The sequence below is a fragment of the Myodes glareolus genome, chromosome 26, assembly GCF_982192425.1.
Source record: "Myodes glareolus chromosome 26, mMyoGla1.1, whole genome shotgun sequence".
NCBI classification, from domain to species: domain Eukaryota; kingdom Metazoa; phylum Chordata; class Mammalia; order Rodentia; family Cricetidae; genus Myodes; species Myodes glareolus.
This window is the reverse complement of record NC_142051.1, coordinates 9,378,606-9,666,963: the sequence shown is the minus strand read 5'-3', so window position 1 is coordinate 9,666,963 and position 288,358 is coordinate 9,378,606. Positions and strand designations below refer to the sequence as shown.

At 38.3% G+C, this 288,358-nt stretch overlaps 1 protein-coding gene and 1 pseudogene across 5 annotated transcripts; both read left to right on the top strand.

Annotated features, from left to right (window-relative positions):
- Positions 1 to 67,699: 67,699 nt before the first annotated feature.
- On the top strand, positions 67,700 to 227,582 carry Slc16a7 (solute carrier family 16 member 7). 5 transcript variants are annotated; one of them, XM_085683296.2, is made up of 8 exons: positions 67,700 to 67,807; positions 117,788 to 117,880; positions 127,376 to 127,426; positions 155,398 to 155,524; positions 162,562 to 162,811; positions 216,771 to 216,914; positions 219,293 to 220,105; positions 223,206 to 227,582. In XM_085683296.2, the coding sequence occupies exons 5-8, from the start codon at positions 162,592 to 162,594 to the stop codon at positions 223,481 to 223,483; spliced, it is 1,455 nt and encodes a 484-aa protein (XP_085539422.1). In that variant the 5' UTR covers positions 67,700 to 67,807; positions 117,788 to 117,880; positions 127,376 to 127,426; positions 155,398 to 155,524; positions 162,562 to 162,591; the 3' UTR covers positions 223,484 to 227,582. The 5 variants fall into 5 exon arrangements, with proteins under 5 accessions (XP_085539422.1, XP_085539421.1, XP_048274774.1 ...); XM_048418817.3 differs by lacking the exon at positions 67,700 to 67,807 and adding an exon at positions 114,482 to 114,617; XM_085683295.2 differs by lacking the exon at positions 127,376 to 127,426.
- Positions 194,683 to 194,906, top strand: LOC148117725 (U2 spliceosomal RNA; annotated as a pseudogene).
- Positions 227,583 to 288,358: the final 60,776 nt, after the last annotated feature.

Sequence of the window (288,358 nt, the reverse complement as noted above, 5' to 3'; positions counted from 1 at the left end):
AAGCTAAACCATAGTTCTGGATTAACAAAGAACTCCAAGTGTTTACACCTGGTGAGAAATATCTAGAAGCAGATTGGTTATGGGTACATTATAGAAAATGACAAGGTTCACATCATATTGTAGACATTCGAATCCCTAATAAGTTATACATGTTTACTAACTATGAAGTACCAGAAAATAAAACAGAAAGGGAGAATTTTATGTGTGAGACTTAAAAAGATGAATACTAGGTGTGTCAAAGACTTGTGGCCATCAAAGAAGAGGCCCTGACCATGGAGTAAAGTGTGTATTCCTTGGCTGTGCAGCATGCCCTCTCTGCATTAGCCCTCATTCAGAATTTCCTATTGTTTTTGTGAGGCTTTCGATAAAGACCAATTCAAAAGAAACTCATTTTCTTATCCTCAATAAGTTACAGCATAATAGAGAAAACAAAGAAATTAGTGAAAATCGAGTAGTTCTGTAGTCCATTAGGTGGTAAATGTTAACAGCACCTATTGAATCTAGTAGAAAAATAAAGTTTCACATGCACAGCAAAAAATGAGAGTGAGAGAAAATGAATTCTAAAGGAACTGAGTTTCCAATAGACATGCTACTCTTGTCGGCATCCTTAAGCTTCTCATGCAAAAGGCTTGGTTGCCACTTAATAGACTTTGAGAGATGGTTGGATATTGATGATGATAACTTCATCACAGATGAGTTCATGTTGAATGGGTGGTTAGGAGGGAGAAGACCTGTCTTAAAAACACAAACAATGTCTCTAATCACGTTGTGCCTCTCTGCCTCCTGACTGCATGAAGGCGAGCAGCCTAATCATCCCTTTTATCATATGCTCAGAAACAGTGGAAGCAACAGACAAAAGAGATGGGAAAAAAACTTAGAGGTGTAGAATGTTAAACCCTAAACTATAAATTCTAGAGCCCACATTTTCCAAACTGACCATTTAGAGAATGGTGGGGTTTATTAGAACAGGTGTTAAACCTTGATCAAACATCTAACAAAAGCCGTTGGGTGTTTGTGATAACACAGAAGCTACCAGTAAAAGAATGACCTTTCCAACAAATACTCCAAAATAGATTTATCAGCAGTATCCAGTCTAAAGCAACAGAAACACACATATACACACCAGAAAATAGAATTGAGAAAATGAATGCATATCTAACCTAAAGCCATTATTATCCTAATCATGTTAGATATAAATGGTATAAATTCACCAATTAATAAAGATTAGTTCATCTAAATATTTGCTAATCATATATGTGATAAAGACGTCACTGCACTACAACTAAGAGTGATGGTCAGTGTTGCTAACCTGGCAGACTCTAGAATGGCAGCAGAGATGGATCTCTGCACATCCTGTGGCACAGGTTCATTACTGCCTGCCTCCTGCGCATACGTTCTATGCGATCAGTTCCATCGGGCTTCTGCCATCACAATTTCCCTGCCTTGATGTCTGTACTCTGGAACTACAAACCAAAATAAGTAATTTTCTCCCTTCCATTGCTTTTATCAGGAAATTTTGTTACAGGAAGCAGAAGAGTAAATTAAGACAGTAAGATAATGTAAAAACAAACATACATACAAACAAACAACCTGCCATGTTGACTCAGGTTTTCTGTCCCGCCTGGTATTGCAGCCATTAAGTCTCAAAGAAATCACACAGAGGTCTTAGTTATAAACTGATTAGCCCATTAGCTCAGGCTTCTTATTTACTCTTATAATGTATAGTAGCCCATTATTCTTGTCTATGTTAGCCACGTGACTCAGTGCCTATTTTGGCAAGGCAGTCATATCTTGCTTGCTCTGTATGGATCAGGACTGCAGCCTGCAGAATTCTCTTCCCAGAATTCTCCTGTTCTCATTGCCCTGCCTCTACTTCCTGCCTGGCTACTGGCCAATCAGCATTTTATTAAAAAAGCATAAGAAACAAATGTTTGCAAGGTAAAACCATTGTCCCACAGCTCTGCCATATTATTATGAATTAACAATCTAGATCATTTATGTTAATTTGAGACAAAGAAAATGCAGTCCAATATATTACATAAACCCAAACCTTCCATGAATCCAGAGTATATCACTATTCTAAGCATGTAAATGTTACAATAATATACTTGAGAAAAAAAATCTGACAGAAATGACATATCCATAATTACTATAGAAAGCATCAGTCTATTCTCTAAATTATTGTCATACTAAGTATTCATGAAGATTAGTAGTATCAGTAATATAGGAAACCTGAATTTCATTCCCAGAAAATTTACCCACTTGGTGTTTCTTCAATGATTCACACCCAAGGAAAGTTAAAATTAAAGTACTTTAAAATATTTACCAAGAAAGAAAAAAATTTATGGCTTAAAACAAAACTCAATAAATAAGACAGCTATCATAAAATGTTCAAATACATATCTACCATATGTCACCACTTCCACAGTCTTATGTATATGCACACAGGAAATGGAGGAACTGTATACAAAGAGTTCATAAATGTTTATATTATAATAGTTCCCAAGTGGAATAATCCCAAGCATTGCCAACATATGAATATAGATTTCATAATACACACAAATATTTTTATCACAAAATGGAATATTAGTATCAGTGAAAAATACATTAAAAGTCAAAACCAGTGGTTCTCAGCCTCCCTAATACAGCAACACTCTAATACAGTTCCTCATGGTGTGGTGACCCCAATCATGAAATTATTTCATTGCTACTTCAAGACTGTAATTTTACTACTGTTTTGAATCATGATTTAAATATCTGATATTCAGGATATCTGATATGTGAACCCTGTGAAAGGGTGGTTCCATCCCTAAAGGGGTCACAACCCACAGGATGAGAACCACTGTTTCATTTTAGACTGTATCACTTCCAAGTAGAATTACATTTACTTTTGTGATAATGAACTTACAGCTTTACACATGTGTTAAAATACATTTTCTATAAGCGTACATAGTTTAGTGCCCACCAATTACACCTTCAATAATGTTGTTATACGAAAATAGTCATCTTCTAGCTCCCAGGAAATCATTCCTGAAGCCCTAAAGACACCAACTTTAAAAGAATTCAGCAACAAGAACTAGACACTTCTTCTAAAATTTTCCCTTATTCCTTATCCAGAAGAAGGAAAAGCAGTGTAGGATTTTACCACGGTCCCCACAGCATTTTTCATGCTGTAACCTCTAGTCCTATTAAGTGTAGAGAAGTTTTCCCTCAAAAGATTACTCAGAAATTCAAAGGAATGAAATAGTTAATTTTTTAAAAAAGTATTTCTTTTTTATTTTTATTTTCTCCCCTAAAATATGGCATTCATGCAACCAAAATTTATAGGAACTGCTTAGTAATTAGGAATCTTGCCTTGTCCTGAATTCCTGTAACATTTCTTTTCTTTTGAAAGTAGAATTAAAAGTGGCATTTCTTATATTTTAGTGCATTTTCTGCTTTCCTTTGATTATTAGCTTTAAAAGCTTATTAGCATTTCTTCTTTAGCAAAGGTTGCTTTTTTCTAATGAGAAGATAATCAAGAAATAGTATCTTTTTTTTTGAGACAGAGTTTTTTCAGTAGCTTTGGAGTTTCAGAGTCTGTCCCGGAACTTGCTCTGTAGACCAGGATGGCCTCGAACTTGCAGAGATCCGCCTGTTTCTGTCTCCTGAGTGCTGGGATTAAAGGCGTGTGCTACCACCTCCTAGCAAGAAATGATATCTTTAGAATAAATAAAGCATTTTACAATATACTTTTCTTCCATCTTTCTTATTTTGGTTTGACTTGACAGCAAAGACCTAGGGATTGGGTACATGACTCAGCCAGGAGAATCTAAATTCGGATCCTGAGCACCAACAAAAAAATCCAGGCACCGCCACCGCCAAGGAGGGACTTAAAGGAATAAGACATTCAGCAGCTTAAATTGTTTTATCTGTGTTCTCAGTCAGCGGGAGAAAACTGGAGGGTGAACATGACTTTTTCTTGCTTCTCTTCACTCTCCTAAAAGTCGTATCAACGTGGTGCCCATGTAACCAGATTTACATGAATTACATGCAGTTTAGGGAGCTTGCCTTTTTGTTAGGAATTCATTAATTCTAGTGCTGGGGAAGCAGAGACAAGCGTATCCCTGGAACTCGGTGGCCAGATATTCTAGTCAAAACAAAAACATGTGAATATAATAAAAAAAAGATTTGTGAGGAGAAGAGGGGGTTGGTAGTAGGGGAAGGGAGACAAATGAAGGTAGGAAAAAGTCAGAATACATCATACTTATGCAGAAGATGTCCAAGAACAAATTTAACAATAAAAACATCTTAAGTAAAGAAAGAACATGTAGATAAAGACACCCAACAGAAACCTCCAGCATCCACATGCACATGTGCACACATGAACATGAGCAAATACACATGCATATGATACAAAAATTGTCTTAACTCACAGACCTAATATCCTAGAAAAAATATTTTATTTGATTTTTACCATATCATATAACTTAAAGACTTTCCTAACTTTTCTAAGTACTAGAAGAAATCCCACTGTGCTGCTAGAGGAAAAAAAAATGGGAGAGATGACAGAGTGGCAAAGAGCCATTCTGAATTCACGTTTCAGGATGACAGTCATTAAGAGAATAAAATTCGGTAAGATTAGGCTTATTGGTCACTTTTCTAGCACTCAACATTTTGAAAATACTCTCTTGTACCTTATATTATTTGCAGTACATTTTCTGTATAATCCACTTTTAAGAGTAAAATGTTAATTGGTCATCATGATAGGTAAGACTTCAATAAGGTAACCTACACATGCATGAATAATACCTAGGTCGGGTGGACTGGTGAATGGACCAACGGATGGCAGATAGGGAGATGACAGATAGATAGATAAATAGATAGATAGATAGATAGATAGATAGATAGATAGATAGATAGATAGAGAGAGAGAGATAAGGACTTACAAAACTGACATGTCTGTACCACATACTAAAGTTCTTTTAATAGAGTATCCTAGATAACAACCAATTTATTCCTACATTATGCTTTAATACTTTACAGAAGTTAATCCCTTCTCAAACAATGAGACTGCTTTGGTCACTAACTATATAACATTAACCAAGCAATCTAAACAAGCTTTTATAATTAAATATTAAATTCCAAAAGACTACCCATGCTTAATGATATGTTATCATTGATCTTAACCCGTAAATTTTACCATAAATATCTAAAAATATAAAAATAACACTGTGAGAAGCTGACCTTAAGAATTATGTTATAATTTTATTTGTCATTGAAAAGAACAAAAGAAAAATGTCCTTTCTGTCTATATAATAAAGTTTGTGTCCAGGGTATTAAAACCACTGCTTGAATAACTATATTTTATGTTGATTAGTTTAATGTAACAATTAACATTTATTTTTTAAGATTCTAAGATATTAAATGCTATTTTAGTAATTTCTAGATTTCATAGATTTAGTCTTCCATCATAACATTTCTGAGAAATCTGATTATTTAATTTGGTACATTGCAGACATTATTCAAGAATTTGAGAAGATGCATTAATTTGACAATCCAAAGGTCTTGATATATCATATTTCCCTTTGTGCCCTGCTGACCTTTCGAAGTTACGTGCCATTTTCTTTCTGATGTCTTATCTGATCTCAAAAATAAATGAACACAAAGCAAAAAGCCCTTCCACTCTAATTCTCAAGGTGACATTTAAGACTGACATCCTGCTAGCAGAAGAAGATCTCAAAATTTATTCTTGTCCTGTGGGGATAAGCAAATCATTAATATAAGAAGGTATCAGGCCATTAAGTGCTTTAAATGTCCACGATAAAACTTTAAAATCAATGAGAACCCTGACAGGAAGCCAATATGAAAACTGGTGGACAAAAGTGATGTACTTTGAACAGGTAAGTAGCCTCGCTCAGTGAATGAGACGAGTCTGGAGATTGATTTATCAAGAAATCGAAACACCAAGATGTTGAAGCAGTCTACTCCCGCTGATTATCACATTGCAGGAGTTTCAGGACCATTCACACATCTTTACTCAAAGGATGTGCTGCAGGAAATAACCTGCTCTTCAGAAAGCATCACTTAGTAACTGGATTCGAATTCTTCATCACACTAACATTTTGCAGAAAGTCACGTCATCACATTCCACAGGGCAAAGTGACTCTCCTCTGAAAATAATACATTAGTAGGCTTGCTTTGCATCAATACCATTTGAACAATAAACAATTGTTGAATGCAAATATCAAAATGAAAGTGTCCTTTGTTTTTTAAGCTATACTTCTAAGCTGCAAAGGTTCCAGTTTATACGGATAGCTCTGATTTCTTTTTGATATGGTTTTGACTATAAAATGCCTTACATGAAGGGGGTAATAAGAGCTAATGTATTAATTGTGAGTACTTACTGCAAGACATGTAAGGGCTGATTCAACCTACTACTGGTACTCACATTTTAAAGATAGGGAGACTGAGGCAGATCTGATATAGTTACTCAAACTCACAAAGATTCCAAAACTTGTAAATGTCAGAATTAGTGCCCTGGCTGTAGAAACTGCAGGCCTGACATGGACACAGTATTTTAATGAATGTATGCCGTCATTCACATCTCTGTGTGTGTAAATATAATTTGAAAAAAATCAACAAACGACTGACATATTGAAAATAGAGAAAAAGTAAAGTGAGGAAGAAATAAAGCCTCTAGACAGTATAACCTTTCCCTTAGTGCATCAAAACTTTCAGTGTTCATGCTCAAACGGATATTTCACATTTTAGTTGAAATATTTGTTCTGTTACTTTCTATTTCTTTCTCCTACAGGTTTAAGGCAGGGTTGGGTGAGAGGGAGAGGAGGGGTGGGTAAAAGGTCTACCAAAACTAGTGATGCAGGAAAAAATTACATATGGAAAGCTGCTATTTTGGAAACTAGATAAAAACTAAAATGTAAAGAAATATCAGAGTTTGAAAGGAAGCCTCTTGCCTGAGTGGAGAATGTTGTTCCTAGAAGCAATAGGTTACTAAATGACCATGTGCTAGAGGTGGGCTCCCTCTTTCTGAAATCTTGGTTAAGAGCTATGGAGGCCCACAAACCATACAGGCTAATGAGGGAGAAAAACCATCCACAAAGTTACCTAGTTGGAGCCCCTGTGTGCTATGCTAGCCAAGTGTGATGTACTCTCTGGTATAATAGTGTATGCATGTTATGGAGTAACTTAATCCTTTCTGATTAGACATGAGGAGTGATCCAAGTGAGAGGATTAGTGTCTGGCAGTGTGGTGTAAACCTAGTCCTGTGTCTTACTGAGGAAGCTGCTGCTGTTGTTTTTCTGATGTCATCAAGATGACGTGATGAGATAGCGTTACAAACACGTTTGTACCCGTGGATCTGGGAGGCTCTCTCAGCCTTGATCAGAGACACTTCTTTTTGCAGTAGGTCAGAATAACCACAGAGAACCATAACTGGCCAAAATTCTGCAAATAAATGATTGTTGTTTGTTCATCCATAAATACGACATCTATGTCAGCTCCTCCCAGAGTCAGGTAATACAATTAGAGGCTGCTGTCTTCCACCCAACATTGTGTACTCAAAGGCTCACAGCAGCGAACTAACTAATCCAAATAAAAATATTCAAAAACGGAAGGAGGACTGTCTAGGAAGAAGGAGATGAGCGAGGCAGGGAGAAGAGAGCATGATGGGGAAAATACACTAAAAACATATGTGTATGGAAATATCATAATGAAGCAAATTTCAAACATAATCAAGATCAGGTAGTAGAAAGGACCCCTTCCGAGTATGTCCTTCCATTGATACCACAGGACAACAATTTAAAAAGCTCATGAAACTTCCTAGGATATGTTCATATTAGTATCCATATAATTCGAGGATCTTGCTGAAGAGGAGGAATAGAACCATCACTAGTTCTATCCCTAAGACCATATCATAGATAAAAATGAACTTTGCTTCCCTGTTGTAAAAATGAAAACATGTATAGATTATTTCCGTCTTAATGGAATCCAAGTAAAAGCTCAAGGCATGGAGATTTTCTACCCTATCACTTATGTAAACTCAAGACTGTAAACTCAGGAAATTGTAAAACAGTAATCATGTCGAGGCAATACTGATCAGTTTAGCACCAGGTAACTTCAAGGACACTCAGATTCTTAACTTCACATTATAAATTACTAATATGTCTGATCCTTATCTTGGCTAAGAAAATCCTCAGAGTTACCTTTGTTTAGCTATCAAGATAACCTTACTTAACACAACGCTCATTCTTGAGGGAGGCAATGTACTGAGCAAGTAGCCAGTGAGTCCTAATGAAGTCACACCTAAAACTGACTAATTCTTCATCGGATGATCCCACATCTTGCTAGAATACATGATCTTGCTCTGTACACCATGTGGTTGATAGTAAAAGCTTACATATACTGCAGTTATAAAATTTTGGAGAATAAATCCCCATACAATCAAAGATATACAATTTTTAGAGGCATTTTTAAAGTGAGAAAACACTTTCTGTGGATGGGCATAAACAATGGTATCTCTTTTTCTACTTTGTAGGAGAAAAAAAAAACAAATACTGGAAGAGGAGGATGTCAGTTGAAGCAAAAACAAAGTAGATATCGATTTGAACAAACTGTACAAAGAATAATATTTAGGTTTTGTTCAGAAATACTGGTGTGCACCATACACTTCAGATTGATGGCTGCCAACTTGAATACAAATGGTGGCTCTGCGAGGTCATTGCAATGGGGTTTAGAAGATCAGATACAAGTCAGAGCAATTTGTAATCCTGTTTTCCCTCTACACAGCAATAGATCAAACACCATCAACACCACCTTTATCACGGTGTTGCATGTACTAGAAGGCAGGAATTCTGGGAAGAAGCAGTACTTTATCTCATTAAGAGGATAATTATTCCACTTAACTCTGTATTACGGCTTAAAGGTGAGTCTGCCTCCCTAGGGTGGTACCTTATTCAGGCCATTCATTGACTCTGTTTAGCTGAAATGTTAGGTCTCAACCCAGGTCAAAGATATCATTCTCAGGACCAGAAATTTACTTTTAATAGAACTTAAATATTGTTGTGGTCAAAATGAAGATTTATAAAGCAAAATTAAAGCATACTGAGTTTTTCCTTCCTCATCTGTTCAGGGCTGGGTGGTTATCTAAGTATTCATGTAAACTGCTTAAGAAGTTGGGGGCTGACAGAAGTGGTCGATACAGATAACTCATGCCTATGGAAGACCGAGTTAATGATTTTTTTATGGAGTGTATGGTGGTGGTCCGGTTGCATCTGTGTTGTCACTTAAAATACAAGAAGTGGGCCACTGACATGTCTGCTAACAAACTAAGGGAAAGCGAAAGTACTAATATCAAGATTCACATTAACCGAGGAAGGTTAGGCGGAAAAATCAGTCAGCACATTGCCTTATGGCTGTCAATTCTACTTCCTTATCCATATAATAAATACAAAACAGTAGGCCATAAAGTTACCTTTGCCTTCCTGCAGCCACAGAGGTGTAGTTCACAAAAGTACGAATACGGATACTGTTTCAGGAAATGTGAAGAAGAGCTTCTGAAAGAGGCGTATCCCATGAGCCAGACCCTTCCTGGGCATCTATGAATGGCAATAATTCCTCCCTAAGAAACTGTCTATATTTTCCTTAGGAGAAACGTCTGACTTTCATCCCTTTTTACAGCTGGTGACGTCCACACATATCACTTGAAATGAAAATTATACCAGAAGACTTAAAGTGTTTTCAAATGTGGTTTGGATAATGCTCTTTAATGTAACTGACCGCTCGGAGCAAATCAGGCCACTGGTCTTTTAGGGAAAATTATCGAGTGTAGCTGGTTGCATCACAAATGTGTTTAATATCTTGTTGGCTCATCCACATGTTTTTGACTTTTGATGAGATGAAAACAACATAAGTTCATCATAAAGTAGCAGCTTGAAGTTATCAGGATGACTACAGATCACCAACTGGTCTTGGGCAGTTCTCCCTTTCCACAACCCACCACTTGTAAATGGTAGATACCAAAGAAAAGTACGAAAAAAGGTTTCTAATTTAATAAAAATGGGACTTCTTGCTTACTTTGAATAAAAGAATTTGAAGAAATCGATTAACCTATTCCCCCACGAGGAGTAAAAGTATGCAAAGTGTTTTGTATTCACATGGGTGGACCACCAGCTTGAGCTCTGTACTCCATGCTGGAAGTACTGGACACTTCCTGGTTGCCGGGATCCCCTCCTTGATGATGTAAGGGACTCAAGGGTTTGTGGGATGGGTGTTAAATGTCGGGCTGCACAGCCTTGCTGTAGAACACGAGTTCTTTCCCATCTCTCCATTGATGCTGTTTGCACTCCTGCTTTTCCCGGCTTCATTCTAGTGGGCTCATCTCTGGATCTTACTTCGGAGACTGCATGATGCTCTTTCCATTTCTTCCCCTGAGATAATCTCACCTCATCACTTAATATTCCAGGCATTATGGGCCTCCCTCTTGTCACTTCTTGTCTGCATTGGTACTGTTCTAGAGGTTTTCTCCACATGGTTTTGAGCCAATGCAATCTTCAGTTCCCTACCCTTCTTACATCACTGAAGTTACCGTGGAATCTGTCTTATTTTTAATCTGTGCAATGTAGAATATGTAACAGGCTTTCTTTTAGGTCACCAACCAGCTCTCAAGTCTTGACATGGTGACTTATCAGTCATGAATGCTCAGTCCACCTTAGGCTTATTTCTGGCGAGCTCTTTTTGCTTAACCCATTTCTCTTCACCTATCTTTTGCCTCAGGTCTTTTTGCCTTTTCTTCTTGTATGTCCCATGTTTCCTGCCTCTTCCATGTCTGTCTGTCTGGCAGCTGCATAGCTACCTGATCCCGGGTGTTTGGAGCATGAATTCTAACTGGCCTTAATAACAAAAACTCAGAGTTAAGTATCAGGGTAAATGCTGGAAAATCAGAGAAGCAGAACAGTCAGTCACTAGTCTTACGGCTACCAAATCATCTGACCTAAAGGGCAATCCTGTCCCTAGGAAGCCTCTGACTGAAAGGGGTATCCTATCTCTTCTATCCTTTTACTCTTCTCTCTATCCAGCCATATTCCTTCTTCCTGTCTCCACCTCCCTAGGGCTGGGATTAAACGCATGTGACTCACAAGTATTGGGATTAAAGGTGTATGCCACCACTGTCTGGTCTCTATGACTGACTAATGGCTAGCTCCCCACTCTGGTTTTCAGGCAAGCTTTATTTGTTAAATCACCGCACATATCCCTCTTCCTCCCTGCTCTCTCCCCCTTCTTCTTTATCTTCTTCTTGTTGCTGTTCTCTTGTTCTTCTAATTGTTCTCTCTGACCACCAAGCCAGCCTGTCCCTCTTCTGCCTAGCCATTAGCCATTCAGCTTTTTATTAAACCAATCAGGTGCCTTAGGCATGCAAGGTGAAACAAATGCAACATATCTTTACATAATTAAACATATATCCTTATGTCGTTAAACAAATGTAGCATATACAAATATAACACACCTTTACACAGTTAGAAAATAATACTTCATTGCATAAACAAATGTAACACATTTTTACATAGTTAAATATTCTACATTGTCCTCTTTTGTATAATAGATCATTTTTAGGGAAAGTTTACCATTTTGAGTAAGGATAAAATCATGACCTTAAAAAGGATAGCATTTGTTTACATTACATCAGAGATGATAAAGAAGTGATCCATTCCTTTTGTGGACATGTACCATACTATTCTCAAATACGCAGACAGTAAATATATAGTACTCTGTAGTGTTATATGTTGGCAGGAAAATTATTATAAAAATTGATAATAGCAGTTAAAGACACTAAGGTTGGCAAGGTTTGTAAAGAGAAAATCAGTGTAGTCAGAGTAAAATGAGCAGGAGAGGATTTAGGAAAGGAATGGAGAAAAATGCCTGAAAGCTTTGTAGAGCTGAGTTATCCCTAAGAAGGACTTTAAATTTCAATCCGGAGTTCCAAGTGGAGGCAGGTTGCACCATCATGTTTGTTTTAAGAGGCACACCCAGGATGGTTGTAAAGTATTTCATAGTTAAACATTTTGCACAGAAGCTGTGGAGCTGGCTCAGTCTATAAAATGCTTGCCATATAAGCATCAGAACCTGGTTTGGTATCCATAGAAATCGTATAAATAACTGAATACAATGGTCCCAACTGGAAAGTTATCAATGAAACATTTTAGGAAATACAGCAAATTTTTAACAGAAAGAAAAGCAAGTTTGAAGTTAGAGAGGGTGAGACTTATTGGGTATCTTATAGATAAAGTAGCTGAGAGTAGGGCTGTAAGATGCAGCTACCCTGGAGATCCAGAGCAAAGGATTCAAACAGTTGTTGAATCACTAGAGCCAGAGAGTAAGCTGCGATATTAGTGAGATAAAAGGTCATCAGAGCCCTGCAACCACATGGAACAAGGGGGTAGAGAAAGGTTGGCCCATAGGCAGGCGTGAAGCTGGATCAAGAAAATCAACCTTGGTTGACAGCATCTAATTCAGTATTTAAAATAGCTAAGAGAGAATTTCAAGTATTTCCAACAAAAAACCATGCTAGGTGTTGGAGTTGATAAAAATAACAACTTCCCGGATATGATTGTTATATGCTCTATTCCATATTGTAGTCTATAAATGTGAACAATTAATATGTTTTTAAATAAAAATTCTTTATCATTTTAAAATTGATTTTTATTGAGCTCTACATTTTTCTCTGCACCCCTCTCTGCTTCTCCCTTCCCCTTCAACCCTCTCCCAAGGTCCCCATGCTCCCAAATTCCTCAAGAGATCTTGTATTTTTCTACTTCTCATGTAGTTTAGATCTATGTATGTCTCTCTTAGAGTCCGTATTGTTGTCTAAGTTCTCTGGAATTGTGGTTTGTAGGCTGGCTTTCTTTGATTTATGTTTAAAAACCACCTATGAGGGAATACATGTGATAATTGTCTTTCTGTGTCTGGGTTACCTCACTCAAAACAATGTTTTCTAGTTCCATCCACTTGCCTGCAAAATTCAAGATGTCATTATTTTTTTCTACTATGTAGTACTCAGTTGTGTAAATATACCACATTTTCCTTATCCACAAAACTCAAGTCCAAGTGGGTCAAAGACCTCAACATAAATACAACCACACTGCACCTTATAGAATAGAAAGTGGGAAGTACACTTGAATGCACTGGTACAGGAGACCACTTCCTAAATATAACCCCAGTAGCACAGACACTGAGAGAAACAATTAATAAATGGGACCTCCTGAAATTGAAAAGCTTCTGTAAAGCAAAAGACATGGTCAACAAGACAAAACTACAGCCTACAGAATAGGAAAAGATCTTTATCAACCACACATCAGACAGAGGTCTGATCTCCAAAATATACAAAGAACTCAAGAAATTGGTCATCAAAAGAACAAATAATCCAACAAAAAACTGGAGTACAGACCTAAACAGAGAACTCTCAAAACAGAGAGTGACTGAAAGACACTTAAGGAAATGTTCAACGTCCTTAGTCATCAGAGAAATGTGATCAAAACAACTCTGAGATTCCATTTTACACCTGTAAGAATGGCCAAGATAAAAACAAAAACAAAACACTAATGACAATTTATGCAGGAGAGGATGTGGGGAAAATAGAATACTTCTGCATTGTTGGTGGGGCGTGCCCCTTTGGATGTCAGTGTGGTGATTTCTCAGAAAATTAGGAAACAACCTTCTTCAAGACCCAGTAGTCCTACTTTTGGGTATATATTCAAAGGATGCTCAATTGATATGTTTTATATGACACAGTTTTAAGGAAGATAACTATGATTACAGGCAATGGCCAAATTTTTTTGCCTCTGTATTTATAATAGTACTGAGCAGGGGAGAAATATTCACTTCTACTTCCTCTGCTACTTGACAAATAATCCCTCTTTTAAACATGGAAAAATTATGGAGTGATGATTTCCATTATGCAGACAGTCTTTCCCGGTAAATGGGAGTTTTAAAAAGACAAATGTCTTTGATATCTGTGCTCACATAATTCTAAACAGCACAGACTTATTTGGAAAACGCATTTGTCATAATTTTACAGAAACCATCAGTGTGTCTGTGATTATCTACCACCATATAAAGAAATCAGGACATACTGATGTTTGTGCTGCAAGAGACTTTCTATTGTCTTGTCCTTTTTCTCTGGTTGAATACTGACTTGGTTGGGATGACTTACAACTATTTTAGAATGTTTTTCTAAACTCATTAATAAGGTTTCTCTGGAGGATTAGAATCAATAGAATGAGCGTTCGTTAGGTTGTCTTGCACAGGGAGATGAAAAGTCTGTCCCAGAGTGACAGATGACTCCTGAAAGCTGCATCCGTGGAGCTTCCTGTGTGACTTGCAGGCAGATCAGTTGGTCACTCTCCTCTTCCTCTTCCTAGAGACTGTTTACTGCTCATGTGACCCTGCTGAGGGCCTATGTGAGTCCTGCAAATTCCAGTTTTCCTAGATTTTTAAGGTCATTTGCTCCATGATTCTTATGACCTACTTCCCTCCCTCAAGGAAGTGATGGTTAAACTGTCTCTCTCTCTCTCTCTCTCTCTCTCTCTCTCTCTCTCTCTCTCTCACACACACACACACACACACACACACGTGTGTGTGTGTGTGTGTGTGTGTGTGTGTGTGTGTGTGTGTCTATATGTCTCTGTGTGTATGGGTAAAGTGTTCCATGAATGTGAAGACCAGAGGTTTAACTGTCATTCTATGCCTTCTTCTGCCTCTTCCTCTTCCTCTTCTTTTTCTTCTTCTTCCTCTTCCTCTTCATTAGCATTGTCATCATTATCATCATCATCACCACCACCACCACCACCACCACCATCATCATCATCATCATCATCATTATTATTGCAGTAGGGTATCTCACTGGACTTGAAGCATGCTGTTTTGGCTAGACTAGCTGGCCAGGGAATCTGTTAGGGTTTGCCTGTCCCACCTCCCTGCCACACCTCCCAGAACAGTGGTTACAAGATCTCAATGTTATGTGTGGCTTTCATATGTGTAACTGTGGGAAATCAGATTCATATGTTTGCATAGCAAGCCTTTTACCCACTAAAACCCCTCCCTGTCTCTTTCTTCTATTTTTTGTTCTATACAGGCTCCAGAATTTGTGGTGGGCCTACCTATATCTAGTACAGGTCTTCCCTACCCAGGGTGGTCCTACATAATGATTCTCAGTAAGTTTTACAGACTGATCCACAGGAGTATATTTTATCAATTTTCTAGTCCTCTCTTAGGTTGGTAATCAAGGACTATCATTATATCAGTGCCATTATGCTTTTAAGTAGCTATATTTTTAAAATATAAATCTGTCCTCTCTGAAATTACACAGTCAAGATTCAAATATGTAGCTTTGATCATACTTTATTTTGTTATCAATAAAGAGAAGATAAGGTCTTAAGATCATCAAAGACAATGACACTGAAAAAATGATTAAATAACTGCATTTGAGACCCATCTGGCACTTGGTCAAATAAGGAGTCCTGTTTACATTGAGATGCATAAATGATACCTTAGCATGGCACTTTTAATGCGCTCCTGTGACTGAGACATTGAATTTCAATTTTCTGTAATTTTAGTTTAAGTGGCTGAATATCAGATAACATAGCTTTAGAGAAAGTAAAATACAATATCCAAATGAAGAGGAGACACATATTCTTTTCTTTTGTTTAAGAACTAAAATTCTGAGAGGTTTAAGTCTTACTTCACATGTTGAAACAAACCCGCATCTGACACCATAATCTGGCCAAGGTCCTATTATAGGAAGAGCAGTCATAGTTAGAAAAGAGCCTTCTAAAAGCTTGCAAGAAGGATATAGTATTAAATTGTCTCCTAATGATCTATTGTTTTATCCATAGATTAATGCATTTCTCAGTCATCATCAGAAAAGCTTTTATTAGTAGTAATATGTGGAGCTGAACACATAGACTTGAAGCTGTCCAAGGAGAAGAGAACAAAAGATAGTTGAGTGGTCAAACCTATAACTATCTATCCATATCACACCCTTTTCTATGTCTATATATGCATATCATACCCATTTATATATATTTAATCCATATCACACTCCTTTCTCTATGTCTATATTCATATCAGACCACTTTCACTAAATCAATACATCATATCATACCTCTTTCACTATATCTATTATATCATACCCTTTTCTATATATCTTTATATCTATATCATACCTCTTTTTCTATAGCTCTATGTCTATATCATATCCTTTTTCTATACCTATATATCTATATTATATCCCTTTCTGTCAAGACTCAGGGATCACTGAAGAAGAGAGGACCAAAGAAGAACCAAAGGTAATAGATGACTACAAGGATATTTGTGCACGTAGGGATTGTGATGGCTTGCATGCATCTTGTGCAAGCTCATGTCAGACCAAGATGTAAAGAGGGGGTGACCATAAAGTTCCACCCCTCCTGGAGCTACTAAAAATTTGTAAATGCTTGGAGAAAGAAAGTCAGTTTTGTTTCCAAGAGTGCATCCCTTGGTAATTTTGCCATACTCCAATTGAATGCCAAACATCCAAAAATATTTTATCAATGATAATTTTTCTTGATGAGTTAATACAAAAATCAACAAGACACAAAATTATGTGTGTGAAAAGGAGGGGAATCTTGATCTGTGAAGAGCTGGCAGAGAAGGGTGTGAATATGATTAAAGTATATCATACAAAATTTTGAAAGAATTGATGAAACATGTATTAAAAAGGAATTAAAGGGAAAGATTTAATAAATACCTTGTAATGTGTGCAAAGCTCTGACGATAAGATGAGGAGAAATAGTTAAGTCAGATATACATGTATCAAAGTGAATGTTTTCATATTCTAACATACAAAGGAAACTAGGAATAGTCAAGAGAAATTACCAGATTAAAAGCATAAAGGAAGGATAAAAATTCAGAAATTTATAATATTAGTATGAATACAATTATGTTTTTAGTCTTTAATATCTGCTGGTCCCACATCTATGTGATCAACCAATCCCAAACATAAATTATTCAAAAATGTATATTTGAACCAAGTTTGATTAGATATTTTTCTTTGTTATTCCTTAATAATCTGGTATACATTCTTGCTATAGCATTTAATTGTATGAGACATTAAAAGTAATCTGTAGGTAACATAAATTATACAGGAAAACAATAGTACCTAAGATGCTGTGACATTTACTGCAAGAATGAAAGATGTCAGCTTCTGTGGATCAGCTCTTCTTTGCAATAATGGGATTAGTGTCTTCATAAAAAGAGGTCAGAGGTGCATCGTTTATCTAGCTTAGCATGTGAGCGTATGGTGAGAAGGAACCATCTCCAAGAAGAAGGTTCTGACCTCATCAGAGTCCAGTCAGACTGGCACCCTATTCCTGGGTTTTGCTTAGACATAATCTACATTGTGACATGTAGTTATACATAGAACCCGAACAGAATAAATAAATATACGAAAAGCAAAACGTTCCAAGATTTATTTTGGTGTAACATTGAAGTAATTTAAGTTATTACCATTAGAAAACTTCTATTTTTAAAATGGAACTTTCAAAATTTCCTCTAACTTCTGTCTTCATTTTTTTGGTAACTTAAAGGTATTTTACAAAAATGAAGACATCAGTTCCTACCTCTAGTTTCATCCAAAAGCAGTTTAATTCAAGAACGACGACCTGGTTTGATCCCTGAAACCTAAATGAAAAGGCTAGATGTGGCAATGTACATCTGCAATCCCAGCATTTCTGTGATGAGATGGGAGACAAAGACAGGAGAATTACCCAAAAGCACCCAGGCCAACTAGCCTGGAGTATGTACCATGAAAAAAAAAAGACAGGCACTTACTCAGGAAAGTGGAAAGAGAATAGATTACCAAACGTTGTCATTTGATCAATGCCCACACACTGCGGACCATGTATGCATGCATGCACATGCTTGTGCATACACACACACACACACACACACACACACACACACACACACATACTTTCTCTTAAAGATTAGGAACATTAAAATGGGTGAATTTTATGAATATATACTTCTAAAAGATGCACAAATAGTCAAAAGGTTCATGAAAATGTGCTCAAGACCACTAATCATTAATAAATCTAGGTCAAAACCCTGAGAAATAACACCTTACCTCCAAGTTAGAAGGGATACTATACAAAAGATCATCAAAAACAAATACTGGGAAGAGCACTGATTCCACTTCCTTCTTCTGCTGTTAAAATCTGAAACATGCAGCTGCTTTGGAGAATTGTATAGAATTTCCTGAGCGAGCAGAAACACAATTGTTCTTCCATCCAGTAACCATGCCACCACAGGTATATCCAAGGGAAATGGAAGCAGCATATTTTTGCATAATAAAAGATTCTCAGAACATTTGAGATATAGAATTAACCAGGATGTCCAACAATAGGTGGATGCCTAAATAAAAACATAATATTCTGGTGCATGGTGTAATATGATCCAGGCATGGATAATAACAGACTCATTCCTATCACTGTGACAGCATGGGTGGAGCTAAAGGGTGTTATGAAATCTGACAGGATCAAAAGACAAGCCGCGCATACACTTGTTTATTTGTGGAAACCAACTGATCTAGCTGTACAGAGTAGAATGGCAAGTAGCAAAGCTGGGAGGATGATGTGGGACATGAAAAGACAGGGGGTGGCAGATATGGAGCAACCATTGGGTAAGAGGAAAATTTTAGTATTCTACGGCACAGCAGAGCATCTGTGGCTGATGACAGCCCTTCATTCCTAAGTGTCTAGGAGAGAGAAAATTTCAGCACCCTCTCCACAAAGGGATGATAAATGTTTGAAATAGCATATATTCAGTTGTGGTCCACATCTGATCAATAGACATCGTAAGTATGTGTGTGTGTTGAAATATTACACTGCACTCCATGCGTATTTAAAAGTATCTTATTTAAGAAGGAGTATCTAGTATAAAGTTGGTACTATGTGAAGGTTCATATTAAATATGAGAATAAACAAATCTGAAAGAGAAAAGCTGATGTAGCATGAACTTTTCCTTCCCTAACTGGAGACTCCTCCTGTGAGTCTCGTTACTCCTATGTACATAGTATCTATTCTGTCTCCACAGCTCTGCCCATTCCTCTGGTAGTTCTGTTCATTTACGCTATACTCCCAGAAGAACAAGTCTCAAAGCAATGCTATGGTGTGACATACGATCAAAGATCTATGGACCCACTACACCTAACAACCCACAGTGAACCTTTTAGGCTAAAAGGATAATCAAAGATATTAAATGGGTAATAGCATCATTTATATCTGCAATATATAAAGATATATTTTAAATTATTTAATTTTATTTTATGCGAATAAGAGTTTTGCATGAGTGAATGGCAGTGCATGACATGCAAACTTGGAGTCCACAGAGCCCCCAAGAAGACTTCAGGTCCCCTGGAACTGGAGTTACAGATGCTATTACAGATGGAGTTACAGATGTGGATGCTGGAAATCAAACCCTGGTCCTCTGGAAGAGTAGCCAGCACTCTGAACTGCCGAACCATCTCTCTAGCTTCTGAATAATATATACTCATATACATATATAAGTAATATTTAGTAGTATTTATTTATCTTGTGCTATGTGTTTGTTTCTGATTATATGTATGTGCACCATGTGTAGCCAGAAGCCATAGAGGTCAGAAGAGGTCACCAGACTCCCTACTACACACAAAGATGTATTTTTAAGCAATTTTTAAATTTTACATACCAACTCCAGTTCCCACTCCCTCACCCCCTCCTGCTTTACCCACCTTCTCCCATCCCACCCCCATCCACTCCATAGTTTGCTGTCCTATGTGAAAAAAAAGGCAATAAAACTATCTATTCAGAAACAACAGCACATGATAACCTAATAAAAGGATTTTAGAAGGGTGTAAACTAAAGTAGAAGCAAGTACATTTGATTCTGAATCAAGCTAAGGAATTACTGCCTACTTAAAAATTAAATTTGATTGAATGTTAAAAATATAAAAATAAAAAGGTCCAATTTTTCCAATTGATTATGTTCAATGTAAAAGCACATCTGTTACAAAGACATCTGATTTTAATCACAGCAGCAATTTAGGAAAGAAATTTGCTAGAAGATGTTCGGCAGCTACGTAATTAGTATCTAATGTGAAGACATTATCATGTACAAAATCACCCATATTTCTAAAAGTTCATATTCTTGAAGCCTACCTACATTGTACATAACTGAACTAGAAGCAGGGTTTGAAAAACTTATGTTTTGTTGGAAAATTTGGTTTGTTCATAGTAAGATGTATTGATTCTACTTTGAATAATCATAATTAAGTATTATGTTCTCACATAACAAAAATCTTTATACTATCAAAACTTTAACATATTCTAAAATATTAAAAACAAACGTCTCTAAAAATATTAACAAGAGTTGCTTTCCATTTTCAAATTGACATTCTATTTTTGTCTTCATTTACCCATTTAAAAAATTCATTTTTACAAGTCCATTTACTTCTTTTACTTGGCATGATTGGATAATGTTATGGAATAAACAACATAGATTTATAATTCTAATGTAAAGGAAGGGCTCTGTGTTAGTCAGAGTACTTTAGAGAGGTAGAAGCAATAAGATATGAATGTAAATTTATTCTGGAAGTGGGCTCAATCAATCGCAGGAGCTGTGAAATACCAGAGTATGCCATCTGCAAGGCAGGTTTAGTCAAAAAGCTTTGTGTGAGAAGAGAAGTCCCACTGTGTAAGCCTGGAGTTCAAAGGCTGGAAGCTTAGAACTCCTATCTGGGGACAAGCAAAAACAGTTGCTCAAACTTAGATGGAGAATTTACTGTTTCCTTCTATTCTGTGAATTGGAAGATGTAAGGTCAGGAAGAATGAGAATTTACCTCTTTCTTCTGTTCTGTGAATTGGAAGATGCCCATCTACACTAATGAAGGGCACACTACATCACCTGACTCAAATGCTGACCCCCCTCTAGGACACACTCAGACAAGCCTAGCAACGCTGTATTAGTACCTATCTTGGCGTCCCAAGTCCTGTCAAGTTAACAGAAAATTAACCATCATGGTTCATACTAATTGCAGAAAAGATTTCGCATGTTTAAAGTTGAACAGAGGACATTGCCAGTCTAGGTATCTGCCACTGAACTTCATTACTGTTTGGGAAATTCTGCACTTTATAACTTGGGTTGAGAGGCAGAAAAATCCTTTCCACATAGAAACTTGTACTCTGTCTGCAAAACCTTGTTTATGACAACAATTAAAGTTCCCTCGGATTCAGGAAGATGAAGATAAAACAGACTATTTCTTTTTGTGCAAACTGTCCTAACTCTACAAAAGACACTGAGAGCTATCTAGTGCCCTTTTAACACATTCTTACCTAATAAACATAACAGCTTGGTTCTGTTTCTCACAACTAGGAACTCAGAATAATACACAAAGGCTTAGGTTTAAAACCCATTTAAAATAGGTCAGGGATATTTGTGGAAGAGAGATGGAAAGGCTTGTACTGGCTTTTGGAAACTCATTCCCTTTAGATGGAAACCTGGCTCAGCCTAGACATAGTAGGGAGGACCTTCATCCTTCCTTAAAGCAATGTGCCTTACCTTCTCTGAGGAGTGAATGGGGTGTGGGGAAAGGGGAACGTGGAGGGACGGGAGGAGGAAAGGGATTGGGAACTGGGATTGGTATGTAAAATAAAAAGATAGTTTTTTTAAGTAAAATAAAATAACTATATTTGAGAGAAGAAAAAAAAAAAAGACGGGGAAAGCCAGAGGAACAGTAAGCTTGCTGTGAGGTTATGTCTCGTAGAAATATCAGAAGCCATGATGTCTCACCAACATAGCTGCCTAAACATGTGCTGAACATGGACACCAACAATAGACATGTCAAAGTGGACAGAGAAAAGACCATGGGGCCTAAACCCCACACAAAGAATTATAGGCAAAGTAAGGAGTGCTGAGAGTGGGTGGGAAGAACATATTAATTGTGTATCCAATACTACATGGTCAGCCCTAAAAACATGCACATGTAAGTGACATCATATCAACTCTACTGGCTGTATTTACATATTAATGAACACATACACATCACCACCACCACCAAACAACAACAATAAAAGAGAAAGTGGTCACAGAGAAAAAGAAAAGAGAGTGAGGGGTTGTGAGAGGATCTGGAAAGAGGAAAGGGAAGGGGTAAATGTTGTCTCATATTAATCTCAAAATTTTTTCAAATTAAAAATATGTGGAAAACTAGGTCATAACAGCTTATTTAAGACAAAATTCAACAGACGAAGTTGCTTCTAACTAACATAGTTCTATCATACCCGTATAAGCTTAGGGAGAGGGCAGAGCCAAAGACAACAAAGAAAGGTGATTCTCCTACTCCACATTGGTGCACAGACACCTCACACACCTGATTTGGATTTGTGCCCTGCATTCTGCAGAAATATGTAAGAAGGGGTGTTTCAAGAGAAAACCTTGAACAACATAAGAAATGTCAAAGCAAATTAAACATATGCCAGAGCACATAGAAGATTCGATAAAGGTCTTGTGAACAGTAACTCTGAATATACCAAGATGTTTTTCAGGAGAGAGAAAATGTGAAATTTGTACTGGTACCACAGAGGAGCATATCCACAACCCATTTCCATTATCATAAGGCAACCGTACAACAGTTTCCTTTAAATAAAAAGGTTCTATGCTAGACAGTGGCTCACTGAAACAAAGGAAATAAATAACTCAGAAACTCAGAAGTCTCACCAAGTTCCTAAAACTTAAGTGATTCTCAAGAAGTCTCCCTAAGGTTATATGAGCTATTAGGACTGCTGGAGGGAGAGGACTCTGACTTGTCCAGCTTCCTCCAGTTATGCAGAGTGCGACAGCGATGTAGCTTTGGGGTGTTGTCACCTAGACTGTGTAGGGTTTTCTGCACTGCAGCTGCCAGAGAGCCATCCATCTTTACCTAAGTAACCCTCATTCATATTCCTCCTATAAGCAACCCCAATAATCTTATTAGATTTCTTAGTTGAATTTGATGGGATAATTTTTGGCCTATTATCAGTGTACCATCTGGGATGTATAGACATTTGTCTTATTCCCCCGGGAACTTTCAAAGAATACTTAATAACAAAAGATACACAAGAAAGAAATAAGATCATTCAACATAAGCCTAAGCCTAATGATAATGGCTCAGAATATAAAAAAAACTTTATGAAACATTAGGTGGAAGAAATGTGTTAAGGTATAGATTCATAACTCAGAAAATGTAATTTTATTTAAATGAAAATAAGTTTAATTAAAAATCTGTAATCTATTAGTATATTATAATCAATGGATCATTCAAAAATATAAAGTTCATGGAATCATAGTAGGCAAAGTTATGAAAATAATTTGAAGAGTCTGAATGGTGTGGATAGGCTTTGCTACTGAGCATAAGGGTGTGTGTTCATGGCATTCTGTGAGGAATAGTCACTTCTGCTATATAAGGACTGTAAAATAAAGTAACTTTCTAAAAGTATTTTAAATAATACCCAATGAGACATATTGGTACACGGATCACTTAAAATTGGCTGTTGTACTTGGAGTTAATTGGAAGTTTAAAGTTTACATGCAAGGCAAGATATAGCATAACTATTACAATCAGTTCACCTTCCTAAATTTACTAGAATGATCTAAAATAAATGTCAGTGTATAAAGTTTTCTACTCAGCTTCATTTATTTATGTATGTGTAATTGTGTGTGTGTGTGTGTGTGATTGTGCGTGTGTGTTGAGACAATGTCCCATGTAGTCCAAGCTTGCCTTAAACTCCTGATCTTCCTACCTCCACCTCACAAGTATTGAATTTACAGTTCCCACCACATCTCAGCTCAGTTTTGGAAAGCCTTAAATAGCAAAGGAATATAAGAACTAGAGAAGGGAGGAAAGAAAAGAAGCTGGGTGAAATACTCATTCAAATGTCAATTTTTCCTCAGTATCTTGGCATCCCAATTCTCTCCATCTTGTTAAAGCCTGAAGGTTGTAAAAGGTAAAACAAGATTGGGACTATTTCACAGTAAGCTTGGAATCAACTCAAGGATAAAAGCGTGTCTGTGATCATTTTGCAATGGGGTATCTTGGGCTCTTCCAGGTCAGCTAAGCTTTATTTTGAGGCAAAGAAGAGATGAATATGCTTTAGCCCATGCAGAGACTGGAAAAATTAAAAGTAAATATTATCTTATTAATAACACCAGAACTTAAGAGTCAAGAGCACATGATTCTCTTTGTATTTTTCAATTCTACGTATGATCCATATGAGAGCTACACTGTAGGGAAAAATTTAAGTCTGATTACAAGGCTTTATAATTTATACTTTTTACAATGACTAAATGAGAAAAGAAATATATGAAAGCTCCCCCGCCCCGCAGCCAAAGATTCATTCTTCTAATACGCACATGCTTCCCAGGTGTACAAAAGGGACCAGATTGATTCCTTTATTGTACAGGTGGATTAATTGCATGTCATCTCTTGACTACATGAAAGTAACCCTTTAACTATCCTGTTAGGAAGACTCTCCCCCATGCCACAGTCAGCCTACTTAGCCCCTAGGGTTATTTTTATCATGGATAGGGATGATTAAATTCAAATTTCCAAAGTTTTATGAGATTTTTGTGAGTGGCGCTGTGTAATGAAATCTACTTCATAAATCCCCAGCTAATTTTCCTCATTTACTCCGTCTGCTTTCACATTGTGCAAATATGCCTTTTCACACCATTGCTCTGGATTAAACAGACATCTACAAATCCTTCCCACAGCACTAGTGCTGAAGCTGGGAGAGACATTTCACCACCAATCATTGTTGTCACAAGGTGACAATTTCAGTACCACGTAGACCATGCGTACATTTTCAGGAGGAACCCTTCTGACATGCTCTTGTACAGAGGAGTCCTAAAGGTCAGTCTATAAGTGACTGGTTTATGGGCTTTTAATGGAGAAGGCAATACTTCTGGATGTAAGATGATGAGCAGACAAGGGTATCAGAGAGTTGTCAAAGCACAAGGCATCTGAAGAGCAGAATGGTTCACTAAACAGGAGTCTAGGAGTAAGACATGAGATAAAAATCAGGAGGGCAGTATGCAGTGCCAACTACAGGAAGCAGGAAGTACTCACCAAGGAAAGAAATACTGAGAGGAATTTTAGATAATGGGGAAACATGGCACGTTAGTCTAGGAATTCCTGCCCTAGAAATTAGGGTCTGTCCTCCAGACAAGCAAAAAACTCAAACTCAAGGAGATATGATGTTTAAAGTAGATTTAGTATCTCTGTGTCTTTATCAGAGATTGCTGACAAGAAAAATATTTAGTAATGAAAATTCAGTAATGAGCCAAATTTTCTCTGTACTTGTTCATTTGATGATCATAGCTAGTCCTAGGCTCAAATCTATTGATTTGACTGGGGTCCATTCTGTCAATGTATCTGGATGCCTTACTGTGGCATTACATCCAGACTCTCATCAGAGACATATTTCTCCACGTTCGTACATACAGACCTCATTCCCATACCTTTCCCAGTCCTTACTCCACAGTTGCTTTTATTTCAGCAAACGCATTAGGACTCACCTTGCTTTATAACCTAGCCAGCATCCTTTATTCTTTCTTCACAGACTACACTTGTTCTTTAATAATTTCCAAATTTTCATTACATTTTCTTACAAATATGTCAAAAATATGCTCGTTTTTTCTTGCATTTTCACTACTAGTCCTTTTGTGTCTTCTTGAATATTTATAGGCAGAAATATCAGATTGACTCACAGACCAAGCAAGTGCACATTGCCTTCCCTATTTAGAGGTACTTATGGCTCTCAATCAGTATTACTCTAGAATTTACATTGTGGATGGTGGGGAGATAGCTAGGGAACTTAAGAAAGAAATTTCAAGACTATTGCTGCTCTAACCACATATGTCCACTCAAATTATATAATTTAAATAAGTGATGCAAGAGAGTTTCTCAATGCCAAGTGCTTTCCTTTGAAGCTAAGATAAAGGAAGTATTCTACTAAATGATCTCCAAACCACAGCCTTTTTCTAATGTCTTCAAATCACCTTCCAACTACCCACACCACCTTTCCCAGCTGTGTTTCTACCACAGAATGCATATTACTAACACTAGATCTAGATTCTTTTCAGCCTGTTTAATACTAAAGGCATATGGTCTTTGGGAACCTTTCCTGAGTTATTCTAACGGCCCCATTGAGTTTCCTTTCACTTTTTAAATAGATTTCAGTTTTGTCCATAAAATATGCCACCTATTTCCAGATGATTATCAAACTTGAACACATCTCTTCCACATCTGCTATTGTCCTCTTCTTTTTTAAATGGCTTGCATACACAGTTCATAGGACAACCTTTGGTGTCATTCCTTGCCTGCTCTCTTGTTTGAGACAAGATCTCATAAACTTTGAATATCCAGAATATCTGTTTCAAAATCTTCTTGGCATCCTTCTGTCTCTGCCTCCCGTCTCACTGTAGAACCATTAAGCTTAGAGATATACATACTGCATCTGGCTTTACATGTGTTCTGGAAATTTAAAAGCAGGTCCTCATACTTGGATGGCAATTGCTTTGCCATGTAGGACCAACATTTAATTTTCACTATATTGTTTACTACTGGAACATTGCATTCTACTAGAATGTTAGTTCAGGGTCAATGAAATCTTATCTATCTGTTCAACTAGAGGCTCCCAAATACAAGAGAGCCATAACAGGATATTCAATAAAAATATTGAGAAATAAGAACAAAGGTGAAAGAGGATAATATAATTCACTATGAATGTTTCAAATATCTTTAGTGTTATTTATTCCTTTTCTTTCCCTCTATATCTTTAGCATGCCCTTCCCCTGCTAATTAACTCCTCTGTTTTTTCCATTTCAGTGTGGCGATCCTCTTTCCCTCTTAACCTGTCCCTGGCCATCACTCCCAGAGGAGCAAGAGGCAGAAAGTTTTGTAATACCCATGAGAATGAATGGAGACAACCCACCAGGAAACAGACTTCAGTGAATCAGATCAATTTTATTCCAAAGTATAAGGAATGTATAGGATTGGGAAGCCTTGGGACAAACCCTACTTTTCATTAAGTGACATACTCCTATCACAAGGCTTTGTCTGTGGCGATAGGTTCCTAGAGCTGAGCTTCTAGCACAAGTCTTCTTAGCAGGAATCTGTGTCAAGGGTCAGGCTAAAGATGAATTAAGCAACTGGTTTAGAGACAGCTTTTAGATAAAGTCAGTCCTCCATGTCCAGGGACATTCTCCAGATAAGGACTGGTAGAAGCAGGGAGTTCTGCTGGAGGGAGGGGAGTCCATGTTGCCAAGCAATTGAGACAAGTTGCCAGGCCATGAAGAGACAGTGACCTATACCAGCCAGCAATGTCATCCAACATTTTCCTTTTCGTAGTACCTCTATCCTGGTATTCCATTGCTATCATAATCATTTACGCCCTGGCAATACTTAAGCACGCATACACATCCCGATTATGGCAATTCTCCAGTCGTTCCTATCCTGGGCAGTCCTAGATGCTTGCATTATTGTCATACCCAAGGTTCCAGTCATCATTTATGCTGTCTATTCAGTGTTTGGGGGGCCTTCTTCTTCACCTTATCCCATGCACTCCTCCAAGCAGTACTATCTTCAGGTATCCACCATCATTTGTTCTCATAATGTGCCCAAATTATCTCAAGAAACATTGCTGTATCCTCTAGTTTACTTCCTTCTGGAGATAGAGATGTTTCTTATTCTCATCACTGCGCAGCCTATCTCTTTGTGTGATGGCTAGAATCCTCCTGAGACATGCACATTCCGCCACTGTTCTGAGGAGCAGCGTTTCATTGTCCAGGTTTCAGAGTTGTAAAAAAGGCAGCTCAAGACAAGAGTCTCATATACTTGTAATTTTGTTTTTGTCGTTACGTCTCTTGCTGACCAAACCTTTCCAAGTACCTGGAATGCAGCCTTCCTTATCCCTCTCCACCTCTTGACCTTTGAAATAGTTCTTTTCTTTGGGCTGAGGTCTCCTGGTAGCTGCCTCCTCAATGGCGAGACTGGAAACGACCGCCTAAGTTGTCTGGAAATCTAGGGAATTTAGTATGTGAATGGAAAGAGATCCGGCTGGGCAGCTAAAGGCTACCACATGAAGAGGAAGAGACCTAGTCAGTCATCTTCATCAATTCAGGCCATGAAAAACAAACCCAATATGGACAAGTATCCCACTGCTAAATGCACTCAAATATTTGTCTTTATATTCACAGGAAAGTGTAACTCTCATTCCTCATCTTTGATCTTTTTATAGGAGACAGAGATCATTGCAGAGAGCCACTACTGGTCAAAACGCAGAGAACAGTTAATTGTGAGATCCTCAGCCTCAGTTGATACATCCATAACACCACCCTCACACCCAAGATACAGGGAACATGGCAGAAGAGAGGTGGAAAGATTCTAAGAGACTCAGTAAGTCTGCTGCCATGGGTCTTCTAGATGTAACTGGAAAGTTACACCCACAGAATCTGGATGATACGGCTGCTGAACAAGACTGAACAATGACAACAGCAGTCAGTGTGGAGAGAGGATATTTCATGGGGTCCCTAGATAAAGAGCCACAGACAAATCATGACTGCTGAGAGGAGATTTAATCTTCCCTAGGATGAGCCCTTAAGTGGTTAACTACTATCATGTTGTCAGGCATAAAAATACACAAACAAGCAACAATAAACAGGTTTAGTGGCTTATATTTATATAATTATTCACACACACACACGAATAACAATAATAAAGAAAAAGAGGCCATAAATTTGAGATGGAATAGGAGAGCATGGGAGAGATTAGAGGGAGGAAAGGGAGAAGGGAAAATGATGTGATTATATTTTAATTAAATAAATGGAAATTTATAAATGCTATATGTAATGAAATATAGCTCTATATGAATGTGTTAATCATTTTAATATTGTAGCATTGAAATATAACCATCTGTTTGAAAGTGATGGGTAACTAATTCCTAGCAGTATTTTCTTGGCAATATGGTGTTCTTTCTTTGAATATTATTTCAATCAATCATTTCACACTTATTCCTACTGTTTAATAGTAAATTGTTGCTTGCAAATTATTTCAGTCTAATGTTTGTAAATTGTACTAATTTCTTACTGACACAAGATATAAATTAAAAATTTTAATGCATGATGATTTATCCTCCCTCAGAAACAATTTTTGGAACAGTAAATTTATCTTTTTACCATATTAAGAAATTAAATACATGAAAATATTTAAAGGTTTAAGTGGTATTGTCATTAACACTACTTAATTTTTTTAAGTAAAATAAGCATTAATTTTCTATATAAACTGAAAGAATATGTTTCATATATATTTTCATAAAATTCTTTTGGTATATTAGGTTTCTCCCAAAATTTCTATTCTTCAATAAAGCCATGCATTACATCTTGAAAATGAGTATATTGATGTGATTTTATAAAACCTGTGTTGTTACATACAGTACCAATAGAAAATTTATCAGAGTTTAGAAATAGAAAAATTGTTTCTGTAGAATCAAATTCAATAGATGTCTATTGTTGAAATTTGTTATAATCTTTACACAAGATTTTGTTGGAGAATTTTCATTGAGAAATACATATATATGAACAGCACCTAAGCTATAAAAATCCATTTAGAGAATCTTGAATACGATGCTAGATATTATTAGACATTTATAAAGTGCCTTGGGTTGACATTCAGGAGTTCAGAGTTAATCATTTCACACAATAAAAGAATAACTCCTTGAAAATCTGATGCAATATAAGAAATCACTTTAAAATTTGGTTTCCCTAATTCAAAAACTTCCTATTAAATCACACTCTTCAGTAGAAATGTTTATGAAGCAGTCCTTCGGCATCAATCAATTGCATGAGAAAGATGAGGCAAGTTTTCAGGAAGCAAGTGTCACAGAATGAAGTCAGTGAGTTCTGTTCCTCGTGCATTCGCATGTCCTGCACTCTCATCCGCACAAGCTGTGGATTAACAAGAACTCTAGCTACATGTATTAATAATGATTAAGGTAAGTGAATTTTGGTAAAAATTAGCAACTAGAGTCATTTTACAAAATTCAAACATGTCCATCTTGATTTTCCGTTAGACAATAGAAGTCAGTACAGATTGACAGACGATATGGTTTAAACAGTAGGAAATTTTAGTGTTTGTATTCACAATTATTAGTTAGAGGAGAATGTTAATATTATATAATGAGAAAATGGCCTACAAAATATTTTCTATTGTTTATCTCTATGTTTTTAATTAGATTTCACAAAATAATGTAATGAAGTATAAAAAGTCTGAGTTCTGGAACCATATTTTAATAGAATATTTTAAGTACGTGAATTCAGTGTGATGCATAATATTGTCAATTTTGATAGGATCTGGAGTCACCATGAAGGCAAACCCCTCGGTTTTGCATTGCAGGGGGTGGAAGATTATAGCTCACAAGTGGTGTATTTGCAAGTCAAACTGACAAGGAGTAATAACTACGATGTTTAAGGTTGATTGTGGCCCTGACAGGATCCACCCAGGAGCCCCACCTAAGAGTGTGCCAGGGAGGGTTGTTGAGAATAGGGAAATGAAGTGTGTAGACCTAGTCTAATTTCTAGATGAGCAAAAAAGAGAGAAAATGTGAAGTAAACACCTGTAAGAGTCTGCACTTCCCAATGGATACCCACACCCGGTTCAGGCTGCGCGCTTTCCCGAACTCGGGCCCACGAGAATGGACGATCGTCCTGAGGGTTGAAAAAGAGACACACACACAAAAGAGACCTTTGCTCATTTACCAGAGTAAATGGCAACTTTATTAAACTCAAGTCGGGTATTTATACCAGTGGGCTAGAAGGACCGAAAATGCAAGGCCTCCTCCCATCCAGGAGCAGGAGGAGAAGATTAAAGTCTTCCCAGCACCTCGGGCAGGGTCAGCTGGGGAGCCAGGCTATGGGCCCATTGCTAAGACCTTGAATACAAGTGGAATCACCATAACAAAGAGAACCAGGTTCTTGCTAAGTTATCCCCTCAAGCCAGAGCTAGTGCAGAGTCTCCAGGGAGCCGGAGGTCACAGGGCCCTGCGAATCGCCAGGAGAAGGGAAGAACCTTGGCAGCTACAAACACCAGCATTCATCACAACTTTCTACTGAAGACCCCCAACATGACCAGTTCAAAAACTCCCCCACTCTCACCTCTCCATCATTGAGGACTGTACCCTCAACTAAATCTTTAATTGCTTTTTCAGATATTTTTGTCACAACAACAGAGCAAGTGATCAGTTCATTTAGTGTCCTAAACTTTGTTCCTACTATCTGTTACATTGTAACAATCTTGTCTAGCCTTCATAACTCAGAGACACATTCAATAATAAACAAAATACAGTATAAGAATTAAAGAAATAATCAATAGTAATTAGAGAGTGAATGGAATTTATTTTAGCTATTTTTAAGGCCACTTAATAGTAGGGTGCTATGGACCAAGGACTACAGCAGATAATTCAGTTTCAAGCCCTTTTCTATAACATTTGACACATACCAAAGCTGACTGTCTAATATTGGTCCTGAGTGCTTGAAGGGCCGTGCCACAATTTGCAGTTACTTGGCAAGTACAAATGTGAATCTCAAGCACATTAAAACAACAGTAAACAGTCATACACAGTTGAGGAGTTGTTCATGTGGACAAACGGTATCAAAGCCTACTGTACACTGGTAAAGTGTGTAGAACTCAATGTGAGAAGGAAAAAACGTATAAAAGAGGTATAGGAGATACTGCAGTAGGACACCATCATGGTCTTGGTTCAGGGACAATAAATAATAAAAAGAGAAAAATTGAAAACTTGATTACTTTAATGTTAAAATATCCATTTATCAAAGGCTTCATTGCAAGTATAGGAATGGCAAATGGAGAATGAGACAGGATACTTAAAGTGTGTGATTGATCGAGGATTTGTATCCAGGGCACATAAAACATGCTAGACTCCATGTCCAGCAGTAGATAGTAAGCAAAAAATGAACTCAAAAATTATTTGAAGATTTAAAGATTTTTTCTTTCATATTGCTTTGATTGGGCATTTTTTATGTAACTGGTATTTTGCTTATATATTGTGACTTCCAAGTTTTTAATTTTTTGTGGTGTGTTTGTGTGTGTTTCTTGTGATTTTTATAGTATTGTTTTAATTCTTTTTAAAAATTTACCTGTTTCATTTCTAAAGCAGGAGAAAAAAAAGGCATGGGATTGCATGGGTAGAGAGGTGGGTACGATCTGGGAGGAGATGTGGGTGGGGAAACCATGATCAGAATATATTGTATGGAATTTCAGTAACATAACATTTAGAAACCAATAACAAAAGAAATCACATAATATAAAAAGGGGGAAATAAGTAGCTGGCCAATGTGCATATGAAAAGATCGATCACTGAGTTGAGTCAGTATGTATGGACACAATATAAGGTCTTACTATGCAGGATTAATAAAGTAGTCAACCCTAGACATGTTTGGTGATAATATAAATTAACATGAATTCTTCAATGCCTGTAGGAAAATTTACTGGAAAAACTGCTATAGAAAATGCCTGGTGTGATATATTGAAGTGGAAAATAAACAAAACCTCAGAAGACAGAATCTATTCGTAATCTATATATTAACTATGGAAATTACTCAAACAGTGTGTGTATGCTAGGAAATAGGATCACAAATATTAATAACAACACAGCAGGAGAAAATATAATCCATCAATAATAAAGCAGATTCTTATGTTTTGATTCATTTGTCCAATGAAATAAGACAAGTTGAAAACATGAATAGGCCTGATATATTACATGATAAATAAAAATATTAAGTAAGAGAAACTAACCCTGAAAATAAAATCTCATACAGAAATATTTAATTTACACAAAAATTTTAAAAAGTTGTATTACTTTGTTTAGGAATACACTTTGACTACATATAAATAAAGGAATTTGAGGAATAGAAAACAGAAAACAATAAATTTTTTGAACTCACTATATTTTCATGACCTAGACAGGTTAGTCTTCATGTCCTAAAATTGTGAAACTGTATGCATTTATGATATGTCCATACTTATCCATATATTTACTTAATCTCATTAGAGAAACCAGACTTTGGCAGTAAGATTAATAGAAAAAAATCATTAAAAATATTATAAAAATTTTTAAAAAATAAAAGCTAAACAAATAGCTCAGAGAAGATTGCTAGACCTGCAAAGACAAATTAGTACCTTATTTAATAGGACATTTAAAACATATTTTATGCACCATATGCAATTGTAAATAACTTAACAAAGTGACTTTTTGATGTCTTATCAAAACTCTGATTTATGTCCTTACCAACCTCTGTAAAAAAAAAAATCATATGCAAAGACCCTCAGCATCTGTTTCCAAGTGCACACAGTAAAATTTGTCTCCTATTATGAGGAATAAAGACTGAAAAGCAGACAAGGGAAAAATGAACAGATGCAAGCAGAAAGAGAAAGGGTTTATGATGCCAAAATTATTTTAACTTATCAACGCAAATGGAAAGTAATAAGAAATTGTCTTTTTGTGATTAAATAGCATTTGGTGGGAAAATGTTATATCACAAATGTACAAAAGCTATCTGTGCAAAACTAATCATAGAAGGTAAAACATGATAGTCGGAAGGGCATGCACAAGAGAAAAATGCGATCTTTATCATGGCTTTATTTTTCTGTTTTTTTTCACAAAATAAGTAATATTTTATGTTTTTATTTAATGATTTATGTTCACATATCACATATTTAAGAGATAGAAATGTAGGTTGCTACACAAAATATTTCTTTAGGAATGGATGTTTGTAAATGTACACGATAGGAACCTTCACAGTTGCAAGTATGAACACTGAATAAGGGTGAAAGGAGTGGCTTAGGGGTAGCAAAATAACAAGGGCCAAAATGAAAACAGTTCCTGATACCTGGGCTCTTGTATATCTCCTACCCTCCTCAGTTACTTATTTCAGGGGTTTCTTGTCCCCCATTACTCTCTAAATGCTGATAGATTCCATGGCTCCAGCCTTGGTTCTCTTGTTTACTTGGTAACTTCACCCTCTCTAATGATTAAAATAAAATATACAGAATGAACCCCTCCTACACTGTCCATATTCATTTCTGTCATTTCAGTCACCTTCAGTACACTTTCATCTAATGCTTCAGTTTTCCATATATAAAATGTTTATAACTTTTCCACTGAGTCAGAATTTCTTGTGTGCTTGAGTTTGACAAACTACTTTACTATCCATGCATTAGCCCAAGCAGACCCTGAAAATTTTTCTTAGCTCCTTATTCTCTACCAGAAATATTCCCATCTTCTTCTCTAAATACCCATCATCATAATCATCATCATCATCATCATCATCATCATGCTTTTATTAGTCTCCAATTAATTTGGTTCTCTGTAATGATGCCAATGTTCTCTGCTGAAAAGGCAAGCCTGAAAATACAACACAGTTGCCTTCTTAACATTCTCTACTTCCCCATAATTCTTTTCTCTGTCACTTAAGCAATGTTTAATACTTAACAGCATATAAAAGCCTAGTTTTAAGATCTGATTTTATACTTTATTTGCATGCATATCTTTACTAGAATGCAAAATTCTCAAGAACCAATCAGAAGTTTCAATCCTCAGCACATTGTTGTGTATAATAAATATTTATGGAATGAATGTATTCTTTGCATGGTTGCTTGCTGTAGATCAATTATGCTTAAAACTAGGAATTATTAACCTGTGATATATAGATAGAGTTCATGGATTTTTTTCTCTGTTAACTGTGGCTAACGTTAGTATTCTGTTTGAACCAGAAAATTTTAGCCTAGCCTGTAAACTTGACAGTGGTAAAATTGTATATTTTTCACATATTTAAACTATTAAAGATACTTGGAATATTTAAGCCCATAAAATAACAACAATTGGTTCCTCTTAGTACAGCAGCTATTATCCACAGCTAGGCTCATCTTTCCTCACACATGAAGTCATGTAACTAAACAACAATTTAGAATGTTTTAGTATAAGTATCCAGCACAGTGTTTTCTTTCAGAAATCCCTTGTACTTGATTTTGTTCCTTGAAACGGAAATGAACAAACAATAGTGCACCTTACCCTTCACTTGACAAACACAGTGAGCAAAGCAGCCATTAGGAGATTCACTATGATCCTTCTGTCCGAGAAACAGCTCTGGTGGCTGCAGGAGATATTTGAGGAGGACCCAGAACCTTGTGGGGGTGTATGTTGTAACTAGAGGAGAGAGGGAAAAGAAAGGGGGAGGGGGAATTCAAATTTAAAATGTAGCAGTAGAAATAGTAAGGAATTTAACTTAGTAATTAAACTAAGAGATAAGCCAAGGCATGAGTTAAAAGGAGAGTAAAATATAGAATTAATGCTAGACAACAAGAATTTATGTGCTAAAAGCTCGAGAACACTTGTATTGTAGAAGTAGGAGTCCATTGGGCTATATGATATGAACGTTCTGTAAAAAACTTAAGCAAGACCAGTGCTTTATTGAGGTTGATCATATCCTCAGCCAGAAAAAGTAACAAAGAAACTTTTAGTCACTTAGGAAGAATATGGCAAAGATGATGAAACAATTTTAAAAATATACCTACCTAGTATTAATATATTATCCAGTAAATATTACCAATCCCACATGGATGTCAACTCTTTGCCAAAACATATTGTTTATCACATAGACTCTCTCTAAGTGGAACTATTAAAGAAACAAAGTTTCAATGAATCTTAGGTTGCTGGTTATTTGACTTTTATTATTATACATAGTCTACAGAATTACTTTCAAACTTCCTGCTCTTATCTTGGACAAATTACAGATTTAGGCTAGTTTTAATAAGCATTTTGTGTATACCTCTTTACCAGTGACCAATAACAAAGTACTCTTGAATCTATCCTTCTTACCATAGACAAAACAGAAGAGTCCAGAGGAAACAGATTTACACAGTAAAACACAAATTCTTTCAAGAACCATGGGAAAAATATAGTAATTTATTATAGAAGATACCATGCACAATTCTTTAAATATTTTTCATTTAATTCATCCAGGTGCCAGATTTCTATGTTTGTTATTGACTATAAAATGAATTGACAAGCAATGTAGGCAGAAGGAAGGTTTTAATTAAATCAACACAAAATTATAATTCAATGTGACATGTGTTATAAATACTATATAGAAAAGATTCTTGATGTGTAATAGGAAGACCTAATCTGGTATGCATCCTTAATATTAATGGAATGACATTTTGGCTAAAATACAGCATCTCTGGGGATAGGCACAAAATAGAAGCAAGATAGCATAAACTGAAGACGTGTGAAAGAACTTGGTACCATCCAAGACAGGGGTAGAGGCAAATCAGGAATGTCAGTCAGTGAACTAGGGTAAGTATGGGGAGGTGACAAGGGGCAAAGCTGAAAGACCACATAGAACTTTAATTATTTAATTATTTAATTATTGAGTGAATGAATATCCCAGAGCCCTTGCATATCTTAGGTTTAATAAAGTAAAAACACATAAAAATAACAAATAGTGAATGTTGCCTATTTCTGAAATATAAGTAGCCCATAGTGAATGTATTATTATTTGAATTCTAAAAGTAGGTAGGCTAAAATCATAATCTTAATTATGAATAATGCTGGAAAGCTAATATCACATGACAGAAATAATTAACACTTTGAAAAGATAGAGGTTTAGCCTGTTGTACCGGTACCCTTCTGCAATTCCAGCAGTCAGGTGATGAGGGGTTTGGGAGTTTGAATTTCCCATGGGATCCATAGTGTTATCCTATATCAAAAATAATTTTATATACCTCTCTTTTAGGAAAAAATAATATAGCATGAACCCCTATCCTAATCTTATAGAATCACAGATATATCTTGTTTTTGTACCTCCAACTTTGTAAATTTGGGTAGAAAAGATGATATGCTTTCTTTGTTCTTTCCATGCATCATGCTAAGAGTCCTGTAACAACACAGGCTTCAGAAATGAGAACTCAGAACTCAAGGAGAGCTGATTTCCATTTCAGGTCTGAGGAGGGATGCAGGTATGGACTCAATATGCATGGACACAATGAATTAAGAGAAGTGAGATTCCCAACAGTACCTGCTTCCTCATGCTTCCTCGTTTTAATTGAAGTTCATTCCTTCTGGATATGGGGCAAGATTATGAGAATCTTTTGACCTTTTTTTCAGAAAAGTTATTTGGAAGAGTGACCTTCCTTTTCGAAAACCATACATAATTTTTAGCAGATCATTTTATATATTTATTATGGTACAATGTACATATTCTGGTTTCTCTTCAGAGCATGTAGATAGATCTTATACCTTTTATACAGTATAGTGGGACATTTTGATACTGGCATGTAATATTTAACAATTAGACACTCTCTTGCCTCCTCCCCTGCTTCCCTGACCTTTCCTCTACCTCAGCCGCCATGCATTCCTCAGAGAGGGTAAGGTGTCCCATGAGAAGTCAACAAAACATGGTACATCACTTTGAGGTAGGACCAAGGCCCTCCCCTATATCTAGACTGAGCAAGGTATCCCTCCAAAGAGGATGAGTTCCAAAAATTCAGTTCTATCGTTAGGGATAAATCCTGGTCCCAGTGCCAGTGGCCCCATAGACTGTCTAAGCCACTCAACTGTCACCAACATTCACAGGACCTAGTTTGGTCTGATGCAGGTTCCACCACTGTCAGTCCTGAGTCAGTGAGCTCCCATTAACACTGGTTAAATGTTTCCATTGTGTATCCCCTTCATAGTCTTGACCCATTTGCTTATCTTATCACTCCTCCTTCTCTTCGACTAGACTCTGGGATCTCGGATCAAGGCTTAGCTGTGAATCTCTCCATCTGCTTCCATCAGTTGCTGGTTGAAGGTTCTATGATGACAATTAAGGTAGTCATCAACCTCATTACAAGGAAAGGCCAGTTTGGGTACCCGCTGCACTAATGCTTAGGGTCTTAGCTGGAGTCATTCGTAAGGATTCCTGGGAATTTCTTTAGTGCCAGGCTTCTCGCTAGACCCATAATGGCTCCCTCAATCAAGGTATCTTTTCTCTTGCTCTCCCTGTCTGTCCTTGACCCATCTCTACTATCCCATTCTATCTTGTTCTTCTCCCCCTCTCTTCTCTCATCTCCCTTTTCCACCTGTCCTTCTCCCTCATCCACAAGCTTCCAATTTTCTCAGGATAGCTTGTCTACTTCCCTTCCCAGCAAAATTCATATATGTCTCTCTTAGGGTATTTGTTAACCTAGCTAGCTTCTCTGGGGTAGTGGACTACAGGCTGGTTATCCATTGCTTTGCATCTAATATCCAACATGAGTGAGTACATATCTTGTTTGTCTTTCTAGGTGTGGGATATCTCACCCAGGATTTTTTTCTAATTCCATCCATTTGCCTGCAAATTTCAAGATACCACATTTTTTTTTTGTTGTTTGTTTGTTTGTTTTCCCAGTGAGTACTAGTCCATTATGTTAATGTACCACATTTTTTTAATCCATTGTTTGGTTGAGGGGCATTTAAGTTGTTTCTAGGTTTTGGTTATTACAAATAATGCTGTTATAACCACACTTCATCAAATGTTCTTGTGGTATAAGTGTGCATCTTTTGACTATATGCCCAAGAATTGTATTGCTGGGTCTTGAAGTAGACTGAGTCCCAGTTTTCTAAGAAATTGTCATACTGTTTTCCATAGCAGCTGAACAAATTTTTGCTCCCACCAGCAACTGAAGAGTGATCCTCTTACTCAGTATCCTCTCCAGCATAAGCTATTATTGGTGTTTTTTATCTTAACCATTCTGACTGGCTTAAGATGGTATCTCAGAGTCATTTTGATTTGCATTTCTCTGATGGCTAAGGAGCAGTTCCGTAGATGTCTTTCAGCCATTTGAGATTCTTCTGTTGAGAGTTCTCTGTTTAGATCAGAACCCCATTCTAATTGGATTATTTTGTATTTTAATATTTAGTTTCTTGAGCTTCTTACATATTTTGAAGATCAGTCTTCTGTCTGATGTGGGGTTGTTGAAGATCTTTGCCCATTCTGTAGACTGCCATTTTGTCTCATTGACTGTGCTCTTTGCCTTATAGAACCTTCTCGTTTCTGGAGGTCCCATGTATTAATTGTTGCTCTTAGTGACTATGACATTGGTGCTGTATTTGCGAAGTGGTCTCCTGTGTTCAAGGCTACTTTGCACTTTCTCTTCTGTGAAAAATAAATCCAGTGTGGCTGGATTTATATTGAGGTCTTTGATCCATTTGGGTTTGAGTTGAGTTTTGTGCGTGGGGATAGATAAGAATCTATTTGCATTTTTATTCACATTGATATCCATTTATGCCAGCACCATTTGTTGAAGATGATTTCTTTTTCCATTGTATAATTTTGGCTTCTTTGTCAAAAACTGAGGAAAATCAGAGAATCATTAGGTCATACTTTGAAACCTGTACTCCACAAAATTGGAAAAATCTCAGATAAACTGACATTTTTCTGGATAGGTATCATATAAGAAATTAAATAAAGACCAGATGAACAATTTGAATTAACTTATAACCCGTAAGAAAATAGAAGCACTCATTGAAAGTCTCTAACCACCAAAAGCCCAGGGCCAGATTGTTTCATCACAGAATTAAACCAGAACTTGAAGAAGAGCTAAAACCTATACTCCTTAAATTGTTCCACATGATAGAAACAGAAGTAACATCACCAAACTCTTTTTACAAGGCTACAGTTACCTTGATACTGAAACCACACAAGGACTCAACTAAGAAAGAGAATTAGAGACCAATCTCCCTCATGAACTTTGATACAAAAATAATCGATAAAATACTGACAAACTGAATCCAGGAATACATTTTAAAAATCTACCATGGTCATGTTGGTTTCATTCCAGAGATGCAGGGATGTTTCAACATTAGAAAATCTGTCAAGGTAATCCATTATATAAATACACTGAAAGAAAAAAAAACCTGTATGATCATCTCATTAGATGCTGAAAAAGCCTTCAACAAAATCCAACACCTCTTCATGATAAAGGTTTTAGAGAGATCAGGTATACAAAGCACATAGCTAAACATAATAAAAACAATATACAACAAGTTGATAGCCAATAACAAATTAAATTGAGAGAAACTCAAAGAAATTTCACCAAAATCAGGAACAAGACAAGGCTGTCCATTCTTTCCATATCTGTTCAATATAGTTCTCAAAGTTCTAGCTAGAGCAATAAGACAACAAAAGGAGATTAAGAGGATACAACTTGGAAAAGAAGTCAGATTTTCACTATTTGCAAATGAGATGGTAGTATACATAAACGATCCCTAAAAATTCTATCAATGGACTCCTACAGCTGATAAACACCTTCAATAATGTAACAGGATACAATATTAACTCAAAAAGTCAGTAGCTCATCTATAATACAAATGATAAAAAGCTGGGAAAGAAATCAGAGAAATATTAACCTTTACAGTAGCAACAAATAACATAAAATATCTCGGGATAACAGTAACTGAAGGAGTCAGAAACCTGTACGACAAGAATTTTACGTCTTTGAAGAAAGAAATTGAAGACAATATCAGAAAATGGATAGATCTCCCATTCTCTAGGATAGGTAGGATCAACATAATAAAAATGGCAATCTTACCAAAAACAAGCTATAAATTCAATGAAATCCCCATCAAAATCTTAAAACAATTCTTTACAGACCTTAAAGAAAAATATTCAACTTCATATGGAAAAACAACAACAACAAAAAAAAACCAAAAACAGGATAGCCAAAACAATCCTGTACAATAAAGGAACTTTTGGAGGCATCACCACCCCTGTCTTCTAGCTCTACTGTAGAGTAATACAAAGAAGTTGATACTGGTTTAAAAACAGACAGATGAACAAATGGTACCTACTGTATCTTTAACCTCAGAAATTTATATATTCTTTGTCTTCATAACCATTAAAACTCCAATAGCCTTGGTGAAAGGGATGTGGTATGAATGCCTCATTTGGGGCTGAAAATTATGTGTTCTCCTATTCTCTACATGTTGTTCAGTTGTGGATCTCTATGTTAGTTAGTATAGATTGCAGAAAAAAATTTCTCTGGTGGTGGGTTGGAGATGCACTGAAATACGGGAATAGCAATACACCACTAGAAGTTATTTTAATCTCTGCCCACTTAGCTGAATAAAAGTAATAGGGCTCTGACCTGTCTACTTACGAGTTACTGGCCAGATAATGGTGCCAGGTGTGTTAAATCTTTCTTAGTGACTTTTCTATTGCTGTGATAAAACACCATAACCAAGGCAATTTATTTAAAAAAGCATTTAAAATTTGGGATTAAAGTTCCAGAGGATTAAGATTCATGATGGTGGAGCAAGGACACAGTGGTAGGAAAATCTGAGATTTAACATTTTGATCCACAAGTGTTAGGCAGAAAGATGGAGAGAAAGAGAGAGATGGGGAGACTGAGAACTATATAAGACTTTTGAAACTTCAGAACTCATTCCCAGTGACACACCTTCTCCAACAAGGCCACATCTCCTAATGTTTCTCAAACAGCCAAACAGTTCTATCAACTGGTGATCATGTATTCAAATATGAAAGTCTATCGAGGGCCATTCTCACTCAAACCACTATAAATATCATGAAACAGGTTTTAGACACAATCCAAAAGTGGTAGGCTGCTCTCCTAACATCTGTGCCATGGACAAATCTTGCCATGACAGACACTATTGTAGTTCATTGGAATCACAGCTGGGTAAGGCTGATGATTGCTTTATTCTTCTGGTAGCATGTACAGCATCGTCAATGCTATGAAAGCTAATGACTAGGGATGAAAGTTTTAGGTCAGTACCAGTGTGGTTTCATCATCAAGTTCTGTAGGGTAAGCAAGAGCAATGATAATAGCCTGTAATGTTTAGGGGTTGATGGAACCCTGTAAGTGGAGACTGTTCATTTGTTTCCCGGCTGCCAGACCCAAATAATCATACAGAAACTATATTAGTTATAACACTGTTTGGCCAATGACTCAGGCATTTTTCTAGCTAGTTCTTATATTTTGAATTAACCCATTTCTGTTAATCTATGTATCACCACGAGGTTATGGCCTTCCAGTAAGTTTCTCTTGCCTATCTACATTGGCAGCTACATGGTGTCTCTTTGACTCCACCCTCTTTCTCTCTATATCTCTGTTAGGACTTCCAGTCTAGATTTTCTCTGCTAAACCTCTGGCCGAAACAGCATTATTTATCAACCAAAGAAAGCAACACATATAGAAGGACATACCACATCAGAATCCCACTGACCAACATTTTTTTAAAGAAATTAACTCATTTCTGGTGATAGGATTTGTATTTTCTAGTATGTGGTATCTTATGGCCGTATTGTGCCCTCATTATAAGGTGGCTTCATTTGAACTCCTTTTAAATATGTATATGTGCATATTTTAGGAAGCCATCTACAGTGGTAGATTGCTATATGGATTTCTCAAAAGGCCTTTAATACTGGTTATCAGTCTCCACAGTCGATCCTCTTCCCTGCCAATCCCTCATCCAATGAATTTAATCCTTCCAGTTCTACTCTTTCCTCCTGAGTGGAAAGTAGGCTGTTAAGGGCATACTCTTAATATACGTTAAGCATTAATTGGCATATAGATATCAACCTAAGATAAAAGTTGCAGATAAAAGTAACACAGCTAAGGAAACTCAGGGAATAATGAGAACAGTGACCCAGGAATAAGATATAAGTCCACTCAGAGGTGATGGTGCACATTTTTAAACCCAGGCATCAGAAGGAGGATCATGTCAAAAGGATAATGAGTTTGTGGGCACCCTGATTCACATATAGAGTAAAAGTTTGCTTTAAAAAATAAAAATAAAAAACCAAAGAAATCCCATCATCCAGAGTTATTGAAGATGATGTTTCAAGAAAATTGAAAATGCTTGTGTAAGAAAGTAGGAAGAAAAACAGGGGTGTACCATGACAGAAACCAATCCAGGAGAGTCTCAGCCAAAGAAAACATTGGCGAGTTACACGCTAGTGAATCTATTTAACTCTGTCCTTGGGGGCTATTCCCAAACTTTCATACTCTTTGGTTGAAAGGTCACTGGGAGAAGAGACAGCACTGGCCTCTACTTTCCCAAAGTCCCTTACAGAACCTTCATGCTCTCTATGTATAGTCTTAGGGCTCTGGTCACTGAACCTTCTCTGCTTGTATTACATCATTTTGTAGTGGGTCTTTCATGAATATCAGCTCTTTTTGCCAGAATTTGAACACTGGGTGAAAGGCCCTTTACCCTTGAAAGGAGAGATAGAGTGGACCTCGGAAAAACTGTGGAATCTAGGTCTCTGCAGAAAGAAGGTGTAACCAATGCCTCTGCAGAAAGAAGTTGGACCAAGTCATCTGCAGAAAGATTATGCAACCAATGTCTCTGTAAAAATAAGATGTGACCAAGGCCTCTACAGAAAGACTATGCAACCAAGGCCTCTGCAGAAAGAAAGTGCAACCAATGCTTCTTGACTGGCAGGAAATGCAAAGTGGAGTGATTTGCATCAGAAACCAGTTTGTGTGGGAATAGAAACAAGTACTCAGTTCCTTTACTTGGATGTTATTGTGAGCCTTTTAGCTATATACAGTCAGTGAAGTAGCAGGCTCAAATCTGTTCTTAAAAATATCAAATAGAATCCGGCCACATTCAGAAAATCTGGTTGGATCATGTGCTCGTTCAGTCCCAGTCCAACTGGCCTTGGTGAACTCTCATTAGATCAGTCCCCTTGTATCAGTGGGTGATCGCACCCCTTGCAGTCCTGAGTTTTTTTTTCATGTTCTTCCTTGACTGCTCTTAGGGATGGAGAGGGAGGAGAAGGGGGGGAGGAGTGGGAGGGTGTTGGGAGGAGGGGCAGAAATAGAAACTTTCATAATTTAATAAACTTTGAAAAAAATCAAATAGATAAATGTACCACATTTTCCTTATCCATTTTTCAGTCAAGGGGCATTTAGGTTGGTTCCAGGTTCTGGCTATGACAAATAAAGCTGCTATGAAAATAACTGAAAAGAAAAATATCAAATAGGGAAGCAAGACCACACACACAAGAAGAGAGGGACATATAGAGGATTGGAGGCTTATGGAATTTATTTAAAAAATAAGCAGTATTTTTTAATCCTTTATAATGATATAGCATCTAGAAATGGGCAAAGATGGGTTCAGGGGAGATTAAGGAGGTATGAGTATCACAATAAAGGAACTCGTTAAATATGAGGAAGAAATGGGTGAAGACGGTGGAGTATGGAAAATCACAGGGTGATCTTGTATACCCCAGGTTTTATAAATGACAGGTGCTTTCTCCACACTGTGCTTCTCTGAACCAAAGAGTCTTTAAATTTAGGTCATAATTGCATTTCCAAGGCACCTTAGAGGATCTAATACATCCACAAAAAATATTATTCCCCTCCATTTCTTAGCTCACTTTTATCCATTTGAAAGCATTTCATGCCTATGTCTTTTAAGGTCCATTTGTTTTCTTAAATTACCAATAAACCTACAATCTACAGTGTGTGCTGGCATGACTTTTAACTTTAAGCTTTTAACTTTTGCAATACGATGTGAGGCAATTAAATATTATTACATTCAACTTATAGACAAATAAATTAGGTCCAGTTTGAAGCTCAGTGTTATAGTTCCTAAGGTGCAGAACTATGATTCAAACCCATCTATACAACAGCCTTTAGCACTACCCTCAGATGCTTTTCTGCCTACAAGAAGCTATCCTTGCTCCCTTCCTCAGCAAGAAATCCCTACATTGTTTTCTCATCTGAATTCCTAATCGGCTTGATCTGGAAGTCCATGTGGGCTCTTTCATTTCTTTGATCAATAATTGTCTATGTGAAACTTCTAACTTGAACATGCCCTATTTTGCAAAGCCTTTTCAAGCAGAGACAGCTTCTTCCTTCCTCTCTGAACCTACAAGCTGAGAAAGTGTTTCCCCACAGCAAATTTGAAATCACCACAAATTCTGAAATCAGAGTTGCGTGGACTCAGTTCTACTGACTTGCTATGTGATGGAACCTGCCTGCCTCAGCTTCTTTTTATGAAAGATGGAAGAATATCTCTTTGTGTTGATTATAAAGATTGGGTTTAACATGTCGTGATACTACTGGATAGCTATTGTTTCTATTACTGACAGAACATAATAAACTGTTCATAAGTATTTGTAAATAATGTACTTCGTCACTGAGATTACATATAAATATATTTGCTGGAAAGCATGAAGCAGCCACATCTAGTTAAAGTCATAGAAGAGATGTAATCAGGAATCTTTTTCTTACTGTATATTGTACAGTTAATCATCTACTTTAGGTTTGAACTTGTAAAAAATGAGTTTTATTTTTACTTGATACATTATTCCTATGCATACAAAATGACACTCATGAATTCTCAGATAACATAGATAGAGAAAACCTCAGTTCAGCTTTATTTCAAAGTTTGCCCATATTATTACAGTATTTCCATCTGTACAATGAAAAATAACTCAAACTCCCTCATTAAGGCTAATTATATTTATAAGATAGGAAATTAAAATGAGAAATATTAAGAATAAATATCTAATAGGATCAGTTGGGACTGAGAACTAATTATTTTATGAGTGTTTTATTGTTCTCAATAGAAACAATTTTCTTTGCTAAGAAATCATAGAAAATAATTTCACCCAACTCTGTGCTTTCTTCTCTTTGCATCTTCATAAGGAAACCTTTAATGAAGAATGTTCTGACTCCAGACAAACATAAGGCACATGTGGCTCTTCTTCCAGCTAAGCAAAGGTATAATATAATGCGACTCACCTACTCTGAGCTAAAGTTCAAAATTGCTCCTTGCTGTCGCAACATAGGCTAGATTTTGAAATGTGTCATGAGCTGTACAGCGGCCATCATTGCAAAGCAAGCACTACATATGCACATTTTTTACTTAAAAGTTTTTTCTAGACTAAGAGTCAGTGTATTCTAGTAGGTGAGACAAGGCATTGCTTTAAAACAAACATTCGTGCCTTTTAAACCCCATACCCACTTTTAACTTGTGACTTCTACTTAGCCTTCCCTTTCCTTTGTATTATAACTTTATATGTCTAGTTTAAATTTATGAATAAAACAGCATTTATAATGTATAATATGATGTCTTAAAACATATACACAGTATGGGATGATTAAATCTAGTTTATTAACACACATCATATCACATCTATATCACTGCTATAATAAGAATCTATAACATTGAGTCTCTTAGTGTTCCTCAAGAATACATTGTCATTAGCTATAGTCACCAGTCTATATAGCAGGTTTCTTGAATTCTTCTAGGTGGTAAGAGGAGGGCCAGGTTGTTTTTCCCGGCTGCCTGGCTAGCTTAGCCCCCAAAATAACCACACAGAATTATATTAATTAAATCACTGCTTGGCCCATTAGCTCTAATTTCTTATTGGCTAATTCTTACATCTTAATTTAACTCATTTCTATTTATTTGTTTATCACCACGTGGCAGTGACTTACAGGGTGAAATTCAACACATCTATCTCTGGTGGCAGATCCATGGCATCCCCTGACTCTGCTTTTCTCCTCCCATAATTCAGTTCTGTCTTCTCTGCCTACCCAAGTTCTGCCCTATCAGGCCAAGGCAGTTTCTTTAATCATTAATCAATACAAGCAACACACAGAGGGGACTCTCACATCTGGTTTTTCTTTTCTATTCTTCTTTTAATATTTTGAGCAAATATTCATAACAACTCTGTTTTCTCAGGATCACTGTTCTCCTTCTGCGAGATCCACATTTTTAAATCCGATGAGTGGAGTCTGGGCTGCTTGCACCTGGTTGGTCGACTTCAAATGTCTTCAACTTTCTCCCATTTGTGTTACAAATAACTAAGTCTTACTGCTGAGCCGTGTCACACCATAGGGATAGGAAAATGATGCAGTTTAGATACACGATGGGAGGTTTCTTAGACTTCGCTTACAGGCCCTCCACTTTCATCAGGAAAGCTTGCCAGAAAAAATGCAATACCTTGCCCTCACAAAGGATGAACTGCTGGGGGAGCATCATTTAGAAAAACATTTAAGTCATCCCAGGGATGCCTGATTAGAGCTTGAATTAGGATTAATTCAAGTTGTCTAAAAATAAACTTTTCTATTCTGAACAACCTCTTACTGCAAGTTCTAGAGTGGAGGTGTTTCCTGTTACATGGACTTAGGGGTTAAGGAAGCAGTAAGCCATCGAGACATAACAGTTACAGGGAGAAAGAGGGCAATACACCCAGCAGTACTAAAGTTGAAATATAAATTTATTTGAGCTCATGAGTCCCACAGCCTCATTGTGATCCCTCAGTGCAAGAGGGGAAGGACTGAGAAACCTGGAGTGGCCACCTCAGAGAAAAAAGCTAGCTTGACTGAAAATGGCAGAAGTGAAGCCCCGAGCACAGCAGCATGGGAGCTGGCTGAACACAGTATGTGAAGTCACGATGGAAACTCCTCAGGTGCATGTCAGAGCCTACTGAACTGTCCTGAGACTTTCCCAAGGACTGCTGGGATGCCACTGAATTGGAAACATGCCTGTGTGATGGAATAACTCACCAAGAGAAAGAAAAAGACCTACAAGAAATATTTCTTTTTTAAGATTAGGAAAATACAAAATAAAACGAAAGCCTAAATCCCTAGTTGCCAAAAGCTGGATGCAGAGTTTAAGAGCTAATGGCTGATCAGAGTACTAGTTCCAGGGATGTGTACATTTACCATAACTCAAATCTATACACCAACTGTGTTTGAATGACCTTTGGAGGAAGTCATACTTCAAAAATTCTGAGAGAATATTAAAAATTAGCCTGTTTCACTTAGGAAGGTGAGCATACAACTGTAAGAAAAAGAGACACATGCATGAGTGACTTAACCCACAAACAGGTATAGCCCACTCCCCACGGTACTAGATGAGTTAAGAGTCTAGAAACAGAGAAGGCCCTATAAATAGTGCACTTAGCTGGTCAAGTATGAAATGTGCATGTAGTAAAATGTGCAAGTGTGAATAGTACATGTTGTTCAACCAACCTTGTAGGGTCATGTGATCAATGTCTGGGATCAGTACGGGGTTTTGTGAAATGTTCATATTTCCTCATGGTGCATCATAAATTAAAGAGGACTGAAAGTTAGCATGGTTTGGAAGAAGACCTCCAAACACTTCTTTCTCCCTTTTGGATATGAAGGTCATATCATTTTTATGTTCTCTTTGGAATGATATAGAAAAGAGTTGATTTTTCCAAGCACTGATGGCAAGCTGCACACTCATGGCTGAGCTAACCTACTGACACCATTCCACTCAAAGGCAGTACCGAGGGCTATTGCTTTGCTGAACTTGTAGCAGCTTATAATAGTTCCCCGATAATAATCCATTTTCTGTAGGAGCCAGTTCAGTGAACTGATATTTATTAACCTGAGATCATCACCCCTGTATCCTTTAGACCAATTAGAGTGGCCCTGGTCTCCTTAGCTCTCCACAGTCCCCATCACCATGCGGGTATTGTTTAGCTTTACCAAGTTGATTAAAGAGGGTGAGCTAGATTCAGAGACTTCATTTTGGTTTTTCTCACTATGATGATTGTTGCAAGGAAAGGCTGCTTGTTCATCCCAACCTCTCGGCTTGCTTAGCCCTGAAATAACCACAAAGAAATTGTACTAATTAAATCACTGCTTGGCCCATTAGTTCTATCTCACATCTTGATTTAACCCATTTCTATTAATCTGCATATCACCATGTGTCAGTGGCTTACTGGGAAAGATTCTAACCAGTGTCTGTCTCGGGTGGAGGATTCATGACATCTCTAACTCTGCTTTCTTCCTCCCTGAATTCAGTTCTATTTTCTCCACCTACCTAAGTTCTGGCCTATCAGGCCAAAGAAGCTTCTTTATTCATTAGAAAGAAGGATCTCCTACACCAGATGACTTGCCTAAAAAAAATAGTAATTTTTATTAATTATTCAGTGTGGCAGTTGCTTTTACTGTCGAGTTGAGGTTATTGCATGTTTGTGTCTTTTCAAAATCTATTAATTGAAACTCTACCTCATACTGTGGATGCTTATTTGGAGCTAAAGGTATAGAAAGCTAATTCAATGTAGATGAGGTCATGAAGGCAATGAATATTAGTATTCTCCAGGAAAACACAGAGCTTCCCAGCAGGGTCTTTGTGAAGACCCAACTAAAAGCTGGCCATCTGCACATCACAATTTAGTCTCTTATCAAATACCTGGCCTGTGGGCCCACTGTTTCTACATTTTTGTCAGACATAAATGTGTATTATTTAACTCACACAGTCTATTACATTACACCACAGCAACCTGAGAAACCCAAGACATTAGTATGTCAGACTCATGGAAGAAGGGTCACTGAATGAGTGATCAAAAGAAGAAGCCAGCTAGCTGAGTTGGACCTTGGTTGTAGCACACTTACTGTTTAGAACCAAGATACCCAAAGTCTACATATGGAAACAACAAATCACTGGATTTCTAGGTGCCTATATCAGGTTGCACACTAATCAGTCTATTTGCTATATATATCCTTTCTCCAAAGACATGGGCATAGGTAACTTCAGGGAAAGATTGTAAAAATAGCTTAAGTATAACTGTCCTGGTCTTGCAGAATTGTTGCTCCTGGTAACCTGTCATCTATGTAGCAACAGTATTCTAGTTCTAAAACCTGATTCGAGGTGGAAAAGGTGAGACTTTCTAAGTGTTAAAAATAATATTTATATTTCATTGTTTTATAAAAAATTCCATGGGCATGCAATATGTGGACTTCCTTCTAACATTTTCATATGCAAATGGAATGGCCACACACTTCTTTTTTCACCCTTTTTTTATTACTTAAAAAAATACCAAAACAAATTCCCCCTCTCTCCCCCTCCTCCCAGTTCCCTCCCTCTCCCTTCACAGACCCTCTCCCCACCCCTCCAACCCTAACGGGGTACCATGCACCCCACCCCGTGGAAAGGCCTCTCTACTACGTCTAGGCTGAGCAAGGTTTACATCCAAGGAGAATAGGATCCCATGAAGCCGGTATATGCAAGTAGAGACATATCTCAGTGTCACTATCAATGGCCCCTCAGTCTGTTCCAGCTGTCAACCTCCTTCAGAGGGGCTTAATTGTTCCCATGCTCGTTCATTCCCAGTCCAATTGGAGTTGGTAAGCTACCACTAGCTTAAGCTCAGTGAATGACTCCTTCATGGTCATGAATTCTTTGCTCATACTTCCACTCCCTCCACTCTTCAATTGGCTCTTGGAAGTTCAGTTCAGTGCTCCGATGTGGGTCATTGCCTCTGTTCCCCATCTGTTGTTGGATGAAGGTTCTATGCTGATATTTAAGATAATCATCAGTCTGACTACAGGGTAAGGTCAGTTTAGACACCCTCTCCTCTATTACTTAGGTCTCAGCTGGGTTCATCCCTGGGTCACACACTTCTTTATCTTACATTAACCCAACTCCGATTTGTTTATTTTTGGCTGCTTCAATGTTAAGAATATTTCTTCAGTTTTCTGCTATTTTTTTCTTTGCCATAACAAAGTAAATTAATCATCTCCCTGATGCTCAACCATGTTTTCAAATGACAGTGTTTGTGGCATCTTCATCTCAGCACTGTTATATGGATTATATTGGCGTCTTAGGGTTTTTATTGCTGTAAAGAGATACCCGAATCATGACAGCTCCTATAATGGAAACATTTAATTGCAGTGGCTTGCTTACAGATTCAGAGGTTCAGTCCATTATCATCATGACCAAGAACAAGGTAGTGTGCAAGAAGCTTGAGCAAAGAAACCCCAAAACCTGCCCCCACAGTGACACACTTCCTCCAACAAGGCCACACCTCCTAATAGGGCCACTCTCTTCGGGGGTTATTTTCTTTCAAACCACAATTGCCTTAGAACGTTCTCAGTTCCATTGCTATCAATGAGCCAAGGTTTGTCTATAACAACTTTTCCGTCTGTACTGAGGAGAGCCACTGAGAACATTTCAGTGATAGAAGCTCCCCTTCCACTAGGACACCATGTAAGGCCTTGTTGTAAATGCCATGCAATACTCCCAAGGGACTGCAACTATCTGCAACAGTTGTTCTCAATCTATGGGTTCTAACACCTTTGGGGATATAATAACACTTTTACAGGGGTTGTGTATTAGATATCCTGCATATTGGATATTTACATCACAATTCATAACAGTAGCAAAATTACAGTTATAAAGTAGCAATTAAAATAATTTTATGGTCGAGGGAGTCATAAAATGCATAAAGGGCTGCATATTAGGAAGGTTGAGAACCACTCGTGTACACACAATATTTCTTTTTATGCATGGACTTCCTGAGAGCCTTAGTGTTTTCCATCATCATATGACTTAGTGAATTCTTCATTTCTGCATTGCTGAAATGATTGTTTACTTAAATATCAGGATCAATATCACTGTGGTGGTATCTTTAATAAAATTGATAATCATTTTAATCAGTAGACTTTTAGTAAAATGATACTCTCAATGACGCGGCTGGAATTTAATCCAATTAACTGACAGTTTTAGGAGACAAAGCTTAGTTGTCTTGATTCAGGACTCTTAAGAAAGAAAGAATTCTGGCTCAAATCTCCAGAGATTCAAGATTATAACATCTCTCCTCTCTACCTCAGTTTCCACACTGTTGAATGCCTTGTTCATTTCAGACTTGTCACCCCCACCTCCTTAAATAAATCTGCCTGTTTTGTCCCTTCCTCAATGTCTAGATGCTGCTGCCAAGGAAAAGCTGACAATGGCAAGAATGTGACTTCTGTAACTCAAGCAGAACGTGAATCTGTTACTGTAGTGATGCCGCCTGTTAACTGATACATTCTCCACTGGTTGGTGGTTGGTTGACTTTAGTAGAAGCTACTTTCAGGGATCATTATCAATATACAACTTTGTCTTGATCTCTTTGATCAAGTCCCCTTGGAGTGCAAAATCGTGTTGCACAGAAACCCTTCGCCCAAGTCCATTGCTCTACTGGAGTCCAAACTCTCATTGTAATGTTGTTTTTGTACACAATGTAAACAATCTGGCATTTCTTTCATGCTAGTGCATGATTTCATTAACATTTCCTCCCAATACTGTTGAACAGCTTTAATTAGTGGATCACCACATTGTGCAGAAAATGTTTGTATTCATTGTCAGTCATTGGTAAATAATTCACCTCCAAAGATCAAAAGTCCATACTTACAAGCGCCTTCTCAGACCCTTGCTGAGAGGAACTAATGTAGATTCCTAAAAGAAATTTGGATATATAATAGTTATTAGGAGCTGATACCAAGAGCTGGGCATGGAGCTCAGTGAAGAGTTCTCTTCAAGAAATCTAGAACTGATACCTTAAGAAGGGAAAGTAGAATTAGCAGAGTTGGGCCAATGAGCAACCCAAAATGATGTAACAGTGTGATAAGTCAAAACTAGCAGACATCTTTTACAAAAATCATACCTGACTACATTATCCTATACTGGATCACAATGAGTTGGTCACCTGAAGTAGGTGAAGAAAGGGGCTGTTGTCAGCAGACACAATTTTCTAGTAGAATCAGGAGTTGAAGATACTGTTATCTTTAGGCTACCTGTTAGCCACATCATTTAGAGCTGAGCTGAAAATTCGATGAGAACTCTGGGAAAAAATAACTGCCCATGAAGTCAGGACCGAAAATCTAAAATAAGAAACAAATTCTAATACAAAACATACACACACACACATACACACACACACACACACACACACACACACCTGATTTTTCTTTTTTTTGGTTTTTTGTTTTATTAATTTATAAAAGTTTCCACTTCCGCCCCTCCTCCCAATACCCTCCCACTCCCTCCACTCCCTCTCCTCTCCCCACTTCAGCCCTAAGAGCAGTCAGGGTTTCCTGCCCTGTGGGAAGTTCAAGTTCCTCCCCCTTCCCTCCAGGTCTAGGAAAGTGAGCATCCAAACAGACTAGGGTCCCAAAAAGCCAGTACATGCAAAGGAAACAAGTCCCAGTGCCATTATCAATGGCTTCTCAGTCAGCCCCCATGTCAACCACATTCAGAGAATCTGGCTTGATCACGTGCTCGATCAGTCCCAGTACAGCTGGCCTTGGTGAGCTCTCATTAGATCAGTCCCCTTGTATCAGTGGGTGAACACATTCCTCACGGTCCTGCCTTCCTTGTTCATGTTGTCCCTCTTTCTGCTCCTCATTCGGACCTTGGGGGCTCAGTCCAGTGCTCCGATGTGGGTCTCCATTTCTATCTCCGTCTATTGTCAGATGAAGGTTCCCTCTCTGGTCCTGCCTTCCTTGCTCACGTTCTCCCTCCTTCTGCTTCTCATTTCGACCTAGGGAGTTAAGTCCAGTGTTCCAATGTGGGTCTCTGTCTCTATCTCCATCCATCACCAGATGAAGGTTCTATGGTGATATGCAAAATATTCATCAGTATGGTTATGGGCCAAGGCCAGTTTAGGCACCCTCTCCTCTGCTGTCCAGGGAACAATCTGAGGATCTCTCCTTGGGCCTGGGAACCCCTCTAGAATAAAGTCTCTTGTAAACCCTAAAATGGCTCCCTTAGTTGAGATATATACTTCCCTGCTCCCATATACATCCTTCCTCCCTCCCCCCATCCCAATCCCCCAAGCTTTCCCCAATCCTCCCCTACTCCCTTCTCTCTAACCATCTCTCCTTCCATCCACCCCAATCCGCCCGTACACCCAAGGTTGCCTGGCACTCTTCTCTACTTCCAATATCCAGGAGGATAACTACATGATTTTCTTCAGGTTCACCTTCTTATTTAGCTTCTCTAGGATCACGAATTATAGGCTCAAAGACCTTTAATTATGGCTAGAATCCACTTATGAATGAGTACATACCATATTCCTCTTTTTGTGTCTGGGTTACCTCACTCAGTAAAGCATTTTCTATGTCCATCCATTTGCATGCAAAATTCAAGATGTCATTGTTTTTTACTGCTGAGTAAAACTCTAATATGTATATGTTCCACACCTTTTTTAACCATTCTTCTATTGAGGGGCACCTAGGTTGTTTCCAGGTTCTGGCTATTACAAATAGTGCTGCTATGGACATAGTTGAACAAATGCTTTTGTAGTATGTTAGGGTATCTCTTGGGTATATTTCCAAGAGTGGAATTGCTGGGTCCTGAGGGAGGTTGACTCCAAGTTTCCTGAGAAACCGCCACATTGATTTCCACAGTGGCTGCACAAGTTTGCATTCCCACATACAGCCTATCATTTCCTGTGGAGATAAAAGCAAAACCTCTTCTCCAAAGTAACATATCTTTTGACTTATATTTTAAACTCAGGGCATTTTCAAAATATATATTGTGGATTAATCCAGCAACATTTATAATAAAATGTCTTTTAGCAGCTGTTGCTCCTTCCTCAGCCCATCAAACAATTTAAAGACAACACAATAACATACAGTATCCAGATTCTGCGTTGTATTTTCCATCTTTATGTGGCTTTATTTTAAAATCTATTTCTTTTATTTTTATTTTTAATTTTTGATTCTTTTTGAGAACAGGTTTCCTGTGTATCTTTGCCTGTCCTGGAGCTCACTCTGTATACCAGGCTGGCCCTGAACTCACAGAGATCTGCCTGCCTCTTCCTCCTGAGTGCTGGGATTAAAGATGTGCACCAACACCACCCAGCTTCTGGATTTGTTTCCTGTTCCCTATTTATTCCCCCATTTGTTTCCTGTTCCCCAGAGGACTATGATCTGTGAGTCTACACCTAAATAAATATTTTACTTTATTATACTCAACTCTGAGCTAGTGTGGCCTTATTTTATAGAATCCATCATCATCTGGTGCCCAGCATGTGACAGCTGGAAGTAATTCTAGAAGATGACGTCCCCTCTCCCAGTAAAGTTTGTTCTAAGGGTTAGGAACATCAATTAGGGGTTGATTTTAATTAGTATAGGGTTGGGGGTTGGTGTGGAAATTATATAGGCTCAGGTTCCTTAGATACAGTGAGATTATATCCCACATAGATAGGTTATCTTCAACCACTTCAAAGAACTTTAGGATATGGCATTTACGTGACTTAGGGTTTTGTTGATGTGAAACATGATTGCTCCTGTCAACACCAATCTATTCCCAAGAGAATGCTTAGCACTAAAGACATTCCACTTGGAGCTTGTTTTCTTCTTGGAAAACTGGCCTTTGGTCAAGGAACTGCTCATGCCTTGACCACTGACAAAGTGCATGGTGTCCAGACAGGACAAGCAGGATACAAGAAAAAAGACTGCCAAACCTTGCCAAGATAGGGTAAGGTGATTCTGAAAAATTTCCTGCCTCTGAAAATGGTCTGTTAGGTAAGGTCTAGGCCTTAGCCAAAGTTGGTTGCTCCAAGTTTTCAAAAGGAACATTTGGTTATTGCCCAGGTAGCCAGTTGTCTGCCATTTATTACACATTTTAGAAGTTGTTTGATTCCACTTCCTGTCTACTCAAGTAATATTCTTCTCAGGTCTTTGATGGGTTGAAGACTAGATAGTCATAGTTACTTTCTTCTCATGACTTGGTCAAGCTGTTTCTAATACAAGACTTAGATTCTTTAGGATAGGATTATTATTGAAACCTTTAGCATATGTTTCTTGCTTGATATTGTTTATACTGGTTGTAATTCTAATTTTTATATCTGATATTTGTCCATATTGTATATAGAATTTGTATTAGGCTTAGAACTCTTTTATTTAAATAAAAGTGGGAGGTGCTATGGGAGTCTCTTCAGCCAGTAGTCTTTAAGACAGCAGCCCACTTGGGCATGGCCTCTTATATTATAAATGCCAATGTAAAGTGTGTGCTAGCTCTCTCTTCTGACTTCTGGATTTGGTTCTTCTTCCCCATTCCTGCAAGGGAATGTGATCTGTGAGTCTACCCCTAAATAAATAACCCTTTATTATACTCAATTCTGAGCTAGTGTGATATTATTTTAGCAGCATCCATCATCATTTTTCTTTATGAATATCCAGCCTCAGATAAGTTGTTATAACAATAGAAAATTCAGTAAGTGTCAAGTTCTACTTTTTTTCTGAAAGCAGTATAACATCTTCCATCACATATCTCCTAAAGGCCAAGTTAGTTATTCCACATTTGGAAGCAGATTGCACTGTATTCAATAGGTTCTGTGAGCATGCTCTTATATGGCAAGAGGGATTTTAAAGATGTAAGATCACAGACGTTACAGGAGAGAGGTTATCTATATAAATTCAGTCCACTCAAAGGAACCCTGAACAGATGTTTTGATGAAGGAGAAGGCAAAGAAATTCAAAGCAGTAGACAATCTGAGGGTCTGTAGTCTTGTGAAGATGGAATGCAATGTAACAAGGAATTTTGGCATCTTAAGAGGGCTGTTTCTACTTCTCAAGAAGAATTAAGTCAGACAGGACAAGGTGGTGGTATATACCTTTCTTTAAGCCTTTAATCCCAGCACTCAGGAGGCAGAGGCAGGCAGATCTCTGTAAGTTTGAGGTCAGCCTGGTTTGCCGAGAAAGTTCCAGGACAGCTAGGGCTACACAGAGAAACTCTGATCCTGTTTTGAAAAACAAACTAGCAAAGAAAGAAACTGTGTCAACAAAAAGAAAAATCAAGAAAATGGAGAGTAGAGGCTGGAAATGTAGCTCAGTTGGCAGACTGCTTGACTGACATGCATGAAGCCCTGAGTTAAACACCCAGATTCACATAAATCTGGGTATGCTAGTTCAAGCCTGTCACCACAACACCTGGGAGGGAAAGACACTTATTAGAAACTACATCCAGGAGTTGGGGGGCTTAACTCACTGGTAAAAGTGCTCACCAAGGATTCTAAAAATTGATACCTAAATTAGTAGTGGAAGATCACAAGTCCAAGGTTATCTTCCATTGCAGAAAACCTTGTCTCAGAAAAAAAAAAAACAGCAACAAAAAATAGCAAGGACATGAAACCCTATAAAATCAAGGAAAGAAAACCTGTTAGCCAATGTGAAGAAGCTTAGCAACAGACTTTCCTCCAGATTGTGAGACCCAGAGCAGAGAAAGCAGCCAAACTCATCCCAACTGCTCACTTACAGCAAAGTAAGTTCATAGATTGTGATGTTAGAAGTCAACAACTCTGTGGCCGTTTGTTACATCAGCAATAGCATACTAATACTGACTTATGATTCCTGTGTACACAGAAGAATTTGTAGGACAGTAATTTCTGAGTCAAAGCTTACCTTTTCCTTGTTGCTGAAAAAGAGCCCACAGTAGACCTCCTCTCTGAGCAAGTCATCCTCCGACAATCCTAAATCCCACGGAGAAATCATGTTTAAATGACCCACATAGACTGAAGATGTTTCATTGTGCCCATACTTTTGACATTGTGACATGACCTTGTCATTTATAAAGTTCATGCTGAAGAATCATCCAACCAAGTTAGAAAAAAAAGGAAATAGAAAAAAAAGAAAGAAAATCATGTTTTAAGTAAGTGGATGCTTTTGTGTTGAGTGACATACATAAATGTTTTAGACTGTAAGGTGGACATGCCTGTATGGTATTAGCCTGTGTTCTTATTCTCCACTCTTGCTAAGATTCTACATATCACAGGATAGGCAATCAATTGATTCTTATTTTGCAAGCAAGATCAATAAACACCAAAAGATCACTGCTGGTTTTACTACTTTTGGTTTTGTTTGTTTATTTGTTTGTTTGGTTGGTTGTTTTTTATAGACAAATAACAATAAGAGCAGAAAGGGAGGAGAAAAATGTTCCTTCAAATAAGAGCAGATACAATCTTTAAAGGTCCCATACCTGGAGTGGGGAAGAAAGGAATTTCTCTCTAGTGTAGTCAAGGGTCACAGCTTTATTTTACAATTATAACTTGATTGAGTGACAGGGGATGAAAATCCATTTGTACATTCTGCTCCCCAGCCAAATTCCTAGCTTCTACATGACAAATAGTTCTCCTTATGGTTAACCAAAGATATCCATCTTATCTTAATATGAGATTTATTTCAAGTGCGATGACACTAAAGTGATTGATTTTTCTATGAAAACTATGTCTGCATTATGCAACTGTCCAATTTGTCCATTAAAAATGATTAATTAAACAAGCTTTCATTGTCTTATTTTCAATGGACTATTTCCTAAGCATGTACATATGTTGTATTTAATAATACAATCTTTTAAATCTATAAAAAGGTTTATAATTTACAAAGCAATTCCATTTACATTATCTGGTTGACATTTCTTAATTACCAAGATAGCTTATATCACTTATGAAGAATGTATACTTAAACATTCTATGTTTTTGCCCAAGCTGTGTGTTCAGAGTACATGTCTACACCTAATACACTTTCAGATGCCTTCTAAAACAAACATTTCAGAAATTGTATTTTTTAAAATAAAGCATGAGTTCTATTTTGCCCATTAAAAACAAGTCAATAACACATGTGTACAGAATAATTTTATTTACACAATCATAGAAATTAATAGAAGTATTTCAAATATATAAAACACAGGAATTGTTTTGTGCTTTTCTTTCATACCATAGAATACTTCTTACCAAAAAATGTCCAAGCTACTGAGTCATACCTACACCTACTTGAATATAGGAAGAACCAGAACCTGTGAACACACAAAATGTATATCACTCCAATTATATAACATAATATTTGAAAAAACTCAATTACTCCTAGGCCAACAGTCTTTTGAGATAGGGGAGAGGGTTGAAAAAGTGCATACAGGCAAGGCACATTCTAGACTTAGGAGAATGCTTGTGTATCTAAATTTGCCAAAATAAACCAAACTGTAAAAAGCATACAGGCTAATGTATTTGAATTGTAGTTCAGTAAAGTTTGTGTAAACTAAAGTTGCAATATTGCTAACAAAACAAAATAGAAAACAGACAACAAAGTCCCATAATTTCCCTTTGACTCTTTACCCTCATGGGCAAAGCCCATTAACTAGAAGACTGTAGTGAAAAGGCTCTCATACCTTTTTGAAACATATTTTCATCTCTTTGGACAGCATTGCCAGGCAGATTTTTGTTACTGTAACTAAGTACCCTAGATACTGTACTAAAACAGAGATTCACACCTGAATGACCTAAGGTCTCCACTATTCCTGTTACCTCCAAAGCATTCCACCACCCCTCAATGACACCATAGGCAATAGACAAAGCTACTAACACACAGGTCTAAGATCCAAGATATAGCAACAACTCATCAATGATGTTATGAAGATAATTTATTTCAGTTTTTAAAACATATAAAAATATTACTAGACAAACCCTCTGTCTCAAGGTTCACTTCTGTGTGTCTGTAGACATACTTATTTGGTGAATGTTTTACAGACATACTTATTTGATGAGTGTTTTACAAACATACTTATTTGGTGAGTATTTTATAGATATACACACTTATTTGATGAGCATTTTAAAGATACACATGCTTATTTGGTGAGTGTTGTGGCATCTGTTAATCTTAGTTACAATATTATACATATTGTGAAGGTTCAAAGCCTGATGCATAATTTGCTTGAGGTCATCACAACTTATAACTGAAAAATAATCACACAGCCTTTAATATAATCAGCACTAAAGTATATTCCAGTGAAATGATGAAGGTAACACATCCAAATGGCTATGGACCTTGTGATGCTCGGTCTGCCCTGACAGATGAACTCCTGGTAAACTAAGAAAAAATGAGCAGAAACTATATGGTGTAAGTGATAACTAATACTATTATACTGCAGTCCAGTTCAAGGGTCAAAGAGCAGAGGCATAGACAAATGACTATTGGAATAGATAGCATTGAAGAATGATAAGATCATAATTACAAGACTATGAAAAAAGTTAGATAGCATTAAAAAATTGGCGTACAATGTGTAGTGAACAGGCATATCAATTCTTGGCAGGTGGAAAGTAGAAAACCAATGGAAAATAGCAAGCAATCTGCCTTAATTTTAAACAAATAAACCATGCAATTGCACTGAACATCCAGCTTACTGAGAAGTTCTTGGTTGAGAGAATTTTCTGTGAAAGTCTCCTATGACCTTGAGTTGTTATGTGAAAGCAAATAGTGACGAATCCCCCCACCTAGGGCATTCTGAAGACTTGACAAGTTTCACAAGGACCAAGCTGACAAATCTATGTTGACATATTATGAAATATCTTGATTACATTGCTCTCCAAAATCTTAGCAACAGGCCTGTTTTTGTAAAATTTTGTATTTAGGAAAGTGAATTTGCCTGGGGTTTCAAATAATAACGTGCTACATTAGTAGTTTTCATTTTTAAGATTGACCATAAATTCTGTACTTCTTTGTAGTCATGAAATGCTTAATAATGTCATAGAATTTTTGAAAAGCTAAGCTACCTATTAAGGTTTTAATGTAAATGCTATGATTCAGAGAAGTTAAATGACTCTTCTTTGATAGCATGCACAGAAAAAAATGCACTGTCTTACTTTCTTTTCAGACTGACAAAACACCTGACAGAAAACTTAAGTCAGTGGGTCTCAGTGGGTTTCAACTCCTTCGAGGGCCCAATGATTTGTTCCACAGGGGTCACCAAAGACCATCAGAAAACACAAATATTTGCATTATGTTTCGTAGTAATAGCATAATTAACAGTTATGGAGTAGCAATAAAAATAATTTTATGGTTGGAGGTCAGCACAACCTGAGGAACTGTGTTCGAGGGTTGCAGCGCCAGGAATGGTGAGAACTGCTGGTTTAAGGGAAGGAGGAGTCATCTTGCCTTGCAGTTTGAGAAGATACAATCCATCATGGTGGGGAAGGCATGATAGAAAGGGTGGCTTTTGGAGGATTACATCATGTTGGCAGCCAGAAAGCAAAGGGTCTAGGTGGGAAGCAGAAGCTGGCCCCTTCTCCTTGACACATTTCTTCTTACAGGTTCCTAATTTTGCAAACAGTATCATCAGTTGGGGACAAAGTGCTCAAACCCATGAATTGGAGGGGATGTTGTATATTTAAACTCTATCAGGCACTAACTTCTTGGTTCTCTGAAGCCATAATCAGCCACCATGGAGCATATCACACAACTCACTAAATATTAATTTACTCCTAGTTGGCACGTATGGAATCTCTACCTCTCTGTTTATATCTATGGTAAAACTTTCAAGTCTTGTGTGCCTTCAGAATAGTCAGAATAGTTAGATAAGAACATCTATTAAATACTTGGAGTCCATTCAACATGGTTTATAAATAAAATAATTAAAGTGTAAAATTAGGAAAATATAAACTGATAAAGTGCTTTTTTGTCTATCTATTTTTTTAAAATTCTCTCTCTTGAATGGTGTGTGTGTGTGTGTGTGTGCATGTACGCGCTTGCGTGTGTATGTGGGAGGTGGGTGCTGGGACCAGAACTCATTTCCTCTGAAAGAATAGTAATTGCTCCTAACTACTGGCCCATCATCTCTCCTGACCCAGAAAAGAAATGTAGTACTGAATCTGCTGAAGGAACTTTGGGGTGAAACAACTTGGGATGGGCCCCTGGAAGTCATTTTCTTCGGCAACAGAGCCAGTAATGCTGTGGTAAAATTATTGAAAAGTGTAGCACATGTGTTCTTCAAAACTTCATGAGAGGGCTCCACAGAAGACATTGTCAAAGTGACCTTATGAGGATTCACTCCAAATGCGCAGCAAGGAGAGGAGAAATGATGTTTACACTTTGTACAGCCCATGGGGCCAGGCTGCAGAAATCCCACTCAGGGCTTTGGGTCAGCTATAAACCCAGTCACAGTTCCCCACTACCTGATGCCAGGTGCATATTTGTTTTTATTCAAGTCGAGGGGGCCATTGAATAATTTTATCTTTGGTCCTCAGTTAAAAACCAATCTATTGTGTGTCAGATGTACCTGCTTGGTCTCACTGAATTGCTGTAGAGATATTATTAGATGGATTTGGGGATTATGTGAGTGTTTGTATATCTCATTGAAGGGCACAGGAGAACAATGCTGAAAAGTTTAATATTCACTCAGTTTTTGTCAATGTAACCACTAGCAATAGTAGAGAGGGTGCCTGAATGGACCTTCCCCTATTATCAGATTAGTGTTTACCCTAATTGTCATCATAGAACCTATATCAAATAACTGACAGAAGCAGATGCAGTGGCCCACAGCCGAGCCCTGGGCTGAGTTCCTGGAGTTCAGTTGAAGAGAGGGAAGCAGGATCATAGAAGCAACAGGATCAAGATCATGACTGGGAAAACCACAGAGACAGCTGATCTGAGCAAGCAGAAACTCATGGACTGACAGCTGGGGAACTTGCAAGGGACCAAACTAGGTCCTCTGAATGTGGGTGACAGTTGTTTGGCTTGACCAGTTGTGTGTGTGGGGTGCTCTGGCAGTGGGACGACTTACCTTGGGTGCATGAACTTGCTTTTTGGGGCTAATTCCCTACGATGGAATACCTTGCTCAGCCTTGATATTGGGGGGGAGGGACTTGACCCTGCCTCTGCGTTGAATTCCCGAGGAAGGCCTTACACCTTCTGAGGAATGGATAGGGGTGGGATGGGGCCTGGGAATGGGAGAAGGTGAGAGAGGGGGAATTGGGGTTGGTATGTGAAATGAAAAAAATTAAATAAAAATCTATTATCAAACAGTGTCTTATATCGTTTATAACAAGATGGGTTAAGTTCTCATGATGAAGCAGGCCTGAAACCACTGAGGGTCACATGCCTACACAGAGGCCAAACTGGCCATTATATTTAGGAACTCTAGATTGTGCAGTTAATCTATTGAGAACCTGGCAGTGTGGCAGAGAAAGAGAGGGATGTAGTAGCGTGCTGGAATCATCATCATCACCATCATCCCAAGATAACTCCAAAAGAGTATTTTAAGATTATTCTTTATTGTAAGGGAAAAACTCATGGAACAGGAATGGGAAGTCCAACTTCATGGTGTGGAACATGGGGAGAAGAGAGAGAGAGAGAGCTAGATGGGTCAGCATCTTTCTCTGGGCACCCAAAAGTCATACCCTAACCTAGTCCAGCCTCTGAAAGGTCATTGGCTGAAGGAGGTTCCTCATCACCTCTTCCTTTTGTCTAAATAAGAGGTTCCAAACACAATACAAAACTATATACATAGGAACAGATATCAAGTATAAAATTAGAATTACAACCAGCGTAAACAATATTAAGCAAGGAACACATGCTAAATGTTTTAATAAACATTCTACCCTAAGGAGTCTAAGTCTTGTATTGGAAATGGCTTGGCTATCTAATCTTCAACCCCATCAAAGGCCTGAGTAGGCAGGAAGTGCAATCAAGCAGCTTCCAAAGTGTGCAGTAGATGGATGACAGAGAAAACTGCCTAACTGAACAATCACCCAAAGTCTCATTTACAGTGTTGAAACAACCAACTTTGGCTAAGGCTTAGAGTAACTGACAGACCATTTCAGAAAAAAAAAAAATTAAAACTGTCTTACCCTGTCTTGGCAAGGTTTGGCAGTCTTTTGTCTAGTATCCTACTTGTTCAGTCTGGACACCATGCATTTTGTCAGTGATTGAGGCATGGGTAGTTCCTGGACCAAAGGCCAGTTTGCCAAGAAGAAAACAAACTTCAAATGGAGTGTCATCATTGCTTAACATTCTCTTGGGAATAGATTGGTGCTGCCAGGAGCAATGCATCTCATGTGAACAGAACCATAAGTTATTTAAATGTCATGCTCTACAGATCTTTGAAGTGGTTGAAGGTTACCTATTTATACAGAATGCAATCTCTATGTTGCTAAAGAACCTAATTAGTCTGACTATAAGTCTAACAAACATGAATGACTTTTGACCTATAATACTTAATACCTGAATAACTTAAAGACTAAGACTTCATATAAAAATATTAAACAACCTTTAAACAACTGTGCAACAAATGAGGGCAATGATCTCAAAATGTATGAGTATCTTGATCAGAGGTAGAAATATATAATGCAATATGATTTTATCCTGAGGTTACAGGCAACTTAAACTCATTTTCAATTGAATCAACCAGAAAAGGACACGGAGATTTATCTTTAAACAGTAACTTTATTTAGAACCAAGCAGACACCCCCAATATAACTGTAATGGAAGTACAAAATGTAGTTGGGTAGACCTTTGTTCCTGGGGTTATTGTCAAGAGCCTCTACTGTTTACCTGCCTTCAGTGTTCACAAGGCCTTCCCTTTCCCTGAGGGTGGATAGAATTTTTTTATTTTTATTTTTTGATCTGGCAGCAGTTGTGATGGGTGCAAGAAGATTTCCAAAATAAATGAAACAGTATATATGTGTTTGTGTGTGTATATATATACATATATACTTTAACAGCCTGTTGATTTCAGTGAGAGATAATTAAAAGTCCCAAAGACATATAGGTGTACCTTGAATTGGAAGGAAATGGCTCAAAAGGTAATATCATAGTCTTTGGGAGAACTTAGAGAGGTATAGATTGCTATGAAATGCTGGATAGGCTACAGAGTTGATGACCTACTATCTGTGCCTGGGAAGGGCACACAGATACAAGCTACAAAAGGTGGGGAATGAGAAAAGAGAGAAAAGTATAAGAAGTTAAGGGCTGAGGATGAGGATGGAGGCAAAGAACCAGAGCCTGAAGGGGGCAGCTGTGGGTGTGGACAGTCGGGTTTCATAAGTGTGCACAACCTATGAATTCACCAGTTTGTTTCTTAGTGGGACATGAGGTGCTAGAGGGGGCGATACCATTTTCTTTTTCCTGTTTTTTAACCGTTGTTATTTTAGGTTATGAATAGTGAAAATAAAGAGGGGACATTTCCACTTCAGTATTCTGAATTCTCCTCGTATGAGTTCTCTTCTCACTGAATTATATTTTCTTCTTAAGCTCCGAATAATATTAAGTGACAAATTACATGATTATATGCATTAATTAACTGAACTTATTCTTAGTACATTCTACTTTCAGATTCCTTTGTAATCCAAACAAATATTTACATACAAAGCCTAGCTATAGCAGCAAAGCAATTCAGAAAGAAATTCCCAATTATAACCCAAGGGAGGCAAGAAAATTAGATTCAGAGTTTTGGGGGAGGGGTTATTTGTTTGTTTGTGATCCTGGGAGTTAAGCATAGGGTATTGCCCTAGGCAAGTTTCATACTGTTAGGCTACACTCTCAGCCTGAAAGCAAAAATAGAACCCCCCCCCCTTTTTATTGCAAGCAGTGGGTTTTTAACCTGTGGGTGACCATCCCCTTGGAGGCTGCATATCAGACACCCTTCAAATAAAATGCTTACATTATAGTTCATAAGAGTGGCAAAACTACAGTTATGAAGTAACAGTGAGGTAACTTTATGGTTGGGGGCACCAGAACATGAGGAACTGTATTAAAGGGTCATAGCATTAGGAAGGTTGAGGACCCCACTGTTTGGAAGCATTAGCTCACTAGTAGCTCTTGGATGTCCCTGAACTCACTTTGTGGCCTGGAACCTCTGGTCTTCCTGTCTCAGCTGCACCACCAAGCCTTGCTGGATTCATATTTAAATACTGGAAAAGCAGCACCATTAAAGCTTACTAAGCTTCTAAAAGGTCTAGTGTGGATCTTTGCAAGCTCAGTAATGGGTTAAATAAGACAAGAGACTGGAGAGAGTATAATTCAAAAATAAAACATACAAGAGAAGGAAAGGGAAGAACAGATTAAATTCAAGAACTGTATATTTTCTTGTGCTTCCTCTTCTTAGAAAAGAAATAAAAGTGATGAATGGACAGAAAAAAATCTTAATAACAAATAACCAAGAACATGACCTTGCCATGTCTTTATGTTGTTTCTTTTAAATGTTTATCACTCTTTTTTTGGCAATGAAACAGAGAAATTTATAGTCTTTGTTAGATACTCAATTGCTACCGTCTACAAATATCCGTTTATGCTGATTTTTTTGTCCTCAGAAAACTGATTATTTCTAGAATGTTCTGCCTTAACTTTTATTTTTAAAATTATAACGTTCTTTAAAAATCGTTTAACATTTATTACTATTATTTTGTGCATATTGTATGTGTATATGTGTGTACATGGACATGTTTACCAGGGGTGTGAAGGTCAGAGGACAGCTTTAAAGAGCAGCTCCTTTCTGCCATGTAGATGCCACTCAGGTTACCCGACTCGGTGGCAAGCATCTTTACCCACTCAACTTTTTGACTTCCACATTTGGAACCACTTGATATTTTGTGTGTGTGTGTGTGTGTGTGTGTGTGTGTGTGTGTGTGTGTTTACAGGGTTTCTTTGTGTAACAGTTCTGGTTGTCATGGAACTCACTCTGTAGACCAGCCTGTCCTCAGACTCTCAGAAACCCACCTGCTTCTGCCTCCCAAGTACTGGGATAAAAGGCACGTGCCACCAACACCCGGCCTAATATGATCCTTTCAAATTATCTTCCAATTACTTTATATATTGTTGCGCTTAAGTCTTAGGGAAGCAATATTCCTCTTTTGTAATTGCAGAAGTTGATATTCAAATTCTGCCTTTGCATACAGACTGACTATCTGGGACGAAGTAAGATGTTAAGAATGTATCCAAGAGGTACCATCTTACTGTGTCTCCATGTGTGTATAACGTGAGGAATTGTAGACTGCATCTAATGGAGTATTTCATTATGAAATTAGGAGGGAAAAAAGGCCAATTATATGGGCAGAAAACTTTGACCAAGTTTTCAAGTCAAGCACTTACTCCTCCACACAGTTTTTGTCTAAGTAGAGAGTCCCACTTCAAGATACTAAAGAAACCTAGTCTTGGGAGTTGTCCAACCCTTCAGCTCCAGCCCTTCCTCTTTTTAACTTCCCCAAGGAGGGCATATTAGGGGAAGAAACCAAAATCAACATCTGTGGGGATTACCATTATTATCCTTAGCATTCTTTGTCAAAAACTAAATCCTGTCTTCAAAATGCAAATAATGTGAGTTACAAATAGGAAAGAAATTAGTTACAATCGACACCCTCCCCACCCCCTACTCTGCCACCGCCGGTCAGGTACCGGAACTCTCAAACCTTCAGTGTCTTATCGTTCTGTTTTCTGTTCCCTCTTTGTCTTTTACATGGGGGGATTTGGCTCTGACCACAATCTCTTTCTCCATCCTCAATTAGGCCAGCACTCCCTTCCCTACAGAAATCCTAATTGAATGAATGAACGAACGAATGAATGAATGGATGATTCACACAGTCCCTTCTACCCTAGCTCATAAAGAGGTCTTGCTCTTTTCTCTGCCTTCTGCCGGCTCCTCTTGGCATCCTTATCAAGAGATTGCGTAACAGCCTAGGTCCCTCCAGCCACCTCACACCTGCCTCTTCAGGTTGGGCGCCAAAGCACAGGACTAGGAGCTAGTCTGGGCGGCCCAGCCACCACAGATCGCTCCTGGTCAGAGCTAAAATCCGAACTGGAGTGCCGGGAGCCACAGAGCCGGCGCCGACAAGTGCCAGCCGCGGCGTCCTCAGGAGCATGCTCAGTGCGCCTCCCTTCCCCGCGCCCCCAGCCCGCGCCCTCCTCCCGCGTCCTCTCCCGCACCGCACCCAGGCGCGCTCCCGGGCACCCCAACCCGCCTCTGCTCCCGCACCTCCCCTCCCCCCAGGCCTCGCCAGGCGAGGACACGTCAGGGGACATAAATAAATAAATAATTCCATTCAGCCGGTGACAGCGAGGCGAGGCGGCTGCAGCTGGGCGGGGGGACCGGGAGAGCGGCGGTGCGCGCTCCGGGTGCCAGAGCCAGGTAAAGGCGGTGCTCCCCGGGAGGACGGGAGGAGGAAGACGAGGCGGGAGGAGGGCGAGTGCGGCTACCCAGGGACCGCAGGCAGGAGCGGAGAACCCTCAGCCCGGCTGCCAGCCCGCGCTCGCCGTGTGTCGTGAGCCCTTATATAGACAAAAATCCCCAAGCCGAGAGGGCGCGGGCTCGGGCGGGAGCTACGAGGTCCCTGAGGTCCGGGGATCCAGAGGTCGCAGGGTTCACGCCACCAACTCCCCAGCTGGTGCCACCCTGGTCCGGGCACGGCAGGACGTCAATCGGGCCTGCCAGGCGAGTGCTCCCGCGCATCTTTCCCGGACCCACAGCATCCCTGGTGGGGTCCTTGCAGTGGGTGTGGATGGGTGGGGAAGTGCGAGAAGGGAATGGTTGCTCTCTTAGCAGAAGACCAGAGCCTGGGAAGAAGGGAAGGTGTTCTGTTTAGGTCCCTAAGAATCCTAGGTAGAGGCTGCTGGCAAGGTGGATGCAGGAGAGGATTGTGGCCGGGCCTAAGGGTCATGGTATCTTTCAGGACCCTGAGAAGAGCGTGCACCACCCTTATGTCCTCTGGGCTTTCTGGGCCACTTCACCATGCTGGGTTTGCCTGTCTTGGACAGGTAGCACAGGTGGCTGTGAGCCTCAGAAGATGCTGCATCCCTTCTGGCTCTCCATCCCTTTCTACTTCTGCTAGCTGAGAGGACAGCAGATCACTTTGGGAGGGGCACTAGTGCTCTCGGCAGCTCTCATTCCTGGTTGGACTACTCTTGTTACACTTGGGGAAGTAATGCTCGGGCAGGCACACCACACATACACACACACACACACACACGCACACATACACACACACCAATTTCTCTGCAAGTGTTTTCTTAACTTACTTTGGTTGAGAAATAAGAGTGGGCCACCTTGAATGAGGGCTGTGTAGTAGCAATTCAAAGCTAATAGTCCGTGTCCTCCTCCCTCGTCAAACCACACAGAAATGCAGCGAAAGAGTAAAAATAGCAGGGAATGACGAACATGACCCTTAAAAGCCCTGGCAATAGAAAATCGTGGGCACAAATGCCCTTTGCTAGCAGTCCAGACTTCAAGGCTGAACCCAGTCAGCACAGACGGAGGAAGCCTTTCAAGGCCTGATCAGATTCCAGCGACTGCATACTCTGTCACCGCAACCTTAAAGGTGTGCATTTAAGAGGGTGGCAAGAAAATCAGAGTTGGGTGTGGGCCCCAGAGCGAAGACGAGAGTTGAACGGGCTAAGTCACATGAGGACAGAGAGACAATCCTAACTCCATGTTCTGCTCCCGAGTGCTGCACGTTGAAGTCCATCTAGATGAGAGGGTAACCGATGATCCCAGTGACGGGGAAGGACATGGATGGTGACCCAGGGAAACTAATGTGTGGTGTGCTGCCACAACTCACAGATGCTCTCGTTAACACTTCGTATCTACAGACTGCTCTTTCCTTCTGAGCTGTTTGTTTACTAACAATCTGAATTTTTGTAGGGAGTAGCAGAGGTTTAAACTTAGGGCTCTATCACTGTGCAATGATTTTAAAAATCTCTACTTTTATTTTGAAGCAGACTCCTGCTAAATTAGCCAGGCTGGCCTTGGATTCCCTGTGCAGCCTAGGAAAACTTCACACTGGCCCTGCTCCCCAGGGATAGGGATTGCAGGCCTGCACCGCCCTTCTCTGACGTGACCTGCAGAGTCACCAACAGTTTGTTATATACAAATTAGGGCACGCTCCTATCAATTCCATGTTCCTAGGCATGCATGTTTCTTTGACAGCATCTGTCCTGTGTTTCAGACTTTCATCTTTCCTACTAATATGGAAGGTAGAATGACTTCAAAATTGCTCCTTATCCAGAATTATATTTTGGGCTCATGAAAGGGATGTCTCAAGATGTTTCTTCTGATTCTGTGCCCATTCACCAAACACTTAGGAGACATTTGTATGACAAAGGGAAGCCAAATATAAAGTCAGTAAGAGCCAGATACCAAGATTGTTGACTCGGTGGCAGGGATTTCCCCCCCCCCCAAGATTATTTTATTCGGAGAGACTACCATCGTACATGCTTTTATCCTTCAAAGTCTGCACAAAACTTCCCAAAGGGAAAAGCATCATAGTGAGAATCACTAAAAGTGAAAGCAAGAGGGTGCTGGAGAATTGTGGTCTGCAAAGTCCAAATACTGGAACTCTGCCAAGCAGCAGTGGTCGCCTTACAGTCCATGGCACAGTATAATGTCCTTAGCGTCTTTAGAACGCTGTCTTCAAGCATGTCACTATTTTTCTTTTAGCATGTAAGAATCCTATAGGATAGATTGGTCTATACTAATATTTACAGATGTGTTTAGGCACAGTTGTAGGGCTTACTCTATCAGCAAAGTCTGTTTTGTGTTGCTCTAACAAAATAGGTGATGCTGTGCTACCTATTTGTTTGTTTTTTTAAATATTTATTTATTATGTATACAATATTCTGTGTGTGCCTGCATGCCAGAAGAGGGCACCAGACCCCATTACCGATGGTTGTGAGCCACCATGTGGTTGCTGGGAATTGAACTCAGGACCTTTGGAAGAGCAGGCAATGCTCTTAACCTCTGAGCCATCTCTCCAGCCCCTGTGCTACCTATTTGTAAAAAGAGATTAATTTGCCTCATGATATAGATAGCTGGAAAACCCAAATGCCATGGTACCGACGTCTTCTCGGTGTTCTGAAAAATGATAACATAGCAATGTGGTAGGGTAAGCAGGTACGTGTAAAAGTGGCCAACCATGTTGGATGGTCTTAAGTTTCTATCAAACTGCTCTCCTGGTAACTAACCGAGTCCCACTTGGCCTAACTGATCACATGAGAAGGGTCACTCTTGTATGTGTGACACCCAGACCATCTCAGCTGCTTTCTCAAGGCTTTGGCACCTCTCGGCTTGACAACATTTTGTAAGTGTTTCAGGCTCTACATGTGTGTTGTTGGGGACAAGTCAGATTCACATTATAGCAGCTACTCAGTGACAGAACAAGACACACAGGCCACCTGATCCTAAGATCTGTGTGATACAAGTTCTGCCCTGTATGACATTAACCAAGACCAAATACTTCTTTGTCTGTGGTGCCCTTTGGTGCCTGGCACGTGGTCCTACTGAAGGGCAGATTACAGGAAGACTAACGTCAAGAGCAACAGACGTGGATATTGAGAGAGAGGAGGAGAAGGAAATCAGCAAAGATCACACTAACCTCCTGTGTCTCCAGCTCTAATTCAGGCAGGAAGTACCACAGGGATGCTGCCCTCAGAGGCAGGATGGCTGAAATTGTTCAGAGGAACTCTTTGCGTTTAATTGATCCATCTAGTTTGTGAGACGTATTTGTGTGAATTAGAAAACTGTATTCTCTTGCATAGGGAATTAGCAAAAGGAGCACATATACCATGCTACCAGAGTGAAGCCCACTCTGTAGAAAGGAGAGCTAGACACACATACACAAGACTCCTTTAGGGGCTGGGTTTAAGTGGCTCTTAAGATGGAGCAATTGGCTTTGCTTTATACCATGTGAGAGCTGAACTTCTATATTTTTTTTAACATCCATGAGGACAATAATGATGTGAAATATCATAAAAGATGCACAGCAAATACAATGCCACGCGGCGATTACAAAAGATGTCCTTTTTACTGCCTTTGTCTCCCTTTCTAGCCCGTCCTCCAATTTCAGGGGTCAAGGCCCCTCCTGTTCCCATGACTTGGTGTCATCTGTCTTCATGAGGCCTCTCTTGACATTGATCTGGGAGTCTCTTCCACAAGACATTCCCTTTTACCTTAAAGTCTACTTATTTGAGAAAACATTCTATTTGTTCTCCTGACTTCTTGGTCTTGAAAACAGAGATCATATTTGACTGATCTGGGAAGCCATATGGATGAGACAGAGCAGAGGTCAAAATAGGTGCTCTGAGGGCTAGCCTGTCTATATTATGATTTATTGGCTCTTTAACCAGTTTGGACCAGTTCTCAAATCTTCAAATCTCAGTTCCTTCTTTGTAAAATAGAAGAAAGAACATGTTACATGTAGCTTAGAAAGACCAAATGCAATAGTATTTTGAACTAGCATGTGCATAGAAATAATTTAAGGTGTGCTAGCTAGCCAATATTAACACTGGCTTTGGGCTTAAGAGGTCATTTCCAAATTCACTGGCTTCTCTGTCTGAACTGATTGGAAACCCCAGCTAGGTGCCTTATTGGTGGCACCAATTAAACATTGAACACACTGATTTTTCTTTTTTCTTTCTTTTTTTTTTTTGATCCTGCTTTGTGGCAGGTTTTCTGAGCAGGATCAGCCAGGTATGCATGTCCATTATTCCTGCATTGGGGAGGTAGAGACAGGGTAATCAAGAGCCGCATGGCCAGTTTCAATTTCATAGCTATTCAGAGGCCATCCTGGGCTACACAAGATACTTCTATAAAGATTAAAAAAAGAAGAAGAAGCAGCAGCAACAGAAGAACATTTGGATCAATGTGTCAGGAAAAGCACAGGGGAATGACTGTATAGTGGTACTCAATGAGTAGTAGAACATTTAAAAGAATTTCAGAGAGAGCTTTGTTTTCTTACTTGGTCACTTAAGTGTTGGGCCCAGAAGGCCAGTTTGCCTGTTTGAAGATTTGGTGTTTTCCACCCAACATATGACAGAGCAGCCGCAGACGATTTGTAGAAGAGTAAATATTAACAGCCCCTTTTATCTGTGATAACCAGTAAAGACATGGGACTGCTGTGGGCATGAACTGAAAAATAAAAATATTAGATTAGAATGCAAACATCCTAGGGTTCCACCCCTAGCACCATCAAAGATGGAAATAATTAATTACAAATTAAACACTGAGCTTAACAATAATAAAAGTAGTCCAGGTAGGGCTGGAGTAATTTATACTTGGGTTCGCCAGAGACCTATCCAATATATTCATATGTATCAGTACTGTTAAACGATGCACATATTTTGCAAATAATTTTCCTGACCTAATAATAAAACCCTTGCCAGCATCTTCATTAATATTCATGGAAATCCCAAAGGAGTTTCTGAAAAACCCCTCAAGTTTCCTGAATGGCAGCTACACTGTGCTGAGGGAAAGTTTTTATTTTTTTCTTCTTTTCTTTAGTTTTCTTTTCTGTTAAAGGCATTGTGCCGCTTATGGGTATTTCCAGGGCAGTGTTCATGTAGTTTAATTACAGAAAGCAGTTATTCAGATTCGGCGACAGCTGTCATAAATACAACAACTTTCAATCAAGAGTGAAATGTTTGTTTAGGTAAGGACCTCTATAAAACATTGGTAGTCTAAAGAAAACTATTTCAAGCCCTTGCTCATTTTCTCACTAATTATAGTGTGAAACTATACTTATTCTTAATTAGATTCCATCTAAAGCTGTTACCTGGCACAACTGTGTACTGGTCAGACTTACTCTACTGAACTGAACTCTCTGAGGCAGGTAACTTGGAAAGGAAATGTGTCCATGTAACTCGCAGTCCCAAAGGTTCACATACCTGCGGCCCTGTGGGCATTGGTTTCTCCTTGTTGAGGGTGGTATATAGTGGCATATTATGGTGGGGCATTTTTAAAATGGAAAGGGGCACATCCCAGAGAGAGACTGAGATTCTGTAATTTTAAGCCCTTATCTATAGCATCAGTAACCTAAGGACCAAGAGGCCATATTTGAAAGCTATGGGATGTAGCCAGTTTGTAGATTGCTTGGCATGCGTGAAGCCATGGGCTCAGTTCTCAGCCCTGCATTAAAGGGGTGCAGAGGTGCATGTAGAAGTAACCAGAACTCTGGGCCTTTGTAGAAATGGATACGCCGCTGCTGGACAGCTCCCTGTGCTGCAGTCCGGTCACCCTAAACACTCTGGTCCCGTACCCTGTTTCTCCTTCCTTCCTCATCTTTCTACTGTTTCCACATCTCCTTCACTGGTGTCACGCTCATCTAGACATTTGAAAGACCCCCTTCCTCCTTCCTTTGTTCTCGCTGTCATTTTTTTTAGCTGTGACAGTTACATCCGAATTACACATGCAGTTAGATGCAGTTAGATGCCCTTCATTCAGCAGACCCCACTCCAGCACCCTGCAGACAAGTAATAATAATGATATCGGCAGTTCCCACTACCTGTGTCCCCAAAGCATGTCATTGGAAGCCGCTTTCGCAGGCTCACCTCTTACTGTCATCCAAACCAAACCGACTTGAACTGTTTCTGTGCCTTCTTCATCTTCATTCTACCCCAACATCATGTCTTGGGTCATACTATGCTTTCGTCTTGAAACCCTGTTACATTCTAGTGTCTTCGTTCCTAGTATTACTTTTACCGTGAAGATCGAGCTTAGACTCTACATTCACATTTTGTCTGACCTGAGATAGGTCAGAGAAGCTTTCTAAACGACATTGCATTTCATGTATTTTATTCGTCTTAAGGCTACTGTGACAGCAGCCTTTGTGCCTTTGGATTCTTTATGTCTTCTTTGGCCATTTGGTGGATTGTGGGATTGCAGGAAGCGTAGAGAGCAGCCACGTGGTGAGAAGCAGCATATAGGACAGACTCCAGCATCTTTAGGCAGCCACATTTAGTTAGGATTCATTTCAAGGATATATATGGAGGCACCCCTTAATTTTGAGGTCAGTTCCAATTATGACTTAATCCCTTCTGTTCTTCTGAGGTGTTTACTCGGTTTTCAGGGACCAATAAGACAAATCTCTGCCTTAGTTGAGAGAATACCTATGTATCTCTGGTGACAGCTTACATGCTTTATGTTTCCTCTGTCAAGTTAGCAGCCCCATTGTTTTCTGTTTGTCTCTCCTGTGAGTTGACTGGGTGTAGGCAGAGGCTACTTGTTCGTTTCCTGGCTACAAAGATCCGAAATAATTACACAGAAGCTATATTAATTACAACACTGTTTGGCCTATTAGCTTAGGCTTCTTATTAACTAACTTAGCTAATAATAATAACTAATTTTTGTTATTCTATATATTGCTACAAGGCTGTGGCTTACCAGGTAAAGTTCCAGCATCTGTCTCCCTTGGCAGCCACATGGCATTTTTTCTTGATTCCACCTACTTTTCTCCTCTATCTCTGCTTAAAATTCCTGCCTTGCTCTCTTCTGCCCTGTCAGGCCCAAAGCAGCTTCTTTATTAATTGATGATAATAAAACATATTCACAGCATACAGAAGGGAATATCACATCAACTGGGGTCTTTTTCATGAATGTTGAATTCTTGAAGCATTCAAGTTTAGGAAAGTCTAGACACATAACTATGACATCCGTGATCATAGCCTTTCTATGACATGACATATTTGATCATCAATATAATCTAGTGAAGTGAAGTGGGACGGCCAAAAAGCATGAAACCACATGTATATGGCATCTACTTCTGGAACAACTCCTTTATAATCCCAAAATGAACATGTCGTTGTGTGTAGCCTCAGGGTAGTGAATTAACAAGTGAAGAAGCCACTGGGAGGAATGAAGGAAACCTCCCTTTAAATTGTGATTTCAGCTGGAAATTAGGTAACCATACTGGTTGGTTTTGTATCGACTTGACACAAACTAGAGGCACCAGAGAGAAAGGAGCCTAAGGTGGGGAAATGCCTCCATGAGATACAGCTATAATTATCATAATTAGTGAATGATTTAGGATGATCCAGCCCATTGTGGGTGGTGCCACCTCTGGTCTGGTTCTGGGTTCTATAAGACAGCAGGCTGAGCAAATCAGGGGAAGCAGGCCAGTAAAGAGTACTTCTCCATGGCCTTTGTACTAGCTCCTGCCTCCAGGTTCCTGCCCTGTGTGAGTTCCTGTCCTGATTTCCTTCAATAATGAAGAGTGCTGTGGACATGTGAGCTAAATAAACCCTTTCCTCCCCAACTTGCTCTTCAGTCATGGTATTTCCTCAGTGCCATAGAAACCCTAAATAAGACAAATTTGTACCAGCATAGAGGGGTATTACTAGGATAGACTTGACCATGTTTTGGGGAGGGTTGTAAAATGATGTTGGAACTTTGGTCTAGAAAATCCACTGAGTGTTAAGAGCTCAGTGGAATGTTCCTTAAGAGCTTGGAAGATCAGAACATTGAGGACAGTGCAGAAGATGGAGGCCTGGCTTGTGAAATTTCAGTGGGAAGTTTAAAGACTTCATTAGAGCAGTTTGCTATTTTGAATTAAGATTCTGTTGCCGTTCCGGTTACTTGGGACTGAAGAGTCAGCAGTGATTAACGAGAAGCTGGCAAAAGAAGTGAGACTTTTTATTTCTAGGACAGTTGATGCTGGATGGCTGGAGCTAAGCAATTAGCAGTGATCGAGAAGAGACCAGCATCACTGAGGTGAAATCTTCTGGGTAGTATTTTTCTAAGAGCCCACAGAAACTTCTTCAGAGGTGGCCATGGCTGTACCTTGTCCTGGGAGCCAGATTTGGTAGGGTATAAGAGTCACCCAGGTTGTATTGGTTTTTGAAGGCATGAAGGGGTCTCATCTCATGGAGAGAGAGCTGCTGAGGACTGATACCCTGAGAGGCCAGGAAAGGCCACCAGGGAAGATGCAGCCTCAGTGGCAGTTGAAGGGAAGAACTGAAGGGGTCTTGCGGAAAAGTTGAGGCTTGACTCCCTGAGGAGAGCCTATGGGAGGCTATTGGTGAAAGTGCAGCCCAGCTACAGCAGAAGTCCCTAGTGTTTGGAGATGCCAGTACCTTGGATGACCACCATGAACATCAGCAACAGTGGAGTGGAGCCAGCCTGAGCCTAAAGGACAAGCTGTGCGTACTACAGAGGGCAAGGAGCCTAGATCGTGAGTGAGTCCCAGATAGCTTGGCATTGAGTGATTTATACTATTGGAATTTGGTTTTGCTTGGTTCAGATCGTGACGGCCCTGATTTTTCCCTCCTGAAGTAAGAAAGTATTTGGTTTGTTTTTAATTTTATTGTAGTCCATAATTGAGAGACATTGAAATTTAAAAGACTTCAGATTTAGGAAGAAATTGGCAACTTTAAAGAGACTGAAATTTTAATGTGTTTGAATTCGTAAAGACTGGAACTTTTAAGTTATTCATGTTTTTAATGTGGGATCTTGGGGGTGAATAAGAAAGGAAGGGTTGTGGCTTAATAGTGAGATGTTTGTGTGTCAAGTTGACAAGGGGTTGGTTGTACTCTGTGGTTTCGTGTGTCAACTTGACACAAGCTAGAGTCCTTAATTAGCAAGGGGCCTCACTTGAGGAAATGCCTTCATGAGATCCAGGATTTTCTCAATTAGCAATCAAAGGGGGAGGACCCATCTCTGGACTGGTGGTCCCTAGTTCTATTTTTAAAAATGCAGGCTGAGCAAGCAGGGGAGCAAGCCAGTAAGCAGAACCTTTTGATGGCCTCTGTATCAGCTCCTGCCTCTAGGTTCCTGTTCTGTTTGCGTTTCTGTCCTGATTTCCTTAGACGTTGATGAACAGTGATGTGGAAGTGTAAGCCAGATAAACCCTCTTCTCTTAGACTTGCTTTTTGGTCATGGTGTTTTAAGACAGTAACCTATTGTACTTTATCTATGATCTTCAAAAACCTTAGGAAGTACTGTTTTTATATTTAGATTACTCATGATATAATTAATGCATGGGGTGAAATATTTTGCCAAGGTTATACACCTTCTTGATGGAGCTTTCTAGAAAGAGACTGTTAACCTCAAAACATGCCTAACTTTTAGTATTGGCAAGTATTCAGTGCTGCTGTGTGTTTTCAGTAATTTAAAAGAAAAAAAAAACTGAGAAATGTTAAAACAATAGACTAGTGTAATATAATAAGTTTAGGTTTATTACATATTTAGCAAGGATGGCAAACTTTCCTTCCTATTTGGAGGCAGTACTTGGGGTTCAGAAAGATGGTGCAGAGTGAACCAGCACCTACTAAGCAGCTCACGACTGTCTGTAACTCTAGATCCAGAAAATCCGATGCCTCTCTGACTTCTGTGAGCAATACATTCATGTGGTACACATATATACACCCAGGCACACTGTCATATACACATAAAATAAAATTAATATATATCTAAAAAATAATTGAGGGGACCATTCCAAGGCAAGAGGAAACATAAGGAAATCTCAAAATCTTGTTGCTTATGAACTCAAGAGAGGCAAGTCTAGTAGGGGGGCACTTGTTCATTTCTGGGTGCACAGACTGGAAATAACCATGCAGAAACTGTGCTAATTAAGTCACTTCTTGGTCTATTAGCTCTAGCTTCTTATTGGCTAGCTCTTACTTCTTAATTTAACCCATTTCTATTAATCTGTGTATCACTACATGGCTGTGGCTTACCGGCAAGGTTCTGGCTTGCAGTTCGCGTCTTTCCCCTCTGGTGGCTGCATGGCTTCTCTTGACGCCACCTACTCTCTCCCAGCATTCAGTTTAGTTTTCCCTGCCTAGCTCTATTCTACCCTATTACAGGCCAAAAGCAGATTCTTTATTCATTAACCAATAAAAGCAAAGCATATATAGAAGGACTTCCCATACCAGACAAGAACCATGATGACCTGAAAGTAATTCAGAATCCCACTTTCAGTTCATTTTTAAGGGATGGCAGAAGCCATGGAGGGCACCATTTCATTGTGGGTGCCAGTGGATGACTGAACAGAGTAGAGGAACTTTGAAGAAAGCTTTGACACATATAAGGTAGAAGATGTGACCTTTTTTCAGACTGTTCTAATAAATACCCTTTTAAATTCCCAGTGATGATTGTGATTAAAACAGGTAATGCTTTCTTCCTATGTACTTATATGAGTAATTAAAAATAAGAGTAAACAGTTATATCTCTGAGACAAGCTTTTTGTAAAACTGGAATGCCATGTTTCTGTGGTCTGTCTCATTCTGTAATTTTCATTTTTAGCATTTCACCATTTCTCAGTCTCTGCTAGGTTTTGACTTTGGATTTGAAAAGGTAGATCTCTGTGGAATTTTTGACTTAGCAATGACTAAGCTGTGTGACTAAAATATGTTTATCAGCTCAAAGAGCCAAGCTTTCTCGTTTTCAGAACAGTTAGGAAAAGCCCATTTCTTGATTTGTTTTGTGAGGGTAAATAATATCTTTAACTTATAAATGATTGATGTGATCATTTGATTTTCATTTGATTATATTTTTGTTTATTTTCAGGAAGAACTTTCTTATTTATGAGGAATTCTTCTCTTTACATAACATTTATGAGTTTTAATACAGTATTTCACACCCTAAGCCAAATAGAAAGTTCATGATACAGAGAGCATCCTGAATTCCTGATATTATGCATCTTTCAACTATGTAAAAAGTTTCTGGTTTCGGGAGCCTATAGGAGAATACTCAGTTATTGATATAATGTTCCAAAAAAATTCCAATCTGAAGTTTTCATTTGGTTTTGAGAGCTAGTGGTGACATTTTGGTATCTCAAGTGTAATTTCGAGAGGAATTCTTTAGTCTCCACATAGATGTAGTTGTTCACAGATGTACATTTAAACATTTCCACCACAGTGAGGAAGATGATCATGTTACCATGACTTAACAGCTGTTCACTTCAGAATGTAAAATATGTATCAACAGGACTATTGATACCATCTATATGCCTCTGTTGAATGTGCTTCCTTCTCATCTCTATTGCCATGTAAGACAGATCATATTAATTTACAGATAGGGAGCATGAACACTTACAAGGAAAGATGCCCATTAGAGTGCCCTGAGAGTTGCGGCTTCAGCAGATATTCCTGGGTAAGAAAGATGCAGATTGCATGCCGATCTACCTTCCACATCTTAAATCAGTGCAAATCAGTAAATTATTATGAATTCTAGGTCACACGTTGTGCAAAGAGGCTTGGGTCCCAAAGTATAATAAAATCTTTTCTAGGTCCATCTCTCCCACGATACTATAATTTCAGAAATATGTTCACTAGTTAAAGATAAAATCAAACATAGAACTAAGTCTTAAAATGAACAGCAGAGAACATATTTGTCTTGAATGGTAGATGACAAATTACCGCGTTGGGGGCTGCATCCAGCCTGTTGTCTGTTGTTTTTAAGGGAACTACACCAGTGTGTTTCCATATGCTCTAGACAGCTCTGTCTACAGGGGAAAACTGGGTAGCTGTAAATTAGCTTCCAAAGTGTAAGACACATATTATTTTGTACTTAAAAATGTTTGCTCTAGAATGTCAGAGATCTATATGCCTTATGATGCAGGTGTCAGGTGTTAGTGAGGTGGAAAGAACAGACTGGTGCTGGTTAAGTGAGGAGGTGGTCATTTCAGGTACCGCAAAACTAAACATAGTTAGTGTGTGGAAGTCTGCCAAACAAAAGGGCCATATTACTGTATTTGTTATAGGCATTACCCATGAGTCTTTTTAGTGTACATTTAGAACACTGTTCCTTAAACTCAATATATGAACTAATTGAATTTAAAGTAAGGGTTTTATTTTATTCAAGAATCTGTGATGTCAAGTGTAGACTTTTGGACAATCATTTACCTAATTAATTTATTCATTTGATAAGTTGGCTATTTTCTGCTGACTACCAGGACTCTTGTCATATCTCTGTTTTCACTTATTATAGTTATGATGGTCAGTACACTAAGATTTTTCTTTTTAATGACTAATAAGGTAACTATTGGATGCTATGTACACCACTGTGCACCAGCCCTATTTCAGAAGCATCCCATATCTTACCTCATAAAAAAGCACAATAGCCCAGTGAGGTGAAACTTCCTCTTACTGTTTGACAGGAGAAAGCACTGAGCAGCCAATGGGAAGGATTAGCATAGATGTATAGAGCTAATAGGAAGATCTCTTTATACAGCAAGTGAGAAATTTTTATAATTATGACAGAATGGAATATACCATCAGAAAATTTGAAAAGTGAATATTCTAACTTGGCTTTTTGCAGAGACTAAATTCTCTTCTAGCCAAAGCATTGCACTATATATTACAGCATTAAGTCAGCTCTTAACACTGATGCTTCTGAAAATTTTTATTGAAAAACATTGGCTTTGGAAGAAGGAGACCTCATTTTCTTTCTGCCTCTGTTATTCATTGCAGCTCCCTATCTCAGCTTTTTGCCTCTTAACATTGGACTGTTTCTTCTTTTTCTTTCTCTCGTGTGGTGTAGTCTCCCTCCCAAATAGTCATGTTGGTTCTACTTAACTATTGTGCATCACTGAAGTGCTTGATGTATTTTTCTAAAGCAAGACCTACTTTCAGAGGAAAAAGAATCAATGGAACTTACTGCCAGTAGTCCCTGCATATCCACAGGGGATGCATTTCCAGACCCCAGTAGATGCCTTAACCTAGCAGTAGTATTGATCAGCTTTTCCTCTACATATATCTTTCATATAATATTTTTTGTGTGGTCTCTTCAAGTAAGCTCTTTATGGCAACTCTTTGGTGTGTCTAGACTACCAGGACCACTTCTCTTGCCTGTTTGAGAATTGTTAAGTACAATTAATGTTAGATGAACATAGACAACACAGGGTCAGCATAGCAGCAAGCATACACTATATGGACACACTGGACAGTGATGATTTGTGCCATGGTTGGCATAGAGTGGGAGGACAAGACATCATCGTGCAGCTTGGAATTTCATCTAATTTAAATGACTGAATTCTTATTTCTGGGATCTTGCAATTATTACCTTTGGATTGTGGTTGACCACTAGAAACTGAAACTTGGGGAAGCAAACTGAATGGAAGTCTACTGCAAGAGCTCCTCTTTGCTTCTGCACTTGAGACAGATATCACAAAACCATCTCTCTTAGATATGACCAAATAATATGGAGATAGAGAAAGTAAATGACAGTAAGAAGCTGTAGGGAGCCTAAGAAAATATGAATGTTGTCCCATGGGCCACATTAACATCTCTATAGAGAGTTATCTGGCCAGCAGGCTATGGGAGAATATTAATTACACACAGTAATGACCTGCCATGGGAAGTCATGCAGATATCAGATCTGAAACTCATATGGTGACTTTCTTTCATCATTAATTTTTAAGTAACACACACTATTAATGCAAGAATAATAACCCAGTGGGTAAATGTATGGATATTTATTGTTTTTAATTGTGCATTATTTTAACTGAATTTTTATTAATAACGAAGATTTATTAGTTTGTTTTAGTAAGAATCTGGGTCTGTTATTGACATGTTTTCACATAAATGGAGGACACATGTCTAAAGATATTTAACCTTTTATAATTTAATAACTATTTGCTAAGACATACCAATATTTATGATGACATTGCTTATGTATATATGTCTTTTAAGTTTCATTTTTAAGAGTGACCATTCTGTCCAACATTTTTAATTTCAAGATATTTTAAATTATTCCTCATTTTATTAATCCTCTCTTGTGTTAGGCCTTGTCTCTAAGAAGTAGTACCTAATATCCTATATGAGGTAAGCTCAGATCATTAATTAATTTATTAATTAATAGTCCATGAAATTTAATGAATTTTTTGTATGTGTGTCAGCCTTGTGTGTGTGGTATCTACACATATGCATGTACAGATGCAGAGGCCAGGGAAGGATTTCATGCATCCTGTTCTTGAATCCTCTATCTTACTCAAATGAGACAGGGACACTCATTGAACCCGGGATTGTCGCCAGGTTAACTGCTGGAAAGCCTTAGTGATTCTCATGTTTTCTCCCCAGAAAGCACAGTGTGGGTGTGGTCCTGATTCCTAATGCCTAATCACTCTCTTGGTGAGTGAAACTTTTTCAAAGGGATTTACACACTTAGATTTTGGGGATTGGGAAGTGGGAAAGGGAAGATAGTTTAAAAATTTGATGCTGTTTGTGTGCCAGCGTTTGGGAAGTGAGGCTTTTATATGCGTCACCTCACATAGCTCTGCAAGCCACCTGGCACCCTAAACAGCTACGTTCATTGTTACCCTAATCTAGTTCTGAACATGTTATAGAAATACCCAGGTAAGTTAGGGAAAAGGTTGAGAAGTTTGTGTGCACACACACCCTCCTGTCTTCTGTGTTCTTCTGTCCTGCAGGACTGGCACCCCCCTTGTTTGTCCATATGCCATGCTAGAGGGAAATCATGGATACTGCAGAAGAGAAATCACCCGAACATGGGCCTTTGGGTTTTCCTGTGGGGGATTGAGTTAGTTATATTTGTTGATGTGTGAAGACCCGTCTTGTCTCTGGGCAGGATTATTCTTGGACTGAGGATCCTGGATTGGATAAATGGAGAAAGTAACACACTGGGCAGTAGGGCACATTCATGGCCGTTTCTTGATGGTGGATCAGTGGGACTACCTGCTTCTAGCTCTTGTTGCTGTGATTTCCATACCATCGCGGACTGTACCTTGAACTGAGTTAGAATAAATGCTTGGTCTTGAGTTGCCTTTATCAGGGTATTTCATCACAGCCACAAAGAATAGAAACTAAGACAGGTTTGCTTCACACATTACAATTAAAAATCACTTTCTTGACTCTCAAAGGAAGAATGAGAAATCATCAGGTACAATAAAATCACTCACAGAGCAGTCTTTTATGGGGGAGGGATAAGAAGGAAAACAAGATATGTTCCATCTTTTAAAAATTCTGAATTCTCATTTATTGACCAATTTACATGTTTTGTTTATGTTTTTTAGTGCTCCATTGTTAATTGAATGCTTTTGTAGACAGTCCAGGATCTCAGATTATGTGCTTTTTCCAACAATTATTCTTTTCAAGTTGTTCACAAAAACCAAAGGACTGAAGCCAGTAATTCATACAAGAGAGAATTATGTAAAGCAGGTCTTCCTGAATATATAAGATGTCTTCTGTGAGCATTGCAATAAAAGGTCAAGTTGGAAACATTATAGGATTATCACCAGTATTCTGGATCAGTCTCTTATGATGCTAAGTAGGATTAACATGTACAGTAGACACCCTGGAGCCTCCAGGAAGCACATGGTTTAGACTGTATCCCAGGGTGAGAAATACTTTTAAACAGATGTTTTGGACTCTAGCAGAGGGAGGGGGTAATTTAAAAAATAAATCAAACCCCTAATGATTGAAAAAGAAGTAGTTTGGATATGCTTCTCATGTTATTAAAAGGGACCAGCATGCTACCAGAGTGTCATGGCTTAATTTTATTGTTGAATCAATATTTTGTGAAACATCATTACTTGCCATTGTGGTTGCATGCTTTGGTCACATGCAGGAACATAGTAGGCAGCGTGACAGCATTCTGCAGTAGGGCCTTCATTGGGTAATGGGTTGTGAGGATGCATGCTTCATTGGGATGAAGGCTTCCTGCAGCCGTTGGGCCTCGTGCCCTTCTGTCTTCTGCCAAGTGAGAAACTAGTGCTTCCCTTCTTGCAGGGCACAACAGCGAAACAGCATTCTAGAGGGAGAAATGTGGCCTTGGTGCAGACTCTGAACTTGCTGTCACTTTTACCTTGTTCTCTCTTAATTGTGATAGACAAGTCTCTGGGCTTTGGAGTTTACCCATTCCTTTTAAACAGCCGTCTTCCTTTCTACATCTCCAGACTGTGTCTTACATGCCTGCAGTCCTGAAACTTAATACACACAGGGTGACATTATTTCAGTAGAATTTTGTTTAAAATTTTCAGTAAAAATCTTGTATTAAATATGGCAGTTATCACGAACAAACTCTTTTCTTCTTTTCTTGGTGACTTTTAGATTCTGCTAATGTAGAACATGCTAGAAGGATTTCCTGCCAGGGTGAAAAGCAGGTTTATAGTGAGACCTGTGTGTCATGACTAGAAGAAATTCAGATGTAGAGTTCTCCCAGACACCTCTGTGAAATCAACACTGTCTAGTCACATTAACTGTGCTGATGGGAACACCTCCCTGTTACCAAGCGTTCTTCTCTGAGTGACTATTTATACACCATGAGCATCATGGATGACGCAGCTCTCGCTCTAAAAATCCACTCCTAGACTTGCAAAAGTTAAGTTCTAATCAGTATAACGAGGTTTGTGTAAGTGGCAATATTTTCATAAACGACGCTGTACTCAAAATAAAAGAGTATTCCTCCCTGCCAGCTCCCTGGTGCCAGACAATCACAAAGGGGGCCTGCTGGAGCCTGGCGTTGTCTCACTGTGCACTCTGACCTGATTCCTCCACTACGACTTGACTCAGTCTTTGGCATTAACTCCAACTGAGACTTGGTGACTGTTCTCTGCAATGTGCTTCACTTTTGCTGAAAGGGGAAATTACATCCAACGGTCACTGGAACCCAATAGTTCCCAGAAGCCAGACCGACAAAGAGAAGTGTAAAGGACACACAACAGCATGGTGCCGAAAGCAATTGGTTTATGACTTCGCCACCTCAGGACTCTAACCTTTAGGTATAAATAGAGCAGGCATTTCATTGTGCAGGATTTCACTAGGCATATGTATAGTAGAAAAATTAAGGGCACTTGTTATCCACTGAGCATGGAAGCACCTTGAGAATACCTTCATCGTATTCTGTGTGGGGATTTTTCTCTTTGCTTTTAATGTAAACCATTTGGCCATTATTTTGAGCAAAACCAAATAGAATTAGATAACCAAAACTATATATAAAAATCATTTGTCCCTCAACCCAGATATTCTGGGCAGTTGACTAAAATAATCTAAATATGCATTTATTTTCTCATAAAGCTCATTTTCCTCAGCTTATTCCAAAATTGATGGATGCTTTGCTTTACTGAAAAAATAATCCTTAGATATTTCTTACAAATACAGTGAATAAATATTCCTTGAATTTTGTTTTAGTTGTCACTCATTTTGGAAAATAATCTAGTGTATCTTTAAGACTCTGCTAGATTAGTTATTCAGTTGTTTCAGGTTGGCCCATGGTGAGAGTGGCAAGAAGGGGGTATTTAGTATGCAGGATGAAGAAGAACTGGGTCACTTTTATTCTCAAGAAAAGTAGAGTTCCCAGCAATTAATCTACTTTCTAGAGCGAAGGCATTGCTCGAGCAGCGTGTTTTCTTGCACACTTTCCCTAGCGTCTATCATTTAGAAGATGAATAGAACTCCTCCTACCCAGGCTCGGCAGCATATTTTAGTACTTTAGCCTTTTAAAATCTTATTCTGATGAAGATTTTATCTAACATAAGATTTTGTGAGTTTTAATTGCTGTATGTCATGACATAAAGGCATTGTTTGGCTAGGTGACTGATTTAGCTGACAGTTAACTCTACATTTTCCACTGAATAATTTTTGAGTTAATAGTGTGGTATGCGGACAATATCACTTCATTGTTTTAGTATGATTCTTAGCCTCCTTTCCCCCTTTACACAGAGTGTAAATGCTTAATATTCCTGTATTATCAATTTAATTTACTCTGTATCTTTAGTTCTGTGAATATATTATTTATGTAATTTTTTGTTCATGACACTTACAGGCATCAATACACACACATATATATATGCACACAAATACACAAACACACACACACACATAGCGAGAGATACCCTATTGTTAACATACTCATCAAATGCTACTTGGTTAGAATAGCACTCTACTTAATCTAGAGTATAAAATTTCAAAACCTGGTAAGCATACCATTTAATTAAGAAATGACATTACTGAAATTTTATAGATATCGTTCAGAAGACAGTTCTTCGAACTTTTCCATTTGTGAAAATTTTTTTTTTCTGCTGGAGTTATTTTTATGAGGTCCTGGGTGCATAGATATATGAAAGAATTATGCAAACATAAATTTGCCAATAAACTACTTATTAATATGCCATGAATTGATTTCAAAGCAACTTTATTTGTTAAAGATAAAAATAATCTCATATTCATAAAATTCATGTTTTTCTTTTGCATACTTAAATATTGGCTGAATATTTGATAGACAGGATGTAAAACAACTTCAATAATTTTCAGAATTGATGGGTATTTCAGTTTTATAATTTATAAGCTTATAATTCAAAATTGTCCATTCTGAGAAGGCTGCTTCAAGTTAATGCATAGTATCAAAGGACAAAAGTGAATCCAAGGCCATTTTAGAAATTGTTGTTAAGCCTTTCCTAGACCCAACCCCAGATTCATTTAATTTTTTTTTAATGAAACTCAGTCTGCAACTAAAGCAATAATTTTAAAAATCAGATTTGTGACAGCACCGGACACCAGGTTGTGCCGACCTGATTCTTCCCTGCTGAGGGATGGCAGTAGGCATACTAACTACTTTTCAGGTCCTGTGATAAAACACCATGACCAAGGCAACTTATACAAGAAAAAGTTGATTTGAGCTTTCGGTTCCAGAGGGATAAGAGTCCATCAGTAACGGGGAAACATGGCAGCAGTCCACAGGCAGAGACCAGGCAGCCAAAGTAGATTTGGTAATAGAAATGATATTTGACTTGGGAATTGACTGCCTTTGCTATGTAGACATTATGAGTATATAATTTCATGATTTATTCCTATTATACGCTTATACTTGTAAAATGATTATAATGAAAATCTCAAAAAATTCAGTTCTCTATCATCTCTAAAACTCTGATTTTAGGTGTATGTAAAGCCAGCATTTAGACTTTAAGAGTAGTTTCCTTTAGCCTTCTGTCCCAATGCACATTTGTCTTTCTGTAAACGGAGTTACTAGGCATGCCTATTCCCTTCTCAGATATATAGGATTCAAAGGAAAACTGCTTTAGAAATTACAGCAGTACACTATGACTTGATTACAGTATAGTACCATGGGTTACTTCACATAGTCTCGCTCTACCAAACTGAATTATAAAATAAAAGAAACTTAAAAAATTATTTACCCTAGTATTTGCTCACTATTGTTCATGAGTTAATGTCCTTCAGTTGGTGAAACACAACAAAATAGCTTCAATTGAAAGGCTCACAGGAAAACAGTGAACTCGCCACCGTATAAGTAGCTCATTTCTTTTTCTTGGACACCATTGCTTAGAATTTATTTTCGTATTGTATTGAGAGGAAAAGTATTTCTGCCTTATATTCTTTGTGTTGTCATATTTTTATTCCTCCCTGAGTTAGGCCAATTATGAAACTCTATCTTGTCCACACACCCAGTGAGGTAGCCGTGTGTGTCAGACTTGGCCCCTGGAGTTGTAGGGCAGCACTCCACTGAGCTAGGGGCTGTGTGGCACATGTGAACTGTGACAGAGCCCCTGCGTAAGGAGAGAGAATGGAGCATGTGTACGTAACACATGTGTACATGATAATTAGCTACAGATCGCGGGCACCGTTCTGAATACTTAATATGTTATTTTGTCTAATCCATACACATAGAAAAGACGGTTATTTTCTTCTGTTTTCCCAGAAAAAGAACCAAGACATTAAAACATAATGTGATTCACTACTATTCACCAAGTTTATAAATAATAGAGACGATGTTTGAACCGAGATGTTCTCACCCCACACTCTACATGATAGCACGTCACCATATTCCTAGCACCTGAATCCTTCAGGGCCTGTTGGCGAGAGAAAGTGCAGGCCCTTATTACCTTAGCTGGGCAGTGGAGTTCCAGGTTGTTGCTTCACCAGCAAAAAGGAGATTACATATCTGTCCTTTGTAAAGCAACACCTTTGTACCAAAAGACAAGTTAACTGATAAACAATACAGATATAGAATTACAAATACCTATTTAATCATAATTTTATGCACAACACAGGACCTTACTTTTGAAGATCCTAAACCTTAGGCTGATGTAACTCTTTTTAAGCTTAAGTGTAGAGTAAGTAGCTGTGTAGAAGTCATTGCTCCGAATGGGTGTGATCTGTCGATCTGTCAATAATAAACTGAAGGGGCTCTGAGCAAGATGGGTTGGTTAACAGTGTTGGCTTCAATGTGTACCATTCCTTCCTCCCACCTACGGTGTAGAATTCTTTCTGGGAAAGAAATGTATTGTTATGACCTTTAGTAAAGTGTGTGTGTGGGAGGTGGGGAGGGAGACAGAGAGAGAGACAGAGAGAGACAGAGAGACAGAAAGATAAAGAGACAGGGATACTGAGAGAGAGTATATAGGTGCATGTGTACATGTATATGTGTATGTGAGGTCAGAGACCAATGTGGCTATCACCCTATACCAATCTCCACCTTATTTTTTGAGTTAGGGTCTCACATTGAACCTGTCGCTTACCTATTGGTTAGAGTGGCTGGCAGTGAGCTCCAAGTTTTTTTTTCTCCTGCCCAGTACTGGGGTTACAGATGCTCCTGACTGCCCTACCAGCTTTTTATCTGGGTTTTGGCGATCTGAACTCAAGCCTTCTTGCTTGTACAGCTGGTGTAATCTTGACTTGAGCTCAGTCCCCTAGATGATTTCTTTATGGCCAATTCTTAACAGACAAATGCTAGGAAGGACCAATGCAGTACTGTTGACTGACCTTGGAGATAATGCATTCTGGTTTCTGTGCCCCTTCTTTGGGGGAAACAGTAGTTTCTGTGGCTTTCTTGTGCAGAGAAGAAGGGGCTGAAGATGGAAGGCAGGAGAGAGGAGGGCAGGAGAAGAACAAACACAAAACTTTGTTTCTGATACTTTCATTTGAGAAAATAATTTTTCTGAGCCTCAGCAGTATTTATTTTTATTTTTTTCTGTTTTCCTAAACTAAAATGAATAGATTTTGATTTGTTGTTGCCAAAAATACCTGTCTGTGAAACAGGTTTGATTATGTATGTTATTCTGAGTTTTGCCAACAGAAAGTAGGCTCTGAGTTTTATAGATTCAGTGTTCAAATTCTAGATGCAAATCAAAACAGGTCACCTTGGAAAATTGTCTCCTACTTCAACTACCAAACACCCCTTTTTCCTCTGAGAAGTCGAGGTTATTGACATTACAGTGAGGTGTGCTTATGAAAGACAAAGACAGAACAACATTGTTGGTCTGCATTAGGATTAGCATTAAGGAGGCAAACATGACCTTGCCCAGGTGTAGTAGGAGGTCGCTTGTTTGTTTCTGCCGCCTAGCCCTGAAGTAATCATACAGAAACTATATTATTTAAATTACTGCTTGGCCCATTAGCTCTAGCTTCTTATTGGCTAACTCTTACATCTTAATTTAACCCATTTCTAGTAATCTGTGTATTGCCACATGGCTATGGCTTACCAGGTAACGTTTCATCTGGCTCAGGTGGAGCTACATGGCTTCTCCTTGACTCTGCCTTCTTTCTCCCAGCATTCAGTTTAGTTTTCACCACCTAGCTCTGTACTCCCCTATGATAAGCTCAAAATAGCTTATTTATTAACCAATGGTATTCACAGCATACAGAGGGGAATCCCACATCACCCAAGGGGTGAAGATGTATTTCTTGTCCATGAATCTCAGAAGTGATAGCATTTATCTTTCCAGGACTAACAGTCTGAAAAGTTGATGACTAAGGGTCCTTCTGATTGCCTCTGTTCTTGATGTACTTTTAGCCTCATGGCAGCCAGGCAGAATAAGGTTGTATGTCTCTGATGAAGGAAAAAGAAACAGGAAACTGGTTAGAGAAAATTAGTGAAATTCTTGTAGAAGAGGTGGAAGCATCAAGCATTTGGGAATAAGAAAAAATTAACAGAAACATCCCATAGAAAAGATAATATACAAGAGTCCACCCCTATACAGTGGAAGAAACACGGTTTTTACTATTCTTGATATTACATTTTAACAATTTATCATTCACCTTAGTTTTCTGGAAGAGAATTCTAGGCCTGTGTTCATGACCTTGTGGTTCACGACATCACATTTCTTTCTCTGCTTTGAGGGTTGGTTTAGGGAAGCTCCCAACACAGTTTATTGGTTACATTGAGTTTTCTGCCTTTGCAGTCCACAGTGAGTGCTGGAATTCTGCCATGTTCATTCCATGGGTAATGGAGTCCTTGCTTCCTACCCCGGTGCTGAGATCTTGGTGTCTTAGAGCAGATCGTGTGCATGAAGATCCCTGTGTTGCCTGGTCTTCATGCTGTTCCCCATCATGCCTTCTCATCTACTGGGCCGAGTGTAGAGTACAGATCCTTCCTTATTATTTATTATAGTTACCAGCCTTGCTTATATTTCCTCTGATGTTTAGTCTTGTATGCCTAGTTCTCTGGGACACCCTCTAATCAACTTCAGTTTTTACCTAAACTTCCAAGCTACTGTTCTCTTTTCATTGTTAGATTACAGAGATTGTGAGGAAAACTGAGAATGTGGTCTGAGCAGCGTTTTGTTTCAAACGTGGGCATGTACCCAGATCATTTTTTTTTTAAATTTAGTTTTTACTGTAAAATTTACTTTTTCACATACAGCCTAGACAAGTACATGATTTCAAATGTTTCCAGTTAGTGGGACAGAGGCGGAGGGCGGTGCGGAGTATACATGCCAGTAGAATTTGAGTGGGATAGAGGTGGAGGATGGTGTAAAGTAAACCTGCTCATAGTGTTCGAGTGAGGTAGAAGCAGAGGGCAGGACAGAGTATACCTACCCATGTTTGTAATCTTCTCTCCTTTGTCTACATTGCTGCTCCGTCCCTTACCATTTGTTCTCTGAGTACTCAGGTTGAAGTAAATAGGAAATTAATGTCCTAGCCCTATCAAGCCCTGCTCTCAAAATGAGAAAATTGTGAGTGCCCTTGGGGCTTCTCATGTATGTCATAGTGAGGTAAAGACAGATTGTTAAGTGAGCTAGAAAACCGTCTTTTAATGAAGCGTAAGCTAACAGTACAAGCATCCATTTCATTATACGTTCAAACATTACTATCAGCCTACTCAAATGTTGCTGGGCTGCCATGTAATCCACGATCATTTTTCTTCTAGTTTCAAATATTTAAGTTGTCTGCCTCCTTCTAAGCTTTTGTTATTCAAAAATAAAATGGAGAAGTTTGTCAAGTGCTTCAGTCACATAATATATTGATAAAATAAGCCAGAGCATAATTGTCTTTTGCCATCATCAAGTACCTGATAAATTTTTGTGCATTAGCTAGGTGGTTTTTATTATTTTAATTTTATATATGATATTATGTGTCTTACATGTTTTATATATACATATTGCAATGATATTTATTAGATTAAGACTTTGTTTCCACTTTTGTATATTATATCCCCACAAACAGTTCTAAATTTTAATAGATGAGTTTGCTGCTATTGCTCTTATGCTATTTCTGTTTGTTATTTTTGATTTTTATTGATTACATCTCTTCAAGTTGGTAGGGTGGAAAGTCTTTGTGTCTACCACTACTGTGTACTAAACTTTTATGGAATGAATCATTTTTAGTGCTTGCTATGGTGGGTTTTTTTCCCCTATGGTGGGTACAGATACTCTAGTGCCGTATTTACCTGTGTAGATGGCCATTTGCCTTAAAGCAAAAGCTTCCATGCAGTGTGTCGTGTGTGTGTGTGTGTGTGTGTGTGTGTGATCTTTGTCTTGATCTGTTCTTCAGTGAATTTGTCCAAGATTACCCTAGTGTCTTCAAATGTCACAATCAGCACAGCCCTATGATGTACCTTGTCTTTGGTAACGCATGTGACCTCTCCTCCCATCTCTGTCTGCTTGAGAGATCACTTTCCTTCCCTCTGCTCCTGTCTCTGTTACACTGTAGAGATCACCTTCCTCCCCTTGGACTTTATTTGGATGCCACACAGACATTTTCGACTCCAGCGACAAAACAGACAATAGCAATGGAATTTCCCCCACGTTACCATTCCTGTAAGATCTATCCATGTTTCCTGAAATCAGGATCTAAGAAATTATTTTTTTATTTCAGATTGGTCAGTTTATTTCTGGCATTAATTTGTGCAAGACTGTCTTTATAATCTAAAATTCCATTGTTGAAAGTATCTAAACATTTATAAAATATGAAAAATAACAAGTAAATATGAAGCATCTAGAGAATAAAACTAACTGAAAAGGGAAACTTGTGGTTAAACCAACCACTCAGCTTTACTTCCTCAGGTACTTGGTGGACCATGTGCATTGGTTTGGGAGTATCAAAGCCTAAAAGATACATACAGCAGAGTCCACAGGGTTGGAAAGTCTACAGTGTGTAGACTTGTGACCAAAGCCATGTAACCCTGTGCCAGGACTTGCAACAACATACTGTATACATCTGTATGAGAGAGAGAGAGAGAGAGAGAGAGAGAGAGAGAGAGAGAGAGAGAGAGAGAGAGAGAGAGAAGGAGGGAGATAGGGACGGCGGGAGGGATGGGCAGAGAGATGCACCTACCAAATGCAAGAGAAAACAGTCTACTTGTAAACTTGGCAGTAGTCTAAGGGAACAACAATAGCAGCAGCAACAACAACAACAAAATTAGATGAGGGTCTGTAATCAGCAGGCTTCTTCATGTGGCTCGGAGCCCAGCCTGGTTCAGAACATCCAGTTTACAGTGCTTAATAATGCCTTGGGCCCTGGCAGAAAGAAACATAAATTCTTAACAAAGCAACCTCACTTAGTTCACCTTTTTAATAATTCTCACATGATAAAGATACAAACAATGCCCGTTTATCAGACCTTCTGCAGATAAAACAGTCTGTAACGACTTTAATCATAAACTTTCCATGTACTTGTGATAGGAAATGATTTCACACATCTAGTACCTACCACAGCACACTGATTGAGTCTCCCCATAGATTACTTAAAATTCTTGACATACAATTGACTTAGCCGCACGTATGGACAGCAGCAGCAAACTAGTTAAGCATTGTATATAGGGTGATTGGAAGTCAGCAGCTAGATTGGCTGACTGAATCTCGGCTCTAGATTTTACCAGATCTGATCCTTAGAAAACTTTCCTGATCAGCATCAAACTCCCCCTTTTTTTTTCTTCTGTAAACGGAGATGATGACTATCCTAGGCACCCTGAGGATTCTAAGTTTCTCCATGGGAAAGTGAGAGAAATCATTTCAATATAGTGTCTCTTAAATAATTTTAGTTATTTTTCCCTTTGAACTTGTGAAGGCCCCTTAGCTGTGAGCTGGAGTTAAAATCCTGAAATGTAAGTATATCTAGGTAGGTTCCTTAATACCATCTAAATAGAGTAATGAGTGGCAGTGACCGTCATCTCTAATACAGATATGGAATACGAAGTCAAATAGCACACCAGTCTGGGCAAGACTTTATTATATGAGTTTATTTACATATGAAAAAAGAATGCTAACATTGCTAGCCGAAGAGGCAAATTTTGTAAAATTTGTTGATAGCTATAGCATATATAGAACTTCACATATGAAAGTTTTCCAATTTCAATGTATCATATAATTATCCACAACATATTTTGTCTGTCAGCACAACACAATTGGGCAAATATATATATATATATATATATATATATATATATATATTTATATATTTATATAACATTACACATACATGTTACTAACACAATATACTGCATATGTGCTGCTAACACATAAACACATATAAATGTATATGAACATAGATATATGCATATATATGTTGTATGTTAGTAAGAATAATCATGGGTTGTAAAAGAAAATTTATAAGTTTTTCAGAGAAATGAGTATTTTTGGTACCAGAATTCTAAGAAAATTATTAATTATTTCAAATAATTTTTTTTTGTCTCTCCTTTAAGCATCTGACGGCTTTGTATTTGGTTTGCTTCTTTGAGGGAAGGGTTTAAGATTTAAAAGTGATGGTGTAGACCGTGGCTAAATTCCCATAAATGAGTACAGTCTGAGTACTCAGGACTTAGGTAACTCAGAACTGAAGAAGAAAGTGATCAGTACTTCCGTTGTCCCTTTTCCGTGGTCACTGTGCATTCATGCTTCCATCTTATTATCTCAGGGAGACCTCACTGTGGTTGTCAGTTTTTATAGATGATTACTGCTGAGGTTCGGGACTTTGGGGACTGTTTCACAGTTGAACAACAGAGGCAGGGTCCATCCAGATGTGGATGCGGGAGTGCCGTTCCTTGCCTGGTAATCCAGTTCACATTAGAAATGAGCATCATAAGAGTGAGATCCAGTTCACTCTGCAACATGAGTTCCCTCACTTTTCCTTTGATTGTTTTTCTCTCTTTCTCTCTCTCTCTCTCTCTCTCTCTCTCTCTCTCTCTCTCTCTCTCTCTCGCGCGCGCGCGCGCGACTGCCAAGGCTACAGCTCTGGCAGCATGGTCAGAGTAAAGGGAAAATCTAGTGGGATGCAAACAAAAGGGATTGAGATTGTATTAAATCCTCTGCCACTGAATAAAACGGATTCAAACTTTCATCTGAATATATAGCATGTAAGAGTCAGTACCCACCAAGAGACTATTCTTTAAATTCATAAATATTTATAAATATTATTTAATGTCATTTTTCTACTCACTAGAACATGGGTAAGAGTTGTTAGACTACTCGACCTTTAAATGTGCAGTGTTTAAATTCATTCATGTTATTGCTTGAGTTTCACAGCTGAGTTGTCCTGTAAATAAAACTTTTTCCTCATTAGAAATGAAGCCAGTCTTGCAGCTCCCCACAGATCCCGTCTCTTTCACACCATGCTATGCTCCCACACATTGACCTGGGCCCCAGTGGAGTCTGTGCACAACTGGTGAATTAAACCAGAAATAATTTCTTGTGGCATTGTGTCACAACCTCAGTGATGAAAAAGGAATCTATCTATTCAGGTCTTTGCACTTAATTAGAAAAAAAATTAAATGAAATCTTCCAGAAATATTTAAACTTTAATAGACTCATATTCAGGTTTTTTAGACTGTACAAATTTCACGGCTACCTCTTTGTTAAATGGTCTTATGAAATTCTCTCTCTCTCTCTCTTTATCTCTCTGTCCCTCCTCCTCTCCCTCCCTCTCTTTCTCTCTTGATTGTGTTTTGTAATGTTTGTGATTAATTTTGCCAGAGAGAAACTTCAGCCTCAATAATTTACTTTTAACATTTGAGGAATGGCATGCCTTTTGCCCATAGGTGTTCCAGGAACGTAAGATTAGATGTGACACTTTTCTCTTGGTGAATGTGTCATTTATACTCAGGTCCGGTCTCTTTTATGTGCATGAAGCCTTGTCTCCGCCCTTCTCTTCTTCCTAGACACCTCTCTTTTCTCTTTGTCTGCCTTTTCCTTTTTTCAGATTTCGTTTCATTTGTAGCAATACAGCTTTTTCACTGTCCGATGAATCCTGCTGAGCTGGAAGGGTTCTAGGCTGCTGTTTTTCCTCTACCGCCTTCTGTGGCGGTCATCTTGAGTGGCCACTGGCACTTGGGCTCTTCTTGATGCCATGGCTAGAATGGCAAATCAGTATTCTACCAGTGTTCCATGAGGCAAATGCCAGGGCCTTTTTTTTTAACACTTCTTTTTATCACACTACATTTATACTGCATGCTTGACTTAGATGCACTTTGCTTTTTAAATTTTTTTTTTAGTAATTTTATTAAATTATAAAAGTTTCCATTTCCGCCCCTCCTCCCACCACCCTCCCACTCCCCCCACTCCCTCTCCTCCTCCCTCTCCATCCCTAAGAGCAGTCAGGGTTTCCTGCCCAGTGGGAAGTTCAAGTTCCTCCCACCTCCCTCCAGGTCCAGGAAGGTGAGTGTCCAGACGGACGGGATCCGCAAAATCCAGTATATGCAGAGGAAACAAGTTCCAGTGCCATTGTCAATGGCTTTTCAGAAAGACTCCGGGCCAGCCACATTCAGAGAATCCGACCACATTCAGAGAATCTGGTTGGATTGCGTCCTCCTTCAGTCCCAGTCCAACTGGCCTTGGTAAACTCTCATTAGATCAGTCCCCTTGTATCAGTGGGTGATCGCATCCCTCGCAGTCCTTATTTCCTTTTTCATTTTCTTCCTCCTTCTGCTCCTCATTTGGACCTTGAGGGGGCTCAGTCCGGTGCTCCAATGTGGGTCTCCGTCTGTATCGCCATCCATCGTCGGAAGAAGGTTCTCTCTGATCTTGCCTTCTTTGCTCACGTTCTCTTTCCTTCTGCTTCTCGTTTATAGAAGAAAACTTTCCCAATCTAAAGAACGATATTCTTAAAATTTTTTTAAAAAGAAAACAAACTATCTTTTTTCATTTTACATACCAATCCAAGTTCCCACTTCCTCCTTTCCTTCCATTCCTTCCACACACCCTCCCACTCCACCCCTATCCACTCCTCAGAGAGGGTAAGGCACATTGCTTTGGGGAAGGTCCAAGGCCCTCCCTACTTTATCTAGGCTGAACAAAGTATCCATCCAAAGAGAATAGGTTACGAAAAAGCCAGTACAAGCAGTAGGGTTAAATCCTGGTGACACTTCCAGTGGCCCCTCAGTCGGCCCCAGCCATAAAACTTTACCCACATTTAGAGGGATTAGTTTGGACCTATGCTATTCTCTTCCCTGTACGGCTGGAGTTGGTGAGCTCCCATTAGCTCAGGTAAACTCTTTCAGTGGGTGTTCCCGCCATGCTCTTGACCTCTTTGCTCATATTCTTACTCATCCCACTCTTCAAGTGGATTTTGGGAGCTCAGTCAAATACTCCACATGTTTCCATCAGCTGCTGGGTGGAGAAGGTTCTATGGTGATATTTAAGGTATTCATCAATCTGACTACAGGGCAAGGCCAGTTCAGGCACCCTCTCTTGTATTGCTTAGGGTCTTAGCTGGGGTCATCTTTGTAGATTTCTGGGAATTTCCCTAGTGCCAAATTTCTTACTAGCCCTATAATGGCTCCCTCAATCAAAATGTCTCTTTCCTTGCTTTCATTCTGTCCTTCTTCCATCTCAACTATCCTGTTCCCTCAAGTTTTCCTCCCTTTCCCCTTCTCCCCTATACCCTTTCCTGTTCTGCCCTCCCTGTTCATGCTCCAAATTTTGTCAGGCAATCTTGTCTATTTCCTTTTTCCAGATGACTCTATGTATGTTTTTCTTAACATTCACCTTGTTACTTAGCTTCTCTAGGATCATGAACTAAAGGATCAATATCCTTTGCTTTACAGCCAGTATCCACTTACAAGTGAGTACATACCATGTTCACCTTTCTGGATTTGGGTTACCTCACTCAGGATGTTTTTTCTCTAGTTCTATCCATTTGCATGCAAATTTTAAGATGTCATTGGTTTTTTACTGCTGAGTAGTCTCTAATGTGTAAATGTACCACATTTTCTTTATACATTCTTTGGTTGAAGGGCATCTAGGTTGTTTCCAGGTTCTGACTATTACAAATAATGCTGCTATGAACATAGTTAAACAAATGTCCTTGTATCATGGTTGAGCTTAGATGCATTCTTAAATCTAACACCTCTGCTCTCATTGCTGTGGCCTGTGCACTTGAGACCTTTAACATCTTCTGTCTACATTATCCCGTTGCCAATCTCTCTCTTTTTTCTATTCTTCACTGCTACTAATTTTACTAGAAACTTCCTCAAGTCTAATCCTCCTCATGCATAATGATGTAAAATGACCACCTGAACAGGGTTGTTACAATCCTTAACTTTATTTTTATTATGTTTTTAGACTCTGTCATACACTTCCCTTATCAATTCACTCTCCTTTGGATCCTGACTGAAAGTCGTCATTTGGTGGCTTTCCTCAATAATTAAGTCTTCAAGTGTTGTGCGATGTTTTACCTGTTTTGGCTTTTCTGGGGGCCTACCACCCATCTCCCAAATAAATAACACATGGAGGCTTATTATTAGTTATTAGTACCTGGCCTTAGCTTGGCTTGTTTCTTGCCAGTTTTTAATTTAATTATCCCATTTATCTTTGACATCAGGACTTTTATCTTTCTCTATTCCTGTATAACATTTCTTTCCTTCTTTTTCCATGTCTGGCTGTGTAGCAAGGTGGCTGGGTGTCTGGCACCCAACATCCTTTTCCCTTTGTTCTCTTGTTGCGCCTCCTCTCTCTCCTTGTTTCTCCTTCAATTTATACTCTCTGCCTGCCAACCCTGTCTATCCTTGTTCCTGACTTGCTACTGGCCATTCAGCGCTTTATTAGACCATCAGGTGTTTTAGACAGGCAAAGTAACACATCTTTACATCATTAAACAAATGTTCCACAACATAAACAAAAGGAACACATCTTAAAACGATATTCTCCAACGTTTGAGTGTTTTGATCTTACCTCTGAAATGACGTATCCAAACTTCTCTAACTTCTTTTCTTCAATGACTCTGCCCATTGTTCCTTCTCTACAAAGTCATGCCAAGGTCTCTAAGGGAATATTTAATGCTTTCAAACAAACTTCATCTAAGCCTTATCACATTTGATTGTAATTATAGACTTCTATATCTGCCTCCTATATTATGTAATGATAGAAAACAAATAATACCTTTCTTCATATTTTTTCCACCAAGCACTATGTCTTCTGTGTCCACTGACAGTATTGTGTTCTTGTAGGACATCTCCAATTCCTGTTTTTTTCAGTGAGGCTTAGTTCACTTAAGTGAGGCTTAGTTCAATGTCTCCAACCAGAAACTGTGTTCCTTTTGGACGGTCCTTGTTAAGTGGTTAAAATCTTAAGAACTCCTTGTGGGCTAACTTGCTTTCTAATTTTTTGTGCATATCTAAACCTTGTGACCAAGGTTGTATTTACCTCTTTTTACCCTGTTCAACTGATACTGTTACTTACTGTCGCACGAAATCAAAGCATGAAACAAGGGGGAAGCAGCGGGAACTTAGTGCCCTGTGAGAAGCTGTGCAGCTGACTCTCCTCAGCTTCTCTTTGGCTAATCCACTGAACATTAGGCAGAGTTCTGCCTGTCTGTGGCTGCTCTGCTTGGTATGGTGTGCTGGATCTTGGCAAAGCTCTGAGTCCATGCCTCAGATTTACTGCAGCTTCACACTGAGCTCAAGAGCCTATGGAATGCCCTGAGAACAGAGAGCTGTTCTCTGTCTTTCATGGGGTTGAACATGCTCTAGCACATTTTGTAGCTGGTTGGAGGAGAACAATTGCAAGAGCATGCTTCCCCAGTGCTGGCCACGTATCAAGGGAATGAAAATAAGATACTCGTTTAGACACTCAGGGGTTCTTTCTTCATCTCCCGTGTGGGAGGCAAAGCCTCTTTCGTCAGAGTGCCCTTGTTGCAACCTCTAGTGGAACACACGTGAAGATGAGCTGGCTTGCACAGGCCTTAAAACTTAACCAGTTCCCTTCTCCCACCTGACATCAAACAAATCCACTGAGCGCGGTATCAAATACTGTCTCACATAGTTGTTCTCTTACTAATGCTTTAAGATTTGGATGGATGGGGTACACATGCTTTAAATTTTGAATAGATTTATTTTCTCACAACTATTTCATAATTAACTAATAAAGACATGATTTTGTGTTTCCAGGGGCTAAAGTTTCAGCTGATTCGTTGATAAAAAATAGGTAACTAAGATCAGTGGATTTCTAGAGCACATGGAGTAGATACCCTTGGTCATGGCTGGCAATGGCAGGGAGGCATTTTGAGAAATACACCATTAGGCAATTTTGCCATTGCACAAACTTCATCTGGTGTACTTCCCCCTATTAAGGTTAGGGAAAAAAATCTTAAAGGATCTGTGGTAGTTTGAATGAGCATGGCTCACAAGACCTTATATATTTGAACGTTTGATCTGAAATTGGTGGAACTATTTAGGAAGCATTAGGAGGTCCTTGTTGGGGGAGGTGTGTCACTGGTGTTGGGCTTTGTGGTCTCAAAAGCTCACACCATTCCCAGTTAACTTTCTCTCTGACTTATGCTTGTGGATCAGGTGTGAACTCTCAGCTACTTCGGCAGCCCCATACCTGCCTGTTAGTCACAGTGTTCCCAGCAATGATGGTCATAGGCTCACCCTCTGAAACTGAAAGCCTTTAAAATTTTTTCAAGGTGTTTTGTCACTAAAATGGAAAAGAAAAATAACATAAAAAGCAGGTGGTTATGAGCGTTAACAGTAGTTTATAAACAAGGGAATGCAGATAGCCAGGTTCTTTATCTTGCCCACAGTCACGTGTTTAGGGCCATGTGATTCCACACTTGCCACTCCCAGGTATGTGCTCTTCTATAATTCGTCAGAGTAGATGACCTTCAAGGGAGGGCAGAACACTTCCAACTGGCAGCACCATATATACATGAGCAATCTAAGGTTTAACCTATAGATGTACAATGCGTGCCAAGTGAATCCCAGTGTGTTTATTACTTATTGTACTAAAGAAAAATATTCAAAGATGTGACTAGAAGTGGGATAAGGGAGATTCATGCAGAGCTGTTGGATTAGCAAGAGGGGTCATTGCAGCACCATTGACATTGGCTCTGAAGATAGCACAGGCAAGTGGGAATTTGTCGGGGAAAGATGTGGGACAGAAAAACCTAGAGGATTCTTAAGGCCGAAAGGCCAGTGTGACAGGACAGACCTGTGGCTGAGATGGAAGCTGTGGACCCTGATTAGATTTGTGATTAATGTGAAGGTCTCCTGTTAACTTGTCTCTGCAAGTTCTTTTGGAAAACTATATTTTTAAAATTAGACATAGAAGGCCTTAGGGGAAGACGCAGGGATGTTATGAAAATCAGCCTAAGGAGAGCATCTTTGTCAAGTGTGGATTGTTTAGCAGGTTTGGAGAAAATGGACAGCGCCATCTCCTCTCTTCTCCCTTCCTTTCATCCTCTCTTGCATCCCTCCCCTTCTCTGTTGTTCCTTTTCCCTTCTGTCCTCCTTCAGAAATGGGCTTGGGTGTGAATTGCCTGAGAGAAGGAAGCAGTTCCTAGAAAAGGTTATTTCTCACTTCTTGTGGTTTCTACATCTCACGTATCTGCTACACGTAGAACAAAGCAGCCTCCTTTAGGACTCCTTCAGCAAGCACCAGGGAAAACTGTAGAATACCGCCAGAGTTCTTTCCCCGAGGCCTAAGGCTAGGATGCTCTCTGTTCGTTATTTATTACGGTCATGGAGCTCTTAGCTTTTGCTTTAAGAACTCTGCTTATACTAAAGGTGTTACCATGGATGTATGTGCTCCTGATTCTCATTACGCGCTGCTGACCTCACCTTATAAATCTCGGCCTGGAGTTACCAGCTTTCCACTTGTTGGCCCTAATTGGAAAGCTCTCTGCTATATACAGGTACAAAATGTATGATCTGAGCTCGAATTCCTGCCCCTTATTAACATTGCCTCTGTGACTTATTCCCTCAATTCTCTTTCCATTGGAAATCTAGCTGAAGCAAATTCTTCAGCTTTATATACAAGTGAGCTTAGGCAGAACCTATTACATACCACACAATCTACCAGCCGGGAGTGGTGATACCTCGACAGCTAGGGAATGGTAAAATGGCCTTTAATAATTAGTTACTTGGGCACCATTTGTTTTACTGAATAATCTAGAAAAAATGCAAGGAGTTTTCAGAGTTGGAAACTTATTTTAGTGTTTGAAAAAAATCCAAGTGTCAAACATATAATACTAAATGGTGTGATGGCTCTGTTGTGGGAGATGTGTACTGCATTCATAAAACTGTCTTATTAGATGACTTCTGTTGGGCAGAGACTGCGTAGTGTCTGGATGAGGAAAAGTGAATGCTTCTGTCAGAAGAAAATATTTCCCTGACATAATCTTTTGGATTTTTTCTTAAATTAATGCATTCATGCTGGGGTATTTTCTAGTAGGTGATCACAATATTCATTTTAAAAAAATTAATTAACTGCATCCTGTACAGAAACTCTTTAACACCAACATGCACCTGTTCTGGGTCTTTGCATATGACTTAAGTAGAAGTCAGTATTATTTACAGAGAGACTCATCTTAAGTGTACAATTAGAAGTGTTGGTATATATGCATATTTAAATAGTTATATCACTAATGTCATTTGAATAGTATTTTTGTAGAATTGTGTGGGATATTCTAAGTGAACTTTAATCTCATCAGACTTTTATCTTTTTATATTAGAAAAACTTCTGATGCAATTTCAAAGAAGATAAATCTGAACCCCAGGATCTCATGAGATGGAGTAATCACAACTTTGAAATTCAGATATATGCAGAATTATTGTATGTCTAAGATATTAAACATGGTTACTCAAATATTATCCTGTGGCATACAAGTGCTCAAACAATACAGAGTTTTTAATAGCCTGTGAGATATTCATATTTGTAGAAGAAGAAACTGACTTTTAGTGTTTAACTAAGGTTTTCAGGTTCATACAGGTCATCAGTGGTTGACCCAAACATTCAAATCAGACCCTTTTTACACATTCTTTAAGTAACTCTCTCCAATCTTAGTAAATGTAGTTAAAATCTCCTTCATGTTATAAGCATGCTGGGCATTTTTATCAGGTTCTATACAGGACCAATAGAACTCATAATAGTTGTGTTGATCGATAGTTAACACACAGAAAAGATTATTGTGGATACTATATAGCAATTACTACTTATGAATAACTTATAAATTACTTATTACATGTAAATACCAAATTAAAAGGAGACTGTGGTATTTTCATAGGTCTTCATGGGTTATTACATTTCTGTTATCATCTGAGATGTTCTATGCCTTGGTGGTTGGACCCAGTGTGAGGTACACTAATTAATTTTAATTTTCACATCAAATACCAATGTAGTCACTGGCCTTTCTATTCTGTTCCTATCATACTGAAGTATCAACGCAAGGACACATGTGGCAAAAGTTTGTAACCTTCTTTTCACACCTGGATTTGAGCTGAATAATAATTTTTAAAATGTTGATGCATTTGCTAAAGATTCCTAGTCATTTCACCATTTGAATCAGGAGTTGAGGACTCCTTTTTCATATTCCTCTACCATTGTTTCTATATGAATAATCCAGAGTCCTCTAGAAACCAACAGATTAATTGTATAACAAAGGGGATTTATTAGATTGGCTTACAGAATACTGTATGGGTATCCCAGGATGGGCTGCCTTCATCCTGGAGAGGCTGTGCACTGAATGCTTCGTCCACGAGGTTGTGTGCTTTGGCAGTCCCAGTCTGGTGCTAAAGGACTCCTGGAGCATCTCTGTAAGCAGTTCCCATGGGAAGACTGACACCGCTGGAGATGGTGGAGGAAGTCAGTTGCAAGGTAGATGCCCTTGAAAACAACGTAGATGCACTCTCCAGCAAGATGAAATATGATAAGCAGGCAACATAGCCAAAGTTTTCCCTTTGTCTTCTGTCTGTCTAGGCCACCACTGGAAGAGCCACTCCCCTTCAGGGTGAGTGTTCTCATGTCAGTTAATGTAATCAAGATAACCCCCCAGAAATGTGTACAGGGCCTCATCCCTTAGTTGATGTCAGATCTAGTCCACTTGACAATGAAGATTCTTCTTCTTACTATCTTTGCTCTTTTCTGGGGAAACTAATTTCAATGTGTTCCATCAAAGTTTTGTTTGCTAAAAAGAAATAAAAAAGTGTTGCGCTTACACTTGATACGATCTTCCTCTGCTTAAGTCTCCTGTATTAAAACAAAGAAGCAGAAAACAATCTACATCTGGAACATAGTCTTTGTGATAGGGAGTATATAATCAGTGATTAAAGCAAGACAAAATGGCCGTTTTCTATCCTCTGACACTGGATGTATAGATTTTTTCCTACTTCAATAGATTCTGCAATTCTCAGCCAACATTAAGTAGACATTTTACAGTTTAATTTAATTCTGTCTCATAGTTTAAGGTCTCAGTCCATGAAAGCACCATCGTCACAAACCAAAAATGATGTTCAAGGTCTTGTACAAATTCTATCAAAATTCTTTGCAGCCCAAGATTTCCCAGGAGTCCTTCTCACGTTTCACAGTTCCCTAGAGAACTCCCAGACTCGACAGTCTTTCTGCTGATGTTCTCCCAGGCTGTGAAGGGACACAGATCAAATGGCCAATTTAAGTGGTACATGATGCCAGGTGTGTGGGAAGTCGAAGGACTTATACCCTGCCTGGATATGGAAACTTCCTAGGAGTTGGTGTGACTTTTGAGGTGTCTGTTTCTTAACTCTGTTCTAACAGTTGAAGGGAGCCAAGAGGTATTGCTAGGGAAACATTGGAGCTTTTGTGAGCTGTCCCAAAAGAATTGGTATTTTTTTTTCTGTTTTAAGTGTTTGAATTGGAGGAGGAACATGTCATGATTACAACTTATGTGTTTTATTTAAATTTCTGCAAAGGTCCTGATTTTGTTGTTCACATGTAGTCTCACGTGTACACACTGGGAGAAAAAAATTCAGATTCCACCTTTCTAAACAATGTGATTATTTTAGCTTGCTATAAGAAACAAAATGACTGGAGTTCTGAAAAAAAATTGAGTGATTCCCCTCCTCCCCAAAAAAACCCACTTGGATTCTACCTCCCCAAATATCTTGAAGACCTATGCTGCTATTGTCTATTAAACCATTTATTATGTCAACTGTTTGTGATTGTGTAGTATTGTTTTTGATGACTCCCCCTCTTCCTTTGCCCATTTGATTGACAGATATAATGAAAGTTGTTGGCAGCCCCTATCAAAATCAAGTGCCACCATGTATTAATAACTGGAAATAGCCACTGTCATCTCAGCACCCTCAAAAAGAGTCCAAGGTATCAAATTTCTTTTCCAAGATATTACACAGAAATATTTTGGTATCAAGAAAAAATGTTCTCAGCCATCTAATAGCTCATACGTCTCATTGGAAATCACCCTGTGCGACGTTTTAAGCTTTATCTTCTGTAGGTATGTGAGGCATGATGAGTATTGGCAATTGTATGTGCTGGTGGGAACTTGGTGTCGAAACACATGGAAAGTAACTCTGTAGGTGGCAGTCTCCCCCACCTCTATCCCAGAGGTCTTCGTGTTGGCCGAAGGAGGGTTCTCCTCCCCATTCCCACACTCTTCTCTGACAAATTTCAAATGCAGCGGTCTTTTTAATTTGTCTATTGTATTGACAGAGCAGGTGTAGGTTCAGTCAGTGCCAACATTTCCAGGTTGTTATTAATTAATCATAATTAGCCTTCTTTTATTTATGCATCCAGAAACTTTGCTGAGAGTTGTTTTCTTTGATAGAGATAGTATCCTCCACGATACCCAGCTCCTGCCTTCTAGGATACTTGGAACTTGTATTCATAAGCAAATATTTTTAGTCTTTCCAAACTTATAATCATTCTGTCATTTTGAAGTATATCATTAAATTTTGCCAGCATAAAAGCAAATTAATCTGTTGTGGTTTTGCATTGAAAAATATTGCGTTTGTAGCATTCCAGACAGTCATTTTGCGTTGATGTTTCTGAATTGAAGAGAATGTCTCAGCCATATTGGATATTCTGATGCCTTTCTCCAGCTCAGACCTTAATGAAGCATAGCTGGTTGTGCCTTCCAGTGTGGGTCATGCTTGCTACAGGAAGCGTCTGTGGATTTTCTCTGGATGGCGTTCATAGGGAAGTTTGCATTTGCTAGTTAGATGTGTAGTGATGGCATGAGGCCCCCACTGTGTGGTCTCAGATTGAATCTATGTACCCAGTAATAATGACACACATCCAAAAACTTGCTAATATTGCTTATGCAGTGTCAAGAGGAAAAAAGCCTCTTTAGTACTTCCAAAGTAAATATGTATGTATACATACACATATTTCCCCATATATGTTTCTCTATATTATTTTATTATTTATTTAAAATATATTAAGATACAGGTTGCATACTATTTAATGTATAGTATATATTTTATCTTATACTTAATTATTTATAAACATATGTCAAAGAATATATATATATATATGTGTGTATATACATATACAATCTAAATTAAGCCTTTTCCTACCAGACACAAACTTTATGAGTTAAACTACAATCTAATAAAAGTTTCAAAATAAAGTTCTCATCTTAGCAACTTCTGTATACATGTACTTTACTTATTTTGGTGTTTTCATATTAACTGACAAGCCTAGTATGAATTCTTGGTTTTGGGCTTCATTGGTTCCTCCTAATTCTATTATTTTTAAATGAAAACTATACACTTATTTCATTCTTCCATATCCATTTTCTTTTTCTTTTTGTCTCAATAATGTTTATTTTTCAACAAATATAAAATATAAGATGAAACAAAAACTATCCTTTCTCTTCCTCCTTGTTTTTCTTCTTATTCTTCTTTTGTTCTATCAGTTGTATTTGGTCTTACCCTAGATCCCTGAGCTATCTAGTGTCTGGTTCTTGGCCCTTCAAGCAGTATTAGGTATGTATTCCATCTCCTGGAATGATCCTTAAATGACATTGGTTGGTTGCTCCCACAGGCTTTGTGCCACCATTGCCCTATTGTATTTTACAGGCAAGCTGGATTGACAAAAGGCTTGTCACTAGGTTTACTTTTTTCTTTTTGTATGCTAGTACCTCTCTATATCAAAACCACTAGAAGATGTGGGTGAAGATTCTAGGTAGGTACCAGCTCCAACTCTCAGTGTTCAATAAATTGTGTGGGTGTTGCCTTTCGCAACGGGGCCCCACTGTCAGTTTGTGGAAGCAACCTATTGTCTTGGCAACGACCTGGGTTGTTTGGGATTTCCTTGGGACCCCTATGGCCAACAACTCCACTGGATGTGACTTTCACAATACTGGAAACTTTTAGTCTTGGTACTGAAAATTGCATCTGGTGACAATAAATAGCTAGTCAGGACTCCACGTCGCTCATTGTTTGGAGACTGCACTGGGATTGCTTGCATATATGTTAGGACTGCCACTGCCCCTCACAGGCTCCTCAACTCTAGCTGACTCTGTCTGCTTATACCATTTCTCGCTTCATATCCACCCCTCCATTCCTGTCCCCACCCACCTCCAGTCCACCAATAAAATGTATTCCATTTCCCCCTTCCAAAGAGATCTATGTGTTCCCCCCAGTCCCTTCCTCTATGCCTAACCTCTGTGGGTCTACAGATTGTAGATTGTTTATTATTGATTTGAAGGCTGATATCCACATATAAGTGAACATACTCTGTATTTCTCTTTCTGAGTCTGGACTGCTTCACTCAGGATGATTTTTTTCTACTTCTATCCATTCCACTTACAATTTGATGATGCCGTTTTCTAGAAGCTGAGTGATACTCCATTGTGTAAATGTATTACATTATCTTTATCCATTCTTCTCTTGAAGGACATCTGGGTTGTTTCCAACTTCTGGCTGTTATGAACAGAGCAGCAATAAAGATGGTTGAGAAAGTGTCCTTGTGGTAGATAGGACGAAGCATTTTTCTGGTGTATGCTGAAGAGTGGTATAATTGGATCTTGAAGTACATAGGTCCCCTATTTTCTGAGGAACTGGCAAACTGAATTCCACTGTGACTGTACATGTTTGCATTCCCACCAGCAATAGTGTAAGATAGAACTTTAAAATAGTTTTGATTTGAATTGTTTGAATTGCCCTCTTTAAGAATTGTTCAACCCTTTTTTTTCCCTCAGGATCTTTCCACGTCCTTCCTTCATCCCAGGCTGTAGGTAACCCTCCACAGTCTTCATGGAAGATCCATCATGCTTATGCTGAATTCAATTACTGCATTTTCTGTAATCATGTGCTTCTGTGTTTCTACCCCTAAAATTGTAAGACTTTTGATCCTTCAGGACCTTACAGCATTCATGTTTGGGACTCTGTCCCAACAAAACAGTACCTGGCTGGTATATAGTTGAATCTCAGCAAATATCCAGTGGTTAAATATTTGAATCAATATTAAAGATTAAAATAAAGCTTGATCCTTCATTAAGAGGACTACAAGGCAGGTGTAGCCCAGGAGAAAGTCAAGTTTAAGAGAAACCCCTGCAAAATGTGCAAAGTTGCTGATCTGAAGAAGATCATGAAGTGTGAGTGAGACAGTTGATGTCCCATTGTATTTGGACTGCTGTGTGGGCCAGAGGGACAGACTCCAGCAGGCTCAAGTATAATGCAGGCATAATGTGCAGGAAAGTGTCCTAGAATATAATTGGAAGAAATTTGTTGAGAGGGATGGGTGGTCCTTATTAAAATAGGCATAAAGAAGTTGGGAGATTTGTCTAAATACTCTGCGTTTTTGATGAGTTATCGCTCTCCATATTTGTTCAGAACAGACTTATATTGCCTAGTTTTTAAAAAAGATTTATTTATTCATTCCTTATGTATACAAAATTCTGCCTCCATGTATGCCCACATGCCAGAAGAGGGTGCCAGATCTTATTACAGATGGTTGCGAGCCACCATGTGGTTGCTGGGAATTGAACTCAGGACCTCTGGAAGAGCAGCCAGTGCTCTTAACTACTGAGCCGTCTCTCCAGCCCCTATTGCCAAGTTTTAAAAGGATAGTTTAGATTAATATAATTTACATAAAACTGACATAAATATTAGTAAGTGATATTACCTCCCTCATGTAGCTCCTGCTCCGTGTGTGGATCATGCCGTGTATTTGTTACCTTTGCTTATTGTAGTATAATTGTTCACATTCCACAGATGATGAAACGAGGGATAGAAAGTTGAGTCCGCTGGTTTTTGCTTATTTGTTTTTTTTCTCACAGAACTTTAAATATCAAAGCTGGCATTAGATCTATTACACTTGATTGGAAAGTCTGTGCTTGACTGTACTATGATTCAGAGTCTCTGTGAGAGCTTGCTAGTTTTCTTCATGAGTTTAAAATTACTTAAATGTGTGTAGACTTAGTTCTCTCTGTGTTCTTTGTTCCATTTGTTCATCATTTATTGACATTCTGGGCATGGAGAGAGGTATTATATATAATGTATCCATGTGTCCTTGTGGGTTCTTTTTGTGGTGGAAAATATGTCATTAAGAGGTATAAATAACCACGTAATAACCATTTTGATAAGTGCTTTAAAAAAACAGTAGTGTCTTTCCTTAAGTAGATTACAGAGAAACATTCTCAGGTGCCTTCTTCCCTGTGGGTAAGTGTAATTAGATTTACAATAAAGCTTACTGTAACCTGAGAGGAAGCTTAAAATAGATTTAGAGAAGTGTTACCACACAAGGGTAATCGAGCCCAGAAATACGAAGACGTTGGCGTTCCAGCGGCCTTTTCACTGTACAGGGAAAATTTTTGTATTGTTCAAGAAAAGAGTGCTATCTAAACAAGCTTTGAAATCTGAATAAATGTCATAGCCACCTTCCAGTTTGAGAGGGTGACTATGGGGTTATTGAGACCACCTACATGAACTCACAAAGGAGCGTAAATATCCTCTGTGATGGTTCCTTTTCTTCCCTGAGTGTCAGACCTTCTAATTCAGCTCTGAACATGGCAGAGGCACCGGGCTAGAATTGTGGGTAGAGTATGAATTGCCTAAGTGTGAATATTGACCTGCAAATGTTGATGGTATTTTACCTAACATAAAAATCCTATTAAGACAGGAGAATTTATTTCATTGAAAACATAACACTGGGTGGGTGCTAAAACAAGCAAAATAAACAAGCAAACAAAAAACCCTCACCTCCCCCTCCCAAACACCAGGTGTTAACATGTAGAACTTATTTTTTAGGAGATCCAAAGTTGAAATTTTCAATTTCTGTTTCAGAAAATACTTTAGACATATTTTATAGTTTCACAAATAACTAGCCTTTAAGGCATTTTTGTACTGTAGAAAAATCAGTGACCTGTTTGTGCAATGTTTCCTTTCCCCTCAGTGAGTGTGAGGTATAGCCTGACTTCCCCCTTTCTCCTTCCCTCTTTAAAATCTCTGCACAGACAACAGAACATGGCCATTTCCTAACAGTTAGAGATAACTTTGTAGTTCCTGGAAAGTTTCAGAAGCATGAGACTGCTTCTGAGCCATCAGGGAATACTCAATGTGCTTTCCTAAGGTGCAAATGTTGATGAAAGAAAAGTAAAGCAAGGATTGGAGTCATGGTCATCAGTAGAGTCTGGAGAGCATGCTCAACCCTTTACTGCTAGAAACATTATCCTTTGAGAAGTTCATGCTTGAGAACTTTGCAGGTCACTTGAAACAGGTAAAAATTAAGTAAAATTTCATAAGGTTTTAAGTCTGTTCAAGACTTCGAGTTTGTCCTCATTCATAGCTGGAATACATGCGCCCTCTGTGTGAGGCTTCCTTCCCACTGCCCTCCCTGAAGATCTAGCCTCTAACTAAGTCTCCTGATTCTCTTCTGAAAAGTCTTTCTGGTGTGCTGCACACTTGGAGGAGAGGAACTTTTAAAGCATTCTTGAGGAATAAGGAGGAGCTTGCTTAACTGAAAAAACAGACAGTTCTTTAGTAGGACCCCACACTTTAAGACAGGGAAGACTCAGATGTGAACTAACATGAATGGAGATGGAGGACGCGATTATTTCAGTGTTATTAGAACATTTAGTGAAAGCAAAGGAATGTTGTCTTGGGTGGTCTTTTATTTCCTACTTTGGTTTTTATGATTACAACAATGTGGTGGGCTGGTAACAAAGACAAGGCAATGTAGGTGGCCTTAGGATGGGAGCCGAGATGAAGACAGTCAGCATCAGTGGTAGTAGTGATGAGAAGGCAGCTGAAGACCTCGAGAGAGTGACCAGGGCAGAGACCACCCGGAATGGAGACCTTCGAAACTCAGAGGGCATGCCCAGCTGTGAGAAGCTACAAGCTCTGGTTGGGAAAGGAGCTCCAGAAAGCTGTCAAGACTTTCTAGTCCAAGGCTCTCAGATGTCTTGACTCCAAGAACGGGAGCAGTGCCCACTAGAACCTTACCACTTGCAGTGTAGACTTGAGTGGGCTGAGGGTCTCTGAGCATCCAAGGTCTCTTTGAGAGTCGTGACAGGAGCAGCTGCTGTCTGCTCTTGGTTGCTGCTGCCTGCTGCAGCTTCTCCCTGCTGTTAGAAACCGAGAATTACAATGGCTGCCACATGCTGGGACTGCCCTCTGATCAGTGCCAGACTGTAAGCCTCCAACAGGAGTATCAGCAGCCATTAGTCTATGACTTTAAAGGTCCAGAACAAAAGGTTCCTAACTCATAGATTAGCACTGTGAACCCATGAATCTACCAGGACAACACTTAGACCTTGGGCATTGTAAGGCCTAGGGTTGCTGGTAGTTATCACCTACCCACTATTCCTATTTAGATGGAGTGAAAGGGCCACATGCTCAATTGGTAACAAAATTAGAATTATGTTTAACCTTTTACTGAAGCTTCAAATGTGTGGAGAAGACAGGTCAAGAGGCTGGGAGCTGACTCTTAGTTTGGGAGATGTGTCAAGGGTCTGCCCAATATCAAGGAGATTCTAGAATAACAGCAAAGATTGTATGAAAGACAGAAATCTGTAATTTGGAAATACAGTATCAATACTGAAGACTCTGGTAACAGAGGTAGTCACAACGGCCATGAAATCCGAGTTTGAAGCAGATTACTTTAGAAATAAAAGTCGAGTAGAGGTCATGAATTTTATGATGAAGTTATTGATTGCAGTCTCTGAGTATTGATTACCATCATTAATTATGATAGTATTTTGGGATGATGAAAAATGGATCTTGAAGAAATGGTCTAAAAGAAGATAGATGAGTCTTGGTATTCAGGGTGATGTGGCTTTGAAATGAACCTCGATTAAAATGGATTTATTTTCATGAAGGTGAAAAGATAAAACTCCAATGGCCACGGAAGGATCGCACTGAACCTTTGCATACACCACTCTAGACCTAAGTGTGTGGAGAAAAGTCTAAAGAAGTCTTAGAAATGAGAAGAATTTGGTGATTCTACAGGGTGGAAAAGGCTGAGAAAGGCTCCCATAGTGTGTGACTAAGTAGAGAGAGTGACCCAAATGGGAAAATACACTGCAGGGTGAATACTATGTAGAGAGATAGAATTAATCGTTTGAGGAAGCTGCTTATTTGGGCATTTAGAACAATAACCAGAGAGACATCATGGGAACTGGGGCCGTCATACTTGTAGGCTTTTAACTGAGTGTACTTTCTTGTTTCTGGAAAATATCACTGTGCCCTGCCTGATTTAATACACTTTTCTTTGAGGGAAGTCAGCATGCACACTTCTAGGGATGCTAGGCTTGTGTTCCTCGCTGCTGAGTTCAGAATAGCAAATGGATGAAATAAATTGCATTTATGCATCTGGTTTTGTGGGTTTGGTTAATATTTGACTAATAAATTCTAATGTTGATATACATGCATATTTTAAAAATGTTATTGTTTCATTTTTAAAAATTATTCTACAACATTTAGAATTCATATATCACAAGTTTTGCTTATTTGAATCATTCTCAATGAATTAATTTCTATTGTTACATATTAAACCAGTATCATCTTAGCACTTTGGTAACTGTAATATAAATTAAGCAGTTTGAGTTTGTTAACTAGATGCACTTTTCAACAATATATAAAAATAAGGTTGTTTTTCAGGGGATGCCTGACAGTATTAACTGAAATTTTGCAGAAATTCAATAAAGTTTAGTGTGAATATTTTATATATTATGTAGTACATTCATGCATTTGTTATGAATACATTTGGTGTTTATGAAATACATTTTTTAGCTGTTTGACTTAGTGGACAGGACGATAAAGCTCAAGCAATCTTGATAATAACCCCGGTCCTTAAAGTTCTGGAACATCAAAGACTAAAATTACCTTACCTAGTCTTCCCTGCCTCTGAGATGGGGATGTTGGCTTCAGCAGTGTGTTTGGAAAGACCGGAATAGCCAATTTTACCTTCCGGTATTTCTTTATATTGAATAAAAAAATCCATCTGTAGCTCTAATCCATTGCTGCAATTCCATATCCTAGAATTTGAAAAGTTGAAAATTTCTTAAAACTGAATTTCACTGTGCGTTCAATTTCTATTATTTTTCCAGCAACCTTGGCTGTGAAATAATTTTTCCCCAAACATTTCTCCGAGGACAACTGAACAGGAACAATGGAATAGCCAGACAAGGTCAACTGAAAGTCCCTTGACCAAAATCAGTGATCAGATTCAGGACTATGTCTGCTTTCCTCTGACACCTGTACTGAAGTCTGAACGGAGGTCTGTCCATGGTAGACATGAGCTCCTAGGAATTCAGCAGGGGACCTGAGAATGGAGCAGCTTTGGCTCACCCTCAGTCCCACACTCTCTAGCTGGAAGTCTCTGGGTTCCCTTCTCTATAGCTCTACATCATACATGTCCATCCTAAATGTGTAAAAGCAGTATTTGTAAAGGACCTTGTGTACTGTTGCCTTCAGAGAAGGGAAGGTGGATACCAATTAGGCTTTTTGCTTTATTGCTGTCTGGCTGTTCCTCCGGCATCTCCCATCCCAACCCTTCACTGCTGTCTACACTTCCAGCATAGTATTATCGTAACTCTACATGGTAAAATTTTGACTAGATGGGGTGATGTGGATGGCTGTTTGCAGTGCATTTTAGCTTTGAGGCTCTTAATGGTTAACATTTAGCACAGCAGCAAACAGATTTTCTTTGTTTTCAGTGCCTGTAGACTTCTTTGATCCTTGACTTGAGTAGGAAGGTAGACAATTTGCATCCCTAGTTCAAAAATACATGAAGAAGGTTCATTCATTCAATATTTCTGTTAAGCATCAAGGTAAAAAAAGGAAATGTTTAGACTAAAAACAGTTCTCTCTTTTTGTTTTTATTCTAAGGCAATGGGTGCTCTTTCTTTAGCTCCTAATTGTCTCATGTTTCAGTTGTTTTGACATGTTTGCAGATGTTAGGTGATAATATTTAGTAAAGAATACAAGAGAACTCTGGAGTTGACCATGAGCCTGGCTTCACATTGTATCCACAGAAACGATTCTGTAGTTGGATGTAAAGGCTTTTGTAACCTCTCTCCTGACTTTCAAAGGTCACCTTGGTGACTGGATAATCTTAACACAGTGGGTTTGTTTCTAGGGCCAAGTAGGACATGCTGTCACGCACCAATCATTTAGCTACTAAAGGAATGAATGTTATTGTTTGTCCTTGAATAGCGCCCTTGCATTCTTCCACCTCGAGCCAGTCAGCTGCTGGTCAGCTGATGTGACTCTTATGTGTTTGCCCGTGTCATTAGTCACTGACTTTAAATTCTCCTTCTGAACTGTTCACCAGTTGCTTCCAAAACAAACATGTTTTGGGGGCTTCTGTGGAGAGAAAGAGGAGATTTAAGAGAAGGTAGTGGCTAACTCCTCTGTTGTTTTGTCTTCCTTATTAACACTAACTACTGTAATAATGCATGGGATTATGATCTAGATATTAATCAAGATTTTATTCAAGGAAACTTTTGCAAAGCTCTAATGACCACCACGCATTCACACGCATGATCATGACTAGAAAATGCTTCTGAATTAAAGGGAGAAATTTTCTTCTAAGAGAATTCATTATCTTTCATTTCTCCTAAAAATCTGAATGTGAATCTCAATAGCATTAAATATTTCTGCTGCAGTCACTCTGGCTTCTGAGACAGTCCTTTACTTTGAGCTAGTTTTGACTTGTTAAGGACATCAGCACAGTTGCATTTCATAGCTAGATTCTTCTGTTTTTATCATGTTGCAGATAATAAAAAACCATGTATACACATGAATGGTGTATAATTGCATCATACTTTGTATTTAATTAGCTATGTAATTGTATATACCTCATAAACAACTTTAACAAGTGTATGTCACTTGCAAGTTTATTAAGATTTGTTTTCTTCATTAGTTAGAAAAGATCATATGTCCTAGCTAACACATTTTGTTCATAACTGAAAATTTTAAATCAAGTCATGAGAAAGGCTAGATACAGATGCATTACAAAATGCCAAAGAGTATTAAAATAGAATAATGGAAATATCAACTCTCTAAAATGTATGACCATTTAAACCACCTCATCATGGGCTCTAAAAGTATGAAATGAAAAATGTTGAGCATGATATGTGTCTATAATCCCAGTGCTTGGGAGGCTGAGGCAGGAGGATTGCCACCAATGAGAGACCAACTCGGTATATATAAGTTCAATTACAGAGTTAGGCTCTATCTAAAATAAAATAAATAAATAAACAAATAAATAAATAAATGGGAAAAATCTTTGATAAGACATTATATATTAACTTAGCTCTCCAGAACCATACATTCATACTTGAACCTTTTTTCTCAATGTTTTTCATTCTCTTTGTATTTGTGTTGAATTTGGAGTAACTGTAAGACAGGGAAATTTTCTTACTTTGTGGGCTTTTTTAAGCATAGGTTGTGCTTTTATTGGTTTTATATTTTTGGAATTATGAAACTAATTGTTTTTTAGATATATGAAAGTCTTGTTAAACTCTCTATGTTTTAGACAGAATTTTATACGGTCGGATACACCAACCCTTGTAAGGTGAAAGCTACTTGTAAGGTCAAACCAAACCAAAAAGAAAAAGTATCTTATTTTTATTTAGTTGCCTGGTTTTTTAAAAAATGTATTTGATAGACATAATATAAATTCTAAACTAGCCTTAATATTTTAATATGTCAGCACTTTAACATATTAATTTTAGGACAATTTCTTTTCTTTAAAAAATTAAAATCAAAGACATCTCTTAATGCAAATAAAAAGGCTTTTATTGGTCTACTTTTATATGACCAAATAAGGTAAATTAAAGAACTAAGAATCTGAAGTTCTGAATGAAAATCAGGAAATTTTTTATCTTTCATTTTTAGAATAAGTTTATAGTTGAGGGAAAAGGAGAAAAAAACAGAAAAAACTTCCTTATCTCATTCTCAGTATTATTTTCACTCAGTATTAGTAGCATTTTATCTCACTTGAGAATCAAAATATGGGGGATGTTGCTTTTAAGATCATTGTGCAAGTAACATTAATATGTAGACAAAGATGGATTGTGACAGACAATACCAATAATTCATCATATTTATATAAAATAAATGGAAAAGTTCAATAAGCCATCATATCTATAAATGAAATAAATTCAAAAGTGTATGTTTTAATAGCTATTATTGAAAATAGGAAGTTAAATGTAGTAGATGTTATGGTATTAAATATGCTTTAGTCAAATATGTAACTCTTACTCATCATGACATGATAACATGAGTACTTTGGTGAACTATATTTTAATAGTCATTTTAAATTCAAATGAGTTTAATTATTGTCCCAAGGAATATTTTGCATATGGAAATTGACACGTTTTTGCAAGGTTTTTTTTTTACTACATTAAGACAATTGTGTGAAAGTAATATGGTTATTATGATCTTGGAAGTGGTATAGTGAACAGAATGCCTGTTCAATCCTCTTCTATGTAAACCATGAGGTCAAGCAGTGCTCTCTGACCATGTGAGGAAACCTAAGAGTCTTAACTGGAGAGTTCATGTATTTCCATCTTCTCTGTTGTCTTTGCTCATAGCAAAGGGTTTCAGTAAGCTTTCGCTGTGCTGTCCAGCTGCAGACACCTGATTCTTTATAGAGACACCTGAAAGTTCATTTTATTGACCTAGTGATCAGAAAAGCAAATCACTTTACATATATTAATCTCATTTTTCCAAGAGCGAATCAGCTGGGATTTTGTCTTTATTCATTTATATTAAATAGTATTTTCCCTGTTTAAGTAACAAATATTATAGTGTTAACTATTATTATTATTTTTCATTGCTAAATACTGTATTATATATTTTCAAAATGTTAATTAAATTAATAGTCATGATTTTGGGGTAGATACTATTGTGTCTTTTCTCTTTTTCAGGTTAGTGAATTGGAAAAAGAAGTAAAAATTTTATTACAAAGTTCATAGAATCAAGGAATATAGATGGTCATATTTTAATTATATTCCATGGTGCTTCTGAAACATTATTCTACTTTCAATGTCTTACTGAAATGTTGCTTTTGATTTTTAGTTAGTATTAGTGGAGTTTCTTGCATTTTTATAGAAATTTCAAATTTTTGTTTTCAAACACACATCTCTTTTATATACACTATTGTTCTAAGAGTACAGGGAAACATCACTCTGAGGATAAAAGAAAATGACTTTAGTATCTCAAAGGTGGTTGATTGAAATGAATTGATGATATTTTTTCCAAAAAAAAGCCTTCATTTTTGTAAATTTGAGTTCAGAGAGAAGACATAAGTGGAGACATTGCGGTTAGAACCCAGGCTTCCTGCTGATGATGATCGTATCAGCTCATGGAGCTAAATGATCTTTTCATGCCTAATGATGACTTTTAACCAAACTGCAGCGTTATAGAAAAAGTCCAGTAGGAATGACATCGAGGCCAGAGAAAACCGCATGGTAGAGCCCATCCAGACACAGAATTAGATCCCTTCCTGTTAACATGTGCTGTAGTGATTAAATGTTACTCTCTTTTTGATACTTCTAGGAGTCAAAGTTGGGATGCCCTGCTTTCCTATTGACCTACACAAGGATATCTGGGCGCCGTGAACGCAGAACAGTGCCTCCCTTGAGCTAGCTGGTGAGTTCCCTTGATGTCCAATAGTATTTTCGTCTGTCTGCTTTCCCTAGCTCATGACATTGGCTGAATTGGGACATTTTAACGAGAACAGATTGTGATTGCCATATTTAATATTGTGTCGCAACAGCTTATGATCATTGAGCAAGTTGGCTTCTGTTGGGTACACTTCCTGGCTTGTTTCATCATCTTCATCGTTAAGAGCACAGACTATAGCTTCTGTTGTCTGGTTTCAAGTCTTAGCTCTGATGCCTCCTGATTAAAATATGTTCAAGCTGTTCAAATACAGTCTTTTCATCTATAAAATGAGAATATTACCAGGTTTCTTCATATTGGCTGTTATGAAAAGCATTTAATTTATTTGCAGTACTTGGAGCAAATTTGACAGATCTTAGAAGTCAAACAAACTTAACCATTGTTGTGATTGTAGTAGTTATTCCTTAGCTAATATTTTCCATCAATTTTATTCTCTTTCTAATAAAGATTCCACAGAGTAGTGGCCAAAATTTAGGAGTGGCTGCCATTGGGCTAGACATGTTTTAATGGTATTAAATACCGTCCACAGCACAGGGTGATATCACTTAATGTTTTAAATGCCGTGCTTTTAAGGTTATTCTCTCCCTTGTTTGCATAGTTACACATACTAATTAATTAAATATTAATTATGCACAGTTAGTGGACTCTGTAATGCTTCATTTCCTGGGAATCACCTTTCCACCTCAGCCTCCTAATAGTCAGTCTCCATGCCTGCGTTGATATCACTGCTCAAACATGCAGGTATCTTGGCACCAGCAAGTACATAACATCCTGTAAGAAGGGGCCTCAGTAAGAAATGTTTTGAAAGTAAGGGAAACCTATGCAGAATGTTGCTTTCCATGATGTACTGTAAGAGGCATTCATTAGGTGGCTGCGTAGAAATGGTCTTCATCTGGCAATGGTGGTGGCTCTAGATAAGAAATGAATATTTGATCAGTCTGCTAGAACTTGGTCATAGGATCTATACTGCAAGATACATGTTTGGATTTATTCAGCTCGCATGCAATACCAAACGTGAATGGAGAAGTGGTATCTTCGCAAGGCTTCGGGCTAAACCCCCAGTGATCCCTGAGTTGGCATGGATGCACATAGCAGTGTGCTAAGATCTGTTTGCTCCTTGCAGCTACCCCGACATGGGCCAGTGGCACTGTGCTGTGTGTGCCAAGCTGTCTTTAATTGTGCATTACTCTTATAGAGCAGCCTGTCTGTGCCTGTCTTTGAGCACCCGCGGCTTTCTGTAGGGAAAACAAATCAAAACAAAACCCATTCTTTACACAGACATCTGAAACACGAGGGAAGCCACTCATTTAAATTGGGTACTTAGACAGTATATTCACAAGTCTGCTGGATATGTGATTAAGAAGCAGGCAGTGACACAGCACTTGAGGCTAAATGAGATTTCTGCGTCATTCTCAAATAGAACTGGCATATTTGTGGTCCTTCTGTTTCCAAGTTACAATTCCACTTTCCCATGCTTGCTAATTCATCTCTCATTTACCTGAATATAGCTGAGAGTCATGGAGTTCTGAGTGGCCGATGATGTGGACATGTACAGCTATTTGGTGGCCTCAGAGATGAATCTGAAGTCTGTACAAGCCATTGCTATTTTTTGTTTGTCTGTTTTCACATCGCAAACAAAAGTTTCCCCTCCTTACTCTCTTCCCTGTTTCTCCCCACATCCACTCTTTCTTCACTGCTTCTCTTCAGATACAAGCAGGCTTCCCATGGACATCAGCCAGCCATGGTATGTCAAACTGCAGTGATACTAGGCTTCTCCTTCTCTATTAAGGCTGGATAAGATGATCCAGTGAGAGGAATGGGTTGCAAAAGCAGGCACCAGATTGGGAAGCATCCCCTGCTTTATTTGAAATGTCACAAAAATACCAGCTTACACAATGATAACATATATGCTGAAGGCCTAGATCAGTCCCATGCAGGCCCACGTGTTAGTCCTTGTGAGCCCCTATGGGCCAGGTTAGTTGGTTTGGTTTCAATTTGTGTGTGTGTGTGTGTGTGTGTGTGTGTGTGTGTGTGTGCTGTCCTTAACCCTTCTGGCCCTTACAAGCCTTCTTGCCCCTCTTCTATAGGGTTTTCCAAGCTTAGCCTAATGTTTGGCTGTGGGTCTCCACATCTGTGTCCATCAGTTGCTGGGTGAAGCCTCTCTTATTACAGTTGGGCTAACACGAATTGGTTCCGGCTGGTGTGGCCTGCCTCATTATTCTTTCTTGCTCCTGATTTAGCTTAAATCCAGAAGTTAACAGAATAAAGAAGAGAGGAACCATCCAAACTTAAGAAAAAAAAAAGCCTCTGCAATGAGTTAGCAGACGTGTCAGGCATGTTCCCTTCCTCAGTATGACTTCCTTATCTTCGACTCTCTTTCTGGAATTCCTTACAAGAGGGGTGAGCAAAGCTCACCTTTATGAGAAAAAAACTGCTCTTCGGCCACACACAGTCACTGTGTCCTCACTCATAAACTTACAATTCTGGTCTCGTGGGTTAACATCACTTCTGCCACATACAGTCATTGACCTCATTTCTAGACTTAAAATCCTGATCCTGTTGGTTGGCATCAGGACTCACGACCGAGTGGGGCTTCTTTTACTTTCAGTTTCAAATGGCTTTCTAAATGTTTTGGGCAGTATTTTTTTTTTTGTACGTTTCATGCAGTATGTTTTGGTCATTTTCTTCTCCCCCCAATTCCTACCTTCCTTCTGGATTCTTCCCACTCATCTACCTGCCTAACTTTATGTTCTTTGTATTGTTTTTCTCTCCAAAGCAACAACAACAGAAACAAAAAACACAAAACTCACACACACACACAAACACACACACACACAAACAAGAGAGACAAAGATCAAAATAAGCAAGCAAAACCCCCATAGAACAACAGCAACAAAATGCGCAAGCAAAGGAAAAAATATGAGACAAAAAGTCTACAGAAATATTATTGAGGTTTTTGTTTGTCTGTTTTGCTCAGCTACTTTTGGGCATGGAGCCTTCCCTGAAGTATTGTTTATATACTTGGTGAGACGCCACTAGGCAAACTGGCGTTTTTCTCTGCCAGCAAGCATCAGTTAGCTTCCTGGTTAGATGAGGGAGCCTGCATCCTCTTCCCCTTTCCAGTGCTGTGAGTCTGTCTCCCTTGAGCCAGTGCATCAGTCCTGTTGGGTTCGGAAGGGCTGTTTCCTTGGTGTCATCCATCAGCTCTGGCTCTTACGATCTTTCTGCCCTTTCTTCTGCATAGATCCCTGTGCCTTGAGAGGAGGGCCTTGATGAAGATATCCCATTTAGGACTGAGTGCTACAGAGTCACTCACTCTCTGTACACTGTTGAGCTGTGCATTTCTGTGTTAGCTCCCATCTACTATATAGGCAATATCTATCTTTTTTCTATTTTTGTTTTTTTGTATTGTAGCCACTGATCTCATTACAGCAGAATGTTTTGAGCAGTCTTTTTATTGCTATTTTAAAAGGTCAGAGTTGTTTTGCCCCTGGCTTCTAGTCTCAGGTTCTTGGTCAGCCAAGCAGTGTCAGGTAAGTATCCCATCTCATGGAGTGAGCCTTAAGTCACATCAGATATTGCTTGGTTCCTTCCACAAGGTTTGTGCCACCATTGCGCTCGCATATCTTGTATGCAGGGTGCCATTGCAAGCTCAAAGAGTTTGTAGCTGGCTTCTCTATCGGTAGCATTCCTGTACCAAAGATGTTAGATAGCAGATGTGAAGGCTCTATCAAGTCTCCAGGTTGACTTCTCCATGATCAGTTTGTTCTGTAAGTGTTGTCTGTAGCAATGAGACCTTGCTGTCAGATTGTGGAGGACAGCGTATAGTTATAACGACAGTTCCCAGATTCCGTGGGCAGTATCTTATACCTAGAAAAAAATTAAACATAGTATTTATTCTTCTCTACCTCTCACATGGTTCGGAATAATGAATTGAGAGCCCCTGTCAAGACTAATTCATTTGTGCCTACAAAGTCTAGTCAGAAAGGATGATGCTTTCATAGACAAGGAAATGGTTCCTTTACATCATCAAGAGAATCAACACCTAGTATTGCTTAACAGCTTTGTGATACAAAAGATGCCTGTAGTATATAGTTTCATGAGTTTTCTGTCTTACATGCATTTGCATGTGGTGCTGAGTTAAATCCTACAAGGCTCTACAGGACATTGGTGAGTCTAATAAGAGTATGTCTCTATTATGGCTTTAATAATTCTGGCTGGGTAGCACTGTATGCATCTATATTCATCATAGGAAGAGTGCATGTAAGAGAAAAGATTACCGGCCTTGCTTACCTTGACATCCCTCCTAGTCCTGCCGTAATGGCTTCTGTATGCTAGCCACCCACTAAATGTTGGTTAAACTAATTAATTAAGCAAGGGAAAAAAGCAGATTCAGCTAACTTCTTAGCGGCATCTACTCAATTCTTAAACCTGATGTTGCACTAGAGAATGTGGCTTGAATACATAATCAAGTAGAGATTTTAATTTGAATTTATCTCCAAGCTTAACTTTCCCTTCTCAGCGGAAGAATCTGCCCAAGAGACAGCATCACAGAGTGTTCATCTTAAAATCCATCTCTACTGTAATAAGATACCTGAAAAGGAGCATGGGGTGACCTCACCAAACTTGCTTAACTTTTTAGGGGGATGAATATGCTTTCCTTTAAAACAGCACTGACAGATTTTTACCAAAACATTTTAGAATTCCTTAGAAGCTAAGTAATTTATTCATTAAAGTAGCTTTGAGATATTGCAGAGAACATTGAAATATGCAGCCTTGTGTTGTAGTCTGTTGCAGTGGATGGAATGCACACTTTGATCATACTATATTTTATTTAATGAGTTTCTGGAATTCCCACGGGGGTTGGGTAGGTAGGCAGGTGTGTGTGGTCTGTAATTAGACAGATTTATAGCTAAAAATTGGAGACTACTGTAGTTGTTGAAGTTACAAGGTACCCATGAAATGATGAGAAGATGGGTGAGTCTGGGTAGTCGGAAACTTTGATCTCATACGAAATAAGAGACATTCTTGCCAGTGTGTACTTTGTGCTGGGTCACTGGCAGAGGCTGATACACGTGACAGCATTTGGTCTGGTCCGTGCAAGGGTGATGCCATGGAGTTATGTGAAACCACAGTTTCCGAGATGAAGTATGCTCATCTGCCAGCTGAATTACTACAGTGCTCTATTTACTGGACAATAACCAAAGAAAGAAGGGACCTAAATGTCTCCTGTGCCTAAACCACCTTTTCCATGCTTCTTCTCTATTAACTGCCATGAAGGAGAAATGCTCTGAAAAAAATACATATTTTTTTTTGTTGTTTAAAATCTTTGCCACCCTGTTTTATTTTCCTTTGATATGTTGAAACCTTTAAGGGATTATTCCATGATGCAAATTTGACTGATAACTCTCTTCTTGTCCTTAATATCAAAGTTGCAAACAAGACGCCTTTGATGTTGTTGCTCTGGGGGATAATTTACTCAGAAAATGAACTAGGATTGTTTTCCTATGCTGTCTGCTTATTGTGAGTTCTACTGTATTCTAGAATTCAGAATATAAAATCACAGTCAGTTCTGTTTAGTGAATATGAAGGCGATAGTGATTTTTCCAGGAAAGAAAATAGAAAAAGAAATTCCCAGTGAGAAAAACAGATACTCAGATCACGTTGTGAGTCATTTGTTTTATTTTTGTTTGTTTGTTTGTCAACCAATTTCCTTCTAAAATATATACCTGGGCTCTCTATTCTTTATAACTCATTAGGTTTTTTGATCAGATGAAACGCTTGGGTTTTGCTCAGTAATCCTGTTTTTAGCACTCAGCCATAATGTGCACAACATGAAAACCTCACAGGGGAAATATGCAATGGCTGCCTGAAACTTGGGAATAAGAATATAAACAGATCTATCGCCAAGAACTTATTGTCATGATTCAAGCATGGGGTGAACACCCTCTTCCAAGGCCACACATGCTCTTCATCAAGATTTTCTGGGACTATTTCCTCTCTCCCTTGTACCTAACGGACTGAAGCATGTTAAAAACTCAGGGGTCTGTAGACACAAACCCTTTCGAGATCACTGCTCTGGAATTACTCTTGAGAACATGTAACCTTGGCAAAGGTTACTCACCTCCTGCCCTGGTCTCCCTAGGATTCAGTGAGCGAGAGCAGGGCTCTTCTTCATTTGTCTTTCTCAGAGGGAGTCGTAGCCAACACTGCTGTCTTCATCTCACATCCCACAGAATTGATTGTACAGCTCCAAGTACGCGAGTTCTCTATGCTTTGCATATTGTATACTTCCTGTTAGTTAAAAAAGACAATAAGAAAGGGAAAGCCTGGATGACTCATTGGCACAACAGTGGCCGCACATGCAAGGCCCTGGTCGATATCCATGCTGTGTGGGGAGTCAAGCCAGCTGAATTTGCTCATTTTCCAACTACAGCAAATGTTAACCCTTAATTTAATTCCTGGACAAGTTTAATTTAATACAAATGGATATTTAGAATGTTAAGACAGCTTAATAGACATAATACCTAGAGTCAAAAAAATATGCTGTATATTTGCAAAGCTAATCTCTGTATATTTTGAATTTTATAACATTGACAAGCATGTTCTGTAAACTTAATGTGATTTTGATCATCACATGGAATTTTTAAGGATTTTACGTCGTAATAGCAGTAAACAAAAGATGTTAAAAGTGCAAAATATATGATCCATATTCTTACCAGATCCATATTCTTACCATTATAGAGGTTTTGTGCAGTTATTTATTGATTACAGAATTGCTTTTTTAATTTGGGGGATTACAGTATAATTACATAATTTCTCCCTTTCCTACCCTCAAAGTTTTATATATCAAATATAAGCATATTTTTATTTCTCTATAATATATTGTAATACTGAAACAAAATATTAAACATATAGAAGTCTAATGAAGTGGACACTTGTGGTATAGTTAATAGTACTTACTTGTTAACACTAGCTATCTTTTCTACATATACGATTGAGTCTTACTGCCATCCTTTCAATAGATCAAACAGACAACTTCAGTGATGTTTATTTTTTTTAGCAATTTTATTGTTAAAGAAACTGAGGCAATCTGTGGAGTTATTTTTAATTGTTTAGTCATTTGTATTACATAATAATTTTATCTCAAATAAATGTTCTGAACCCTGAATAGTGTTAGAAATTATACACAAGACATTGTTTCCTGGTCTATGGTTCTTGGTCCCTTCTAGACCAAGTTAAGAAGGCAAAATTGAGTTACCTATGATTTAAATGTTGTTGGGTCTTAATCCAGTATGTCTGGGTCACCAAGTGTGAAAATGAGCTCCTATGTGTGTGCCAAGAGAAGCCAAGATTGTAGAGATAATCAGATGCATTTCCCAAACAGGCCAGTTTCAGTTGATGAGATAATGACTTTACCTCTCACCTTAATCTTCACACAAAGGATGCCAAATGTTAACCAATCTGTTTTTTTCAGTCCTGATCTCTCCATGTTTATAAGGAAAATACTTGAAATGGACAGTCATTCTCTCTCTCTCTCTCTCTCTCTCTCTCTCTCTCTCTCTCTCTCACACACACACACACACACACACACACACACACACACACACACAAGGTAGGGTAGGGTGGTCTGCTTTTTCTTCCTCGGTGTTTCAGACTAACATGTTGAGCTCAGGCTGCTAGAACACTCTATTTAGTGGCAGGAAGTGCTGCAAGATTTTAAAATCAAAATAAAGCTGTTCAGTTCATTAAGCTAAGTTGCTGCAATCTGTCCTTTGACATGAGTCTCTAAGTACTGAGATTTCTTAGGACAAAGATGTGTTTGAAGAGGTTTCTGTCAAAATGTCATCTCTGGGTTGTCGAATGTTTACTCTGTTGTGGGAAAATCCACACAACAATTTGTCACCGTACCAAGACCTCAGTGTTGGTCTGTATTTGTAGAAGGAGAGAAAATCCTTATACTTTTTTTTTCATTTTAGTTGTTAACTCAAGATTTTAAAAGAAGAAGCAGAAACCTACCTTGTACTTTAGAAAAAGAAATAATTACTGTATTTAGTAAAATCAGAGAACATTTCTAGAAAAAATTATCTTTATTAATTGGTTGTTATAAGTATTATGCACATTATTAAACTCGTTTGGAAGCATATTTTACAACTGACTGGTACCTGGTGCTTCTCCTCCAGAACTGAATCTTTCCCTTTGGTAACCGCGTGTCTTGTCTCTGTTTCTCTGCCTGCTGCTATGATAAAATCCTTTGACCTGGACAACTTGAGGGAGAAAGGTTTTCTTCTGACTTGTATTTTAGGCTACCTACCATCCAGCCATCATGGATTGCCACAGAGGCAGGGGCTGGGGGGAGCTGTTTTTGTATTGCCCACCCCCAATAAAGGACAGAGAGCCAGGAACATGTGCATGTTGACGCTCTACTCACCTCCCCACTAAGGATCCTCTTTCCAGGGAATGGTTGATAAATGTAATCAAGATAATCACTCATGCTTGCCCAGCTGCCCATTCCTAAGTGGCTCCAGGATTTATCAAGTTTGCCATGAGCAGTTAAACCCCTCCCACTGACTCTGGAGACACTAGTCTGCTGTTTAGTAGAGAGGAATACGGACCTAAGATCCATTAAAACCTAGAGAAGGAAACCAAATCCCAGTGTTCCCATACTTAAAATGTTTGTGTATTGCCTATCTTATATTGTTTAAGGAATAAGGTGATGGATGGAAATTACTTAGAAAAATGCCTCAGCACTGCAGATATGGCTGTCAGTGAAGTACCTGATGCATGTGTCCCCAACACCAATATAAAAAGCCAAGAGTGACAGCATGCTTCTGTCACCACAACAAGAGGAGGTGGAGTCATGATAGTGGCTGGGGCTCAGTGGCCACCTCAGTCTAGCTGAATCTATGACTTCAGGGTTGCTGAAAGGCCATGTCTCAGTATAAGACAAAGGTGGAGAACCACCATCTAGGGAAGACACCTGAAGTCCACTTTAGGCAGGAAAATGAAGCCCTGTGACTTTGACCTTTTTAGTATCGTTCACAATACTATCTTTCCCAATATAAGAACTAGCTACGATTCATAGGCACAGCAATACATATTGTACATAATTTTTGCAGCGTCTTCCAGACATGATATCAAATTACTTGATAGGAAAAAGTACCCTTGCAATTGTGTCTACTTCAACAGCAGAGGAGAATCTGAAGATTAAATGTAACAGTTCAAAGTGCCAGACAGGTTACCTTCTTTGACCCTGGATATAATTTAAGCCCCGTCTACGTTACACTGTGTGAAGTATGAACTAATTGTGCATGTCGTAGCAAGTTCTCCAGAAAGAGAGGGAGCTACCTTTCCCCTATTTGAGAAGAGAGACGGAAGGAAAAGCAGAGAACTGGCCTCTGGAGAGCTGTGTGCAAGTTTGCTTCTGGCTAAAAGTTAATGATCAATCGCTTGTATTTTCAGCTCTGAGTCCTCAACAAGCGGCTAATGCAGCTTCTCTCTCTCTCTCTCCAGGTAACTTTAAATTTTTACAAACTGTGCTCATGTTAGCTCTGGTAGATTATAGGCTTGGCTCCTTTTTATTCTTTTTATTTGATTGCCTGTTTTAAGTTTATTGAAAGACAAATTAAAACTTATAAACGTTGCCTCGTGGAAAAGTACTTGAGTTCTGAAGTGGACTGAGCTGAGGCTAATGAGAGATTGTGTGCTTGGAGTAGCAAAGAGAATTTTTAAGTGTTCTATAAAAGTTACTATTGTGGTTCTCAGCCCTCCTGGATGAATATGAATTAGCCATAATTATTTCAAAGAATACCTCACATTATGTAGTCTGCCAAGTTTTGGTTTGGAGGAAAGATTTTAAATCATTGGTACTGAAGTTTTGAAAATAAGAGTGGTTCTTTACTCAGTAGAATGTTATTTGTATCTTCTCTTATATAACAATAAAGTGCCTTTTTTTTCTTTTTATATAAGTCACTACATCTCAAAAATATGTGCACTTGGCTAAAAGATAGTAAAGCAAATGGCGTGAGTTTTGGTATGTAGGTTAGGCAAGTTGGCTCCCAAATGTCTGGCTGCTTGAGTGGGAAGAGGAGGTGGTCCCACAGCTCAGGTTCATGCAGAACTCCTGCACAGTATTGAGACTACAGACCTTTGCTCATTCCATGTCCAGGCTCAGCTTGCTGCTGAAGGTGATGTTGCCTACCCTGCACAGCTTCAGACTTACTAATTCTGCATTAAGTGTTCTTCATTAAGGGCACATTGTTACACCCTAGGAGCATAGGTTAGATAAATTTAGAGAGAATTTTTGTTGCTAAAGTGTCTGCCTACTGGTATCTTCTTTATTCAACAAACAGCCAAGGCCAGGAAAACTTGCGTTGGTTGGATTTAGACTCAAACCGAATGAGCTCTGTATAGCATCGACAGCTAGATAGTTTTGGGATGCAGCTGAAATTAAATGTCAGAAAATGACTGATGATTTTGCAGTTGAAATTGGGAGATGGTAGGAACACAGACGAACATCCATTTTATACAAGTGTCCAGAGAGGGGGCATGAAGGCATTATGGCCAACACTGGAACTCGAACAAAGCCTCTATTCATGGGTGACAGGCAGAGTTGGTGGTTTATTAACCTGCACTCCTGCTGGTTTTGAAAGGGAAATCATATTTTATTTCCTAACCAGTTTCCATGTTAAAACCAAGCTGGCAAAGCCTCCCCAGCTAAAGAGCAGGGGGCCGGTGGTATTTTCCGGTTCACCGTTGGCATTGGAACTGTGTTTGTCTGCTTGACTTGTAAAACTGGATTCTGTGTATTTGCTTAGTTTTGTTTAAGTTCTCCATACAACCTGAGCTTCTCAAAATTAAAAATAAGAATATCCACAGTCGTTTTGATGCACTCCAAAGCAATGTTGAGGAGTGTGTAATGTATAAGTTCTTAGAAAGCGGAAGATTCCTTAATTAAGGAAATTTAAGAGAGTATTAGAACAAAGTGTACAGTGATATATGAATATTTACATAAAGCTTGTCATGATCCACATATAATCTGAAAAGAGAGTCATTGTTTGTCATGATGCTCTAAACTATTTTAGATTCTAAGGAGTAAGACTGAGTGTGTGTGTTTGTGTGAGTCAGTGTCTATGTTGTGTGTGTGTGTGTGTGTGTGTGTGGTATAGAATGTTTGCAGCATGCTTGGGAGTGTTCAGGTACACATTCACGTTCATGCGTTTTGAGGCAAGCGCAGAATTTTAGAGCATTTTCTTCCTTGATTTCCACCTGCCTTAGTGTCCTGAGAGGTCTCTCACTGGACCGGAAGTTCGCTATTTCAACTAGGCTGGCTGGCCAGTATCCTCATAGAATCCTCCTGTCTCTAACTTTCCATGCCAAGGTTACAGGCACAAAGCCATACCGGTTTTAAACATGAACGTTTAAAATGCAGGGATTCCATTTCTGGTCTTCATGTTTGCAGACCAAGCCTTCTTACCCAGTGACATTGGGGGCCCCTGAGTACCAGTCTCAGTACTCCTCCAGGGTTCAAACAGGACTGACACAAGCGGAAACTTGCTGGGGAGCGGGATCTGAGGGGTAAAACTAACTGACCTGGGCATGTTTTTTCTGCGTGCTTTTTTTTTTGTTATTCTTTAGGGGAGGATGAACATAAGGGCATAAGGGCATTAGGGCATAAGGCTCAAGCATAAGGGCAAAACACAAGGGTAAAGGGTAAAAAGGGGTGATCTCCACAGCGCTTTCAGTTTGCATAGGTGTACAGACAAGTTAACAGTCTCATAGGTGGTAACAATAATATCAATCATGCATTTCTATAGAGTCACAAGAAATGAGTGTATCTGGTAAGGAGGCACGTTAGTCTCAGAGGGAGTGCGGCTGGGAAGTTCCCCTGCTGTTGGGAACACAGTGTTAGTAGCTATACTAATATGCAGTCTTGATTGCATTAGAATCTAGCTGGTTAGGTTAAAAGGAATCTCCTCTGGGGACCTTGGTGTTGATTCCAACAGGGTGACCAGGGAAGGATTTTTCTCTCTAAAACTAGTTTCAGCAACTTGGGCCTTTTTCCTGAATTAATAGTTAATTTCCTGGGCTATGATCCTATGTTAGGTGAAGCCAAGGTGAAGGGTAAATACAGAATATTGACAATTTGCTAAGGCAGAGCAGACCAGTAGATCACACCTTCCTGAGTCTGCTGTTAGAGCAGACATACCACCTCCTGTATGAGACTCCTTTCTTATCAGTGACTACTGTCAATAAAGTTTGTGGGGGACATTTTTATATAGATTTTTTTTCCCAGTGAGAACAAAGGCTTTACTGAATCCTTTATACACATTGGCTTCATGGTATCTGGTTGCTCTACAGGAAAAGTCAGAATTATACAGGGCTACATACGACACTAGAGAAGCGAGAAACGCCATGATTTCACAAGATTTTTACAGAATTGACAGTGACTTATCCAAAGGACAGATGTCCCTGTAGCTCAACAAAAATGGGTTGCTCCAAGTGGAGTGTCTGTATCCACGTCCTATGGAACGTCCAATAGATCAATAGGTCTGTCCGCTGTCCATTTACTGTGTAGTACTTGTGGGCTCACTGTGACACATCGACACATATCTCCAGCATGAAGTTAGGTTTTTGAGCTTGAAATACTCACATTTCTTGTTAAAGCTGCAGAATACTCTTCAATGAGCACATAACAAACAGTGCCTACTCTGAAGTCTTGGGCCTTTTCGTGTGCTCAGTGTCCTATCAGGAGTTTACAAATCAAGGTGCTGTCACAAAGCATATCTCTCTTTCCCTAGCCGATTATTAGACATGGATACACTGAACTATGCAGTGTTGAAGTTTGTCAAGGTTCTCATAGATGTTAAATAACACAGATTAAATAACGTAAGATTTCAGATTCTCTTTTAACCATCCCCGACCCCCAATCAATAGAAAAGCAACTGGGGATCAATGCCAAGGAGTTTGAAAGCCTTAAGAAGGTGCTGGCTTAACAAGCACCGACTTTTTAGATCATGGATTAATCACATGACCTGTGAGGATCTCACCCCCCCCCCCCGCCATTATATGAGCTATAAGGGGGGCTATAGCAGTTGTCATGCTTGCGCAGGCCAGCTCACATGATCCTGGTATGTGAAGCATTTTTCCTCACATTCCTAGGTCTGCCCAGACACAGCTGCACTAGGTGGGTGGCTTAGACCACTGAAAACTCTTCTCATTCCATTTTGGATGCTGAAGTAAGGTATAGGCTGGACTGCATCTCCTTATCTCCTCCAGTTCTTGCCCACAGACTTAGGAACCGGCCCACTTCTTTTAAGCAAGTATATCTGCAGCAGCCTTGTGCCAGAATTTACATCTAGAATACCCGGGCAGAGTGCCCAGTGTATTAAATACTTGTTTCTTGCTTGACTTTTTGGGAGGCGATGGAAGCTTTGGGAGGTATGGGTTTGGAGATGTTTGGTTATAGTAGATGTACCCTTAAGGAGATAGTGAGATTATCAGACCCCCTGCTCTTCCTGACTTTACCTCCCCAGACAGGAAGCGAATCATTTTGTTCTCCTGTACACAATGTATTCCCACAAGCCCAAGGACAGGGCTAACCGATCATGGTCTACATTTTCTAAAGCTGTCAGACAAAATCTGTTTCCTGTCTTTGTAAGTTGGTTATTGGGTTGTTTGTGAAATAGAAAATTTACTAGCATACTTTGTTTCCAAATAATAACACACTACAAAGAAATAGGAGTTAAGGCTGCTTTTCAGGAATGTAATATAATCAGGAGATTCCCTGACCTTGATCCTACTCACCCCCAGATACTTTCATCAGATCCCAGTGTCTTCAAGACCAGCCCTTCTAACATCAACCTGTAGTCTACATCCTATCAAAATAAATGGAGAGACACAGAGTAGAACTTGTGTTCCAGAATAAAATTCTTCTCACCCTGTGGACTTCTGAAGCTTTGGTATCCACTGTCATTAATTCCAGACTAAACTAGGGAGAGAGGAAGGAGGAACTCTTCATTCCAAAAAAGAGGAGGTGGAAAGAAAGGTTTCCTAGTATAGCTAAACAAGCTCACAGCCTGGTAGAGCAAATTCCAGAGCAAATGCCAAGCCTGGCACCCTGTCTTTTGAGCCCCCCACGGGCGATGTGAGCCCAAGCCCAGGGTCTCAGCCCAGGGTCCCAGTCCAGGGTCTCAGCCCAGGATCTCAGTCCAGGGTCCCAGCCCAGGGTCTCAGCCCAGGGTCCCAGCCCAGGGTCTCAGCTCAGGGTCTCAGTTTTGCTCAGTCCTGCACCTCAGTTCCATGTACCATCAGTCCTGTTTCTTCCATCCTTGAATTCAGCTCTGACCCCTCCTTATTCTTGGGTGTGGTTCGTCTCTCTCAGAACGAAAAGACGCCGTCCTCTGGTAGCACAGCCGTAGATCTGCCCGCAGAGTTCTTCTTTTAGTTTTCGGTTTGTTTGTCCTTTTGCTTTTGTTGCTTTCAAGACAGGCTGGCAATGTTTCTGATGTTGGAAGAATTTCAAACACCTGTCACCCATGTGTGCAATTCAACGAATGCCAGGTCCTCAGAGAAGAGGGTCCTTTATGCATCTTTTTAAAATATACTTTTCTGTCTGTTTTGAATTTTTTTAATTTACACATTTCCTTGAGTGTTTTATTTCATTCTCATTTATTTCATTCTTTGAGAATTTTGAAAATACATCTGCAGTCTGTTAAATTTTTGAGGTTACAATATAATGTAATTTCATCATTTTCTCTTGCCTTTAAACTTTCCCATATATCCCTCCTTACTCTTTTTCAAATTCATGGTTTCTTTATTATTATTTTTGGTAGTTGTTTTTGCACACTGTGTGCGTGTATATATTCCTAAATACACAAATACAGCCTACTCAGTCTGTATAATGTTACTTGTGTGTAAGTTTTCAGGGCTGACCTATTGGTATTGGATAGCCAGTTAGGGTGCTCTTCCCCAGGGAACCCTAAATCTCCCACTCTCCTCATTCTTAGCTGCCTGAAGTTCTTTGTCTTGGTTTGAGGCCTCTTGAGCTTTCTCTTTGTACATATTATCATCTCTCTTCGTGTCATCTTTGTTGAGCACATCCTTAGGAAGTCATGTTGGCGAGACTTTTCCCGTGTCACTTCTGACATTACTAGGAGCCACGCTCTCACAGTCAACTCTTCTGGCTCCTATTCTGCAGTCTCCCTTGGGCCTTAGGTACAGGAGCCATGGTGCTGATTTATCACTTGGAACTGGTTTCTCCAACTCTTCATTTTAGTTGGTTGTAGTTTTCGGTAATGGACTCCTGTCGCAAAGAGAGCTGACTTGGTGACTGATGACGATTGCTCTGTGGGTATATCTAATTTAGCTAATGTAGGTTCTTCTTTGTAATTTATGACTTCACCAATCCCAGGGAGTTGTCTAGGTTTCCAGTACCAGGAATAAATTTCTTCTTGTTGAAGAGCTCTGGAGTCTATGTAGAGAACTATTGGTTACCGCCAAAACATGTGTGCCACTGCTACACTCTTAAGGTTACTTAAGGATCATGCTAGCAGTTATGATTCCTGTGTGTCATATCTGAGTAGAACTGTCCACTACTTCACCTTCCTTGGAATCTTTCATGGTGCCTTCTGGTACCACAAAAACTAGTCCCCAGGAAGAAAGCTCTGAAGTCAGTTCCAGCTCATTGGTCTTTGGGCTCTTTATCTGAATACATGATGCCTTCAGCATTAAGGATTTGTCTTACACCTTTGGAGGACAGCCAAGGGCAATAGGAATCATGTGTAATGTTTTTGGAATGTCTTGAACTCCAGTGACCAACAACTCAAAATAGGGCATCTTATGCCTGGTGTTTTGGTTACAAGCACGTACAACTTCCAGTGGATTTGGGGAATTAAATTTAGGTCTTCCAACTTACAAGACAAATGCTTTACCCTTCCAGCTGTAAATATTTGTCACTTTTATTTTTTTAATTTAAACATTATATATTTATAATATATATATTATATATTATATATATTATATATATATTATATAATATTATATATTATATAATATATATTATAACCATTGGTGAATTTCAGTGTATTTCCCCACCCTGTGTGTGTGTCCCTCCTACTCCACATATATCTAACTCTTGGTAACCATGACGTTACTGTCAGGTTCATATTTTTAGCTTGCAAAAGCAAGTGGGCGTGCAAGGCATATGTGCTTTCTTTTGCTATCTTACTTAACTTAAAGGAAAAGGCAGTTTCATGGTTCTCTGTGGCCTGACTAACTAATATTGTAAATATGCTGCAGTAACATTGACGTGCAGGTGCGTCTTTGTTATTCTGACTTCATCTCCCTTAGCTGCACACTACCAAGTAGGATGGGTGAGTCCTATGCATCTACTTTTGCTTTTGGGAGGCTCTTCCATCCAGTTCTCCAATGTGGGGGGATTGTTTGTTTAACATTGCCAGGTGACTCTCCTCCACTTTTTGTTACTCACTAATTTTAAATGTTACATAATAGCTATTCTAAGCTGGTGAGAGAGTAACTCAGTACAGTTTTACCTAGATTCTGCTACTGACTCCTGATACTTCAGCTCATCCATTTAATTCCTGAGTATTCCGCCGTATGAGTATGTGGGTCTTTGTCAAAAACCCCCACGAAGTGTTCTGTTCTTTCATAGCGTGTATGTTGTGCCAGAAGCAGTCCTTCCGTACTAATGTGCACATCTGGAGGGAAGTAAGTGGCTGTAGAATATTAAGTTTTGAGTCATAAGGTCTTTTAAAAAAATATCTTAAGAGAGAGGTTGCATGTGCTAGATCTTGTACGAGGTTAGCACTGTGGAAACTGAGGCATCATTCTGATTTTCATGTGCATCCCTGCCCACATCCTCTTGGCTATACTTTTTTAACTGCCCGGTGTGTTTGTGACCACAGACTTATTTTCTTCCTTGAGGAGGACCTGAGAGCATGGAAACAAGCTGGGCCCTGGGCTAGCATCACTAGCAATCTTAACAATCTTCCATCTTGCATGGAGCACTTAACTCCCTCCTGCTGTTTGGGCCTGAGCTTCTCTGACAGCTTCCAGACTCCAGCAGCTCATGGTTTCACAACCCTGCTTACATTCTGTGTTGGGGCAGTACAAATGTCCACTTGTACTTGATTTGGTTCTCTCTGTTCAGTTTTTATTTTTGCTTACAGCAGAGGAGTTACCACCAAATGTAAATTTATAGACTTCCGTGATCTGGTGGCTGACTTTGGCTAAATCTGCAATGCCTGGCGCCACAGTTTTCTGTGTTTCTATTGGATATAGCAGATTTGATATCTAACTGTGTGGTCTGGCAACATGATATCCTTATATAAAAGCCAAAGAACTATATTTGTAGTTTTCCTAGATAGACGAGTATATCACATCTCTACAGAGATGATTCTGCTTCCGTGTTTTGTGACAACCCAGGAATTTGAATTCAGCTGGCCCTTTGGATTGACTCAGTTCTTTGAACAAAAGCTTTAATGAAGTCACAGAGCTCTCTATCATAAAACATAAATGGCTTGATCTGACTTGAGATATTTTACAGGCAGAACTTCCTCCTCTTTATCACCTTTGTTATAAAACTTACAAGGCCCTTAGAAGATCAGGATGTGGAGCAGCGTAAGAGACCATCTGGATGGCTTCACCAGTTAACATTCTCACATACAACGAAGTCAATGTGTTGGGCAGAATTTTCAGGATTTTACTTCTGAGCATAGAAGGACATTTGCCGAAACTGATGTGTTTGTGCTGGCAAAAAGAATATAGAGCTATTCTTTCTGACAGTAATTGGCAAGTAGTCTTGGTTATTTCTTGAGGTTAGTTCAACAGCACACTCTGATATGTGGCATCAGTATATATACAGAATAAACGCTGGATCTGAGAATTCCAGCATACCGAGCACAGTTCAGCGCTATGTCCCTGATGCAGTACATCATTTATAGACCATGCATACTGTAGATTATGTCACTCACATAAACCACTTAGAGTAGGAGAGATTTCTCTTTACTCATTGCTTTGGAGTTTCCAGTTCATGGTTTCCTGGTACCATAACTTTCACTTCAGTCAAGACAGAAAATTATGGCAGGAAGCATTTTAGAGAAAACTCCACTGTTCCAAGGAAGCAGAAAGTGGGGAGGGATAGTCAAGGAAAGTGGGCAGAAGGAGAAGGAGAGGTGTGGAGAGGCAGAGAGAAAGAAAATGGTTGGCTTCCAGTACTTGTTAAGATGTCCGCAGTAAGTTTATCTTCCACTAGGCTGTACCCCCTATAGCCCACCAGCTCCCCTTTAGTCTCCTGACCTGGAAACCAAGCTTTACATCTATGAATCACTGGGGAACTCAAGGTCTACACCACAACACTAGTGAATATAATTTCTTTCACTTGTAACCCCTAGTATATTTAGTTTTCTTTAGCAATAAGCTAAGTTGCATCACTATTTAATTCATTTTTCCTCTTTAGTATATTATAAAAACCATAGACAATTGAATACCTTTCTCTAAAAGCCAAGATAAAGATAATGGAGGATCACAAAGCTTATTTCTTACACAGCCAATAGAATATTGGATAGCTTTTATAAAAATGAAGCTAAATGCACTTTGTCTGTCAGTCTCCCCAAGTGACTAAAGCTCTGCTGGACTTGGTGATATTTGTTGGGCACCACTAGTGACCAACTGGAAGAGGGAGGCAACTGTATCCATGAATAGCATCACTTCTCTTGCAAGAACCTTAGGAGATATTCGTGTTGGGTATTTTTTCCTCTCATCTTCTCATAGTAAGTCATTTCATCATTAAGATTAAGCAAAAAGGTATAACCCACTTAGCTAAGTAGTTACACTGCTCTATGTAGGTCTTATTATAGTGTACTCTATACACTGCTCTATACAGGTCTTATTGTAGACCAGCTTTACTCACCCAGTTTAATGAGAGAATTATGTCTCGTCATTTTTCTTAGACCATGAAACACTCACCTTGAATACTGAGCTAACTTTTCTCCTGCTTATTGAAGTATGAAATATTCATGTAACATTACAAAACTAAGAAAAAAGCCACTAAACCATTTTCTAGCTCTGATAGTTCAGTCAGCTCAGGCGGAGATAAGCTGCTAGTGAGACTGATAGCACATTTTTGCTTTTTTGTTTTTCTCTCCCAAGCAACTGTATACGTAGTAAAGGCATGGGCCACACACAGCTCTGCCCATGACTGTGAGTTTAGAACTACCAAGCCCACTCCTTCTAGGAAAGTGTGCTTTAATAAGTCTTGTGAATGCAATCATAGAATTGAGGCTTCTTTTCTGTGACAGAAGTTTAGTAATAGGACTCACCAAGGTCACTCATATCACCATGCATGGCGCACAAGGAGCTCAGATTATGTATGTAATCACACGGTGCACAAGTAGCTCAGATTATGTATGTACTAATGTTGATATTTCAGTAGTGCAGGCAGCTAGTGGAATAGCAGCTGCTCGGAACTGTGTTGATACTCCGTGTCAGGTCCCCAAGATTATCTCCACTGTTGATAGTTCTGCTTAGGTGAAGGTAAAGTCACATGTCTTAGTATCGTTCACTACAGTGAACAAAGGCTGGCTGAAGGAGAATGGCAGAAATAAAGCTAGGGAGCTGTGTTCCTCTTACTAAAACATCAGAACTTAGACAAGGAATCCAATCAGTTAGGGTCTAGAGTAGAATTCAGAAACTCGCAGAGGGATCATGTTTGAAGGACAGTGATACAGCTTCCGGATATCCTACACCACACTTGCACGTGATAGGACAAACAAGAACTGAAGCCCGCGAGAGGGCTGGGAAGGTCTAGAAATTGCAAGTTATGCTCTTCTCAGAGAGTGGTAATGCTGGTCTTTTCAGGATTTCTTGCACATACCTTTACATGCCTGGGTCATCAAGGATGGCTGTGGGACAGCCTCATGTCTTTCATCACCCAGTAGGGGAACTGAGAGTCCTTGGAGGTGGTGGTGACATGGTCAGAAGATAAATACCTTTGAGACCTGGTTAGTGAGAATAGGCTCATCCACACGCATCCTTCTCAGAGAGCTACTTGGTTCAGGCCTACTACTGACTCATTCATTAGCTACAGAATGATGGATGGAATATTGCAATATTCATGGTCTCCAAATTTGTGTTGACATTTATCATGCCGTAAATGGTGGTATTTGGAGCTGGAGCTGTTGGAAGGTAATTAAATCATGAAGGAAGACTCTGGTCTGGTGGCATTAGTGATCTCATTAGGACTCTTGAGGTCTTGATCTCCATTAGTCCTTTCTTGAGCTATGGAAAACAGATGATCACACGGGGAGCCATCCTTCCCCAGAGCCCTTTACACTGAACACCTGACCTGGGCTTCCAGCTACTGGATCTGAGAGAAAATCAGTTTGCAAGAAATCAATTTGCATTGCTGAAGTCACACAGTCTGTTGAGCTATGTTACCACAGCTTCAGTAAGCTAATAAAAGAAATCACATGGCCCAACTCCAGAGCAAATATAAAAGCAAATGAAGCTATTTCAAGAGGCAGATGTAAGAGAGAGAAATTCGTGGCCTGTTTTCCAATCAGCCGTAAGTGCACCATAGTCTGAATAAGCAGGATACATGATGCAATGGCATTTGAGTAGGCCTGGTAAACTAACAAATGAGACTTTATTTGACACAACCTGAGTAGTGAAATTTAACCCTATGCAAAATATATAACCTGGGATCAGGAGTTCTGAGATTTTCATCGGTTCTTTCTAACTCTCACACTTATTAAATGCATCTTAAGACTGTTATATGCTTTAGAAAATTTGCATTCTGAATCACATTTCCTACTGCATATGTGCATAAAATCAAATTACAATGCAGGGTAAATATTTATTAAATCCTTATCCTCATATACTGTTCCAAACCCATGATTTCTATTATTTCATTGCCGATTGACCTTCAGGCAAATTGTCAAGAAATTTATGAAGGCAGTGGCATGAATATGTGTACCCAAGTGTCTCTGGGGCAAACGATGGCTCACGGCATTCTTGTTCCTGAAATGATTAAGCCGCAAACCTCAAGCTGACAGCGGAGGCACTGTGCAGATGGATGGTCTCAGTGACTAAGGACTGACAGTTTGCTCTGATTTATTACGCTTCTGGGTAAAAACAATTTGCTTCATTTTAAAAGCATTTTACTATGCTCTTTCAGTAATTGAATGAAAAACTTAAATTTCTTTTTTATTGAGCACATGTGCAATTTGAATAAACTAATGCTTTTAAATTGGGTTTCCTTTTAGAAAAAAAGCAGTTTCAGTTTTGTAGTTATAGTGACATAATTTTCTTTCTTTCCTTTTTTAAAAAAGTGTCAATTAACTCCTGTTTTTTTTTTGTTATTAACAGTAGGGTATTACTCATATAAAGGCTACTTAGTTATCAGAGTTTTGTTAATTTATCCAAGTCTACTAATGAACTTTAAGACAATTTTGGACAATCAGACACAACCCTTACCTACTGAAATTATTTATGCAGAGTGAAAATATTAGAAATCACTTCTTTTTTCCTCCTTGAAAGTGCTTTGGATTAAAATAATATTTTAAAAATTTAAGAAATACAGCATGCCACATTAATTTATTACTGTGTTCCTCCCTCTCCTGCCCCTCTCTTTTTCTTCCTCCCTCTTCCCCCTCCCCGTTCCTCTCTTTCTCTCTTCCTTCCTTCCTGTTTTTCTTTCTTACCGTTGTTCTTTTTAGAGCAGGTCATACGTAGCCAAGACTGGCCCTGAACTTACTGTGCACTCAAGGATGTTCTTGAACATGCTTCTATTCCCAAGTGTTGAGGTTTCTGGTGTTTCCTGTCATGTCCAATTTACATGGTGTAGGAGGAGATCAAAATTAGGGCTTTATGCAAAGTACTATATACACTCATTTATATATATAAACTCACATATACATATATATATATATATATATTTCCCTCATGACTAAAGTATTAAATAAAGAATTGTGAGTGTCTTTATCTTTTGAATTTGCAGTGGAATTTCAGATGATCTAAAGAAATTCTGCTTTTTATTTTTCATTAACTACAGCATAACTTCTAATAAATGCCTAAATGTAGAAATTTCATGGAAGCTGAAAGGTCCAACATATTATTATTATACATACCAGGACTTTGTTGAAAATTCTAACACCAATGCTGGAAATATTTGGGAAAACATAGCATGGATTTGGGAGAATGATTTTAGGTATTTAAATGCTCATTATTAAAGTCAGTGTTATTTTCAAAAGTTGCTACTAACTGGAACTCATTCTAAGTTAAGTGTGTCCTCGTCTACACACCTTCTCATATTGAAAAATTCACCGGGACCCTAACTTCAAATGACTGTCAATCGCTTAGCCCTCTATTTCCCACTCCACTTTAGTATCCATTTCCCAAGGGTGGGGGGGACTCTAATTTCTTATAGGCACTCAGATCTGCCCTCTTTCTGCTTTCCCGAAGAATATCGTCATGCCTTGTCTTTTCAGGGACCCCATGGGAGATGCAAAGTCTCTCCAATGAGCAACTGCCTAGAGGGTGACCCCAGGAGAGTCTAAGCGGCTGGCTGTCATAGCCTCTGTCCCCAACCATTTGTGCCTCATCCTTGGGGTTATTCTCTAAGATGTAGGCTACATCTATTTTATCCTTACTACTAAAATAAAGAAGAGAATATACTTTCTAAGGCTTTAAGGTGAATGGGTTGCTCCTTTCCACTCTCTTTCTCTCCAACTCTATATGTTTGGATAAAGAACTTTCCTTTCCCCTCAGGACACTGTCTACTGGTATTTTTGTTGTTCTCCCTTACTTCATCCGTGTCCAGCCTAGTGTAACACATCTTGATAGTTAACACTGTTCACCCAGGTCAGTTCCCCACTCAGTATCACTGTGGCGGTCTTGCTTTTTCTGCTGTCACAACACATCTGGAACTGGGTGACTCATAAAGAGTAATACTGCATGTACTGGCTTTGTGGGAGCCTCGTCTGTTTGAATGCTCACCTTCCTAGACCTGGATAGAAGGGGGAGGACCATGGACTTCACACAGGGCAGGGAACCCTGACTGCTCTTTGGACTAGAGAGGGAGAGGAAGGGGGTGGGTGGAGGGGGACTGGAGAGGGAGAGGAAGGGGTTAGGGGGAGGGGGACAAAAATGGAAGGAGGGGAGAAGGTGGAAATTTTTAATAAAAATAAAAAAGAAAACTAAAAAAATACTTATTTCTTAATAAAAGTTGATAAACGCTAGGTCAAGGTATTGGTGCATGAAGACATCCATCCTTTGTGCCATTAGAGTATCACATAGTGAGGAAGAGGGCATGGGGGTCAAATCTCTCTTCCCTCTCTTTGAAAGTCCTGATGCAATCTCTAGTGGCCCTTGAACTCTAAATGCCAGGAATTAGAACTCGGAATTTAGTGACACATGGGTGTGATAACTCTTTAGAGTGGATATTTGTAGCAAATCTTAAAATCTTGAGGACATCATAAAATGTGAAAACAATCCCCATTATTTTCACTGGTTTTAGGAATCCTTTGTATGAATGTTAGCAATTATCATAAAGTTTATATGTATTTCATAACCTCTAGCAAGTGCTTAAATGGTATTTTACATGAATTTCTTACAGGGTATGGGTAATATGATTTCATTTCTTAGTTGTATAGTATGTGTCTCTGGTAGTGTATGAGGTATTCAGAAACAGAACTGTATAAAATGCCTAGTTCGTGAATGGAGACAGTCATGCTTTCAAACCCTGAATATATAGACATAGTATCATGGTGCTGTTTGCATTTTGTCTTCAGAAATGGCTTCATGTGATTGATTTGTGGCATTGAGCCAATTTGTCTCAGTTTTATGGGAACATTTTCTTTGAAATAGTCTAAAAATAGACTTCTCCATTTTGGTCCTGATTAATGACAACTACTTCCTTGTACGCCCGATTCTCCGAGGATTCCCTATGACAACATTTTATGGAAACTAAACTATGATTTGGGAATGGAACAAAACTCTAAGTACTCTTTGGAAAAGGAAGACTTTGCCTCGGGCGTACCTGGACTTCACTGCTGAAGACAAGCTGTGTCTGCTTGGATCATGGAATTCTTTCCGTGATTCTTTGAAAAGCACTTTTCTCATTCAAACCAGTTTTTTGAATCTTGGGAAGACTGTACAAATATTATAAATCTGTTCACTATTTGGTTTTGAATAGCAGTACCATTTCTCAGGTCAAGGAAGAAATTTATATTTTCCACTAAGGAAGTCTGCCAAAGACGACTGCTTCAGTGTGACAGATCGACACAAAGGGTACTCAAAAGAACCTTGGAAAACGCTTCCTTCCTCTCAGGCTATCATTTTAAGGATGAGGAAATTAAGACCCATGTGTAACTGTCACCTGCCTGAACGGTGACACATGATTAACATTCACCCTGATGTGGGCATTAAACATTCATATTGTGTTCTAATTTTGAAAATCACATTTCAGATTACTGCCTGTCAGAGTCACGCCAGTCATCTGACTTTTTCTGTTTCCAGTTGCTGCTGCTTCCCAGTGAGGCTGGCACCACGTTTGGAAACGCACCCTTCTGCAGAGCACTCTTAGATCACGTGTGTGCAGATCTAGCTAGTGTAAACAGCCACATTGTACAGCTCAGTATTTGCATTGCTCTGACAAAATTATCTCACAGAAACATTTTAAGGAGGGTAGGATTTATTCCGTCTCGAAGTTTGAGCACAGCCTGTCATTTCTGGGAAGGTATGGCAGCAGGAGTGCGCCAGGTGTCTGGTCACATTGTGTCCGTTGTCAGGAATGAACGTTGGTGCTCAGGGCCCATAGGCGATCCTCAGTCCCCAGCTCACCTTCTGGGAATGCTTTTCTGGACACACCCAGCAATGTATTTTCACACTTGATTCCAAGTCCAGTCAAGTGGACAGAGAAGACCATTTTGCATGCCATCAGCTCTGTCTGATGTGTGTCACTCTGCATATGTTTAATACATATACTTTGTGTTTCTCAGATCAAAAGGGATGCCATGCTGATCTCCACTTCTCAATCCTCCTTCCAACAGTTTTGGTTTTTTAAACTAAAAAAAAATTGTTTAGGTGTTCTCACAATGCAACGATATTTGTCAAATAATGGGTCAAGCAACTTGACTTAATCATTCCACAGTGTTCAGTTCTTCCCAAATATTATGCTGTACACTAAAAATAATGAACTTCATTTATGTCAGTTTAATAAATCTTATAATAAAACATACATAAGCTAAAGAAAATTTAAAGGCTGCTAAGACTAGGCTCCCGTTTTGATGTTTTCCCTGGCTTGATAACCTTGCTTTGGACTTAACTTAGTCCTGATGCAAGATTAAAGATGAGCAGACATGAAGGGGCTGTAGTTTCCTTTATCTGTAATTTCACTTTCTGCGGTTCCAATTACCTGGAGCTGTGCTCCAAAAATTGAAAACACCAAATTGTAACATTTTGGAAGTTGTGTACCATTTAAAGTAAGATGATGAAATTCATGGATTTTAGTTCCATATAGAGTTATCATCCCTTTGTCCAGTATAGAACACTCACCACTGTGTGAGTTGCTATCCTGTCGTTCACTTCACATCTGTTCTCTCAGACATTCAGCCTTCTGTGTTCAATAGCTCCTGTTGTGTAGGTATTAGTAGCCTCAAAATACAAGAGTTATGAGGCTGGTCATTTGAGATTACAAAGAAAAACGGTAAGTAGCACCATTCAAGTGACACATGGAAGTTTCTAAAATAATTAGGAAAAATAAAACACAAAACTGGAACATAACTCAAGACTGGAGCTAGAGCTTGCTTGGTAGAGGTCTTCCTAGCTTTCACGAAGCCCTGGTTCTGTGCTCTAGCACACACGCGCGCGCGCACACACACACACACACACACACACACACACACACACACACAAACAGAGTAGGCATGGAAGCTCATGACTATAATTCTAACAGGAAGTAGGGGAAGAAAAATGAGAAGTTCAAGGTCATCCTCAGTGACATTTGGAGTTGAGAGCTAGCAGCCTGAGTTATAAAACAGTCCCCATTCAAACAAAAACAACTGAAAGTATCCCCGTGATGAATGGTGAAAGTGTTCATTTGTAGACATTAGTCACCCCAAAATGTTCCTCTGTCTCCATGACATCTCATAGACGAGAATACGTAGGATTTCAATACAGTATTACAGCATTCGGTCTTGCCTAAGGTGTACTTGCTGAGGTCATTGGGAGAGTCTGCCCAGTGATTAAAATCGGAGGTACTGTGATTATCAGTTCTGATGTCTGCTAATACGTGTGACTTTTCTTCTCACATCTGTGCAGGGCAGCTAAATATGTTAAGGTGTTTTAGCTTCTCAAAGTAACCGATTAATCTAGTTAATTACAACAACGGAAGCTGCCAACATTTTGTCCTTACCTCTTTCCTGGAGACCCAAATACCCCTTCAGGACATCACGGGAGAAAGGGTTTGCCAGATATTTTCTAAAATAGGTTGCCCTTTCCCTGACTTTCCCTGGTAGTGTCTCCTTGCCAACTGTCCATCCCCCTAGCTGGCTACCCCAATCAGCCTTTGACTTCTCTACCCCACCTCAGATTGCTTTGGCTCTATAAAGCATCTTCAGTGTCTTTGCACTTGCAACAACACACATCTGCTTCTATTTTCCTGCCTCTTGGAGGGTGTTTGCCAACACTGTCTCCGATGATTGCTACTTCGGTGATTGCTGACTTTCAGGAGTGTTTTTCTTTTCAGGAATCTAGGCTAATGAGATCTGATGTCATTTTAGAAGGCTGGGTAAAGTCGAATATGCCCATGCAATTTTAAGCTTACTTTTGGTTGTGGCCTATACGGCATTGACTTACATTCCTTGGCTCGAAGAAGTCACGTGGCCATGTTTAAAGTTTGTAGGTGAGAACAGTATTCTGCCTACAGGGACACAGGGCAGGGATGAGGACCGGGGTGTGAATCTGAACCAGAACTGAAACCGTCTCCTTGGCATCGGCATGTATAAACGCTGCTCCTAATGTGAGGTTCACTCATATTATGGTCTGTTTGTTTCTTCTACTTTGATACTGGAAAATTAGAGCATATTCAGTAGAAAGGGAATTTTGAACTCCAAGCTGCTTCTGGACTTGTGATGTTAATACTGAATGGTGCTGGTGAGTCACACGACTCCTGGTCATGTGCCCTATCATGAGAATGGACAGTCTCCTCTACCATGTGTCATGTTGCTAGTGGTAATACTCCTTGGGTTGGCTGTCAATATTTTCCAACTTGGTAGTTTTCAGTTTCCAGCAGGTCTGTGAGACAAGGTATCACTGTATGCTGACAAACACCTACCTGTAGTGGAGAAAGGGAAACTCATCATTTTTTTAGGTTCCCACAAACCCCAGGCCCTGACTAAATATTACATGGTAGAAAGGACTCCAGGTTTCCTTTCTTCTCTCTGCTTTGGAAAATATAAAAGGTTTGTTTCTTTAAGTCACTGGGAAAGCCGCCCCTGGACTGCTGGAGGGCAGAAGTCCAGTCGCACTGGGGAACAGATTATTACAGCCGGAGGGAGAAAGTGGAGGTAAAGTGCTGACAGCAGAGGGCTTACAGCTTTGCATTCTTTACCAGCCTTGGTCTCAAGTGAGATGCATCTGTAGGTTCATAGGAAGGCTTGTAACAAGATATGCAAGTCCTTAACTTTAGCTTTGTGTCTGAGAAAAAGTGCCCACAGCTACTAAATAATACTGCAAATAAGTTTGCATGTTGAAGTGCCAGGTATACTGTTCATCGGTACTTACCCCTAAAGTGACTTTATAAATAATATTTATACAGTCAGGTGCCAATCAGAGAATGTTGTTTACAACAGTATGTTCGTGTGGTTGCCTTCTATAGGGTTATACTTATAATCTTTATAATAGTTTAAGAATATTAATTCACTTAGGTATAAATAAATCAGAAAAGTAATAAAAGTCAAGACATAGATATTTTTCAGATACAAGTTTAATGTATTTCCGTTTTTCACTTTATGATCCTATTTGAGTAATTAAAATATTTTCAAGGTAGATTTTTTTAAAAAACCAACACAGATAATAAGTGGGCTGAGAAAGAAATCAGAGAAACATCACCCTTCACGATAGCCACAAATAGCACAAAATATCTCGGAGTAACTCTAACCAAACAAATGAAAGACTTGTATGACAAGAATATTAAATCTTTGAAGAAAGAAATTGAAGAAGACACCAGAAAATGGAAAGATCTCCCATGCTCTTGGGTAGGCAGAATTAACACAGTAAAAATAGCAATCTTCCCAAAAGCAATCTACAGGTTCAATGCAGTGCCCATCAAAATCCCAGAAAAATTCTTCACAGACCTCAGAAGAACGGTACTCAACTTCATATAGAAAAGCAAAAAACCCAGGATAGCTGAAACAATTCTGTACAATTAAAAAAAAACTTCTGGAGACATCACAATCCCTGCCTTGAAACTCTACTACAGAACTACAGTACTGAAAACAGTCTGATATTGGCATAGAAACAGACAGGAGGACCAATAGAACTGTATCGAAGACCCTAATACTAATCCAAAAACCTTCGAACATGCGATTTTTTTTTTTTACAAAGAAACAAAAATTATAAAATGGAAAAAAGAAAGCATATTTAACAAATGGTGCTGGCATAAGTGGATATCAATGTGTTGAAGAATAAAAATAGACCCATATCTATCACCATGCACAAAACTCGAGTCCATATGGATCAAAGACCTCAACATAAAGCCTGACATTAAAGCGTGTCATAGTGAAGTGTTGAAATAACCAGGCTAACTAAAGGATACAACAATTCTATTTTCATTTATTATAAAATGAAAACTCATGAAACAGAAAATGAGAAATCCAAGCTCAGCAATGTCTCACGGGAATGCCGCAGAGCAAGAGCACCTGGTGGCACAAAGGTTTTCCCTTGGGTCCCAGAAAACCATGCTTTACCTGGGCTCCACCTCTTAAAGATAATTGGCTAACGAGGTTTTTCCCATCACAGAACCTCATAGGAAGAGAAAGTGGGAAGTACATTTGAATGCATTGGCATAGGAGACCACTTCCTAAATATAACTCCAGTAGCACAGACACTGAGAGAAACAATAAATGGGACTTCCAGAAACTGAGAAGCTTCTGTAAAGCAAAGGACACAGACAACAATCCAAAACGACAGCCTACAGAATGGGAAAAGATCTTCACTAACCCCACATCAGACAGAGTACTGATCTCCAAAATATACAAAGTACTCAAGAAATTTGTCATCAAAAGAACAAAATAATCCAATAAAAAATGGAGTACAGACCTAAACAGAGTACTCTCAACAGAGGAATCTAAAATGACTGAAAGACACTTAAGGAAATGCTCAACATCCTTACTCATCAGAGAAATGCAAATCAAAACAACTCTGAGATTACATTTTACACTTGTAAGAATGGCCAAGATCTAAAACACGGAAACAGCTTATGTTGGGGAGGTTGTGGGGTAAAGGGAACATTTCTGCATTGCTAGTGTACAATCTGGTACAGCCCCTTTGGATATCAGTATGGCGATTTCTCAGAAAATCAGGAAACAACCTACCTCAAGACCTAGCAATACCACTTTTGGGTATATATCTAATGGATGCTCAACTGTGGCACAAGGGCATGTGCTCAACTATGTTCATAGCAGCTTTGTTTGTCATAGTCATAACCTGGAAACAGCCTAAATGCGCCTCAGCCAAATAATGAATAAGGAAAATGTGATACTTCATTTTACACAACGAAGTACTACACAGCAGAAAAAAAAAATGACATCTTGAATTTTTCAGGAAAATGGATGGAGCTAGAAAACATTATCTTGAGTGAGGTAACCTAGACCCAGAAAGACTATTATTACATGTACTCACTCATAGGTGACTTTTAAACATAAAGCAAAGAAAACCAGCCTACAAACCACAATCCAAGAGGACCTAGACAACAATGAGGATCCTAAGAGAGACATACATGGATCTAATCTACATGGAACGTAGAAAAAGAAAAAGAAAAGATCTCCTGAGTAAATTGGGAGCATGGGGACCATGGGAGAGGGTTGAAGGAGAGGGGAAGTCTAGGGAGGGGAACAGAGAAAAATGTATAGCTCAATAAAATAAAAAAAAGAGCAAGGGAGCAACTGTAATATTAACTTACAGTGTTTTGTGTTATGGTATATAATGGTACTACTACACCCAGTTCCTTTGAGGAAATAAAATATTCTTGTGCTCCTCACTTGAGCACTGTATGTAACAGCATTACTATGGTCTTTTTCAGTACTACTTTGGATTTTGCTGACACTGGTTTATATCTTCATTTTTAAGAACACTTTATATATAAATACCATGTTATTGTATACTTTTCACAGCTGTTGTCTATGGAATGTACAAGATCCTATCAAGATGACAGTATCACTTCCAGCCAATGTCCCCTGGTAGCATTAGACACTCTTTCCTTCACAATAGTAACATCATACTCCAAGAAGCAGAAACTGTAGAATCCTGTGACTTTACCTGACAAAGCACTAAGTGACAGAGATATGTGTCATAAATGGAACCCAAGGTGCCCAGAATTCTGAAAGGAATGATGGCTCACAGGAGAGTCCCACTGTCAGGTGGCTGGAGGAGGCAGTAGAACGAAGTGGCTCATCTTGGTGACAAGGAGGACTGTGTGGGGTCCCATGTCCCTGGCCAGGCCGACACACTTGGTTGTGATACTTTAATCCTGCACGAAAGGTACTGTTCCTCCCAGAAACTTTACGTAGGTTCTGGTTTATCTCTGATTACAATTATTGAGACTAGACAATAATAATACAGGTTTTTTCCTTGTTTGATGTTTGACAAGTGGACATTTTAATGGAAGAGTCAGAAAAGTAGTACTCTCTGACCTTGTAATTTTGCTAGAAATATCCAGGGATTTTTAAGGATTCCTTTCTTAAAGCCAGTATTAATTTAATCCTTTTTGAAATTGAGAAAGAACCTAAGGACTACTGTGCTTGTTAGTTTTTTGTTGTATGGTTGTTTGGTTTGGTTTGGTTTGGGTTTCTGTTTGTTTGTTTTGTCAGCTTGACACAGAGAAGAAACATCAATTTAGAAAATGCCTCTATAGAAATGGCCTGTACGCAATCTGTGGGGTGTTTTCTTCATTAATGGTTGCTATGGGAAGACTCAGGCAACTATGAGCAGTGCCACCCCTGGGCAGGTGGTCATGGGTTGTATAAGAAATCAGACTGAGCAAGCCAAGGAGAGCAGGGTTCCTCTGTGACCTCTGCATTAGTTCCTGACTTGAGTCATGCCCTGACTTCCTTCATGATGGTCTGTAAGTTTTGATGGTCTGTAAGCTTTAAGATGAAACACATCCCTTCCTCCACACATGGCCGTTGTTTATGGCGTTTATCACCCAAAAGGAAACAAAGAAGGATATCCAGGAAGCTCTTGTAGATTGATTGCAAAATGGCAATTCTAAATCTCTCAAGCAATGTTCAAGTTTTCTTATAGGTTGTTTTGAGTCTTTCATTAGACACGAGGGGACAGTGTATACATGACTTCCTGTCCTTACTTTGAGAAGTTCTGAGCATTTTATACACAACCCTGGGTCTGTCTCATCAGAAATTCAGTATGCATAGAAGAAGATAAAACTCTTTGTGGACCCAGCACTTGTAACAGTCTGTGTGGTGTGGATGTTGTGGTAGGGTTATGGGCAAGATTTTTATTTCTAATGACTCCTAAAATCAAGATCTGTTATCGCCCCAGTATGATGAAAATGGTGTTAGAAAAAGAACAATAGAAGCTTTAGGAAATAAAATAAATTATGAATGTCCCACCTCTCCCTTTGAATTTGAAACAGAACCTTATCAAGTAGACTCTGCTGGACTTGAACTCACTCTCGAGACTGGGCAGGTGTTGAATTGCGGGATGCTTCTGCCTTGTGTTCCTGAACAGCCAGAGTCACAGGCCTGTGCCACCAGTTTTGGCTCTTTTTAATACAAATAAAACTACCAACCCTTGAATCCAACCATCTTATAAGTAAACAGATTTATATGCACACATTACAGTCTTGTGTTTTAGCAATTTTAATGTCATAAAGCTTATAATAGAAAAATAATATGTATCCATTATATGATCTTTATAAACATTTTTAAAGCCCCACAAGTTATATAGAGCTACTTCCCAAAACTATTTGCAGTTAATAGCTTTTTATATGTTGCTCTGAATAATTTGTGTGTGTATATAAGCACATGCACAATGTATGGTTAAAGGAAAATCTTCCTTTAGCCTGAGTGTATTGCGAGAAATCCACAGATGTTTGGGAAGAAAACTTATTTATTAAGGGATGAAATGGAGAATGCACACATTCACGAATACAGTGGGAAACAACACAGTTGCCTCTTCATCCACCATGGAAGGGTGGAAAATATTCCTGAGCAGCATATCTGGAAGCCAGAGAGTGTGTGACATCACCCCTCCGCCCCCAAACTCAGTTCTTAATCCAGTCACGTATCAGAGAAAGCCAAGCCCATGACAAGTCACCTCCAAATGTCATTGGCCAAATGGGACAAGCTCCCACAACACCGGGCTCCTCCAGAAACTTTCTTTAATGGACCTACAACAGATAAATTAATAGGAAAAAAGACATATTTTTGTTTGGCTTTGAGATAAGCTTTTACACCCAAACTGGCTCAAACTTGAGATTCAACTTTGTTAGCCTCCTGAGTGTGGGATTACAGGCATGAGCCACCATGTTAGGTCGTACAAATAAACTTAATCTGTAAAGTGGTGTCTAACAGGAGAAAGATTTCCTACCTGCCAAGGCAGATTTAGACGACTACTTCCATTCAGGTGGTGAGGCAATGTGAACTGTTCCTTCTGAGGAGTCGTTAAGAAGTTTTCTTTCAGGAGAAGGGAGTGAATTTGGAGGAGAAATATTTATTTCCAAGCAATCATCTATGGAATTTGAGTGCATCCAAAGGACAGACGTCTGTGCACAGCATTCTGTGTGTGCAGGCTGGGGCCATTGGTATCTTCTTCACCATGTTAGCCATGCGGTTTCAAGGTGGTGGTGGAAAGTAATTGAGTTCTGTCAGATCCAATAGTTACATGCTTGAGCTGACCAAGGCTCCCTCTTGGAGACTCCCTTAGAAAGAGGACCCAAAGATAAGGCAAGGAGGCAGGATGGCCTGCAACTTTCATTCTCACCCTGTTACTGCGGTATTATTCACGCAGCCAGAGCACCATAATGGAACACCAGTGCAGTACAGACTAAAACACACAGAAGCTGCCCAGAGTGAGACTGAGCGGTTAAGAGTGCTTGCTCTTGTATGTGACCTGGGTTTGTTTTCCACATCTACATGGTGGCTCATGGCTGTCTGTAACTGCAGTTCCAGGTGATCCTCAATTTTCTCTGGCCTCCAGTAACACCTCATGTATACAATGACACATATACAAGCAGGCAAAATACTAAGACGTTGAAAATAGCAATAAACTTAGTAAAATAAGATAGAACCTTGTTTACTGTTTATGATGAACTTTTATCATTTGTCGCATCAATTCTAACAGATCTGCTGTATTACTTTTTTAAAAAATATTATTAAATTAGTGCTTTTCTCAACGAATGAAGCAATTTGGGTTTCTATGATCACTGTCCTTAAGAAGCGTTTTCAAATATCTTTGCATGATTATGTAATTATCCATATAAGAGACAATGTTACAGTGCAATCACTCTGTTTTTGGCATTTAGAAACAATTTACCATGCCAGCATGGGAATTCCCCACCAAGGTTTTCAAACATTGGTATAAACCTTGTACTGAAAACAATGCCAACCCAATGTTAACACTGATGAAGGCTAGCATCCAGGAGAGCACTGCCCAAAGAGGTCTGGAAAACTCAGCTGGCTCCACATCTCCGTAAGGTGGACAGGTGCTGTGGTGGTCATTTTCATTGCTTGGTGTTCTATGCTGTGGTCTCTTCAGTGTCTGCTCTGCTTTCATCCTTCTGCCCCTGTGTCTGTCTCTCTAAACTCTGTTTCTCTAGTCTAAGGATAGTGTGACCACAAGCAGACCTCACCTCATTAATACTGACAAAGGTTTAAGAAACTTCTTATGCTTTTCCTGCACAAGGTACCTTTATGGCTCATGGGGATTGGGACATGAGCATTTAGCTAACTGCAATTGCCCTCTATGTGAGTCTAACAGCATATCATAAACAAGGATGATTGTCTGCTGTGAATGGTTCATTTCTAATTCTGCAGTTTATTATGCATTAGTATAATATACATTATTTTTCCTTAAAGTACCAGTTCCAAAGAAATCTTTTTGACCCTTAACATCAATTAGAACTTGGAGTCATTTTAAATACAGCAAGAGTTTGGTTCTAAAAATATGTTTTCTGTATCTGATATTTTGAGGGCCTCTAGATGTCAAAGTAAATCAGTCAACAGGATTTAAAAGAAGCTCCACTTGGAAGAGTAGAGGAGCCCCTCCCACACACACAATTAGATTTCAATTTTGATTCAATTATAGGTTGGAAGAAAAAAGATTTGGTTCTACTTAATTCCTGTTTTTAAATTGGATGAGCCTGTACCTCAGCTTAAAACACAATCTATAAATTACTTTGGCATTGTTATATTGTTTTGTGTAAGAAAGAAGAAGTGGAGAACATAAAGATCACATGATTGCTCTTTATGGGACATATTGATTTACTTAGATGATACATAGGCCATTGTTGAGTATGTGTGGCAAGGAGTTCCTCCTTCAATCTAAAACATATTTATAGTGGAGCCAATAGTCTCCTACCTGCTCTTACATGGGCCTTCATTTGCTGAGTATATTATTTCAGGACCTCATTTTTAAAGATTAAATATGACACTGTCTGATTAAGGTTTGGGAAGGTAAAGGAAGGGTTCTTCACAGTTTGTAATGGAATGTCCTGATATTCTGTAGTGGGGGAGCAAGAGAGCCTTGAATTGACTGAGGCTGTAGATTACGAAACATAATTGAATGTCTAGAAGTAATGGAATCATTAAAGCACTACTTATTCATAAAATAAGCATATGGCATTCATAGCAATAGTTTTAGAAAATATGTCCTCCTGTGATAGCTATAACAGTTAGCATTGTTTTGTAGTGCAGAGGAGTGAAGAAATCCACAAAACTTTTAGTTTAGAAAATTAAAATAAAAAATTCATGTTGTCTTAATAATTGTTTATTAAACACAATTTTGTAAAACTTGATCATGCATGGTCAAAATTAACAATAAATTCATATTTTGTGTGTGTGTGTGTGTCTATAAACTAGACCGTGATTGATCAAAATCAGTAGAGAAAAATATATAACTGGATTAATTGAGGCAACCAAATTGGGGCTTCTTGATTATTAATCCATTTGTTGAAAGGTACCTATGATGTAGATTTCTTTTTCTAAAATATGGATCGGTTAGATTGTACACCGTAAAATTCCATAGAAATTTTGGTGAGCAGATAGAATTTGTAACATCATGAGATTTTCTCAGAGTCCCTTTTATTCTTGCTTTTAAACTGGTGTGTGTAAGACATGAGTGCAGTTAACTCCAGTCTGGGGTCAGAACCAACTTTCAGGGATGCCTCGGGCTTTCCTCTGAGGCTGTGCCCTGAACTCCAGTGACGTTCACTGTGCCAGAGAAAAAGGAAGTTATAAAGATTTCCTACACTGGCATGGAATGGTAATGAGGGAGGCTGGAGTTTGTGACTTACCAGCTTTTGAAAGCTATGGCAACTTGCAAGCATTCCAATAAGACCAGAGGTGACATAAACTACTCTTCTAAGACCCTGGATGCCCACTGAGTGAACCTTTAGCTCCGTTCCTTGTCAGTTTCTTAGATCCAGTCAGTGACTTTAAGATTCTTTCTTTGTTGGTCTCCATGCATCCTTCATCCTATTACACAAGCACCTTTGACCCAATGGTCATGATGTCTTCTTTCAAAACCTTATGAGAGGCAGCCCTAGAGTCAAAGCAGGTGATTGGTCATTTAATTGAAAGAATCTAGTTTTCCCTTTTTCTTGTGCTTACTCTGGTCACTATTATCTGGTATACCGAATTATATATATTCAAAACCATGCTGAGATTAATGTCTTAAATGAAGATATTTGTTTTATTAGATATTTAGACCTGGTTAGGAAGCTCAAATTCTGAAACAGATCCTTAGAATACTTTTCTTTGCTACCCAAAGTGTTACAGTATGAAAACCCGTTCATTATTTATATATATTTACAAGTATTTTGGTAAATCTTGTATATACAAACTCATACACACACATGCACACACATACGCACAATTTTGCAGCAAATTGTTTAAACACATGTGAGTGGTTGCTAATGAATGTCAATAACTTTTTTTCATGATGTAAGTAACTCGTGTAATCACTTCTTGTGTCATGTGTCCGAATATGTCCAGGTATATGTGCATTTGTGTGTGAATTTAGGTGAGAACCAGAGGCCAACCCCAGTGCTATTCTTCTGGAGTCATTGTCATTGTTTTCGATGCAGAGTGTCTCACTAGGATATGGAATTCATCCATTCAGCTATATTGGCTAGCCAGCAAACCCCAGCGATCCTCCTTTCTCCACTTCCTAGGGCTAGAATCGCCATTTTTACTATGTTGATTCTCCCAATCCAAGAACATGGGAGATCTTTCCATTTTCTGGTATCCTCCTCAATTTCTTTCTTCAAAGACTTAAAGTTTTTGTCAAATAGGTCTTTCACTTCCTTGGTTAGAGTAACCCCAAGATATTTTATGCTATTTGTGGCTATCATGAAAGGTGATGCTTCTCTGATTTCCCTCTCTGCTTCTTTATCCTTTGTGTATAGGAGGGCCACTGATTTTTTGGAGTTGATCTTGTATCCTGCCACGTTACTAAAGGTGTTTATCAGCTGTAGGAGTTCTTTGGTAGAGTTTTTGGGGTCACTTATGTAAACTATCATATCGTCAGCAAATAACGAAAGTTCAACTTCATCCTTTCCAATATGAATCCCCTTGATCTCCTTATGTTGTCTTATTGCTATTGCTAGAACTTCAAGAATCATAAGAGAGTATCATATGCTGGACTGTTTACATGGGTGCTGGGAGCTGAGTTCAGTTTCTCCTGCTGGCACAGAAAGCATTCTATCCACTGAGCTATTTCTCATGGCCCTATAATTTGTTATTAATTTTAAAGAAGCTGATTTTCTTTGTCTTCCACTTTTCATGTTTGGTTCTTCATATATATATATATATATATAATTGACATATATACATAATTGACAATTATATATACAATTGACAAGCATGTCTCTTCATGCATACACACATGCTTATTTAATTATCCTAGTTATACAAGATTGCAGAATTACTGGGTAAATTAAAGTTAGTGACTAATGAGGAAGTGAAATCCAGTTATACATTTAATACTTGTTTCTTCTTTTTCTTTAGATAATCTGGAGTCGGCTCTACCTCTCCCTTTATATTGCCTTCAATTACTACTCATCATCAGAAAGTGACTAGGCGTAGATATACACACCACCCAAAGAAATCCGTGAAAGTGCTCATCTGACAACAGGTAAAACTGTAGTTTTGTTTCTGCTTCGTTTGGTCGTACTTACAAATAAAAGGGACAAAACATGGCGGCGGTCAAGTACATAAAACATTACAGAATTGTTCAAAGGAAAAATGTCATGGAGTGTGTGTGTATGACTATTGATCAGCTCCAGCTGCTAGTAAGCAAGAGATCAGAGCTGCAGAAATGGACTTAGGACTGCATTCTGTGGACTGTTGGCACAGTGCCAGTAGCAGGTTCTCCCCAGAGCCTAGGGTCTGTCAAGCCTTGGGTTCTCAGCCCCACTCATGGGTAGATGTGTGTTCTATGGTGTTGAGCATGCCAGGAATCCAAGCAGAAAGTGGTTGACTGTTCTTAGCTGGGGCACTGTTACACCTGAGGGCATTATTATATTCTGGACAGATAGTTAATGTAGCTCTTTGGTTCATATCTCGACAAAACTGATAGCAGCTTCTCTCCTCTGGTAGTAATGCATAACTCCTTTACGTGTTGTGAAAAACAGTAGGGCTTAAACTCCCAGGTCCATGCCAACTTCATTTCTCCATATCTGTGACTAAAGTATGTCATATCTTCAGTGTCAGGGTATTACCGTCAAGTTCTAGAGAGTAGCCAAGAACAATCACAATAGACTTTTAACATTAGAAGGTCTGTGGGACCTCACTAGACAATGACTCCAATAAATACAAACCAGTCCTTATGGTGATATTTTGTTTATGATGCAACAAATAAGGCTTTCCTGAAGGATCAGAGAAGCAGGGCGGCCAGCCACTAGCGTTCTTACCTCTACTAGTGCTCAGACCAAAGGGGCAATCCTGTCCTCAGCCGGCCTCCTCAGACTCACTGCTTCTTAGACTGACTGCTTCAGATTGCTGCCTCAGACTGCACTGAGCTCCTGTCTTCTCCCACCTTATGTGCCTTTCGCGGCCCAGTCATTCCACTCCTGTCTCCACTTTCCTGGAACAATTTCATGTAGCCCAGGGTGGACTTGAACCTATATAATGCTACCTGTATGTTTAAGGTCATTTGAGAATGGACAATTGGTGGTGTAGTGTTGAAGCAGGAGCACCAATTGGTTGCAGAGACGAATGTGTTGGTTAATATGTTGCTTGCTTTTGTTATGGAATAGAAAGATATTAAATTGGGTTTTTGGTAGTGTTCCTTTGTATGGAAATCGTGTTTCCCCTTTGTTGAATGAGTGTTAAGATCTTGGTTTTCTATTTACACTGTTTGTCAGGTTGTAGATTTGTGGAATGGGCTTAAGGGTTCAGTCTTGAAATGAGATCTCAGAAGTGGCCCTAGCTCATCCCAGGCAGATGGGGAGGACCTATGCAGACTGAGAAAACATTCACAGATAATCCTCAGTGGTAAACAGTAGGTGCTTCGAACTTCTCTTCAAGCAGCGGGAGTGAGTGAAGTGACTGTGAGTGTCTGAGGTCCCAATCTGGGAGTGCGGAGAGCACACAAGCCCAGGACATAGGGTCCTCAAGGAAGCTGGAGCTGTGGATGTGTTGGTGGCAGGAATCTCTCATTTCTGCATGGAGGGAAAGGGCCAGCCAGCAGAAAAGGAACACGTGGCCCTCAGGCAGGTTGTGGGAGCAAGCAGAGCTGGTGGGGAAGGGATGAGTCTGGTGTCCTTACCTGGAGGGTGGGTGTGCATAGTTATGCCTTTAAAAATGACGGGGAAATGAATCATGAAATTTTATTTCTAAGTGTTTACCATATCAAGTGTGATAAAGATTGCAATTTGAATTCATGGATTAGTAGTGAAAGATGGTTTCGTTTCCATTCTGTACTCTGGAAAATTACAGGGCCAAGTCTTTACTCCTACAAGAAAAAGCTGTTTGCTACATAGCAGCTTCCCCCAGTGTTTTTTTTTTTTCAAGCAAGAAGGAAATTGGTAACAATGACCATTTAGTTTAAAAATGTTGTCATGAGCTCAGATTCTTAAGACCACCTTTAAGGCCATTTGCTGTCTTGTACTTATTTAAGCAACGTTTACATTCCATCCTTCCCTCTGCTTTCTTTAAGTATTTTGCATTTCTAAAGACACTCTGTTTGGTACTCAAATGTTGTAACTTGATCACCATAATATTAAAACCTAATAAATGAAGAGTTAGGAGAGATAATTAATACTGTGCCCAACAAGAAACAATTAAAGAAGACAATAGCATACTGTAAATATATAAAACTTTTTAAAGTAATTCTTGACAAAAGTGGCAATTTTACTAACTAACTTACTAACTTGTAACCTAAAAGAAGTGTTTTTCATTAGAAACCAATACCCACTTTACACGCATCATTTGTCTCAACCTCCTATCTCGTTGTTGATTTCTTTGACATTTTTGTAGATTTGTTGTGTGAGAGACTTTTTCTCCCCAGGGAGACATTGCAGGTGTGCGCAAGCGCACACACACACACACACACACACACACAACTGCTCACTCCTGGACGGAGACCCCCCTACAGACCAAAGTTACAATCTCAGCAAAGTCCAAGTAGTTGAACGATTGGGATTTTGGGGTTGACTTGCAGGAATACAGATGATTGAAAAGCCAACTTCAGTTGCATGCCTCCAGAAATCCCCCTCAGGAGCTCCCTGATGCTCCACACACCCCAGAAATCCCCTCTCCTTTTCTCAGCCACCAACTTCAATTGCATGCCCCCAGAAGTCCCCCTCAGGAGCTCCCTGATGCTGGGCGCACCACAGAATCCCCTCTCCTTTTTGCAGCACCTGCCAGTGGCTCCTGCAGCAAGCCATCCACCTCTGTGTCCTTGGATAGGGTCCCTGGTGAGACTTTATGCTTTCTCTGATCTGTGACATTGGCTGATCTCTTGATGCTCCTGAACTCCCTGTGTCTGTCCTGTGAAAACACCGTGTTAGGGAGCATGTGGTGTGTTATACGAAAGATAACCGTGATGGGAGCCACAACGAAAGAGAGAAAAGTTCACAGTCCCAGAGTTCTCAACAAAAGCACACCCCAGGAACCTAACTTTTTTCTCCTGGGCTCCATCACTAAAAGGTCCAACTATTTCCCAACAGCACCAAAGGCCGGTACATAACCCTTTTAGTACCACAACACTGGGGGATGCTTAAGGTCAAATCACACAATTTCTATGGAGAGAAATTTTCAGGCTATTAATGTTTTGGAAATTAAGAGCTCTTGACTGCTTCAATCCTTAAGGACGTTTAGACACACAGAATATAATAAAAATATCTAGTGGTTTTTCTTTGTCTTATTTTACTTCCCAAGTACATAGCCTTTGTATACTACTTCAGCACCAGTTATTAATAATAGCCATTTGTTCACATATTCCTCAGGCCAAGTTTCTTAATATTTCTGAAATTTGTCTCATTTTAAAAATAAAATATTAAAGGATTTCTGTGGAAACTAAATTGATTAATAAATGCTTACTGGAGATAATAAGAATTTATTTAGCAATGACAAGGATTCCGAATTTTCTAAGGTATATCCCTTTATTTATATCATTTTTGCTTACTGTAATAGTAATTAGGATTATTTGATTATTATGCATTTAGGTCAGTAGAATAAGAGATTCACAATTTGAAAGATCGTAATTTTTTAAAAATAGTTAATTATATTTTTAAATTTAAAATATATTTTTTATACCGTATGCTGATTATGATTCCCCTTTCCCCAAATATTCCCAATTTACTTACCACCTCCTTCACTTAAATCCACTCCCTTTCTTGGTCTTTTTAATTAGAAAACAAACAAGCATCTTAAAAAATAAGAAATAAAGTAAATTCAGGCAAAGCTGAACAGGACAGAACAAACAAAGAGAAAAAACAAAGAGCCACAGCTGAATAAAGCACAAGAAACATAGATAGACACAGCAGCACAAGGCTCAGCTCACAATCAAAAGTATAAAATTTGTGTGTATGTGTGTGTATGTGCACATGAATGTACATACGTGTGCATGCTGTGCTGCACTTGTGAAGGTCAGAGGCCAATATACAGGTCTTAGTTCTCAGCTTCTACCAGATCGGTCCCTAGGATTGAACTCAGGTTAACAGAACTGGACACACAAACCTTTACCTGCTAAGGTTTATCTTGCTGACTCTAAAGTTCATGTCATTTTTGTGCTTGGATTGAGCCCCCACTTCCTCCCTGTCTCCTCTCTCTATGTAGTTTGGAATAACTTACTATTCTACTCTGTCTTCTTGTGGATATTAAAGGACTGAAAGAATTGGCCCTTGTCAATACCATTCAAAAATTCTGCTCTACTGATTTCTTACCACTTAGTATCTCAAATAGAATTAAAGCCATATTTATCATTCATTTCCTAAGTTCTTTGTAATTGTAATTTGAGATTGTTTTAAAAATTATCAACATATGACTAAGTAACATATAGAATATAGAGCTAAGAACAATACTGTATAATATATAAATTTTCTATTAACCATAGTGTCAATCAAAAGTGGAACTTTTATGAATATTTTAAGATTATGATTTATTCCTTATGTATTTTCTATATTGTCTCAAACTTGTGTAGTTACAAAAATTCTATGACAACTAATAAAAATAATAAAATAACTTATAAAATTAGAGTGTGTCACTGTGATTCATGGAATTACATTATCATTTAAATTAATCAGGTGTATATTCATATAGAACAATAAAGAAAATAAATATGTACAATTGTTAATAATAACAGTTAGACAGTGCTTTCTCTTCTGGATTTTCTTCTCTAATGTCTGTTGAAGACATCATTAAACCGCTGCTATCAGACTACTTTGTAAAGAAAGCTTCATTGAAAAACCATGCTCAATCGTGTCATTGTCATCAATGACATTAAAATTCACTTTAGATAAACACTCAGTACAGACCCTGTAGCCAGGAAACCTTATGGTCTTTATGTCCTTTACAATAAAATCTTGAAGGCCCTTATCTTATAATTAAACTTGATAAAACGCTATTATTGATTCCATTCAAACGCTTGTGGGTTGCAGTCACCTTTGTGAGACTATGTGAGGAATCAGAGGACATTAGACTAAATTTCTATACATGCAACCCCATAAAAAATATTAAAGGGTCTCATTTTATTGAATGTTAAAATGAATAAAAAAACATATGTGAAGTCACAGACATCAAGAATAGAAGGGTGTTTTCTTAGGGTTGGAGACAAGAAAGAAGTTGGTGCTCACAGAGGGGTGCTCAAAGCTCAGAGCTGTGTGAAATCTGTGGGTGCAGAGCTCTTTTTACAGTGGGCTTTGCACTACACAGTACTGACTGTGTGCTCTGAGCCTGCTATGACGGTACTTCTTAGGTGGTCTTGAGAGAGAGAGAGAGAGAGAGAGAGAGAGAGAGAGAGAGAGAGAGAGGTGGGGGAGGGAAAGGGAGAGGGAGAGGGAGGGATGGGAGAAGAGAAGGGAAGGAAGGGGAGGGAGGGAGAAGAGAGTCATGAACATTGCATAAGGATTTGAGTTAAATTTGGGTTAAATTGAAGACAGTTGAGTTGTCATTCCACACTGAATAATAGCATGAAAACATTCTTTGTAGCTTATATACTTTCTCTCTCTGTGTGTGTGTGTGTGTGTGTGTGTGTGTGTTTGCAAGGGAGTGAGTGTGAAAACTACGTATACATTTACAAAAGTAGGAAATAAACTTATCCATGGGCTGAGTTTGGAAAACATACGGCACAAATAAATACTCTTGCACACAGGGATGTGGCTCTTTCTTCTGCATTGCAATGCAACATCTCTGTACCCTGAGAGGATGTGGAGGCAAGGTTTTCACTGTCTGTAATTTCTTCCATATTAAACTGTGCATCTTCACCTTCCGTGGGAGAGTATTTAAATGTTCTTAGGTGTATACACATTAAAGTTCCTTTTCTCCACTCCCTGAACAAACAAGAACATATACCCACGAAGCTGTTAGAATTTCATGGCAATGAAGAGAGAGACAGACAGAAAGGCAGAGTGACATATTTGTAAGCCTGTTGGCAGCATTAATTTTGGAAAGGCAACATTAACATTTTACATTAAGATATTATTCTTATGGCTTGGTGGTGGCTCAGTTGTTAAGTGCTTGCCACAAAATTGTGAGCACCTGAGTTGAGTCCTACAGAGTCCATATTATAAACAAATGAACAAACAAAAAAACAATGCCTATAGCTACAATACTGAGGAAGAAGAATTCTTGGAGCTTTTGCTTCAAATAGTAGCCCAAATCAGAAACTTCCTAATACCATGAGAGACTGTTTTTTGAAAAAATAAGTGGAGAAAAATTGTGGAAAATACCATATATCAACCCCTGACAACACACCTACAAGGAGGTGTGTGCACACACGCAGTGCGTGCACAGAAGAAAGTGTTCTTTCCTGAAGTGTAGTAGATGATTTCCTCTATACTACCAAGTAAGTTTGAAATAGTGTTTATTTTTGTTTAGTTTGCACTTCAGGTTGTATCTGGATTCTTCACTTTCAAATGTTTTCTTCCCATACATAAGTGTTTGTATGGGGAGGCTGCTTGTTCATTTCCAGCTGCCCAGAACCAAAATAACTACACAGAAACTGTATTAATTAAATCACTGCTTGGCCTATTAGCTCTAGTTTCTTATTGGCTAACTCTTACATCCTAAACTAACCCATCTCCATTAATCTGTGTATTGCCACATGGCTATGGCTTACCAGCAAGGTTCCATCACTTCTGTCTCTGGTGGCGGCTACATGGCTTCCATGACTCCATCTTCTTTCTCCCAGCATTCAGTTTAGTTTTCCAGCCTAGCTCTACTCTGCCCTATCACAGAAAAAGGCAGTGTCTTTACTCATTAACCAATAAAAGCAACACATATACAGAAAGACTTCCCACATCATCATTTTCAGATTTTTCCTCTTAATAATCAAGGCTTTATATATCATTCTGTTTTGAATTTCTTATAATTTTCCAATCACAATAATACCAAATGTATTAATAAAATTATATTGTAGTTAAAATGAAAATTCTATGTCAGCAACTTTCAAAGGAGATACAAAACACAGACTTATAACATGAACCGTTGTTGTTTCTTTTTCAATAGGTTGCTCTAGTCTCCAGCAGAGGTGCAGAAATGCCATCGGAGAGTGCTCCTCCTCCTCCACACCCCCTTCCTCCAGATGGAGGGTGGGGTTGGGTAGTAGTTTGCGCATCCTTTATCTCCATTGGATTTTCATATGCCTTCCCCAAAGCTGTCACAGTATTCTTCAAAGATATTCAGACAATATTCAACGCTAGCTACAGTGAAATTGCATGGATATCATCCATCATGCTGGCTGTCATGTATGCAGGAGGTAAGGTTCTTAGTGTAAGCTGATTTCTGGAATAAGAATATAGTTCCTTATTACCATATACTTCACCTTGACCATGTCCACACATTAAAACTCTTTTATTATTATTATTATTACTATATATTCAGTTTAAATCAATCAAAAGCATAATTATAATTGCATTTTTAATGATTTTTAATCATTTTGAGTCTTGATAGGATATTTAGTGGAATGATTTGCCGTTTCATCAAGAATTCAAGTGGATCATTTCCTGTTCAGTTTAGATTGAATGCCATATAATGTTGGAATTATTTCTCACCATTTCCATAGCTAGCCAAAGTGCTTGCTTTAAGCTGAAAAGGCAATGTTTCTGTTGGTTTATAAGCCCAGAATATACTCCATTTTGCACTGCCCAGAAGGACTGCTTGTATATCCTTTCTACCCATATTCAAGTTTTATACGTGAAATAATTCCTTAGTACTTTAGAATGCCCAAAATACCTACATCGTTTTATTTAAGTGTCTGCTTCCAATTATCTTGTTAGAGTCTATGTTAAAATGAGAGTTTAAGTCATGAGAGAACATGAATACATCAAGCCACCCCACATTGGAATGTTAAATAATGGAAATCCCTCATTATTATGTGATCTATTCTCAACAGTAGATCAGACTTTTATAGATTTTTTTTCATAAATCATCACTTAAAATGTAAGGGTATTAGGATTTTCATTTGTCAACTGGCAATTTAACTTCAAGGGACAGTTATAGACTCAGAATATAAGAATTCAAAGGTATCATATAAATCACCTAATAATATTTTTATTATATAAGTAAAGAAAACAGAACATTAGCAATAGTAATTAATATTTATTAGAATTTGTTGTTGGCCAAGGCCTTGTTTCTCACTTGATTTGTGTGGTATTTCCTAATCCTCCCGACAGCCTGAGAAATGATTGTCATCTTTCGGTTATAGGACTGAGAACATACACTAACTATCATGTATTCCTTGTTCTCCCCTCTCTCATCTCTCTCTCTTTTTATCTCTCTTTCTACCCCCCTTCCTCATCTAAATCCGTTTTTTTTGAAAACCCTATACAGTTCTCTTGCCTTAGAGTACTGACACACATTCTGCCTGTCCAGAGGCACACAAATTATTCTTTAAGATGCAGTCTCTCTAATTTACTACCAAAGCAAGCATTGATCCAAAAATAATCCTAATTTTTGTATATATGTGCACGATAAATGTGTTGGTATCAGTGTGAATTTTTCCACTTCTTTGTATTTTAATGATTCTAGATAAGACTGATATGCTTAAACTGTTGAATTTTTATTTGATTATCAAAACTATCATTGAAATTTGATTTGACTGTGTATTTGAAGAACTTTGCTTTAAAAAATACTTTCTGGAAATCAATTTTGGAGACTTGTTTTAAGTATTGTAGCTGTTATTTCTTACGCCTGCATAGAAAAATGATTCTTTGCTGGGACAACCTATTTTCCTTGATCTGACAAGTTAAGGTCAATATTAAGATACCTTGGAGGAAATTTTTTTCCTGCCTTTTACATATAACTGAAATGGATGCCTCTAGAGACTAGATATTGGTTGACTGAGTTTGTACATCAGGTTCCATTATGTCTTTTGAAATTTTTTGTTGAAAATATTGTTGAATAACTTAAAGTCAAGATACAAAATTTGATGTTGTTAAGGTCAGCACCGGAGTCATTTTCTCCCAACCTTTGATAATAATGATGATGATGATAATCCCCATTTCGCATCGACTTCAAGACTTGCAAGTTCATTTCCTGCTGATTCAGTGCTCCCTTGGAACCTGGACTAGCACTCATTACTTTTTGCGGTTCTCTAAACCTACGCCCTCTCACAGGCAAAGAGAAAGGACACAACATCAAAGATCATCTGCGGTATTTAGTGTCCAGGCTTGGAATTTGTGAGTTCCATTTCTCACTGTGTCCTACTGGTCAGAACTGATTATTGCCCATACTGAGAAGGGACCACAATAATTGTGGTCTTCCTAGAAGAGAAATGAGAAGTGGATAACACCTAGTAAGTCCTGGACAGAACTTCCTTCTCAACAGTCATTCTCCCAAGCAAAGGAGAGCTGGTTTACAGAGCTGCCATTGTTGTGGCACAGACTGTGCACTGGCCAGATCATTAAGGGGTGTAAGAATGGTGAATGGAATCATTTTAATTTATTTCAATATGCTTTTAATTTTCTCATATTGCTTAGTGTGACATATTAATGAATATTTTTTGCTAGACTCATCATATATAATTTTATTTTATATATACTTCCATTGACTTTTAAAGAAGTATTTAGTATAAATTTAAAGAGGCACAAAGGAGAACTCATTTTTGATACAGTGTCTTATGTATCTCATGCTGGTCTTGATCTCATTGTGTAGATGAGGATGGAAGGAAGGATGACAGTGAACTTCTGATTCTCCTGTCCCTACCTTCCAAGTGTGGGTTATGTATTAGGTATTTAATGCAGGCATAAAGGCTGGGTAAGTTCTCTACCAACTGGAATACATCACTAGCACACAAAAGAAAACTCTTAAAGTTAATAAGTATAACGGTAATTTGATATTTATGATTTTAGAAAGATAATTAAAATAGAGAAGTAGAAGAATCAATTATGCCTAGATTGAAATGAATAGGTGTTTTATGTGTGGTTGTTTTGAGAAAATAACTTAAGGCATGTAAAAATGCTGTGTAGTAACCAGTAATGGTGATATTTTGGAGAGATACAGCAAAGTTCTTAGAATCTTGCCCCAGATCCTCAATTATCAGGGTTGCAGCATTTTGCATGTCATTCCTGGCTATGTGGGAAATTATATTACTGTCTGGTGTTTGGCTTAAAATTAAAAACACAACCTAAGGCCATTGTGATGTGGGATGGAAACCCACTAAACTGCAACACATCCTGCTGCATGAAGAGCTTTTCATTCACAGAGTTCCTCTGACAACCGTGTTTTATGTCTTATCCCTGTAACCAGGCCTTAGTGTTTGAACAAAAAGGTATTTTGTACTAGGCAAGCTGATGCACACCCGGTATCCCAGGACTCAGTAAGCAAAGGCAGGAGGAGTGCCACAAGCTTAGAGCTAGCCTGGTCTACATAGCAAGTTCTAGGTCAGGGCTACATATTGAGACCCTTTCTCAAAAAAATCAAGGGCCAGGTGTGGTGGCACTTGCCTTAAGTCCCACAACTCAGAGGCAGAGGTAGACAGATCTCTGTGAGTTCAAGCCCAGACTGATCTACATAGTGAGTTCCAGTACAGCTGGAACTGTGTAGGGGGTCTTCTGGAAAATTCAGTCTTCTAAATATAACAGGATGCTGTGTCCATGAAATCTCATCAATATGTATAAATGAAACATGAACAGTTTCAACATCAGTTGACATTTCAGTGTGGTTAGGTGAATTTTCCTCAAACCCCACTCCTAGATGGAAAGTTATAAGCAATTAATAACTGAAGAGAGAATCTTCCTCAGGGATGAGCTTCCTAATTGATCATGGTCACCTAGTACCAAGTGGTCAGCCCCACAACCATACACATACAGAAGATAACACTGAATGGATTCTGCAGGGACACACACATACACATGCTCACACACACACATGCACGCACACCACCACACCACAAACAACAACAATAATAAAGATAAAAGAGGCCATGGATCTCAGTCTAGGGGAGAATGGGAAGAGTTGAATGGGAAGATAGTGAGAGAAATAATGGAATATAATTAAAATGTATGGTAAGGATGCTGCAGTTAGCTTTCCACAGTTGATGACTTCCAGCAGGGGAGCGGGAAGGGAAAGACTCTGTTTTCAAGGGCAGGCCACTGAGAGCTTGGCCACACTCTGGTGACTATATAGATAACACAAATTGGATTTGCGGGTTTTCCTTTTGATTGTTGTTTTGTTGTGAGGGGAGGTCACAGGAAGAATTGGAAGGTGAGTGTGATTGGCCTGTATGATGTGAAATTCCCCAAGAATTAATAAAATTACTGTGTTGAAAAGATGGTTATATTAAAGTATAAAATAAAACAAAAATAAAAATAAAGGAAGAAAAGCATTGCTACTAATAATAGAAATAATGCACTTTTACATTAAACTATATATTTTTGAATTTATTTATTTATTTATTACAAATTTCCACCTCCTCCCTTCCTCCCTTTTCCCTCCCCCTCCCCACCTCCCTGTCCCTCTCTAGTCCTAAGAGCAGTCAGGGTTCCCTGCCCCATGAGAAGTCCAAGGTCCTCCATGCTCCATCCAGGTCTATAAAGGTGAGCCTCCAAACAAACCAGGCTCCCACAAAGTCAGTCCATGCAGTAGAATCAGAACCGAGTGCCTTTGTCCTTGGTTTCTCAGTCAGCCTTCATTGCCAGCCACATTCAGAGTGTTCAATTTGATCACATGCTCCATCAGTCCCAGTCCAACTGGCCTTGGTGAGCTCCCATTAGATCAGTCCCACTGTCTCAATGGGTGGATGCACCCCTCGTGGTCTTGACTTCCTTGCTCATGTTCTCCCTCCTTCTGCTCCTCATGTAGACCTTGGGAGCTAAGTCCAGTGCTCCAATGTGAGTCTCAGTCTCTATCTTCATCCATCGCAAGATGAAGGTTCTATGGTGATATGCAAGATATTCATCAGCCAGTCCACTAAAATCAGGAACACGACAAGGCTGTCCACTCTCTCCATACCTCTTCAATTAGTGCTTGAAGTTCTAGCAATAGCAATAAGACACCATAAGGGAATCAAGGGGATTCGAATTGGAAAGGAAGAAGTTAAGCTTTCGTTATTTGCGGATGATATGATAGTGTACATAAGCGACCCCAAAAACTCTACCAAAGAACTCCTACAGCTGATACACACCTTTAGTAATGTGGCAGGATACAAGATCAACTCCAAAAAATCAGTTGCTCTCCTATACATGCAGGATAAAGAAGCAGAGAGGGAAATCAGAGAAGCATCACCTTTCATGATAGCCACAAATAGCATAAAATATCTTGGGGTAACTCTAACCAAGAAAGTGAAAGATCTGTTTGACAAGAACTTTAAGTCTTTGAAGAAAGAAATTGAAGAGGATACCAGCAAATAAAAGGATCTCCCTTGTTCTTGGTTTGGGAAGATCAACATAGTAAACTATAATTTTTAAAATAAGAAAATTATATGTATATATAAATCAAAAATTAATAAACAAAGGGCATGATTTTGAAAGAACAAGGAGTGGTATATGGAAGGGTTTGATAGGAGGAAAGGGAAGGGAGAAATTATATAATTATATTATCATCTAAAAAATAAAAGGAAATGACTACATTTATAATTCTAAGTAACAGGAAATGTTCTGTCTAGACAACATTCCACACAAAATATGGTGACAGATTCATGACAGCTTTAAAAAGCCCTCAAAGTGCAAAAGCTTTTAATATTTTATGATGAATGGGGAACTGACTAATCTAAAGGAGAATAAACACAAGAAAAGTGTGATGTCTAAGCCAGAATGAAAAAAAATATTTTCATTTAATTTATTTGTGGTAGTATAAAGGGTTTTTGGCTAAAAGAAGAGGTATTGTGCATTTAAAAAATACCATGCCTTTACTTAGATATAGGTCACATACTCTAAGATTTATTCACTTAACATATAAAAGTTGATCTATTTTTGGTATATCCATAGAGTTGTGTCAATACTGTCCCAATTAATTTGAGAACATAATCATCACTTCAGAAACTAATATTGTAGACCCTTGTGCTTTCTTTCTATGACTTAGACTTCTGTCTTTATGGATGTGCTTATTCTTAGCATTCTTATAAATGTCTGTTCTCATTGCCTTCTTTCGCAAGGTGGATTCCTATTATAGAATGAATCTATACTTCACTAATTTTCATTATAAGTAATCTTTTATATAGACATACCACATGCCATTTACTCATTCATTAGACACTGGATATTTAGATTAGTTCCCTTTTAAAATTAATATGCATGATTTTCTATAAACATATATGTGCATGTTTCTATGTGAACACATATTTCCATTAATGTGTAACATTACATGCTTAAGCTTCTGCAGCACTGACAGGTAGTTCCCATGTTGATAGATGAATTTTGATTTCTTCCCATGTGTACTGACTCTGCCTTCTTCATGTCTGTGACAAAACATGTGGTTTTCATTATAGCCTTCTTAGTGGATGTAAAACTTGTTTGTTCTGTTTCCCATTTTTTATTTAGGGGAGTTTTATTCAGACAAACTTTCAATTAAAATATTTCTTATATATTTCTCTCACACTCCCCTGCTCTGCATGTGTGTGTGTTGGTCAAAGGACAACATGCTGAGGTCAGTTCTTATTCCACCACGTGGGTATCAAGAATTAGTTTTATGTTGCCAGACTTGGCAATAAGTGTCTTCTCTCACTGAGCCATCTTATGGCCTCTCTCATTTTCAAATTTTTTTTTTAAAAGACAAAATTTATACAAAAATATCATTGAGTGTGTACTGTATTAGCAATCTACTGCTTGCTATTGGCATTCCCCTTAAGTGTGGTTTGTATGTCCAGTCAGACTCCATAGCAGAAAACTAATGTTGCCTCTTCAAACAGTTGTCATTTGGAGCTGACTTCTTGTTTAGGGGTGACAGTTTGTGTCCACCTCCCGCTCTAGGCACTGGTGGTCCAGCTGGCTTGGAGCTGAGCAAGTCCTGTGTATGATGTCATGGCATCTGTGAGTTCATATGTGTGTCAGTCCTGTTGTGTGTGGAAGACACTGTTTTCACACTGCCATCCATCCTCTCTGGCTCGTATAAACTTCCTGCTTTCTGTTCAGCACAGTGCACTGAACCCCAAGAGTTGGGGGGATTCATGGTGACACCCCACTTAGGACTTAGTGTTCCAAAGTTGTCCTATTCTGAGCCTTTGTATTAGATCCCATTTACTGTAAAGGAAGGTTCTCTGATGATGGCCAAGGGACACTGACCTACGGGTAAAGCAGAACGACACTAGAAATCTTTTTTTTATTGCTGCATTCATAAATAAATGGTATTTGATTTTCCCTAGGCCCATGACCTATATGCTGTCTTGGCCACCTACGCAGAAATGAAAATAAATGTTTTTAGGGAAAACGATTTTGAATAAACATCTGATCGATTTGATTAATTAAGGTATTAGTATTTTTACCTTTCAGTAGATGTTTTTCAAGTGTCATTGACTACTTTTCTGCAATGACTATTAAGTCTTCTATTAAAAGTACGTTGTCCTATTCCTTACCAACCCCCTTTATCTTGATTTCTATTGGTAATTATATATGTTATCACAGTTCCTTCATATAGAGGACAAAGTCAATTTTTGATTCGAAATATTTAAATTTTTACCTACTGCTGTGAAGACCTCTATTTATATAGGCTTTTCTTGGTTGATGATTATAAATAAATTCAAAGACCATGAGATGAAAGGCATATAGTTTAGTGTAGAGCGTAATGAAGCAGCTAAGGTTGTGTTCAACACAATGCTAACTGCATTTGCCTAGAGAGCGTCTAAGATCTGACACACTCATTAGGGCTTTGCGTTCCGCCTATTAATCACTGCAGTGGGGTCACCCAGAAATATGGAGCATTGTTCTGAGGTCTGGCCTGGGATGTCAGGGCTGGAGCCTCTTGTAGTAATTAGTTGGCATCTGGGCCCTGGTAGCAAGGCATTATCTTCCCTTCTGATGTCTAAATTAAAAAATGAAACTAATAAAAGGTATGCAGAAAGGGTGGGAAAGGAATGCAAATTACATTGATACATTACTTCATCCTTAGAATAATGGCACTAAATTACAGCAACCCATCTGGCTGTCCATATGGTCTCCTGGAGTTCTAGCAAATTTCGGCAAATAGGTCAAGCTGAGTGGTCATCCCATTAATACAGCACTAAATAGAGGCAGAAAGTATATTATAATCTTAACTTTCTGTGTTACTTAAATGAATGTAGGATTTATTTCCGGAATAGTGATGGCATAGGTTAGTGTTCTAGTGCAAAAAAACGTGTCTGTTACTCAAGAGATAACACCGGGGTAAATACATGCAGGACTTCCAAATACAAATTTTGAGGAACCAGTCTATATCATTATTTCGCGAGTGTGTGTGTGTGTGTGTGTGTGTGTGTGTGTGTGTGTGTGTGTGTGTGTTTTCCCTGTAATTCAATTTGGGGAGGATATCAATCATCATGGTGAACAGAATTGACTTTGTCACCCTGGAAATTTGTTCTGTATTATCAGGGAGGTGACTACCAAATGTGATAAAGAAGGGACATTGTTTTATTATGCACCACTGTGAACATCCAACCATCGAACTTATTTTCCTCAGGACTAAGAAGCAGAAGGTCTTAGCATAGCAGATTGGTGGACATAATATATGATGTTATCTGTTCTTTTAAAGATTTAAATAAAGCTATTATTTTCTGTGTTATAGTATTTTCCTGTTTGGGGGAGAACATTAATATAATTCACATAATATTGCTCTCCTAAAAGCAATAAAAGTGAAAGTCGTTCTATTCTTGTGTTTGAGATAGTTAGGGCTTTTCTCTTAGCTTTCTAAATCCCAGAAAGTCGTGCAGGCCTTCTTCAGCAATCCTGCACATATTACACTTGTGCCACATTAGATTTCTTTCAGGCCTGAGTTTTGCTGAAGATTTCCTAGGAAACAAAGGACGGTGTGGCAAAAACTAATATGCCAATCATTTATGCATGATCTCCTATGTTTCCAGGTTCCCTCCTCTTAGTTTAATGCCAAGCTATTTATTTTTTTCCAATGAAAAGTGACTGAAGAGTATTTGTCGCCTTGGACACGCCAGGAACAAGCTTCTCTTGTCCTAGCCTCAAAGCAAATCCATAACCGAAAACCAGACTTTGAAATGGGTATTATATACCACTTATTATGATTTTGAGAATTGTTAGACAAAGAACCTAAACTATGTTGCTCATTCAAATCATGAAAATTTGCCTGTTGGGTACATAGTATAACTAGTGCTAAGTAATAATAGGCCAGAGAAGACTATGAGAGAGTTTTAGATTGTATCGTAAAAATGGCTATACACTGAGTACTTTGATCAGTCTCTGTTAAGGGGAATGTGGAAGAGGATGAAATCTGACATAGATGTACCAATGACTAATGTCCTAGCCAACTTTAATGGGAGTCCAGATAGGAATAGGGAATTTCCAGTGAAGGAATGTCTGTGTTCCTCCTAATGGTGGAATAGAGAAAGTTAAGAGTTGCTGGCCAGTGGCACACGCCTTTAATCCCAGCACTTGGGAGGCAGAGGTAGGCGGACCTCTGTGAGTTTGAGGCCAACCTGGTCTACAAGAGCTAGTTCCAGGACAGGCTCCAAAGCTACAGAAAAACCATGTCTCAGAAGACCCCCCACCCCATAAAAAGAGTCAAGACACATTGGAGTTATCCTAAGCATTTGAACATTTTCATGAAGATTGCTTCCATAGAAAGGGATTATGTAAAAGAATATCAGATTTTAGTTAAATGAACACTTGCCATTTATAAAAAAATATTGAGAATTTTATACATACTTGTAACATGTTTAGGTTAGATTCATCCCTCTTTCTCTCCTCTCTAGTTTCTCCCCATCACTTCCACTTCTGTTTGCTTCTGAGTTAATATGACCTTTTTGTTGTTGAAAACGCATCGAGTGCTGCCTATAGGTGTGCAAGTGCAGAGTCATTTACAGGAACGCAGTAGTTTTTCAAGTGATACATACATCCTTGATGAAAACTTCTTCTCCCTATCCTAGCAAATCACCAGTCACCAACAACTTCTTAGCCTGGGGTGGGACTTAATAAGCTCCTTCCTCATCAGTGCTTGGATTTGGGTGGCTTGATCAAATGCAGATCAATGCAGTCAAATGTGTTTTGACTCTTATAATCTTTCTTCCCCCTCTTCCATGATGATCCCTAAGCTTGAGTTCTGATCCCTAAGATGATCCCTAAGAGTTGTGATGCAGATGTTCCATTTAGAGCTGAGAGCACCCTAACCTGTTACTCTTTGCATGTTGACCAGTTAGTTGTAGGCCTCTATCTCAATTGCTGCCTACTCCAAAACCAAATTTTCGGAAGAAGGATAGGAGATGCACTGATGGGTTTGGGGTACAATTTCCAGTACCAAGCATGAGTTATGTCTTTTGGAGTGTACTTTAAATATAATCAGAAAGTAATTGGTTACTCCTATTAACATTCCTGCTTCAGTTGCACCAGTGGGTGTATCTTGCCAGGGCCGTCTACTGTAGTTCAAAGGATTTGCAACATAGGATAATTGCTGGATACTTTTCTCCATCACTAGTATAAATAGAACCTCACAAGACTATGAAAGCTAGCCAATAGGAATGAAACTTTCAAGACGGTACCAGCTTTGTTTTCTCCAAATCATATGATTCAAGTATGTGGTATTTTCAGCAATATGATCTTATCACCAAGATGGGTGGCAACAGCCTGTAATGTTTGAGGTTTGACGGAACCCCACTACAAATAAAAAAAAAAAAAGCTAACCTATACCTAATACCGGGCATTTTTTATTTGGCAAAATTGTGATGTCTTCACTAGATGTTATCACCCCATTATTGGGTAGCATCATTTAATGTCTTTTTATGTGTGTGCACTTACAGAATTTATGACGTTTCTACAGTAGTAGCTTCCCATATTTTCTTTTCAGAGCTCTTGAGCATTAGCTATCCCTTCCTGTTCTACATCCTGTATACTTACTTCCCTTCCATTCCCCACCATGTTTAAACCTTGATATTCCATTATTCTCCCTCTCCTTCATATTATTTGGTTTCTGTTCCCTTCTTTTGAGATTTCACATGGCCATTTAGTAGTTTTCCGATTCTATGTGTAGTCCAGTTTTATCATACATATCCAAAGTTTCAAACCTGGTGTGGGAGAATTATCTGTATTCTGTCAATCATGTATTTTAATAAGACGCTGATTGGCCAGGCAGGCAGTGTAGGCAGAAAAGCCAGACAGGAAGTAGAGGCAGGGCGATGAGAACAGGAATATTCTGTGAAGCAGGAACTCCCTCTCCAGTTCTGCCCAGACCACTGGAGAGGAAAGATGTAAGCTGCCCCGCTGAAAAAGGTACTGAGCAATGTGGCTAACGTAGATAAGGATAATGGGGTAATATGTGTTATAAGAGCAAATGAGTAGCCAGAGCTAAGGGCCAATCAGCTTTATAACCTAATGTAGACCCGTGTGATTTTTCTTTGGGAATTGCCGGTTGTGGGGTACCGGGCGGGAACAGATACCCCAACAAGCCGGACCGTCATGCTACATATGGTGCCCAACGTGGATAACTGAATCCACAGAAAGCTTGAGAAAGCTTAGAAAAGAATAAATCATGTTTTCTTGGTAGCAGCAATATCTCAGGTCTGCTCTGCTTGCTAGAGGCAAGCAAATGCTCTCATCTAAGAGAGGCTTCATGACTCAGCTTTAGCTGCAAAAATCTGCAGCTCTTTTAAGAGGTCCTGCTACAAAACACTTAAAACGGTGTCGATGAAAAGCTGAACGCATGCTTTTTGATTTTCATCTGTAGCAGGAAAAAAGCCACATTGTCTAAAAATGCTGGTTTTCTGGGCCTTCCCACCAGGGCAAACTCTGACTCTTTCAGGCAGGCAGTCCGACCGAGTGTGGTCTGTGAGCAGAATGCTACAGCTTGCTTGCTGGCAAGGACCTTAAAACACCATAGAGTTTTGGCAATAAAAATGGCTCCAGCGGTACCTCTGCCGCTGTATCCAGCAGTCAAAGCCATGGCTCTCCATATTGCTTAGAAAATTAAAGACTTATGTGGTCAAAAAAAAAGAAATATACAGTAAAGAGAGATTCAAAGAGGAAGAAAACCTCTAAATGGTTTAGAGTGTGTTAAAAATATATGCCGGCTAAAAGGTTAAAGTCATTAAAAATAAAAAAAGAAAGAAAGGGAGATATAGGGTGTGGTAGTACACACCTTTAATCCCAATTCCTGGGAGGCAGAGGCATATTGATCTCTGTGACTTCAAGGAACAGAGGTAGAGATTGACCTCTGTGACTTCAAGGTGTGGTAGCACATGCCTTTAATCCCAATGCCTGGGAGACAGAGACAGACAGATCTCTGTGAGTTCAAGGTGTGATAGCATACACCTTTGAGCCCAGCACTGGGGAGTCAGAGACAGAACAATCTCTGTGAGTTCAAGGACAACTTGGTCTACAGAGTTATTCCAGGACAAAGATATATACAGAGAACCTGTCTCAAAAAGCCAAAAGTTAAAAGTAAAATTAAAAGAAATAGAGGTTGAAATAAAGCCGCATAAAGATGGAAAATACACAGAGAATCTTGATACTGTATATTATTTTGCCCTCTTTTAATTGTTTGAATGCTGAGGAAGGCGCAACAGTCGCCAAAAGACATTTGCTTATAAATGCTGCAGAATTATTCCAAGATAGGTATTTTGAAAATACCTTGGCTTCAAAATTGAAGTCAAAAGGTATGTTACTTTGGAGAAGAGATTTTGCTTTTGTTTCCATAGAAAATGAGAGGCTGTGGATTCATTCTGAGTTAAGAAAAATCAGGTTCGAAAAAGGAAGACCACCTGAGAAATCTCCGATAGGAACAGATGGCCCAGATGACAGAGTTCTACATCCAGAACAGATTCAAGACTGCTGCCTGAGATGATCAAGACTCACAGGATACTCCAGTCAGGACTTTATTATAACTCAAAATTTTCTTTAGGTTCCCATAAGATCATCAGTGCCCCCAACCAGCAGGAAGTAGCCTGAAATACTACGCCCACATTCCCAACAAATGGACTATTGGTATTATCCTTTGTTTAAAAAAAAAAGAGGGAAATGGTGTGGGAGAATTATCTGTATTCTGTCAATCATGTATTTTAATAAAACGCTGATTGGCCAGGCAGGCAGTATAGGCGGGAAAGCCAGAGAGGAAGTAGAGGTGGAGCAAAGAGACTGGGAGTATTCTGGAAAGCAAGAAGCTCCCTCTGCACTCCTGCGCAGACCACCAAAGAGGCAGCATGTAACTTGCCCAACTGAAAAAGGTACCAAGACATATGGCTAACGTAGATAAGGATAATGGGGTAATATATGTTATAAGAACTAATAAGTAGCCTGACCTAATGGGCCAATCAGCTTTATAATCTTATGGAGTCCTGTGTGTGATTTTCCTTGGGGTATGCCAACAGTGGGGTACCTGGTGGGACAGAAACCCCAACAAGCCGGCCCTCATGCTACACAAACCTAGCTCCCATATGTGAGAGAGAACGCTTGGTGTCTATCCTTCTTGGTCTGGGTCATCTCACAAAGAATGATTGTTTGTAGGTCCATCTATGCAAGTTACAAATTTCATTTTCATTTTGCAAAAGCTAAATAATATTTCATTGTATGAATGTAACACATTTTCATTATCCATTTTTCCATTCATTCCTATATGGCCATCTAGGCAGTTTCTATTTTCTGGGTATTATGAATAGAGCAGAAATGAACACAAATGTGCTGTTATTTCTGTTGTAGGATACAGAGTCCTTTTGGAATAGTTGGCTCTGTGGTAGTTACTTTTCTATCTTTTTGAGGACCACACAGATTTTCATAGTTGGTTAATTAGTTTGTATTACTACAAATAGTGAATAAGTCTTCCATTCTGTCCACATCCATACCTGCCTCTGTGGTCATTTTTTAGACCTAGCCATTGTAATTGAATAACATAGCACCTTCAACAAAATGTTCTTGTCAAATTTTAAAGCTATAGGTGAAAGAATGAAGTGAGTTCCTCCTTTCTCCTAGTACACAGCTGAACTCCAAATGTTGGAGAATTTTTATGTGAGATCTAATTCCTGGATCTGCTAGAGGAGGAAATAGAGAATGAACTTCAATGGATAGACACAAGAAGTGACTTTCTTAATAGGACCTCAGTAGCAAAGTCATTGAGACAAATTGACAAAGAGGGCCTCATGAAACTGAGTACATTAGATGAATGGTGACCAAAATCCGGCAAACTTTGCATCAAAACCTACAAAGAAGCATGTTCCTAATGGAAGAGTAGTATTGTTCCCTGGGAAAAGGGAGATCTAAAGAGACAGAGCTTCCATTCTCACTGCTCAGCTCTTTGAAGAGGTTTTGTTTCCTAAGAATAATGGCATTATGTTCAATCTGACGAGTCATCACTCATGACAAACTTTGCATGTATTTTGTGAGTAGATCTTATGTCAAAACACACATACAATATTTGTGAATTCTGTTGTCTAATGAAATTCAGTATTTTATTATCAGCCAAAGATAGTGCATATTATGTCGTTTGATACACAGAATAAAATTTATGTTGCACAGTCCTGGGACAACAATGAGTTTGTCAGTGTTTTGACGGTGCACAGGAGACAGAATAATATGAGAATTGAAATAATGAGCTGCAAAGTAAGAGCCATAGACTTGAGGACCTAATCACTTGGCTGGTTTTATTGTTGTGAAATTCTATTTATTTATTTATTTGGTTGGTTTTTCTTTATTATTCACTCCCTCTGTGTGTGGGGGCAGTGTGCAAAAGTCTGTCAAATCTGTTTCCTTGCTCATGGTAATTGTCCATAACAAATAACAAATTTTTGAAGCTTGTTAATTTAACAGTGTTTAACAGTCCCCCCTTCTCTCTTCCTCTCTGCTGCCCCTCATCATATCCAGCCTTTATGCCTGTTCCATAGCATGTGTGTGAAGGTTACAGTACAGTGTCAGGTGTCTTTTCTTCCCTCCGTCTTGCTTGAGACAGGTCTTTCTTGTACACTATTATGAGAAGCTTGTGATCCTCCACCCCCATTTCTCTGCAAGGGCTCTGAGATAGCAGAAGCTCATGGGCTATGACTCTGGCCTTCATGTGGACTCTGAAGATAAGAATTCAGGTAACCAAGCTTGTGTGGCAAATGCTTTACCCACAAGCTGTCTCTCCAGATCCTCTTCTGTTGTCCTTAACCATTTAATAGTGAAACCACAGATAATGAACAAGGATGAAAGAACAGCTTGCGCCAATGAACATTGGAAACCAAGGGTGAAGCAAGAAGAACCAAGTCAATAATCAGTTCCAAAGCAAATACATAGTCTCTATACTTACTTGCCGTGGCTTTTCCTCTACAATCTTTTTTATTTGGTAATGGAGTAGACACTGTCCATTCTTTTGGCCATTTTTTGAAAACCTTTCTTAATCTTCAAGTTATCATTTCCTCTCACCTCTCACTAAATGAGTGAGCATTTAGGACACAGACCTTTGGCTCAGGCTTCATTGTTTCAGTGTAGCAAGGGGAGTTTCTATTCATAGGTTTCTGATTGGAAGAAACAGATATACTAGGTTGTAGAGGATTCATTACCCATTTGGCATAAAAGTAGGAACAAGACTTGAGTCAGGGGAAGTTGAGGTATGGACTAGGAATACCTGACTATTAGATTAGAGCAAGATGGTAGGTTCTACTTGCCATCTGACCTTGAGATTTTCATGCTTCCCTTTTGCTCTGACTACTTCTATGACTTACCAAATGCTTTTTCAGTGAACCAAATCTTTGAGGTTTTTTTTGTGTGGTGTGGTGTGGTGTGTGTGTGTGTGTGTGTGTGTGTGTGTGTGTGTGTGTGTAGCCCTGTCCAGCTTTGAACTCGCTCTGTAGTATAGGCTGTCTTCAAACATGAAATTTTACTACCTGTGTCTCTCAATTTTCAACTAAGTCTCTTTAACAGGTCTTGAAAAATGGGAATGAGATTTCATCTTTTCACATGCTTTTAGTGACTTTAAGTTTGAAAATTCAGAGAATTCAAAGTATTATACTTTATTTTTTAAAAGTAAAAATAGCAGAGTAATTTCACTATTTCAAAGTGTTCTTCATGTGATTAATATAGATGGCCATTTTTGAGCAAAAATTTGCTCAACTGTTCAGATTTGCACGCAGCAAGCACATTGTTCATACTTTTGGTTCTAAGCTGTTAGAAGTCAATGTTCTTGCACATTCATTGCATAAGTATCTGTTAGTTGTCACCAGGTAGTTATCACCAGAGACAATGATGCCTAGGTAATTCAATGTTGCAAACGGGGAGAAGGTCTTAAATAATTTATTTGTTGATTTACTTATTCTACAGATACACATTCTGTATCTACTGTGCACAGTGTAGCCATGCCAAAGCTACAATGAGCCATCAGATGCTCTGTCTTGGAGATGTTTTTTTCTTTTTTAATTATGGTTGTGATGTGAATTAGTAAAGCAACAGAGTCAGCATCACAAAATTGTGTGATGAAAACAGAACCAATAGCTGATGATCAAGCATTATCTCTGAGTTGAAGGATGAACATTCAGCTTCAATCAGGACACAGGGAAGTGTTTGAGACAGAGAAAACAATATGTATGCAAAATACTGGCAGAGCAGAGAACCTTCTGGTATCCCGAAGGAGATTAGTGTGCTGTTAGATGATAGCTGTTATACATTGGCAAGTTGGAGGAAAAGGAGGAGGTCGACCTTCTACCTACTGGGCCTTATGCTCTCTGTCTACATAAATGTGGGAAATGGACTCGGAATATAGGAATCAGGGGATTATAGTAATCTCCCAGGACAGTCAGAAACAACTACAACAGACCTAGTGTCTTTAGCAAGAGGAACTTACTCCTTCACGGTTCTCCAGGCAAGAGGTCTAAATTCAAGGTGCCAGTCTGGTTGGTTCCTAATAAAGTCTCCCCTCAACTTGAAGGTAACCACCTTCTTACTGTTCTTCTGGTGGCCTTTTCTCCGCAGTGCCCCAGTGTCTCTCTTTCTGGGTGGACACTTGCCAGAGGAGATCTTCCTTAATGTTTTTATGGGCTTATTTCAACTTAATTTACTTCCTTACAAGTTGTATCCCTACAGAATGCCTTATTAATGGTGAAGGCTTCCAGATGGACGTCACAGGGACACATATAAGCTCAGAACAGGTACCAAGATCACAGGAATGAGTGCTCTCTTCTTTGAGTGCATTTTCAAAATATTCCATTCAGAAAGGAGTAACCTCAAAGTTCAGAATGTGCTAAAATGCAGGTGGTTGTCCTTACAGTCTTGATTGTAATAAATACAAAATTAACAACTACTAAAGTCTATTCTGAGAAAAAGTGAGCATCTGCTTATGATGTTTCTGTCAATGAGCAGCACATGTCTGTGTCTTCTGTTTTTCTATTCTACAACCTGTTATTTAATTATACTCTTGAACTATTAGGATTAGTCTTACCACAGTCAGCATTGTATATTCTGTCTGGATGAGGCTTCTCTAACATGTATTCTATGTTAACACATTTCAGACCCCTTTACTGACACATAGTGGCCAGTGCATTACTATCAAACCTTGGGGTAGTATTAGCATCAAAATCAGAAGGCTTAAAAGGGCAGTGAATTTGGTATCGCTAAGAGCATGACAAAAATCTCTGTTCACAGTCTCTGAGCTCCCATAAGAAAGCTGATCATTGCCTTGCTTTAACTCTCTCCGAGAATGCAGATGTCAACCCATTCAGGCTGTCAACACATGGCACATACTCACCAGGGCTCCGAGAGCTCAGTGAGCGCAGGCATTTGCATCGCAAGTATATTTTACTGAAGAACCACACTTGCAGATCCTGTCTGGCAGAGCGAGGATAGACCATACCCTCTAGAGCTTGCCTGATTGATTATGTCCGACCATTTCCTATGCTCCATGGACCACTAACTACTCATCTTTATTCTAGGAATTCTGCCTATTGTTTTGTGACAGTGACAGAATCCTTGCAGCCACAGCGCTAATTTATTATAGACTTTATACAGCCAGATGTCATTTATCACCTAGATTTTCTGACACTTCTTAAATGAAAACAACTCTCACATGTTATTAAAACCGTCATAATTACTGCTAGATTATTTTCCAAGTCATACCAACAACACTAAGCGTAAGAGCTCTGAAGAGCTTAATAGGGAAGATTGACAGCGTTTTAAAAACATTAACTGACGAGCAAATAAGTGACGGTTGAGAGTATTAGATTTTTCTGACTATGACGCGTTTTGTATGCTCTGGAAGCTTGTGTACTTTGGTGGCTGACAGGTTCCTGACACACTTGTGTCTTCACCTCTCGCACAGATCAATGACTTCCAGCACACAGAAGCAACCTTTGTATTTCCCCAGCACACGCAGCAATGAGTGAGCATTCCCGGAAGGTTGAAAGCAAAGAAGACCTTTTAGAAAAGCCCTCATCCATGACAAACTGATCTCCCCTGTTTATAACATGTGTAGACGACATCTGCAAATGAGGCAGGAATTAGGATGTAGACGGGGAAAAGAGCAAAAACACAGGTGTGGTTGTGTATTGGTGATTTGGGGTTTCTTTTACTTTTTTCAGTTGTATTTTTTTTTTTAAGAAAGCAAACTATTGCTGATGTCAGGGACTTACATTGATAGGGAAATAGAACTATCTGCAGGGTCTGTGAGGATGATCCAGTGTGTATCAATGCCTGCACAGGCGTGCGGACCAGAGTTTGTATTCACTGGACCTACATAAAAGCTGGGAAGGTCTGAAAGGCCACCTGTAATCAATCTCTCTAGCAAGAGATGCAGACAGGGGATTCCTTTCATTAGCTGGCTAGATAAACTAGACAGTTTTTCTGGGCTGGGTGTTCAAGCAAAAGACGCTGTCTCCATAGACATGGTGGAGCATAATCAGAGAGGACAACCTGACCTTGACCACTGCTCTCCACACGCACCCACATATGCAAATGTGCAACACACGTATGTGCATAAAAAGGAACATCTTCTAAGACTTATCTACAGAACAAAGTAGTATTTTGATATCCATTTAAGCTATGTATTAGTAAAGTAAAATGGCAGATTCAAACCCTTAGGAATTTTATCTCAACGGGCATTGTTGTGATATTGGTGAAACTATAAACTGGTGTGTATTTGGGCAATAACTGTTGTAAAAAAATCTCTGTATGAAAACCTGTAACTGCTGGTTTGAACATGTGTAACTTCTTGTTTGCTTTTGTTGGTTTTATCCTGTGAGATTCACTGCACGAGTGGATAAATGTTGACTGTCATTTGATGTAGGTGTTTCCAAGCTATTCTTAAGAAAATAGCATTTAAAATAGAAGTGCTTTCTCCCCCTTTGGTCATTCAGGGAGGACTTCAGGGAGGTTCTGGGGAGGACTGATCAGGGAAACATGCCTCATAAAACACTTTTGCTTCTTCTTGGCCACAAGTGGCACTTTTTTGTTACTTTAGCAAACATCAGTATTGAACACACAATGAGTTTATTAAGTGGCAAATTGAATTAGACAGATACATGAGCATGAGTTTTATCCTCCATGCATCTTATGTAGTATCCATAAATGCTGGTACAATAGCTTCTGCAGTGCCTTATTCTGGAGATGTGCCTTTTCCACTGAGGGTCCTCTTTCTTTACCCTCTGGCATTCTTTATTCCCGATTCGAAGACTTGATGCTGCCTTCTTGTTCCAACATGTCCCCCAAATTTTCAGCTTTTTAAATATCCCTGAGTAACAAGATCTCTCTTCCTTGTCTTTCAGTTTTATTTTGTTTAAATTTTGAGGCATGGTGTTATGGTGGATTAGGGGGTCATTGTTTCGAGACAGGGCACTTCACTATCCTTAGAACCCAGTGTTGCCACCATGAGCATCAATATGATGTTTAGTATTGAGCTTAGTCTATTTTCAATACTCAAACTTGTGAATTATGTTCATACTTCTGAAATTTAGAGACTTGAGATGGAAAGAAAGTATCATATGGCGATGCCCGCCATGCCTTCATTTTCTCCTAAAAGATTCAAATTGAATGGATAAAAATGGACCATGTTTCCATCCTTTTAATTTCACATCACCTCTCTATCTAAGTACATTTAAATGAGATGGTTCAATGTTTAGGCTAGATTTTGCATTCTGCCCATTAGAATTTCCTTCCACACATATTTTTCTTTTATAAATAAAATAATCAGAGAAAACATGTCTTGTGTAGAAAGTGCATAAATCACCAAGTCCACACTAATTAGAGATGTCATTGTGCCTGTGACCTTGGCTGTGGCTGGCTGTGTTGTGTTTGAACAGATTGAAAAACAGTGTGTGCCCATATGAAACCTCCCCGTCACAGCCAGAGAAAGTTCAAAGCAGACGCACTGGGATGAGGCTAAACTCATGTGTGGGTTGGTGTTTGCCTTTAAAATAGCCTTTGCCTCTCTGTGCAAGACAGGGGAATCACATTCTACCTTTGTTGAGCAGAAATTTCAAGTCTAAGAAGACTTATAACAAAACAATATGACATTTTGACTGGTATGACTTATGCGAAAAGATGTATTAACTAAATTTTACTATATTGAAATTTCAGCAAGAAAGAAAATGGAGAAGTCAGTGTCCAGAGGAGCCTGAAAAGACAAATTTTATAGCATGTGGTATCAATAGCATATTGAAAATATGTTGCCAATAAAAATAAATTAAAGCAAATTCTGTAAACTAATTTAATATAATTTAAATAAATTCATTAGTAATAAATCTAGACAAATGGAAGCAGTGATATTTAATATATTCTGGATCAATACATCAATATATATTTACTGATGATTATTGCATTTTGAATTTTCTACAAAAAATAGTGATAAAAACAGATTACCATGTTGACATCCTGGCACCTATATCAGCATAGTTGGTCCTACAGTCTCTGTGTCTACCCTGGAGGATCTGCTGACTGGGTCTTTACAGATTGGTTGGGATCCTGGGTCCATGAGGAAGTGACTGATACCTGTACCTTAGTAAGACCATTGCAAAGCCTAGAATTATGAGAACTTACCTAGTGCTAGATCTGCCTGAGTCTCCGTCTTTGAAGACGGTTCTCGGTTCCAGATAGGTCTGTGTTCTGTATCTACTGGAGTGCAGGGAACCATGGCCTTGGGTCTACAGAAAAGGGTGACTGCCTCATGCTTAATGTCGGGCTCAGGCCTGGTAACCTTGAACGTTCTCATGACTTTATATAACTTTCAGATTGATATGTCTTTGATACTTATGTCTAACTTCACCTCTTCCGAGTTCAGGCCCAAATTCATACAGCTTCCTTCTAACACCTTCAAATGCCTAATCAACATTTTTGATTTGGCATGTTTTAATGTCTACTCTCGGAGTTGTTCTCCAGGTCAGGTAAATGGACTGCAACACTCATGCTGTGCTTGTTTCTTCATCGCCAGTTAGCAAATTTGTTGTCTCTCCCTACTCAGAATATGCAGTAATCACTTTTCCTAGCTCTAACGCCGTTACCTCATCCATAGTACTGCTAGCTGTAGCCCAGGTTTTCATGGAAGTCAATCATTGTGTAATCTCTGTTCTCACACAACAGTCAGTAAAACTCAGGACCCCAGGTTCAGCTAAGGCTTCTCCTCTACTCCAGTCATCCCTCTTTTTGACCATTTCAGTTACAGTCTTCATCTGCTAGTCCTAGAACATGACAGCATCTTTTTTTTTTAACATTTTCATCTGTAATGATTTTTTTCTAAGATTAAGAAATAGCCTCATCTTCTGGCCCAATTCTTTCAGATCTTTATATGACATTCACCTTTACCTAAAGATATTCTAGAATTAGTCTAAAAATTTCAACATTATATCCTCAAAATTTTATCCATTTTTTTCTTCTATTATATAATTCCATCAGCGACATGCCAATATCTAATTTACTGTTTGTGAGAAGCATGCTGTCTTACAGAACTTTCAGCAATGACAAAAACATATCCCTTAAATCTAATTATCCAATAAATACTATACACTAGCCATATGTGTCTATTGAACACTTGACATGAAACTGGTTTGCAAAAGTAATTGCATTTTTCTTATAACTAATTTTAAGCAATCTAAATTCTAAAACCCTAACTTAACTACAGGTTACTATGTTGGACATTATACATCCTGTACATAAGCTCCTTCCTTACATACTGGAATGCATACCTCATGAACATGCCTGTTCTTTTTATTGCTGTATGCCTACCAGGCAACACAAATTGAAACAAAGTAGACATTTAAGTATTTTTTTGAATGAATGGATAAGTGGATGTCATTGTCAAAGTGGCAATACCGACCATGTAAGACATTGAAAGACTTGACATCTAGTCCTTTTGTTTGACCCAGTGGTAGTGTGATCGTGTAGGAATCACTGTCTTAGCACTTAGATTTTTCATCTTTGGTTTCAAATCTAATAAGAGTGTATTGAGATTCTTCTGTATTCCAATAATCATGATATATGTTTATATATAAAAATGCAAAAGTCATGGTTTATGTATGAAAATACAAAAGTCATGGTGTATATATAAAATGCATTAAATATAAATATATAAATATAAATAGCAAATATAAAAATGCAAAAGTCATAAAAATACAAAACCCTAGAAAAGAGTTCCGTGTCTTCAATTAGGAAGAAGTAGAAAGAAGTAAAAGTCATGAAAGCTGTGTTGTGATGTACATGATGCATTCATACGTTGCTATTAAAGAAGATAGAAGAAACAAAAGAATAAAGAATCTGAGTGCTCATAAAATAGCCAGTGGAAAAGAAAATAACAAGACTTTTAGGAGGGAAGAGAAGGTTGAAGGTATTTGGAAAGGGTCTGTGTTTCAGTGTCAAAGCAGCAGAGAAATGTTTAAGCTTAATTCTTTCCCATAAAATCAAACATGCAAATGACATGGACATAAATAGGCATGAGGTAATCCAGACTGCAATTCTGTGCTTGAGTGAGGTCACAGTGTAAATATATGAAGGATCACTCATAAATTCTGATAACCCTTCCACCTCCTATTAGATTCTCCTCAAACAACAGTTACTTCTTTTTAATTGTTTTTGTTTCTGTGTTGTCTTTTTTGTTCCCACTGTGTTCTTCCCTTTCATCTGAAAGTCTGTTCCTGGTACCAGGTAACCAACACTCTGTGGCTCTTCTTCTTTTCTTGCTACTAGAGTTATAAGAACAGTTGCAGAAAAAAAAAAAGAAAACCAAGTATACACACTTAATGTATATTTCACAGGTTGTCACAGTGCTGGAAGTAGAAGCTGGAGTCTTGAATATCTTAAGCAAAAACTACCTACAACACTCTTCTGTGTTCTTGTATGATTTTGATGTTATAGGTACTTCATTGACACCAAATCAGTCAGGTAGTTTCCAAGAAAACTCTTAGAGCTAGAAGTGAAGACAGTGGAGTCTAGAGCCGTCATTGTGGCTTTCACATCTTTCTTCTGCCGAGCTTATGTGACAGTGGAACTAGAGGACCAGTAATGTGAGGAGACAGGGTAGCTTCTTACCTTCTACATCTGCCAAAGAACATATCAAGTGTCTCTCGGAAAGCTGGGCACACTCTCAAAGTTCCACTCTAGTTTTCGGGTGTGTGTGCTTGTGGGCACATGTGCAGAGATGGAAAGGAGAAAATAGTCTGTATAGTGTTCTATCATTTGTAAACGGGAGAATCAAAACTGAAGTAATTAATCCAATCTCTTAATCCTCAAGCACATAAATCTCTTTCTGTATGAGAGGTCCCAATTTGTTGGAGGCGTTTGGGTGTTTTGATCTCAGGTGTTTGATAAACAGCATAGAGAGACAGAGCTAGGGCTAAAAACACCATAATGATTAGATATATGATTTAATTTACTCGCATTCCCTTTAGTAATTTCTCTCATGAAGTCTTAATTAAAAGTATATTTAAAGGAAATATTTTTTTTAAATCTTAAGAATAATGTTCATACATCTAACAGGCAGTCCTATGTAAATTTTATAAATAAGAAAGAAAATTGTGCTAGCAATTTTTAATTAGGAAAATACTAGGTAAGCTAAATTATGCAAAGTTTAGTATATTTCCTGATAAGGAATTGCTAGAATATCACCACATATTGTTCCAATATCAAGAAATAATTTGTCTCGAAACACATTGCTGAATTCTATGAAGACTATGTCCCTGAAGACTATGTCCATGTTCAGTCACAGAGGTCCAGGGGTTGACTCTTTATTTTCATGCATAGCTAAATAGAAATGATGGTGGGGCCTTACTAATATTTCATAAGTATGGTTCGCCATCAATCAGCTAGAAATGTCTTCTAGCTTCCCACATGTGAAGGGTCTACATAAACACCATAGTTTAGTGATTCCTGGGTTTTTACACAGTGCAGAAAGCTCTCCTTTCTTGCTCTACTTTACAGAGAAGGAAAGTGTGGAGGGTTCTGAGGCCACAGAGAGGTGCAAGTGGACTTCATGCTTTTGTTCTGCTCTGACTTCCCTGCATTTGTAGCCCTGTGCACCATGGTTTTTAGACTCACATCTTCATTTTTCTTAAAAGAATAATAAGGGAGGGAAAGCAAACCCTTCAGAGGAGAACTTCTGCTTGCATGCATAATTATTTGCCAGTGCAGCAAAAATCAGGGAGATGAATACATAAATAACATAATGATTCTTCCATTAGAAATCATTTTCCTCAGCCAAACATATTTCTCCATGAAAGTATTTTGAAAGGTTCAAAGGATTTCTATACTGCCTCGTTATCCTCTAAGACATGTGAGATTATTTTTTAGTGTATTAAAGATACAGAGAGTATCTATTAGTAATGCCACCATTATCCTATTCAGTGAATACTATACACGTTTGCTTTTAACCGTACTTGGGTTTAAAAACTATGAAGTGACTGCATCACCCTCCTTAGTATTCTGTCACCAAGCTCCTCACTTTCTGTTGTGTTACCAACCATCATAAATCAGCCCCGTAATCTGTTACCCATCTCACTTGTTCTCCCTGAACTGCCTTCTGTACGCTACTGTTGTAATTTATTTTTTGAGTGTTGACAGTTTACATGGCACCGCTCAAAACATAACATCTTTCTAAAAACTTCCTTGTGTCTAGTGTGGTCTCAGTAGAGTAGAGAATGAACTCCCACTGTGCTAACTCACTTCAGCCCAGGTCAGGATCTTAGGAAGGGTTGGAAATGAATAATAAGTGGTTAGAGTTCAGGATATTGAATTCTGGCTTCACTCCCTCAGATCATTCTATTGTATCCTATCCTATCCTATCCTATTCTATTCTAAAATAGGGGATGAATTCTTGCAGCTAATTTTAAGACAGTAGCAACAATCATATACAAAGTTACCAGGAAACATTTGAAAAACTCTTTTAACATAAATAATATAATATTCAAGTAGTCGAAGAATGTGTATTCAATCAAGCAATGTTTTAAAATCTTTTGAAAACACAGAATTCTTAAAATTTGAAGTTGCAAATGAATAAATGCCTTAAATATATTGCTTTTAAGAAGATATTCTGTTTAAAGAATAGGAAAAATAAGGCCCTGCAGAATGGCTCAATGAGTAAAGATTTGTGCCTTCAAGCCTACATACCTGAGTTTTATCCTTAGTATCCTCATGGTAGAATTAGAAAATTCATCCTGAAAATTGTCCTCTGATCATCATGTGCACATTGTAGTACTTGCACACAAACACACTACATAAATAGATTAGATTTTTAGTTTAAAAAAGACTAGAAAAAATGAAGGGGAAGGGAGTGAAGGAAATAGAAAGATATTGACTAAATGCATGGCAACTGGGAAGATTTTATTTGTCTAGTGCAGTTCTAATGTCCTCACTGCCCTTGAATGGTGATTATATGGTCTAGATTTTGATATCTGTTCACTGCGAGTATGAGAGTGCATGCCATTGAACATTAAAGGGTATGTGGGATAGTTTGGAGGGAGGAAAAAGAGGAGGGGATAAGGTAATTATAATCTTAACCATCAAAACTAATACATAAATACTTAAAGGGGACCAGGAATTCTAATTGCTAGCATTTGACCCTTGTCATTTAGCTGTCAGGGCAGCTAATTCCTGGAATGTGCTCTACACAGTCCTGAGATAAGACCTATAGTCTGCTTCAGTGTCTTATAAAACATGTCATTTAGCAATCATTACTCACATATGCAAATATAAAGATTATAAACAACACAGCACTTGGAAGTGAGATGATAGCAGGATTTATGCTTTTGGTCTTTATGTAATAGATCAGATTAGGAATATACAGGCCACCTAAAACTCAGAGAGGCCCCTGTAGTGCATCAGAAACCACACTAAGCCAATTAACTTATGCAAAGACAGATGTGGTCATAATCAAAACTTATGAGCAACTCTCCAAACATCATCTGGTTTGATGGTTAAAGGGCATCAGCCAACTCTGTAGTCAGAGTTCTGTCACCCAGAACAAAACAAAAGTGAATGCAGATATCACACTGGAAGGAGTAAACTGAGTATTGAATAAGTAGAGTTGGATGTCTAATCTGGAAAGACGATGTAGTCCTCAACGATCTTCTGTCTGAAACTGATTCTGTTAAGATGGGTATTAAAGGAAAGAGTATAGATATACCAAAAAGTAGAGGAATGAGCATGTGAAATCTGAGAGAGTAGGAAAAGTCAATTATTTAAAATGCATATACCAATATCAATATACTGTAGAGCCTCTTTGGAAACCCCAGGTCTTGAAATTTAGACATCTGTTAAGGTAGCTTAGTGATCTTATAGGGCATTTTTGGGATTCAAAGAAAAGATAAGGGCTGAGCTTTTTCAGGGCTTCAAATTTATCTATGAACAGAGAGCAGAGTAAAATAATCAGCCACTCTTTCAAAGAAGTTGTTGCCAAGAATCATCCATCAAACTTAACTCTAGCCAGAGAATCTGTCCTTAGTGAGAATGAAGAAGCCAGTGGTAAACATGCAAGGAAAAGAATCCAGTGAATAGGGTGGTATCTAGCATTTGAGGTAGAGTAGGGAAAGGTGTCATGTTGGTTAACGACAATTTCCAGCTGTGATCATTCAGGATGTGACTGAGTTAGATGGTGGCAAGTCACATAAACCCAAAACGCCAGGGAAAATAAAAAGTTCAGGAAAGTTAGAAGGGACCATGTATACTAGGTATTAAGAAAGATGACTGGATATAGAATAGAGATAGGTTTTGGCCATGAACCAGTTAGTTGAGAATCTCAGATACCCATTGATAATAGCAGCAGGGACAGCTGAGGGTGACAAAACCTGCTTCAAAGAGTTGGGTGCTCTGGTGAGCCTGTAATCACAGCTACTTCCCGAGAAAGCCAAGATGAAAGGATTCCATGTTTATGGATACTGGGCTACATGGTAAAATCCTGTTTCAGAAAAGGAGAAAAAATAACCTCAATGAAACACAGAGATATACATGTGAACATGGTCTTGAGTTCAGTTCCTAGTGGAAAAGAAAAGATAGGAAAGGAAGAAGAAAGAACAAAGAAGGAAAGAAGGAAGAAGAAGGAAGGAAGAAGGGTCATAGTAGACAGGGAGCTAGAATGTGGTGAGCAGAGAATTATGTCTGGGCCAAGAGTACTTGGCCGTGAGATAAACAACTGAGATTTCTTAAAGGAGAATCATCTTTTGTGGAATGGGAAAAAAGTGACACAAAATAAAATCCAAGTACCCAAAACGAAAACGAATAACAAGACACCCAGGAGCTTCCTCGTAAAACTTACTGGGTTTGATGAGCAGCCTGGATACACAACAACTCCTATGTGAGTGGTTGGTAGCAACGAGGACTCAAACCAGACAGCTGTCACAGCTCTTGGACTATAAAAGTATCTTAATGACCTAGTGATATCTACTCCATTTTTCTCCTTGTCTGCACCCTGGGTAGGGTCTGTTAGGTGTTGGCAAGCATTTTTAGTCAGTGTACAACAGGTCCGTGACAGTTCTTTAAGGAGAATTTTAAGTAATGGTTCTCAGAAGTAGGTGCGACCTTTATTTAGACAATAGTGAGACTTGGTCTCTCAAGACTAAGGCCTGTCATCACTGTTTCAATCATGGCACCACACTATGAAACCTGCGGGTGACGCGAAATGAATTCATCTGTGTTTCCCTGTGAAGCGGTGTTTGCTTTACCCCAACATGGCATACTTTATCTGCTAGAGGAAAGGAGAATCCTAGATATTCTGAAAGTGTGCCAGCATCTTTGAAGCAGGAAAATATCAGAGAGGTGTTCCACATAAATATTGCTTGGGATTACTTACACAACGTATCTTAGCTTTCATCTTCAAAATAATTTTTATTAGTTAAAAATTGCAAAAATCATTCTTGATTCTTGCTTAATAAAGGCACTGTGAAATCGGGGCTAAATCAAATCCTATGAGTCCCTAGTTTCCGAGCACTTTAGGAGTGCTTATATGTAACTGGGAATTGTTGATTTCATAATTGTTCTCTTTTGCCTACAATTATTTATTCTTATAGTTGAACTTACTGTTAAAACATGCAAACTTTGTACAAATGCATGAAATCCATAGACATTGAGAGACTCTTTGGAGTAAGCTATTGTGTTCTTTATCAAAGTGGACTTTCTCCTTCCTGTACTGTCTTATTTTGACTTCTGCCTTCTGCCAAAGAAAAGAAAGAATCACTTGTTTAAAAACAGGGGTCTCCTTTCTATCTGCGTCTTTCTCCCACATTTTTTTTTCTTTATCAATAGCATCTTAAAATTCTGATGACATCTAACACTCTGCATTTCATTTCTTTGACATAAGCATATTTTATCACCCTTACTTCTATACACATATGAAAATCAAACTCTCTATAATTCAACATTCTCTACAGGAAGCCCAACCCACCCCTACCACCCTTAATACATGGTAGTTGGAGAGTTGCTAAGATAAAAAGATTTTAATAATCACATGTTTTTGTGGTTTTACAATAGTTATATAATAGGAAATGAATCCGCTCCTTGTAAATAGATCAGTTTTGTGAATATGCACTTAGATCAAAATGATTGGTCAATTAAAGTTGGACTTTTAAATGTAGACAACTGATTACACATCAACAGTTCAGGAAAAGTTAAACCCAGCATTCAAATGGCCCAGTGAGGAGGGCTGACAGTTAGCTGGCTTGATATCTGCTTGAAGCCATCCAGTTGTCTGAGTTAAAAGGAGCTGCAGGAAGGGGATTGATGTGGGATTCCCCTCGATATGTTGTGAAAATGTTTTATTATCATTGGCTAATAAAGAAGTTGTTTTGACCAATAGCTTAGCAGAGTAAAGCCAGGCAGGAAATCTGAACAGAGATATATAGAGAGAGTAGGCAGAGTCAGGGAGACACCATGTAGCTGCCGAAGGAGACAGACACTGGAACCTTACCTGGTAAGCCACAGCCTCAAGGTGATAGACAGAATAATAGAAATGGGTTAATTTAAGATGTAAGAGTTATTCAGGAATATGCCTAACTACTGGCCAAGCAGTGTTGTAATTAATGTACTTTCTGTGTGATTACTTGGGTCTGGATGGCCAGGAATGAAAGAGCAGTCTCCATTTACAGGGAACATGTTTTCAAGGTATGGAAAAGTCCCTTTGTACAGATGTCCACCAAGCTGTTTCTCTGAAAATGAGTGGTTAAGTTCTGTACATTATATCTAGTCTCCGTGGTCACCAGGCTCCTTATTGGGAATCTAGGCCTGAGACTTCACAACAGGAGTCTTCCACCCAGCACTACAGGAAACATGGAAGGTCCAACACACCTTTTCACTCTTCACAGAATTTGTGGAATTGGTCTCATGTCTGCTGTCAAATTAAAAGTAGCCGAGAAGCACAACTTATAAAATGATGAGCTGCTGGAATTTCAAAACTTCCCCTTGTTACTCATTACAGCAATATATTGTAAATTTTGGACTAGGTATTTTGGTATGGATGTATATTAAATGTAACTGCATCTGAATATTGATAAAATAAAGTAAGGTATTAATAAAGCTATCACATAACATAGGAAATTATTAAGGAAAATTAGATGGGAAGTCCTACATCTGGAAAAAGTTCACTTATTCTTTTGCTAATTTTGAGAGATATTTACATTCAAATTGACAATTGTAAGGTCAACAACTCTGTCCTGAAATATTTACTTTTCAGATTGTAGTTGTTCTATCTTACTAAATTATGATTTCTTTGATTAGTTTGAAAAAATTTTAGGCGCTTACAGTCTTCTGACATTTATTCTACAACAGTGTTTATTCATCCAGCTTTTCTACACATGTCCAAAGATCTTGTAGACCCTGTGTTCTTTAATATATTAAATTTCTTCAAGAATAGATCTGATGGACAATACCCCCAGTGGTTCTGTCCTAATTGCCTTTAGGAGTTATTTAATTCATTCTGCATGTTAAGTTGTTATTCATTCTCACATAGGTCTAAATTTGTTCATTGTATTCTTATGTAGATTCAATTTATGAATCACATAACAAACTTCTCAAAAACTTTGAATTTGCTGCAAATTAACTAGCACAAAACAATGCTATGTTACAGTTTTAAGTATGATAAATATATTACATCCACCCACTGGCATTAATTCCTTTCATTTTAAAAAACTGATGAGTTTGGCAAAATTAGGATCATCATTTTCCAGATAGGAAAACTTAAAATTTTTGAAAGGTTAAAAGATTAATAGGGATTACAAGTTTGCCTGTAGAAAAGAAAACCTGGCAACTTAGCATCATTTCTTCAAATCACAGCGTGGAATGAGAGTCCTGGATAAATACTAATTGGCTTTTTTTCTGACATCATTGAGTTTATTACATATCTGAGCACTTCAGATTTGAAGTACAAAGACTGCCTTCTAATCTCTATTCCTTCATGTGATGGCCATGTGACTCTTAAACAATTCACCTGAACTCTCTCAGCCTGACTTCTTCATCTGTGACAGGTTTGTTTATATAAGTCTTGGCTCTTTCACAAAAGGTTATATGACCCACACCACAAAGAGAAAGTATTCTGGAAATGACTGCGTATGCTTTTATGAAATGTAAACAAACCTTATTTCATGCTACCGTGGCATTTTATAGCAAGAAATTATCCAAAATAAAAGGAGATGAGGTCAAAGTTTGAGTCTACTACTAATTTACCCAATTGCAGCCACGTCAGTGAACTCTAAGAATCCGTCTTGCTCACTAGAAACAGGGAGTTAGTTGGTATTTGTATCATTAAAACAGTATAATGTATGCACTACAGGCTATGAGGGGATCAAATAAAACGAACAGGAGTATAGAAGTCTTCAAACACTAAAATGGGTTCTAATAGGACACAAAGAGAGAGGCAGGGGAGAAAGAGGGGGAGAGAAAGAGAGAAAAGAGATAGGAGGAAGTGGAAGGAGGAGGGGGGAGAAAGAGCATCCTCTTTAGCCTGTAATGTACTTAACAGTTAATTTTTTTTATTAATTTATAAAAATTTCCACTTCCACCCCTCCTCCCAATATCCTCCCACGTCCCCCACTCCCTCTCCTCCTCCCTCTCCAGTCCTAAGAGCAGTCAGGGTTTCCTGCCCTGTGGGAAGTTCAAGTTCCTCCCCCCTCCCTCCAGGTCTAGGAAGGTGAGCATCCAAACAGACTGGATCCCAAAAAGTCAGTACATGCAGATGAAACAAGACCCAGTGCCATTATCAATGGCTTCTCAGACAGCCCCCATGTCAGGCACATTCAGAGAATCCAGTTTGATCACATGCTCATTCAGTCCCAGTCCAGCTGGCCTTGGTGAGCTCTCATTAGATCAGTCCCCTTGTATCAGTGGGTGAACGCACCCTTCGCGGTCCTGACTTCCTTGTTCATGTTCTCCCTCCTTCTGCTCCTCATCTGGACCTTGGGGGCTCAGTCCAGTGCTCCAATGTGGGTCTCTGTCTAAATCTCCATCCATCGTCGGATGAAGGTTCCCTCTGATCCTGACTTCCTTGCTCACGTTCTCTTTCCTTCTGCTTCTCATTTGGACCTAGGGAGTTAAGTCCAGTGCTCCAATGTGGGTCTCTGTCTCTATCTCCATCCATCACCAGATGAAGGTTCTATGGTGATATGCAAAATATTCATCAGTATGGTTATGGGCTTCTCAGCCTTTTGGCTAAGATAAAATGTAGTATTTGTTCTTAACAGTTAATTTTTATATCTGTGCCAGAGAGCATAATTGTTACTGAATCTCCATGAATTCAAGAAACAGTTAACCAAAGCAAACAGGAGAAAGGGCACACCACAAAAGAAGATCCTATGTGACGAGACCTTAAGTCTAACTCTGGACTGGATTATTCTTACACTTTGAACATTCTTAGACAGTTTTACTGCTTTCTTCCTGTGCTTCTTAATTTCTCAAACACTCAGGATGTTTGGTTTTCTACCACTGTATCTGCACCTTCATAAGAATTGAACTGACATTCCATCCTGACTCAGCCCTTTGTGGACAGATAATTCATCACCCCGCCTACTCCATTAAATCAACTTCAGGCCTGAGCCAGATCGAGTTAGACTTCCAGACTCGGCCACTGTCATCTCTGCACCCTCTCCCTGCAAACACCGAGTTTCCAATGGGGGTGGGTTGTGTAAAGGGCTGATTTCTATAAGAGTGAGGATATGGAATGACCTTTACAGTGTCATAGAAAGAAAAGATAATTCATTCTTACTGGTAGGAAAAATTATTCTGCTGTTGTCAACAGAAGGAAGACTCAGCAAGGGCTCTGAAAATTGGTTGAGCGTTTTTAAATGGTAACCCTATTCCCACAATGTATAGCTGTTTTTGTTTATCTGAACTCAAACCTGACTTTCTGGCTACAGCATCAATGACCAGAACATTATGAAAGACTTGATTAGAGTCAATGAATACCTAAAAGTTTTTTAATATAGTAGTCAGCATTGTAGATGTGAAGATTTTTGCTAATTTATGTCGTTGTCAATTCCTTTTTTATGTAGCTCTACCTTATTCAGATATGTTAAAAATAAAGTGATAAAAATAGAATAGCCAGTGTTTCATTAAAGTTATAATCTTAAACATTTTTTAAAACTTTATATACTGTCCCAAATCCATACATTCCTGAATTGTTCTCTAGTTTCTTAAAATGCAGCTGGAAGCTTCCAATTCTGTGACAGCAGCTATAAAGCTCAATACATTTCCCATATAACTAAATCATCTTCAGAAGAATTTAACGCATGATACAAAAATGAAGGTGAAATGGTTTTTTATAGCTCATGAATATAATTTGAACACTCCCTTTGTGCTTTGTGATTCAGTATGGAAACAGCTGAGGTATAAATAGCAGACAACTACTGAGCTCCTAAGGAGTTGGTTTGATTTGAGGCATATTTAACTTATACCTCAGAGCTCAGTTTTTATGTCAGGAAAAAAATGCTTTTGCTACTAGGAAACCTCAATCCTATTCTCATCACAAGCCTGAGATGTTGCATCTTTTCTGAAGTTGGTGTATTTCCTTGAATCATTTTAATGGGCTCTGACTACAGAATATCAATATCACTCCTCAGCTGAAAGGTGGTTCCGGTAATGCATGATGCCTCAGCATCGGCTCTAACACAGATGATGGGGAGCTTGTGGCTTAATGGCCAGTAATTTATTTTGAATGTATGACACATTGCATCCATTAGTAGTAGGCCGTTTGACTTCGGTTTGCATGGAACAAGAGTTCAATTTGTGGAAAGTTTTAATATCAGATGGAAAAAATATGCCCATTTCAAGAGAAAAACAGAAACAAAATTGGAAAAAAGTCTGCAGTCATGTAATCATGTGGGAGTAGCTTATACATTTACCAGTTCCATGTAAAACTTCTCATGCTTCATGCATCCTGCCATGCTTTATCGTGGGGTAACCATGGCAGTGCTCTTAAACAAACAAACAAAGAAACAAACAGAAAACAGCCTTTGTTGGTTTTGTCTTTATTTAAGCATGCAGTTTCCATTGGTTTTGGAAGACTGTTTTTCAGTAGCCATCCATCATGACACTTTTCTCTAAAAATAGTATACATTTTACTATATATATATATATATATATATATATATATATATATATATGAGACAGTTAAGTCTCAGTACACACCAATATTAGATTAAATTGCCAGCATTTTTCTTAATTACATTGTGGAGGAAGGCAAATTTGCTCAGGTTATTGGAGTTCTCAGAAGTTCTTTTGCTCAGTGATAGACCTTTCAAAACAATCAATGCAGTCACTAAAACCTCCTTCCTCTGGTAATGTCATTAAATCCTTCTAGTTGAAACTGCCCTCTTCGGCATTTGATTATTAAGCATGTTGATGTGACACCCTTCATTGCTATGGCTGTAATGTTTAGAAAAGCATCTGAGTCAGTCTGTGTGTGAAACAGAGATTTTGGGTTTTTTTTGTTGTTGTTGTTGTTGTTGTTGTTCCTACAATGACTCAGGATCTTAAGATGTCCACACTCTAGACTTCTTCCTGTCATACTTTCATTTATCCTGATCCTAGTCCTGAGGATCCAGCAGAATTAGTGGGTGCCTTCTAGGATTGTGTTTCAGGATCTCCTATTTGTATGTCAATACCAGTGCGCCCTTGCTTTAACTCCAGTGTTTCCTATTCTGGCTTGTCTTCTGTGCAGTGATGCTCTTTATCCTTATCTACAGAGCTAGTAGACTGCAGAAATAGGTGATGCTCCACTAACGTATGTGATAATGGCCACAATTCACATATTTAAATTTTTTTATTTGTGTGTTTATATTAGAACTAGACATGAAAAAAAAAACCTGTCAGGATGCAGCCCTACACAGAGAACAGGAGGCAATTAAGAAAAGCTAGGAGTGGAAGCAGTGGTCTTTCTTAAGGAAAAGTGTCTCTATTGGTCCTTTAATGCTAAAATGGTCAGCCTGGAAGACATACATACAAGTAACATTATAAGGACTGAAAAGGTTATACTTAGAAATATGTGTTCATATATGCAAATGCAAAAAAGATCATGAATCTGAAGGAGAGTTAGAAGAGATATATGGGAGAGTTTGGAGAGCAGAAACAGAACAGGGAACTGTGATTATATTAATTTCATAACAATAAAGCAGACTAAGCCTTTAAAAAAGAATAATATCAAATTGTACTATCACAGAATCCCCAGGCTGCCCATTCTTCTCAAGGGTTCTTCCCAAGATACTGGTTTTAGGGAATGTGTCCTCTTTCCACATCATCTCTAGATCAGATATCTGAGCTAATCTATTTTGTACACCACACTAAGAAAAACTCAGTTCCTGAAAAGGCACAGACAGAAGACGGTAAAATGTAGCTATCAACCTAAGATGATCAAAGAATCCAGGTGACCTGGAAAGTTGCACTGAAGTGTGAAATCCTGCCCAGTGCTTCTTGGTAGGACTCGGGGTGGTGGGGGGCAGGGGGGAACACGAAGGTTTGTTCCCTCACCTTGAAGTGACACTGGATCACATGCTCTGTCTTCTCTATGTAAGCAGTTGGGGAAAGTCATTCGCTACAGTGAGACGGGGCAGAAAGAAAGAATCATAGAAATCTGAAGAGATTTTGAGGGATAAAAGAGTATTTTTTGCTGGTAATTTACATGACATGCTTAGGAACTTCAGAGGATACCTGAGCAACTAGGAGACAAGAGATCTCAAGAAGATAGTGGATCATAAGATTTGATTATGGACTTTTACTCTGGCCAAGACTTTAAGATTAAGTATTAACAAAGATGGTGAAACTGGTTCTGATCAGTGACTTGTGGCCTTGTCAGAGAGCCCGACAGTGCCACATGGAACTGGCAATAGAACAAAGAACTCATTCAAGCTAGACTATTATCATAGTTGTAAAGGGAGGTGAGTCAACAATAGAAAGCCTTGCTCGTTGAAAGAAAATATGGGATTAACTTATTTCTCAAGCTTTGTCTCCCTCTTGGCTGTTAATATGTCTGGGGAAAGACACCTAACTCATTTAGTTCTCTTTCTCAGAGGCAGACAAAGATGATGGCAGACAAAAATGCCCACCTTATTTCCAATTAGCATGGCCGTAGATCCTGTGAATCTTAAAAAATGCTGGGTCACTTTCTCATTATCAGTCTCTTTCCCCACCTATCCTGCGGGGTTTTAAAGTAGAAGGATCTACTCATTTCTCACAGTATTTTGATTAGATATTTGTAAAATCTATTTACCAACTCCAACCTCTCTGTTCTTGATTTTAAACTGTAGGTGAATTCTGGCATTCAGCATAAGCTTTGCTGGTATTTCAGCCTTTTCTTTGCCACACATTCTGACCCCATCTTACTGGGACAGTTGGTAATCTTAGCGGCGCACACTGTAGCCTTGTCTTCGAGGAGGGAAGTGCTGATGACTGGCCACAGGTAAAAGGCCATTCATTCAACACAGAGCATATGCTCTAAGAACTGAGACTTTTAAGTGCAGAAGAATCAGCTGAAGATCCTGGTTGCTCTTCAGAGATATCTGTGTCGAGGGCACCTCCGAAGATTGTACTGCATACAATCGGTGGCACTGAAACACTTTGAGAATCTTTATTGTGTTTCCAAGTGTGTTGTGAGGAAGCAAACATATTTTTAGAGGTAGGCTGAACCTCTCCTTCTTAATGCTTTGCTCACCTATGCCTGTACCATGATTTCCTGTAGATGTTTGTTAATAATCAAGCCAAAGGGGGCTGGAGAGGAGGGCTTGGTGTTTAAGAATATGGGCTGATCTTCCAGAGAATCTGGCTTCCACGGGCACCAGGCATACAAGCACATTGTTGCGTCATCTCGTAAATGCTAAGTTCCAGGGGATGCAGTGCCCTCTACTGGCTTCCGTGCGCACCGAGCATGCATGCACATGGATGCATAAACATACATACAGGCAAAATATTCATACACAACAAATAACTGGATAAACTTATTTCTTAATCTTGCAAAAAAAAAAACTGGATATAGAGTGAAAAGGTTCATTCATGCAGAAGGAAGAGAAGGGTATGTTTTCCTAAGGGTCACATGCTAATACAGCCATAGCTTGCTGTTACTACCTTCCTTTTCACTCATCCTTAGTGCTCTTGCAAGAAGCAAAAAGACATTGACTTGAACCCTTGGGGGCTCCTGAGGCCAGTCAGAAGCTGTGAGCGGTAACTGATACCACTGATTGGTTGGCTTACAGTTAATTTTAGGATGTAGAGGAAAGAAGAGCCATAGTGTTCAGTTTGTGCCAACCAGTCCTTCATGAGCCAAATGCCCACATAGGAAGAGGTGAGAAGTCACTCTGGAACTGAAGGAATCAGTTGAGATTTGTAATAATGAGATAGGAATTTAGTCATGGAAAATACTCTAAAGATATCTGATGAGTTTAGGGAGCTATTTAAAGTAATCAAGTAGTTACAGAATATACCACGATGTGAGAAACAAATAAGAATGAAAGAAAGTAAAGGAAGAGCAGATAGTCCTATGGAAAATCATCAACATGATCCATCAGTATGAGGTTCTCTGGAGATTTTCTATGCTGTACTACATATAAGAATGATTAGTTCTGATGCTGTGGCTTCAGCGGTATCTTTATCATAGCTAAGTCCATTTCTGATATTCCCTTTCCTTCAGTATGTAAGTCCACGAACCATTAAATACTTTCATAATTTTCCAGGATTAGTTTTATTTGGTGACTGAGTTGGCAGGTTATGAATGTTTCAGAGAAAAGAACCTCTTCCCATCAGAGAACGTGTATGTATCTGTATATTGTCTAAAGAAGTAGACAATTTGGTGCATAGAAATTGTCCTTTAAAGGAGGCATATCTGACTGAAGAAGGAGAAATACCTGAGGTTGAGAACATGGTCCCTGTGGATAGCAGCTAGTCAAGGAGCATGCTTTGTTTTTTCATTAGAAACTAGCAGCATTGTAGTAGTGAGAGGAAATTGGAATGCTAAAACTAAAAAGAAGAGAGGTCTTAAAATTATGGAAGAATCAGAAGTAAAAGCAAAATTATTTATTATTTACCTATGAAATAGAGTTTTCTTTTTTATTTATTTATTAAAAATTTCCACCTCCTTGCTTCTCTTTTCCATCCCCTACCCCAACTCCCCCTCCCTCTCTAGTCCTAAGAGCAGTCAGGGTTCCCTGTCCTGTGGGAAGTCCAAGGTCCTCCCCCAACCATCCAGGTCTATAAAGGTGAGCATCCAAACAAACCAGGCTCCTACAAAGTCAATCCATGCAGTAGAATCAAAACCCAGTGCCATTGTCCTTGGCTTCTCAATACTTCAAAAAATGTTGTGACAAAAATGACAAAACCTATTATTTGTTATTAATGCCTTTCTAAAAACCGTTTGACTTTTATTTTTATTATATATTTTTATTATTTAGAATAACTTTTTAATTTAAATATACTTTGATCATAATTCCTCTCCACAAGGTCTTCCAGATCCTCTCCCGTTTCCTACCCACCTACCTCTTCTTAAGTTCTTTATCAAAATATAAACAAAAACCCAATATAACAACCAAAGCCTCAAAGCCAAGGAAACAAAATAAAATCACAGACCTCACAAAGAAACAAACTATAAGAAAATAAAGGCGCATACAAACATGTGTGTGTGTGTATGTGCGTGCGCGCACACACATACACACACACACACCAAAAAAAAAAACAAAACAAACAAACTAAAAGCAACAACGAAAAACATTGGGTCCAGTATATGTTGGTTAATTACTCTTGAACAAGAGGTCTGTCCTGGAGTAGTTGATGTACCCAGTGTCACTCTGTTGGAGGAAATGGATTACCTTTCCCAGCAGGTATACGTAACAATTCAGTTGTTAACCTTTACCCCAGTGGCTGCATTTCTTCATTAATTCATTCATTTTTAAAATATAATAAAAGTATCATATTGCAGTTAGAAATTTTTTATTTACTTATTATCTCCAATCAAGAGAGACATGATAAGAAAAAAGCAAAATATCATAATCTTGCATGTCAGTCAGTACAAATGTATTTTAATGGTATAAATCCCATATATAGCAGACACCTTGAAGATGGGGATTGTAGCTCTTTTGTACATAGCCTTAAAAATGTCTACTAAATATTTGTTGAGAAAATGAATGAAATGTTTGCATTTGTAGCATTTTTCCCTAAATTTCCTTTCAAACTACTTTAGATTTACAAGTACATTATCATATTGAATTGAAAGTGGCATAAATCATTAGTCGATTGATGACTTGAATGATGTCATCAGAAGACACATTCATGCTTCACCCCACCTCCTCCCTTTTACTATTTTCTTAACCATGTTCTCTAATTACCAAGTGCTTGCCACCATCAATTAGGCAAGAACCACTGTTTTGAAATATGAAAGAAAAAAATTACATAACTAAAATGATGGAGGAAACTGTGCATAGGAGCCAAATCACAAGAAATCCCAAAGTAAAAAGGAGTAGACAGTTCACCAACTATACAGTAAATGACACCATGATTCACATTCTAGAAGGGAGACAGAAACATCAAAATCACAGGAATCAAATGTACACACTACAGAAATGTAGCAATTATGATACATGCACAAATAAAGAAAGCTTTCCTCCAGGGAGACGAGGCAGGGAAATGTACACAGATGTGACATGCAAGAATGTGAAGTTCTGTTATTTAAGTTGTACATGAATGCGAATATATGTGCGGGAAGGGGCATGTAGGCATGGGCCTGCGAAGGCCAGGATCACCTCAAGGGGCTTCTTTCAGAAGTCATTAACTTCTAGTTTTTGAGACAGCGTATCTCACTGGGACTTGAGTTTTGGTTTCTGCCAGGCTGGCCAGCCTGAAAGACCCAGGGTTCTTTCTGTCTCAGACGACTTAGCAGTGCTACTCTCTACCAAACCTAGGTTTTGACATGAACTCTTAGGCCTGTGTGCTTACATGACAAGCACTCTACCAACAGCTATCATTCCTGGCTCTTGAGTTTGGGGATTTTATGCATTTTATGTAAATTAAAATAATTTATTTCTATATGAATGTATAGGTTTATATAAATATGTAAAATGTATTTTATTGGTATGTATATGTATTTACAGAAAAGCCATGCCAATACAAAAGGACTGCTTTCAAAATCCTGGAAACTAGGAGGTTTTTGTTTTGTTTTTAATATCTAAATGTATGGATAAAGCAGAGGATAAATTGAGTAGTTCCAAGGAGTGTTGATGAACAGTGCTCACCAAGAAAATAGATTGTAAACAAGCATGGAAACTAAAGAGATGTGAAGGTGAAGACAGGTAACGTGATGAATGGCCTATGCCTCATTTTAAAATATTTCATCTTTATTCTAAAGCCGATCATCAATTAGGGGCTTAGCCAAAGAAAGCCATGATCGATACTCTGCTTTTTAGTGATCAATTTGCGTTCAGTAAAAGATGGGATGAATAACAAGTAAGGAAGACCAGCAAGGGTTCAGAGAAAGAACTGTGTGAGAGGTATATTTACAACCTAGAGGTGATATAATTGTCAATTAATCTGGCACCAAATGTGGAACACAAGGACTGACCTAGGAAGATGTTTAGTTTGGGGCTTGCTTGAAAGAACAGTAATGTCACTCAGTGAAGCAGGTATACATGAGCTGGAGCTAATTTTATTTTAGGAGCTTGAATTTTGTGTTTCCAGTTATCTTGAAGTCATCTATGATGTCCAAAGCTGAAAATGCTGGGGAGGGCTTGTTCTTTCCTGTAATAAGATCTCTAGTACAATAAAGACTAAAGAAAGCTCAGAGGGTACAATGGAGATGCTTAATTTCTAACATTATAGTCATCTAGAGCATCTTGAACACTGTCCTAATTTTTGGATGTGGTAGTGCATGCCTCTAACCCTGGCATTTGGGAGGCTGAGAGTTGAGGATTGCCTTGGGTCCAGGACTAGCCTGGATTGCATAGTGAGTTCCAGGCTAACCTGAAAAAAAATATAGAATAATAAAGAAAGAGTATCCTAGTTAAGTTCTATCCTTGTTAGCATTCCACACCAGCTCTCTGTCTGCGTCGAAACCGAGCAACATTCTTGTATTTTTTCCTTCAAAGAATATTGACAATGTACATAACAAATAATTAGATTTTTTAATGAATGAGTAGGTTCTTGTAATCTCATTTTCCCCCAAGGCAGGAAAGCAATACTGAGTGTAATTCTTCTTTAACATAAGTAATAGTTTGCTACCAAGAAGTACACAAACAAAGATATATGTATGTATGTATGTATGTATGTATGTATGTATGTGTGTGTATGTATAATATTATGACAGTATGAAAGAAAGGCTTTAAAATGTGTGCTGTTTAAACAGAAAATACACAACTGTTACAGTGCATTGTAATAAAATTAACAAACTACATTTTAAAAAAAATCAATGAATCTATAAGAATATGACAACTAAATTACCATTTAATGCAATAATTGAAAATATATTAGGACATGTTTAGAATTTGTGATCTTGTTTCTTTCTTGTTGGCTAAGTGGAGGAGCAAACTCTAGAGAGAGAAAACTGTAGAGGGTAGACATCTGCAAGAGGGGACCCTTATAACCCAGTGCTGCCTTATAGCATTTAAAACACATTAAGGTCAGTAACATTAGCGTTTTTCAGCAAGACAATCTGGAAATAGTTGAGTTAACAAACTTGTCACTTACTTTATACTTGTGCGTTCTTATTTGTAGTGGACTGTATAAAATCTAATTGACTTTATGCCTTGTAAGATAATCTAGTTTATAACAACTATAGAAAACAGTAATTTACCTTAAATCCTTGGTAACATTGGAAGATCCTATCTCATGTAATGTACCCTTGATATAATAAAAGGGAGATTTTAATAATGACCTTAGAAAATTAGATGGAAGACACTTGTAGTTAGACTGCATTTTTCTAGAGTATTTGTTTTCCCTGTGGGTGACGTGGTATTTCACGCATGTACCACCTACGTTACAAAGGAAGATTAGAACTGCTTGCTTCAATTTCGTGACGCTACCTAAAGGAAACCAATGCCAGACTATCCTCAGCAAGAGCAAAATCTTCATGCCCTGTAATTGTTTCAGAGCATCAGTTCATTCAGTATAATCGATGGCATAGGGGCCTGTGATCATATTGATTAAGGCAATAGAACTAGGGGAATGAGAAGAATAGGTACATTCAGGTGAATATGACATTCATCACCAGGGATTATTCTGTTTACAGGTGCATAATGCAGATCTTAAAACCAGCAGCCGCTGACTATTCCTGAGTGACATTTCTAGAAATCACAAAATTTGACACTGTTCCAAACTGTGCTAATTATTCATCCTCATTCGCAGTGCGCACCCACGTCTCCGTGCCTCCCTGTTTTAAGATAGGCATGCAATTCACACTTAGCTGATTGTTCAACGTCCCTTTCTGAAAATAAAAATGAAAACATCTTCATTTATCGGATTGCTATAAAGCATTTAATTAGTTTTTCTTTCTATTTTCTAGCTATTTTAAAAAATGAAGCTGTCAGTTTGTGTATCATATGACAGGAGTTATGTGAGGGTCATTTGGTCTCTACTGTAACACTTCTACACAGCTCTCTTTAGTGGATTTAAGGAGTGACTTTTGTTCATTCTGAAATCAGACATCTACTGACCTGCTCTCTGTTAATTGTTAACTGTGAGTGTCTTAATGTGACAATGAGCCAGTAAAATGAAACTTATCTTTTCCCCGACTAGTGAAACTAAGCAAGCTTCTTACGGTATCTATGATACGATATGAAGGAATATCGGGGGCATTATTAAATTAGTCCCTCTTCCCATCTACATAGCCACTTCCTTACAAACCTACCTGTAGAGATTTATTCTTCACATTGGATTATCAGATGAATTTTCTAGTCATTTAATCAGTATCCTTTTCACCATTCAGTGTATGAAATTTGAATCACCTTCCTGGGCCTCTTCTTGCCGGCTCATGACAATAAACAGGAATACGAACAAACTCCTGAGATGTTTTCCTCACGCTTTACTCTGTTAATCACTTTCAGTTACTTTTCTGTGTTTGTTGTATGGTTGGTTTTGGTTTTAGTTTTTTGTTTTAGTTTTGTTTTGTTTTGCTGTTTGTTTGTTTTTTGTTTTTAGAGATAGAGTTTCTCAGCAGCTTTGGAGCCTGTCCTGGAACTAGCTCTGTAGACCAGGTTGGTCTTGAACTCACAGAGATCCACCTGCCTCTGCCTTCCGAGTGCTTTGATTGAAGGCATCAGTCACCACAGCCTGGCTTAGTTACATTTGTATAATTTGCTATTAGACAATAAACACCCTTGTCAAAAGCCGGTCAGAGTGTTATGCCTCTATAACCACAGTACCAGGAAATTGGACACAGGAGGATCTTTGGTTTGGTTAGCATTCTCAAATCAGTTGGCTGTAGAGTCAATGAGAGACCCTGTCTCAAAAGCTAAAATGGAGAACAGTTGAGGAAGACATATGCCATCAGCCTCTGACCTTCACATTCACAAATGCATGCATGTGTGCACATGTGCCTTCAGGCCCACATAGATATATACACAGACATATACATATACACATACACCATACACACATACCCATCCATACACATATCACACACACACACACACACACACACACACACACACAAGATTGACTAGTACCTCCATTATCATTAATTAAATATTGGATAGCAATACACGGATGATTTCATTAAATATTAAACCGAGGATCTTTTAAAGAAGCAGTCCAACACTTTGAATATTTGATTCACTTTCAGATGTTTGCGAGTCTTTAAAATATGATGCTGAATTGAAGGGGTTTCTGCAAATGATGCCACACTTATGTTTGCAGACCGAGTATTTGAAGTTCTTGACTGGGACAGCCTTTGTTGACAATGCAACAAAATGGGAGTGCATCACATCGAACATGGAGCTACTTTTTGTTAAATGTGTGGTTATAATATTTAGGGGTTTAGTCTGTATTTTTAGGGTCAAAGTTCTCTAGGGACTCAGGGTCTGGCAATAGGCTCATGATTTTTGGAATATCTCAGTTCATAAATTTTCTGCATATGCTGTGCAGCTCTGTGTGTGCTTCGCTGGGGTGCACCTTATGAAATCTGGCTGCTTGGCTCTTCCTCTTAGTGTCTTTCATGACAACCACAGGAAGCAGTGCTTCACCTGATTCTCTTGGGGTGTTTGAAACATTTGCTGAATTAGTTTATTACTATTGCATTTGGCTAATAAAAAGCATTTTAATTAATTTCTCTTTAGTTATCATAACAATGTAAAACCTTAGCACAGTCTAATTTGCAACATAGACAGCCGCCTGGAAATCCTGCTCCCACAATGATCCCTGAGCCGTAGGTCTTGGAGTTGTGTTATGTCCATTTATATGCAATTAACATTATACAGGGTGTGCATGTGTGTGTGCATGTGTGTGTGTATGTGTGTATTCATTCAACAATTAAAAAGAGACCATGAATTTGAAAGACAGTAAGAGGGGATAGCATGGGAGGGTTTGGAGAGAGGAAAAGGAAGGGTGAAAGATGTAATTATATTAAAATCTAAAAAAATAATAAAATATGATTTTGAAAAGCAAGTTTAGAGCCAATGTGTGTAAAGATAAATGTCTACCATCTGTCATTCTACATGAACTGGTAACTATGCTGGTGAAGGCATGTGTTCCTCTAAAGAAACGGAAGCAAACACCTGCAGCCTGGGCAAAGTTCTATGGAAATCATGACATCAAATTTCCAAAGAGACTTATGATAGTGTTGCATGGTTTTGTTTTTTTTTTACAAAAGTTTGTCTATGACATGTCTTGGCATCAAGACTCTAAAAATAAATTCACAGGGGTCTGTGGTTGGTTTCCTTTCTTATTCAAGGGAAATGGAATGTTTTCATTTTGTAGAAGCAATAGGTAATACTCACGCATCAAATGTGACTGTGCTGGTTATATAACTTGTATTTTATTAGGGCTTTGTCTTTCCTTGTACTTCCTTCACCTGGTTACAGCCATGTAGGTAGTGTACACAGTACACGTAAACCCCGCTAAATTGTTCTTTGGTGTGATTTGACGTAAGGTAGACAAACAGGATCTTTACCAGTCTACTTTTGTGTGTTTTTGTATCACGAGTCAAAGTTTTTCTGTCTCTAACCTGCTACTTAATACATATTTCTTTTATTTCTCTGTTTTTGTTTGTCTTTTTTTTTCAGAGTCAGGGGTCAGAAACAAAACCAGGGCTTTGTCTTCTGTGTCAGCATTTGACCACCTGTGTCCCCAGCCCCTAATGTATTTGATAAATTTCCCTCTTCCATGTTCACAGCAGAATGCTATGTATATGGAAGGTACTTGTCTTCAGATATGGGCACTTTGTAGTGAGCATTCAGGAAAAACTTTCTCATTTAATTGTTTTGGTCTAACTTGATTGACTGAACAGAATTTATTAAAATGATTCTTACTTGTAGTACTTTTATTATATTGCATCATTATGACACATTATGAATTTAATGGAATTTATTACAGATTTCTGAAATCTGTAGTGCTTAATGCTCTGGTGCTCACTGCCATTGACTTTAAAAATAATGAATAATCACGGGAAAAACAGGTCATAAATTTTCATTCTTATCTGAGTCTGTTGTTTCTGTTATTTTTTAAACTTTGCTCTTTTAGTTTTCTCTTTATTTTCAAAAATATGACATCTATACCTTATTATTGAAAATATTGCGGGCTACTAGCACCTACATTTTCTATTTCAGTAGAATTATATAATAATGCTATAGGAGATTTAACCAAAAGACAGAACTATCAAAAAATTATACATTGATCACTAAGATGTTTTCTCTAGATTGAGTTCTTTGTAGCCTAGATATATATTCATTATTAATAGGTAGGCAGATGCAAACGTTTCTTTTTATTGTTTTCATGAAGAACTTGCTAAATAATTGTTTAATTCATCCTTTGAAGTCAATCAAGAATATTTGATTTTAACAGTCATATCAATCAAATCTTTAACTTACAAAAAATTGACACAGTAAACAATTATTTGTAATGATCAGCCAGAAACCATTCTCCTACAATTGTCTCTCTGTTTGTGAAAATATAGAATTGTAATCCATTCATTTTCTTAAAGTGCTCACTCCAGTCACTAAACTTCTCTCCTTCTGAAGTTAACAAAAACATTTGCCAGAACTTACAAATCACAGACAATGCCACTTTAATCATTTAGATGCAAACAATTTTAATGAAGTCTACTCATGAAAAATAGAGAACGTGGAGCTTGGGAGTTGATTCTGATGTTAAGAATTCTGCTGTTCCAGTAGAGGATGTAGGTTCATTTCCCAATCTCCACGTGGTTCACAACCACCTAAAACTCCAGGTAACACAGACTCTGGTGGTGTCTTGTGGTTCGCAGGTACCATACATGCACAGGGTGCACATGCATATATGCATGCAAACATGCATTTTCATAGAATAAAAATCAGAATTTTAAAGATAGAGTAATTGATATGTATACCTGTATTGTTATTAAAGAATATTTTTCCTATAAAATTTCTTTTGATAATCCCAACCTCCATATGGTGATATTTGAAAATGAAGTTCCTAAGAAAACCTAAGAGGCTGTATATTTGGAGTTCTAAAATGAAAGGAAGAGTATTGTTATGAGACACCAGAGAGCTTTCTATTTCCTGGTGTCTACATATGGACACACACTGTGACAGTGCATTGAGGATTTGGGATCAAATGTACTTTGCTCAGACTCAGAACTTCCTATCTGTAGAAATAAATTTCTGCTCTTAAACCACAAAGTGTCTGGAATATCATGAATAATAAAAACCTAGAGACAGATATTGGGATACAACATAGAGATCAGAAAAGCAAAGCAGCCAGCCAATGGTTCTTACCACTACTCTAGACCAAAATATGGGCAAGTTCCTGCCTCCACAAATCCTGAAGATTGCACACTCCACAGTCCACATTCCTATGAGTTCCCATCTCTTCACCTTTATATTCCTCTAGCCTCCCAGCCGTATGGCTTCTGTCTCTACCTCCCTACTGCTGGGATGAAAGACATGAGATCCCAAGTACTGGGATCACCTTTGTGTGAGCTCTGTTTCTCTTTTAGACAGTTTGCCTTGAAATTCAGCCAGGCTACCTAGTTTGGCAGCAGCCAGTGAAGCGGGTTCTGGTAGAGCCCACCAGGAGAGAAAAACGAAAAACCTAGCCAATAAGGTAAGTATGGCAGCGATTCCAGCTGAGTGTAACTCTGGCCTGTTCTGGTGGTGGTAAAGTCACAGGCAAACAGCTTTTTTTTGTGAGTTCCTACCCCAAACGTTGGAAACCAAATATAGCATGGAAAAAAAAAAAAAAACAAACCCGAGACAGATATGGGGGGTTCAACCTGAAGATCACAAAAGCAAAGCAGCAGCTCTTACCTCTACCACAGACCGACAATGGGTGAAATCCTGCTTGCAGAAATCCTGAAGACTGCACACTCCACAGTCCACATTCCTGTGAGTTCCTGTCTCTTCACCTTTATATCCTCTCTCCTCCCAGCCACGTGACTCCTGTCTCTACCTCCCTACTGCTGGGATTAAAGACATTTTGTGTGAGCTCTGCTTCTTTTTTAGACAAATTCTATCTTGTGTAGCTCAGAGTAGCCTTGAATGAACAGAGATCCCTCTGCCTTTGTTTCCTGAGTCCTGGGATTAAAGGTGTGAACCACAGGTCCTTGGCCTGGATGGCTGCTTTGCTCTCCGATCTTCAGGCACACTTTATGTACTAAAACACACATAATATACTGCTATAGTCTGACGTTCTGTTATGGTAGCTGAAGGAAACACATGCACTTGTTAAAAAAATATTCGTGATTAAAAATTTTATTTTTTCATATGTTTCAGCTATGTATTTGAGAATACCTTAGCAATGTAGTCTTACCTCGTTCAATGTGTTTGAAAATGGCTTCTTGTAACTTAATTACCAAAAATGGGAACCTATTTGCAAATTCTTCAGTTATATTACATTTATTTTCTGTTATATTCAAATAAATATTTTAAATGCATCTGAGAATTATTTGTAAAGTAGATACTAAAAAATAAATTGCATGATTACAACTTATCAAACAATACTAATTTATGAAATATGTGAGAATAGTTTAAACAGTTATTTCTAATAGATATTATTACTAGTCTTCAAATTTAATGAAAGGTATATATTATATATAACCTTAGAATATTATTTTTTCTCAATTTTTAAAATTTTAGACACTAGTCAAAGTTTGATAAGCCACACCCAGAAAGAGAAATGTATATACCTAGCTCATAGAAATATCAGAGATAGAGAGAGGCAGAAGGAGAAAGATAGAAGGGGGAGAGAAGGAAATAGAAAAACAGAGACAGAGAGAAGAGAGAGGACAAAGGGAATGAATACAAGCGATGGCTTTGGAGCATCTTGTCCTCCTTGACTCCTGTCCCGTTATGTATCAGATATTACATACCATGTTAATCCCTTTCCTTGGTATCTAAAGTTACTCAAAGCCCTCACTAAAATATCCCCATTTTATTCAGGCATTTGAAATGCTCACTGAATGTAAGTCAGTGCACTTTGGTGTCTTCAGCTAACACAAATGAGGATGATTGCTAGTAAATCAAATGGGAGAGTCATCAGTGAGGACTGTAACTGAATATGATTCCCTTGTGCAATGTTTTCATCTTATTCATTGTAAATAAATGCAGTGGTGGCTGCCTAGTAATATTCCCTTAGGTTTATTCATAAGTGGAAGTCTACATGGGGAGGCAGAGAAGGGAGATTTTAATCACAAAATCATGGCAAAATAAACATAAGGCAAAGAAATGGATAAAGGTCTATCCTCTGTCTAAATTAAAATAATAACACTTCCTAATTCAAAATACAGCTTTGAAAAATATACCAAATAAAAAAGGTGATGTTAGTTTTATAAATACTACTGTAGTGAACTTAGGTACATTTCTGTAATTGCAAGTAACTTCTTGGAGTCCTGTACAGTTGCATTTCCCCATTTCATTTGACAGGATGCCACAAATTTAAATTTGAAATATAGCATATAAAAAATAAATTACAATATTTTATCATTTCTTCTGTTAGTGTTTATGTTGTGTATAAAATTTCATAACACTCCAATTGATGCTCAGTTCCAGTTCCCGGCTGTAGGTTTGATCAAGTATGTTTTTGAAACATTTATTATTTTGCACTCCAAATTTTTTATTAGAATTTATCATGTACCGTTACTTACGCAGAGAAAAAGAAAACAGGAGCAAGAATGTTGAGCCTGTATTTACAGAACATAATAATGTATGAGATAGACTTGTTTGTATATATAGATCATATCTGACCTTTGCTATGGGAAGGACAGTTGCATTCAGTGTCCCTGATACAATTTTCTGCTTCAGTGATTCACTCAAAAGTTTCACAAGACTCACTCAACGTGTGAGGCTAATTCTTTGTTGTGGCCTTAATATATTACAGTGAACACATGAAATCAAACCAGGAAAGGGAGAGCCCATGAGTAAGTAGAGAGAATATCAGGTCCAAACTTACTAGACTCCCCTTTCTTTCCATGGAGTCACACTCTCTCATTTTCCCAGAAATCATTGTGACAAAAGTCATGAAGGCTTGTTTATCAGGAAACTAATTACAGAGTTGGTGTTCAGTGCTTTATTAGTGAGCTGGTCACAAAGGCATTTTTTGCTGGTGTTTACCGCTTAGTGTGTACCAAAACTCCAAACTCCCTGAAAGAAAAGTGAGCATTATGTTTGTAAAAGGTGGTAATTCTCTCTCTCTCTCTCTCTCTCTCTCTCTCTCTCTCTCTCTCTCTCTCACACACACACACACACACACACACACACACACACACACACACACACACTATTTGCCCGGACTAGTCTTGTTTAGCTCTCCCATTCTGTATATTCCCCCATGTCAGACAAGATTCCACGCTGGAAGAAAATATATCTAGTTATCTTAGCTCCATCATATTGAATATTCTTGGTACATTAGATAAAAAGGTTCTGTTGTCAAATGTCCCTGACTCATTCTACATTTTACTACCTAATATTGAGAGACCCACAAATAAATCAAAGTATTTGCACCTCAATTTCATTAACAGTTAGGTTCTATTAGGCAGATCAGTCATGGAATTGAAATGACAAGTCTACGGAATGCTGCATTTACAAATATTAGCACACTATCTAGATAATAAGCATAATAATAATCACAGTTAACTAATAATAGGATATGTAAAAATTTATAATAAATGCATGAGCATGGCACATGAAATGAGAAGAAACTCACTTTTGTTGTGTGTGCTAGCATCTATTGGTGCTACAGGACCTCTGAGAATGGGCAAACTGAGATTGGTAGCATACTGTGAGACCTATAGTGTTCTCTCATGAAGCTTATTATTGCAATTTCACGGAAATGGTCGGTTTCTATAATTCTGAGATTGTTTAGAAATGAGTATCACATAAACTCATGTCTGGACCTGTCTTATATGCATATAATCTAATCTTCTTGTGTTTTGGAATTAAAAGTTATTTTTAATACCCACCCTTTGTGTATGTCTGTGTGTGTGTGTGTGCATGTGCATGTTTGTGTGTGTGTGTGTGTGTGTGTGTGTGTCTGTCTGTCTGTCTGTCTTTCTATGAGGCTGATTATCAAATAGAATTATTTTAATGAATGTTGCCTTTTTTCTGTTTAGGTATGGAGTCAGGTATAACTCTGCAGATGGGACTGTTCATTACTGATATGACTAATAATCATAATTTATAAATATTATATCTACTAAATATATGCTATATATAACTAATAATCATATGTTCAATATGTGTATTAAACATTGCGATTACATAAAGAATACACTGATTTTAAACATTCAGACTTACTGACAAAAAGAAAGTAAATAAGTACCTTTAGGCTGTAAGCAGTCCTGAGACTGTTGAAAAAGGAACACTTTTGTTTACAGAGCCAGTTCATAGCTGAGAAATACTCTGTATCATGAGAATATCTGCTGTTCTTTCATCTTCCTCTTTCTTTTTCTTATAATAAACCAAACTGTTAATATATTGAAGAGATGTGCCTCTTGGTGGTGGGGATTACTTTCAATGTCTCTTCTGGCTATTAGTGGGCATTTAGGGATAATAAAAAATGTCTTAATTTGTATCATACCTTTAAAATCTATTCACAGCTCCTCCAAATCAGGAATACTTTATGAATCCCCTAAGTGTTAATGTTAAGAAGAAAAGAGTTTGGGCTATTTCTGAAAGGAACACTAATAAAGTAAATTTTACAGATGAGTTATATAAATATTCCCACACAAAATATCATTTTACTAAGGCACCAAGTTTAACATAAAATTAGTTCATTAAGGCTAGAACTTTCATTATATCCTGACTGAACTCTCTCTTTGTAGAAATGATAGAAGGAACACAAACATCACTCACTATTATCATGGCTTTCCTTAACTAATAGTAGCAAATGGCAAAGGAAGCATTCGATGAGATTGACGCAGCCTGGGTACGAATGTATTGGATACGACTGACTCAACCAATGAGTATAGATGTATAATTGTTTGCCATATATTACAAGTTAAATTGCGATTCATGGCTTCAGCTCAAGTTTGTATTTGAGCAATTTAAGCAAAGATGCTCATGAATATAGTCATTAATTATGTACTTTATCCATGAGTTGTTCAATCATCACACAGAAAATGGAGTCTGCAATTCGAGAGCCAAGAGGGTATCAGTTTGTTTGTCCTAATAATTGGTATTATATAATTGTGTAATTCTTTTGTTCTTATGTCTTCAAGTAACCTTTACCATACTAAGCACATGATTGTGCATTTCTCATTTGTTGGAATCATTTCCCTTTATTCTTGTTTCGCAGCAGTTTTGGAATTCCATGTATTCCATAAGGTCTTTTAAAAATGTTATCTTGTCTACTACTTTAAATATAAGATTTTATATTTTTTTAGTTATCTCATTTTAATAGTACATTGTAACTAATTATATTTACTGAAATAATGTAAACATAGTGGTAACTGAATTTCAATATGTGTTAACTTTAGCCACATACATATTTCAAAATACAACATGATCAAATTCAGCAAAATTTGAAATTGTACTATAAGTTAAAAATTTATTTTTCACCAGGGTGGTGGTGGTACATGCCTTTAATCCCAGCACTCAGGAGGCAGAGGCAGGTGAATCTCTGTGGTTTGAGGTCAGCCTGGTCTGCAAAGGCAGTTTTAGGACAGGTTCCAAAGCTACTCAGAGAAACCCTGTCCTGAAAAACTGGGAAAAAAATTATTTTCCTAGATCTGATTTTAACTGACAATTCTGACCTAATGTTGTATGTATTTCCCTTAAAGCAGTATTCCTGGTAGCAGATGAAATGTAATTTTCAGGTCCGGAAGAGATGTCAAAGGAAATTGTGTCTTCATTGGCAGATTGTAGAAAGCAGACTTGCATCATGTGCGTTCACTTATTAAGTTGCATTAGTATTTTGCAAGACAGCAAAGTAAATGCTGTCTACAGTAGTAAAACACAATACTTTAATATTCAGAACTTATATTTTTAACTCCTAAAACTGTGTCCCTGCACTTAATTAAATATGCATGATATTAGTGATCTTAATTATTCCCAAGTGTTTTTATTTGCATGTATATCCACCCAAATGTATTGGAAATATACGTTAAATAAATTCTGTACATTATTCTTGAAACTCCTTCCTTTGAGTCTCAGACTCAGGACTCAGAGTGCTCTTTGCCGGGGAAGTAGGATGACCTCATACCACAGGCAGCTTCCTCCAAGGAGCTGAGCTTGTTCTGTAAGCGTTCCTACTGCTGCTTACAAGTCATAAAGAGAACGGGTCACACAAAGAACTTTGGGTCAAAGTCAGTATTCGTTTTCATATGGTTAAGGTGTGTTTCATATGGTTAGCGTGTGAGTGATTCTTCATGGTCCTGTAAATCATGGACAGTAATATAAACCCTAAGCATGTATAGTGTGATAGCTTATACTAGTGGGGTTGTGGACTAACCACAGTCAGAATCTTAAATGTATGAAATGGGGGCCTGAGAGACAGCTGCAAGGCATTCCAGCCCCAGGGAACCTGACAACCTGTTATGAACTCTGAAGGCATCAGCACTGACATGCTTATACCTATGCATGCGTGTGTTCACATGCACATATGCCCAGACACACACACACACACACACACACACATGTGCATACACACATGCACACATACATGTGTACAGTAAACATACATAATTTTAAGGATAAAATATTAAAAAAATAAGTCAATAAAATATGGTATTAAAGAAAAACTGTATCTGAGTGTCCCTAACAATATGCTCCAGTTAATGACTTATATACCTACACACACATTATTTCAGAAATGTAGACCAAAGCTGTATATAATTCGTGGATTTTTGTATTGTGAGTGTACCATCATCAGAGAGATGTTTGAGGCCCGTTTAGCTGTGTTTCACTGAAAACTTTTGCATTACATTTGATTGGTATCAGTTTTAAAAACTGTACATATTAAATGTTTCCAATTTATTTTAGTGTGTTTTCATAATGTGGTTTGAAAAAATACTCACCAGGGATCAGAGCAGTGGGTTCAGCAGCTAAAAGTACTTGCTGCTTTTGCAAAGACCTAAGTTTGGTTCCCAGCACCTGCATTTGGCAGCTGTAATACTAACTCTATGGAATCTAATTACCTCTCCTAACCTTGACACACACAAACACACACACACACACACACACACACACACAGAGAGAGAGAGAGAGAGAGAGAGACAGAGACAGAGACAGAGACAGAGACAGACAGACAGACAGACAGACACTGTAGACACACACATACTACATAACACACTAAAATAAAATAAATTTTTATAAAGTAAATTAAATAAAGTAACTCATCAGCTTTACTAATGGTAATACTTTCCTTTAGTCCCAGGTAATCAGGACTTTGGGACAGAAGGATCACTCTTTATCTAAGAATTTGAGACTTCTGTTTCAAAAAAGTAATGCAAAAGAAAAGTTAAAAACAAACTAGTCTACGTAACACATTAGAGAGCCCCAATTTTATCACACACGTACTAATCTGTCTTGATTGCTAAACTGCACTTTCCCAGCATTCAAAACAAAGATATATTAAGGATTAGTCTTTGTCCCCCTCAACTAATATTTCTTAATCACCTGTCTTCCTCAGGTCCTGTCAGTAGTGTCTTGGTGAACAACTATGGCAGCCGGCCAGTGGTGATCGTTGGAGGGTTGCTATGCTGTACCGGAATGATCTTGGCTTCCTTCAGTAACAGTGTGATAGAACTTTACCTCACAGTTGGCTTCATTGGAGGTGAGTCGCGTTCTGCTCTCATCTAAACGGTATGTAAAGGATGAAGAAGTTACAAATTCTTAATGTCTTGTTTCAGCTTGTTTTAAAGAGCAAGTCTATTAAGAGGGTCTTTTAATCTGAATCATTAAAGTATTTCCTACAGTAGAGCTAAACATTTTATTTTAAGAAATGATTTTTAAAAGTTATTATACTCTGCAGATATGGAAATGGAAAAAGCTTTGGCTGTTTTTGACTTGGTTACTTTTTACTGTTGAATCAGTTGAGGCGATACTGTAAATACCTTCTAGTATAACAATTCGTTTATGAAACATTTTTATTCCTGTTTAGAGTATTTGACTTACCACAGAAGTTAGAAATGGTGTCAAGTATATATTTTGGAATAACAATGATTTAACATCAACAATAAAGTCACTGCTAATTGTGCTTTAATGAGTGACAGAGAAACCACTTTATCCTTCACCTCTTTTCCCCTTATTGAAATGACCTGCTTATGAGTATTCTCACAAATGTCGAGAATGACAGCACAATGCCTCATGAGGAAGTCCCTTTCCCTTAAACCAACCTAAACTGTAGGTAGAAGAGCATGATTTTTATTTTCCTTATCAATAAATTTTATTTAAAAATCTACACTTCATGTTTTAAGAGAAGACTGGATAAGGCCTAAATTAACATTTTTGTCTCATATTTGAGTTGAGATCCATCCACATTTATCCATGTAAACCTTCTGATGAAGACAACAGACTGTGCAGACACGGTGGTACAAATGTACCACAAACCAGCACTAGGGAAACTGAGGCAAGAGATTCTGAGCCCAATGTTAGTTTGAGCTATGTAGTGAGTTCAAGACCCACCTGGGATGCAAACTGGGAACAACAAAAGCCAAAGAACTCCGATGATAGTGACAATAAATGTCTGTATCTGTAACCTCTCTGTGTCAGTCTGACTTTTTATATGGGAAAACACTTTAAATGGCAAATCTAAGTATTACATATCAGAGGTCAGCATCGCTGTTGTGGAGAGGGTATCCAGATGTCCTTTATGTCCTCACTATCTTCCGTCTCAGCAGAGAAGAGAGCGAGGGTGTACTAAAGAGGTCATGGTTTTCATGTTCCTATGTTAGGACATACCTATACGCGGACACTATTCCTATTCCAACACAATTTCATGTGTTTGGGTCCTGGTGTCACTGGTGTATCACTTTTCTTGACATAACATCTAAAGACAAAAGATTCTCCACTTTTATGAGGGAGAGAATGAATAAAGACAAACGAAATCCGATACCTGGGTTTTTAGTTCGGATCCTCTGCTTACAAGCCACCTGTCCAAAAACTGACAAGCATCAGTCTACTTATTCCCAGTCTGCATATCTCAGTGGTGGGCTTGAGAGGAATTGAGAGGGGTCGCAGCTTTTCTTAAGTTATAGTTCCGACTCCTTCCACAACTTTGAGAGAAAGTTTATTTCATAAAAATGTTATCAAGAGGAGGACTTAGTGTTGTGTAGTGCAGAGTTGAGTTCTTAACCACTTAGCAGCATGGTTTCAATTCATCCAAATTAGTAGGCTAACGAAGTCTTACCTCTCAGGAGTCCTTTACAAATAGAATAGTGTTGCAAAGGAGATGGTTTACATAAGTCAGTTTGTCTGTTTATAAAAGGAAGATTCATACATGCTGCCGAATACTGTCATGTCTGGGTGAGCTGAAAGAAGAAATTTGTCTCTCCAAGGTGGGACCAGCACTGCCAAGGATTTCATGGTGGGATCTTGGCCCCAAAGAATCAACTAAAACTCCCCCAAATAAAATATATTTCAAAAATATTTTATTCAACCCATGTCTAGCTGCTCAATTTAGAATAGGATGGATGTGGAATGAAATAGTGGGGTAAACTTATTTCTTTGTTTTATTATTGCATGGTGTTGAAAGGAATATCTATGAGGAGGTAGAAGATGGTTGAAAATTGTGAGTCTTTCAGTTTGTTCACAATTTCACTGCAGTAGCAGAGTATCTGCGTTCTTAAATCTCACTAGAAGGGAATAGAGCCTGTTTATTTGCATATGAGCCTGTGTGAGAAGGTATGATTCTAATTAAGAACTCATAATTTTGCCCTTGCTATAGCCCATTCTGTTGTATTTCTGTCATACCTCAGTAGTTGTCCATCTTATTTCTTTAAAATAAAGGGCTCTGAAAACATTCTTATAATGTTTATTTATGAAAACCAGTTTAGTCTTTTTGGACAATTATATTTCCACTTGTAATCCGCAAAGATTGGAATCCATTGCTGTACGTCTCTCTTATCCTGTATAGTGTAAATTTTGAGAAGTTTCTTTACAGAGTGACATAATGTGCTTGTGTTTTCTTTCTCCCTTTGTTTTCTGTTTTAGGTTTAGGATTAGCGTTCAACCTGCAACCAGCCTTAACAATAATCGGAAAATACTTCTATAGGCGACGACCCATGGCAAATGGCTTGGCCATGGCTGGCAGTCCTGTTTTCTTAAGCACACTGGCTCCTTTTAATCAATACTTATTTAACAATTATGGCTGGAAGGGGAGCTTCTTGATTTTGGGAGGCATATTTTTGCACTCCTGTGTGGCTGGGTGCCTCATGAGACCTGTCCAGAAAAGTACACGTAAGTCGAAGTCTAAAAGTAAAGTTGGTTCAAGACATGATGGAACTGTGAAGAAAGTGAGTAAGGAATCAACAGCAGAAAAGATTAATAAATTTTTAGATTTCAGCCTTTTTAAGCATAGAGGATTTTTGATCTACCTATCTGGAAATGTCATTATGTTTCTAGGGTTTTTTGCCCCTGTTATATTCTTGGCTCCATATGCTAAAGACAAAGGAGTAGATGAATATTACTCAGCTTTGCTGCTGTCTGTGATGGCTTTTGTGGATATGTTTGCTCGACCTTGTGGAGGTTTAATAGCCAACTCCAAGTTAATCCGTCCACGGATCCAGTACTTCTTCAGCTTTGCAATCGTGTTCACTGGCGTATGCCATCTCCTCTGCCCCCTGGCACATTCCTATGCAGCTTTGGTGGTCTACTCTATATTCTTTGGTTATGGATTTGGAAGTGTGAGCAGTGTCCTCTTTGAAACTCTCATGGACCTTGTTGGACCTGCCAGGTTTTCCAGTGCCGTGGGACTCGCCACCATTGTGGAGTGTTGCCCCGTTCTTCTCGGCCCTCCTATTGCTGGTAAGAATATTTAAGAATAATGTAAATATTTCTTTGTATTTCTTGGCAGTGATTAATATGGCTTTGACTAACTCTAGTTGTATAAAAGACTGGAGAGGTTTTGTACTTGAAATTTTCACTCAAAATCTAAGGCCTTGGACTTAGAAAATTATGAGCTTAAATTAGGTTGATGGTTAATATAACTTCAGGATTTTTAAGTAAATCAATTATTTTATTATTTATGACTATATCACAAGAATAAAGTGTGATTTTTTTGCTGAACAGGTTCATATTTTGCTTATATAAAAATGAGCAAAAATATAAAATATTATCCTGAAAGGATTAGAATCTGGGTCTTTATGAGAGTACATTATCTATGTTGGTTTGGGTTTTTGCCTAAGGTAGGTAACTTTTATATCATTGATACAGAATGCAAAAATGAAGAGAAATGCATTCAAGCTTAGCTTTTTGAGTAAATAATATCTGTTACATATTCATAAGTGATGAAGACCACATGTAGACTTTTATATGTGAAATGGTTTCTAAATTGTCTATAGAAGTGTCTATTCTAAAATTCCTACTGAGGAAATCGAGTTCATGTAGGTACTACCACATCAAAAAGTTGAGAAAATAGCCTGATGTTTTTTATTAACAAAAGAAAAAAATAGACGATGGGGTGGTATACACCTTTGATGTCAGCAGTCAGGAGGCAGAGGCAGGCCCAAGTTCAAGGGAAACCTGGTCTATAGAGCTAGTTCCAGTAAAATCAGAACTACTTAGAAAAACTGTCATGAAAAACAAACCCAAAATAAAGGAAAAGAAAAGAAAAGAAAGAAAGAAAGAAAGGAAAAAAGAAAAGAAGAAAAGGAAAAAAGAAAGTAAGATGCAAGAATGAGGGAAGGAAGGGAGAAGGGAAAAGGACAGACAAAGATAAGAAAGAAACGGGAAGAAAAAAGGGTAAAATAGCTACTATGGAAACATTGGGTTTTTGTTGATTTTCGTAGGGATTGTTTTGTGGCTTCCTTTAGAAATATATCTGAGAGCACCCCTGGAAGGAAACTGTGACAGACAGTTTCACAATTTAAACTTAAAATACAAAGGCAAATGACAAGTGCATTACATGCATGATTTAATTTAAAATAATCTTCTGTGTTAGATTTTTAAATGTTTTTGATGATGGGGTGGTGGTGATGCTGATGGTTGTTTGTGGTGTAATCTCTAACAGTCCTTATATATGTGTAATGGATACGGAGCTCATTCACTTAGGTTTAGTCCGCCTGCCGGGCACTCAAAGACTTGCTGATATCTGTTTTTCAAGCTTCTGTAGTCAGTTATTCAGCTGTTTTCTTTAGAACATGAAGAGGCTCCTGTAAAGATAGGAAATTCATTATCTCTTTAGTCTTAAGGCTATTATTGAAATTCCATCTTTTATTTTCTAATGATTGGAAAGACACCCAAGTCATTGTCAGGCCTTAGTGGTATTGTCTGCCCCTCTGCCAGTGTGAAGCACAAGGACCTTAGGTGGTAGGTATTTCAGTGCAAATACACATAGGCAACTGTTCATAATTAAACCAGAGAAATGTTCTCAAGTGGGTAAATATTTCAAGTAGCTCAACTTACTGCTAACTATATTTTAGTCAGATCGTATGGAGACTGAGGCACTTGAAGGTCTACATCACAGTTATGAATTCTTTTTTTAAAAAATATTTATTTATTCGTTTGCTTTTATTTATTTATCTATTTATTTACTTATTATGTATACAATAGTCTTTCTGTGTATATGCCCGCAGGCCAGAAGAGGGCACCAGACCCCATTACAGATGGTTGTGAGCCACCATGTGGTTGTTGGGAATTGAACTCAGGACCTTTGGAAGAGCAGGCAATGCTCTTAACCTCTGAGCCATCTCTCCGGCCCACAATTATGAATTCTTGACATCAAAATTCATCCTTAGGAGTTATTAAGAAAGTAATACTTTCATAAGAAAAGGAAAAACTAAGCATGAGCTCAAAAAAGTGCCGTAGTGTCAGCTAGCCTTTAGTTTTAGAGGTACCAGGCTAGTTTTAATTAATTGGGACCAAGGAATTCTTCCAGGTTAACTTCCAGATTCAATAAAACCAAAAAGGTGTTTAACCTACAAAGTGGCATACCACCTATGGAAGAGATTGGGTGAAAACACCCCACAACCTGATTAAAAGGGTGAGCTGTGAAGTGGCCTCATCTAAAGTTCACAGTCTGGGGAGTAGAGAGATGACCCAGCAGTTAAAAGTACTTGCTGCTCTTCCAGAATTCAGTTCCCAGCACCCACCTGAGGGAACTCACAATGGCCTGTAACTTCTGCTCTTAGGGAGTCATCTCTCTCTTCTGGCCTCAAAAGAGCACACACAAATACATGCACACAAATACATACCCACAGAAGAGCACACATATATTTAATAAAATAGGTCTCAAAAAAGAAAAAGAAAGAAAAGAAAGCAGCCGGGCCTTATTTTGGTAACTAAAGAATTAAAGCAGTTTTGCAAAAAAAAGCATCTGTAGTCCACATGGTGAGATCACTTCATAGTCACGACATGGGAGTTTAGTACAGGTAAATGCTCAGTCTGTGATAAGCATAGCGAAGCCAGTAACGAACTACACAAAAGCCCACTGGGTCTTCCAAAATATTGTAAATTTTTCATTATTAAATTAAAGTAACAAAGAAACATGGGAAAATAGTGATCTCAAAGTATCTGATGCAAAGTAACGGTTAAATACAGATGAAACCACATGCCTGTATACAAAAAATATGCCTCATATTCCTATGTAGTAATATACAAACACAATTATGTCTAATTTATCTTGATCATTTATTTTATTGGCAGAAATAGTTTTCAATAAATGTGATATATTGCTAAGGTAATTCTGTTGATATTTGTCCCAATTTGAGATACACACACACACACACACACACACACACACACACACACACACATTTAGGAGCATTAACTACAATACTTTCTATATTAAAGTGTGATTTGATTTTAATTTCAATAAGAGGACTACAGTTTGTCTGAGAAAGTTTCTTCCAGCTGTTATGTTGTCATTTTTATCAGACTCACTTAAAAAATGTTCTCTGTTTTATAGGTAAATTGGTTGATAAAACTAAAGACTATAAATATATGTATATAGCCAGTGGAGCAATCGTGGTAATATCAGGCATTTGGCTGTTCATCGGCAACGCTATTAACTATAGACTCCTCGCCAAGGAAAGGAAGAGAGAGAGAGCCAGGAAGAAGAAATCAGTCACCCATCCGTCCAGAGAATCGGAGGCTTTAAGCAGATCCAAGCAAGACGATGTTACTGTCAAAGTTTCAAGTGCACACAGTCCTCCGTCAGACAGAGAAAGAGAAAGCAATATTTAACGTGTCTCATCTCAAATCAGTGTTTATGAATTCACTTATGAGTTTCTTTGTGTTTTTCAAAGTGTTGGACAGGATTTTAGGTAAAACAATTGATCGCCAACAATGATGAAATGATAATTTGGGGTTATGAAATCAGAAAATCGATGTAGAGGCTTATTTTCAGACTTGACTTGGGGTGTTGTGATGAGAAAGAAGAATTTTTAAATCTTTCCCTGACTTTTATTTGTAGAATGAAACCTGCATCCCAGAAGCCTGGCTTACTTAAGCATATGTTTAATTCCATATAATGTCTCTCCTCAAAAGTTCATTTTTTTATTTGATGTTGTTACAAAGTAAATTGAAGACAATTCACACACAAAGAATCACATATATAATATATATCCACACAAACACTGAGTATCTGGAGACCATAAAGAAATAAATTAATTTGAAAGAAAAATATTATTACAGTCATTTTTAAGTAAAAGAAAAGCTCCAGGGAGATAATGGGACTGTGTTTTACTTGTCTGCAGTTTCACAGTGTGGCTTTAAAATAACAGTATGTATTGAAAGTCAAAATGCTAATAACTAAAAAATTAAGTGATTGCTAACATCAGAAAAAAAGTGTTTGTAAAATAAGCTTGGCAAAAAAAAAAACAAAAAACAAAACCCAAACCTCCTTTTTCACAGTCATGCTTGATTAATCTGTGCACACAATTTCTTTAAAAGGTTGCAATTAGTTCCTGGTGCTGGAAAAGAGAACAACTTCCCTCCCCCCAAGTAATTTGTAAAATTTTTACCTAACACATCAATTGAATTAGAATTTTAGTGAGACTGAACAACCAGCTAAACCCCATTGATTTGTATCTTAGCTCATAATGTACAACTTAATTCTGACTTTAAAAAAAAAAAAACAGGGCTCAATCCAGATTCAATGTTGTGCTGCAATAACCAAGCCAAATAAACAAGAATCCTAGTTGACACCTTCAAGTAGGCAAGAGTCTATTTTTTCCAACCAAAGAAATGACACGAGCTTAATCTTCTGAGTAATTTGTAAGAATAGAACTGACAAGAGTGGGGGTCATTATTGATCCCACTAAAGTTTTCTAATTCTTTACTAAAATAAGCAAAAGCAAAAGAAAAGGAACCCAGGCCTTGACTTCAGACCCTGAAGATGTCTCATGGTAGAGGGAACACTTGAAAGTTCTGCTCCCTACTGATTTAGACTGCCTGTTGCCTGAACAGAAGCGAGACATTGGAGCTTGATGGGTGGCAAGACACTTCTAAAAATACAGGTGTGGGGACTTCTAGGTATATAGTTTTATTACACAGTATTGACATGGTGAAGGGTTGTTACTCAGGTTAGTTGAGCATGTTCTCATTTTCTTGAGTAAAAGTAACTGGGATTCAGAATCATTCCTAAGACACTTTTGACCGAGCCGCGATTTCCTAACCTATAAATATCAGCTGAATTTAAATATTGTATATGTCTTGTTTAATTTTATGATGAATAGAACTCAGTGATTTACTATTGAGTGACACCACTCCAGCAATACCCTCCTCTTTTCTTTGCAGTAAAGGGTGGGTGCTATTTTTATTCCTTAGGAAACTCTACATAGATACTGCACTTTTATGACATCAACATTAAAGGCTTGAGTCTGTTCTAAAATTAATACACTACTTTAAATGTAGTACACAGGTTGATATTTTCAGATTTGGTTTATCTTCATTTAACATGTGCCCTTTTGAAGATATTTATGATTTTCAATCATTTAATAAAGAACAGGATGTGCCAATATTTTAAGGAAATGAATAAGGGCAACATGTGGCACCATATAACATACAATGTCCTTCATTTTTTTTTTGCAATGTCCTTTTCCTTAACTTGGTTCCATCCAGTCTTGAGTCAGCTCTTTTTGTGTGATTATTCCTTTTATATCCACTTTTGTTGTCATAAAAAATCATTCTGGTCCATCATAAAGAGTTCCAAAAAGAATGCCTTGCACTCTTTGAAAATACCTTTTTAAACTAATATACTTATCCGACAGCAGAAGAGGAGGAACAATAAGGCAGTGACCATGGGATTTGTAGTCACACCTGTGTGCTTTGACATTGCATGCAGAGATACTGTAGGGGGACCCTGGTGCCTTCATTTCTCCTTGGGAAGAGGTTTAGTTGTGTCAATAGCTGAAGAATCAAACCAAAGCCAAGTTGCATTTCCTTTGCTGCTTCTCAGTTGCCTTAATTCACTTCACTTCTGATGGTTATTGCATTGATCTTTAATGGTGTGGAAGGATCTCAGAGCACAGGACCTGGTGTGCAGAGTCATGTCAGAAACGTGACATTCTAAGTAGGAATGTCTCTAACAGACATGTTCTAAGCTAAAGCCATAACTTGCTTGAATCAGTAAGAGAACTGTAATAGAAATGAATCTACTTGTTTGCTCTTCCCGGTCCAACTGCATCTGTTGAAATACTTGTTTTTTTAATTAAATCTTTCAATGACTGAGCAAAGACTGTTGGCCTAAAGCTTTTGTTCCTATCTAATCACATGGTACAGGAGGAATGTAAATAACATGCTTGTCTGCAACTTTAGTGCTGAATACATTCCTGTCACAGAAAAATACCAGATTTTAGATGTTCAAGATAAGAAACTAAATCAATATCATTGAAATCCCCGCAAAATCCTAATTATTATTCAAAAGAAACTAGAGTACTCTTAATTTCCAATCACTAGCTAGTTTATATATTTGCCATTTGTTAGTTGAACATCCCTCATCTTTTGCTATTTAACCTTAACAATTTTTTACCATACATAGAAAGATAAATAGGTATGGACTTGTTCTTACCTAGTCTTCTTTCTAGGCCATTTTTGAAGAGGCAAGTGAGTGGGCTAGGCAGTAATATGTATCACATTGAAGACATGACATTTTTTCAGTATAAATTCACATGACTCATAGAGTTCTCCTTTTCGTTCTGTCTTCCAACCACCTTCACTTTAGCCACACTCCACCTGAACACCAAAAGAGAAATGAAACAATGAAACAATTGGATTTGATATGCACAAAAGTATTCTGTGAGGATGTAATTGTCTACTCACTTGCTTCTAACCCTATGACATGACAATCAAGAACACAGGAAAGTATTAGTAAAATTTTATATAGACATTATAATTAGTTGAAATTACATTTTCCAAAAATGTCTTACAAAGAAAAAACTCATATATAGGCTATTTCCAACCTTTAATAGAATAAATTATCCTAAATGTTTGGTTCAGTTTAATGGGAGAATACAAAGTGAAGAAGGAGGTAAGAAATCCATGATATACATTTTGCCTACACAATGCCTTTTAATATTAAAACCAAAGCCATACTAGAAGTCATTACTTTGATATAAGAGAGTCTCAGTCTCTCTCTCTCTCTCTCTCTCTCTCTCTCTCTCTCCTCTCTGTCTCTCTCTGTCTCTCTCTCTCTCTCACACACACACACACACACACACACATACACACACACACACACACACTGACAGAGCTCAGGAAATTTTTCTAGAGTTAAAAATAGTGTATTGCCCAACCAAAATGTATGGGTTTATCTAAAAGCAGAAAGTTCTTAGAGAATTCACTCAGTTTCCACATAAAACTGATAGTGTCAAAAGCAAGTAAAAAGACATACAAAAGAGTAAATTTTATATGGGAAATGAGACTTAACTGCAATCTATATTATAATTTATTATTTGTTCACTAGAAACTGAATTTTCTATATGCAAAATATAATTTCAAATGGCCTGTTTCTCTCATCAGTTCAAATTATCTCAAAAATTATCTCAAGTAATGATTATATAGAATAACTAAAAGTGCTTCATTAAATCCTTTTCTCATATAAATAATGGTATGTTTCTATGACTCAGGTGTAATGTATTTTCCCTGAAGTTGGAGTAAAGAACGTTCTTTAGTACACATAAGCTAATCCTATATTTGTTCCTACCTGTGATGTAAACTGTAATAATTGCTTACTATAGAACATGATAATTTGAATTTTAGTGACTATCCCATTTATAGGACTACCCCAGGAACCAAGAAATATGTATGCGATTGATAAGATTAAAGTAATTCAATTCATTAATATAGTATCTACTTATTTTCATTATTTGACAAAACATATCCTGAATAGGTAGTTACTTTTCAAGTTCCTCTGAGCATACTCCTTGTTCTCTTGTCTCGTGGAGAACACAACCATGACCGCCTTTGTCATCTTGTCTTGCTAGACATTTGAAGAGCTTATGCATCCCACCTCGTTTGAGGAGCTAGGTCTAAAGGCAGGTTTCCTCATGATGGTGTCATCTGTGGATGACGCCATCTGTGGTGCAGAGGGTTTTGCTCATCTGTGATTTGCAAGAATAGCCTCCCTGAAGCTCTATATACTTCATGTAAAAACGATACATGTTCACAAATAGGAAAAGCCTCCTAGTCTAGGCTTGAATATTCTGAGATTGGAAAGGTATTTGTGGTCTAGAAGACACATAAGTGTATGTAAGATAAATTCACAATTGAGTCTAGTTTGGCAGAACCTAGCAAAACAAATCATTCTCTCCTGGGCATTTGCCTTCTGGAGTTTTCCCAATATTTCTAAAAGTGCCTCGTACCTTCAAGAACTGGGATTAGCCGTGCTGTGCACTGTTTTACTAATCCAGCGTTGCCCCGTGCACACACGCACCACAGCTGTTTGTAATAAGGTCACTCAGATGTTTTTCAAATCTTGACATTTAATCCTGCCACTTCTACAGATCTGAATTCTTTGGGTCCCTGCACTTCCACATTTGAGAACACAGGCTAAAGTCAAAAGACACCCATGTCAGAAACTCTCATGTCATAAAAACACAAGTGGTCTTTGTTGACACCCTTAAATGAACAGTGTACTGAGACCATTATATTTACCATTCAGATTTAGTCATCTTTGCTTCAAGTGTTCACACTCAGTAGACTTTGCATCTTCACGCAGTATTATTATAAGGTTAGACGGCATCTCTATGCTTTCTTTGATACCTTCGTGAACACAGCTTGAAAAAATTGTGATAATGAGTATTATGGATAACGTTCTTGCAAGTCTCACGTTGAGCAAAGTTAACATTGACATTGAACAAAATCACCCCTATTCCAGTCCCAGGTGCTTTGTTTTCCTTAACACCCCTCTCTCTGCCTTTATTTCTTAATTTTGAATTAATTTCCTTTTTCTGTAATGTTTGGATAAAAGCCTTTAAGATTTTTGTCCTCCCCTTTTGGATATTTTCCACGTAGAATATTTCCTTGCTGGTGGTGTGATGACACTGTCATTGTTCTCGTGGTCTTTTGTTTTCGAGTCTTCATAGACAACCTGTTAATTAGGTAAGCAGCATTCAGCAGTCATGGAGAAGGCCAGTATATGCTGAATTTATTAACATAACAGTGACTAAGTTTTCTTTAAATGATGAAGCCAGTTTTTGTTTCTTTGTTTTTAATGTGAATGGCTAAATAAGCTATGAAAAAAAGTTTTATGTGCAAATCAGACACTGAATAAATGACTGCTAGGGTGTGGGCAAGTGGTCAGCGTGTTGTTCAGAAAAATTTTATCTAAGTTCAGCATGGACTTTCAAAACAGCAGTGATGCTGATGCTGTAGTTGTTTGTAGTTTCATTTTTACTTTGTGTATGCACCTAATAATGCTGTTGATAAACCCATTTCATCCACAACATGTTCAATAAAATAGACACTAGGTTTCAATGGGCTTTACTCTTCTACCACCAACATTGTATTGACTGAAGGTTGAGCAGTTCTGGACTTCATGAGATTGGACCTGCCAATCAAAATGCTGGTTTTGGAGCCTTGGATGCAATTGTATCTTGACGTGTAATGTATTTTCTCTCAACATATACAGATATCAAAAGTTATGTTTAATTAATTGATTGCACCATCTCACCTTTCTAAGCAATTTCATGTTAGCGGTCCACATTTTCTGTACTAGACTCAGCAGATTAAAACCTTTGCTAAGGTGTGCTCTGAGTAGTTGCAGGATTGAAGATAGTACACATCTTTTGACTTTCAAATACTTTTAATTCTCTTCACTAGACAAGCCCTGCCGTCAGTAATGATGACCTCATAGAATAAATAAAATAGTTTCCTAGAAGCCCATTCAATAATTCCCCATATTCAATACAAATATATTTCTTCAATCATACTTTGCAAAGTCAAGTTTGTAAACTTAATTTGAAGAATATCTACTGATTGCCACACTAGAGAGTCCTGGATTTGTCGTAGACAGTAACAATATGCTACTGAATTTTGCACAGTATATGATATTGTGGTAATATCAAAGCCATTCTAGAGACAACAGTATTATGTTAATAAGCATTTATTATAGTTGCTTTAATTGCCCTTATTTGAAAAGAAACATTCAATTGTTTCCTACACAATTGTCATCACTTAAATTAAGAACATCACTCATGCAATGTTCTAAGAATGTGAAAATTCATTAGGGAAAGTACTAGACTGAGTTCTATTAGACAAAACTAGATAATTAACAGGTGTCTCAGAACAATGTAACTAAAGTTTTAATGTCAGAGAATGCCCTTTAACCTATTCTGCCTGGATAGACAGCATTTCTAGGCGTTTCCTTTATTCATACCCCTCCAGAAATCAACAATAAACACCAAAAATAGTAAGATAAATCTCAGGAAGAAGTGTAGTGACTGCTTGGAATTCATTTTGCCAAAGTACAAAAGCAGCATTCTGCATTAGACATGTGTTTGTTTCAGTCACTGGGGACATCAACAACAGTATCCACTGTAGTGAAGGTGTTCAGAAACTGGCATGGAGACTCTTGTGGGCATGTGAAAGACCTTTGTACCTCCACTGGCAGATGTGTGGGGGTTATACTCAACCAGAGTGATGCTGTGTAACCATCTGATACCACTGGGACAGGAACAGCCTCGAGAGCAGCAGCATTACCCATCCAGGTCATGATAAAGTCAATATCATAGTTTAGTCTGCAGTATCATACAGTAATCTCTATGCTGAAAGTGAAATGGCAAGATCTTCCCAAATATTAAAATTTTCACTTGATTTGAAGAGTTTTTATTATAATGTATTAATGAATTATTTTCTAGGTTGAAAAATTCTCCACTTGTGAAGAAAATTTTGAAAAATTGTTACAACTTCGATGCTTTGGCTAAACATTTTCTCATTACAGTTTTAAATTTAAGATTTGGAGGAAGTGCTAGACATAATATCTTGCCATTAATAAGACATAGAAGATATACTTTACAATAACCACACCTACTTTTTGAAAAAAAACTGCTGAAGTGATTGAGCTTCAGAGTTAATCTATAAAATCATTTTCATTATAAATTATGCCTTAAACTCCACTTCTAAGATTCCCAAGTGCACCATAATGTGCTTTGTTTTCTCTGCATTTTGGTAACCACTGAGCAAACCATCACATGGGCACATAAATATGGATATTCCCTATTGCAGTGAAGTAAAGATTAAGGGAGCCTTGCTTGACCCCTAAGAGGATCCAGTCACCTGTTTGTACAGGATCTAAGTCATGGCAGCACCTGCCTCACCACTTGAAAGCAAAGTATAAAGTGATCAGTGTGAATGCCTATCGGAGTTAATATAAGATGATAAACTGCTCTTCTTTCACCTGTCTGCAAGGGACTATACTTTAAGTCGATCTTCGTGTAAAGTTCTGGAAATTTTTTATTACGTAACAATTCCTAACTTAGGAAATAAAAAAAAAAATGTGTAAAAGTGACCCCCAAAATGAGATAACTGGTGTTTTCACAGAAAAGCACATTTTATTTTAGTTAAATGTTATGTAGATTTACTTAGATCAAGGGTAAATTGTTTTGATGATGAGCTCATTGCTAGGAAAACTTTCCGGTGTACTGACACACTTGCCTTGTCTTGCTGTGGTGCCTGTCACATGGGCATAATGCTTCAGAAAAGGAACTACCAGAGTTGCTCAGTTTTGCTCTCAACAGATTTGAAAGAAATGCCTAATTCTTCTGTGAAACTTTGTGTTTTGCCTGCTGTTTTAAATATGTTTCCAAGGTCTTATCTTTCCTTCTAGAGTGTAAACTCCTTGTGGACAAGGATGTTTCCAGAATAGCAGTGTTTATGCCAAGCAGAGGGCCAGACATAGAATAATTCTTCATGGAAATAAATAGATCAAAGGAATGGATTTAGATTATTGAGAGTCCCCCAGTATTCTATGATGTGGCCCTGAGGCATAGTAGGGGGATTATCTGACAAGTTTCAAACAATAAGATGGGAAACGCCTTGAAGGATTCATTTTAAATATCTTAGTCAAACATTCTATGCAAGTGCTGAGACATGCAGCAGGTAAACTCATTGATACATATCAATTAGTTTTGTTTTTTTTTTATAAAGTCAGTAATGCTCTATTTAGGCTTCCTGGAAGTATTGACAATCATTTTAATTACTAAAGGTGCTACTGATTTCCCTACACTGACCTTCATCCTGAATGCTCCTGTACGCTGAATTTTATGTTTTTGTTTTTTTAGGGGTAGGGAACAGTGCAATAAAATTAATTATCTTTTTGTCTGAATTATGCAACTTGAGAAAGTCTGTATGTTTTTGTACTCTGTTGCTACTGTATTTTAATTACTACTGCTCATGAATTTTATTGCAGGTCTGTGCTATTTATTAGAAATATACATGCATATATATTTTCTACAGTATGTAAGAAAAACCTGTATTATTAAAGTTACAATTAATGTTCATGTTGAATTTTTGAAAGGAAATCAGTAACTGCTTTTTAATTAAGAACCATTAAATGCTATGCTATTCTGTGCTGATCAAAACATGATGTCAAATTCCAGTCCACATGTAAGAGCCCTCTTTCATCTGGATGTACATAACTGATTGTTGGCAATGGAAAGATTAATGTCAACATTAAAAAATACAACCATTCCTAATGGCTGAAAAGAATGTGTACAGTTTGTCATGACTTGTTTGAATGGCTTCACAGAGAGTGAACATAAATACTTCAAGAGGATATTGTTGTCTGAGCATAGAAACTCTTTCCCTTTGACTTGATTTTAAAATGATTTTTATTTTTTGAACACTTTTAAAATAATAGCAAAGTGAAGAGGGAAAGAATAAGATGTTCCACATTCTACCGGGCCACACACATTCCAATTCCCCTTTAGTATCACCCCCCAACCAGAATGGTACCTCTGTTAGCAAATCTTCACTAACATTTTTACCTAAAGCCCATAGTTTATGGGCAAGAGTTTATCTTCAATGATGAGTTTTCTAGAATTTTGAGCAAAATAGCATGTAATTTTGATGACATTTTATGGGAGACATGAACAAGCATTTCTTTACCTCAGATAAGACACCACAACAAACCAAAAAAAAAAAAATTCTGCCCATGTATAGCCAGAAGAACCAATGAGTTGACCCTTGGTAGTTGCTGAGAACATTTGTGAAGTTCTTGCAGGAGTTTGGATGAAGGCTTGTCCATCGCATATTTGTGACTTTAGAACATTTGGTGCATCTATTTTTTCTTTCCATTTTAATTTTTTGGTTCTTTTAGATGGTGCCATTATTCAGCTCACAAACAGTCTTTCCTTTTGGAAAACTGATTCTTTTTATGTAGCGCACCCTCTTTTAAGCCCGTTTGCTTCTCTTAATGTGAAATCCATTCTGTTGAAAATTAAGCTTCTTCCTCTTTCGTTTGATTAGCATGTATATGATGTGTCTTTATTTGCTCACTTATTTTTAACCTATATGAACTATAAAAAGGCGTCTATTGGCTACATATATTTTGCATTTTTTCTTTTAGTGTTGCCTGTCAACATCTCACTTCATGTACTGAGACAATTAGTACTCAAAGTGGCTACTAATATAGTTAAAATCAATGATATTTGTTACTATTTCCTGCATGTGGACTTTGGTTTTTTGTTCATTGTTTTGAGACAGGGTTTCTCTGTGTAACAGCACTGGCTATCCTGGAACTCACTTGGTAGACCAGGATGGCCTCGAACTCATAGAGATCCCCCTGCCTCTGCCTCTCAAGGGCTAGGATCAAAAGGCATACACCACCACCACCCAGCTGATATTTTGCTGTTGCTTTTAAATTTCACTCTTTCTTGGCTTTGATTTTGATTTAAGTTGAGCATTGTTAGGATTGCATTTTGTCATCTTCTTATTTTTTGCATAATGAGATACACTGATGTCATTATTGTTTTCTATTATTATCTGTTAGGTAAATTAATAGCAGAGAATATGTTTCCACTTTGGGTTCATTTATTCCCATTCTTCATTTTCTGTGAATCTGTTTCTAACCCACGTCATTTGTCTTCTCCCTAAAAAATTTTCTTTGCTCTAACATCTCTTTAAAGTAGAACCTTTTTTTGCAACAAATTCTCTCAGATTTTGTTTGTGTTTAGTTTCTAGTCTTTTAAAGCTTATTTGGGAAATATAGAATTTTAAATTGGCATTTTTTTTGATAAACTAAGCCCTTCCCCTTTATATTTAATGGTTGAGAAGTTAGATGTGGTTCTTTTCTATGTTCTTCCATAAGTAAAATCCTTTACTCCTTCAGCTTCTAGACTCTAGCATCTTTTCTTTTTATTTATTTATTTATTAAAAATATCCACCTCCTCCTCTCCTCCCATTTCCCTCTTCCTTTCCCCTTCCCCCTCCCTCCTCAGTCCTAAGAGAAGTCAGGGTGCCCTGCCCCGTGGGAAGTTCAAAGCCCTCCCCCATCCATTCAGGTCTAGGAAGGTATGCATCCAAACAGACTAGGCTCCCAAAAAGCCAGTAAATACAGTAGAATCAAAACCCAGTGCCATTATCGTTGCCTTCTATGTCAGTCCTCATTGTCGGCCACATTCAGAGAGTCGGGGCTGATCACATGCTCGTTTAGTCCCAGTCCAGGTGGCCTTAGTGATCTCCCATTAGATCAATCACACCGTCTCAGTGGGTGGACGCACCCCTCGCAGTCCTGACTTCTTTTTTTTTTTTTCTGCCTTTTATTTTTTTTTATGTTCTGTTTTTTTTGTTTTTTTTTTTATTAAATTATAAAAGTTTCCATTTCAGCCCCTCCTCCCAACACCCTCCCACTCCCCCCATTCCCTCTCCTCCTCCCTCTCCATCCCCTAGAGCAGTCAGGGTTTCCTGCCCTGTGGGAAGTTCAAGTTCCTCCCCCCTCCCTCCAGGTCCAGGAAAGGTGAGAGTCCAAACAGACTGGAGCGCCAAAATCCAGTATATGCAGAGGACACAAGTCCCAGTGTCATTGTCAATGGCTTTTCAAAAAGGCTCCGGGCCAGCCACATTCAGAGAATCTGGTTGGATCACGTCCTCGTTCAGTCCCAGTCCAACAGGCCTTGGTGAACTCTCATTATATCAGTTCCCTTGTATCAGTGGGTGCTCGCATCCCTCGCATTCCTGATTACTTTTTTTATTTTCTTCATCTTTCTGTTCCTCATTTGGACCGTGGAGTGCTCAGTTCGGTGTTCCAATATAGGTCTCCATCTGTATCGCCATCCAACGTCGGATGAAGGTTTCCTCTGCCCTTGCCTTCTTCGCTCACGTTCCGATTATTGATAACGGGCTATTCATCGGCACAACACACGGGAATCGAACTCAATACCTTGGGCAGAGCAATCGGCGCTCTTAACCTCTGAGTCGTTTGTACGGCTGTTGTGTGGCATTTTTTCTTTCATCTTCATTAGTTGGAAAGGTATATGTAAGTTGAAGCCTTCTCTGATATATGCTCTGTATTTTTGTACTTCATGATTTCTCAGTCTGTGGCTCAGTACCTGACAATAAGTTGGACAAGTGTGTATTTTTTTCTGATTCCTAATTTTCCTACTAGTGCTTCTTTATGCAAATATTATACCTTTGTAGCTGTCACCCAGTTCTTACATACCTTGTAATGGCTTGGTTCACTTCAGTCAATAATTTTCTTCCCATTGCTCTTCAGTATTTGAAGTCTCTATGATGATATCCTGGAACCTAGTTTCTCAGTCCACTGAGACCCAGTGGACCAAGAACCTGTCAAAGGAAGGAATTCCTCACTTGTGTCATGGGAATTCTGATCTCTCACATTTTTTTTATATTCATACAATTTTATCCCTCTGTTTACATTGCCCATCTGCTCATTCATGATGTTTATTCTCTAGGGCCCTTAACATATTAATCATAGTTCTTGAAAATTTCCAAGTCTTGCCATTCTCATATCCCAGTATATGTCACAAGTCTGGTTGGATGCTTACTATACAAATTCTAAGATATTATTATTATTATATTGTTATTATTTTTATTTTATTATTTTGTTCTATTTTATTTCTTTGTAAAGGTTATGGACTGTTTTGTTTTGTTTACTTTGATTTTAGGATTTGAAGGATTTCCTGTTTTTTAAACATTTCACTGTTTTATGGTTTTTGTCTTGTTTAGTGTTTTTAATAGCTTAACCTTGTCTATAAAGAAAAGGAATTGTCATAAATGGCACTGTAGGCAGGTATGGAAATGATTTTATAGCCCTCTTTTTAAGTCCCAGTGTTTTTAGGAAGCCTGTACTTTTGAGTTATAATCTTCGTACATTGTGTCTTCCTCCATTCCTCCTCTAGGTGGGACTGGATGTCAACTCAGTCAAGATGAGGTATCCCCAGTGTTCTGGTTCATTTAGACCAATCAAAACTTAGCAAGCAGGCCACTACTTGACCAGTAAGTTCTGTGAGACAGACCTTGTTAAGAGCAGAATACTTAACATATTTTAAAAGGATTCCTCTCTTGCTGCTGCTAGAATTTTGAGAGAATTTTTCCATGTCATATTGTCATAATAGAGTTCCTACAGGTAAATCTCACAGTGTGGTGTCTCTGATTACTGGGATCCCCATAATTATTCATCTCTCACATAATCCTCATTAAGCCTCTACCCAGTCACTGGCTACTGCAGTGGCTTTCACGGTAAGTCCTCTCTGACATGATGTTTTTCTGCATCTTTTTCTCTCTCTTGGGTGGGCAGCTGTTTGTTCTTGACCTCACTTCTCTTTGAATCTGAGAAGGAGCTATTGGCTTGTGTGTTTGTCTGTGAGAGTTCTATGACTCTCTCTCTTTGAAAATCCACCCCCACTTTAATATCTATGTGATCTTTAAATTGGGTCTTGTAGTCATATCTACTTAGGGAAAATATTAAATGTTTTATGTTGTGAACTTATAGCATACTGAACTTTTTAAGATGGTGATGTAAACTGTATTTTGCAACAACAAGAATTGACTCAGAGAGTATTCAACAGGAATGTTAGTGATCTTGTCAATCATGTCTTTTTTATAAATATATGCAGTTTTTATTAATGGGACACTGATCTTCAGTTTGTTTCAGTCTCACTTATTAACCAAATTATCTTGATTCAGTCTTCTCCAATGTTAATTGGTGATATCAATTTTATGACTACAGTATGTAGAAAATATTCTGCAGGAAAAAGTTCTATAAAAAGGAGCTTGAGAAATAGTGGTTATCATAAGTTTGTATTTTTTTCAGCAAAGAATCATCATGAATTTATAAAGCATATTCAGTATAAACCACTTGGAATGTTACATCATTTTAAATAAGATAATATGAATGGTTATATATGAACATATGTATGTATATATTATTTACACACATATACATATATACATATATATATATATATATATGAACTGTTATTTTCCTAAGATATACCTTCTGAATATAGTTTTACCTCAGGAAGCCATTAAGCCACTCTCATAGGTTAAAACTTTATAGATTGTTCCTTAATATCATATTAGTACTTTAATATAAATCATCACTATCCAATAAAGGATTTAGCAAGGAATGTATGATTGTGAATTTACAAGTTGTATGATTTAATGCTCTCTACATCAACATATTTGAATTTCCAACTCACTCTCACATCAATCAGGAATAATCTAGAAATGCCAAAACTTCAGTCATGTTCTCAAATGACATAGTTCTCACAACTGGGTTTCACATCAGCCGCTCCTGCCTTCATAGGCCTGGGCTATCCACATACCATCATGGATAGGGGAGGGGCTCAGCCCTCTCTAAGTAGTGCTAGGTGGTTAATGGTAATCTATCTGCTTGTGCACTGTCAAATAAAAAGCTCCCCATAATGATCATAAAGGTAACCTTAATTATATGCTGTTGATGGAGACTGTTCATTTGTCCCAGTCTCCCAGACCCCAAATAATTACTCAGAATCTACATTAATTTTAATACTATTTCGCCAATATCTTAAGCATATTCTGAACACTTACATCTTAAATTAGCCCATTTCTATTAATCTGTATATCTCCACCTGGTTGTGGTCTACCAGTAAGGTCCCAGTGGTGCCAGTCTCCTGCAGGCAGCTCCATGGCATTTCATTCATTCCACTGTCTTTCTCCCAGCGTTCAGTTTAGTTTTCCTACCTAGTGCTATTCTGCCTTATCCGAGGCCAAAGAAGCTTCTTTACATTAACCAATAAAAGCAACACATATACAGAAGGATGTCCCACACCATTTCCCCTTTTCTGTCTAAATGGAAATGAAGCTTTAAGTTAACTTAGTAAAGTTACGTATAACCAAACAGGCATCGAGCAATAATTACAGTTACACTATTTTTATCTAGTTTATCTTTTATAATAACTATGAAAAACTATAATTACAACTATCTGTTCTTTAACTCCATCAAGACTCAAGAAGGATATATTATTTAAGTAAACAAGAAGTTCATTATAAGTGCATTGTAAGCAACTTTTAAAACTCTAGAATTGACAGAGACGTCTTAATGCCTGGACAGTCACCCAAAGTTCTGTAATATTCTTCTAGGTATCCATGTTAAGTCTATAGGCCCATAGCATGTAGAAGAATTTTCTATAAAGCAGAAAATTTCAAAGACAGCTCTGCCTATATTGGCAGTTTGTCAGTCACTTTCTTCTGTGTCCTGCAGAATGTCTGACAAACTTTTTCATGAAGCAGGAACTACGAAGGAGGGTCTCACCTTTAGGCAAATTCAGCAGTCATATTTATGTGGGTCCTGCATGTCCAGTTCATTAAGCATACATAAAGCAGTCCAGGCAATAACAGTTTCTTGTTCAAATGGCTAACGAATTTCATAAGGAACCTCTTCAATGGCCATTTTCCTCTTGAAGTACAGACATAAGAACAGATATGTCTTACTGTCTTGAAAAGTCTTAAAGCATTTTAAATGCCATATTCATATCTAGAAAACTGAACTAACATGACTACAAACTTTGTCTATTATAGATGATTATCTGTTAACTTGTATTTTTAATTATACGTTGCATTTTTAATACCTTAATCAAGATCAGAAGTATACATGTAACAAAATTGACCATAAATTTGTATCAATAAACCGTGATCCTTACAAATGCAAAGTAGTCATCTCTAATCATATCCCCCCTTATATGTAAACAAACATTTATAAAGCATCATTGAGGAAATTTGAGCATAATTCTCTAGATTATTTCCTGCTGACTGGGAGGAGCTGTTAATCAGATCTCTTATGGGGTATCTTGTGTTATTGGTCCATCTCAGCCAATAGTCCTGAAGCTGTAATGGGTGTTGGACCATCTGGACCATTTTAATGGGGTCTTGTTTAATCAAACCACATTAGTCTGGAAGGAATCCACAGATTCACATCCTCTCTGGAAACAAAAGTGGAACCTCTTCCAAAGCAACATATCCTTAAACCCAGATCTTGAAGTCAAGATACCATTAATATTTATATGTTGGTTTAGCTTAGCAGCCCATACAATGAAATGTCTCTGTATTTAGCTCAGTCACAGTTGAGAAATTTAAGAAAAACACAATAATATACATAATCTAGACTCTCAGTGTATATTCCATCTTTATGTGGGTTTTTTTAGTCCTTTAGTCTATAACTGTTTGTACTCTGCCTCTTTAGACTTTATTTTTTAATTAAAAAACCATTTACTTCTTTTTATAACTATTTTTTCTCTCTTCCAAGCCTATGCATATTTATCCAACATTGTGACTCATTGAGTGGTCTTTTTCTTCTGAATATGTCTTCATTGGGTATCTGTAATTATTTCTCTGATCATGAGTATTTTTTAATTGCTAAGTGGGCATGGCTAGGACCACCTTCACGGTCCTGCCCCTTGGCTCCACTTTGTATAACATGGCAGGGGCATGTTCACTGCCTCTGTGAACCACGCTCACACCTCCATTTTTAAGCACACAGCAGATTTGTGTTGCCATTAAGCAAGTTTCTTAATGTTCACAAACCCCATTTAAATGTTCTGTAACTGGACCTCCCCAAAGAATCAGAGCCATTGTTGCTGGTGAACCAGGAAGCTACTATTTTTAAAGAAGCCCAAAAGTTTTACTGCACCTATTTTAGAGGAGCTGCAGCCTCCCTGCTCACCATGAGCCCATCTAGAAAAATAAAGTTTTGACTATCAAGACACTGTGCTGTGTTCCTATTTTTGTAGGTCTAGAAGTCCTCTTTTTTAAAAAAAAATTTGTGGTTAATAAAAAATGCTGCTTTGGGCCTATTGCAGTACATAATCAGACAACTCGGGAATTCTAAGCAGATAGAAGAGGAAAAAAGGCAGAATCAAGGAGAAGCCATGTAGCTGCCTCAGGAGAGAGATGCCCCTGCTGGAACCCACCAGAACTTTGCTAGTAGGTCATGACCTTGTGGTGATGCACAGATTAATGGAGATGGGTTAATTTAAGATATAAGAGCTAGCTAGCATATGCCTAAGTGATTGGCCAAGCAGTAGTTTAATTAGTATAGTTTCTGTGTGATTATTTTGGCTCTGGGCAGCTGGGAAATGAATAAGCAACTCTGTCTACAATATGCAGTGGGCTATATCCATAGAAATGAAAGTATGGTGACGATTTGAGAAGAAGTGGTTCAGTGGGGGAAGGAGAAAGGGGTAAGAGATGACAATTGGGAGGGAGAAAGTTGATTAAAGAATATGACATTGCTGTTCCATAGGACATCCTCCTAGACGACTATAATACCCATAGTTTGATAAAAGGTGCTTTGATGCATGTGAACAACTACTCACATGATGGAAGCCTATCGACCATTAGTGGTCAGCACCTTACCCCAGACTGGACATAGAGCACTTTTACCAGTGCTCTCTATGTAGAAAAAGCTCATACAGTGAGATGCTGGAGAGTACAGACTCCAACAGACCAATTACATATGCCACTCCTTCTGAATTCGGTGTTCTGATTTCTGGGGCTACTCAGGAGCATATGCCAAGCCTCTTACTTAGAAGTATGGTATGAGGCCAGATAGGGTGGCACATGCCTTTAATCCCAGCACTTGGAAGGTAGAGGCAGGTGGATCTCTATGATTTCAAGGCCAGCCTAGTTTACAGATGATCATGGCTAGCTAAATAAAGAGTAACCCTTTTAAAAGAAGTGCAGTATGCCAATTTGGCTACATGCCAAGTCATATCTGCCTGCATTTTCTCTTACAATATTATTTGTGTGTGTGTGTGTGTGTGTGTGTGTGTGTGTGTGTGTGTGTGTATGTGTGTGTGTGTGGTGTGGTGTGTAATTTGTAAAAGAATGAAGGAAACTCAGAAAGATTCCCCAAGAGCTGTTTCCAAGAAGCTACAAAGTGTTTTTGCCATTGTTAGGTCAGTGCTCGTACTTCACCCCTTACCTGCCTCTGTGGAGCCACCTCCTCACAGGAGCTTTACAGGGGCAGGGAGAAAGGGGCAGTAGTGAACTGTATAGGAAGAGAGCAAGATGTCAATACAGGTGGATTCTCTAGAATTCATTGTGGTAGCTTCTCGCTGCCATCTTGTCATTAGGGATTGAATGGGGTCATCCTAAGCTAGTCACCGGCCAGAGGAATGTTCACAATACTCTGGTTGATGGGGATGAGTCTTTGCCTGTAGCCCTGGCTCAAGGGTCTGACCCAGATTTTTAGCCTGTAGCTATAAGAGAGGGTCAATTAAATATTATATGCCTGTTGCTGCTCATTCCACATATGAGAAAAGCTTAGGGAAGGCCATCACGCACCATGGAAAATAGTATTCCTCTGCAGCACCATTGCAACAGAATCAACAACCATTTCCAAGTGTATGTTCTCTTGGTTTCTCTATACTGCTGTTCATGTTCACATGGTGAGGGTTGACTGTAGGGCTCTCTAAGTCACATAAAGGTCTTTGGCTAAGATGCTAAGAGATGTGGCTTTTCAATCAGCACTATAATTTCTAAAAATAGAAAACAAAAGGAAAATACTGCTGTAGAGAAATCAATGAACAAAAACAGTACTTTATCACGTACATTGCCACAGAACACTGTGAATCAAACCCTGTGTTCTCTCATGTACATTGTACCATGGCCCCTGATGTAGTTCACTTAAATCTTTACAGTCTGCAGCTTATTCCTCATCCCCAGTCTCTTATTTCCCCTTCCCAAGACTATTTTATATTTAATCTTCCACTCCATTTCCTACTGCAACTTCTTAACCTTCACATTCTAGTGAGATTTACGTCAAACTACTACTACTCTAGCAGATATTCAGTGAATTCCCTATTTTCTGAAGAAAATATTAAAATCCTGATCTGTTTTAAAATTCTACATTATCTGTGGCTTTGTACTTTCTCAGACTTATTACTTGAGTCCTTTAATAATTTTAAACACATACTCAGAGAGTTCTCTTCTTACTTTCATAAATCATACAATTCTTTTGCCTCATGCTACTCCATAAGTGTATAATCCTTTTTTCCCCATTTCTTGACCGGATGAATTACTACTAACGTCCACAGGATTTTTAACAGTCACCAACTATTCTAATGCAATAATTACGAATTAAACTTCCATTAAGATAGAGTCTGGAATGGAATGCATGCTTCTAATTGCATACAAACTAATTTCTGAATGAAATTATCAGACTGAGGGATTATTCTATATTTGTTAAAATAGAAATAGAACATAGGCATACCAGAAGTAAAATTTTCTTCTAGATTAGGTACAGAGTGATCATATTCAAAATGTTGTAGGAAAATTTTGATATTTGTTCCCAGTCACGTGACCTTCCCCTGATAAGATCTTGCCTCATCTAGATTATCATCAATATCATAGGCAAGCTTTACATTTTCAAATAATCATCCTTTCCTAGCCAATCATGTCTTTGGATTTTAACTCTTTATATAGTTAAAGGATTTAATCATAACACTTAATTATAAGAGGGTTGATGATAAGACATTCATTTAAATATGAATTTTATTTTAAAAATATACTGCAAAATCTTTAACAGCAAGCATCATACTTAGGTTCTTCTGTATTTGTCAGTAGTGAGCACACACTAGATGAATATGGATTTGTACAAATTCTGCTTGTTTACAAGAATTCTTCGTGTTGATAAATCTTGCATATTGATAATTCAGTGAGCTATATCTCCCTTTAACTAGTGGTATGAGTTTTACAAACATCTTTAAGATAATTCAGTTGCAGATACGGTTAATAAGTACAAGCTCCTCATTATTACTTGATGGAAAACACAGATGCAGGGTTCAAATTAAGTTTCTGGGATAGAGAGTTTTTATTATTCATCTGCAGTGGCTAAGATCTAAAGTTTTACTTTTTATCCTAGAAATGATTTGTCTGTTGTTTAGGGGTATGTACTCAGAAACCTAAGTTTATCTTTTACAAGTCCTAGGAACACCTCTACTTGTTAAAACTTAAATCAAAAGATCAGCTTCAACCAATCATTGTGCCTTTTACAAATCACGCCTTTGGATAGTCAATGGCTCAAGTGGAGACTAAGGTAGGTTGTGTTTGAACAGAGTGACCTGCATGTGGAGGGAAGATGTTTTTCTAAGGGGGATGGAGAAGAACAAATGCTAGATACGCAGAAAGAAAAAATCACTACGGTGGACATTCTTTAAATTGATAACATTAAATTACTGTTTCTCTTGACTGTGTTTCCCCATTTCTGATCTGTTTTAATTGAAGTAACTGGGCTCTCCTGAGATTAAAATGTTAAAATAGTCATTATACAAAGTTTCTGTAAAAGGAATATCACAAAAATTGAGTTTTCCCATTACCCTAAATTGAAGACAATTTAGGCACTTCTTATTCTAAAGAGTAATTGAATATAAAGAAAAAAAGTATTTTCCATAATGAAGCTAAGCTTTCATATGTCTTTTTTTTCAAGCTTAATTACAAAAAAATTATTTGAAGCATTTGTTCACATTTTCCTCTCAATATTTTTTTATCTTGCATATTTAGCTGTATTTTTAAAATTAAGTCAACAAAAAGCTTTGGAGTTGTTAGATTTATATAATAATCAAACTTTAAATTCTGGAAATTGAAAATATACTTTTATGGTGCTAACCACATGAATACTATTTTCAGGAAAACACATGACACAATATTCATGTCAGTAAAGAAATAGGATCATTTTTCTCTAAAATGATCATTGCCTTCTTGCCTTTCTTTCATGTAACACATTAGGTAAGCAATATTGAAAATGTATGAATCTCTAGTTAGGAGAGTAAACCATAACAGAAAGGTGTAACTATCTTCACGTATGCTTTCCTATAATGCTTCATTTGTTTCAAATTTCTTGGTAACTATTACCCATTAAATTATTTCAGTCACAGGTGTTTGGTGCCACTTAATTCCCATTAAGTTGGAAAGGTTTTTTTTTAACTTTTTATTGATTCTGAAAAAGTTATGTAATAGAGAAAAATAACAGAATGACAGAAATCACTAAGAACATCAAGGCATTTCTGAAACATTTGAAAAGCACTTGGGATAGTCTCTGATGACTCCAGTTTCTCTGAAGCATTTCAACAACAGTTGGGGTAGTCTCTGATAACTAAAGTTTCTAGCTTCCCCACATGGATACATGTGCACCTACCCCCCCCCAACACACACACATACACAATTAAAAATTTTAAAATAAACGTAAGAAACTAAATATCTTTTAAAAGTTGAGCAAAGGCCCACAATGATGAGAACACTCAACAAATTAGCCAGCTAGGGCAAGGACCCAAGCAGAAGTTTCCAGAGTGTCCTTACTGGTAGCCGTGAATGCTAGAAAAAGTTCTGGTTCCTGTTTGCTAGTCCTGGTTCCCGTTTGCTGGTTATTTCCTAAGTGAACACCTTTGTTGAGAGGTGATTGTCTCTTTTGACTGACAGTGAAAGCGGGGAGTTGGAACTTCCATGGCCAGGCCCTCAGGACTGACCAGAATTCTCTCTCGCCGTACCTCCCTCCAGTTCCTGCCATAGATTTTTGAAATACCTGCAGACTAGCATATTGAAGGTGTTCTATTTAGTGCCCCCAGGCCCTGCTTCATGAGAGCTCCATGCTCCCTCTCTACCTCCGTCTTTCTTTCGCTACTTTGCTCCCTCATAGGCCCCCATCTAGGAGTCTGTAATAAATGTCTTCTAAAACGCACCCTCTGTGGGGTGAGAAATTCAGTCTTGAATTGTTGAGACAAGATACCAAAAGTTACTGGTTTGAAACAGCTTTTGTGGGCCTCGAATTTTCTGGAACCCTAGCTCCTCAAGCCAAGCTCACTAAGAACTGAGAAAAGACCCGTCACTGCCAGGGACACCCCAAAGTCTCCATATTGTTATGGATAGTTTAATAATGAAAGACACTTGCATCCAAGCTCCTGCATGCACACACAAATAAATAAATAAATAATATGGTATGGATCACTTTATAGTATTTATTTTTCTTTGATTGAAAAATTGCTTTTTTTCTCATATAATATATTCTGATTATGGTTTTCCCTACCCTTACATCTTCCAGTTTCTCCCTACCTCTCCTACCATCCAGATCCACTCCCTTTCTGTTTCTCATTAGAAAACAAACAGGCTTCTAAGAGATGACTGAAATAGAATGATAAAAATATAATAGGATAAAACAAAACTAACACATTGGAAGAGATACAAACAAATACAAGCAAATAATTCCACAAAGTCGCAAAAAACAGCAAGAACACAGAGCTTCATTTGTTCACACACTCAGAAATCCAATATCAACAGTAAAGAAAACTGAAAATCATAGTGTATGCAAGGAATCTATAGGGTGAAAATAAAATCAAAAATACTTTTTTTAAAAAAAGAAAAAGCCTTGACCTGCCATTATAAGACAAGGGACATCGAAAGATCCCATTAAATTTGTCAGCTGTTGGCATCTCTTGCTGGGTATGCAGCCTACCCTTAAGAATTATTTATTTCCTCAGTGAACTTCCTTGGAGAAAAATAAATTTTCATTTCCAAATTGTTATTATCTAAAAATAGCCTCTGGACTAGGGATGGGGGCATGTGTCCACTTTTCCTTTCAACTCATGTACGCCATCTGGGCAGCCCCGTGCAGTCCCTGTGCATGCTAACCTCAGTATTTGTGAGCTCATGTGTGCACACATCCTGCTGATTTAGAGGGTTTTGCTTCTTTGGTATTCTCCTTTCCCATTGGCTCTTACTCTTTTTCTCTCTCCTCTTCTATGTGCTTGCTTGAGCCCTGAGCAGAGGTGTTTTATAAGTAATCATCCTCTTTAGGGCTGAGGGTTCCAAGGTCTTTCATCCTTTGTATAATGTCTGACTGTAAATCTCCATATTTGTTCACATTTGCTGAAGAAGGAAGTTTCTCTGATGATGGCTAAGCAAGGCACTGATCTCTTAGTAGCAGAATGTCATTAGGAATTATTTTATTGTTACCTTTAGATTAGTATTAATAACAGTTGTACTTGGTTTTGTTCTAGACCCCTGAGCTATATAATCTCAGGTTATTGGTCACCTAAGAAGTTTGGATATGGGTTCTCGTGGAGTGGGCCTCAAGTCAAATCAGATATTGCTTGGTTATTCCATCGCACAAGCTTATCTTACAGGCAGAACATAGCAGTAAATCAAAGCATTTATGGCTGGGTTGCTGTATACATTTTCCTCGCTTTCGAGGATGTGCAGAGCATCTTCCTATACCAAAGATGCTAGAAGATGAAAGCTCTTCATAGGCAGCAGCTCTAGAGTTGTATGGGTGTTGTCTTCATCAATGGCACACTTTGCCGTCAGTTTGTGAAGAGCAACCTGTAGTTTTGGCAACAGCCTGGGTTGTTTGGATATTTCCCATAGGACCCCTTTGGACAGCAACTTAATTAGATGTAACCCAACTTCAATCCTGTTACTGGAAGCTTTCTTTGGTGGCAAGAGATGTCCAGCCATGGCTCTGTCTCTACATTATTTGGAGATTTCATTTAGATTGTATTCATATATGTATTCTACTATATTAGGCGATGATATTACCTCTCAAATGCCTCTTAATTTAATCTGTTTCTCTCCATATTCTCTCCCTCATCCTCCACTTCACTCCCCTTCTACACTTCACCCCCAGTTCTAGTCATTGTTCCCCCATCCATCCACAACCATCTGTTTATTTTCCTTCTCTAGGAAGATCTATCCATATGCTCCAGTCCCTTGCTCTACACTCTGTGATTCTATGGACAGTAACTTGGTTTTATTTGACTTAATAGCTAATAAATACAAAACTGAATACATACCACATTTATCTTTCTGAATCTGGGTTACCTCACTCAGTATGACTTTTTCTAGATCTATCCATTTATCTGGAAATTTTATGATTTTATTTTTTAAACACTCTATTACTTTCTAGCTCCCTCTCAATAGCTGTGTAATGAGCATAATAAAAAAAATGCCTTTTGGACATGTGAAAATAGCTTAGTTAGGAACCTCACTATAACCAAGGCTGTACCTGATAACCAGAACCCAGCGATACACTCACACAAGACAACCAGACACAGTCCTAGAACCCCTTGATGTCCACGGACAGTATACACGGACAGTATACACGGACAGTATACAAGCAGAGACCAAGCGCAATGCTCTGCTCTGCATGTGTGGAAGACAACACCTTCATGAGCTCTATGGCTAGTGAGTCTCCCCCAGGTCCCTGGCCCTCAAATCAGAGACTTCTATTAGAGACTGGACAAATATCTAGCTTCTTGCTCTCAACAAGCTGTCAACACATAATAATAAAGCTCACATAAATGTAATTACAAAATGGTTTTATTTCCAGTCAGTTTTTTGTTCTCTGGACTGGGGTAGACCCTGAGCTAGGATTCAGGTCATCCCTCCAGTTCTTCTCATGGCTCACAGAAGACTTCGCTGAATACTTTCAGACTTTTACAAGGTTTTGTTGATAACAAGATAGGCTGACAGTTTTCATCAGACACTCTTCATTCCTCCGCCCTAATAGTGTAAGGCACATGATGAGTGTCAGAGGGACTCCAAGTAGTTCTGAAGTGCAATCACCTCCTTTCTGTCACAGGACAGACTGAAAAGAATGTCCAATTTCACTTTAACTGCTTCTGGGCAATGACTCTAACCACTGAATTAATTTCTTACCTTGCATTTAGATGTGGCAAAGTTTAATTATTCCCGGTTGTCTGTGTGGCCTCGGGGGCAGCAAGGTTCGAAAGAGGTTGATCACAGGTGCTGTCCTCACCTGCTCTTGCTCACAGGTGCTGTCCTCACCTGCTCTTGCTCACAGGTGCTGTTCTCATCTACACTTCTCTTCCTCAGTCATCCTGGTGCTGCTACCTGATGGCTTAATGTAGTAGAGACTTCCTCCATGGCCACTTCCTCTTCTCTTTCTGTTTCTTGACTTTTCCTTTGTGTCAGATGAATAGACACAATCATTTTCTCTTCTCTATGAGCAAAGAAAAATACAATCTAAAAGACTACATGTTAATTTGATTAGGAAATAAACACCATAATCCTCCTTTTCCTGTGCTTGATTTGGAATTATTGATAAATCCAATCATTATTTGTAAGGAAAGAAACATCTCAAAGTTCTTTGAATATTAGAATTGAATTGACCTAATATTTCAATATATATATATCACTACTTCTAAAACTTCAGTGCATGTGTATAAATGAAGATATGGTTTAATAGATGCTCATGAAATGATGGGCTATTTTCTTGATCATCCTAATGATATGATGTGTAACAAAGATAGTAATGGGAGGGGCAAGGAGGGCACCTCAGTGATAGAATTGGTGCTGAACATGTACATGACCCTGAGTACAGGCTTTAAAGAGTGCACGCATGCGTGCATGTGTGCACAACACACACACACACACACACACACCATCTCTCTGCTTCTGTTGAAGGAGAGAGGGCCTTGCTGCTTTTTGTCCCAGCCAGCTAGTGTATATCCAAAATAATCACACAGAAACTGTATTCATTTAAACACTGTCTGGCCTATTAGTTCTAGCCTCTTATTGACTAACTCTCACATCTTGATTCAACCCATTTCTAATAATCTGTATTTCACCACGAGGTTGTGGCTTACCGGGAAAGATTCAGCATGTCTGATTTGGCAGCTCTATGGCAGCTCTCTCTCTGACTCGACTTTATTCCTCCCAGAATTCAGTTCTGTTTCCCTGCCTACCTAAGCTCTGCCCTATCACCAGGCCCAAAGGAGTTTCTTTATTAACCAATGAAAGCAACACAAATACAGAAGGACCTCCTACACCGTGCTTCCATGATGATCCCTGAGCCTTGGACACAGGAGCTGCATTGTAGATGGACATATCCAAGTTATACATTCCAGGTAGCTTATTCTCTATATTTTGGGTGGTTTGGATATCTGTAATAGTCTCCATCTGCTCTCTAGCTATAAGGACAATGATATTGATCTAGGAAAATGACAGCAGTAGGTACTTAGTTAGGGCCCATGACTTGTGCAATCATGATAGTTGGGTAGGTTCATAGTACTAGGCATGGTTTGTCTCCTGTTGAGCAGGATGGAAGTCAAGTTGGGCAAAAACCGTGGTCATCACTGTGATCTAGTACCACTACTGCACCACTGAGGTCACTTTGCTGGGCCTGTTCCTGGCTGGTTTACTGTTGTGCTGCATGAGCGTTCCAGCTGAGGAACTGTTGATCTCTGCTTCGGAATCCTGAACCATATCTTCTGATACTTTAAGAGCTAGTCCTCAGTGAAAAAGCTCGCACTTCTGACTGCTGACCTGTCTCTCCAGCCCCGTATCTATGCTTTAATAATCTTATTAATGAAGCAGACATTGATAAGTTAGTGTCAAATACTAAATTCCTGCAGTCATCTCCACGTAATAACCTTCAGGATGATCATTTACTTCTCAGGTGAGAAAACACCACTATGTGACTTTTATTTTTAAGAAAGCATTTTTTTTCATAATGTAGAAATAGTGATTAAAAGTTTGCTTCATCCTTCAGATTGGTCCCCATTTATGAACCAGATTGAAGTGAAAAAAAAAATGACCTCAAGAATGAAATTAATTTAAAAAAAAATATTTCCTTATCTGATGAATTCTTAAGAATTACATCTGACATGAGACAACATATTAACATTACAAAATGTTTAAGTGTGGCTCATGAACAGATGTATGGCTTTGGGTACTTACTTTGCCAGTGACAATCAAGACAATCTCAGATTTCAAGTATTTGTTTTCCACTCATATTTTGTGCTGTTGAAGTCTACAGTGTCTCTGTTCCTCAGATCAGTTCCTCAGGACCCACCCAGGTGTTTTATGGATTTTATTTCTTTGTTTGTTGTAATTTTGCATGCTTTGCTTGTTTTTAATTTTACTGAGTGTTCCACTGATGAAAACAACATCCACAGTTCAGCAGCCGCAAATTGTCAATCATGAACTGCCAATAGTATCTCAAGGAGAATTGGAAATTTATGCCTTCCTCTCACAGTGATTGATTCAGACTTGTGCTGGTTTGGTTCAGGCAACCAAAGCTGTAGTGAAATTGTCATACCAGGCCTAGAAGACATGTCTCTGTAGCATGTCAATTCATCTTCTGCATTTCATATTTTTTCTGCCCCGCCCCAGCTCAACAATATTCTCAATGGTGTGGTATAAGTGACCTATATATGGCTGAACACTCCACCGTCACTTACTGTTGACACTTTGACAGATTTTGAGCCTTTCCTTGAAGTTACAAGTAGCTTCTCTGATAAGGGCTGAGAGTATGCTGAACAATGGATGCAAAAGAGTATTAGAAAAAAACTTAGAGTATGTCCATTCAGAATAAAACTATATTCTGCTCCAGACCTATAACCTGCCCACCCCAACCAACAGCTGATTATTGACCAAGATTACCATATCTGGCATGGATAACCTGGTTCAGGCTTTGATTCAGAGCAGAGCCCCAGTTTGAGAAATACTGATTTGGTGAAGGAAAGAGAAGATGAAATATTTGTGTTCAAAGTTGCAGTAATCACTTTTCAATATTCAAACCTGGAGGATGACCCAAGCTGAGGCATATAGGAATGTAAAACCCTTTTAAGAACATGGTTTTGATATAGATTATACAGTCTATTCCATGAGTACACAATCATTCCTTACAAGGCAGATGCCCTTCTGGTCTAACGTCTGCAGAAGGAAAAGTGTATCTTTCTACAAAAAAGATGAGAATTGTTTTGCATCTGTTGGCATGGCTACCTTCTTCATCGAAGATGTTTTCACTTTTCCGTAGAACCACAGTAAAGAGTATTTATCACCTATTTTCTTCTCTTCATGCTTTGCCTCTGCTACAGCATATTTAGACAAAAAAGAATGGTCTTTCTTGTATATAAATATAATCGCAATACTGTTCTAAACTTTACAATCATTTTCCTCCTGTTCATAGCAAATCTAAGCCTCTTTAGTAAGGTAGACTTGGCTCAACATGATCTCTTCTTTGCTTTGCTCTTCCTAGGTCTTTTCTATTCTTCAAGAAACATGACATGAGTGTATTTTTTTAACTCTTCAGAGGTCTTGCTCTATATCCAGTTTCATCAAAGATGCAACTCTTATCCAACATGTATCCTTGATGTTGCTTTCTTTCTCAGCCCACTAATTTATATTTTGTAGGAAAATTATAATTTATAGCTATTCCACATATTTGATGTCCTTCTTTACTTTCTTTCCCTTATTTAAGTTTCAAATTAGAAAAAACAATAATTGTCTCATGTGTAAATGTATCAACTTTTGTATTTATTATTTGTTTTTGTACCTACCACAGACTATGATAGTTGTGATAATAATATGTGATAATTCAATTAATAAATATAACTTCTTTATAAATAGCATTGAACTCTTAATATAAAGAAAAGTTCTACACTGATTTTATGGGTCATAAGAGATGCTAATACCCAGTATAAGGAACAAGTCCTTGAGAATGTGTCCAGCTAGAACCAACACTTCACAATTACACTTGATATCAACTCTTTCTGCTGTTTTCAATGACATACTAAACACCACTAAGTAAAACTCCAATTACAATGCAATACCTGTTTGCCCTTCTACCTTGCAGCATGTTACTTAAGAAGTCTAAAGATGTGATGAAGCAATTTGAGAGATGGCAGATCATCTCAACAATGCAACTCAACCTAGAATAAATACACACAAAAGGATCTCAGATTTGTAGCAGTTATCATAATCATACGAAAGACCCAATTACTAACTTACAGTTACAGTTTGGAAATGACTTCTCAGAAACCCATATATTGGTCTTCATCCATGGGTGACACAAGCAAACAGAATATAATAAAGAGACAGGCACTTGTATTCTGTATAGTCACTGTCTCATGTCCTTCTTGGTACCCACATGGAATATCAATGTTTTGCCACCATGGGTTTTACATTTACAATTTGAATGCTTACTTCTAGTATGTATCATTCCTTTTAATTCTTGAATATACCAATTATATAGTAAAGGGGGTGTTTTGACTGAGTACAGGTCCCACCAGTTCTGCTCTTATATTGTTCACATAGCATCCCTTAGTTAAATAAGCTAGTCGTTTGTGGTAAATTAAACAAGAGTACTTTATCACATATTTTAAATTCTTTTAAGATTTATTCTCTGGCAGTTTCATGTATATATAAAATATAGTTTGATAATGTTCCTCCTCCCATTACCCTCTCCTACTGAACACCTTTTTTCTTTCTAACAAGATCCTTTTCCACTTTTATGGTATGAGATGTGTTGACTGAGGTTTTCTGTCCCACCTCTTCCTGTATCCGTTAAGTCCCAGAGAATCACACAGAGGTCTAAATTAGTTATAAACTGATTTGCCCATTATCTCAGGCTTCTTATAAACTAATTTTTATAACTTACATTAGCTCATAATTCTTGTCTATGTTAGCCAAGTGGCTTGGTACCTTTTTCAGTGAGGCAGTCACATCTTGCTTCCTCTGAGACTGGGTCATGACTACAGACTGAAACTTCCCTCTTCCCAGAATTCTTGCTGCCCCACCTCTACTTCCTGCCTGATCACCCTGCCTATACTTCTTGTCTAGCTACTGGCCAATCAGCATTTATTAAACAAGTACAAGAAACAAATCTTTACAGGGTAAAATCTTTGTCCCAAAGCATGAGAATATGTCTTGGGTGGGTGTGAGTGTAAATTGATGAGTTTAATTAACAAAGTTTGACACAGTAAGTATGAGTAAAAGGTTACTACTGTGAGTATGGGCAACTTACCAGTGGCTATAGCACTGAAGAAAAGTCTCTTTCTTAACCATTAACATTGAGTAGCTCTTCAGAAATGGCAGAGCCTAAGGAGGCTCTCTTCCATCCATGATAGAATATTGACAGGCTTTGTCTTCTGAGAGTCTTGTGTAAGTACCCATTAGGGTTGTCATTTCATGAGAGTAAAGATCATATCACATTTACAGGGATACCATTTCACAGCACTCTTCCCTAGTCTTTATTTCTTCTGCTCCATCTTACTGATGTTTCAAGAGGTTAAGTTTCTTTATTCTGTTACTTCCACAACAATCTCTGGGGATAAATATCATATTAAAAATTACTCCTGTACTTAGTGAGTCCCTCCTATGTGCTAGGCATCCTTATTAGAGTGATATTGTTATTAATAAGAGATGGTTCTTTCTCTCATGGATGACCCACTAAACAGAAGAGACAGGAAATGTATGTGACTTTAAGACAAGTTTTACTTAATCAGCTGGTTTTGTTCATGCATAATCTACACTACTCTGCCAGTATATTTGCTGTTGATTGGGTGTTTACAAAAGAAAATAAGAAGAAAGGAGATGGCATGAAACAAAGTCTCCTTCAACACTACAGTGGTCCAAGGCAGAGTCATGAAGTCAGAATTTTAAATGAAATACAGAAACAACAATAAGAGGAGACGAATGTCATAGTGGAGATGTAGATGAAAGGTTATATGATTTTCAGAGAAGAAAGAACATATTGCCACCTTGGAGTTCAGAAAGGTTGGTGGTATAACATAAAAAATGTGTTTTAGGGAAGTAGAAATAACAAGAGCTAGATAATAAGAAGGTTTCATCGTGTCTGTAGGGAAGATGTCTTTTGCCACATGAAGTTGAAGGCAAAGACACTACAAACAGAAAAAATTATATGGGACACAAGAATCTTTGAATAATGAGATTCATCAGCATAAATGGGATGAATTATGGTTTTCCTAGGAATAATAAATTAGTGGATAAGTCGGAGTGGAGAGTTTGACTTAGGGAGATAAATGAGAAGAGATTATAAATGTTGCTCATGTAAGATCCAAGGGTTTTGAGCGACACATTGATGTGAATGTGAATGTGCTCTGCCTCAGCTTCCATTTAAAGAATGATTTGGGATGCAGTTCCTGTTGGTATAAAGAACAGAATCTCAATTTGTGTTCAAAACTCAGTGGATAGCCATGAGATCCCACTATGTACTGCACTGCCTGATAGTAGCCAGAATGTTAGAATAGTACTTATTTCATTAGTAAATTTCCCCACAGCTTCAACCTGGAATTAAACAATATAAGGAAAGAAAGTTTTATTTTGATTAGAAAACATGACAGCTGCTCATACTGCCTCCACTGCTAGAAAATACAAAGAGTGAAATAATCTGCATTTGACACACTTTTCCCAGAAACTCATTCCTTGGAATGGTGAAGCCACGTTCAAGGTAAGTAGTCCCACTTCAATTAAATGTATTTAGAGATACACATATACACATATGTATGCATCCATAATGCAAAATTTATTTAGTCCTTCTTGAAAGACCTCTGTCATCCTTAATAGTCCCAGTACTGTCCCAAAGTCCAAAGTTTATTCTAAGACTTAAGTTCATCTTTTAGCTAGGAGTAGATATATAAAATTTAAAGTTACATACTTCCAATATACAATGGTACCAAATAAGCATTCTCATTCCTAAAGTGAAAGAAGGGAGGATAACAAGAAAAAAATAAAAAAATAACAGATTCCAATCAACAAACATCAAACCTTACATCAGCTCCATATCTGACATTGGAACTCATGGACTCTAAGAACTTTCAGCAGGCCTCCTTCTCCAGCTTTGCTACGGAAAGTGCACATAGACTCTTCTGCTGGGACACCTCTACTAAAACTTTCATTTTTTTGAGTGTGTACTCAATGTTCCCATGGCCTGGCATCTCCAAAATCCTGCACTTACCCTTATAACTTATGTTTTGCTCTCCCAATTTCATACAAAATCCTCTCAAAGCCTCCTTTCAGGGAATCTAATCCCGCCACCAATTGCCTTGCTTCAGTAATTTTTTAGAAGCTTGGTAGAAGTCTTACTGAGCTCCTTACTTTTGTATTGTTCATACCTGCAAAACCAGTATTACTTGGTTAAAACTTCCAGATTCTTCTGCCAGCTCATCATGAGCCTGGCCTCCTTTAACCAAAACTTCAGCAGCTATTGAATCACTTTGAGTGTAATCCTGGGAAAACACTTTCCCAGGTATCCATTTTGGAGCAGACAATCCCTTCAGAGTCATTCTTCGTTGAGGCTTTCAATTTATGCGGGATTATCCTTGGAGGACTTCCTTTGTCCCAGTTGCTAGTTAGAAGTTGCTAATACATTGGAGTCATGTAAAATAAGGTGAAACAAATGCCTTCATGGCCTGCAACCCATCCTCTTCCCCCATTCCTAAGTTAAGATTGTGATAAACACTCTGTATGCACCAAATCAAGCCTTCTTGGACATTACACTCAGAACTTTCTGTCTAATAATTTTGCTTGTAGGCATAGAAGGCCATTCAGCTTATAACATAGCTACTTGTAGAGGGATTTGGTTTAGATGGAATATAGCCCACTTATCTTCTATTCAGATACGATTTTGTGTCTCTCTACATATCAGGGTTAGGTCAAGTGCCCATCTTTTACCAGCAACCCTGGCATCACTTTTTACTGATAAGGTTGCTAGTCTTAAATATCAGTTTGATTGAATTGTGAGGCACGTAGGAAGTTAGTAAAGCATATTTCCTAGTGCATCAACAAGGATGCTGCAGAGAGAACTGAGCAAGGTGGGAAACATGGTAGCTCCACTCAACAGAGCAAAGGCTGGATGAAATAAAAGAGGAAAATAAAGAAGTTACCCACATAGGCATTATTTATTTCATTCCATTGTGCTCTTCTGCCAGAACAGTTTGCCTTTCAACAGGTAAGAAACAGTAGAGACAGCCAGCATGGAATAACTCTAAGATCTTGAGCTAAAGTAAATCCTTTCTCCTTTAATATTTTTGTTCTCATATATATGCATACATACTTCATATATACAAGCATATATACATGTTCTCATATATATATACAAACACACACACACATATATATATATTCTCATATATTCATATATGTATTTGTTCTCATATATATATTTACAACAATGAACATTTGACTAAATTCCACTTTGGAAAATAAGGCGATATATACATATGATGAATTCACAAAACTAACATGAATGTATTGGGACAAAGAAAGACAAAGAAAAACTACGTCCAGTTATTCAGCAGCAATCAAAATTTTTACATAACGTAAGTTGGACAGTCAGGAAGAAGTTTAGTGCTGAATCAAAGTCCATCTGTTGTTTCTGCTGTGATGTTTATTATGGCATCTTCCATCGCTGTGCTCTGTGAACCAAATTAAAATGAATTGAACAAAGCAACTGTATGAGTCATTCATCTCCTCAGTGTTTTTGTAAAAGCAAGCACTTAATACTTGTTTCTCATTTATAAAGTAATATATATTCATCGTAGAAAATATGGGTATTACAAAAGTACATAGACAAATTACTGTACATCTCCTATTACTACCAGATAATATAGTATCTGTTTAAAGGTGCACTATATAAAATTGATTGTATTTTGCTAATATAAATGACTATCTTCATGACACAAATATATAAAGAATAAAACCTAAACTCCAGACTTTATATGAAGCTCAAATAAGCTTTTCTCCTGCCTCATCATTCACTGTGCACTGACTGTGAGGAGCTTCTCAACTTTAAAATGCATAATCACAAAATAGACTGTAAATATGCTATAGATTGACTGATCTAACCTTAAACAAACAGGATTTTAAAATCTATATTGGTTCATTATTGTGACAGTGCAAAACATAATACAATTCATGAGAGAAAAGTTAAAAACTTATTTTGCTCTTCAGAACTATGTTTCTTTCGAAAGTTTCTTTCTAAAGCATGGAATGCATCACTCTCTACCAGCTACCACCAAAAAACTCACACGCTCTCACCTGTACTAGCTTTATTTTATTTTAGCATTTTGTAATAGAAGTGTGAGTTCTATACTGACAGCAACCCCATATTAAGAAGATACTTGTGCAGGATATTTTAACAGTGCGTTCCTGTCCCTTAACAAGCAGGTCCTGGTACATAAAGACGGTGAACCCTGGTGAGAATATCACCAGGACCTCTCTAGCCATGAGTTAAAAATTAGGATCTGCATCTAATTAACAGTTACTGGTCCATTTCTTCAAGTCTATAATCTGGGGTTGGAATGCAGAAATCTGTTTAAAGAAGTGTAACCCTCAGAAGTGTGATAATTTAATATGAACTGAAACTTTAAAAGAAACTGATCATAATACTGTTTATCCCTTGAGTCAAACTCAGTTCTTCCCTCATGAGTAATGCTGTCCTCATTATTGCTTTTTTTCCTCCAGATGGCTTGCTAATTCAAGATCCCTGAAGTGATAGGTGTTTTATTATAGACAACCCACTTGGGTGGAAAAAGTAAGACCACAGCTTTTCACACTTTCACGGTGAAGTTAATGAGTTCATATCAACTTTATGAAACTTCTCTCACTTATTCAGATTTACAGAATTAGGCTTGAGGAGGAACGATATGGATTTCAAGTTCCAGAAATATTTGGAGGAAGTCTTTGACCCAAAAGTAATAGACCTAAAGTTAAAGATACAATGCTTCTCTCCATCAGTGTGGCATACATTGAGTACTCCTGACTCAAAGCTCATGTAAGGCCATGGCCAGAGATTCTTTTTGTATGCTTTGAGCCTCCCACTTCTCCAAATCCCAGTTCATATGTTGCTGAGGGTGAAAATCCATCCACATCGCTCTAATGTTATCTATTATAACTTCCTAGGCCCGTCATCCAAGCTCAGGCAAGTCATCCATGCCACACCTTGCTTGTATTTTTCTACAGAAACTTTATGTTTCTTCAAAGATGAGTCAATTTATAGTCAACTTATTTTAATTCAGATCTTTGTTGTATTCTAATTCTTGGTTTTAGGGGGTCTGGGATATGTTTAACTTGGCCTCACTCAACTGATCCGAATATCAAGATATCAAGAATATCAAGTGTAAATGTGTAGTTAAGCAGAGTTTGTGATAGACACGAGGCAGAATTTGAATCAGTCATGGCCAAGACAATCCCATGGGTTCACTCCAAGTGGCCTACTTCATTTTACAAGGCTCCCAGAATGATTCCACAAGCTATAGACCAAGTTCCCATCACATATTTATTTGTGAGGGCACTTCATATCCAAGCCACAATATTCCATGTACTTGTATTTGTTACTCTCCAAAGCCTTTGCCAAAGGTCACATCCCCTGCTCAGCTTCATTCAACTCGTATTCTAAGTTATCCATGCCTCTTTTGAATTCTCACAAGTTTATTTTATGTAATAGTCATCATCATCAAGGACATTATATATATATATATATATATATATATATATATATATATATATGGACATCATATATATACAAAAACTATATATATGTGTGTATATATATATACAAGAAATAGGAAATCATAAGGACTATACTGTGCTATAAAATACTGGTTTATAATATAGAATAATTGACAAGTTACCTCATATTGAATGGCCATGGATGGTCTCTCCCACTTACTGATATGAGGCATCATCAGGAATCCATACATGGAATCTAATAAGAACAGACACTAGAATGGGGCAAACACAGGAATGCAATCACCAAATTTGTGTTTTAAACAAAGAATTTTGATTGCTATACAACTGTAGATTGCTGAGAATACTGGAGATCATTTGCAGTTATGAAGTAGGACATGATACTGGCTTGAGGGAGGTAGAGAGCAGAAGAATGGGGAGGAAAAATCATGTCAGTAGTATGTTTCGAAGAATAACCCACAAGACTGGCAGATACTATGACTATTTGACAGCCAGAAGTTAACCAGGATTTTTTGATGACTAACCAGGGAGAATGAATGCTGCCTTTTCTCACCCGAAAAAAGGAATAAACTAGAGGAGCAAGATTGCAAGGGGTGGACACAGACTAAATATTCTGCATATTCGAGATGTGTTAGGATATTAGGCATTTGTGTCAACAGATCAAGTAATGAGTTCCCTATGAATGGAGGTCCTGGAAAGAAGCCTCAGCTGGAAGTGCAACTCAAAACCAACTTACTTCACAAAATGAATAAATTTTGTGAAGTAAAATTTACTTCACAACTAACTCTATTGGTTAGAGGCTTGTTTCGAAAGGATGCCACACTATTTATAACTCCCTTAACTGCATAGACTGTAGATAACTGGGGTAAGAGGTATTTCTTGCTTGATGATAATCAGAGGCTATCTTTTCAGTTGAAACCTCATGGTGGGAATGAAGACAGGAACTTTCCAGTTAGTAATTATCCACAGAGCCCACATGGCTTCAGAAGAGGCATTGTTGACACAAATTCAAATAGTTCTTCTTAGAGTCTTTCACCGCTAGATGATTCTTATTATTTAAACTATTGGATCTTTTTCTTGCAGAAATAAATAGAATTATAGCTGAAAGAATAATCAGTTTTATCAAACCTAGTGCACCACTGAAATATGGTCCATAATTGAAGCCTCGTTGACCCTGCCTTCTGAGCTTACAGGCTTTCACTCTCTTCTCTGTCCCTCCTCCCTCCTTTTTTCTTTCTTGTTTTCTCCTTTCTCTGTTTCTCATCTTTGTTGCTCTGTGTGTTTATGTCTCTCACTTCTCTTTCTCCATTTTTCATTCCCCCATCCAGTTCTTTCTGCCCCTTTGTTCCTGTTTAAAAGAATTAAATTCTGAGCTCATCTAGAGGAAATTGCTTTTATGGTCTCTGTTCACTATTGAGACTATAAATTTATTAATACTGCTAGTTTTACTTTTCCTAAGTAATTACATTATTTATTATTCTTCAGTCATTCACTTATTTATTTGCAAACATCTCTAAATGCAGGCCAGACTGGGTTGAAAATAACTCCATGTACTCCTTAGTCTTTATTTCATTTTTGTTTGTCTTGTTGCTGCCATTTCTTAAAGAATTAATCACTTCACCCTCCATCAGAATTACAAGTAAAAACATGAACCATGGGATATATTCAGAAACACAGTCCCATAAAATATATTACTTGATATCACTTGCCTGAAGAGTAAAAGTATGTATTTTAGACACAGCATAATTCATAAAACTTTTTAGTTATGGTTCAAAAAGATCAGTATACAATAAATTTCAGGGAAGAGCACAAATACAAAATAGATAAGAAAAGAGTACATTTGATATATTTTAGGTCCTAATCACATTGTCACCAGAGGTACATATGCTCATTAATTAATGGCTGTCAATCTAACTTTAGGCAAGAGAGTAAACTGTGGTACTCATCTTGAATATGGAGATTAGTGAGCTGGTTAGAGTCCCCCTCAATCACACCTGGTGCAGCTCTATCTGATGCTGTGCAGCTGAACCATTGGTTTTTATGTCTCTTCTGAAGCATATATAACGTGATGCAAACACTGCCATCCTGGTACTGCGAGTTCATTGTGCCAGCCACAGAGAAAGAGAACAATCTAACTCAGCATTGTGTGTTGTGGGACTTGATGTTGTTTTGACTGGAGAATAGACACAGTCGTTTCCTGTGATAGTCTGATGTAGGAAGCCCTTCTGTCTATGTGTTGCTTTTATTGGTTAATGAATAAATGTTTTGGCCAGTGGCTTAGCAGAATAGAACTAGGTGAGAAAACTAAACTGAATGCTGGGAGAAAGAAGGCAGAGTTGGGAGATGTCATGGAGCCGCCAAAGGATAAAAGATGCAAGATGTCAGCCGGAACCTTGCAGGTAGGCCACAAACCTTGTGGTAAAATATAAAATAATAGAAATTAGTTAATATAAGATGTAAGAGTTACACAGGAATAAATTTAAGGTATTGGCTAAAGATATTTCAAATTATATAGTTTCTGTGTGATTATTTCTGGAGTCTGGGCAGCTGGGAAACAAACAAGCAGACTCCTACAATAGCCCTGTAACCCTGTACCCCACATTTCTGTGTGTTGTGGGACTCGATGCTGTTTTGACTGGAAAATAGTCACAGTAATTTCTTCTGATACCCTGTAAACTTGTATTTCACATTTCTGTGCTTTCATTCCCTTCTAAGAACACAAATTTAATTTTGCCAGCAGCATGGGTAGAGATGGCCAATCCTGTTCTATTTTAGATTTCCTGCCTTTTCTGCCAAAGCCTTCCAACCCTATCACATGTTTCCATGTATGAACTACTGATGAGACCTGGTCTAAGGAATCTGAAGAAGTTGGTTTCTCCCTGTTTAAAACTAAAAGGATTGTTAGACTTCTTGCTTCCTTGAAAGGATAAGCTGATATGTAGCTTACTTCAGGAAATTACACATGTCATTTTCATAAGACAAATATGATATGAGTCTCAATGAAATAACTGTCTTGTCCAATAAGATATCCTACTATTAAAAGTAGTTTCTAATTAAATCAAGTTTTTAAATGATTTTAGTTTGTTTTATTTACTTCATGAAAATGTATTGACAATGTCTGACTAAACTATTAATGCCCTTTTCCATGACAATATAAATAAAACAAAAATAAAGACAGAACTTTAAATGATACTCAAAAAAATGTTTTTCAGTGACATAATTCAATTCACATTTAGGTGGTGATATTCTTGCATTTAAAAAAATGAGATCAAGTGAAATGTGACAATTGTTTGAAAGTTCTAGAGTTCTGAGAAGGCAGAAGAATGGCAGGCTCAAAGGTAATCTAGAATACATGGGGAGTTTAAAAACAGCATGTGCTATATAGTGAAACCTAATGTCAGTAATGATGGTCTGGGGTTGCAGTGTTAGCATGTGTGAGTTATACATACATACATACACACACACACACACACACACACACACACACACATACGTACACACACACACAGGTCCCATCAGAACACATTCCCACACAGAAATACAAATATATTTGAAATAAAAAATAATGAATTTTCTTTACCAGAAAACGTATGCTTGGTTTTGTTTCATAAAACTAGCGAGCTCAGGGAACACAGAACTCATTACCAACAAAAACGAGATAGTATATCTATTTCCTTTTGTATATCCATCCATCTATCCATCCATCCATCCATCCACTATCTATCTGTTGAGAGGCATTCCAGGGTGCAAGAATGGAGATCAGAAGACAATCTGAGTTGATTCTCGTCCATTACAACACGGGACCGAACTCATGATGTCAGGGTTGGCAGTAAGCACTTTCACCTACTGGTCATCTCACAATGCTCACCCGCCCCCCCAACCTAGGTTTCACTTTTGAAATTTGACCATTTCTATTGTGATGTTTGTAACTGTCTTGAAGAATCAATTCCCTGAACTGTAGAAATTTAGAAAACCATAGGAAACTCTCAAGTGGGTTTTTTTTCTGTTTTGTTTTGTTTTGTTATTTGAGTGGCAAATGACTCCCCTTCTACATTAATAGAGAAATTGCGTTTGAAAACTTCCTCTGTCTCACTTTGGGCTTTTAATTTGCTAATTCACAATGTTCTTCCTCTTATTCCCACTCTAGCTTATATAGTGAGGAGATCCTAAGAAAGGGTCATTACTCTGCAACATTTGGCAGTGGAAGAAGCATGGGAAGATTCACCGTTCAAAGCCTGTTCATAAATACCATAATCAGACTCTGTCCTTGGAATCCTGGACATATTCTGACTTGCTTTACGTAAGTGTGTGCAGCTAACTTCTGCCATTGCAGTGTGCAGAAGGTGGTGTTTCTGCAGCTATTATGCAACTGCACAAATGTTGCAATTTCCCTTCAGCCAGCACTAACCACTAGCTCTTTGTGCTCTGTTTGTTTACAAGATTTCTGAATGCATCTAGGCATCTACAGACCTTTCAGAACCTTAGGAGACTTTTACCCAAACATGTCCGCGTCATCAGCCGTTGTATATCTAAACCAATCTGCTTTGAAACATCATCTAGAATTGCTTTTGTTCCAACTTCCACTTCCTGGAATTTTTTGGCTGTTGGCCTATTTCTTTCTTTTGATTTTAAAGAGATACTTTCTCTGTATAACTCTGGTTGCCCTGGAACTCACTCAGTATACTAGGTTGTCCATGAACTCAGAAATCAGCCTGCCTCTGTGTAAATGGAGATTGCGCTTACGTTGCCTGGCTGCCCAGGCCTGAATAATCACACAAAATCTATATTAATTACAGTTTTTTTTTTTAGTAAATTTTATTAAATTATAAAAGTTTCCATTTCCGCCCCCCCTCCCAACACCCTCCCACTCCCCCCACCCCCCCCCCTCCAGTTTGGCCAATGACTCAAGCGTATTCCTAGCTATCTCTTATATATTAATATAACCTATTTCTATTAATATATATATCACCACGAGATTGTGGCCTACCAATAATTTTCTGGTGTCTTTCTCCTTTGGCAGCTACACGGCATCGTTTTGACTCTGCCTACTCTCTCTCTCTCTCTCTCTCTCTCTCTCTCTCTCTCTCTTTGTTGGGATTTCTCACCTGGTTTTATTCTGTCCTGTCATAATTCAAAGTAGCTTCTTTATTAACCAATGGTAATAAAAGATATTCGTAGCATACAGAGGAAATCCCACATCATCTATGCCTCCTGAGTGAGTGCTGGGATTAAAGGTACTTGACTAATAATATTTCTTTTTAAAAAAATCACTGTGGTATTAACATGGATTTACTAGGCAGAAGAAACCTTTCACCTAGACAACTGTTGAAGGGACACAGTCGGTAGCAAAGCCCAAACATGGTTCACCAAGATAAAGGTGTGTTTACAAAATACAAAAAAATAGAAGGGATAATTTAAGTTAAGAAAAGGTGGTAAGAAATAAAGCAAGCTAAGGCTTGGCATTCACAAGAAAGAGTAAGACCCCATGTGGTTAATTTGGGGGCTCGGTGGCAGGCACCCAAGGAATAAAGAGTGAAGAGCAAAGACTTAAAGATAAAAAAAAATAAACCCGAAACAACACTCACCATCCTGGAGAGAGACTCCTTTGTTGTTCAGTTTATCAACTACAGCCTTTTCAGGGGATGAGATGCACTATCAATATGCCATATTATTTACTGTGGAAAATAAGGACCTTTTCATTCCTTCCACCGCACCTTGGTAAGGATTTTTCTCCAATTTGCATCCTGGCATTATTAGTGGCATTCTTCTGTGCATGAAGTATATCTGCTAAATAAATGACTTCTAAGGCCTCTCAAAGCTAGGATGTATTCCCATTAGTTTTGGGATTGTGGTGACTGTTGAAAATGCTAACACTTTTATTAAATGTCTGAGATCTTGGTGCATTTGCAGGTTGTTTGTCATAGGGTTGAATTGCCAAGCTACATGAAAACACGTTCATAAATAAGTGCCATTCTAAAGCTGATTTTCGGTTTCCTAATGGATTGCAGTGAAATGGTGCCAAGATTTCATTATTTTTATTTATTTTTAATAATTTTCATTTTTAAATTACCACATAATAATTATGCATATTTATGGAGTACAGTGTGACAATTCAGTACAATGTTCATTATGGAACCAGGTCTGGTTTATTGGCATCTGATGTCTCAGAAGTAAGTGTTTTCCTTATGTTAGAATGCTAAAAAATCCTAGTACTTAGAAAGATTTAATTCTTGTCAGCTGATTATCCTTCTGAAGGTCATCAGAAGAAATCCTCTCATGAAGCCTCAGTGACCCTCTTCTGTCCCTCACGGCCCAAGATATTTTCTGCTCTGATTGTGACTACCTACATCCCCTTTCCTTTGAGACCAACTCTAATCTGCTACACATGAAAGCATGTGGCTAGGCGTCCTCTGAAGTCTGAGATTTTACTAAACGTCAGGATGCCCAGTTCCCTCTGTGATACTACCAATGGCAGAATTGCCTTCTCTTTATTAATTGACGTTAGTCTTTGACATGCACTCAATGCTACTGTTTTTTTTTCTGTTTCTACCCTCCTGTTTCTAACTCCTTCGCACCCTGTCTACTGCCCCTGTTTCTTCAGATCCCTGTCACATATCAAAACGTCCCAAAGCATTAGCCTTAAAAATCTCTTCTATCTTGACTTTAAAAAAATTGCCACCTTAAATCTCATATAGGTGTTTCTAAAATAGAAATAGTGATTAAATGTAAATTAATTAAGTCAAAGATTATAAAGCATAAAAAGTTCAGACATATACTTCCAACTTAGATTGCCCATGTTTTATAACATTGGCCATAAGAGCAGTGCAATGGAGGAAAGTGTCTATAAGGGGAGGGGCACAGGAGCCAGATCATGACATCAAGCAATTCCTTCTTTAATTTTCTCTCAGATCTCTGTTCAGCAAAGACTTTCTAGTTGTGTGTTTCTTAATTAAAATTATATATAATAGTACCTTGTGGGCCCTGTAGTACTAATTAATATAAGGGAGAAAGACAGAATCTTTAAAAGAAAATGCTGAGAATTCTGTCTACTGTTTAAGAAGACTACAGCAGGTGGAAATCAGCAATTATTTCTTGGTTTGTACTATTGTAAACACGATGGAACTGGAATGCACAGAGAGACCTTCTGCAAAAGCACAAGACTGCTACCTGAGAAGGCAATCCATGTCCTCTGCCTTCTCAAATAGCCTGCCTGGACGCTCTGTGGACTTTGCTACCTGTAAGAGAGGAGGTGTTTCTTTCTGCACATGCATATCTGTTCAAGGAAGCCTGGGATGCACAGCAAAGGTTCCAGTTGAGCTGCTGGAGAAGTATGCAGGAATTACTAGATCAGTAAAATACTTCGTGTTGCCTCTTCCCTCTAATCTTTCTGCCTAAGATTTCAGATCTATGTTTTTACATATTGAATATATATATATATATATATATATATATATATGACAGTTCTACTCAGAATATGCCTTCCCATGGTGCTCGACTTGCTTATTTAGGAAAATACAGTCATGGCTCCATCGGATTCCTGCCGTATCTCAGACTCCAGCACCACAGAGCAGCATCTGCTGTCCTCCCTCACACTTCAGTGTTGACAAGAAGCAAAACAAGCAGTGTTTTCTCTCTTCACACAACAGAAGGTAAGCCATGGGTGCTCAGATGCTCACTGACACCATTGTAAACAGTGTTGTATATCAACAGGAGTTAAAAATAAACACATCCCACTTGAAGGGTATTTTTTTCAAGCTATGATACAGCAAAACCAAATAACTCCTGATCACCTTAAAGTCTCTCCTAGATGGAATAAGAAAAATGTTGGATATTTGAAGTTCAACTTTATGCTAAAGACTTACTTCCCAAGCAATGATGCACTCAACTTTGCCCTTTAAAAACATTAGATTATTTATAACCCCTGACATGGATAAAAGTTGGAAAAGCATCCCACATATTTATCTCTAGATCCCAAACAGTATCCCTCCTTCAAAATTATGATTTTAATAGTTAAACTTGGATGACAATCTTACAACTTCATTAATGGTGACTATACAGATATAAAGCAATAATAAGTATAATATCGTGCATGTTGTGGTACTAATTGACCTAAGCATAGATGGAACTTTCATTCAAAGTTACATAATAATAGTCATATCAATAATTGTCATGATGTAAATTCAGGCTTGAGAAGACTTTTAAAGGATGATTGTAACTTATAAACTAGCAAGTAAGAGCATCCTTGCTGCATGTGCTGGGTTTGAACACAGCTCTGCCTCTTGCCTTCTGGAGAAATGAGAGTTCACCCTCAGTGTCATCTAGGTGGGGACAATTCCATAGCCTTCCCATTAGGTAGTTCATGAATTCAATTACAAGTACATTGCCTTATATACAGAGTGTGCAATCACCTTTATCTGCTGCTCCAAGCTGCTAAGTTACATAAAGAGAAAGGTCAATATCTCATTGACTGTTGGAGTCTCCTCGCACTGCATTGTGTCTTCTGTACTGTAGACTTTCTCTTGCTTAATTTGTCTACTATTTTTTTCTGCCCTGATCCTACAGCCATACTGTATTCTCAATCTTAAAAGCTTCTACCGCTTTTCTTTTTCTTTCAGCTGAGCTGAGTTTCAGTTTCTAAGGTTATAGAGAAACACAGTAACATAGCTGGTAGCGTCTAATGTCTGATTCTTTAATCGGGGACATTCAAAACTAGCCCAGCTGTGTGGGTCTCTAGCACCTCTTGAGTTATACATCTGAAATCCTCTCTGCATTCACTAACAAAGCCATGTGCCCGCTCAGAGCTCTGCTTGTCTGCCAAGAATTCCTTGTTAGGGGTCACAAAGAAACATGCTGAAATAGAGATGTCTGCAGTTTCTCCTCCTTGACCCAGCACTGGAGTAAGGTCAGTTTTCAGCCTGCTTTTAACACTTTCCCATTTGGTGGATTGCAAACAGTGGTTTGTTTAGTTGTTCTTGTAATAATCTCTCTCTTTCTCTCTCTCTCTCTCTCTCTCTCTCTCTCTCTCTCTGTGTGTGTGTGTGTGTGTGTGTGTGTGTGTGTCTGTCTGTCTCTCTCACACACACAACTGCCTAATTTATTGTATTGTCCTGTTATAGATATCGAATATATCTAATATGGAGGAAGTTACCTGATTACATATCTTAAAAGAATATCTACATGTAAAATTGCTTTAACGAAAGCACAATTTTACTGCGTTTATTGGAATTGATAATAGTGGTATTGATTTTTATCTTCTTTATACTTAGTATTATTTTTTCCCAGGAGTAGGAAATAAAAATATTATCCACATAAACTGCTTAGGCTCATGACAATTCAGAAATCTTGATTCCATGAGTGTTTTATAAATGTTGGATTACATACTTTTTCTAATTAAATACAGCAACCTGGGCTGGAGAGATACAGAAGTATTTAAGATTACCTGCTGCCCTCACAGTAGGTGCAGGCTTGGTTCCCAGCACCCACAGGACAACTCCTGACCTTTCGTAACTTCAGGTTCATACGGTCTGATGCCTCTCTTGGCTTCCATGGCCTCATACATGATACACATATGTATGCAAGCAAATATGCACATACACAAATAAAAATGAATAATATTTCAAATGGAATAGAAGTGAGATATCTAACTACACACCACACACACACACACACACACACACACACACACACACGCATGCATGCATCTACCAGTACCTATCTGTGGCTTCATCCATCTGTCTACACTTTTTTCTATGACCAATCTAGTTTTTTAACCACTGTAACTCTGAGCTTCCTGGAAAGGTATTTTACATTATAAAAGAATCACCTAGAAGGAGTTGTTTGCAAACAACTACAGAATCCTCATTGAAACACAGTGGCCAAGAGAGACCACAGCTCCAAGTGAGAGCCTTTTATTGTATACACCCAATTCTTTTACTGCCTTTTAAGGTTAAAGTACTATCACAGGCAATGGGACAACTTATTTTGCTCTTGATTTGTTTTTCTTTGGTTGACTGTTTTTAGATACAAAGAGTCTATAAGAATAATGATAGGTCTCAGGGGGTGCATATGCCTAGAAATGAGTTCAAGCTGGACTATAGAAAGATTCCTGCCAGTTAGATAAAAGCCAACTGTAATATTGAGTTGGAGGTGTCACCCAGCCTGCCAAATGCTTGGACTTCAACTCCCAGCCTGCCAAGTGCTGACCCCTTCCCAGGGAGGGCCAGGACTACTCCCACAGGGCATCTAGGGTGGCACAAGAAAAAGAAAGGTGTGGTTTTGGGTTTGCATGTGCGCTCCCTCTGTCTTTCCCCTGGCATGCTCCCAGCCACCTGGGAGTCCTCTATTAAACTCGGTCATTTAATTTGGCTTAATCTGGTCTGATTGGAATTCTTTACGCAGGCGGAGAGGCTCTGATAGAAAATATTCTTAACACCAACATTCCCCAGAAACTTGTGAAACAGGTTCTTGTTCCCCAAGAGGAGTCATTTCCCTTGCCTCTGGCAGAAAGGACTTACTTTTTGGTTGGCTCCCTATTGACATATACCTGTGGTTGCATATCAAAGTCCTTACTGGCCTCTAGGCTCCTACAGTTCCTATCCACAAGTACTCATTATACATGTCTAAGTCTCCACCTTAATATCTTGGCCCTTTTTACCTCTCCAGGCTTCACTCCTCCCATACCCTAAACTCCCAGACCTGGTCCATTTCCAGAGCATCCCTCCTCCCAACTGGTCTCCTCCCCACAGCTACTCATCCTCATCCTCCTTATAACCCTGGTACCCTCATTATTGTCTCCTCTTGTCTCCACTATTCTGTCTCTTCTATTCTCTACTATTCTCTGTCATGATGTGGCAGAAGATGGACCTTGGCGGGTTGGGTAGAGTCCAAGGAATCCCATGGCAGGTGAGAGACAGACAGGTCACGCAGGCTCACCTTTTAAAAGGGAAGGCTGTGGGACCCTCACCCCTTATTCTCAAAGAGGCAAGAAAAAAATTTCCTAGCAGAATGTTTTCCCAGGAAGATAGTGGCCTTCCCCTCTCCCACCCAGGAGATTCCCAGCACAAGGCCACTTAGCTCAGCCCAGCCAGCCACCTGGTACAGGCTGATAAAGATGGCCTAACTCAAGAACAGTGGCCTTGTTCTAAAAGCAAAGAAAAAGCTGACTTAACAGAATGGGAGGGAGCATAAGTTCTTGTACCAATGCCAAAGCATCTTCAAAGATTCTCTTTGTAGTTATGCCTTTAAAAGCTTACCCCACAGAGGAGATACAACTCCTCTCTACCTTGTTGTAACGGGGATGGAGATGAGTTCCAAACATGTTTGTATTATGCTGATTAAACCTTGCTTATTACAGTCTGGGCCTCTTTGGTGGGCTCTCTCTGGGGGTCGTAATCTGGGCACAACTGGGCACAACACCTACGCACAAAGATCACACAGCATCCCAAGGCATGCATGTGCTCATGCGCATTGGAGTGAAGCACTCTGCTAGGTTTCCAGGAGCAGGCCAGGTATGTCTGAATGCTAACATTCTCTCTCTTCTGATTCCCTAACCCTGGCTATGTTCAGTCTAATTTTCTTCTTTGCTCTAGATTACTCCAGATGCTTCTAGATGTTCTCTCTTGTACTCACAATAGGAACCTTCCCCTAGTGGAGCGGTCCTTTGATAGTTTCTTTACTGTGGCCCTCACATATAAATAGAAGGATTATAATGAAATTCATATTGTACAACTGCTCCCATTAGTTTGGAATAAAAAAAGCATAGTACATTAACTTTGAAGCTCTTGTACCAAATCTTTCCAGGTCTGGTAGTGAGAATGCTTTTCTTCCCTGCTAAGAATTCCTTTCCTTCAGGTAGCCAAAAGCACTTGAAGGAAATCCTCCTTCTCTGTGCGGGGATGTTCTCAGGAATTTCTGTTGGAGTGGGCAGCTGGGTAAAGGAGGAGTACAAAAGAGGGCCTGCAGGGGAGATTTCAGTGGGGTTCTGTGGGGCCTGGCAATCCTAGGTGAGGATCCCTGCTGACTCCCAGACTTCTACAGAACCGCTGGTGCCCAGAAGGCATTTTTAAAAGAATCTTACTTCTCCCCACTGTGGCTGGAGTTTAGCAGAATGCCCTGAAGCTAGAGAAAGAGTGGGGACTACTAGAATTTAATTGTTCTGCCTTCTGTGTGTCCTGGGATCTCAGAACCACACTTCTGCAGAGAGACACATGTCTCACAGTGTGAATATATCCAACCAGCAGTTTCTCATCTTCCCTTCCTACATTGTTGCAGTGAATTTGTCATTATTAAAATGAGGTAGCTGAGATATATTCTGATGAATGAAATCTAAGTTTTATTCAGATTTCCTTCGCTTGTACCTAATTTTCTTTTCTGAATCTGCTATTCCATAGAAGAAGCCACATTGCTTCTGCTCATTATTTCCCAAGCTCCTCTTTGCTGTAATCGCATCTTTTCCTTGGGTTCCATAAAAACCTGAACGATTCTGAGGAATTTTGTACAATCCAGTTCTGCAGTATTGTTCAGACATGTTTCTCAAGACTAAGCCAAAGAAGCAATGCATTCTGAGGAGGAAGGGCACAGAGATCAAGAGTCACCTTCGCCTACATCAAATTCAATCAAAGGTATTTGCTTTCAGTGCTGTTTGTCCTTGATCACCTGGATCCCCTGGTTGACATGGTATTTTTAAGTTTCACCATTATGAACTTGGTCCTACTGGCTTTAGGAAGTTACTAGACACAAGTAACTCTTACCGTGAAGTAGTCAGTCATGTCTCTTCACATTTTGTTTAAAAACTGTTTGGCACCAGAGATTTGTCTGTTCAACTGTTTTCCAGTCATTTGTGTGTGTGATGGATTACCAATATTTGCTTTGAAGTTTGAGTTAAAAACCAAACATAAAACAAATGGTCTTTGGACTAAGGCATTCAAATATTGCCACCTAGAGTGCTTCCAGTTGATCCCCAGAGCTCCTTCTTTCTTTTTGCCTAAAATGATCCAGGTTCAACCGGTATATTTATTGCCTAGATCTGAGAATCAGCCATTTCTCCAAGTTGTCCTTTTGTCCTGGTACTGGCTAGAGTCATCCGAGAAGAGAGGAAGGACCCTCAGTTGCGGAAATGCCTATATGAAATCCAGCTGTAAGGCATTTTCTTCATTTCTGCTCAGTGGAGGATGGCCTATCCCATAATGGGGATTCCTGGGTTGATGGTCCTAGGTTGAACACACTAGGGTAAGCAAGCCAGGAAACAATGTCTTCCATGCCCTCTGCATCAGCTCCTGCTTCCTGGATCTTGCCCTATTTGAGTTCCTGTCCTGACTTCTTTTGATGATGAACAGCAATGCTGAAGTGTAAGCCTATTAAACCCTTTCCTCCCACACTTGCCCTTTGGTTGGTCGTGGTGTTCGTGATGACAATAGAAACCCTGACTGAGGCAGACCTTTCATAGGAGTCAAACCCAAGATATAAGCTTATGTCACTACTGAGGTACCTATGCTTCTAGGCCCTCACAGCTTCCAAAGGAGTTTTCCAGAAAAACAGAATGAATATGTTGTGTGTGGTGACATATGAGGCATTGGATCTCATGATTGGAGAGGCTAGTTCTCATAATTTGCTGTCAACAGTCTAGAGTAAGAATGCAGGTGTGGAGAGAAAGATATTATTAAGATACCAAGAAGATAAAGTTGGTTTCATTAGGGAATTTTCACAAGCTTGACCCAGAAATCCCAAATGTTAAAACCTGCAAGCAAGCCTCTACCACTGAAGAGCTGTAACTTGACCTCATAGAGCTGTCCCCTCCATGCCCTGGGGCCAGACTGTGACAGGACTGAACTCTGAGTGTGGTTATTTGCATAACCATATTTGACTGGCCCTTATTTTCACGGCTGAGTTTGCATAAGATAAAATTACATGCTCAGTGGATCCCACTGCCTCCTCAAATTGTACACTGGTCTATCTGGACTGCCCTGCTTCACAAGGTTTGACAAACCTACCAGTAAATTCCACTAAGGCATTCATTCTATCTGAACAAGTACTTCTCCACAATGGAGACCTCCACCCTGGCTAATGGCCATGTACTAACAGGAGATAACCTAGTTGTTGGACAGTCATCTGTCTTCTTGAAGTGTGCCCATAGAAGGTTTCCTATTCTTGTTTGGGTCTGAAGGATCAATCCAGCCACTGACTGCCCTTTTTTTTCCCACTAAGGCATTGGTCAATGAGTCTGCAGGTCTGAGAATAAGGGGCCATGTGTTTATGTCCTAGTTTGAGTTTAAACACAAACCTTAGATTCAGGAACCTTGATGTGTGAGGGCATATTGTGACTGTCTCAGTCTGTGACTGCACACATAATTTCTTGATGGGCCAGAATGAATTTTTCAGTGTGTGTAAGAGGAAGTCTGTTTCCTGTGTTGATTCTCCACCGAATTCTAACCTCTGCTTGTAAGTATTTTTAAGCACAGTCCATTGAAAAATAAAGAGCAGCATCAAATGTTCTCCTGTGAGTCAGGTACTGCTCTCTGGTTACCATTTTTTTCGGTTCTGAGTAAACACCTTCAGCTGAGTATGATGGAGGTATACTCCAGCCTTTCTAGAGGACTAAGCAGGGCATGTCAGTCTGTGCTAAAATAAACCAAAACAATACTCAAAGAGCGTCCTCCAAGAACAATCACTCTTAATCTCCACTTAGTTCTCCTCCACTCACTCATGTCTTAATTGACTATTCCTGCAATTCTTTTAGCCACCCGTAAGGCTGCACTTCCGGGTTCTAAAGCAGGCGCGTGTACCCCCCTGTGTGGGCATGCATGGGTCACCCGCCATCTATGTCATCAGCGTCAGCATCTGACGTGCTCACGCAAAGCCCCTGTGCTGCAGGTGCAAGCGCTGCCCATCATCAGCATCTAACTAGGCATATCTTCCCCCTCGTGCGCATGTGCTAGGAAACCTTTAGTTGGACGAGCCTTCTTCTTCTTCTTCTTCTTCTTCTTCTTCTTCTTCTTCTTCTTCTTCTTCTTCTTCTTCTTCTTCTTCTTCTTCTTCTTCTTCTTCTTCTTCTTCCTCTCTCTCTCTCTCTCTCTCTCTCTCTCTCTCTCTCTCTCTCTCTCGCTCTCTCTCTCTCTCTCTCCGCACCGTTTTCTCGGGCCCCATGAGCACAATCTCTTTTAATAAACTCCTAAGTGGGTTCGTTTGTGTCTTGTGTCTTCTTTTCAATTCCGCCGGACATTCTCAATTCCCATGTCTCCCTTGAATCTATTCTTCCTGACCTCAAACAACCTCCCAGTCTCCATATTTGAGTGTATTGTTCACCTGATGCCATAGTCTACTCCTTTCTTTGAGGCAGTTTTTATTCATTAACTTTATTGACATCATATATTCCTCATTTCCTAAACCTTCACTGTTGTTTGGAACAAGAGGATCCTTCTAAAATGTATGATTTATTATCAGCATTCCGTAGAAACAATGCTATGAATCCCTATGGGACTAAGGATAAATGTAGACACCTTGGCTTGCTAGTCAAGAGCTTTTGTACGAACTTGGCCTGTGAGACCAAGTTTCCCACCTCTCATTCCATCACCCTAAGAGCTAACTTTATTGATCACGGACTTCTTTGACGCTTTGTAATCTGTCATTGAACGCCAACTAGCCTTGTTTTGTGGGCAATATTCGGAGATACAGGAAGAAAAATGGAAAAGTGTCAGGACAGTTGCTGCCTATGTGGGATCAGAATTTGACAGTTGTTATACGCTTTAGTAGACTGGGGAGATGGCTCAGTGAGTGATGTACTTGCTATGAAAGCCTGAGGACCTGCATTCGAATTCCCATAAGATTCACAAAAGCCTGGCAAGCAAGGCTGAGCCATTACAATCCCAGCATACAGGAGGGGGAGACAGGGCTTCCCCAGATCAAGTCAACTACCTAAAGAGACAGGGCTTCCAAAGGCAACTACCTATGTCAACCATCTATAACCATGTGGTTACTGTCAAGAAGATCTCATAGAAATGTGAACTTCCCTGGGTTGTTGGATAGCATTTCTCACGAAGAAAGACTAATATTTAACAAAGTACTTTTCCCTTGTCTCTGTAGTGGTTCTCAGGCTCAGCACCAGTATTAACCATCTAATGATAATTGTTTAATACAGATTCATGATTGCCAAAGCTCTCAAATTAACAAATTTATCTTTATTTTTGAAACTTTTACCTATTTCCAGCCTTTATTTTATTTTTTTTCTTTTTCAGACATTGACAAAAAAAATCCATGTTAAGCGATTGTGAAGCAGTAGATGACAATATACAAGCTGCTTTTTAAGCATCAGCATTGAACTTTCATGTGATAATTTCATTTCATATAAAATATTAAAATGCAAACATTGTCTCAACATGTCCCTTTCTACTTTGGGTGACAAAAAACAGACACTTTTTCGACTCTAATTTATCCTTATAGACCTGTTGTCACACAAGTATCTTGAGTTAAGACTTGGGGAAGCTTGATCCAGTCTCCTAATTCTTTCCTATATTCGTTTAAACAAGGAGAAAGCTCCACCAGTTCAGTTGGATTGCCTCCTCTAACAAATCGTTCTCCTAACTCAGTGAATTTTCTCTTTGAGTATCCCCCACTAAGCTCGAGATTTTTATATGAAAGATCCTAATTTGGTTTTCCAGTTCACTGTCTCACTGACTAAGTATATTTATGCAGCCAGCTGCTTTCCGCACAGCTCAGGTCGAAAGCTCGCTCCTTCCTTTAGAGAGACCTAATTTGCTGCCTTTATTCGCCATGATTTCTTTCCATAAACAGGCTGCCGTACAGAGGTCAACAGCGAGAGTCTAACATCCTGAAATGGAGAACATGATTATCATTTAATGTGCCGCACTTTTTGTTTTCTCATTTGGGGATAAAATAAACCTCACTTGGAGGTAGGATGCAAGAATATTTTATTTTCTGTATGGAACAAATGATGTTACTGAGAGCTTGGGACCTAAATGCTTTTGCTCTTAGAATGAATTATGTATGGGTGAAACATCCCCACTGTATCATATGCCTTCAGACAAAGACAATAGAGGGTTGTCTTTTAAAAAATGGTATTTAAAACAGCGGGGTTGAGGGAGATGCCAAATGGACCATCTAGACCTCTGCAGTCAGTATGGAAGCTGCCTGTGCTATTGTGCCATTAGGCCTAAGTCCCTGACCACAGGGACCATTACTGAGAATTAAAGGGCCATCCATTTTCAGTGCTGTTGGTTGCTCTGCAGCTCTGCTGAGGACTTCCAATTGCAATGTCATCTAGCAGGTCACACCAGCTCACTGGACCCTGCTTCATGGCCTGTCTCATTCTCTTAGCAAGTCACTAAACCAATAGTCTTCAAGATGGCTGTAGGTTACTCTTGCTCTCAATAGATGTAAGCGAAACAGATAAACCAGGAGCATAAGAACTGTGTAAATTGTGAAGAAAAATTTGTTATAGAGAATTAATAAAAAAATGTACAACTGGGAATATAACACCATGTAGAGTGCTGCTGGTAAATTACACACACACACACACACACACATATATACACACATACACATACATACACACACGTACATATACTCTAATGTGCAATGTATATATATACTATAATATAATGTATAATATATATACACTCTAATATGATATATAATATAATGTATAATATATACATGTTGTAATGGTCAATGGAAATATAAAGGTTAACATAACAAAACTATAATTATGTAAGTAAAATATCACACTTTCAGATTTATTTGCATATTTTCATTGGTTTGATTTTCCCTCAGGAAATCAACAGATTGTAATACAATTATAATGATTAACTGCTAAAATGAACTCGTCTCATGTGAGTTTTATTATTTATTCTTCCTCAAAATAATCTTTGCTACTTGTCACCAATGCTTTCTTGTCCCAAACTCTTTATTCCAGCTGGATTATTTCTTCTTTTTTCCCGAAGAATTTCCATAAGTCCTCCTCTTTTGCATTTCTGCATCCTTCTGTGACTGAGTATCTGGAACTCACTGCATGAGGCAGAGAAGAATTGACCATTCCTTCCTTTAGGCTATGGCGTCAAATGTGATCACTTCAAAATTTAGCTAAAAATGTTCATAAAAATAAATTAAAATTAAATATTCAAGTAAAATTTCATTATAATAAACCATGACAAGAAAACACTTTGTCTCATTCAGTTCATCTTAACTTGCATTAGTAATTAATTACATAATTGTAAATAATATTAATTGATGTTAATTGAACGGATTTTTATTTTTAGGAGCCACTGTGGCCCCTCTGTGCTGGTGAGAATCACAACACACATAGACTGTGTCCAGCTCCACATGACCAGAGGGTGGCAGAGACCAGCTGTGAGGCCCGGTAGCCAAGCATCGTAATTCCTACTCACAGCCATTGATTGAACAGTGATGGTGCCTCTCCACAGGACATCTGTCAACAAATCCTAGTGCCTTCCATCTAATGCCTTCCATGTACTTTTCGCTGTGTACGCCTTCTTATTATTCCTCCTGTTCTTATCATTCTTGCGTGGTAAGTGGATAAAGGAGCCCATTTGATAAATACTTACCCTACACCTAACTAGATGTTACCTAACATCCTCCGTTCTAGAATGATGCATGACAAAGACAAATGTGACCCGGAGGATTTCTATCCCCACATAAGCAGTCATTGACTGGCACCTTCCCCCTGATAGTTTATCACTGCTTAGACACTGAAACTGGAGCAGAGCTATTCAAAAATGGTCCTCGGTTTCCACATAAAGAGCAACATAGTGTCTGCCCATTAGAGTTGTGAGTCCATTAACAATGTCATGCACAGAATGTGATCAGAACCGTGCCTATAGTCTATGGAGTGCTCCATGGCTCGGTGATTGCTCATTTTCCCTGCCTACCCGCCTCCGCCCCAGAGTCATTCATGTTCACATCCGAATCTCTCAGTAATTATTTGTTAAATAGATGGATACAAGAAAGAAGTGCTACACCCCGAACTTTTAAAGATAATGTTATTCTTTGAAAGCTGCCTCTGCTCGACTAATTTGCTTTGATTTTTATTTCCTTTAGCGCATAATGCTGAACACAGTCCTTACATTTGCCGGAGTCTGCCTTTGGCCCCTAAGATGTGTGCTTTCATCATTAGTCAGTTAATGAATAAGAGTTCAGCCATTGCTAGAGAGACTTGAACTACGAAAGAAAAAGGTTACTCTTTTCACAGTAATGAATCTATTTATATGAGAATAGACCATTATGTCTTTGGTGTGAAGTCCGTGAGTTTTGAATGGTTTCTTGAATTTTGTTCTTTCTCTTTTCTTTAAACAAGCCATTATTATTCTTTTACTCATTACTTATTCCTTTTTAGGGGAAAAAGGATTTTTTTTCCCTCCCTAAAGTCCAAATCAGCACAGTTTCCGACTTCTTTTTTGTTGTAAGCAAAACTGCATTGTTTTTGACAAAGAATTTGGTGGGGACATACTTAAATCAGACTTAGTTTATAAATTCCTTAATGTTGAAAAGACTCCTAAAATTTTCCACCCAATAACAACCAGGGTTGTTTGTTACCAGATAAACTCTTGGAGTCCCATTGGTACAGAGCAGGGAATGGAGGTACACTGTCTGCTGCATCGTGGAATAGCATCACACTGGATCTGAAGCAACATAAGAAACAGCTAACAGATGAGAGTAAAGGCAGTGAAGTGCTCATCCACAAGCAGAAATTCTCTGGTGGATTATATTCTGATTATTCCCGTTTAGTCAAACCCTTACAACTGTTAGGCTCCACCACGCTCAGTGGTGAACTGAAGGTTTCACTTCCAGTCATGTCTTCTATTGTAGCTGCCCTTTGAATGGGTAAAGGACGTTGACAAAAAAAAATATTGTTGTGAGAAAAGGCATGTATTAGCTTGAGCATAGATGTGTAAGTGTGTCTGTGTTGCTTAAGTATGAAATGTATGGTGAATAGTACGAAATAAGCTTGAACAGGCAAGCAGAAGGAATGTACTTGAGACTAGAAAGCCTGTGTGCATATGCGTAGCCTTTTAAGGGGATTTTGCTTAAGTCTCTGAGTGACAAAGAGATAGCTATGGGTTTAAACCTGACCTCGTCAGATTTACATTTGAGTAGAGCAGCGCCTGAACTGTGTGGAGACTGGATTTGAGAAATTCAAGACGGGCTATAAGAAAATGTAGTTACAAAAGATTGGGTAAGACCTGGAAATCAGATTGGATTATCAAGCCAGGAGGGAAGGAATTTGACAAGAAAATGGGAAACATTTTAAATCTCCAGGAATCAAGTGTTTGCGAGGATTTGGAGGATAAATCAATGGTGAATTTAAGATGCATTGTTTAAGTAGCTAAGTGGATGATAAAGAAGTCATTTTTTTTTCCTTCCTTCCTTCCTTCCTTCCTTCCTTCCTTCCTTCCTTCCTTCCTTCCTTCCTTCCTTCCTTCCTTCCTTTGAGACATGGTGTCTCACTGGACCTGGAGCTCACTGATTGACTAGGTTGGCTGGCCAGAAAACTCCAGGGATCCCCTCCTATCTCTGCCTCCCCAGGGCTAGGATTATAGGCATGCACTACCATGACTAACCTATTTTTTTTTTGCGGGGGGGGGGGTAATGGAGTCATCAAAGTCAGCATCATGTCCTTGCAGTTTTTATATTGTATCGTTTTTACTTGAACTGTACATTTCCCCACTTTCCTTCTTTCTTCCCCTCTCCCTTTCCACCCTCCCCACCTGTGAATCCCTTTTATTAACTGTACACTTGGTTTATTTCTAAACGTGCAGTACTAAAACAAAACAAAACAATTCCAAAGCATTCTTTTTTAAAAAAAATATTTCTTTTGTCTCAAAAATGAAAGAAAAAAGCAAACAGAAAACTTTCTTTATGACTAAACTGAAATGGCAGAAAAATCAGCCATTTATAGGAATACATGGAAATAACTCATAATAAGCTAAGGCATGAATTAGGTGGTTGTCTCATGTTAGGTTCTTTAATACCACATTGACGAAGGAACCAGAACATCTAGTCTTGGTTCTGTAATTGTGCTGCTTTGAACAATCAAAAAAAAACAATGGATAGACTTTTGATTTAATTTAATAACATGATAGAGAACTAACCTCCATGTTTGTTTCTAACTGTTGGCGTTCAATTTCTGCCAGTGTTCTAAATCTGGCTGGCTTAGACTTTGTTTCCTTTGGTCTATACAGGATTTTGCACGGATAACAAAAAATTAAGACATTGTATTTTTAAATCTAAACAACAGTTGATAGTTATTCCAATTGTATTCCTCATAATCCCAGTAATACCTATGCTAATAGATAAGTGAAGAAAGGCAGAAAGACATAGGGTAAATAGTGGGGAAGGGTCAGGAACTTTCTTACTTTGCCTGAGTTGGCTGTTCTAATTCTTGAAGTCAGAGAACAAGGATACAGAATTCCCAAATGTCGAACTCTGGTTTTTTTTGTCATAACATATTTTTCTATGTGGTTTTTTCTGTCATTTAAAATGAACATGTTCACTTAAAATTTGGAGAAAACAGAAATGAAATATGCTAAATGCTCACTATACACCTCACACACGATTTATGGAGAGCAGGCAGCAAAAACTTAGGAGTCACAGATAGGAATTGGGTCAGTCTCTTCTCTTTTCCAACTGTCTTCTGGGTAGTGGGTGTGGATGACATCAAGAAAACAAAGCATTCTAGACAACAGAACTGATGCACATATGAACTCACATATGCTACATTAGAATGCACAGGACCTGCACAGATCTAAACCAGATGGGGTCCAATGTTGGGGGGAAGAAGTGGGCAGAAGTCCCCATGTCTAACCCAGATGGTATTGTCTATTGATAACTAACTGCAAAGGGAAAAAATATCTTTTCTCCAATGAAGTCTCACTATGTATTCAAATGATAAGTAAGGGAAGTCCCCACGCCCTACATGAAAGGAGCTCAATGCTATTTGGGAGGTCTTTTTTTTTCTCATATTTTCATGGAGTTTTTACCCCCTTACATACTTGTAGGTCTTTTGCTTATATACCATGGTTTCCAATTTTGTGTCTGTATGGGATTTCTCTGTATATGAATGTGTGTGTCTCTGTGTCTGTATGTATTTCTTGTGCTTTTTCTATGGCACTTTATCTTTTTTTCTATTCTTTTATTTTTTCCTAATCAGGTTTATTTGTTTTTACTTTATATTTCTCTTCCTTCCTTTCTTTCCTCCCAATCCTCCTCCTCCTCCTCCTCTTCTTCTTCTCCTTGTCCTTCTCCTCCTCCTCCTCCTTCTTCTTCTTCCTCATGAAAATTTATTTTTTAGTGAAAGCAAGGAAAGTGTGTGCTTGTGTAGATAGGGAGCCAAGAGCATCTGGAAAAATTGGATGAGGGAGAACCATGATCAGATTATAATTTATGAGAAAAAAATCTATTTGCAATTTTTAAAAAGAGAAGAAGACTTCTGATATTTGGAGAAGTTAATGACCTCACTCAAGGCCACATAGTCAGCAGTATCCGGGCCACTCAAACAGAGTGCACACTCTTACATGGCCACAGACAAACTCTAGAACAGTATTCTTCTCTCATCAGTCTAGTTTTCAATTGATGCTAAAGTCTTATAAACATTGAAAGTAGCAAAAAGTAAAGTTGAAGTTTATTACCTGTGTATAATCAAAACAAGACATATATGCTTGTACTTGCACTGCCCCCAGAAGTTTAAACACAAGCAATGGGAAGTAGTTTTTATCCATTGGTAGTATAAAATAAATTTAATGAAAGAGCATTGATTGGTTTGATATTTCACTCTAATAAAGAAATACAAATCCTTAATGATATGGGAGAAAGAGTCACATCAATCAAACCAACTGAGTGAAGACCAACTGGACCCTCTGTCATTTGTGCAGCATCCTTCCCCAGTACCCCTTCCCTGCATCCCTGAGGACATGCACACTGACTCAGATGCTGTTAATGGCCTCAGACTGATCTCTACATGTTTCTGCATTGAGCCATGAGAGCCTGCCTAAGTAAGGGCACAATCAGGCAGTCTTAAACTCAGTCATCTGAGGCAAACTCTGTCTCCTCCATCAAGCAGAGGAAAGAGTTAAAAACTCAGAGGAGCAATCCCCCTCTACAAAAAAGACAAGTTTATCTCCTCAATACAAAAACAACAATGATCAGGAATGGGACTCTTGCTTCCAACCTAAGCTCACCACACCTTCTCATCATATATTTGTCAGTGCCTGGAGTGTATTTTTGTTTTGTTATGAGCTTAGTTAATAATAAATGTAGAAAGCCATTCTTTGACATGCATTTTTAATTGACCTCATGTATAGTATGCTTTTTTAGTTTTTTATATAAGTGGAAATTTAGGAAAACTCCGTGACTCAGTAACAGCTACTCCTCAAATCTTGATGACTAATACCCATATGTCCTGTAATTATTCAGACAAGTGACTCATGGTATTCTAAGAGGTTAAGAAAGAATGAACCGTTAAAAGTTTGTCATCTGTGGTCTAGTGAGAAGACTCGGTGGCAAAGGTGCTTTCCTGCAGGCCCGATGACCAGGTCTCACAAGCTGTCAGGACAGAACTAGCAATGGAGAGAATTGTTCTTTGACTTGCCTGCCTGCACATCTGCACTGTAGCAACTGGTCACACTGCACCAAACTAGGAAGCAGAAAGTGATGCATGCTGGCGTTCGGGTCCCCTTACTTTCTTTGCGTAGTCCAGAAGCACCAGCCCATGAAATTGCACCACCTACATTTTAAAGTGAATCTTCCCATATCAATCTACAAAATCCTTCACAGACATGCCCAGAGATTTATCTCCAAATTGACTTGAGATGCTGTCCAACAGACAATCAGTATGTCATTGTAGTTACATAGAAATATATAAACTCAGTCTGTATTGAAAGCATATCAGTTAAAATAAGCATATATAATATATTATCAATTTTAAAAACTTACAAGTGGAACAGAGGTACTTCTGTTATGGTTATAATTTGTGAAATACTTGGCATTTTATCTCAAAGAAAAGAGGAAGTCAATGATGGCTTTCAGACAAGGTAGTCTAGGTATAAAGAGGACATTTAAAGGACAGGTTAGAAGGCCGATCAGGAGATGAGGTGGGTGCTGTGGCCATTGAGAGGAATCACAGAGCAGGCATCACGCAGACAACTTCTCATCCTATTGGCTGGGATTACTCACGTCAGCTGTGATGAGAAGCGATAGAGAAATCTCAAGACAATTCCAACATGCCGCTTGGGACTTCCTTACTTATTCTTGGATTTTCGGCTCCTTTAACTGTTTTCCGAGACCTTGAATTCCCACCATGCCAATTCCTCTAAACCCTGCAAAGCTTTCTTACTTATAGAGCTTCAACATTTGGCATACTAGAGCGGCTCAGCCTACAACCCCCACCCTTCGGCCGTGTGTTAGACCCAATGGATTGTAAGGCCTGGCTCTCGCTGCATTTTTCACCCCGTCTTCCAACCAGTCTGAGAATTTACCTCTCTGTGCATCTTCCTTTTAAGATGCAAAAAACAGCCATGCGCTCTGCTCTTCTGCGTTGCGCCCAGAGTCTGCTGCCTAGCATAGTTAAGAGCTTACGAACACCCCCCAGCCTGCCGGCCCTTGAATTCTTAGCCTGCTCACTTGCCACTTTCAGCCCTTGGAAGGGACACTTCCTTCTACGAATGAGAAATAACAGGCCTTTCAGTAATTTCAAGAATGAGACAACAGAGGCCAGTAACTACCCAGCGCATTTGCAGCCGCTGTATTTTAGTCTTAGAAGTAGAGTCTGCAGAATCATAAAGCTATTATGGAGAATAATGGAGACCAGTTAACTTCATCTCCTCCAGACAAGTACCTGGGGCGGGGGAAACGAAACCCTGTGGTTTCCAGAGAAGAGAGTGGATCTCCTTGTGTCAATTAGATCTTCCCTGAATTATTGACCAAGGCTACAGATAATTTATTTAAAACATTGCAGTGCACTTACCAGTGCTCAGAAGGCAAACACAGCTTGTTTATAACTCATGCAGGCATTTCCAGCCAGGGTATTCCTAAATCCTCCATTTTCATGTCAGCGGCGTACTCTGGGTACACGCCAGGATTTTCTAGTGTTCTCGGAATGCAATTATTTGGTTAGTTTTTTTTTTTTTTTTGAAACGCCGACACAGTTTAAGAATACTTCTTATCTGACAACGAAATTTAACAAAAGGTTTGAGAAGAGCTCCAGTTTATTCCAGGGTTGTCTCTCCCAGGCAGGGGACGCACTTGTCATATCCACTCAGTGTTAAGGCATCTGCCTGTTCCCATTAGAGAGACTGGAAAGCTCAGCATGGGCTTCAGTGAGCTGGCGGGGCAGGCATGCAGAGGAGGTATTAACTGAGCAAAAGAAAGGACGGGTAACAACAAGGGCATGTCAGCCTTTCTCAGTAGCAAAGGTTTTCTCAGGGGCCTCCACGCAACGTCACAATTAGCAGCATCATGTGCTTGCTGAACAAGTACCCTACCACCAGGCTTCATCCCCCTCTGCAAAACTGCTCTTTGGTTTAACAGAGAACACTCTATTTTAGTCAACAGGGGCAGGCACGGGGTGTCCATTCATCCTTCAAAGACTGCATGTCAGCTGTGTGGGCTACAGAAGTCATACAAACTCTTTGACATATTGGGCAAATGTTGATTGCTTCAGGGTTTTTTTATTATTAAAATAGTGCATATAAGATTATGATGCAAAGTATGCCCTTAATTGATTAAATTCTGAGTTTGGGTACAGACAATAAGAGCCTGGGAGGCTGGTATGATAGAGAGTCATTTGACCAGAGTGCTGCAAGCAGTTCCTCATCTTTGTGTGTGTTAGCTAACACGACATGCTTTTCCAGTGTGCAGGTTTGCAGGCCCAGCTCCTTGCAGGTAAACAAAGCATCCTTAAGCTAGACATATGGGAATTTAAATATCCAAAAAGATGGATGAGATCAGGAACTCTTAAAACATGAGAACTATCGTATAACTGTATAAGGACACAAAAGTAGGCCTATTATTCTAACACTTTATAAGTTGAAGTCCTTATAAATTATCTAGTACAAACTCAAACTCACATTAAAAGAAAATATAATAAATTAAATAACTGAAATATATCTGTCCTGAGTTATAGGGAAAGAAAAACATGCATGTGCTCTTTTTTAAAAGTAAGCTATGAACAGTGAAGGTAGCCATTTAAGCCAAAATTTCCTTTATATTCTATCAGAGCTATCCTAGTAACTAAGAAATGATATTTCATTGTTGTTTGTATTCAGTGTCCATTTGTATACCCTCACTGGAGAAGCACATACATGAATATGGCCACTTTCTATTTATCTTTTTCTTACTGAGTTGTAAGAGTACTCTGGATGTTCCAATCACCTTATCAGACATGACTAAAAATGTTTTCTTCACCTTTTGTGAGTTCTCTGTTTGTTTTGGAACAGCTTCACAACTATTCAGGCTGGCTTTAAATCTGTAATAAAGCCAATGTCTGTCTAGAGCTTCTTCCTAATCCTGCTGATTCCATCTCCATGTGATGAGGGAGGCATGTAGTCTGGCACCCAGTTTCATGTGGGCTGGTACTCATATGCAAAGCGCTGAGTAGGGTAAAATTGAAATTCACTCTTCACTTTTTTCTTATGAGTTTTCATTTAATAATTAAAAGTGCAGAGCAATAAAGAGATATTCAGCTTGCCTTTTCAAAGGATGACATCAGATGTTGACGAATCCAGCATCTTCTCCTGGCCTTTGCTATCACTGTTGTCACCTACACAGACCACACACATACACACATAACTTATAAGTGAAATCAATTTTAAAATAAAGTATATCCATACCTGGATGTGTACGCTTGTAAGGTCAGCATTCAGGGAATAAGAGCGTAACGTTCAAGAGTTAAATTCACTCTGTTACATAGCAAGTTCAAGGCTGCCCAAGATACATGAATGCATTACAAAATGAAGGGTATCTGGCAAAAATGTATATTTTGATGGTTTACTATTCATATTGTGAAATCATTTCTGTAATTTTGATAACTCATATATTAATTTACATAGTTACCTTTTTGACATCTATGCAATGAGAACCTTTAGAAACAATTTTTATGCAAACAGTTGAAGTGGTATTCCCCTCTATAAGCAATAAATATATTTTATTGCCATTGCTTAATAAAGAAGATGTTTTGGCCTATGGCAGGGCAGAATATAGGTAGTTGGGAAAAGTAAACCAAATGCAGGGAGAAAAAAGATGGAGTCAGGCCGAAGCCATATAGTTGCCCAAGAAGCAAGAGACAAGAAACCATGCCCAAGAAGCAAGAGGCAACAAACCACGAACTTCATGGTAAAATATAAAATAATAGAAATGGGTTCTTTTAAGATGTAAGAGCTAGCTGGAAATATGCCTGAGCCATCAGTCAAATAGTGTTGTAATCAATCTAGTTTCTGTGTGATTATTCAGGTCTGGGCAGTTGGAAAACAAAAGTACAGTTTCCATGGACAAACTGCAAACTACATTAACATAAAACCTGAGGGAGCTTGGGAAGGAATTCTAGACACAAAACAACAGAGTTAAGTTACAGCTTCTTGGTAGCAGCATTGTCTCAGGTGGGCTCTGTTTGCTAGAGGCAACAGAGCCATGTCTCCTTTAAGAGAGGCTTCCTGACTCAGTGTTAGCAGCAAACACTTCACAGCTTTTTTTAGGAGGCTGTGCTACCAAACACTTAAATGGTATTTATGAGCAGCTGCCAGCATGCTTCTTGGTGGAGGCATGGACCCAGAATTTACACTGAGTTGTGGTAAAAAAAAAACGTGACTCCAGTCAGTACCTCCACCATGAAGCTAGACTCTCAGGAAGCAAAGGAGTTGGGTAGATCTAGCTGCCAAAGCCAAAGTTATAATCCTAGCCATATCATTTAGCAAATTAAAGACCTACATGGTCAGAAAAAGACAGATACACAGTAAAGACCAATTCAGACAAAAAAAAAAAAATAGTTCCTCTCAATAGTTTATAGTGTGTTTAAAAATATACCTAGGTTTGGGAGAGAAAAAAAAAGATAGAGAAAGTCCTTAAAAAAGAGAAATAGAGTAGTTAGGAGTTTTGGCACATACCTTTAATCCTAAAACTTGGAATGCAGAGTCAGATGGATTTCTATGAGTTTAAGGCAAGACTGGTCTACAGAGTGAATTCCAGAACAGTCAAAGATACACAGAGTAAGCCTGTCTCAAAAAACCAAAAGTTAAAAAAAAAAAAAAGAAATAGAATTTTTAAAAAGCCACATAAAAATGGAATACACAAAGATTCTGAATTATGCATATTATTGTGTTCTCTTTTAATTTTTGGCTGCATAAAGACATTTGATTCTGGAGGCTGCTAAGCTAAACCAACATATATATTTAAAGGTATCTTGACTTCAAAATTTGAGTCTCAAGATATGCTATTTTTGAAACAAGGTTCTATTTTGTTTCCACTGAAGATGAGAACCTATGGATTCCTTTCAAGCTAATGTGGTTTGATGGAACAAGATATCCCGGAAAGGTCTCTCTGAACCCTAAAAATATTTCACTCAACAAATAGAAAGAAGCAGTTTGGAGAAAACATGCCCAAATTCTTGAAATGACTGTTTATAAATGTTTATTTTTGTTTTTAAAAGGCTTAGTTATAAATGATTAATGGTCACAGTCAATTTCTAAAACATAAGTAAAGGGGATATTATATAGAGATGAATATTTTGCATTGGTTTGTATTTTGGTCTACTGATACACATTTAAGGTTGATTTTGTTACACTGTGTGTATGTATTTCTGCTTTTGTTTAAGGGATTATGTTTGTGCAGCTCATTTAAAATATAATGTATAGTCAAAAAATACAGATAAATATATAGTCATCTATAATAATCAAGCTTTTAGTCACGTTAGTTAGTTTTCTAGATATAGATAGATAGATAGATAGATTTCAATTAGACAGATAATCTTCAACACTTCAAAGACCTACAGAATATCACATTTAAAATGTTTTATGAACTTAGATTTTTCTCAAAAGTGAGATATGTCTGCTTCTGGAAGCACCAATTACTTCAGAGAGGCTGATGGGCATTGAAGAAATTCATTATGGAATTTGCCTTCAACATGACAAGGCTAGCCATTTGGGTAGGAAACTGCATTTGTATGGACTGCTTCATGATATGTTATATGAACTGGGCATGTAGGATCCACAGAAAAATGACTGCTGAACTTGCCAAAAAAAGAAACAGAGTTCCTGTTTCATGGAAGAGTCTACCAGGCATTCTACAGGACACAGAAGAAAGTGACTGACAAACTGCCGATATAGAAGAAACAGTCTTTCAAATGTACTGCTCATGGAAAAAATCTGTTAGATAATATGAGCCTGTAGACTGAAGATGGATGCCCCAATGTTACAAAGAACTTTGGGTGACTGTCCAGGCAGTGTGATGTCTCTGTCAATTCTAGAGTTTTGAAAGCTGCTTATAATGTACTTCCTGTTTACTTAGGTAATATTTTATCCTTCTGGAATCTTTCTCTTATAAGAAGACCTTGAAGATTCATAGAAACCAATGTCAAGAGGTCACTTCTGCTGCTGTAATCGTGGGGCTAAGAATTCTTAAGCTCATGCAGGTGGAGCTGTTACACAGATTGACCTCTTTCATTTGTTATTATTTGTTGCCTGAGAGACCCATGGTTTGCCAATGTCCTCAGGGTGGATAATCTCTTGGACTCTGAGTATTAATAGCTTGTCTTCCTCCATGCTCCTGTTTTGTCTTCTCTATGGATCCTTCCCACCTTCAAAGCCTTTTTGCTCTACCGCCCTGTTGGGCTCTGGCTTCTCTTTCAGTTTCCCTTGTAATCTTGCTCTGCACACATTCCTT

Bases quoted from the DNA above. Each gene is read 5' to 3' on its own strand.
- Slc16a7 (XM_085683295.2), top strand. From the start codon at position 162,592: ATGCCATCGGAGAGTGCTCCTCCTCCTCCACACCCCCTTCCTCCAGAT. The intron at 216,915-219,292 runs GTGAGTCGCGTT...TTTCTGTTTTAG, and splicing joins CACAGTTGGCTTCATTGGAG to GTTTAGGATTAGCGTTCAAC. The intron at 220,106-223,205 runs GTAAGAATATTT...TCTGTTTTATAG, and splicing joins TCTCGGCCCTCCTATTGCTG to GTAAATTGGTTGATAAAACT.